Source organism: Odocoileus virginianus, chromosome 12 (assembly GCF_023699985.2).
Source record: "Odocoileus virginianus isolate 20LAN1187 ecotype Illinois chromosome 12, Ovbor_1.2, whole genome shotgun sequence".
Taxonomy (NCBI): domain Eukaryota; kingdom Metazoa; phylum Chordata; class Mammalia; order Artiodactyla; family Cervidae; genus Odocoileus; species Odocoileus virginianus.
Window position 1 is genome coordinate 30,068,573 of NC_069685.1, and position 288,358 is coordinate 30,356,930.

The window sequence follows — 288,358 nt, forward strand, 5'->3', positions numbered from 1 at the left end:
ATTCTTTGCAGCCAAAGATGTAGAAGCTCTGTAAAGTCAGCAAAAACAAGACCAGGACCTGACTGTGGCTCAGATCATGAACTCCTTATTGCCAAATTCAGACTTAAATTAAACAAAGTAGGTAAAACCACTAGACCATTCAGGTATGACCTAAATCAAATCTCTTATGACTATACAGTGGAAGTGAGAAATAGATTTAAGGGACTAGATCTGATAGACAGAGAGCCTGACGAACTATGGATGGAGGTTCGTGACAATGTACAGGAGACAGGGATCAAGACCATCCCCATGGAAAAGAAATGCAAAAAGGCAAAATGGTTGTCTGAGGAGGCCTTACAAATAGCTGTGAAAAGAAGAGAAGTGAAAAGCAAAGGAGAAAAGGAAAGGTATTCCCATTTGAATGCAGAGTTCCAAAAAATATCCAGGAGAGATAAGAAAGCCTTCCTCAGTGATCAATGCAAAGAAATAGAAGAAAACAACAGAATGGGAAAGACTAGAGATCTCTTCAAGAAAATTAGAGATACTGAGGGAACATTTCATGCAAAGAGGAGTTTGATAAAGGACAGAAATGGTATGGACCTAAGAAGCAGAAGCAGAAGATATTAAGAAGAGGTGGCAAGAATACACAGAAAAACTGTACATAAAAGATCATCACAACCCAGATAATCAATGGTGTGATCACTCACCTAGAGCCAGACATCCTGGAATTGAAGTGAAGTGGGCCTTAGAAAGCATCACTACAAACAAAGCTAGTAGAGGTGATAGAATTCCCGTTGAGCTATATCAAATCCTGAAAGAGGATGCTGTGAAACTGCTGCACTCAGTATGCCAGCAAATTTGGAAAACTCAGCAGTGGCCACAGGACTGGAAAATGTTAGTTTTAATTCCAATCCCAAAGAAAGGCAATCCCAAAGAATGCTCAAACTACAGTACAATTGCACTCATCTCACACGCTACTAAAGTAATGCTCAAAATTCTCCAAGCCAGGCTTCAGCAATATGTGAACTGTGAACTTTCAGATGTTCAAGCTGGTTTTAGAAAAGACAGACGAACCAGAGATAAAATTGCCAACATCTGCTGGATCATTGAAAAAGCAAGAGTTCCAGACAAACATCTATTTCTGCTTTATGGGAATACCAGACCACCTGACCTGCCTCTTGAGAAACCTGTATGCAGGTCAGGCAACAACAGTTAGAACTGGACATGGAATAACAGACTGGTTCCAAATAGGGAAAGGAGTACGTCAAGGCTGTATATTGTCACCTTGCTTATTTAACTTATATGCAGAGTACATGAGAAATGCTGGGCTGGATGAAGCACAAGCTGGAATCAAGATGGGTAGGAGAAATAGCAATAACCTCAGATATGCCGATGACACCACACTTATGGCAGAAAGTGAAGAGGAACTAAAAAGCCTCTTGATGAAAGTGAAAGAGAGTGAGAAAAAGTTGGCTTAAAGCTCAACATTCAGAAAACTAAGATCATGGTAACTGGTCCCATCACTGCATGGGAAATAGATGGGGAAACAGTGGAAACAGTGTCACACTTTATTTTTTGGGCTCCAAAATCACTGTGGATGGTGACTGCAGCCATGAAATTAAAAGACGCTTACTCCTTTGAAGGAAAGCGATGGCCAACCTAGATAGCATATTAAAAAGCAGAGACATTACTTTGCCAACAAAGGTCCATGAGGTCAAGGCTATGGTTTTTCCAGTGGTCATGTATGGATGTGAGAGTTGGACTGTGAAGAAAACTGAGCACCAAAGAATTGATGCTTTTGAACTGTGGTGTTGGAGAAGACTCTTGAGAGTCCCTTGGACTGCAAGAAGATCCAACCAGTCCATCCTGAAGGAGATCAGTCCTGGGTATTCATTGGACAGACTGATGCTGAGGCTGAAACTCCAATACTTTGGCCACCTGATGCGAAGAGTTGACTCATTGGAAAAGACCCTGATGCTGGGAGAGATTGGGGTAGGAGGAGAATGGGATGACAGAGGATGAGATGGCTGGATGACATCACCGACTCGAAGGACATGAGTTTGAGTAAACTCTGGGAGTTGGTGATGGATAGGGAGGCCTGGCGTGCTGCGATTCATGGGATCACAAAAAGTTGGACACGACTGAGTGACTGAACGGAACTGAACTGAACTGTCTCATATACATCAGAAATAGTCATTTCTTGTGTTAAGATTTCAATACTAATTGCATTTCATTATAGCTTTGTGCTCAAAATGCCAGGCTTGTTTTGGTTATTATCCTGAAGTATTATTCCTTATTATTCTTAGCGACACCTCTTCTTTTTTTTTTTTCTGTTTTCTGAGCCCATTAAAGTGTTGATAAGTGCCCTAATATAGTATTTCTTCTTATTTGAAAAGAAATTTCCAGACTGAGTCAGATCCTGAAAGGAAGAATTGCTGCTTCTTCCATAATACTCTTAAATTTTTTTGTCCTGATGAAGATAATTAAGTAAATGGACAATGATTTGAATGACAGCTTGAAATGCAAGAAGAATCATAAATGCAGTGAACTCAAGGCTGGAATTATATATCATGTGCTAGACCAACTGATACAAAAGAGGAACATTTCTATGATGTTCTTTAAATGTTTTTAAGAAATGTGGTTTGAATCAGGGTGGTGCATTTATATGTAGATCATTTCCATCATCCTTGGCTTCTAACAGAAAGGTTAATATACAAACAGTTGTTGCTTTGGAAATATCTCAACTTTCACATCCTTTCACATCTTGCTAGAACTGTGTAGAACTGTGGAATGGTTCCCAGAACCTCAAGCAAAACAAAAACAGAACAAAACAAAAAGCAAAGAAGAACCGATTTAATTATGAAGACAGTTGTTAGATATTATTTCAGAGTTCAAGAGCAGTTTGAGCATCTAGAATGCTTTTTTTTCTGTAAACAATCAAGTTATGTAAGACTTTAAAGTATGAAATGAACACAGGATATTTATTTGACTCCTAAAAAAATTGTCAAGTTTTATTCAACTTAAAATCCAAGTGTTCTTTATTATACACTGAGAAATAATATAGTTTGAAACAGTTATTCCCCACAGTATAGTCTTGAATCAGCAGGCCTTGATTACTCACTCAGTAGGATGTCTTTGAATTGGTTAAATCAAATAACTGTCATGTTGGACAATTCATGAAGGATTAATGAAGTGAATGGAAACTGGAAAAAAGCCAAAATAGGCTTTTGAAAAGGAAAATGGTGACCATGGAAATTATATATCATTCAGTTTAGGTGTAAACATCCATCTGTCCCTATTATGTTATAATAGTTTATTATTCAAATACATACTGTAAAGGAAGATTCTCAACTGATAAGCAATTATTTTAGATTCTAAAAAACACCAAAAAAAAATAATAAGATAAACATTTTAGTTTTGTACAAACCATCTGTGTTTGATTAAACTGAAAAACTAGAGTGAAGAAACTTATGAGAGTAAGCTTCTGTTAAATTTTTCTATTTATAATAAAGAAATCATCAATATCTGAAACAAAAGTGCATTTTACATTTATTTCCTTGATACTGGCAATAAACACTAAAAAAATAAAATTTTACAATATTTTGAACATTATAAAATATTTACACACATAAGAGATGCTTATTTATATTAAATATTTATGGCTATTAAAAAAAGGAGAATACTTTCTTTATGACAAGGAAACCATTTCTGGATTAAATTAGTGAACTCAATAATTCAATTTAGTTTCTCAAAATCAAACTAATGGGTTGGATTCAAGTGAATATAAAACATAAATTTTGAAGTTATTTTATTTATTTATTACTTTTAAAATTTACACTGAATTAATGAAATTTTTGGAAAGACCTACAGGATTTTTGCTGTTGTCAGTCTTTTTATTATATGCCCTTATTAAGAAAATGTTGACCTTTGCAATTCCTTCTGGTTAAAGGTGACTCAAAATTTCTGTAAAGAGGAAAAAGTTAAAGATGCTTAATGTTTTAAACTCAGTGATGCTGAAATTTAGAAAAATAAGTAAATATTGAATTTTTGTTAATTTTTCTTTTACAGTATTTTTCAAATTTTTCACTTTCAAACATTTTCATTATCCCTAGCTCAATACCATTTTACTAAATACTTGGACAGTTGCTATAAATTCTTAAAAGTTTCTTTGTTCATTCAGTGTACCTTTTTTCTAATACAGATACATTTTTTAATACATTGTCCTATGAGAAAAAACCTGTAAAAAATTACAATAACTATTATCTAGCAGATCAAACCATAGCTCTTAGTCACAATGAAAACTAATCCAATTAGTTTATGTTACAAAATTTATTTTGAAATTTTTTTCTCAACAAATTCTCCATTCTTAGACTTTTATTTGATCCCTATATATGTGTTCCACAGTTTTAAGACTCTTGATACCTGTGGCCACATTTTTCCTGAAGTATTGTAGACATTATGGAGATGATTATGAGTAAGGACCAAAAGGATGGGAAAGATCCAGTCATATGACTTTCTTTGGATAGAATATTTTAAGCAGAGAAAAAGAAATCCCAAAGATGATGGTAGTGTATGCCTAGAATATTCAAGAGACAGTAAGAGTAGTGAAAGTGAGAAAAGGGGAGACCTAGTATAGGAGATGAGCAGTGAGGTGGGAAGCTGATGTAGGGGTTTGACTAATAAAATCTTCTGACGTGTCTAAACAGGCTCTGTCTCTCTCTCTGCCTGTTCTACTGAGAAAATATTTAAGGGGGAAGGAATAAAGAAGGGAGAACCATCAAAATGTCATTTTAATGATATAGGCAAGAACATAACAGGAGCATAGACCCAAAATGTGGCAGGAGAGTTGGGTAGAAGAGAATGATATACAGGTGGACTGGCGAGATTAATCAATGAGTATGAGCTGTTAGAGAAAGAGAAGAACAAGGATGATTTAAGGATGTTTGAAGAAAACAGCTGAAAGAATGGAGTCCTCGTGAACTGAGGCAGAAAAGATTAATAAAGGAGTAATGAGGAGGACAGGCCAGTGGGAGACATATGAGGAGTTCAGTTCGAGGCGAAGCTTAAAGCAGAAAAGTCTGCTGGAATTCAGTCACTTGCCATGTCCTCCTACAGAAATAACTAGTTCAGGCCAACCTCACCTCTCTGCGGACTACTGCAGTAACTCCTGACTAATGTTTTCCTTCTGTACTTGCCTCCTAAAGTCAATTCTGTCAGCCCTTGGTGGCAACTAATGTGAAAATTATAGAGTGAGTCAAATCATGTCACGCCTACTGCTCAAAACCTTCCTATGCTCTCTTTTATTTGGCCTGTAACATCCTCTCTGGTCTCTTCTCTACCGTTCTCTCCCTCTGTACTGGGCTGTGGTCACTCTGAATTCAACTTGCTTAGGCCACTCTTCAACCACATATCCAACAGGGCCTTTGGGTCTGCTATTTCCATTGCCTGGAATGTTCTTCACCAATCCTCAAGACTCAATTCATTAATTTTTTATTATGTCTCTACTCACATTAAACCTTTATTAGAGACACCTTTCCTGATCATTTTTTCCTAAAATACCAAGTTCCTCACTCCCTAATTACCCTAATTTCTTTACTCTCACTTATTTTAAAGCATTTAATAACATACTTAAAAAAATATTTAACATACCCTTTGGTAGTGCTTATTTTGGCACCAGTCTCAGTTCTAAGATCTTTACAAATATTCATTCATTTAGTTTTCATAACATCTCAGTGAGGTATATACTATGATTCTCTACCCTTTACAGAAGAGATAAAATAAATGAGAGAATTTGAGTGATTTTCCCAAGAAACCACATCTAGAAAATGATGGAGCTAGTACTGTCTACCATGTTCATTTGCTTATTGATCATATATCCACCATACTGTTTATCATGTTTATTTACTTATTTTTTATCTTCCTTATTCTACTAAAATGTAAGCTCTTTGAGAGGAAGAATTTTTTCTTCACTGCTATATCACCAGAGCCTAGAAGAGAGTTCCATACATAGAAATATTTAAACAGATATAATTTATCACAGGAGAATATAATAATATGAATAATTATCACACTATTTAGAAACATGAAAATTTTTCAGAGACATCTGTTACTTTCACTGAGGTCCCAGTGCCTCCAGGACTTCGCAGCCAAAGATGGAGACACTCTGTGTTTTAGGAACCACTGAATTATACAAATACAAACTGTTTTTATTGTTTGCAACAGTATAGAATCTTTGACAGCTCAGATTTAGCTTCAGTCTAACCCCAGCTCTGATATCTACTGGCTTCGTGAACTTTGTAACTTGAAGTTACCTTATACTTATTTTTGTAGTTTATAATTGAAGATAATACTTATAACTTACCTTATGAGCTATTGAGAAGAACAGTGGGTTTATGCTCCTAAAGAACTTAAACAGTGCTTGACAAATAATAATCACTCAGTAATTGTTACCAATGAGATTATTTTTGTTGCTTAGTTTTGTTATTGAAAGAAAATCTATGGTCCCATTTGTTCAGCAGAGGCTTACCTTAAAAAAAAAAGTAATGGAGATCCCCCTCCAATTTGCATCCTAATTAGACACTCTGAACTATTTCTCATTTCCCACACCACACTGGCCGTTTTTCACTACATAACGTAAATAAAATGAAAATGCACAAATAAATATTTTCTTTTCCATATATTTAGTTATATCTCTGTCCAAAAATGGGCTTCCCTGGTGGCTCAGATGGTAAAGAATCCACCAGCAATGCAGGAGACCTGGGTTCAATCCCTGGGTTGCAATATCCCCTGGAGGGGGGCATGGCAACCCACTTCAGGATTCTTGTCTGGAGAATCCCATGGACAGAGGAGCCTGGTGGGCTACAGCCCATGGGGTCGCGAAGAGTCAGACACGACTGAGCGACCAAGCACAGCACATATCCAAAAACATTTCCAGAGGCTGAATTTTAGTTTTGCTTGTTCTAATAAAAAGCTCTTATTATTTGTAAGAAAAGACCAAATATTGAGTATTGATATAAAACACCTTAGCTTTCTTTATAGTTATATAACTTATACATACCCATATGTGTGTGTGTCTACATGTATGTCAAATATGTCAGAAGGGCCAGTGGCATAATCTTACTTTATTTATCCAATTTGTTAGCTTGTTTCAAATATCTTTTATAGCTCTTCTTATTTTCTTAGTGCTATAAATTCATACAGTTCTAATTTTTATTGACTTTTTATGTTGTAAAAAATTTCATTTCCTCCCCCTCCAAAAAAAAAGTCCCTTCAACCCATTTCTGATATAGAATAGTACAGAACATATGAACTCATGGATAGGCCCATTTTTGGCATAAAATCAAAACACAGAAATATAAATATGTATATGTATATTTATATGCAGGACATAATTGGAATTTGGAGCCATGTAAAGTGAGATCTGTTTTGTATTGGTGATGCAAATAAAGGGGATAATAAGAATAAAAAGCAAAAGACACAATGATAAATATCAGTGATGAATGGGAGAGAACACTACAAATCATTCACATGAAAATAATAACATTATTTTAATTATATTATTGTATCATTGATATATACATTAGGCATAATGTATAATAATAATATGGATAATCTTATGCAAGTTAATTTGCAAATTTAGATGAAATTAAACAGAAACAAAACTAACAATATTGACAAAGTAAAAAATGAAAATCTGAATGCTTTCATTAAAATGAAAGTAATTGTAAACATTAAATTTCACAAAGGAAACCCTGTGCTTAGATGATTTCACCCATGTTTACTACTAAAATCTTAAAAAATAAATAATGCCATTTTTCCAGAAACTCTTCCAGAAAATAGAAGAACCCTTGCCACATTGTTTTTATGAAGTCAAGCTTTGATGTCAAAACATGAAAAATATAAAAAAACGTTCACACAGCAATCTCTTCATCAGTTGGATGCAAACATTTTAAACAATAATACTGTTTTACTATTTGGAGTTTAGTTCATGATTATAAGCTTAAAATTCATCATGTGAACATAACAGAAGAGAGAATTATGTAATCAACAAAAGATACAGAAAAGCATTTGATAAATTCAAGAATAGCTTATGATAACGAAAAAGATTACAAAAATTATATATAGGAACTTCCTTATTATGATAAAGAATATAAAAACATTTTACAAGTATCATACTCGATAAGTTGATCTAAAATGATACATAGCAAAGCACCAGGAAAACATTTTTTTAATTGGAAGTACTCCAGTCAATTTTATGAATTTATAGTAATTAAGACATTGTACTATAGAATAGACAAATAATATGGCAATATATAGAAGGAAGCTCAGGCATAGATTAAACAGATATAAGGATAGGACATAAAATAATCTTGGCACTACACAGCAGTAGGGAAAAGATGAAGTTTTCAATAAATGATGATGGCACAGCTGGAAATTCATGTGAAAGAAACCTGACCACTACTTCACACCAAACACAAAAATCAATTTGAGGTAAATTACAGATCAATGTGATTTAAAAAATGATACAGTTTCTAAAATATACTACACAACAATCTCTTCACACTATTAGAGTAAGGAAAGATATCTCAAACAGGACCCAAAAAGCTGTCACCATAAAGAAACAGAACTATAAACTGAAATCAAAATTTTAAATTTCTGTTCGTTAAAAGAGAGTGCAAAGAGAATAAAAAGGCAAGTCAAGGAGAGGAAGGAGTCATGTGTTACATGGATGGGCAAAGGACCTCTGTGCATAATATAGAAGGAACTCCTAGAAAAAACAAAAAGAAAAACAAGTGCAAAGAAAGTGAGAAAAATACTTGAATAGTCACTGGGTTTATGAGGTTAGGGTCATGAGGAAAATTCTGGGTTCTGGCCATTTTTTATTTCTTTTCTTTTTTTTTTTTTTACTTTATAAATATTTTTTTTTTCATTTATTTTTATTAGTTGGAGGCTAATTACTTTACAATACTGTAGTGGTTTTTACCATACATTGACATGAATCAGCCATGGATTTACATGTGTTCCCCATCCCGATCCCCCCTCCCACCTCCCTCTCCACCCGATCCCTCTGGGTCTTTTGATTTCTTGACCTGAGTGATGGTCCCACAGATGTTGGCTTTGTGATATCATTCATTAAGCTATATAATTGTCTTGATCATTCTTCTGTATTATTCCATTTCATGTATTCATTGGAAATGTTTTAAAAGCAAGATTATTTAGGTTCCAGTGTGAAAATAAGCATTGAAGAGTGTCTTCAAAATGAAAAGGATACTAGCCACAGAGGACAAATTTCATGAATGCCCAAGAGAGGGAATGAGAACATAACAAAGATAGTGGAAGTAGACACTGTGAAGAAGGAAATCATTATCGAGGTAGTTAGGAGGGAGTTGTAAATAAGTCTTGATGACTAATTGAAAAGGGGAAGATGAGACAGAGGAAAAGATTTATTTAGAGTGATGGGTAGGTCTTCAGTATATGCAAGGACAATGATTATTAATTGCTGGAAATAGTAGTAGATTATATTTATGTCCTGATATGAATATATAGAGAGAACTAGAGATGCAGATAGAAATTCAGTAGTCTTACATTTTATTTGCAAACTGTTGAAACTGAATTTAAAGCTGAAGTCATGAGAATAGAATTCCTAAACCCAAAATACCCATATAGACTGGCCTGGAGTAAGCTAAAGAAATGGCTTCATTATTGTACAATGACATTCCCATTCAGCTTGCAATGTGGATCTTATCAATAATCAAGTTTCTTTACAGTATAAATAAAAAGAGAACACAAAATGAGTAAAGATAATTCTTTTTGGAAGCAATGGTGTTTAATTAGCTCTTTATAAGTGGTGTAATAATTGGCAGCATTCAAATTGCTGACAGCTTCACTTTCTCACTCCTTTCTTTCCCTCCCTTCTTTTTCCCCCTAACTTCTTTTAAAGGAAGATCAAAGCCTTTATAGCTGAGTGAATGCTAATGGTGCATACATTTATTTGAAAAGCTTTAAGCCCTTGAAAATCTGCAAATAATGTTTTTTTTTTTATTCTCACATGTCTGCCTGTAAGTGTATTTGATACTATTAGAGGAATTATCTCCACTTTTTTTTACTTCCTGTTCTTTTAAAAAGAAAGCAAGCCTACTTTAACATTTTGGAAATGCTGATGAAAATGAGAGTTACATAACCTTTTTTGACCCTCCATAAAATAGATACTGTGAACCACAGACTTGCCATAGAGTTAATGAGTCTCTTCCTTATGCATATGGACTTCCCTCCACATTGTACCGGGATAAGGAGGGGCCTGAGCCTACCACACAAGCTTGGGAAAATGATTAAATCCTCTTCTTGGTGTATATATAACTCTGACAGGTGGGAGGTGTTGCCGCTGCAGTTTGTAAAAAAAGAATGGGATATTTTCAATTGAACAAAAACATTTTACGGATTCTTACAAGAACAAAATGCCTTTCCACTCTTTTAAAAATAATAAGAATTACCCATGGCAACTTTGGAAAACCGGCCCAGAGTTCTTTCAGAAAATTGAAGCTGATAAATACTACTGCTGATGGAATGGTTTCAGAGGAATTAATTTTCTGAAGTATTGGCTAAAATGTTTAATGATTGATTTTGGGGTTTCAGTCTCTGGATATACATTATAAGGGGATATTTCGTGTTGCTGAGTATTATGCTTAGCCAGATTTCAAGGAACACTGTCTGCACCTGGATACTTTGCCTGAGACACAGGAAGTCTTAAGTTACTAGTAGTTCTTGTTATTTTTGTTAAAGAAGGAGAAAGAGGAGGAGAGAGGGAGGAAGCAGATTTAAAATACCTACAGTACAGTACTCAGTGATTTAGGGAAGCTGTATTAATTTTCCTGGTTACACCTCACGTTTTCTGCTAACATCACTGAGTGCAGAATAGCTGCGTTATATTAAATGACACTCCGCTAGTGGCTCAGATGGTAAAGAATCTGCCTGCGATGCAGGAGACCCAGGTTCAATCCCTGTGTCAGGAAGATCCCCTAGAGACGGAAATGGTTACCTACTCCATTATTCTTGCTTGGAGAATTCAATGGACAAAGGAACCTGGCAGGCTATAGTCCATGCGGTAGCAAAGAGCTGGACTAAGACTTTACCAATTAGTTAGTGAGCAACTAACACTTTACCAATTAGGAAGCATACAAATTGAGCTAGTTTAGCTAAAGTGAACACTTCAGTAGTTCAAGAACTGGGGGAAAAAATGCCTTAAAATATCTGGCCCTTGTCCTATCTAAGAAGATCTACCTTCTAGAATATCAGTTTGTACAAAAGTATTCAAAAGGAAAGAATTTCAACCAAGGCCTTCAAACATTAAACACTAACTTGTTCTAAAATCTATAAAGAAATCCAAGAACATGTGGTAGACGTGCTAAGAAAGGGAGTGAATGCCTTTATGGTACTTGGCTCCTAAAGCAAAGGAGGATAAAGCGGAAAGGACAGGAGGGCTGAGAATTAGGAGGATTTCTTTCGAGTAAAATTATTGTGTGTCTCAGACACTCACTCCACCCTGCAAACACACCCAAAGCTAGTAGTCCAGTTCAGTTGCTCAGTTGTCTGACTCTTTGCAACCCCATCGACTGCAGTAGAGTCCAGGAGATAAAGCTTGTAGAGACCAGGAGATTTTCCTCTGAAAAGAGTATATAATTTTGACAAATTTATAGCACTAAACATATTAACATGAAAAAAGTATATTATGAAGTGAGACTGGTTGAAGGATTAAAGTCAACAAAACGTATTTATTGTCTGAGAATATCCAGAAAAATTTCTTTCTTTCTTTTTTTTATGTTATCAACAATCTAAAATTTATTAGCCTTAAATGCAACTCGATTTTATGAGAAAACTAAGACAATTTGAATAAAAAATATATTTCTTAGAAATTATACCATTGATACATTAGAGACAGATTCAATGAAACTGATTAAATAAGTATGTTTTTGTTTTCTTTGTTGTTTAGATGAGGTGTTTGGCACAGGGTGCTACTGGTGGTTGGGTGATGCCGGGTCTTATATTCGAGTGGTTTCCTATGTGTGAGTTCTCACTATTTGATACTCCCTAGGGTTAGTTCTCTGGTAGTCTAGGGTCTGGGAGTCAGTTTTCCCACTCCAAAGGCTCAGGACTTGATCTCTGGTCAGGAATGAAGATTTCACAAGTGGTTTGTTATGGCATTAAGTGAGATTAAAACAAATACCCAAAAATGAGAAACCAAAGATGAACCCCAGACAAATGGCAGGTACAAAATCAGGCAAATAATAGTTAAAATAATAGGATATACACATATACATATACACACATAAGCAAAATCAAAACAGTCCAACAAAATTAAAGTACAGTAGATTGACCTGAGTGAACAAAAGAAATAAAAAATTATATTTACCAGTTAAGAACAAAACTAACTAAAACACAAACTGGAAAACAAAACTAAAGCAAGGTGCCAAGTGGATAATAAAGCAATGAAAACAAAACTAACAGATATGTTAAGAGGAAAGGAAAGAAAGAATAGATATGCAAAGTTAAATAGAGGTAGCTGAATATTTATATACATTAAAGATTAACTGCAAGGGGAAAAGAACAGTAGGAAAAGCAAACAAAGGAATAAATGTAAAAAAATAATAGTTTTTAAATAATTAAAAATTAAAATTAGAAAAAGAGAAAAGAAAAAAAAAGGAAGAAGAAAGAAAAAAGAAAACTCCACAGAACTACAAAAGCTCAGTGTAGAGACAGAGGTTTATAACAACAATAAAAAATGTGACTGAGGGAAAAAAGTTCAAAAGCTTAATTAGATTTCATAGTGCCAATAAAATTGACAACTACATAAATATAAACAAAGAATATTTATCATGCTTATGTTAGTTTAATTTTTAGATTATGACTTTGAAGGGTCTTTTATTGTTTTGGTATACATAGATATGCTTTTTAGAAAGAATCTTACTGTAAGAAGTGGTTTCTGAGAGGGAAGTGGGAAGGGGGACTGGGAAGTTCAGAAAAAATTCTTAATTGTGTTTAAAAAGGTGGGCAAGTATCACCCCCATGCAGAATAGCTAGGTAGAGGGGCCATTATAGAAGAAAGTATAATTTCTGGTTACACCCAATAAGACCAACTTATTCAATGTACTGACTTTGCTATATTTCTAATACCAGAATTTGCTTTATAGTCAAACCTGCAGAATCCTCCGTACATTCAAGTCAAATCTCCTTCATGACCATTTTCTGGCAAAAAGGAATCTAATTCAGAAATTTAAATAGGAGTGTCTCATTCTAACTTCTTGTTGAGAAGAATAGAAGAATTCTATTCTTGTTTGTTATTTAATATATGAATATCTCTATGGGTCTCTATGGTAACAAAGAAGTGTTTTGGTGGTGATTGGAGTGGCTCAGATGATTGAAAAGGTGATAAGCATTATTATTTTTAAAAAATTCCAGGCCCCCTGCCAGTATTTCAGAAACCTGTCTCTCTCCAAGCTTATGATTTTACTCAACTGCAAAAATTTTAAAAGGAAGAGTTCCCTTAGTGGAGAACACTACTTTGTAATGAGGACAATTCTAAAACATTTTGTAATACGTTGGCAAAGAATTAATGTCAAGGTGTTTGCTCATTTGCTGAGCTAAGATTGTGAACTGATTAATTAAAAACATAACTAAGTATTAAAAATGTTCAAAACTCTGAGCTTAGCTTTTTACATGGATCATCTCATTTAACCCTCACAGCAACCAACCTTTTTTTTTTTTTGGATTGAGGAAACCAGGGTGTGAGAAGTTAGGTAATTTCCTCAAGAGCATGCAGAATTAAAATTCTTTAGTCTGACTCTAGACCCCATATCCTCAGTTATTTTGCTGTCTTATCACCCTTCCTCTCCTGTTTCAAACATGGCTTGTTTGGAACATCCCAGAAGTCTAACAAAATAAATGTGTACTTATTCTGTGAGATGTTGAAGGTATGATGTGTGTTTTGTTGTCATTGTGTTTCTATACATCCTGCAATCTTCTGTGTTATCTAACCTAATCTTTTCTGTCAGAACCTTGTAGGACCACTTTTCTACTTTATGAATTTACCCAGAGCAAAATTAGCTATCCCCAACAGCTGTCTCTTAAACATGAAATTTATTACTCATATATCAAAGGATAATTATTACAGCCATATCCCTCATGATGGGATCAAGTCTTGGCTTATGCTGTCTCTAAAGACTGAGAGTTTCCTTGAGTGCCTTTTCTTTTTTATTTATTTTTAATTGGAGGTTAATTGCTTTACAATATTGGGTTGGTTTCTGCCATATATCAACATGAATCAGCCATAGATATATGCATGCCCTATCCCTCCTGAAGCTCCCTCCCACCTTCCACCCCTTCCCACCCCTCTAGGTGGTCACAGAGCACTGGATTTGAGTGCCTTTCTTTTCTTGCTTTGACTGCACAGTTCTTGCTCTGCCTACTCTGGCTTCTGGGTCCAGTGGAATATGGTTGCTGAATGGGTGTCCAATGTCAGACCGGATCTACTATTTTCTTTGAGGCTGCTCCTTCCTCTCTTGAGGCTACCTGTAGATTGGTGAAGGGCATGGTCTCCCAGCTAACCCAGTCATCTAATATCCAACATGAATCTTCCATCTCTTCCAGCACTGCCACTATCCTGGGCAGCACCTTTGTATTTATTAGGAAAAGGTCATTCTTCCTACATCAGGTAGGACTCCCTGAAGAAGGGAGTACAGGCTAGGTTTCATCACCAGGTATGTGTCCTTGTGCAGAAAACCTCTTGTACAACATGCAGCAGCTATAGCTGCAGACAAAAGCAGCTACACCTAGTGAAGACCTCATGTCTCAGAGACTTTCATTCCTGGTTAGCAATTCAATGGGAATGCCTGATACTTGGAAGAGTCCCAGGTGGAAAGAAAATAGAAAACCAGGCTGGTTGATGGGAATATTTGAGGAATAAAATAAAATTTGCTTCCTTCTATTTATCCTTCCTGCCCATTTCTCACAAGGGCATTCCACTTTTAGATCTTTTATTCTTCCTTTAGGGGTTTCCCTGCTAGCTCAGTGGTAAAGAATCGGCCTGGCAATGCAGGAGACCCAGCTTTGATCCCGGGGTTGGGAAGATCCCCTGGAGAAGGAAATGGCAACCCACGCCCATTTTCTTGCTTGGGAAATCCCACGGACAGAGGAACTGGGTGGGTTCCGATCCATAAGAACTCAAAGAGTTGGACACAACTTTGGCAGCTAAACAACAAAACAGCTTTCTTCCGCTGGTCTAATGGTTCTTCACTTTGGCTGGATATTAGAATCACCTGAATAACTTGGACAACAATTGATCCTCAGACTTAACTTCAGACCAGTTAGAGGAGACACTGTAAGGGTAGGACCTAGACATGTATATTTTCTAAGTGCTTCAGGCAATTCCAAGGAGCTAAGTTGAGAATCACTGCAGATATAAATCATTGAGCTTGAGGTGGTGTAAGGATAAAAACCATGCACTCTGCTCCCTTGCTTCAGATCACACCTCCTTGTAATGAGTTTGTGTGACTTTATTTATAACATAAAGGCTGCATTTTATTACTTCAAATTTCTTAACTACAGAATTCAATTCAACCTATTATTTGCATTTCATATCAAAATGGCTAAATCTATGTTGTTACTAATCAATCAAAATGCATTATAAACATTACAATTTTCTCTCTAGAAAATTCTATTAGAGTGGCAGCAAGTAAACATTACCCAAGTGTAAAAGAGCAGCTTCTTACAACATGAATGTTCCTGAAAAAAATAGCCCTTTTTCAACACCTTAAAGTATAATAATTACCAAAAAAAGAAAAAAGAAAGTTTAGCAACAAGTCAATAATCCCCTTTGAGAAACAGCTGTTTAACTAATTTATAAAATATCCATCTGTGGAAGATGTAATGGTCAATGCCATCACTGGATTCTGAACTATCATAGCATATCAGAAAACCACAGTTAACAGAACAAATACTTTTGACTGAAGAGAGGTAGGCTCTCCAAACACAAATTAATCTCTTTAATGGATTTTCCTTACCTTCATGAAAAATACATTATGGGCTCTTAAGTCACACTCAACACATTGTTAGGGTTTTATATGATGTGGGGTTGGCACAGAGATGATTTTTCTTTCACACTGTGGGTAAAAAAAACAATGAGCTGGGTGGTTGGAGCCAGACTGTTTAATCACTAGGTAAAGACTGGTGACCAAGAGAAGCTGTATAATTCTCACCACCCCTCTTTTACGTGAGCTCCTTAAACTTTGTTGAGAAGTAAAAATAAATTATATTAATAGGTTTAATATTTGTGAAATTTTAAAGGTGTCAAAAAATGAGCCCTAGTTGGCCTCTTAACTAGCTGTTCTGATTTTCTTAAAAGTTGATGAAAGAAGAGTTGTCCTAACACACTCAAATTGCTCACGTTCATGCCTAGATTTCCTTTTGTGATTATGTTGTCGTTCAGTCTCTCAGCCACGTCTGACTCTTTGCAACCCCACAGACTGCAATACACCAGGCTTCCCTGTCCTTCACTATCTCGTAGAGTTTGCTCAAACTCATGTTCATGAGTCAGTGATGCCATCCAACCATGTCATCCTCTGCAATCTGCTTCTCCTCCTGCTCTCAATCTTTTCCAGCATCAGGGTCTTTTCCAATGAGTCGGCTCTTCCCATCAGGTGCCCACAGTATCGGAGCTTCAGCTTCAGCATCAGAATTTCCAATGAATATTCAGGGTTGATTTCTTTTAGGATTGACTGGTTTGATCTCCTTGCTGTCCGAGGGACTCTCAAAAGTCTTCTATAGCACCAGAGTTTGGGCACATCATTTCTTCAGTGATCAGTCTTCTTTATGTTATTTCTAAATATCATTTAGATTTGCAGGTATTTACTTACGGACATAGATGTACTAAATGGATGCACATTCATTCAGGAATGAATGCTCACATTAACCAGGTCACATGCAGTAGATAATGAAGTATATCCTGCTTCAGATACATCAAGATGCACAGAGGAATTTTGTTGTCACGTTCCTTTGTTGCCAAAATTGTTACAGGTGTGCAGAGATGCTGCTTTAAAGTAACAGCAGCCACATCAAGTTTGTAACAAAAGATCTGCCTAGCAGGGCTATTTCTAAGGATCTGGATGTGATGATCATTGAGAACAGTATCAAGGATTCATAGGATGTCTGAATTTCAGGCAAAGTACCTTCCAAAGATATCCCAGGAAGAAATTACATGACCTAGATATTTGGGATTGTCAACCTGTGGCATGACTATATTTCATCACAAAATCAAGTGAAGTATTAGGAGGGCATTTCAAAATTTTATAAGCATTCAAGTAAGTAATGAGAGTGAATAATATTCAAATTAAAGAGGTAATTTTAATGATGGTAGAGAACTACTGCTGTGACTATCTTAGAGTAATTGCTCTGAGTTACATAATCTTGGAGCTTTTTTTTTTTTCAATTAACTGCGTGCAGCAATCCATGCATTTTCTGTGAGTTTATCACTAAACTCTAAGCTCACGTAAAATCTAATGTGTAGTATGCCCTTAATTTCCCAAATTTCACAGTTAATAACTTTTCTAGTATAGAGGCTAAAAGTCAATGCCCCTTTTTAGAGTGAACTAAGTTTGTAAAATATTTTACCTCACAAACACCAGTCTAATTGCTACTTATTTCATTTTCCAAAGGGATATATGAAAATAGAGAAAACAAGTAAGCCTTTATGTTTATTCTTGCTTCACTCCCATACATTGTCCGCAGAACAGGTGACATACATTAGGCGACATAAATTTCTTGATTAAAAAGAAAAACTTCAAGGACTCCTCATGTTGTTAATAATAAATCCAAACTTTATATAGGAGTCCAGTTTAGAAGAACTGATCCCTGCCTCAGTCACCAACCTCTAACAGCACCACTGTTCACTCCTCAATCTCAGGTCATTGGTCACTGAACAGTGGTCCCCAGAGATGTCTACATTCTATCCCGGGAAACTGGGAGTACATTACCTTAGAAAGAAAGAAAGTGAAGTCGCTCAGTTGCGTCCGACTCTTTGTGACCCCATGGACTGTAGCCTGCCAGGTTCCTCCATCCATGGGATTTTCCAGGCAAGAATACTGGAGTGGGGTGCCATTTCCTTCTCCAGGGGCTCTTCCACAAATTTTACAAACATGGTCAAGATAAGGACCCAGAGATAGGAGGATGTGTGTGTGTGTTAAGTCACTTCAGTCGCGTCTGACTCTTTACAACCCCATGGACTGTAGCCCACTAGGCTCTCTGTCCATGGAATTCTCCAGGCAAGAGTACTGGAGTGGGTTGCCATGCCCTCCTTCCCAACTCAGGGATCGAACCCGAGTCTCTTGCATCTCCAGCATTGGCAGGCAGGTTCTTTACATTTGTGCCACCTGGGAAGCCCAAGATAGGAGGTTGTTTTACATTATCCAGTTGGTCCAATGTAATCACATATATCCTTATAGGAAGGAAGCAGGAGAATCAAGTCAGAGGGAAAAGATGTAAAGTTGGACACAGGGGTCAGAGAGGAGAGAAAATGCCATGATGCTGGATATACAGATGGCAGAAAGGGCTACAAACCAAGGATTCTGAGGCTTCTAGAGACTGGAAAAAGCAAGGAAATGGAGTCTCCCTCAAAACTTCTAACAGTAACACAGGCCGGCTCTCATCTTGGTTTCAGCCAAGGGAATCTGATTATGGATTTCTGTCATCCATTAAGTGTATGATAATAAACTTATGTTATCTTAGACCCCTACTTTTGTGTTTATTTGTTGCAGCAGCAATAGGAAACAAATGCCGGCACAGGGCCTATTTATTATAGCAGCAATAGGAAACAAATGCAGTGTCCTCTTTCATTTTTTCACATACCCAAAACTCTTCCTTGACTCAGAGGTTTGCAGTATCTCTAGATTCTAAGATGTGCAGACGAGAATCTCTCTTTCTTCTTTATCTTTGTCTCCTTCATATACAAGGTGCTGAATAAAAGTGTGTTAAATAAATGAAAGGTTGAAAGAGAATGAAGGCGGGACTTCCCTGATGGTCCAGTGGTTAAGAATTCACCTTGTAATGCAAGGGACCTGGGTCCAGCCCGTGGTCAGGGAACTAAGATCCCATATGTTGCAAAGCAGCTAAGTCCATGCAGCATACCTGGAGAATCCATGTGTCACAGAGATCCCACAAGATGCAGTGAAAATCCCACACGCTGCATCTAAGACTCAAAACGACCAAATAAATATTTTTAAAAAAGAATGTCAGAAGGTAAACATATACACTTGGAAACTGATTCAGGAGTGTGATTTTTTTTATTCCACACAGGCTCCTAGGAAAGTAGCAGGAAACTACTAAGAACCCAGTACATGTAATTCCCTGGAAACATTCTCAGTTTTGATTCCCTTCACTCCATCCATACAGAATGCCCATTGTTGAAAGTATGTAGAAAGGGAATGATGAAAGCAATGGGATATGAATCACTCATCTTTCTTCGAAAGTGACAACTAAATTCCTGATGGCTACAAACACAAGCTACCCACCCCTCCTCCAAACCCTGATAACCCTAACTGCTGAATTCTCAGAGGATTTGGTAGGTCATTATTCTATACAATATCCCTTGATGAAGGAAAATATTACAAGGAGGAATTACTTCATGTTTTCGGAAATGTTGCAAATTAATCCTCATTGTTTTAAGACCAACTGACCAACTTGTGCTAAGGATCTTCTCTTACACCTCCTCCTCCTGTTGTGGTGGTCGTTGTTCTTCAGTCTCTATGTCCAACTCTTTGTGACCTCGTGGACTGTGGTCGGCCAGGCTCCATGGGGTTCTCTTGGAAAGAATACTGGAGTAGGTTGCTGTCTCCTTCTCCAGGGGATCTTCCTGGACCAGGGATGGAACCTGAGTCTCCTGCATTGGCAGGTGGTCTTTACCATTGGGTCACCAGGGAACACCACACCTCCTCCTACAATCTTATTTTATCTGATAAAATAACTTCCCGGTGTTCAGTTAGTTTCATCAGACAACATATTGTCCTTCTCTATTATTTTTTACATGAAACTCTTTTTAGAGACATTGCTGGCATATACTATTTATGAAAAGGTGAGTTTGAGCTTTTCTTATTTAACAAATTATAATTTAACATATCTATATATGAGTACCTATATGAAAATGTATGTACTATTCTTTTTTATGCAATACATTAGGAAGGATATTAGATTTGGATCTTGACTATAACATATTAAATATCTTGACATATAATATTAATTTGCTGTTACTTTTTAAACGATGGTTTTAAAGAGTCATTTGGCTATTTTAAAAATGGGGACTATACTTTTTGTGCAAAGAAACAACTTTTCATAGTTAGCTATGTTTCAAGCTATGCATGAATATAGTGTGAAGCCACACTATTTTACATGATGAGTAACACTTATGCCAGGTTTAAAAGTGTTGGACTTTCTTCTTTCACAATAGGTATGAAAACTATTTCTTCTTTTGAAAGCAATGCTTTTTATTAAAATTTCATAAAAAATACTATTCGGTTTTGTCTAGTTCTAAAATCTTTTACCCTCGTTGAAGTCATACTATTTCTTATTAATGAGCTAAAAGTTAAGAATTATGTTCTTCAGGATTATTTATGAAAACTGTCATAAAATCTGAGAACCTCTTTTTGCTTGATCTAGTCTTACCAAGATAATATTTTCCCAGAAATTCTCCACCTAAAGCAAGGATATTATAATCTTTTTAAAAGTCTAGTAAGAGTTCATGGGGATTTATGATGACTTCTTGACTATGGAAACTGACTATGAAACAAACAAACAAAAAACCCTTAAATCCAGACTTTTCTACCTAAGGAGGATAAAAACAGTGAATAAGTGTTTTCTCTGAGTATCTTAATGAGAGTCACAGGAACACAAAGAACTATTTTACTATTAAGATAAAATACTCATCTCCAAAAAATTGTAATGGAAAATCTGTTGAGCATTCAAGACTAGCCATTGTTATCCTCTGGGACACAGAACATTTAATGGATTTTCAGTTCTGTTCTAAATTTTTTTTTTCTGTACTCCATTAGTGTTTTGCAAAATATCAGGTTTTCTTCAGTTTTCTTTTCTTTTTCCTTGGAAACCTTTGGCCTTTGTAAATTGTTTGGAGGAAGAAAAGATTTCATTTCTCTACAGGAAGTCCAGCTGAGTGTAAGGTACTAGGATCCAAAACCTTCAAAGATCATAACAAATGTACAAGTATACATTTAAAATTTGTCTAGTTTGCTACCAAACTATAAAACTTCAGCGGACTCAAATTATATTTTTGCCTTGGAAATAAAATAGTCAGGAGGTTAATTTATCACTAAGTGAGGGGGAAAAAAGATTAGCTGGCAACGGGATTAAATTTTGCCTTTTGTTCCAAGTACTGTCTTGGAACAGTACTAGAGACTAGTTAATCGAAATATTTTGAAGTCATTGGAGAAACTTTGTTCTGGGCCTTTTAGTTTTGATGCCTTAATGTCCCTGACTTTTAAGTAACAACATTGATTAGTGAATTGAAATTCTGTTTGATTAAAATGGCAAAATCTGTTGTTAGATTTTCTGGGTCATTGCTGATTTTTCTGCCCCTTCACTAAGAGCCATTGGGGAAATTTCTATCTCAGCCAAAGAAAATTATGTAATTTGGATTCTGTTATTAATTAGAAGACTGAGAGATAGAGTTAAGAGAAAACAAAAATATCTAAAGGGGGCTGTATGTTTCTTGGTTGTCTGAATTAGCTGTTAAGACAATCAAGTTTGTTTGACTCTAGACTGAGTTTACCTACCTAATTTTGAAGTTGTTTCAAGCATTATTAGTGCATATACAGCAGAGAAGGCTAATTATCCTCTGCTGAATATTTTAATGTGTTGCCCTGCAATGAAGTTTTTAATGATAGAGAATAAATTAAACTTATATTACAGAGGGAAAGAGAATCTACAAACTGGTGCTTCTTAATTGTCACCAAAGGAAAAGAAACAGTAACACATTGATTCAGTGGGTGTATTAATAATTCAATCAACAGATGGCTAAGTGTACCTCTGAAAAATGCAAACAAATTAATTCTCACTTGCTCTCATCTACTGGGAGGTAAAAGTAGAATTATGACTTTCTATCTTAATACATTTACATTACCTATATGCCAAGATATTTCAGTGAAATAATCTAAGTGATAAAAAAGTATAAAGGGTTATTCTGCAATTTCTATATCACATAATATCCTCATTGCAATTAGTTCTAATAATATCTTACATTATTAAACTTGAAGTTCAGAACTATTCATATCTTTGTTTCATGAGCTTACCTGTCTCCATTTGCTTTCAATATGCTACACCACAACAACAAATAAATCAGCCCCACATCTCAGTGGCTGCAACAAAGACAGGTTTTTTCCTCTTTCTCATTAACACTCACTGCAGCTCTGCTCCACGCGCTCACCTTTCTACTACCAGGGGAAGGCTCGGCTTCTGTCTTGAATAAGCTCTTCTCATGGCAGAAAAAATCAAAGATGGCGGATCTAGGAGATGCTTCTAAAGCATTTGCTCAGAAGTGTCACTGTTTCCATTCACGTTTAATTGGCAAAAGTAATTCCCACGGCCAAACGTGATGTCACTAAGATGAGAAACGTTCCGTGCCGAAATCGTCCTTGTAAGAAGATGCAACCACAATTTTGAGATCACACAATCAGTCTCATGATTATTTCTTTCCAAAATAAATTTATATAACTTTTCACCTGTCCTGAAACTAAGTTCTTAAGGCTGACAGTAAAACTTTGAGTAGACATGACAGAAATGAGAAAATATTACAGCTGATTACAAAATATGCTGCCAGGGATTTACATGTCTCCTGGTCTGGCTTCCATGTAAAAGAACCTGATGTTATCATACAAGTATCTTCCATAAAAGGACAGATATTTTTATTAGACTCTTCTGGTTGTAGTTCTTTTTTTAGTCTAAGATTTATATGGCTATATCAAAAGATTTTAATGAGAGTCAGTTCACTTCCTATACTGAAATTTAATCAGTAACATGGATTAATGCATGGATAAAAACACAAATAAATTTATGTATCTTGTACCAGTGGGGTAAAAAGTTTTGGAAATAGGGTCAATGAAATGGCTCTCCTGTTAATGTAAATAAGCAAACTGTGATAAAAATGTTTATATTAAACCCATATTTTAATCTTAGCACTAGGCTTCTTTAGAATCATTGGCAATATTTTAAGAACAGCTCACAGTTTACTAAATACCAAAGCACTATCAGAGCAGAAAAATACTGCTCCAACTATGAAGTCATCCATAGAGTATACCAATTCATCACCCAAAGCAATCAAGACTAGCTTCAAGCCAAAGAAGTGGGATTGCAATAGGCTGTTGCTAAAGTCAGAACATGACCCCAGGAGCTCACTCTCAATGCCTGAAAGCAATGTTTTCTGTCTTTATATTCACAGGAAGAAGAACAACATTTATTAGTGTTTTAATGAATATCCCATTGTTACAATAAAGTTACTTTGAAACTCCAGAAAATCTTGTATCCTTTCTCCACCTACTTTGTCTCTTGTCCAAGGACAGACAGTATACTCTAATCATCTATATTCTTTAGTCAAAAAGAAAAAAAAAAATACAGTAACTACATCTCAAAATATCTTCTTCCCCTTTTACTTAGGGACCACATATTATATCATGAAATGAAGAATACAATAAGAATTATGTTGTATATTTTCTATAGTAGACTCTGTCCTTACAAGTAATTCAAAATAGGAAAGTGTAATGTATTGCTTTGAAGTGAATTCTAATTAGATGTTTTAAACCATTCTCTTTTCTATTGAAAAATGATTTATCTAGTCTTTAGAAAGATTTAAAAGAAAGTATCCACACATCCAAGAATCAAGTGTTGAAAACAAGATATTTGTGAAAAGTGAACGTGCTAGTCACTCAGTCGTGTCCGACTCTTTGTGAGTCCGTGGACTGTAGCCTGCCAGGCTCCTCTGTCCATGGGATTCTCCAGGCAAGAATACTAGAGTGGGTTGCCATTTCCTTCTCCAGGGGACCTTCTGGACCCAGGGATTGAATCCAGGTCTCCGGCATTGCAGGCAGATTCTTTGCTCTCTGAGCCACCGGAGAAGCCCCATCCGCGAGGCAGTCCTAAATATATTTTCATTTTGCTTTACAGTGTACATTTGTCATTTCATATATTCTGTTTGCAGGGGTGGCATTTCCCTGGTGGCTCAGATGGTAAAAAATCTGCCTGCCTGCAATGTGGGAGACTCGGCTTCAATCCCTAGTTCAGGAAGACCCTCTGGAGAAGGGAATAGCAACCCACTTCAGTATGTTTGCCTGGAGAATTCCATGGACAGAAGGGCCTGTGGGCTAAAGTTCATGGACTTGGAAAGAGTTGGACACGACTGAGTGACTAACATATTCATTCACATATTCCCTCAAAGTTTTTCAATCACTGGGAGGGTTAAAGACACTATAATTCAGAAACCTTGAGTAACTGATAGAGTGACAACGGGATTTTTAAAGGAAGATATAACATGAGAGCAGACATCAAGCTGAGGGGTTGCCTGCACTCCCAAGAGGTTGCGTTGGGTGAAAAAGGAGTCCAGTAGGCAGTGTCAAGGGAGCAGACCCCTAATCCTCTAGCTTCCCAAATCCCCTTGTACTGTCACCTACACCCAAGAGAGACGCTTCAGCAAGAGAAGCTGTGGCATTTTTGTGCATATGTTTATATTGCTGTGTTTCAATTATCATTTGACCCAAACATTTTCCTGCTTGCTTCTACATTGGTGGGCTTCTCAGGTATAGTTGTAATTATTGTGAAACATCAATTGACTAAATTTTTCCCAGGAGAAAATAAGAACAAAATTAATTACCAAGAGAGTACAGAGGTAATCAAATAATGAAGAGAGAGAAAAGAGAATTCCAGTGCAACATTGCTGCTGCTGCTAAGTCGCTTCAGTCGTGTCCGACTCTGTGTGACCCCATAGACGGCAGCCCACCAGGCTTCCCCATCCCTGGGATTCTCCAGGCAAGAACACTGGAGTGGGTTGCCATTTCCTTCTTCAATGCATGAAAGTGAAAAGTGAAAGTGAAGTCGCTCAGTCATGTCTGACTCTTAGCAACCCCATGGACTGCAGCCTACCAGGCTCCTCCGTCCATGGGATTTTCCAGGCAAGAGTACTGGACTGGGGTGCCATTGCCTTCTCCGGTGCAACATTGAAATAGCATTAAAAAATCCATGGAAAGTATATGCTGCTTTGTATTTACAAACCCCAGTTTCTACTGAAGTTAGTATTCAAAGACATTTCCAACTTGCAGACATTGGGCACAAGGAAACTCAGGATTTTATAGCAATACAGTTCCCTAAGTAACTGTTCTCTGTAATAAATTAAAGCTTTATATTTTTCTTTCTAGGCCACAGTTATTTCCACTGTAATCTTTTTGACCCCTAAGGGAAATAAGACTACACAAGGTAGATCACAGAACTCAGAGAAACAGAAAAAAAAATTAATTTATGTACAATAGCAGTCAGCTAATTCTAATTTAGTATTTAATTTCAGTAATTATGGATAATGTAGCTTTTGAATAGTAGTTACTAAGGTGGGCTTCATACTATAATTTAGCCTTACTTAAGTAAGAACAAAACTCAAAATAAGAACTTTTAAACAATGTGTGAAAAATGGTTAATCCTTAGTAATTTTTCTTTTTGTGATTTACTTGAAAATGCTCCTTTGTTCAACACATTTTTATTATTTAGAACTTATTTGTAAAATCTGAAATGTTGTAAGAGGCAAACCATTAGGGAAAATGTAAGTTAACTTTCCTAAGGCCTTGTTATTTATCTAATTATTGTAGATAATGTCAAAGAAGTTTTACAGTCCTGAGAGTGCCACTACCTTATTTAGTGCATTCTTATAGCAAAATTTTAGAAAAAGTCAGCATTCTTAGATTTTAAAGTTTAAATTAAAAAGTAAATTTTTGAGTGATGGCTGTGTCCACATAAAATATCTTAAGGAAAAGGTGAAACACTTATACTTTTATGAATAATTGATTCTTTTATTGTTTTTTATATCTAGAAAAGGGCCTAAGAAACCATTTGGGGCTTTAAATTTGTTGGTTTTGTTGTTGTCGTCGTTGAGTCTCAGTCATGCCTGACTCTTTGCAACCCCATAGAGGTTTTGTAGACTTTATATTATTTTTTTCTCAGTTGTATTTAAATATAATTGACATATACTGCTAAGTCACTTCAGTTGTGTCTGACTCTGTGCGACCCCATACACGGCAGCCCACCAGGCTCCCCCGTCCCTGGGATTCTCCAGGCAAGAACACTGGAGTGGGTTGCCATTTCCTTCTCCAATGCATGAAAGTGAAGTCGCTCAGTCATGTCTGACTCTATGTGACCCCATGGACTGCAGCCTACCAGGCTCCTCCATCCATGGGATTTTCCAGGCAAGAGTACTGGAGTGGGGTGCCATTGCCTTCTCCAATTGACATATAGCATTGTTTTAATTTAAGGTGTACAAAATAATGCTTTCTAAAAATATATATAAGTAAAATTGTATATAGAGTGACATGATTACCACAAAAATGTTTAGTTAATACTTACCATCTTACATAATAACACATTTTTTATTGTGATAAGAACTTCTATGGTTTACTCTCTTAGCAGCTTTCAAATATGTGGGCAGTATTGTCAACTATAGTCACTATGCTGCACATTTTGTTTCCATAATTTATCTGTCTTAAAACTGGAAATTTGTACCTTTTGACTGCATTCACTCATCTCCCTCACCCCCATACCCCTTGTCTCTGGCCACCACCAATCTGCTCTTTGTTTCCATGAGTTCACTTTTTTTAGATTCCACATATGTGAGATCATATAGTATTTGTCTTTCTCTGTCTGACTTATTTCATTTGAAGCTTTTTAAAGTATTCTATTATTTCACAATAAAAATTGAGGAGCAATAATATTATATACACATGGCTCCCCTTCACAAGAGCAATGATTCTTCCAGGGACCATGTGATGATTTTTAACTTTAGTACTTGAGAAAGATAGTAATTTGGCTGCTCTAGAAATCATTATGTTAACTGAACAAGCTTGTTATTTATGCCTGGAGTTTGACTTTTCAGGCTGCACACTGTAAGGGCAAACAATTTCGTCTCAGTATAAGAGAAACCTTAGATTTAGCAATGTAAAACAAAGCATCCACAGTAGCTTCCTAAAAAAAATACATTTTTGATAAGGTGTGCCTCAGCTGATAAAGAATCCACCTGCAATACATGCAGGAGACCTTGGGTCAGGACTATCTCCTAGAGAAGGCAATGGCTACCCACTACAGTATTCTTGCCTGGAGAATTTCATGGACAGAGAAGCTGATCTTCTCCAGCACTACAATAGGAAAGCATCGATTCTTCAGTGCTCAGTCTTCTTTATGATCCGGCTCTCACATCCATACATAACTACTAGAAAAACCATCAGTTCAGTCGCTAGGTCATGTCCAACTCTTTGCAACCCCACGGACAGGGGCACAGCAGGCCTCCCTGCCCATCACCAGTGCCTGGAGCTTGCTCAAACTCATGTCCATTTAGTCGATGATGCCATCAACCATCTCATCCCCTGTCATTCTCTTCTCCTCCTGCCTTCAATCTTCCCCAGCATCAGGATCTTTTCCAGTGAGTCAGTTCTTCTCATTCGGTGGCCAAAGTATTGGAGTTTCAACTTCAGCATCAGGCCTGCCAATGAATATTCAGGACTGATTTCTTTTAGGATTGACTAGATAGATCTCCTTGCAGTCCAAGGGACTTTCAAGAGGTTTCTCCAACACCACAGTTCAAAAGCATCAATCCTTAGGCAGTCAGCTTTCTTTATAGTCCAAATCTCACATCCATACATGACTACTGGAAAAACCACAGCTTTGACTAGACAGCCTTTGTCGGCAAACTAATGTCTCTGCTTTAATATGCTGTCTAGGTTGGTCATTGCTTTTCTTCCAAGGAGCAAGTGTCTTTTAATTTCATGGCTGCAGTCACCATCTGCAGTGATTTTGGAGGGCAAGAATATAAAGTCTCTCACTGTTTCCATTGTTTCTCCATCTGTTTGCCATGAAGTGATGGGACCAGATCCCATGATCTTTGTTTTCTGAATGTTGAGTTCTAAGCCAACTTTTTCACTCTCCTCTTTCACTTTCGTCAAGAAAGTTTTTAGTTTCTCTTCACTTTTTGCCATAAGGGTCATGTCATCTGCATATCTGATGTTATTGATATTTCCTCCAGCAATCTTGATTCCAGCTTTTGCCTCATTCAGCCCAGCATTTCACATGACATACTCTGCATATAAGTTAAATAAGTAGGGTGACAATATACAGCCTTGACATACTCCTTTCCCAATTTGGAACCAGTCTGTTTTTCTATGTCTGGTTCTAACTGTTGCTTCTTGACCTGCATACAGATTTCTCAGGAAGCAGTTAAAGTAGTCTGGTATTTGCATCTCTTGAAGAATTTTATATGGTTTGTTGTGATTACACAGTCAAAGGCTTTGGCATAATCAATAAAGAAGTAGGTGGTTTTCTGGAATGCTCTTGCTTATTCTATGATCCAGCAGATGTTTGTAATTTGGTATCTTGTTCCTCTGCCATTTCTAAATCCAGTTTGAACATGTAGAAGTTCATGGTTCACATACAGTTGAAGCCTGGATTGGAGAATTTTGAACATTACTTTGCTAGCATGTGAGATGAGGGCAATTGTACAGTAGTTTGAATGTTCTTGGGCATTGCCCTTCTTTGGGATTGAAATGAAAACTGACCTTTTCCAGTCCTGTAGCCACTGCTGAGTTTTCCAAATTTGCTGGCATACTGAGTGCAGCATTTTCACAGCATCATCTTTTAGGATTTGAAATAGCTCAACCAACTGGAATTCCATCACCTCCACTAGCTTTATTTGTAGTGATGCTTCCTGAATTCCATTTGACTTCGCGCTCCAGTATGTCTGGCTCTATGAGAATGATCACACCATCATGGTTATCTAGGTAATGAAGATCTTTTTTGTAAAGTTTTTCTGTGTATTCTTGTCACTTCTTCTTAATATCTTCTGCTTCCATTAAGTCCATATCATTTCTGTCCTTTATTGTGCCCATCTTTGCATGAAATGTTCCCTTGGTATCTCTGATTTTCTTGAAGAGATCTCTAGTCTTTCCCATTCTGTTGTTTTCCTCTATTTCTTTGCATTGATCGCTGAGGAAGGCTTTCGTATCTCTCCTTGCTTTTCTTTGGAACTCTTCTTTCAAATGGGTATATCTTTCCTTTTCTCCTTTGCCTTTTGCTTCTCTTCTTTTCACAGCTATTTGTAAGGCCTCCTCAGACAGCCATTTTGCCTTTGTGCATTTGTTTTTCTTGGGGATGGTCTTGATCCCTGCCTTCTGTACTGTGTCACCTCTGTCATAGTTCTTCAGGCACTCTATCAGATCTAATCCCTTGAATCTGTTTGTTACTTCCACTATATAATCATAAGGGATTTGATTTAGGTCATACCTGAATGGTCTAGTGGTTTTCCCTACTTTCTTCAATTTAAGTCTGAATTTGGCAATAAGGAGTTCATGATCTGAGCCACAGTCAGCTCCTGGTCTTGTTTTTGCTGACTGTATAGAGCTTCTCCATCTTTGACTGCAAAGAACATAATCAATCTGATTTCAGTATTGACCATCTGGTGATTCCATAAGTAAAGTCTTCTCGTGTGTTGTTGGAAGAGGGTGTTTGCTATGACCAGTGCGTCCTCTTGGCAAAACTCTATTAGACTTGACCTGCTTCATTTTGTACTCCAAGGCCAAATTTGCCTGTTACTCTAGGTATCTCTTGACTTCCTACTTTTGCATTCCAGTCCCCTATGATGAAAAGGACATCTCTTTGGGGTGTTAGTTCTAGAAAGTCTTGTAGGTCTTCATAGAACCATTCAACTTTAGCTTCTTCAGCATTACTGGCTGGGGCATAGGCTTGGATTACTGTGATATTGAATGGTTTGCCTTGGAAAGAAACAGAGATCATTCTGTCACTTTTGAGATTTCAAAAACCATAGCTTTCACTATATGGACCTTTGTTGGGAAAGTAGGTTTCTCATAGCTTTCCTTCCAAGGATCAAGCATCTTTTAATTTCAAGGCTGCAGTCACTGTGCCCAGTGATTTTTGTAACCCAAGAAAAGAAAATCTGTCATTGCTTCCACTTTTCCTCATTCTATTTGCCATAAAGGAATGGGACAAGATGCTATGATCTTAGTTTTTTGAATGTTGATTTTTAAGCCAGCTATTCCACTCTCTTCTTTCACCCTCAATAAGAGGGCCTTTAGTTGCTATTCACTTTCTGCCATTAGGTTGTTGTCATCTGCATATTTGAGGTTGTTGATATATCTCTTGGCAATCTTGATTTCAGCTTGTGATTCATCTAGCCTGACATTTCATATGATGTGCTCTGCATTAAAGTTAAATAAGCAGGGTAATGATAAACACCCTTGTTGTACTCCTTTCCCAGTTGAACCAGTCCATTGTTCCATGTTCGGTTCTAACTGTTGCTTCTTGACTCACATAAGATTTCTCAGGAGACAGGTAAGATGGTCTGATATTCCTATTTCTTTGAGCATTTTTCACAATTTGTTGCAATCCACACAGTCAAAGGCTTTCACATAGTAAATGAAGCAGAAATAGATGTTTTTCTGTAATTCTTTTGCTTTCTCTATGATCCAACAAATGTTGGCAATTTGACCTCTGGTTCCTCTGTCTTTTCTAAACCCAGCTTGTACATGTGTTATTCCTCAGTTCACATACTGTTGTAGCCTAGCTTGGAGGAATTTGAGCATAAATTTGCTATCGTGGGAAATGAGGGCAATTGTACAGTAGTTTGAACCTTCTTTGGCAATGCCTTTCTTTGGGATTGGAATGAAAACTGACCTTTTCTGGTCCTGTGGCTTCTGCTGAGATTTCCAAATTTGCTGACATATTGAGTGCAGCACTTCAACAGCATCTTTTAGGATTTGAATAGCTTGGCTGAAATTTCATCACCTCCACTAGCTTTGTTTATAGTAATGCTTCCTAAGGCCCACTTGATTTCATAGTCTGGCTATAGATGAGTAACCAAATCATCATGGCTATCTGGGTCACTAAGATATTTTTTGAACAGTTCTTCTGTGTATCCTTGTTGCTTCTTTATCTCTTCAGCATCTGTTAGGTCCTTTTAGTTTCTGTCCTTTATTTTGCCCATCCTTCCATGAAATATTCCCTTGATATCTCCAATTATCTTTTCTTTTCCATTCTGTTGTTTTCCTCTATTTCTTTGTAATGTTAATTAAAGAAGGTCTTCTATCTCTCCTTGCTATTCTCTGGAACTCTGCATTCCATTGAGTGTATCTTTCTCTTTTGCCTTTTTTCTGTGAATTTAAATTGCAATTCTACTCTTCAACAGTTATATGACTTTGAATAAAGCCCTAATCCTCAATACCCTTGTATGTCAATCAGAGAATGAAATCACTGCTTCATATGGTAGCTGTGAGAAATAAATAAATCAACTAAATAGAATAATATGCATAAAGTGCTTAGCATGTTGTGATGACTTCTATATATTGCTCTGTATTTTTAACTTCTTAATGTCATATTTTGTTTATAGATTCTTTAATAAAGGTTCCTAATTTCCAATAATTCATTATTGCCAGATTCATACTCCAACACTGTTATTTTAATATGATAATTGCTGGCTCAGTGTTTCTTAAATAATTGAAGTTTAATGTCAAACATATCATGCCACTGTTTTATTCTGTCTATATTTTATAATATACTGGTGAAGATACTCAAATGGGGCTAATATGTCTGTCTGGAAATAAGTGTTAACTTTGTCAGTTATTAACTGTGACCAGAGCAAGTCTCTAAATCTTTGTTTTCTTCTCCGTTAATTGTGTTAATTATTATTGTCTGATCAACCCTACAGGTGTGATATAATGTTCACGTTCAATAACTCATTTGAAATCGCCTTTAAAATCTGAAAAGACATATGTGAGTGTTTGGTAACAGTGGAAAAAGAAGGAACTTTGAAATCTAGTTCAAATCCAATTCAAATTCTAGCCCTGACCCTTATTAACTTTGTGGGGATTAGAAGTCACCTACCCTCTTTGATCATCAGTATTTATAAATATTACTGGGAATGATATTGTCTACTTTCAAAGGAATATCTTATTGCCAAATTGTAGGGTTTTTAAAATTTTTGAGACAAGTATGCCTTATCACATTTCCCCTCAGACTTAGACATTGATTTGTACCATTCGTATGTGCTCCCCTACGATCAGCACAAGACAACATACAGCAAATGCAAAACAAAAATAATAAGCAAAAGAAAAACCCCTGATAGGCTAAGAGATGATTATTCTCCAAACTGCGAGCCAGACCCTATCCTGATTCTAATAGGTTCCTGATTCCCAAGGAAGGAAATTCACTGGAGTCTTAAATAAAAATGAAAGGGGGATTCTTTTGTAGTCCATGATGTTTTAATTATGTAGCACAACTATAAAGAGTGAAATTTGTTTACCATGACATGATTTCATTGCATTCAAATGGTGTAGAGAATGGTTGTCAGTAAGGCCTAGACAGCTGTCATAGAACAGATGAAATGGGTTGGCTTCCAGCAGCGAGGGCAAGCATCAAACACTGGCTTAGCCATAGGCTTCAGAGAAATAAAAAGAGTTGACAAGTCAGCCTGGTTTGAAGCAGGAAGGCATTAGTTTACCATTTGAAACCGAAGAATCCCTCATGATGCTGAACGCAAAAGGCAGGGTTGCGGAGGATGATGATGGTGACAGTAATATGACAAGCTTGAAGACCTGTGGCTCACAACTGCGTATCAAAGAGACATCTGAAGGTAAATTGTGTGTGAAAGTTGTTTATTGTTTAAACTATCACATCCGTGCACCTATCGCAATTACTGAGAAGAGATTTATTCCAACTAGTGACAGCTCTAAACTACAAAAGCAAATTAAGAATTAACTGTAATTTAGAGAAACATTTTAATTTCATGGATCTTAAAGATTTTGTAATAGGAATCAAGTGCTGGATAATCAGTCTTGATGTAGATGGATGATGCTGTGGCTTACACAAATGAAGGATCAGTGAATATTCAGTGAGTGGTATGGAGGAAAGACACTCACAGTAAGAGTTCTTAATGCTCATTCTTCAAAAAAGATAGACATAAATAACTCAGATTCATGTGCTGCCTGTATGGCACTTTTTTTTGTAAACCTAATGCCAGAAGTCTCTATTATCAAAATCTTATGTGTAGCTTCTAAGACTCAGATGAAGGGAATAGACTCATGGACATGGGAGCAGAAGGGGAGTGGGGGGACGAACTGGAAGAGTAGGATTGACGTATATACACTAGCTGCTATATAGCACAGGGATGGTCAGCTCGATGCTCTATGATGACCTAGAGGAGTGGGATAGGGGTTGGGGGAAGGCAGGTCCAAGAGGGAGGGGAGATATATGTATACACATAGCCGACTCGGCTGTTTAGCAGAAACTAATACAACATTGTAAAACAATTTTTCATTCATGTCAGTTGCTCAGTCGCATCCAACTCTTTGCGATCCCATGGACTGTAGACCATCAGGCTCCTCTGTCCATGGGATTTTCCATGCAAGAGTATTGGAGTGGGGTGCCATTTCCTTCTCCAGGGGATCTTCCTGACCCAGGGATTGAACCTGGGTGTCTTGCAGTGCAGGCAGATTCTTTATTACTGAGTCACCAGGGAAGCCCTAAAACAATTATATTCCAATTTAAAAAATGTGACTTTGAGCAACTAAAAATATAATTGAGAGTAACCAGACTGTTTTATCAAGATTGTTTAAGAGAGTTTAGAATAAGAAGCAAATCATCAGCCCAGGCTCTGTGTGATTTGAAGGCTGCTTCTCCTTATCCCTGGATGGAGCCTCCCCTCACCCCTGGAATAACTTTGTTCATTGCCCATGCTCTGTGTGAGATGATCTGCCTTCGCCTGGTAAGCATCTGTTCTGAACCTTAGCTTCAGTAGTTTCTGCGCAGGGGCCTTCCAGTTGTACCCCTGTTTGTAGCTTTTTTAATAACATCACAGCATTTTAGAATTAAGAGAATGTTTGGTATATTTACTGTTTTTATTTTTATTTATTTTAATCATTGTTTTTAAATCCTTGTTTGAGAAGATGAGACTATTTCCTCAAGTCTCAACAGTGTCAAATTGGCAAAACTACTCAAGAAGCTTCGATTTAAAAAAAAAGTCACAATTGACTTTATTAAATAAGGTGTGTGTGAACACGTGTCTGTATCAGTGTGCATTCATAAGATATTTTATCTCAACTGTTAGATTTACTGCTATCTTTCACTTTCTTTACTAACCAATCTTATCTGTATGCTGATATTTTAAAACCAATTTTAATATTAGGGGAAATACTAAAGAAGTCATCTTAGCTTAATGAAACCCAAAATTAATATTCTTGTGCTTATCTCTGAAAATGCTCCAAAATTCCCCATTATCCTCAAAGTTAAAGGACTTTACTAAAACACATCAGGCATCTGAGGTGGTGCTAGTCAAAAAGAACCTGCCTGCCAAGGCAAGAGACGTAAGATACACTGGTTGGATCCCTAGGTCGAGAAGATCCCCTGGGGGAGGGCATGGCAACGCAGTCCAGTATTCTTTCCTGGAGAATTCCATGACAGAGGAGCCTGGAAGGTTATGGTCCTTAGGATTGCAAAGAGTCAGACACGACTGAAGTGACTCAGCATGCATGCAGAGCACATTATGGAAGCCAATATTTCAAACACTTCAAAAAATTTTTCAATGTTTGATACTGTAGACAATTTTAATTTTTTACATTAGGTTGCCCCATTCATTATTCTGCATGTTGTCTTTCTTACAGAGTACTACTGTTAAACTATTACAATATATGTTTTCTTTTGTTATCGGTCTTTGTTCTGTGCTAAGTCACTTCAGTTGTATCCGGCCCTATGTGACCCTGTGGACCAGAGCCTGCCAGGCTCCTCTGTCCTTGGGATTCTCCAGGCAAGAATACTGGACTGGCTTGCCTTATTCTCCTCCAGGGGATCTTCCACACCCAGGGATCTTATGCCTCCTGCATTGGCAAGTGGGTTCTTTATCACTAGCACCATCTGGGAAGCCTTATTGGCCTTTACTAGTACTTATTAAATAAAGTGTAACTGATGTTGAGAGGATTATAAAGTAAAATGAAGTTTTCTGACTAATGTTGTAAAAATGCAGCAGCAGGTTATCTAAAATGCATTCAGAGTGTAATGCAGTGTATAATGATATATTTTTTGTTTTATGATACTGATGCTGATGATACTATTTATCTCTGACATTAGATTCTATTTTTCAAGTTATTGCATGATGATGCCTGACCCTATAAAAATATTCTTGCCAGTTATTTCATGCAATACCTTTTAGAAGTTATGCAATTTGCTAAAATGAGTCTTAAAATGTAACATGAAATTATATTGAATACTCCAGAGGAAATTTATAGATAAAACAAAGACACGTGGAGGTATTTTATTCAGTTTCTTAAGAATAATTAGAAAAGTATATGGTTGTAAAATCAAAAATGTCAGGGAAAAAAAAACCCATAAACCATTTGGTTATTCTTTTTTTCTTCACAGTTTTGAATGTTTCCTTTCCACAGAATGCAGCCAAAAATGGATCGTATGACAATTTGAATAGGGTCCAGAGAAATTAAAATGAAAAATTAAAAGCATTGGAATTGGAAGGCAAATGGAAGTTTGAGATAGCTAGAGAAATTATCAGAGGTAATTATTCAGTCATTTTACCCAAATTATACTTCAGCCTTATTTACCATAAACTCAGCAAAACATGGTGAATCTAGATAACCTACTTTTTGTTGAGGATGGATGACACCAAATTCTGTGAAAAAGTATAATCCTGAAACCAAATGAACCAGTTTCAAAATAAGTGGTAAAGGATAAGACAAAACTGATAATGGTTAGTTCAGAGCAAAAGCTTTCAAAGGCCAAGAATTTTAACTAAGTTTTACATAATTAGACAATGAAGGAACTGCTGAAAAATGTCAGCAGATTTCCTTAGTTCAAGAACTTGTGTTCTTAAAAACTCAGTAAACCTATTATTTTGTTACTTTTGAAAATGCAGATCACCAGAGTTTCGAAGGTTATTTTAAAAATAATTTTATGATTTTTTTTTTAATATGGACCATTTGTAAGCTCTTTATTGAATATGTTACAATATTGTTTCTGTTTTATGTTCTGTTTATTTCGTTGCTTTTTTCTTTTTTTTGGCTGGGAGGCTGTGTGGGATCTTAGTTCCCTGATTAGGGATCTAACCTGTGTACCCTGTATTGGAAAGCAAAAGTCTTAACCACTGGACCGACAGGGAAGTCCCTAGAAGGTTATTGATAGTATCAATTGTCCAAAAAAATGTATGTAAAACACACCTGAGTACAAATGGAAAGGTCTTTGTAAATATTGAAATAATTCCTTGAAAACAGAACTATGCAAATTTTAAAGTATTTGGGGAAAGGAGAGTAGAGTCATGAAAAATCACAAGCCTCTTGAAGGCAAAAGTCATTGTTATTCACCAGTTTCTTCCTAGTGCTTGGCATACAATACTAAACAAATTTTTGAAAGTATGCATTACTAAGACCCACTTACTGACTAATTTATAGGGAGTAGTTATACTTTAATTTGATATCCCGCAAATATCTATTTAGAAAGGCCCATTAAATGCAGAGTGGCCAAGAACTGTGCTTTAATTTGGATAAAAAGCTGCCTATAAATTATGGATAATTGACTTTGCCACTTCAAAATTTCTTGAACATTTTTTGGACTCATTCTGTTCTTGATCTGAAGCTGCATAAATTAAGACAGCTTTAAATGTGAACGTACTTTTTCTGTCTTATAATACTGACAGTCCAAACCACTCTCTTGTAGGAATCACTATTCTATAATTGCTATCTATAAAACTTAAAAGAAAAAAAAAAAGACCCTGGTTTTGATTCACTCTCCAGATCCATGTATCAGTGTGTGCAGCACGTGCAATCATAAGCCTTTTGCATCAGTTGGAAGAAATATGTTAAAGACATGAATGGTTTCCTGTTAGTAGAGATCACCAAATCAAGCTTCATGATGACAGTTCTCCCAAAGCCAAAGAGGGCAGGCATTTATTCATTCTCCGTTTATCCAAAGCCATGTTCCATAGAGAGTCCATCTTATCATCTGACTTTCTGATGAGCATTACCCCAGTACATGACATCGTCAGACTCATAGCTCTAAAAGAATTAACACATTTTTGAAGTAGACTATGCTGCACTTATTGTCTCATACTGTTTCCTAAAGGGATATTTCCCTAGGTGTCTTACTTTTCCACATTGAAATCAAGCACTAATAGCTCTGCTCTCTGTAGCATTCTGATCTAAGACTGCAAATAGAATAAGGAAAGGATGACCTCAGTGAGCAGACTGCTGTGGCAAAACAGAGCCTTATTTTGATCAACATCTGTACCACACACAATATGGTTTCAATTTGAAACAGGGAACTCATTGACGTTGCCAAAGAACTTTGTACATTGGTGGTTATTTTATTTGGGCTAGAATGGTACACAGATTAAGATCCCAACTTTCTGCCAGAAGATCATGATGACTGCACTTTGTACTTTGCAAACTGATTTGGGACTCTGGCAACATGATTCATAAACTAATAAAATTGTGCGTATTCAAATGGATCACATGGAAGTTGTGTCCCTTTGTACAGTGTGTTTTTAAATATTCTGAGGGTCTTTTAATTTTCATTATATGTCTCCAGATATGGAGATTCTCTCACAAGTATTTCTACCTTGAATATATCACATGACTTATGAGGATTTGACGAATCTGTCCATCCATTCAGCATATTCTTTTAAGAGATACAAAGAGTCCTTAAGTTACCTGTATGATGCCAGTTACACATTTGTCACATTGTCTATGTGAATTCTAACATAATTATGAGTATAACATATGTACGTTGTACATATGTCATAGGTACATAAAAAACTTCCAAGAGTCTTTCCGCTAAATGCCGAGAGTACATCTTTATATCTTAATCCTGGTTCACTACACTCAACTTGGGTCCTTTTTAAAATTCTAACAGACTTTGAAATAAGTTTATTAATAATGTGAAAATGGAGGTTAACTACACTCATTATGATCGAAGACTCATTATAAGATATTTGGACAAGCTTTAGTTGCCTAAAATTTAGGCATAGATTTATGGTCCTGTCTTACAGATATCTCATTTGCCATTATTTCCCACCGATATAAATCTATCTTCTCCCTCTTGAAATATTTCCCTCATAAATTACTCCCTGTGTAAAAATAGAAGTCAATTTTTAAAATTAAAATTTATACAGCCTTCTAGCCAATAAATATTACATACTTCAGATATATCAATGCCTCAGCCAGAAAGAAATAGGTTACTTTACTATTGTATATCTTAATATGCTTCCTATTAATATGCCTACCAGTTTGGATTGGTCATGGAGGATCAGATGAATCAATCAGTGTTAGCACAGACATTTATCTCAATTAAAAACATCTCTCCTTTTGTCTTTTGCATCTTAGACATCAATGAAGAGTGAGCACATCCCCACATTCTCAGGGTTTGCTTCAAATTTAGAGATGCACTTATTTGGCAAGAGAAGATACACAAATGAAGGTTTGCTTCAACAACCATTCTGTCTCTGGGCCTGTTCTGAATTATCATTCTTACTCTTTACCCTCACATCCATTAGACTCTAAGGTTTCTGTGGTGCAGCCTTTGTTGATGTGTTGACAATGGTCTGGCCTCAGTGACTCTGTGGCTGTTCCTTGAACATGGATTGATCTCCTACTGGGGATTCCCCATACCACTGCCTCTGCCTGCAACAGCATCACCCACACGTGTCCATAGCTTGCTTTTCTGCTTCATTGAGCACTCTGCTCAAATGCAACCTCCCCAGAAAGGCCCTCCCTGACCAACCCATTTAAAAGAGCGTGCCGGAATCCCTTGGTGGTCCAGTGGTTAAGACTCCATGCTTTAACTGCTGAGGGCCCGGTGTTCAATCCCTGGTCAGGGAACTAAGATTCTACAAGCCTCACAGCAGGGCCAAGTAAAATGAAATAGCATGCACACTCCCTTGTCAACATCTAGCCCTTGTGCTGCTTTAGTTGGCATGCAAGCATTTGTCTCCTCTAGACATCACACTACATAACTATCGCTAATTTGTCATTTATTGATGGGTTTCTAGCTCCATCTAATAAAACATTATGTTCCATCATTATGCTCTTTGTCTGGTTTCTTTCTTGTTTCACACCATGATCTAGAGGACTGCCTGACATGTGGAGAAAACTTAATATTGTTTGTGATTAAATGAATTCACCCAGGACATTGAACTTCTTTATATCTCTATTTCTTTGTTGACTGAGAATGCTGTAGTTCATGGTCTTTGGTCTAAAGTATTTTTGTTTGCAGTGATTATCATAGATGCATAGGTCATGTTAGAATTGAATCACTGATATTCATCTGTATGTATGAAAATTGTAAGCACCAAAATTTATTAGAGCCTAGTGCCTTTCACCTTATTAATAATAAATGAAAATACTGAATTAATGTATAATACTGATCTATAACTCTTGGACTGATAAACTATTAAAACTGCCGGATGGCTCAGTAGTGGTAACCATATAAATTACTAATGATGTGACATTACACCCAAAATATCTTTAAGGAATACATACTAGATTAATCATAGACTTTAATATTTTATTTCACACTGAAAGCTCTAATAAATGTATGCCAAAAGACATTTCATTTCTAGGCTTATTTTTCCTAAGGGGAATGTAAATTTAGTCATCTTGGAATGTTAGTCCTTTTTAAATTGAATCTATGACATAAAATAATGGAAAAAGGAAAAGTGCATTGCTGAATTATTGATTCAAAATTTAGGAACCATTTTCACATTTTACACATTAATTTTATCATAATGTTGAATTCAAGTAAATAAAAAAGCATTTGCATGAACATAGTGATTTCTTAGATGGGTTTTCTGGAAGTAATAAAGTCACAGGGTGATATAGTTTGCTTTTTCTTATAAATAAAATATTTATAAAGACCATAGCTTTCAATAGTTTAAGTCAGTTAATCTCATCACCCTTCACGTGGGTAAAGATTTTAAGAGCACCATGGGAGACAGAAGTTGTGTTCCAGTCCCTTCTGGTGCTGTTTTCCTCAAATGTCTTGAATGTATCTGAACAAGTGTTCACTGAAATCAGCTAACTTAGGGAATTTCGGAAACGGCCTTGACAGTAATAGCAATGTCCTCCTTAAGAGCCGAGTGACTAGAGTCGTGCATAGTGTCACCAATCTAAGCCTACAGATCTTGTGGCTGAGTAACCCCAAGCTGCCTTTCCTGGCAACAAGCTCACTAAGGTATTTTCTGTTTGCACCTGAAAGAAAGCAATGTTTTCTCTACAACAGACATGCAGGAAGAGCCCCAGAGAGTGACTGTATTTCAGGCAATCCAATATCCCCTTGCAGAGCTGGATTAACATTCTGAAGGTGTGGATTTACTGTGAAGCATGTCACCACTAACGATTAATTTGTGAGGACTGTTACCTTGACAGGGCTTTCCAGATGGCACTAAAGAATCTACCTGCCAAAGCAGGCGACAATAAGAGATGCGAGTTCAATCCCTGGCTCAAAAAGATCCCCTGGAGGAGGGCATGGCAACCCACTCTAGTATTCTTGCCTGGAGAATCCCATGGAGAAAGGAGTCTGGTGGGCTACTGTCCATGGGGTCGCAAAGAGTCAGACATGACTGAAGCAACTTAGCATGCATGCATGTTACCCTGTCAATTTGTCTTCAATCCCATTTCACTAGAATAATATGCCACTTCATTATTTCAGTACTCATTTGAGTGAAAATTTCATTCCATACATTTCTGATTTGTTTTATAATACAGTGTAAGTATTGTTCTTGCTTCAATGGAAAACATTTAAAGAAGGATGAAAGACTAGAAATTTTCTGATAAAAATCCTGTTTTACGCAGAAACTGGGATTGATTAATCAAGGGAATAGTAATTCTCTATCTCACAAAGAATTCTTAGAGAATTAGAATACAGAATCTTGGCAAAAGATTCCTCACCCTTAAATCTCAGCTATAATCATGTTTATCATTTTACTTTTTGCTCTGTTCTCAATTATAGAGTTTATATCCTTGAGGACATTGAGATGCTTCAGAGCTTCTTGGGGAAAAAAATGTATCCTGTTTTGAGTTATGCAAAGCAATCAACATGTTCCCATATTTCGTGCATAAATTCATAATACTAAAATTCATAGGCAAATACTAAAACATGTTGGCTCATCCCAGGTGACAAAAAATTGCCCCAAATTAGATTAACATCTTACACTCAGTCCCTAAATCATGTTACATGAATATTATAATTTAGGTTATACCCACGTTTTATTTTCTACTTGAAGCAAAAATAATCATCTCAACATTATTAAAAAACAAAATAATTCTGGTACATATCTCAATCTGTTGTTGTTATTAAAATATTTATTTACTAAAGGTTTTTCCATATTTTATATACTAAAAACTTTTCCAGATTGTTAAAATTTCTATTCAGTAAGAGACAGCCAGTGGGAGAGGATAATATTCTCAGTAAATATTAGGTATGGGACAGGTATTTAATTATAAAAAGTTCTGAGGTTGTGACATAATTTGCAGAAGTCCTGTTATTTCAGATACAGCTATTTATACACCCGTGGGTTTGTTCTGGGCTAGTCTCTTCACCTGGATTGTTTCACTCTTGGGTGACTATGTGAAAATAGGGGTTTGTCTTGGCTAAGATAGCATGTAAAATTTGTTTAGAATTTATGGAGCAGAGTGATCAATAAATTAAAGACAGGTATGCATAAGCAGAGTTTTCACTGTCATTCTTCCTAACCACCACTGGGTATAGAAAATTTGGAGTTGAATCCTTGGAGAAGATGAGACCCAGACATTTTTCCATAATTAGCTTTTATTCATTGCCTCTCCTATTATTATAAGCCTGGTTGAAAGCTGGCCTTTGGTGAACATGCTCTGCTGGGAACTTCCAAGCATTCATTGCCAGAATGCTTAAACCAGGGTCATAACAAAGTCAGTCCCCTAAGACCCAACTTAGTCTAGACTCATTATGCTCTAGGGAAGTCCAAGAACTCTGACAGGTAGGAATGCACTAAAGCAACCTTAAAATATCTGTTCTGGCAATCATCCATATTCATGTTTTTTAAAAGAAAATGATGTTGCCCATATATCATTCAACTTGCCATACCCTATTGACAAGTGAAGACTTTTCTCAATTGGGCATGGAAAGAGTCTGGGAAAATGAACAATTAAAATTACTCTATGAATGCAAAGTATTTTAAATAAATATTTTAATTCTATTGTTGGCATTTAAAAGTAGAAAGCATACAGTATGTTACAAATATCAAACTGTGAAAAATATGAACGTTACATAAGTAACAAATGTAAAAAAAGTATTTTCTTACCTTCCCTGAAAGTAAGAAAAATATTCAGCATAGGAAAATATCAGTATCAAAAACACAGCTTCGGTGTAAAAAAAGGAAAGTTTTTACATGGTATTAAAAAAAAAAGGATCTACAAAATGACAGAAAGTAAGACATGTTGAAATTTGACTTTATATAAATTATAAAAACTGGGTACTTGGGATAAATGTTAAATGGTTGAAAACTAAGTCCAATCATAGGCTTTCTTTAGGTCAATTCTTTAAAATTTTAAAAGCATAGAATATTTTTTAATAAATAACTTTAAAAAATGTCTCTGAGAAGTGCTGCTAGGACCTCATTCCTTACAGAAGAGCGGCAGTGTCCTGGTGACAGCATGCAATCATTTTGTTCCAAGTGGAAGCCTGATGAAAGTCAGAAGACCAAAACTGTTTACAAAAACGTTTCAGAATTTTTAACAAAACTTTGTAAAAAATAAAGTCCTAAAGTGCTGAACAAAATGACTTAATTTTAGTACCCACTGTCATGAAAAACATTCAATTATTCAGACATTTCAGAGCAACATTGAACACGGAATCTATAATTCTGAAAAGTGTTAATACTTAGTCTTTCATTTCAGGAGAGGGGGGCTCTTTCTACACTTTACAAAGATAGGTTAAACCTCAAGGATCTTGCAATGCAAAACATAACAATAATAATACAATGGAAACAATACACATACCCCACGGTGAAAGCACAAGTTCATTTCAGCAACCGTATTCATTTCAAAAGTCACAAATCAAACACTGGTAAATAACGAAAAAAACAAAAACAAAAAACTTTCCAAATGCTGCATGCCACATAACCAGTTACAAAATACGATGCATGCAGGAAAAGAAATTTAACCAAGCATATTTAAATTAAAAGAGTTGTTTTGAGTCTGTTTCAGCAGCATTGTGGTTATTATTTTTAACTTTCCCTCCAACAACCAGTCCCTACTGGCCTCTTGCAAACGTGACCCACTCTTAGTGGGTAACCTTACCATGGTCTGTTTCTTGTTTTTTTTAATATATATTTTTTTGTAACGCCAGTGCACAGAGTTCACACATACTGTTCTGCCTCCCCATCTTTGGGGGCTGCCTTAGTTGTGCCACCTTTGCCTTCTTCATTAGCTGCTGCTTTTTCTGGAAGAGATGCCAAATCTTTGAAAACATCTACATAATGGCCGAAACCAGGGCCCCAGTTCAAAAGGCTGTCCCAGTTGAAATTCCCTGCTTGCTGCCCAAGCTTCAAGGGCAGTGTGTTGTCAGCGCCCCCCGGTGCTGCGGCTGCCTGCGCGCCCACGGGTCCTCCCTCAGCCCTGCGGCCGTGGTACCTTCTAGGCTTCAGTCTGGCTCCATAATTATCTTCATCATCTGCATCCGACTCATTGACTTGAGATAATTTGGGCATCCTGGAAGTATATACCATGGGCTTTTCCCTGTCATACTCCATTTCTGAGCAAGTGAAAGACTCGTGCGAGTCACTATCAGAAGAAGATTCTGGAGCCGGGATGCCATCCGCTGGATTCCGCGTTCTGGACAGGGGCCTTCTGCAGTCCTCTTCTGAAGAAGACCTCCCGTGATCTGCACTGCAGATGCTTGGGTTTCTGGGCCGAGGCGTGTTGAGCCTCTCCACCTCTTCAATGGAGAGCCCTACTGGAGGAGAAGATTCCAGGGGGACCTGCCCAGTGGGCTGCTTCAGGCGACTCCCCGGTCTAGAGCCATGCGACGCCACGGCCTGAGGACTCTTGCCTCTCCTTCCCAGCCTCGTGGCGTAGTTGAGGATGCCGGGCTGGCACGCGTCACCATGCATCTCCAAAGTGTTTCCCTCCCTCATAGGGAGATGCAGTTCCCTCGCTGGGCTGTTCCTGTAGAAAGTGGAGGACTTGGAGAAAGGGGCTGGACTGTGTCGAGACAGAGGGTTGGGAGTCGGGCAAGCCGAGTGACTGAGGGAACTGGATCTCAGACCTTGACTGTAGGAAGGCTGGTACGTCAAGCTGCTGGCTCCCAAGGGCATGGGGGACTGCCTGGCGAAGCCCAGGGGGCTGTGCCTCTGGATGGAAAACTTGGGGGTGTGGCTACGGAACTGCTTGTAGTGTTGGATGATGTCGGCGTCCGAAGGGGCGATGCTGCTGGCATTGTCGATGTCGTAATGCTCTATTTCCTGCTCGGGTGAAGCCAGAGGGGCACTGGGAATAGTTTCTGAGTTGTGGGGAAGATCAGTCTCATCGTAGATGAGGTAGGGGTTTTCCCTCTCAATGATGTCTGGCTTCGGGTTCCCTTCGGGCTGTTTTCTCACGGTCATGTCCTCCCCATAGGGAGGGATGTTGTCCGGGTCATCGAAAGCAACATTCTCACTCCCCTTTTTCTTCTTCTCCTTCGGCTTCTTCTCCTCTTTGGGGCTGTTGGCCTTCTTGCCCCTGCACTGATTACACAGGATCAGACCCAAGACGAGGAGGGCCAGGACTGTAGCGCAGCTGCCCACGATGGCGGGCACGGCCCACAGGGGCAGGGAGACCTCCTCAGGGCCCGAGCTCGGGACACAGATGTGGCCTCCGGGGCTCCCAGCCTTGCACACCCTCCCCAGAGGACAGGAGACGCCGAGACAAGCCACCGCCATCTCGCATGTCCTCCCTGTGTGTGACTCCGGGCAGCCGCAGCTGAAGCCGGAGTGCAGGCCTGGCTCACAGCTGCCGCCGTTCTGGCACGGGTGGGACGCGCAGTCCCCGGGGGGCACGCACTTGTACGCGAACCACTGGTTGACGCAAAGCAGGTCTCCCCAGCACGGGTTGCTGGCACAGATGTTCGGGCCGCGGCAGCCAATCTTCACAGAGGGATCCGTCTTAGAAATGGAGGCCAGGCTGTGTTTCCCACTGAAAGGAAGGCTCTCTCCACCGTACAGCATAGAAGCGATGCAACCATCAAACCCTGCAAGGGCGAGAAGGAGCTGTAATGTGTTGTAGGGAAACCAGACGCTGAAAAGGCTCCATTCATCTGGCAAAGGGAAGCTTTGCCATCACATCATGAGAGTTGAGAAACCACAACCTCACAGCCATCCTCCAAGTGTAAGGCAATAAATCTGTGCCTGTTATAATGTAAGTTAGCAAGATGTGTAAGACTGCCATGACCAAAAAGGTGGAGTAGATTGATGGGATCCTGCTCTTTCTGAAGATTTACGAAGGGCTCGAATAGGCTGAGTTTTCATTTTATCTCTCCTTTCATTCAGTCATCTATTGATTTTATTTTTATAGTTTATATACAAAGAATTACATAAAAATAAATTTTAATTTAAAAATACTTTAAAAAAACCAAAATAGGCCAATAACTTCAATCATTAGCTCTTGCGGTTTTAAGGGAGGTGATATTGCTCCCAAGGAGCTGAGCATAAGTTCTTGAGGAACAAAAGAAAAATCTTAGCCATTACCAGGGCTTGTGGGCTTCCAAAGGGTGGATATAGAATATACCTGTAGCATTAACATTTCATACAGTGGTGATGGTAGGGATCAGAAAACGAGGTCTAAAACAGCTCTTCAGGGGATGGTGATTTTTTAAAAAAAATGTTTGAGAAAGACTTTATTAGACAAATATTTGTGTGCTATATATATCTTGCCACTAACAAAAGGGTGTGACTTACATTGGCTTATTTTCTTACAACATTCAAATGAATTAGCGTCCATATTCTAAAACAAGTTAAATATGTAAGAACTAATTATGATGTAGGCTTTAACTTTTATGCTTTGACTACGTTACTCTGTCATGCATTTTTTCAATTTTCCTTTTATTTGATGCATCATTCCACCCTGGTGTCACTTCCATCCCATTTCCATAAGCTCCTGGGACATCTGCTTTTGTTCCTACACTCCTGGTTTTCTTTCTATGAATTAGTCCTCTTTAAAGTCTCATTTTCTTCTAAACAACCACTGACTCAGAGTTACTCAAGGTAAGGCCTTAGGCTTTCTTTTCAGTCCACACACTCATATTTGGTTATTACATCCATGCCCAGTGCTTCAGTTACCTGCTTGACACTAGTAACTCCTAAAGATGTATCTCCAACTGGTCTACTCTGGATTTCTAGCCCATCTACCCAAAGGCCTTTCTCAAAGGTGCTCCAAACTCAGAGAACCCCAAACCAAAATCTTGATGTTCCCCATAGATGTGCTTATTTTTGCACCATTCTGCAGTTTTCTCTTGTAGTGGCACTACTCTTCTTCTAGTTGGAAGGTCAGAAACCTCTCTGAATTTTATAAAAATCATTAACATTTTATTTGACTTTCATTCCTGATCTTATTCCTTATCCCCTTCTTTTAAATCTCCTGCCACCACATAGTCAATCCTCACAAAATACATTGGCTAGATCACTTCAGTATCTTCCAGCTAATTTATGCAAGTCCCCTCTTGTCCTGCTCCCATGCACTTTGCAGAGTGTAGCCCAAAAGATCTTTAATATCACTGAATATCTAATTTTGATACTCCTATGATTAATTTTCAGGTATTTTTCAGTAATTTTGGTACTCCTGTGATTAACTTCTCACTGTTCCAAGAATGAGATCAAGATTGCCACATGGTCTATAAGACCTGTCATTCTCCAACTTCATCTTTGATTTGTGATATCAGTCCTCAGTGTTGTGGGTTCTATGATCCTGACAATCTATTTTCCCCCCTTTCATTCTCATCAGTATAGATTAACTTTTCATTCCCTCCCATCCTCATTTTCATGTCAGTTTCCAAAGAAGTCTCCCTTTCTCCATTTTTGGCAATCTCTTAGAATTCTATATTCTTCCTTACATCATTTATCATAGGTTAAAATAATATATTTCCTTGTGTAATGATTTCATTGATGTTTGTCTCCCTTATAGGACCATGCATTCTATGGAAAGAGTCCACCATTGTAGTTCATGCCAAGTACCTACAGGGCTCTGTAAATATCTGTTGTGTGAATGCACAAATGGATGAGTAAATGAATGAATGTACAAATAAATGTTTAGTGCAGAAGGAAAGGATCAAAACAGCCTGGACTGAATTATGAACCTGGTAGAAAATGGCTAAAGAAAGTGATGGCCAATAATTTATTACTAACCTTCTAAAGATATTTATGATGGTCTTGAAAAGTAAAAGTGACTGTGTCAGTCGCTCAGTCATATCCAACTCTGCAACCCCATGGACTGTAGCCCGCCAGGTTCCTCTGTCCATGGAATTCTCCAGGCGAGAATGCTAGAGTGGGTTTTCATTCCCTTCTCCAGCAAGTATTCCTAAAGGATGTTATCAGACATCTAGCTACTTTTATAGGAACAATTTTACCTTTCTTTCTTTCTTTTTTTTTTTTTAAACTTTACCTTTCTTTTGTGCCTCCACTCAGCACAAGCATTTACCTGTTTGAGCATCTCGATGAGCTTGATTGGGAGGAATTCCTCCAAGAGATATAGTGAGCACGTCCAGGCCACCAAAATCCTGAGTAGGGTGAATGATGTCTCTGTTATGAATTCTGTCAACAGACAACACTGTGGCTGTTCCATTTTTCCCAATTAGGAAAGTATGCCAGTGGCCATCAGCAACATAGACTTCAGGAATATTTCTCTCCACTTTGCCCGCAATTCCAGCATCCGATGTAAAATGTACTTTGCCATTCTTAATCTGTAAAACATATTAAAAATAATGTAGAATTAAACTATGGTATGCTTGAACAAAAGCAGGAGTATAAAGAAACTAAGACACTGATCAACTTAAAGCAGAGAGAATACTTGAGGAGTCTGCTTGTGTGAGAGTATATTTACTTATATTGCCTTTACAATTTTAAGTAACATATACCTTCACATTTAATAGGTTCACATTTAATAGGTTTCAAGGTATTATTATATTTATAACTAGTTTTTCAAGATGTGTATATTCATTTTCCAGAACACAAGCGAAATAGTAATAGGGTGAATACTCCCCTTAGGATAGATAAATCACACCTTTTTATGATTACTTATATTTTAATGGCAATTGCAAGGTAAAAAACTTGTTTAGTAAATGGCCCACAGCTATCAAAAAATATTAAAACTATATCCAAAAAGAGAAATCAGTGCTTAATTAAAAATGAAGCTTAGTTGGAAAAGTAAAAACATAAATACATTGTTTTACCTGTCATCTAATACACAGTGGAATTTTATTTTTTTTTTAAAAATCATGCTTATTATTTATATCATTTATTGAGATGACAAGTGTGATGAATAAAGGGTGAGTTCTTAATAATGAGGTGTCTGGGCAAGTCTTATTTTGGCTGTCTTTTAATATTTATCTAAGGGATATTTGGTTTCTTTTGCTTTGCCCACTAGAACATTGGGTAACAGGAAGCTCTTACTCCAGTTTCCAGCTCGCAGGTTTCCAGTTTTCTAAGTAGACACTTAGAAAATGAAATAATTTATAAGCAGGATGAAAAGAGCATAATCCCGACACTACTGCCAGAGGATAAAGTGGCACTGAGCATCAAATGACGGGAATGAAAGGATGGATCCGTTTATTTTGTCACTCAGATCAACTGCTATTTCTACATGCAACAAACACATCTGGTAGAACTAAAAATTAATTCATTTTTACTTTGTGGAAAATATGCCTAACACATTTACATACGTTATTCATAATGTAATATTCTATTAAAGCTGTTTATTCAGATAATAATATATTCCAGTACTGAACCCAGGACAAAAAAAAAAAAGAAAATTGTGGTTAAATGACAGTAATGCCATCAAATGGACAAAATCTCATGAAACACACAGGAATTATAGTAATTCATCTTAGGTTCTAGCCAGGGTCCTTTTTGGAAAGAAGCTTTCCGAAAAGACTTCTCCAAAGCTTCATGTTTCTCTCCTAATTGATCACACCCTGTCATACTTTCATTTGACCAATTTCTGATGAAAAAGTCCATGGAACACACTATGTGTGGAGTAGGATGAAAAAGAGTCTATGTTTCCATTACAACAGTCTTCATAGTCTACCTCTCCCCAGTAATACTCTACCTAACTCTTCTATCCACCCTAGCCGTCAAAATATCATGTACATTTTTTGCTTGGTTTTATTTATTCATCGATTGACTTGCTCATCTATTTATTTATTTTTGACTCTAAAGGGCTTGGAATCATCCCAAGTCGGTATGGCATACCTGGCCTTACTTCAAAACAAAAACAAACCAACTATATACCAAAACCAGAATGATTTGGAGTAGATACAAAGTCCATCGCCTTGCATTATTACATTTCCAAATAAGGAGATAAACCAAGTGAGGGGAAAGAAGAGAGCTATGTGAAACACTTTAAATACAGTGTAAAGCCCATGATACATAAGGATGCTTTTCTTTTGTTTTTCTCTCTGAATTTTTCTCTCCTTAGTTTCTTTCTTTCTTTTTTATTTTTTTAATCTGAATAAAGAAAGAAAGAGAGATAGAAAGCAACTGTCAGAAACTGAGCCAAAAAAGAAAGAAGAAAACCAGGACCCGTGGTCACTGATAAACTAATTGATAAGTAACAGTACATTCTAACTAGTTTCCTCGCCCGGATAAGCAGATCGTATTCCTGTCATCCAAGTAACTTGCCTGCTTACAACAGTTACTGTCTTCCTGTCTGTTCAGTTCTCTTTAATCACTGTTTTTTTTTTTTTTTTTTTTAAATCTATTTACTCTACCTGCCAAACCCCTTAATCTCTGAAAAGCTACCTTTCAAAATTTTCATACAAAGGAAATGTGAATGGCCTGCATTAGTCATTATTTTGATTCAATTTCCCTTCAGGAAGAAAAGAAATCTCCAAGTGCTAGCTACCAATGTAACAAAATCTGGAGAGGCTGCATGCTGCTGTTCTGTTGGAAATGCAAGATTTTTATGGTGGCAAAAACGGATCCTGACATTCAGCTTCTTCCTTGAGGAAGGAAAATATTCTGTCTCTGATTTCTCCAAGCACATTGTTTTTGTATCTCTTGGCTTAAAGAGATAACATACAGAAATATTTCATATGTCATTTAAATGGCACGAGGACTTGGAAGAAGTTGAACAGATAATGCACAGACCTCAATGTCAAAGCCTCTCCATGCATATAAAAATGTTTCTTGTAAGAATATGCCGGTCTCCTGCTTTCTTTACTTCAATACACTTTTCAATGAAAACTATAAGCACCAAATAATGTTACACAATGACTTAGGTGTTTTGTTTTGCAGTTACTCTATTACGTCTGGAACTGGGCTCTTTGTTTCACTAATGGAGGTAAAATTATAACTTCAAGTTATTCTCCAACTGGATTTGGGCAGGGTTTCTGTGTCTCAGCAGCACTGACATTCAGACTGGATGGTTCTTTCTTACAGGGTATTGTGCTGTGTGCTGAAGGATATTTAGCAGCATATTTGACTTCCAACCATTAGATGCCTGTAGTTGTGCCCCTCTCCCCTGCACCCAACAACCATGACAATAAAAAATGTTTCCAGGCTTTGCCAAATCAAAATCACCCCCAGTTGGGAATGGCTAGACCAGGGAGATTATGAGACTCTTAGAAACATTTCTTTTTGTACTAAATATTTAAAGGTATATACAGACTTCCCTGGTGGCAGTAAAAAAAATGTGCCTGACAATGCAGGACACACAGGTTCGATCCCTAGCTCGGGAAGATCCCCCGGAGAAGGAAGTGACAACCCACTCCAGCATTCTTACCTGGAAAATCCCATGGACAGAGGAGCCTGGTGGGCTACAGTCCATGGGGTTGCAAAATAGTCAGATATGACTTAGCAACTAAATAAGAGGCCGCGTACCAACCAGAGTTCTCTTGGATGGAGAGAAATCTTGAGAATAAAGAGGTTGAAGTTTAGAGGTGAATGTTTGTTTTTATTTTTAGCATTGTATGTGAATTAAACCTACTAATTTTCTAAGTATATTGCTTCTTTCTTTTATAAACTAAGCTTTTAGTAATTTTCAAAATATTGATATATAAGTGGAAATAATTCAGGAAATATGGATTTGTTTTCTTAAGAATTTATTAATATAAATCCTAATAATTCTGCTGGTAATATAAAAATTATGAGCAGAATTATAATATACTGAATATATATATATAACTCATTTATAGCTGAGGAAAAAGAAATATGTGTAAAAAGCCCAATGATAAATCAACATGAAATATAATGTTGCAGAAATATTTATTTAGAAATTATTTGGAGAAGCTAACTGAAATTTTACTTACAATAAATTCCAAAGATATTTAATTTCACAGGCATTACATGGATAGTGAATCAAATATAAATATGTTCCAGAATAAAGGCAAAAAATTTCAAAAAAAAGTTTTATTCTTGTCCTGCCAATTAATACATACATATAAGTGTTTGGAATAATTCTTGGAAAAAAAGTATTTTTTCCATTTCAAAGACATATCTTTGGGTTTTACTTTGTTTTAAAGTAGGGTTAAAAACAATATGAATTTTTTTGTCTGGCAAAGTAGATTGCAACAAATTCTTTCTTTGCTGGCCTACTCAGCAGTGGTCTCTATTCTAAACAAAAGTGTTTAGAAACCAAACCATTCAGATCTTTGTTACTCTGGCCAATGCCTGAGGAATAGTTAAGATAGATGATATTGGAATAGTGCCCAGCATTAGTCGGAACTCTAATGGGTTGTAAAGAAAAGGATAGAAATTATGGGAGAAGTGATTTAAACCATGACACAGCAGGCGGTCTAATCAAATGAAGTCACCATTAGCTTTTATCTTACCTTCACAGTAGTGTAATTGCTGCTTTCTTGGATATGGATTAAAATGCCATTCTCGCTTCTTGTCCTGAATTTTACTTCCAGACTGTTCACACCAAAAGGCTCCAACATGGAACCTCGGATGCTCTGCCTCAACAAATATTCCCGCTTCTCATTCTGACTCATGTGGTAGTCCAAGCGCCCTTTGCCTTCTAATGATAAGGCTGTGTCCGGGGTAATAGCTGAAAGACAACAAAGAAAGATAAACATGAATGCATCCAACAGGCATTTCTTAGAGTTTCTTTGGTGACAAAAATTTATAAAAAAGAACAATGAAATTATTGAGGATTTGGAATCAGTGTCCCCTAATCCTCCTCTGAAAAAATTATTGCCACTTGAGAATTATTGTGTGAGTTGATTTCAAATGCTTAAATCTGTGTTGGAACCATGAAATGCAAAACATTTTGTGACACTTATTAATTTGGAAAATATTCATTAAAATATTTGATACATGCTATATACATTATGAATACCTGGAGAGATAGCTACATTTTAAAAATATACAGTTGAAAAATTTAATTATAAGTTTCACTGTGTTTTTAAAATAAATAATCTTTAAAGTCTCTAACATGGAAAATTTGAACAAAGAAGGATACAAACATTCATATTTGCAACTAACTTTATTAGTACTAATAATTGCATAAATTTAATTTGCGACCATGTATGATTATCATATATATTATATTTATAATCTAATAAATGTTCACACTTCTGAAGTATGTAAGTGTGTTATAGCTAACAGATCTAAAGAAAGAACATGAAGAAAATGAGCTCAAAACGATTTCAACAGTGAACGGTACATTTTAAGAAGGTAAACTATGTAGTATGAATTATACCTCAATTTTTTAAAAAGGACCACAGGCTTTTCTCACGTGAGTGGCATTTTATTTTCCAAATATAATTAGATTACTACTTACTAAATACTCATTACTTTAAAAAAAATCATGTGAAAATGCACTTTTTCTGTGTTTTGATTTTATCCTAAATAAACACAATCATACCTCTGCTAAGATCTTTTTGATTATAGTATATACTTAATCGTGGGCTTCCCTGGTGGTTCAGAGGGTAAAGTGTCTGCCTGCAATGCGGGAGACCTGGGTTTGATCCCTGGGTTGGGAAGATCCCCTGGAGAAGGAAATGGCTACCTACCACTCCAGTATTCTTGCCTGGAGAACCCAATGGACAGAGGAGCCTGGCAGGCTACAGTCTATGGGGTCGCAAAGAGTCGGACACGACTGAGCGATTTCACTTCGCTTCACTTATACTTAATCATAAATTTCTATTCATTCTCATAGCAGAATCAAATGACTACTTGAAAAGTGGTCAGGTAGGTGCAATGATTTAGGTAGTAACCACTTATCTGACAACAAAGCAATTCCATTAAAAAGATTCCATTAGAGTTAGTCATATACAGCCTGAAATTAGAGAATGCCATTCTCTAATGAACTCTTGAATGTCATTAATATCTTATTAATAATATTAGGATTTAGAAACAAATAACTAATAAAAGAATTTTAAAAGTAATATTTGAAACCAATTTCATTAATTGCAATTTAAAATTTAATTATCACCTTTAACTATAATAGATTTTATTGTCATGACATGTTTTGAACTCAGTGTTCAGCAATTCAGTACTTTTACTTTTCAACCAAACACAACATGTTCACCAGAGAAATATCCCGTAAAGGTAGATAATATTAAACCAAAACCTGAATATAGCTCTGGTCTTGTACATTTCCAAGCATTCCTTTAGGTAAAACAAAAATAACTAAATGGTACATTTATAAAATGAAAACTAAGGACATATTTAGTAAATATTTCTTAAAGGATTTCACTCCTCCTTGGGTTGAGAACATGAATTAAAACCTGTCACTGTATTTTACCAATTATTCCCCATTTAATATTTTCAATAGTATCAAAACATAATTCTTTTAATTCAGTTACATATTTAGGTACATATATTTATACTTTTCAAGGTTATTAGAATTTCCAGTGGAAGATGAAATTGCTTGCATACATTTTTCACAGTATTTCCCGGTCAGTCCTTCCCTGCAATGACACTGCTGCCATGACCAGTAATCTGTACATGTGCCACCGTGTTGACAGGGACTGTGAGTACAAGCGCCTTCTAGTCTGGGGCATCTAAAATAAAATCAGAATAAAGACACATAGAGCACAAAGCCAGCAGGGGGAGAAATTTGATAAAGTTAGATATAAACTTTTATTAACCTGTTTAGTCTTCATGAACTCAATGCTTTGAAACTTAGGTTGCAACTATATTTGGAGCATCTAATCAAACTAAAAGTTGCCTTGTAACATACACCCTGCCTCATTCATAAAAGACAAGATTAAGCAAAACATCTTAAACAGTAAAGAAAGAGGTGACAATTTCTTCTTTAATTCTTAATTGAGCAAAACTTCCTGGCCAAATAAACACTTCGGTTCATGTGCTCTCAGGGCTACATGTTTCTTTGAGTGCCCAGCTCCTCCATTAAATGATTCATGCATGCAACTAATCTTTATTGAATGGCTACTGCATGTCAAACATGGTTCTGAGCATGGAGATAAAATGATGGAAAAAATCCATGTGTTCATGGAATACTTTCTATTTTTTTTCCCTGTAGGGGAGGCAGATAAAGAACTTTAGATAAATGTGTAGTATGTTTAGAAAGAAGGAAGTTCTGTGGGAAAATGAAGGCAGAGAAGAAGGACTGGGAGTATTTTGGGGATGTTCCTAGATCTCTAGGTTAGAGGTTAGACGGTGAAGGAAGGATTTGTCTTCACGAAGTCCTAAATAAAGTGAGAGAGCAAAGTATATCTGGTCAAAGATCATTCCAGGCAGAGGAAAGAGCCAAGTGAGAGAATCCTGAAGTGAAACTGTCCTTGGCATGTTTGAGGAACACCAAATGGCTAAATATAGTCAGAGCAGCAATGTGAACAAGGAGAAGAGGTAGATAATGGTAAGGAGGATAAGATATGAAAAGAACTGTGTCAGAAATGGCTGGGACATGACCTGAGGACTACTCTGTTTGCTGTCCATGCTGGACCTTTGCTGAACACTCCATTAAAACTGCTGAATAGTTGCTGAGTTGAAAAAAGGAAAGAATAATGCTGAGAACCAGACTTTCTCTTCATTAAAGAAAATACACTTTCCCCTAGTAACAAATGCAGTGTGCTCCAGAATTAAATCATACATGTAGAAAAATTTTATCCTCCAGTCCAAAGTTTTGATAAGCAACTTGTGTAAGGCTGCATTAATTTCCCTCTTTCTCCTACTAAACAAAAAAATAAACAAACAAAATACTTGTTCATCTTCTTTCCAGTGGGACATTACTTTGGGTTCCTCTGGAATCTGTGACCCCTAAATTGCAATCTGAAGATCCCAGATAAACTGCCTTTACACCTCTTTACATTCCAGGTCCTTTTGGTTGATGAAGGAGAGGTCAGTCTTATAAGTCAGGGTAAGAATTGATTTCTGTTTTAATTTTCTTTAATTATTTTTTGTTTGTTTTATATTGGAGTAGAGTTGATTGACAATGTTGTGTTAGTTTCAGGTATATAGCAAACTGATTCAGTGATATACATATTTCTCTTCTTTTTCAAATTCTTTTCCCATTTAGATTATCATAGAGTGTTGAGCAGAATTCCCCATGCTGTCCAGTAGGTCCTTGTCGGTTATCTATTTTAAATATAGCAGATTGATATGACTTCTGTTTTTTAAGCATCATTCTGTTTCCTAGTGGATTGACATACCACATTTTGTCAGAAAGAGAGGAGTCAAAGGTGGTCTAGAAATTGTGGTTGACCAAGTGCGTGGACTGAGTTATTATTATCTGAGATGAGACAAAATACAAGGAGTGGGTTTGGGAGGAGTCAGGAAGGAAGGTCAGAAGTTCAGTTTTAAAATTAAGTTTGAAAGACTTGTTAGAAATACACCCTGAATACTGTGTATGCTGTCGGATATAAGGGTAAAGTTCAGAGGAGAGGTCAGGTTTAAGATACACATTTTCAGAGTTATCAGCTTTAGAGACAGTACTTAAAACCAAGAACTATATAAAATGACTTAAAAAATTTTTTTAATGACTTCAAGAGTGAATACAGATACAAAACAGAAGAAGTTAAGATGAGAAAAATGAGAGTAGAAAACCAACTGTGTACCATGTGCTGGTGGACAAACTAATAGAATCGTTCTCAGTGTTGCTGAAGTTCAATAAGAGGAGACTTGACCATTGATTTTAGCAACACAGTGGTTATGGGTCACTTTGACAAAGATAGAAAAATGGAAAATGGGATAACAAAGTTTTTTAAAACTATGAAGTGGAAGAAATAATAGCCTAAATTGAAATAAGAAAAACACTGTTTAGAAAGCTGGATTGCTATTTTAAGAAAGTTTGGGGAGATGAAGTCTATGGTGTAAAAGGGGGGTTGGTCTTTTCAGAATTAGGAGCAATTCATTCAGCAATAGGTTACAGGGTGGACTACAGGCTGCATGGGCAGCTGTGGAGAAATGAACTTTGGGAAATTTTGCCTTTATCCACCTCAATTTTCTAAGCAAGTTAGGAAGCAAATTCATTAGCTGGGAAAACAATGCAAGAGATAATGTCTGAGGTTTGTGTAAAGAAGAAGCATGATATAACTACTGAAGAAGGGGAAAGTAACTAAATTAGGGGAATATAACATATTGCCAGGCATTAATTATGGCTACACTAGAGTCTAGTAATCAGGAATTTAAAGAGAATAAGAACTCCTCAAGAGCAGGGATCTGCCTTGTCCCTTTACTTGAGTCTAGAGCCAGACCAAGGGAATAGTATATTTAAATGTAAAACTATTTAATCTCTAATTGATTTTGTACACATTATTACTAACCCTTATATATTACTATGTCCCAGATTCCTTTTTACGTGATTTACTTACTTAACTCATACTTTTCACAACTATGTAAAGTAAAGTATATACATGCATACATGCACACATCCATATATTTTCCCACAATCTCACAGCTATAAGGAAATACTTAAAATTCAAAACAGCATAAAACACTTGGTATTTTTGGAGCTTGAGCACAATAATTTCATCTTTTGATGCTCAATTATCATACACTTTTGGTATTTAGAGTTTTGTTTACAATAGTGAGAAATGAGGTTGCCATACTGATCTAGGATTCCGTGTGCTGCCAAAGCTTGGCTGGGTTCCAGAGGCCTTCCATTGACTGCAAACTCCATTATACACCCAACAAAATCATGGCTTTCTACATGTCCTCTCCTCTGAAGGATTGATTCTAGTGATCTAATACCACCAACTGTGACTCGATTAGGCTGAACATCCAGAGTCCTACATAAGAAAGGAAAGATATGTGATTGGCAGAACATTGTAACTCAATTAGACTTCAATCAAAAATAAGAAAGGAAAGATACGTATATTAGTATCAATACAGTAGATTCCTGTAGAATATTTAGTTTAAGAAAAAATGACTGTAACTTTTCCTGGCATGTATTAAAACATAGTACATATCAATGGAAAACGTTACTTAGGGATGCATGTTTTCTAAACTATACCTACAGGATTGTTAGATTTTTCAGAATACAGAAAATTGCAAAACTAGTGGAAATAATATTTTCAGTTAGTCAAATGAGATGTATATAACAATGTTAAGTTTTTGAAATGGCGCATACTATCATAAAGAAAATAAAATGCAGTAGAAGTGACAACTCTAATATTAATGTCAGATTACATTTTTCCTTCACTATGGAGATAATAAGGAATCAAGTCAGTCAGTTAAAACAAATGGATCATGTATAACTATTTCTTTTTCTCTCTCTGTAACTATTTCTATAAAAATCCCTTATGCTTTAGGTGAGGTAAGATTGTATTTCACCTTCAGGCACTATTGAAAAATATCTGTCAATCATTGTCACATACAACTTTCAAAAATACATTTAAAAGAGGATGGGATCCTTATCCTAACCTTCTTGCAGTACCCCGGTCACATGCAACTATTTCATGGAGCTTCTGAAAGAGGATAGGCTATGTTAAGCTTTCCTCTCTCTAGCTTTATCCTCATCTGTACCACTTCATTTTTATACTGTTTTTACACATTTTATAGACTAATTATTAACTTCTTGTTGTTTAGTATGAAAATTCCTTTAGAGAGGACAAAATATCTTCAACTTTTATATAATACTTAGCATAATAAAATTATTTTAAAGTATAATTTCACTTTGAATTTTAATTAATAATAAAGATCAAACTAATAATTGTACTTACCAGTCATCTGAAACTGCCACATTACTAACAGTGCAGTATCCTGCCTCTTGGTTCTCAGAACAAGAGTCCACAGTTAATGAAGCTGCCTATAAAGCAAGAGAAGAAATGTTCAGTATGAACTCTATCGTCCCTGTTGTTCTTTTCAGCTAACACTACCCAGGACCTGTTTCTGCATGGACATGATCTTTAAATTGAAACAAAATTTTGATATATTGGGTGACCAGAAAGTTCATTTGGATTTTTCCATAACATCTTGTGGAAAAATCCAAATGAACTTTCTGAGTAACCCAATAGTATATTATAACACAGCCTGTTTCTACGTAGACATGATTTTTAAATTGAATTAAAATTTTGATGCATTGAGTTGGCCAGAAAGTTCATTTGTTTTTTCCATAACAACTTACGGAAAAATTCAAGCCATCTTTCTGAGCCGCCCAATAGTATAATACAATTATGATTCAACTGAGGCATTGGCAGTATGAACTGTGGCCTGCCAGGCTCCTCTGTCTATGGAATTCTCCATAGAGGATTCTCCATAGAGAAAGAATACTGGAGTGGGTAGGCATTCCCTTCTCCAGGGGATCTTCCCAACCCAGGGATCGAACCCAGGTCTCCAGTATTACAAGCAGATTCTTTACCATTTGAGCCACCAGGAAAGCCCACAATTATAATACATGATCCAATTAGGGGTATACATTTCCTTTATATACCTAAAGCTAAAACTGTGAAACTATTACATGTAAGAAGTAGGAAAGTGCTTTAAAAAATCTTCTCCAGCACCCTTGTTTTATAGATGAAATTAAAAAAATGTCATTATCTCTTAGGACATCATACGTTTGGTGTGAGACAGCTTCTTGGGATTACAATCTTAAGAAAAATGCTTATCCTACTATCTACCTGTTCCTAAAAACAAACAAAAAAAACAGATGTCTAATTTTAAAAAGTTTATTTCCAATAATATTTCAGTCATATTCACAAAAAGATTTTGGAAGTATAATATAAATACTACTACTGCAACCTATGAAGACTGTAATACTTATAATAAAGTTTGAGATGATTTAAACAAGTCATATAGATGCTCTTTTCATTTTTAAGAATCAATCTATACAAATGGCATATTACAGCATATTTATCTATAGTGTGAATGCATTATTATATATTATTATACAGTAGTAACTCACCAATATCATTTAAATCACAACTTAATCATTTTTGTATCTTAAGAGATGCACATTCCCCTGAGAAAAAAACCTTCTGTTTAGTATGACATAGTAATACTCAATTTGATCAAGAAACAAAGTCATCAAGTCATGGTCATCAGGCTCAAGAACATGATGGGATTCAGGGCTCTCCATATTGGGCAGTGGCCAGGGGGACGACAGTGAGAAGCTTGTTGCACATCCGTGTTACTCTGCGTTCTGCACGGCTGTTGTGATGCCCCTTGTTTGTTTTCCAAACATCAGTGAAATTCTGCAAAACTTTGCATATTTTCACTGGTGAAATTTTAAAATTGATATTCAGAGTGTGGTATTTCACAGCACGGCTAGTAAATCACAAGAGGCCTAATCCCAAATCCAGAAACACAGAAGGACTGATGGTTTCTATTAACACAGAAAACCAAAGACTCTACCTAAATTTACTGGAATACCATAGGACAAGACTAATCCAACTTTCTCTACTTTTAGAGAAGAAAAATAAATACTATGAAAGCATTTATAAAAAGGATTGTCATTGAGGTAAATTTTAATTAAAGCAAAGCAAAAGGAGGAAACGTAAAACAGGGTGGTTCAGCAAGTTAACTAACATTACTTTTGACCTAAATGTAGAAGAACAGATTTCCTGGCTTTCATTATGTATGGAAATGATTTGTTTCTTGAATATCACATTTTTATCAATATTGCATATGATTTTGTGAGACTGACGTTAAAAATATATATTTAGGTGGGATTTGTAAAAGTAGATCTTAAATACTTTATATTTCAGAAATAATAAATAAGGCTGATTTATACTTACTGTGCATCAAATATCACTGGCTAAACTATTTAAAATTTTTCCTATAAGTTAATTACTGTAACTGATTATAAACTTCATACAGTAAACTCTCATAAGCTGTGTAAATTTCTTTCTTGTCACCTTCTCAAAGAAGTTATTAATACTATCAATTTTAGGAAACATTTACATTCTCAATTTTATGTCAAGACTTTCATGCCTTTTTTAGTTAACTATTTTAATTGTTAATTTTTCCAGTGATCTATGAAACTGAGTGACATTCAATCTCAGAAGAGGTATTAGGTTTTTATAATACAATATATGCTTATGTTGACTATTAATTTAAGCACAATTCCTTTCAATTTATTTCTAAAACAAAGTGGTAACACATCTCTCTCTATGTATACTACGTAAAGTACCCATCCATTCTAGAGATTCCTAAACTTATCATAAGCTAGAGAGTCACAAGGACTTTTATGAATGCTTTAATTAGGAAAACTTGCATACGGCATCATATTTTCAGTAATGTTAATACTTAACATATTTTTCTTATTTTCTAAAAGCTTGGTGATACAACTCAAAGGAAAAATACTTGAGGGAAAGTTTTATTTGAATAAAAGCTCATTCAATTTCATCTTCAGAGTTAAATGCACCTTCTCTTTTACTGTTGAATTTTTCTACCAGTGCTGCTGTAAATTGAGATGTTTTTATCCTGTCTTTGCAATGATTCAGATCTGAGAAGTTAATGATTTTGCCAGTTTCCAAAAAAATCCTTTTGAACCATAGAAAGCGACAGATTCAAAATCCAGTAGGGCCTTGCTTTGGATGTATTCCGAAATAGGAATTTTTTCCTCTGACTGAAGAAATTATGACAAGGGGTTTCCCCCAACTAAAACCTGATGACTGTGGTGATCCATTACAAATAAACTGAAATAGCTTTTCCTTTCATTCAGTTGGGTATATCTCATGGTGCCTCTTTCTTCGTCCTCCCTCTTGCTCTCAAGCCCTTCTTTGATAAAATCAAAAGAATATTCACAAAGTTTAAGGGGTCCTTGGAGGTCATCAGGTAAAATCCTCTATTCTACACAAGAGCCCATGGACAGCATCTTAGCAATATGGATACCTTATCTGTGCTTGGAGGGTTGTGATCTACTAAACCCCATTACCTTCAACACTCAGTGCTAGAAAATCATTATGGCTAATATAAGCACCAGTCTATGCATATCACCAGTCTCCATGTTTGTTCTAATTCTGTCAGATTCAATATGACTGAGTACATCAATAATCAGGGACACTGCCATTTTCTAAATCCCTGTTATCCCAGAGATTTTTCTCTAAGCGAATATGTACAATTGAACTTAATTTGCACCACAATTCATGCTTTAACATTTCAAGTTTCCAGCCTGGTTAACTGAATATACAACAATAAAGCAAATTTTAATGCGGAGTGAATATCTTACCATTCCTGCTCTCCGGGCAATCACAGTGTGAAAATGTCCATCTGACACCTTCTTCATGGTGGTGAGTTTATAGGTACCACTGCCTAAATTATAAGAGAATCTTAATCTTTCTTCAGCAATTTCAAGGGCCAGAAACTCAGCCCGATCCCCTGTTTGGTTGTCATAGTTGTAAAGCAATAAAGCATGACTTTTAATAGTTGCAAATTTGACATAAATATAGTTGTTATTGGGATCCAAGCTGGGGAATTCCATGTATGATAACTCCTCAAATCCATAACTATTCAATTCGCAGTGTTTTCCAAAGACACCTGTAGATGGGAAAATTAACATATTGACACATCACATTCAAGTAAAGTTTTATTATATGACTTTGATTAAAATGTTTTAAAGTTACAATAATGAGTCATACTTTTAACAAATTTTTATTATTCTCCAAAGAATACTGTCTAAATTTAATTGAAATAGAAGTAAAAAAGATCTCAAAAGCATATAAGAAGTGATAAACTGGTAAAATTGTTTTTCTTTGGCCAATTAGAAAACACATCCTAATTAATCTAATTATGCCTTATTTTTTAAAAATAGAATTAGTGGAATGGAGTACATCTGAAGAGGTTTCTTTCCTGGAAAACTTTCAAAGTGATTTTGTCAATCTTTTTAAAGTTCAATATGCTGTCATTTTCAACCCAGTTACTTCCTTCATAATATACAATTCTTGAAAACAATTTTAATTCAACTAAGGATTATAAATTTGTTTTTGACTAAAAACAAAATTAGTTCCTGCACTTGTGGTATTTTTGAGTCACAAAATTAAGAAAAGGAATCATTGCTTTCAGGGATGAAAATAACTGTCTAAGTTTTTACTTCTATCTCTCTCTCTTTTTTTTTTTTATACCCTCTTTGGGTATGATTTACAGCAGCTACTTTGAAATAGCTTTCTGTTTTTCTGAAATTCAGCATTCCCACTTGTTTGTGCTGGTTCTTTTTCAAACTTGAAAAATGAGTTTTATTGATGTTACAATGCTATGCCAAAATTCTTTTCCCACAAATATTAGTAGACTGTAGCAAATGATCGGAAAATTAACCCATGCCAATATATCATAATTCTTATTAACTTGCAAAGGTTTCATTCCTTCATTTTGGCTGTACATCTCATGTAAATGCATTAAATTTAGATTCAGGGAATTGTTCTGCTAGAAGAAATCAATGTCATCATTTTACAGAATATTTAAAACGTCCAAGGTCATGGAACCATGAGAAACAGAGCCAAAATTTAAGGCCAGATCTACTGATCATCTGGTTGTTTTGACTATGCTACATTTTATTTTAATGTTCTTTAAATTAAAATGGCCTAGAATTTCCTTGTGTCGTTTATCTTTTTTCTGTAAAGGCTGAGATAATATTTATTATAAATGAGTAGGAAATCTATATAATTTATTTTTAATCATTAACACAAAAAATTATCAGAATTATATGTATTATACATATCATATATACTATATATACTGCAAGGAGATCCAACCAGTCAATCCTAAAGGAAATCAGTTCTGAATATTCATTGGAAGGACTGATGCTGAAGCTGAAACTCCAATACTTTGGCCATGTGATGTGAAGAACTGAGTCACTGGAAAAGACCCTGATGCTGGGTAAGATTGAAGGAGGGAGGAGAAGGGGACAACTGAGAATGAGATGGTCGAATGCCATCACTGACTCAATGGACATGAGTTTGAGCAAGTTACGGGAGTTGGTGATGGACAGGGAAGCCTGGCATGCTGTAGTCCATGGGGTCACAAAGAGTCAGACACAACTGAGTGACTGAACTGAAATGAGCTGATATTATATATGGCACATGTTTATTTGTGTATGTCATAAATATATCTATCATATAAGTTTTATATAGAATAAAATTTCAAGTTTATATTAAATATATATTTAATTATGTATGATTATTTAAACATGCAGAAAGACTAATCAAAGTTAAATACAAAGGAAAAATAAGGCATACAAAATGAAGTAGATTGTTAGAAATGTTCAGTGTGTTCCCTTAGGTCTCTTATGATTAAGTTCTAATAAATCTATGAAAATATACTTAAAATTTGAATGCATATATATATAGAAAGTATATAGCTACTGGGAAGATGTTCTACATTTTATTTAAATTGATACTGCACTTTCAAACATGATAGTATTTTTTTATAGAATATATTATCTTTTTAAGGATTTTTGTTATCATTTCTAGAAAAATGTAAATTTTTGTCTTTGAAATCATCTTAATGAGCATTCAAAACTGATTTTCTAAATGGGACACCATGAAACAAACCTACATAAAGATCAAAAGAAATTATTCAAATTACTTTAATAAGAAATATCAAGTGTATACAAAGTTATACACATATTTAAACATAACTATATAGGCTCTCTTATAAAGTCTTAAGTACTTATGTTTTCCTTCTAAAACATAAGCTTAAAAAAAATTAAGTCTAAACAACAGCTCTTTCACCTATGAGAAGGTAAACAGTGCAAAAGTTTTTCCAACTTCAAAATTATAGTTAAGATGTTCTTTTATAGGATTCATATGTAACTACTTCCAACTATTTATTTGAAGTGTTCCATTTGCCATTTTTATTTGTATGTTTCGCCTACATTCAATTTATACTACTTTTTTCTTTTAATTCTATTTCTTTTTTCTCAAATCTGTATTGTTTCAAGGTTTTTTGTTTTGCTTTGCTTTCTCTTGTAAGGCTTCAGTTTCCAGCTGACAATATGCAAGTTTAAATAATGTTTCTTTTGCCTTTTCCACTGGAAGGAATAGGGGCATAAATGCACACTGCTAGTACATGTGATCTGTCTCTATTTTAGTTTATGTTATTATGCTAGTCCCTTGATCCTGAGGATTTCTGGTATGGTGAGGAGAAGGTTTACTGGGACCCCAAAACCCTCCTCGGAGAAGGCAGTGGCACCCCACTCCAGTACTCTTGCCTGGAAAATCCCATGGACGGAGGAGCCTGGTGGGCTGCAGTCCATGGGGTCGCTGAGTTGGACACGACTGAGCGACTTCACTTTCACTTTTCACTTTCATGCATTGGAGGAGGAAACGGCAACCCACTCCAGTGTTCTTGCCTGGAGAATCCCAGGGACGGGGGAGCCTGGTGGGCTGTTGTCTATGGGGTCGCACAGAGTCGGACACGACTGAAGCGACTTAGCAGCAGCAGCAGCAGCAAAACCCTCCTCCCAAAAGGCAATCACTGTTGTATCAGCTGTTTTGCATCAACAATTTGTTCTTTTTTATTATCAACTGTATTATATCCTCATATGTACACATGAAATGCAAAGGAATTTTTTTAAATGTAAAAACCTTTATTCAGTCACTTAAAATAATTTTTCCACTCCAATCCTTTATCTTTCCTTCCAAAACACAAGTTAAACCATGAAATTTGATTGTGGTTATCTGCAGAAATTTAAAAATTAAATTTACTTAAAATGGATAACCAAAGGACCTACTATATAGCACAGGGAACTCTGCTCAATATTATGTAACAACCTAATAGAAAAGGAAAAGAAGTTAAAAGAGAATAGATACGTGTATATGCAGAACTGAATCACTTTGCTGCTCACCTGAAACTAAGACAACATTGTTGATCAAATAGATTCCAACATAAAATAAAAGTGTTTTTTTTTTAAAGAGATCATTGAAAGAAAGAAGTTTTAGGAAATCTAGCATTGTGGTTATTTTGAACATGATCTGCCTTTTACTGCTTCAAGTGCATTATTGGTGAGAATCTCAAGGATATTTTTTTAAAAAAAGAGGTGACTATCATCCTGGACTGAAAATAAAATTGTGTTATAGTCACTATACCATTTTGGGGTAGTTTTTTTTTTTTTTTTTTTAATTTTCTTTGTTTGATGGTAGACAAAGCCCTCAATTTCCAGGCCTCAGAAGTATTGCTAAAATACAAGGCTCACAATTAGATATTTTCATATTCTGTTTCCCTTTATCATTCTTTTGATATTGTGTTCTAGAAAAGCAAAGCTCGATAGTCATGGAATTACTTGTAAATGAATTATTGTTACATTTACTGATTACTGTAGCTCAGCTGGTAAGTAGTCTGTCTGCAAGGTAGGACACCCTGGTTCATTTCCTGGGTCGGGAAGATCCCTGACTTCTCCAGGACAGGCTACCCACTCCAGCATTCATGCGGTTCCCTGGTAGCTCAGATGGGGAGACCTGGGTTCAATCCCTCGGTTGGGAAGATATCCTGGAGAAGGCAATGGAAACCCACTCCAGTATTCTTGCCTGCAGAATTCCATGTACGGAGGAGCCTGGTGGGCTATGGTTCTTGGGGTCGCAAAGAGTCAGACACAACTGAATGACTAAGCACAGCACAGAAACCTCAGATTCTTTTTAAGTTCTCTACTATACATTAAAATTCATTTTTCATGTCGATGTAGTGCTGTAATAAATATATTAAATGAAAAAATAGAAAAAATCCTTTCCTCTCTTACTTATAGAAAAAAGACAGGATCTCTAACTACCGCAGGACCTCTGGAGATGAATACTATATTGTGGAGTAAAGCAGCCTTTAAATAAATGGAATAATCACCAGCCTAAGAAACAAACCAAGTTAAAAGCTTCCTGCAAAGCTGTTCTCATAGTTTTTGGCTGTCCCAGGGCTGGGTAACATTTGGGTGAGACCTGGAAGGAATCTTTTAATTCATTCCACCATGATGAATAAATATGTATGTATACAAAAAAAAATTCTCTTTAGCAATTTTATTCCTTAACAGAATACAGTATTCTGAATTTTGATTAGTTACATGATATTATCTACAAAGCCTATATAAAAACTGCATGTCAAGTTACCAAATTCTTCTAACAGAAAAGACTGAATTAATGCTGAAAACAAATTAAAAAAAAAACAAAAGCAAAACAAAACAAAATGTTTCAACTATTCTTAAAGATTTTAGTAGAGAGTGATGTTAAATTGCACTTAAAGGATTTTTCATTTGATAGGCTCTAGGCTAAAAAGCAGACATTCATGAGGTTTTGTGAGGAAATGTCCTGAAGAGACAACCTCAGATTTAATTATCTTGGACAGATTATTTTTCTAGTAAGGATCAAAACAGTATATTCAATGGCATTTCCATAATTAACTTAGAAAATATTAAACCTTTGAGATTTTCCTTTAGTAAAACCTCCTGTGTAAAACTATTAATATCTTCTTAGTCACTCCATGACACAATGAAACAAAACTGCTAAACTCTGCCAAAATAGATGGATATTTTGTATCAACCACTAAATTATACTCACCAAATGGACAATGACAATAGTAGGACTCCACACCGCTTTGACAGGAACCACCGTTAAAGCAGGGGTTGCATTCACAGTAATTGACTGAAGATTCACACATTTTCCCTGAAAAGTATCAAATTCATTTTAAAAAATTTACATAAATACATTAACACCATTAGTGCAAAACCATATGTAATAATGTATCCTGAGAGATCCTGTTGTTGGAGAAAAGAAATACAAGAACAGTTTTCTTGACATGAGGACTTTGAAATATGGTATTAGAGTTCAGTCTTATTTAGTTGCTCTGTTTTAAACATGTGCATTGTAATATTTAGGAAGTAATTTACATAATTATCTTGGAAAGAACTACTGTTTTCAGGGAAATCACAAATGGTGAAGATATTTAAATGTTTTCACTGAATTTATTTTCTCTTGTCGATGCCACTTCATTTTTTATATAGTATAACTAAAAAGCTGAAACTTTTACATTATAATTTTCACCATAGAGACTTCCTTAACACAGATTTTTTCAAAGGTAGGAATGAATCTCATTTAGCTTATTTGCCAAATTACAATTCTTTCATTCTCAGGAAATATTCCTTAACTTTGACATACATGCTGTAAAGCAGAATCAGAAGTAATAAAAACCCATCAAACACATTTTCAAATGCTTAGGAAGATTTATTCTTAACTATAGATTATGTATGTATGCTTTGTCTTTTTTTCTAAAATAATAACACCTAATCAGCAAATATTTCAGTGTATAAAGACTTTTCATGCATCATCTTGTTCATTGAATCAGTTAATATTGACTGAACGTCTATTATAGGCCGGGCATTCTAGAAGATGAAGGTGCTACAGTCAAAAAGTAGACAAATGTCTTTCCATGGTATCTCCATTTTAGTGGGGAAAATTGATCTATACAACAGGAAACATTTATATTTCACAGATGGAGGAGAAGAGGTCTTTGGAGGGTAATCTCTTGCCTAAAAAATTGTAAAACTGTGATATAGACCATGTAGGTCTGTTCCCAAATCTAGGTTTCAGACAGCTACAATTGAATAATCAATCACTTAACAGGCAAAATTTAGGCTACAAGGCTAGTGTCCATCTGTGCTTTGTTATTCTTGTGATGTTGTGTGGGTTTTTTATGCAAATATAAATTTGTTATAATACTACTCTTCTGTAACTGTAAATTATTATAATATTATATTTGTTAGAATAGTTTTTAGTTTTCCAATCTGAAGAAATAAAATCAGGTGTTTCTTAATTTCCCAAGAAATTAAAACATTTCTTAGAGTTCTTAATTTCCATTCATTGATAGGAGGGAGAGTTTGTTTCTGTAAAGCTATTTCCTACTTCCCAGCATGACAGCACTAATGCCTTTATTAAATGTCTCATGAAAGCACATAGTTTTATCTACACAGCTAGACAATGTTGTGCATAGATAATCCATTTCATTATAATAAATGCTTGGGACACAGTTTTTATTTAATTTAGTTCTGATATTGTGTCTTGATTATGTAGCCACACTCGGTCTGGTTTGTTTGAAGTTTTAAGTGAGTCAGGTTTTATGACACTGCTGCTGCCGCTAAGTCATTCAGTCGTGTCTGACTCTATGCGACCCCCCTAGACAGCAGCCCACCAGGCTCCCCCATCCCTAGGATTCTCCAGGCAAGAACACTGGAGTGGGCTGCCATTTCCTTCTCCAGTTACTAACTGAACACAATTCTCTGTGCCATAGGGTCATAAACACAACATTTTCCCTTTATAAATAAAGTTGGGAACCTCATCTTGCAAGACAAAGCAGTACAATTTCAGAATACCTTCCTATTTGAAAGGGACATAATGAAAAATAAACAAGTTGCCAATTTAGAAGCACAGAAATGAAGTTTTAATTATGTTTGTAGTGGGTCATACTGGAAAAACAGGGAGGACAGGTTTATTCTAAGCTCATACAAACTATCGCACCAGAGAGACGCTCTGTCATGGAAGAACTCTTTTCTCTAGTGTTTTCTAGGTGGATTTGTCACAGATTGTTTTAGAGAAGTATATTTTCCCCCCTCAAACAGTATCTGTATCACTCAATAGAAAATAAAGTAAGATCTATTGACTATACTATTCATTATTTATTTAGTATTAGGAAAGTCACCTCCCACTCCATCCATTTTTTTTCTCACATGTGCTATGACACTCATTAAGATTTTTTTTTTCTTCGTTTCCTTCCATTTTTTTGGAAAATTTATTTTAGAGCTGTGTTAAAATTAGCAAGTAATAAAGCTATAGATTAATATTCTTTATAGGTATGGTTAGTATAACATTCATATTGTGAACAGATATATGTAGGTTACAAAATCACAAACTTTACTTCTTAAAGACTGGAAATGGGGAACAAAGGCTAATCAATTTAGGGTGGATGGCCATGTTCACTTACTGAAATATTTTGACATATGTGCTCTCCAAGAAAAATGTATAAGTATTAAAACCCAAATCATTGATCTTATAAACCTCAACTGTATACTTGTTTGAATCCTGTTGGAAAAGACCACCTTAAATTTTGGGTTTAAAAAAAACAACAAAAGAAATTTTAAAAAATTATATACATTAGTTATCTTATTTACCCCTTACAAAATAAGATTTTAACAAACATCTGAGTTTAATTCAAACCGTAAACTATTTCTGTTAGTCCAAAGTGAGATGTGGAAAGAAACCTCATAAGAAAGACTTACTCATGTATTAAAACATACAGTGACTACCTAAATAGAAGCAGATACAAACTGAGAAAATAGTTTGAGAATGAATTTCTTTTAAAAGCTAAAATAAATTATCAGTAGAATTTTATTTTTTAAGTAAACAACATAAATACACACGGCTGGAGAAAAAAAAAATCAACCTTTTATTTGACAGTTTACTTTAAGCCAGAGTTTTATTTTCTTATTTGTTAAAAAATTTAAGAAATGACTTTTCTACAAGTTGTGCAAATGAAATTATTGTTGAGTTTGGGTAAAATAGCCTTATTTGTTGGTATTAGTGCATGGTGTTAGAGTATGTATTTACCAAAATAATGGTAAATTATTTACCATTCAAATCTAGTTTGAGTACTCTATTTAATGAGTAGTATGTTTATTTTACAATTATTTAGTTTCAAAGAGCTTGCCATACTAGATTTACTGTTTTTTGTGTGTTTTTTTTGCCATACTAGATTTAAAGAGATAGTCTGAAACTCAATGTTGCAATTTAAGTTATTATTAAAAAACCATTTTCTTTTATGTGATGGAAAGAGGTCCTAATTTTACTTCGAATCAACATAAAGCCTTTAACTGCATTATTCCAGGGCCTGGAAAGTTTATGCTCTATTACCCAATTCGAAGTCAGCAACAAATTCTGTATTGTTCTGTGCACATTTACCTACTTAAGTGTTAGTGTTGATGGCATAATGAGTATCAGAGAATGCTGCAGTTTGAATTGCTCTACCATGCTTCTTATACAAACAATCTGATGTGCTGTGCACTGTGAAACAAAATCTTGCATCATTAACTTAGTGTTGCAAGTCAATTAACAATATTTGTCATTGCCTCGAGGCTTGAAATACCCTGATAGGGCTTGCACAAAGAGGCATTTATGTCTCTTGAACTCTAGGAGTCTTTTTCTATTAAGATATGTTAACTGTCAGAGCAGCTGTTTAGAGGAATAAACTGATCTCATTGCTTTGATATTCATCAATTAATGGTGTTGATATACATTATTTATTATAGATAGCTTTGGGAGATGTAAGCTCCTAGCACATGGAGAAGAGGAATTGATAAAGATGAAAATGAATGCATAATAGGAGGCAAAGGTATATTCAAACTTCCCAAGATTACAGTTTAAACTTACAGGAGAAATTTAGCATGTGTTTTCATGTTCTGGGGCAGAAGGTGTGATGAAATGTTGAACATAAATCTAATATGATGTGATCATCTATGATCTTTTCCACAAGGATATGTATTCAAGTTTCACTCATTCCAATAGCACATTTGAATGTTACATTAGAGAAAGTTAAGGGCTTCCCAAGTGGCTCAAGAACCTGGTAAAGAACCTGCCTGCCAATGCAGGATCTCCTGCAGGAGACACAGGTTCAATCCCTGGGTTGGGAAGATCCCCTGGAGAAGGAAGTGGCAACCCACTCCAGTATTCTTGCCTGGGATATCCCATGGACAGAGGAGCCTGGTGGGCTACAATTCACGGGGTCACAAAAGAGTCAGGCACAACTGAGTCACTAACACTTAGAGAAAGTTGACTTAAATTTATTCTAACTTGTTAAATTTAGCCACCCAATGGAGTTATGTTTTCTGATATCCCATAGTTTGTGTAGGCTTCAATTTAATAGCTTAGATCATATATGTTAGATGTTGTTTAGACACTAAATCATGTCCGACTCTCTTGTGACCCCATCAACTATAGCCTGCTAGACTCCCCCTGTCCATGAGATTTCCCAGGCAAGAACACTGGAGTGGGTTGCCATTTCCTCCTCCAGGGGATTTTACTGACCCAGGAATCAAACCAGGAGACTCAGGTCTCCTGCATTGGCAGGTAGGTGTTTTACCACTGAGCCACCAGGGAAGACCATATGTTATTAAGAGATCCCACAAATAATATTTTTCCATCTCTTGTATTTATACATAGAGAAGAAGGAAGACCATGTGGAACGAACAAAGTCCATTTTTATATAAACTATTTTATTAACAAGTATAATTCCATAGTATATACATGCTATTTATTCTGAATGTTTATGCTTATAATATTTTTTATTATTTTAGCAAAAAGTAGTTGTTTGTATGAGATGTAAATGTTTCCTATTATTATGAAAGGCACTATGAAAAGAGCTCATCTAAATATCTTGATAAATTAGCATTATGGTTTTTCATGTGGAAACAAAACAAAAACATGCTTAAATAAGTGTTGCTAGTATTAAAAGCAAAAAGGAAAAAATAACTGTCTTCCTTTGCATTTTAAACATATACAAATATGATCTAAATGCAACTACAAATGATTATATAATGATACATATAATATCCATGATGTTTACAAATACACACTTACTTTCCATAGATATTAGAAGCTTCTAGACTAATAGAACCTGTTATTAATGTTTTAATAGAGTCAATGTATCAATTGAGGTAAATTGTGTAATTTCACTCTTGGAAATAAAATCAAAATAAGAACTGAGCTCTTTACCAGTCTTCTATGAAAAACTCTTCTGTATTTCATAGAAATTTTCATTTCATATCTATCCAGTAAAGTTTGTTTATATTCTTTGGTTTCCAGGTCACATGATCATTGACAACTGTTAATATATGACTGCTGTGATTTCTGAAAGAATGACTCTTAGTTACAACTCCCATTTTCATGAAAGCAAATGTTTGCCAAGTTTCTTGGTAAAATTACTATGCGCGACCTGTAAATAACTTTACAGGCCTGGAAAAAAATTCTTTTTTATACTGTCAAGTGACATAAAAGTGATGAATGGACAAATCTCATCCTCCCCTGAAATATCAGGACTTACTAGAGAGCATAGAAAAACCTCCCCCTCTGGGAATACACTCCTGGAATGACTCCAAATACCACACCTAAAATGCATCCAGATGTGTGAAAGTGAAGAGGAAAGGGTAAAGGGGCTCTGAACTAATTCTGTTAAGAGAGACCCAGATTTGGAAATAAGTTCCATACCCATGCTGCCTTCTCTAATGTCATTCATTACTATGAAGGATTTAAATGCAGGGTGTGCTGCACAGAAAACCTGGGAGCAGGAAGACAAATGCTATGTAGCTATTGGCTGTAATTGTACTTTCTAATTAGTGTTCTAGTAAACATAAGAAACTTTCATTTGTACAGGAAATGAAATAATAGATTTGTAGTTGTCAGACTGATGTTTTCCTCCAGGATTCCCTGAACTTCTGAGGCATAAATAATATGAAAGATATTTTCTTTTGATTTACTGGGGCATATTGACAGTTGATTTAATTTCTTATACTATTATGCTTTTGAAAATCTAGATCTTAATTTTTCACATGTTCTATACTGTATTATAATGTATTCATCTTGTCTAACATACTCTACGTATAGCTAATCAAAGCCCCATTGAGTGATATAAAATTAAATTATAGGAGAATGCTCTTAATGAAATGAAGTGATTGTAATGGAAGATGAAATCTCACTATTTCTTTTTTCAGTTTCTTTTTGGTTCTTTTTCTAATAATGAAGAAAAACTGATCTGAGAAACAAGTTATACAAGCAAATTTGTTTTCTCTAAAGTCCTCTAAATTCATTAAATAAAATTATTCTTATTCCATGTGTATGATGTGATCCTATCATCACAAACTTGAAAATAAAAAATAAATATATCAGGAATATTATGGCAATAGGAATAATAACTATATCTCTTCATATCTTTTTGTTGTAATCATTCCACAATTTTCATTTTTATACTTGCATCTTTACAGGATGTTCTCCACAAAAATTCCCTGTTGAGCTAACAATTAACCACTCCCTGTGAGGGATTCTTAGGGTAAGTCTCTCAGCTTCCCTCAATTCATATACACTTTCTTTTCTAATCTTTAGCACAATTTTTAACTTCACATGAAATATTCAGTAGTGTGTGTGTGTGTGTGTGTGTGTGTGTGTGTGTGAGTGTGTGTATGGGTGTTTGAGACAGAGATGGGGCAGTGGCTGAGAATTATTTTAAGCAGGAAGTTTGTAAACTATCACAGCTCCAATTTGCAATACCACAGACTTTAAGAAACACTGAAAAAACAGCAGTGAAAGTCCACAAAAATAGAGTAGGAAAATACAGGTGCTTTGAAATAATTCTGATGTTCCAGAAAATATCTGAATACATAAAGACTTTGAAGACAGCTTCACGATAGTACTTAATGTTAACAGAAGTATAATTTAACCAGAATGAATATTTAAAAATTCATTCTGTGAGGTACACATGTGCTTTAGTATGAATTTTGTCTTACAGCTTATTAGCTTTGATTGGTTCTTTAAGACATTTTAGCATTAGCATTACATTTCTAAGTCAGGTTACCTGGTAAAGACTAGCTGGAAGAAAAGGCACTCAAAATGATACTTGAGGGATTATCTTTCCAAAGAACATTAAATATATATTATAAATATGTATTAATACATTTAAACAATGCATTTCTAATTTAGTGTGTGGATTAACAATTTGTCACCATGATTTTTGATATACTGTTTGTATATGAAAAGAGTACAAAGAAATGCAAAACAAAACAAAACAGAGAAATAAAACTATCAGGCTTTACTTAACTGCCTGTTTTACTGGATGGCCTATATATATAGAATTTGTAAACAAAGAATTATATTAATTAAAAAATACAAGATTTATATGAAGTATTCAACTGCATGCTTGTTTACATCACTCCTGATCAATTGGATTATCCACAGTTATGCAAATGGAAACTGAAGTGAGCTCTGAGGAGGGATAGTATGTAACATTAATACACTACTTCAAATGACTTCCTTACGAAAAGAGGCTGTGATGGTTATGATCCAGCTTTGGCAGCTCTGGCCCTAGAGTCACCAGAACATAGGCTCAGCTTCCTACAAGGTAAAATAGGAGCAATAAGAGGATCTTTCTATGTCAGACATTCTCTGTTGACACTCAGATCCACTTGTATCTTTCCATACTGTTAGGGCTGGAAGTTAGAAAACTATCATCTTTCCAGACCCTTCCAGCAGGACTCAGGTTCAGCCTGTGCCAGTGGATGAGAGTTGAATGAAAATCTGAAGGGTAAAAACAAAGCAGTCAGTGTTCTGGGAATCACTCATGACAGCCCTGCAAAGGTGACCAGGAGTGCTTTCTGGAAATACTTGCAATGTCTTTATGGCTGAGGTTATTGGTGAATTTCCCTGACTTCCATACTTAGCCAGTTTGAAGCTTCTAATACATATCTCAGAGGCTTGCTGTGCAGTTTAATAGATTAACGGACAAAAAATTCTAAGCAGGCTCATATCACAGGCTCACCATAATATTCTCTAGCAAGTGCAGATCAAAGTATGATGAGGTGTGACAGGCATTTAAAGAGCAGAGGATCTGCAGTAAAGCTTATCATCAAAACTCAGCTCACTTTCTGGTGCCGTGCTGGAGGCAAGTCATTTAAGAGCATTCTCTCTAAGATCTAATTTGTTGTCTTTCAGTCAGAAGGATAAGAATATTCATTTAATAGATTTGTAAGAAGAACTAAATAATTAAATGAATAATAATGTCTGTGATGCAAGGAACTTTAAGCAGTATTGTAAGTAGCCATTTGATAAATGCTATTAATATTTCATAATGAAGGATGGGTATGCTTAAAAGTTTCAACAACTACATTTAGAAAAGGATGCAGTGTATGTTTAAATATAATGAAACAAATAAAGAAATACACTAGAGAGAAGTAAAGCGAAAGGGCTAGTTCTACACCCCATGCCTTAAGCAACATTTCTGCTGAGGTCAGCATACGTGCCTCACTCACACTCATGCCATTTTCCATTGACCCCATGTACTACCTAATGCAGTCACCCTTTCTTCATTCTAGGACTAGGCGTAAACTCACTCTAGGTGTGGAATAGTGTATTGTACTAAAATGGAACAAATAAATCATCTTTATTGTTGAATTCACAACAGAGGAAGTAATTTGGAGAGGCTGGGGGTGGGAGAGGTGGACGATGGAGTGAGGAAGGTTTTCTGGAAATTCTGAACTCATAACATGTGTGTAACCCTGTTATTCATGATCCTGAGTACACTCTGGTAAGTCTTATGCCTACCTTATGCAGCTGAGGCTTGTCTTTATAGAAATTCTATAGCATACCTCTATCAACCATTATATTAACACTACTACTAAACTACTAACTAGCATTGCTATTTATTGAAAGTTGGAATCTGTGCTAGGAGTTTTACAAATATTATTTGTATTTATTACAACAACCCTAAAAGATAAGTAACTATGACTATTCTCATTTTATATATGGGGGAGTTGAAAGTGAGCAAGATTAGGGGACTTCCCAAAAGCTATAGCTAAATCAAGTTCTGTCAAATCCCCTGATTCTTTCCATACATATGTTTGCTGCCCCTTTTCTTCATTTATATTTTAAGGACATTATTTTGTCAAAAGGTAAAGCTTATATGATCTGCTTTGGCTTATTCAAACTTGCTGTGAATAATCATCATGTAATTCAGTTTTCCAAATATAAAACCATGAAGTATACACACGATAAGCTTCACTTTAAAATATGATATACAAAAGGAATTATCTTAAAAGCTTCTTTTAAAATAGTATTCTGCAATATACTACAAAATTTTAAAAAGTATATCCTGGTTTTACCTATTTCACTGTACTTTACCCTGAGTTAACAAACACTACAGGGCAACCAATGTAAGATATATGTACTAAAAATGTGTAGTGTACAAACTGTAGAAAAGAAATTGTCTCTTCTCAAACTTATCTACAGCATAAATGTATATACATTTGAAGGTACACTAACCACAGATCAGTTAATAAATAGATGATGGATAGATAGATAAGTAGGGATAGAAACAAAGATCTATTTATAAACATACATCATGTCCTATTAGAATGACAAAGAGTAATCAAATAATTTCTCTGTATATTTAATTCTGCTCCCAACATATCAAGGTATACTGTGACTCAGTTTTGCTCTCACTAACCTGAGAAATCAGCCAATGATACTTTCTATCTGACTACTAGAAATAACAAGACATTGAGATCTCAATCTAAATCACAACTGTTGCTTCATCTCTTCACAGTGTGGGTCAAATTTCAATAGTCATAGTGATAATTATAGTGAAAATCATAAAACAGATGATAAAAAATTTACAACAATGACAGGTCTTTAGAACACAGAATAGTCCAGATCGTATACTTTAAATACACAATGTCCTTTAACTTTAGAACACTTTTTTGAAGATAAGATGCTCTTTTTGCTCTTATACAAGAGACTCAGTAGCTGGACTAAGAATTTAAACTCCGGAATGAACTGTGTATGCTCACATCCTGACTCTACAACAAATCAACTGAGTCACCTTAGTCAACCAACTCAATTTTTCTCTATGTCAGTTTCCTTTTCTTAAAGCCTATAAAATCATTATCCCTACCACTTGTCAGGTTTCTCCTGAGAAGTGAAAATAATACAGATAAAGTTCCTAGAACAGAGTCTGGCCAATAGCAATCGCTTAAAGCATTTGCTATGATTCTGCCTACTCTCTACAGAAAAGCATTTGAAGATGACAAAGTTCATAGCTTTCTATTATACTTGATATGACTAGAGTCTCGGTGGGCAAAAGAAGAACTTAACACCATCATACCTGTGTATCCAGTTTTGCAAACACAGTTGAAGCCTCCAGGAAAGTTCTGGCAAATGGCACCGTTCTTGCAGGGGCTAGGCAGGCACTCGTTGATGTCTCGCTCACAGGCCCGGCCGGTGAAGCCAGCCGGGCAGCTGCAGGAGAACCCTCCCACTAAATTGTGACAGGTCCCAGCATTGTGGCAAGGGGACGGGAGGCATTCATCGATGTCAATTTCACACCAGCTGCCCGCGTAGCCTGGCAGACACTTGCATAGGAAAGGCTGCAGTGGTTCGTTGGCCACGATGATGACTGGAAGGCTCTCGTGGCTCTTCAACGCAGTGCTCACGGCCAGCCTCCTGACACAGCTCCCTCCGTTCTGACATGGGCCAGGAGCACAGGAGTCGTGATCCACAGACTCCACCTTCACTCCGCTCTGCCTCAGGAGGATCTCCTTGATGCTTTCAAAGAAGGTAGCTACACCACTGGGATTCACGTACTGATTATGGGTTCGCTTCACAGCTGCCAAAAGAAATGTTCTGTTGTGCCCTTCGTAAGCCCCATACAGTTGCACCGCGGTCCCGAGGCCCGTCAGCTGTGCGCTGGCAATGCGCAAGAAATGAAGGTAGTGGTTGGTCAGGAAGTCCTTCACGGTCGGTACACCAAGACGCAGCAGGATGCTGTTATCCACTGTTGCGTTGGAAAATCCAGCGAAGAAAACTCGAATGTTGCTGGTGACCGTGCTGTGGACGCCATCGTTACTAAGGACGGTCAGATCAAACGTGCCGTCTGTGGACCTCGGCTGGGAACTCAGATCGCAGGTGCCCCTCGGAATACTGAAGAGGCTGGTCACTCCCGAGGTCAAGGAGCAGTGGAAGGTGTCTAACACATCGGGATCCTGTGGCTTCACGGAGCCTAAAGCCCCACCAGGGAACAAGTTACCATAATAATTAACAAATATCTCCACCGTCCGAGACTGTGATGGGTTGTCATTTTGGTCTATGACTGTGATATGCACGGTCCCCGTGGAAGACATCTGAGGCACGCCAGAATCCCTGGTGACCACGGACAGATAGAAGTCGGAGATCTGCTCTCTGTCAATCTCTCGGGTGGTGCTCAGAACTCCCGCAGTGTTCAGACTAAAATAATTGGTGGCAGGACCTGTGCTCATCAGATAGTAGGTAAAGGGGCCTTGATTGGGAGGGAGATCTGGATCTGTGGACTGAAGGGTCATCACCAGAGTTCCTGGGCGTTTGTTTTCCATCACTTCCCCCTCCCTGGTGGTCAACATAGGCCCGTTATCGTTTATATCCTCCAGGGTGACTAATAAAGAGGCACTTCCGGTAGCAGAAGGGGTCCCGGAATCCACAGCCAAAACCGTGAGATTGTAGATGGGTAGGGTTTCTCGATCTAACTCTGCAGTAACGGTGATCTGTCCTGTCTGTGGATTAATGGAAAAGGCACCATTTTCATTCCCTGATCCTATGAAGTAAGAAAACCTACTCCAGCTGGGAACAGAGTCTGAGTCGAAGGCACTGACAAAGGTCACGTGAGTCCCCGTGGGCACCCCTTCACTGATCTGAACGCTGTAGATGTTTAGACTAAAAACGGGGGGGTCATTGGCATCAAGCACAGTGACATTCACAGTGACCTCATCTATGTCTGCACCCCGAATGCTGCCAAAATTCTTGGCCAGTACCTTCAAAGATACCCTTTCTTCTTTTTCTCTATCAAGAAGTCCAGACACATATATCTGTCCTGTCTTCTTGTTGATCTGGAAACCCTTCTTTCTACTGTTACCAAAAATCAAATAATGAACCTCCCCATCACTGCCCAAGTCACGGTCACTGGCAAATACTTCTCCAACAATAGTACCTTTAGGAGCTGCTTCTGAGATTTCAAAATAGTAAAGTTTGGAAACAAAACGAGGCACGTATTCATTTGTCCCTTTTAATTGGATATTAACAGTGGCAAAACTGCACCTCTCCTCATCGGGGACATTGAACGCTTTCACAGTAAGGTGGTAGCTCTGCTTGGTTTCAAAATCCAAGAAGCCTTGAGTGGTGACGACTCCAGTGTTGGGGTCAATGACAAAGAGGTCACTATCAGATGACTGTATAGTGTAGGCAATCACAGCATTGGAGCCAGAGTCAGCATCCGTTGCATTTAGGTGGATAACTGTTGTCCCACTGGGGGCATTTTCCAAAACAGTGGGGAAATATTCATCAGGGAGAAATACTGGAGAATTGTCATTCACATCAATCACATTTACAGTCACACTGCAGTAACCAGTCCTTGAGACCCATCCTCCATCTGTGGCACTAACAGTCATCTCATGCTTCTGGCAGAGCTCATAATCAAGGGCTTTGGCGAGTGTTAATACACCTGTGGAGGAATTGATTGCAAAGATGCCTTCTTCATTTCCTGAGGAAATACTGTACCTAATCAAGCCATTCATAGCTGTGTCTCTATCTCTTGCAGAAACAGTTCTAACAATGGCTCCGACACTATGGCTTTCAGGGATGGTTGCACTCATGTGATTTTGAGAGAATTCAGGTGTGTGGTAGTTTTCCTCCGTTACAATTATTTGAACAGTTGTTTGGGATGAAAGTGGAGGGTTCCCCTTATCTTTTGCAGTGACAGTGATCAAAAAGTTTTGATTCAGGTCAGATGTCAGGGGAGCTGCTACTGAAATCCACCCTGTATTATTGTCTAACTTAAATTTTCCCAAATGATTCTCGTTCAAAATGAAATACTCCACTTCAGAATTCAAGCCAAAATCTTTATCATCTACTGCAGTAACTTTGATTAACTTTGTTCCAACTTTAACATGTTTGGTGACTGGAGTAAAATATTTAGTTTTAAGAAATTGTGGTGCATTGTCATTACTGTCCACTGTGTTTATGGTAACTGTTGTCTCACTAAGTAACGCAGGATTACCTCGATCTGAAGATGTCACGATAAAACTATGTCTGTTGATGTTCACGTTGCTGAAGCCACTGACATTTTGATATTTTAAGACCTGTTTATTGAAAATCTCTCCTGTGGAGGCATTAATCCTGAAGTACTCTGACTGAGATTTTATAAAATAAAACACTTGTCCGTTTGATCCCTCATCAGGGTCTGTCGCAGATACCTGAGTTACTCTGGAGCCAATTTCAGTAAGTTCAGGGCAATCTAAATAATAAGAGGGTCTGCTAAATCTTGGAGCATTGTCATTGACATCTGTCACAAATATTGTGACATCTGTACTTACAGTCCATCCAGAGTCATGTGCAGAAACTCGGATTCTGTAACGGTCTGTATCTTCTCTATTTAAAGGTCTACTAATTACTATATCCCCAGTGCTGGGATTAATGGTAAATGGAAGACTCGTGTCCATTATAGAATATCTACTAATTGCATTTACACCAATGTCTTCATCAGAAGTTGTGACACGTGTAACTGTGTACCCTAGTGGGGAATTTTCAGGAATATGGGCACTGAATATTTGTGAAAACCTCGGGGCATTATCATTTTCATCTAAAATGTTAATGATGACTTTTACTGAGGTACTCTGAGAAGGGGAGCCTCTGTCTGAGGACTTTACAATAAGCACATACTGAGAGATTTTTTCCCTGTCTAAAGGTCGAATGCTTCTAATTTCGCCAGTGGCATGATTGATACTGAAACTATGTTCTTTGTTGCCATTAATGATTTCATAATCTAACTGTCCATTGGGCCCACTGTCCTTGTCCACTGCAGAAACAGTGAGTATTTTTCGAGGAGAAAGGTTTTCTAATATTTCAGATACAAATGGATCTTCCTTAAAGACAGGAGGATTATCATTGACATCTAACACTGTTATGTCAAGCTTCTCATAGGAGGAGAAAGGAGGAAAACCTCCATCTCTGGCTTCTATCCATACAACATATTTTTGTATCTTTTCAAAATCTAGAGGCTGACTTATGGAAACCTGTCCTGTTAACTGATCAATCTGGAGTGTGTTGCCAAGATTGCCACTTGCAATATAATAGGACAAAGGTTCTCCTCTCAAGGAGGATCCTGTTACAGTGGTGACAAGAGTGCCTACTGGTTGGTTTTCAGGAAACATGAAAGTCTGCTCTTTGGCTTTGACTTTAGGGAAATCTGCTTTGTTCACAAATCGAACAGTCACTGTTGTAGAATCTGTTTTTGGGACTGAGCCACCATCTTTTACGTGGACAGAAAATGTCACTTCTGAAGTGCCATTTAGTGGTCCGGCTGCCATAATAGCTCCTCTCAGGGTGTCAATGTGAAATTTCTCAGAGTTTCTACCCGAAAGAGAATAATGGAGTTCAGAATTCGGTCCAATATCAGCATCCGTGACAGTAACTGCAAAGACGAAGGAACCTATAAAAGAGGGAGTGTGCAGTTACCAATCACATGGAAGTCCAATAAAACATCTGATAGTAAGTTAAAACAGTATATTAAAACTATATATAAAACACTACATTGCTACCTGATACAAGTTTATTTTCTCACGATTACTAGGGGAGAACAGTATATCTTATATTGTCTCAAAATTTCCCCAGTCAAATCTACTTAACAGTAGTCTTGAGGGACTGACCTGCCATTATCTACCTAAAAGCCAGATGATCTATGGAATTTAATATTTTTCAGTGCACCTTTGAGAGAAGCACCGGGAAGAGCAATGGCTAATCATCCCAACTTATAGTTCTTAGGAGAAGAGTCTGTACATAACTTCCAACAAACATAATAATACATGAGTTCTGCTAAGAACTATCTTTCTGCCCAACAGAAAAAACACATAATTGCTCTATTATGTCTTAAAATATTTTGAATTACATTTTATGTAATCATATAAACAAAAATAATATGCTTAAAAAATAAACTCCTCATGCCCACTGTTCTATGGGAGAAGTTTTTTTATCTGTGAGCTATTCTCATATGGAGATAAAGTGTACATATGAATGTGTGTGTATAGACATGTGTGTGTACTACAATTATAAAGTATACATACACACATATATATGAACAATTACAGTGCAGTAAGAAATAAGAATTGAAGAATGGACTCAATTTGTATTCCAAAAGTTAGTGCTTGGGATGAAGGCCAAAAAGGAACAGACTATACAGTAGATAGTGCTGAAAATCTGCCATGAGGACATGTTTTTGATAGACTTATTTAGAAACCTGTCCCAAACCCGCACTCCTGCCCCTGCAGAAGAGTGTGTGACATCAGTGAAAAGTAGCCTAATTTTAAGAAGGCCAGTGATTCTGCTAAATTACAATACGTTTAATGAGGGGGGAAAATGCCCAAGTCTTACTCATTTTGTATAGGAGATGTTCTATTGCATCATTACACACGGGGTATAACTAGACTCATGCCTGCCAGCATCATTTCAGCTGAAGGCCCACTCCAGGGATTCATGACTTTGATACTGGCTTTTTCTTTTGATAAAAAGTTGGCACAAAAAATTTATGGATTTTATAACTTTCAACCGGTAGCAACTAGACCCTCTCAAGTGAATAGAAGATAAAAATTCACTAGAGGCGAAATTGTGGATCTGTTTTGTTTGTTTTTTTTCCCTCTCATTAAAAATATCTTAAAGGAGAGAAAATTAAATTAATTATAACTTCATTTATTTATTTCCCAGTTTCAAAATTTATTTCAAAAATTACCAAAGACAGATGATTTTTGCAGTTCCTAAGAGAGTAGGACATTCTTTGCAAAGAAGCAAATAAATCCAAACTAAACTTAAAAGACGGTTTGAAAGATAAATACATATTGTCAATGTGAACATGGTTCATTATTGGCTCCATACACATATTAATAGAAAAAACTTCACCCATTAAAACTAAGTTAAAAATATTTATAGTAGTAATTAATTAGAAGGATTCTTTCCTTTTTTTTGTGGAATCTTTATTTTTTATTTATTTATTTTCATTTATTTTTATTAGTTGGAGGCTAATTACTTCACAACATTGCAGTGGGTTTTGTCATACATTGACATGAATCAGCCATGGAGTTACATGTATTCCCCATCCCGATTCCCCCTCCCACCTCCCTCTCCACCTGATCCCTCTGGGTCTTCCCAGTGCACCAGGCCTGAGCACTTGTCTCATGCATCCCACCTGGGCTGGTGATCTGTTGCACTATAGATAATATACATGCTGTTCTCTCAAAACATCCCACCCTTGCCTTCTCCCACAGAGTCCAAAAGTCTGTTCTGTACATCTGTGTCTCTTTTTCTGTTTTGCATATAGGGTTATCATTACCATCTTTCTAAATTCCATATATATGTGTTAGAAGGATTCTTTCAATAAACCTTTTGAAAATTTGTCTATGAAGCATTGGATAAAATATTAATTTTGTATTAATGAATATAGTTGAGAGCCTAGTACCTCCAAGATAATGTTTCAGGTATAATGCAAGGACATGGCATGAAATATAGATAATGTCCACCGGGATGGGGAATACATGTAAATCCATGGCTAATTCATTTCAATGTATGACAAAAACCACAGCAATGATGTAAAGTAATTAGCCTCCAACTAATAAAAATAAATGGAAAAAAAAATAGATAATGTCCTTCCTATCAGGGCACACAGAAATCACATCTTAGGACAGAAATCTACTTGACTACAAAGTGAAATCTATTTTCATATTTACCAATATTCAAGTAAAATTAAGAAACAGCACTAGGAAAGCTGTGGCAATTATGAAATCTTAAATACAATTGGTCTGAGAAGAAAAAAATAGTTTGCAAGAGTCAATGTTCCTTCAATTGCTTTAGGCAAGAGTTGAATTTTAGAGGATTTGCAAACTTTAGCTACGTCAGAAATATACCTGTAGAAAAAACAGAAATGTACTTATAGGAAGTGCCCAATGCACAGTTTTTATTTATCTGTGAGACATCAGAGGCAGTTTGGTTACCTGGCGGAGTAGGAGATGGGATGTGTGTGACATACGGGTGATGCTGAAATCTTGGTGGGTTGTCATTGACATCAGTCACTGTGACGAGCACACTGGTGGAACTGGAAAGAGGTTCCGGGGACCCAGCATCGCTGGCAACAACCACTAAAGTATAATTCTCTTTTGTTTCCCTGTCTAGCAATGCGCTGGTGATGATTTGTCCTGTGGATGGGTTGATGGTGAACTGAGAATTTCCACCAATGATCCTATAACTAAAGCAGAGAACAGACATGGGCATATTTCTTCCAGTTTTAATGCTGCAACATCTATTTACTAGAATTTTAACGAGCGAGGCAGAAAAGTCAGGGAAAACATTACAAGTAAGATCACAGAACAATGAAAGACTATGCTAGTTCACATTTTATGTGAGCATCACATTAACAGCCTTTATGGCAAGATGTCCTATGACCTCAAGCAGGTCTTCACAAGGTTTGTGAGCTTCCTAAATCATGCAAGTCCCCAGAATATACCCAGAAGACTATCATGTTTTAAATAAACCAGCCTGAAAGCATAAATCAGGCTCTTGTTCTAATATTGTGGTCAGTGGCCAGGATCACAGATGAACATCTGTTAAATACATCTAAAAAGTATTTATCTGCTGTGTGCCATAATATACCTGAAAAGATCAGTAGAAGGTCTTGTTCTCTAAAGACCAAACACTGTATGTGACAGATATCGACTATCCAGAACAGCTCAAGAACTGATTATTTATACAGAGACATTCCTAGTTACTAATTCTCTCATTTGCTATTCCTCATATGGCCACACTGCTTTGCTTTCCTGTTGTAAGGAGTGGTATGACATCTTCATGGATATTTTGATGCTAACCAGATTGGTTAGTGGGCAGGAGTTTCCACTGAGAATAGCTTCTCTCTTCTTTCTAAAGAAAAGGCTATCTGTATATATTTCTGAGAGTTCAGCTAGGAAAGAAGTAGCTAAGCTTGAAGGTTCAGAAGCTGGCTGTGGTCCAGAATGTTTTCTGTTGGAGGGTAGCGAGGAAATGAGGAAATGGATATCTTTCAAGTCTTCTCCTTCATGCCAACAAACAAATGCCCTTGTTGGAACTAACGGGTGTTTCTACCGTTTGCTCTGTGTCCATAAAAACATAGCAACAGCAAGTGTCTAATAGAAACAGCAGGAAAAACTTTACATCGCAGCCAGCGCACATTCTTCCTATTAAGTTCATTGTTTAAAACAAACGTTTTGGCACCTTCATCCTTTTTTAGAGACATCAGGAACTGTTAAGGAGCTACGTGCTTTTTTGTTCGTTTTGTTTTAACAAAAGAGGTTCTATAAAATGAGAGCTAAATAGAGCATAGACAGGGAGTTTGGTTGAGAACTGATTTCAAAATTAATAAAGTACTTTGCATCACTCAGATTCGAACATCCTATGGCAACTTCACGTGCAAGATCAGGAGTAAGAACAACAAAGACTATTTCCTGGACCAGAAGTGACTCCTCATAAAAGTATTATTACAGATTATTAATACCCTTACACCGTAGACAACACCTATTCCAGATGTTAAAAATATCATAGATTTGGAAGTTAGAAATTCAGGAGTCATGAAATAATCACATTGTCTTACCTTTTAAAGAAAGTCTGTAGAAACCTGGGTTATGAGAATTATGTGATTTTATTTTGAGATAACTTAATAGGGAGAGAAAAAGTGCTTCATAGTGCTACAGGCTTTTTTTTATGACAGCAAAGGTCAGGGTTCAATCACATATTTGTTCCCTTAAGCATGCACATATAAAAATAAGAAGGATGCAAAAAGCATGCAAATTTGATTTGGATGTCTTGTATATGAGAAGGTCATGGTATATTAGATTGAGCAATGTGTTGAAAGGCAAATGATGAGAGTTCTGGCCCATGCTGAACTCAATAATCCATGAAAGAACTTTGAACTGTAAAGTCTTTATTTTATGCTATTGCACACAAGACTGTCTGTTTAAAAGTAGCTAATATATTTACTATTTTTAAAAATTAAAGACTAAATTGCCATGTTAACTTGTGGTTAACTTTTTCCAGACTTTCTTTGTTTCTGAAATGTATGAAAAGTGTATCCTAAATACTAGATATCCTTTACTATCTCACAGTATCTCTAATACCAGTTTTAATCAAGTTTATACTTGTAAGTTAAAACAAAAAGAGAGAGACAGAGATAAAAGAAGCATAGGTGACAATAGAAAATGAACAGATTGCCAAGATCATATGCCTGGGTTTTCCCCACTTCATTCTTTTTTTTTTTTTTTTTTTTTTTTTTAGTTTTGGTTCACTTCTCATCTTTGATGAATCTCTGTACTGTTTCTCTGATCCAAATTAGTTTCTTTTATGGTTATGAACTTTATTAGATCAAGTCTTGTGCTACCTTCTTAAATCTAAACACCTATGCTTCTCTAATAGCTCAGATGGTAAAGAATCTGCCTGCAACGCAAGAGGTCCACGTTTGATCCCTGAGTCAGGAAGATCCCCTGGAGAAGGGAATGGCTACCCACTCCAGTATTCTTGCCTGGAGAATCCCCACGAACAGAGGAGCTGGCAGGCTACTGAATGACTAACATTTTCATTCTTTCTTTCATGCTGTTCTTTACAGTTTTGTAGCATTTTACTGAGTTCTGAGGGAGTACTCAGCAGACGACAAGGATTTCATTTATTTCCTCATTTAAGCCTCAGAACCATCCTAATAGTGTGGATTTGTACTAGATTTTTAATTAAGGGGAATTTGAGTCTAAGGGAGGCTAATATAGTTGCACAAAGGTGCATAAAGTCTATAAATGGCAGATGAAGACTTTCAACTTCTGTCTTTATGACCTCAATGTGCACTTTTCCCATTATCCTATAGTGGAAGGAAGCTGAAACACAGCCTTGGGGGGGGGGGGGGGTTTAGGGGAGACAAGAAATGCTGTAGCTCATGTTAAGCCCAAAACAACTCTGGTGAAGGTGTGTTGATGTAGGATTGGTTTATAATGATTTAGTTCTTTATCGTATAGCGCTAGTGTTAAAGAACCTGCCTGCCAATGCAGGAAACATAAGAGACACAGTTTTGATCCCTGGGTCAGGAAGATCCCCTGGAGAAGGAAATGGGAACCCACTCCAGTATTCTTGCCCGGGAAATCCCGCGGACAGAGGAACCTGGTGGGCTACGGTAGATGAGGTCTCAAAGAGTTGGACAGGGCTGAAGAGAATGAGCACACACACAGAGTTCAATATAAATCAACAAAGATCTTTATTTATTTTCTGACTCAAGAAGTTTACTGTTTCAAATTACTGGTATAAACAGATCGTTATTATCTAAAATCTCAATCAATTGTTGCATTTGTAAAGCTGAATTATCCCCATTTGATTTTGTGAATCTTTTTTTAACCTCTTCCTGAGATTTACTATGATCATAATGAACTGTGTTGTGGGCTGCTAGAATATGACGATCTAGTAATAGTTTAGAAACTGAACTCTGGAACATAGTTCCTTTGGACATGAATTTTGATCTCACTCAAGTACTTAAATTTATAAAATTTCTTAACCTTTCCAAGTCTTCTCTATCTATAAAGTATTATGCATGTATGTATTCCTTCCATTTGGTAGTTTTTGAGTGTCAAATGTAATTTCTTTTGAAAAGCACCTGGCATTGTAATTAGTATGTGATACGAATTCAAAATTTAGGTTTATGTTCATAACAATATACACACATAGCTATAAAAAACTATCATTTTTAATCTATTATAATCCATCTTTATATTTGGATGTGTGCATGCATGCTAAGTCAATTTAGTCATGTCCAACTCTTTGCGACCCTGTGGACTGTAGCCCACCTGGCTCTCTGTCCATGGGGATTCTCCAGGCAAGAATACTGGAGTGGGTTGCCATTCCCTCCTCCAGGAGATCTTCCTGATCCAGGAATCAAACACACGTTTCTTACGTCTCCTGCATTGGTAGGTGGATTCTTTAGCACCCGCACCACCTGGGAAGCCCTTATATTTGGGTAAGATGAACTAACAGCTAGAAACATGGATTAAGTAGGTAAAAAAAATTCTGAACTCAAGCTTATATCCTAGATAGAAGAAAGATACATGAAAAAGTAAATGCAAAACCAGGCCATATATTTAAGTGCTAAGTGCTCTGAAACTGCTCAGAAGCATTGTTTCAGGGAATCAGAAGACAAAGAGATCACTTTTGACTTGAAAAGCCTTTCCTGGAGAAGAATAAATTTAGGTTAAGATTTAAAGGGGTTACTCATTTAAAAGGGTTACTCATCTTACAATAGGGCTGAATCTGCCTGCCAGCCCAGGAGATGCAAGAGACTCCCTGGGTCAGGGAAGATCCCCTGGAGTAGGAAATAGGAACCCATGGAAATCCCATGGACAGAGGAGCCTGGTGGGCTACAGTCCATGGGGTCACAAAGCGTTGGTGGTGACTGATCACACACACATCTTACAATAGTAATGAAAAGGGAGAATGAAGGTATTCTAGGCTAGGAGTCAACAAATTGCTATAAAGGATCAGTGAATATTTTGAATTAGTAAATATTTTGGTAAATATTAGTAATATTAGTAAATATTTTCAGCTGTTTACATCAGCATTCAGCTTGCCCTTGTAATGCAAAATCAGTCATAGACAATACACACATGAATAGGCGTGGCTATGTTCCAGTAACACTTTGTTCACAAAAGTAGGCTCTGGCCAGAATTTGGCCTGCAGGTTGTGTTTGAAGAACCCTGCTCTAGGATAGAGAAGGACTTGAACAAAGCCGGAATGCTTGGGAAAGCACAAATCCCTTCCCCAGAAGCAAAAAGTGATCCAGTGAGTCTGAAAGTTTGGCTATCCATTGAAGATTTGTGTAGAATAAGTTTGGAGAGATGCTGGGGCCGTTTATGGAGTGGCTGGAATATGCATGCCCTAAGCAAACTGAAAGTTAAAAGCTTTTGAGGATGGGGGAGTTTCACTGTTAAAGCTGAAATACATATTACTACCATTGTTCTTTCATTCACTCACTGACTGCTTCATCCAAATTGCTTCCTACAAAGTTGAGAGGAATTATCATAAAATGTAAACTAGTCATGTTACTGGCCACCTTAAAACATTTCAGTTGTTTCTCCAACTAGATGCAAAAAAAAAAAAATGTGAATCTTCTTATATGGTATACAAGACTCATCCCTAACCCACACCACCCATACTGAATAGCTTTATTTTTCTGATGCTATGTTTTTGCATAGCTTTACCTTTGTACCTGTTTCTTTGCCTAGAATGCCTTTCATCCTTTATTTTTTCATAAACTATTCCTCTGTCTTTCCAAAAATCATCAGTTACTCAAAGCTTCTATTTATTTCCTCAGGTTTCACTGACTATGCTCTTGTTTCCACACATTTTGTGTTTAAACTACGCTTGTTACAAGGTACTATAATTGTAATACAGAAAAATTACCTTCTATATTAAAGATTTCTCTTTATGAGAACTGAAGTGCTTAACTCCTCATAACTTAGCAAAGTACCTGGGATGTCATAAGGGCTTCAAAACTATACAGGATGCATGCATGCATCCTAAGGCGCTTCAGTTGGGTCCGACTTTTTGTGACCCTGTGGACCATGACCCACCAGACTCCCGGATCTATGGGATTCTCTAGGCAAGAATACTGGAGTGGGTTGCCATTTCCTCCTCCAGGGGATCTTCCTGACTCAGGGATCAAACCTGAGTCTCATAAATCTCCTGCATTGGCAGGCAGTTCTTCAACACTAGCGCCATATAGGAAGCCCTTATACAGAAGAGTATGGTATATAGATTGGAAGGATTATAACTCAGAGTTGGAAAAGTAAGTTAATTTTTATTATGTTAATCTGGGCATGATATAATTATGGACTGAATTAGGATCTTGGCAGGAGGAATACACAGAAAAGGAATACAGAGGTGGAAAAGATGACTGTAAGCCATCGGGACAGGAAGACAAAGAAAGTGAGACAGTATCAGTAAAAGAAAGCAGAATGCCAAGATGAGAAATAGAAAAGTTAGGAGCTTCTGATAATGTTGTGCTTATGATTCCAGCAGAATCTCTAGGTAGAAGTGCCTCCAGGAGAGTTACAAAAATGGGTGGGAATCTCTGGAATGGAGTCAGTTGATAAAACAGGTTTGGAGGTTTTCTGCATAGTTTCCTAGATGTTTTCTGCATAGGTGCAGCCATGGAAATGGGTAAATCTCTGTTTTCTCTCTCTCTCTGTCTTTCATACACACATGAAAAGAAAGAAAAGTGCTGAGCAAAAGTGCTGTGGGGAATGTTCAGATTACTGTGAAGAGAGAAAGAGGAAACACAGAAGGCAAATTAGAAAGTGTGGTTAGAGATACAGAGTGAGAAATAAGAAATAACACTGACACAGACACTGAGGAGAAAACAAAATGTCAGTAAGAAAGGATGACCCGTGATGCAAACAGTGAAGAGAAATAAGGATTCAGAGATAAATATTCAAACAGTCTTTTCTGGTAAAGCAATGGAGGAGAAAGTTTCATTGAGAGATTTTTTAAGAATAACTGGCTGGAGAAAGCTTTGAGGTAGTAACCTACCCTCTCAAAAATGAGGTGTAAAAGAATGTGAGTAAAGAATATCCTAAATTTCTAAAGAATATTAGAATTACTCATTTAATGCATTTCTTTAGGTGCCAGTCACTATTATGTTGGAGATGTTTTTTCAAGAAAGAATATATTAGGAATAAAATAGTTATTAGAATGCTATAAAGAAAAGCACTAACAGAAATTTAGTAATTTTAGTACCACAATTATGTGTAAGAGACATTTGCACATAACTGATTTCACATATGGGCTTCCCCAGGTGACACTAGCAGTTAAGAACCTGCCTGCCAACACAAAAGACATAAGAGACTTAGGTTTGATCCCTGGGTCAGGAAGAACCCCTGGAGAAAGAAACAGGAAAATACTTGGCACCTAGTAGGTGGTCAGTATATATCAATATTTAATTCTCACAAATTGGAAGGCAGCAATTCTTAACTCCACTTTTACTGATGGATATACCGAGCCTTGGGTGTGTGCACACTGTCACTCAGTTGTGTCCAACTCTTTGTGACCCCGTAGACCAGAGCCCATCAGGCTCCTCTGTCCATAGAGTTCTCCAGGCAAGAATACTGGAGTGGTTTGCCATGCCCTCCAGGGGATCTTCCCAGCTCAGGGATCAAACCCACTTCTCTTATGTCTCCTGCATTTGTAGGCAGGTTCTTTATCACTAGCACCACCTGGGAAGCTCCATACGGAGCCATAAAGATACTAAAATGACTTTCATAAGTCATGTAAGTAATAGGAACCAGAACTCAATACCAGATATTCTGAGCATTTCTGTAGGGATAAAGATGTGATCCAGGAATGAGGGAGTATCTGAAGATCCAGAGAGAAATGTAGTAACTGTTGAACTAAAGATCTGAAGGAAATCTAATGGGATGCAATCAAGAGCACAGAAAAAGGGATTTACCTTTGGATGTTCACTCTGCTGATTTAGTTTTGTGACTTTCTCCAATGTAATGACATAAAATAATTACAAGTGAGGTTTGAATGGACATTTGGTCAGTTGGGGGAAAAAAGGAATTCATTTCTATAAAAGCTAAATTCTGGGATGGGTGTCTGGGAAGCAAAGATAAAAATTAGATAAAGACTGGGAATTAACACAGGCTGGTTTTCTACAAGGGAAAATATTCAATGTTATGTAAAGTGTAAAACTCTAAGTACACCATCCATTAAAAGGTATAACATGATCAAACTGGTGGAAAGAAGAATATAAACAAATATTTGTTGGATAGCTGTTGTGTAAAAGATCACATTAGACTATACAGGAAAATTAACACCACACATAAAAGGTTGTGCTTTTAGAGAACCCATCAGTAGTTGGTAAAATGGCTTAAATACATAATATTTAAGTAGCTAGTATGGAAATCAATACACAAAATCTCTATTAACCAGAGGAGAAGATGGATTTTCTCCAGGATTCCATGAGTAGCAAGAAGTGATTAACATCCAAAATATATATTACATTAAAAACAAAGCAAGCCAGAGTATATAAGGTTGAGGTTGGCATAATGATTTAATAGAATGGGAAAATACTTTTCATTTAAGTTGTAATAAGATGGGAATACTAGACCACCTGACCTGCCTCCTGAGAAATCTGTATGCAGGTCAAGAAGCAACAGTTAGAACTGGACATGGAACATCAGACTGGTTCCAAATCGGGAGAGGAGTACATCAAGGCTGTATATTGTAACCCTGCTTATTTAACTTATATGCAGAGTACATCATGAGAAATGCTGGGCTGGAAGAAGCACAAGCTGGAATCAAGATTGCTTGGAGAAATATCAATAACCTCAGATACGCAGATGATACCACCCTTATGGCAGAAAGCAAAGAAGAACTAAAGCGCCTCTTGATAAAAGTGAAAGAGGAGAGCGAAAAAGTTGGCTTAAAACTCATTCAGAAAACTAAGACCATGGCATTTGGTCCCATCACTTCATGGCAAATAGATGGGGAAACAGTGGAAAAAGTGACAGACTTTATTTTGGGGGGCCCCAAAATCACTGCAAATGGTGACTGCAGCCATGAAATTAAAAGACACTTGCTCCTTGGAAGAAAACTTATGGCCAACCTAGACAGCTTATTAAAAAGCAGAGACATTATTTTGACAACAAAGGTCCATTTATTTAAAGCTATGGTTTTTCCATTAGTCATGTATGGATGTGAGAGTTGGACTATAAAGAGAGCTGAGCACCTAAGAACTGATGGTTTTGAACTGTGGTGTTGGAGAAGACTCTTGAGAGTCCTTTGGACTTCACAGAGATCAAACCAGTCAATCCTAAAGGAAATCAGTCCTGAATATTCATTGGAAGGACTGATTTTGAAGCTGAAAGTCCAATACTTTGGCCACCTGATGTGAAGAACTGACTCATTTGAAAAGACCCTGATGCTGAGAAAGATTGAAGGTGGGAGGAGAAGGGGACGACAGACAATGAGATGGTTGGATGGCATCACTGACTCAATGTATATGAGTTTGAGTAAACTCTGGGAGTTGGTGATGGACAGGGAGGCCTGGCATGCTGCAGGCCATGGGGTCGCAAAGGTTTGGACATGACTGAGCGACTGAACTGAGCTGAACTGTCCTAATTTTAAAGTGGATATGATAATTTTTGCAAGAGAAAAAATAGCATCAATTTGTATTATATATGATTATATGAGACAATAGTTATTTGAAGAGTTTTCACACATAGGTTTTAGCCCAGGGAGTCTGGGCTGGGCATGGCAGCTATGACAAAGTATTCCAGAAGTTATGCATTGCCACTTCAATTGCCACTTTAAGAACATTAGTAGCTTTCACCTGAGGTCCTTGGAGACCCAGAGGTTTTTCTGCCTATAAAGAAGTCCAACTACCCTGCTGAAGAACCACATTAAAAAGCCCTGAGACCACAAGAGCAGAGAAGGGGCTCAATGGAGCCTGATGTCCCAGCCATCCCTGCCAAGGCACCATGCATGTGAGTGAAGCCATCTTGGGTCCTCCAGACAGTCACCAGGCAAATACCTCTAAGTGACACTAGTCAACCACATGAAGCATGAAAATCTCCTCCCCCGACCTGTGTCCTAATTCCTAAATTACCAAAGAATGAAATGCAGTAAGAATATAAATAAAATTAATAAGATAAAATTTTAGAACAATAAGATCATTATTGTTTTAATCCTCATTTAGGCATAGTTGGTTATTTAGCAATAGTTCCTGGTGACTTAGACAATAAAGAATCTGCCTGCAATGTAGGAGACTTGGGTTCGATCCCCGGGTCAGGAAGATCCCCTGGAGAAAAGAATGGCTACTCACTCCAGTATTCCTGCTCGGAGAATTCCATGGACAGAGGAGCCTGGTGGGCTACAGTCCATGGGGTCACAAAGAGTCAAAGATCGAGCAACTAAAACTTTCACTTACTTTTAGTCACAATAGGGTTAGGTGTTAATGCTGTGGCTTTTCCAATGAAATGAAGCATTATATGCATTTCATCCAAAGACTAATGTTTAATGAGAAAAGTAATCAAAATGTATAAAGGAAAAGGCACTGACCTGATAACTGCATTGGTTGAAGCATCAATATCTGAGGCATTTACCAATATAACATCTGTCCCAGTTGGTGCATCTTCAGGAATTGTTGTGAAATACATTTTACTGGCAAAAGTGGGGACATTGTCGTTGATGTCATCCACTATGACATTGATTGTTCCAGTTCCGGTCAGGGCAGGGGATCCTAGAGGGAAAAGAAAACCAAGTCTTACTATTCATAAATCACAAAAATAATAGCAAGCTTAACAATGGGTTGTAGACAGAACTACTAAAGAGAATGTAGAAAACACCCCAAGGTGATATTTGTGCACACATAGACAGGTGATTGAGTAATTTTTAGTTTTGTTACAAGAAAAATATTTTTATTTACTAACTCTTTTCTAGTGATACTGCACAAAAAGAATATGTCAACCTCCTAGTCTATTCTAAAGGTATCACTCAGCAATGTAGAACACAACAATAGCATTTAAATGCCACAAAAGCGGCACTACTGGTTTCTCTGAAATTATAGTCAAATAACTCAAGCCAGATTTGGAGCATCCCTCTGGATCTGGAACAGCTGGCCAGCTGACAAAGCAGAATTAAAAACTGTATTCCTAGATGTGACTATCAATGCTTTCATAAAAAAAAAAAAACAAAAACTGAGTTTTGAGGTCTTTAAATCCCCCTTTCTGTATGAACTTATATTTCTTTGCAGTAAATTTTAAAAAGAAAGCACTCTGACTTTTCACTTGCTGGAAATAGCATGTCAGTGAGATGACTTGAAATCATTTCTGTTGCATTTATTTAATGTTTAAGGTAAATATGAAGCAATTCATTTTTATTTCCTGTTCCAGTGCCATTATTGGCATATAGTGAAAATGCAGCATTTAACAAAACTCTGGAGTACACTGTCTTTACTACACAGGGTTAGAAGATTCTTATGTAGTGAAGGTCAGATGTCATATTTAGTTGATTCTGTGGGTTATCTCAAAGGTAAGTGGCAAATCATCTGCTTTCAGTTGTTTTTCAGAATCATTTTTCAAACTTTAATATGCCAAAATAGGAATAATGAAGGTCTGCTTACCTATATTTATCTAAAATAAAATAAGGCCCTGAATACTCTTAACTTTAAGATACAACTTTTTTCCCATAAAATTATTTCCCATTAAATGAAGCTTAAATTCTACTTACTTTTGATAGTCCATATTTTGTAAATAAAGCCATTCTTTCATTGCCTCATTTATTTCTCTGTAAAATGTTTATGAATATCTCTCTAGTATCATGGAATAGTGTTGAGAGTCACAACCTTCCAATATTATTTTTTGCAATAATATTCTTATGATTTGCTAATATGTGCTTATTGCTATTCAGACTTTTTCCTGTGTTCTTAGATTGTCATTACTCATGGCATAGTACCAACCAATTTTATGTTCCAATGTATGGGTTCCAAAAATCAATAGACTAGAAAATTATGGAATGCAGTGGTTTCTGTACTCTATGTAAGGAAGCTCAAATTCTATGTTAGAAGAAAATTTTGTATGACCACTTGAACTGGGCACTGTGAGAAGGCATGACATCTCCTGGAAATCTATTCAATTAAATTTAGGCTGCAAGCTGATCTCTGTTGCCTTCTCTGTGAGACAATTTATGTCAAAAATTCCATTTATATTAACATATTTTAAAATTAATTTCCACAGATATCTTACCTTTTAGGTGTTAGATTTTTATATTAAAGAAAAGAAAACTAGTTCTCACTCTTTACCTTTTCTGCATAATGAACTACACATATTAAAATATTGTACTTGCCTTTTCACTAGTCACTTAAACAATGGTAGGATAACATCATACATAATTCACATTCAGAACAGATTTAGAAGTATTATAAACACTGAAGAAGCACATCAAAATAATACTTTTAAAATCTCACTCAACATAAACATTTACTGAATCTTTAGGCATTCATGTACTGGTTTAAGAAGTTTACCCAAACTGTCTCCTGTTCATAAGTTAGTATGGCTGTTACCTCCATGTTATATATAAATGACATGAAAGAAAGGGATAGAAAAGTTGAGCAACTTTTTTAGGGCCATTGACCTGGTGAGGAATGGAACTAGGTTTTAACTTGAATGGGGAGCTCTTGACCACTGACATAAAAGCCAGAAGGTGTTGGCAGCAGGACACATGCTACTCAGTGAGATGCTCTGGGACTCTGGACAAGCCAGTCTCAGGGAACAACACGAGGCACAAGCTAGAGAAAAAGGCCCATCTGTGGGGGGCCTTAGCTATTGTCCAGGTTAAGCTTGTGTAGCATATGGGGACATCTGTCTGGCCATAAATTTTTAATTTTTCACAGCACATGTTAAAGCCTAAATCAATATTTTCTGAGTTATTATGGATGACCAGTGTTTGGCCTAAAGCTCTGAAATGTGTATTTAATTATACACAATTTAATGAAGTGGCAGTTAATTGTGTGAATGATGTTAGTATCTCTCCCATTGTCTGCTTGGAAAAAACAATAACTAGAGCTTATCTGTGCATTTGTGTGGACAAAAGGGGATGTCATGGGAAGGAGGGGTGATATCTAATGACTCATGAGAGGGGATAACTAAATCAAGGTCCCAGATATCATGACAGACTCTTTTATCTCTATTACTGACACTGTATTCCACTCACTAAATCTGTGTCCTTACACACAAAATGGGAATAATGAGAACAAACCTACCCCAATAGGGGTGTGGAGGGGAATGTAACATGTTTAGGATAGTGCGTGGTACATAGTTAGAACGTATTCTATATTACTCTTCGTTGTTGTACTTGTTTTAGAAATTAGGGGGAAGAAAAAGAAAATTGACATTTAAAAGGTCAGTTTTTAATCTTACAGATTACTGTGTCATAATTCTCAGGATTTTTGTCCCCTGACAAAACTTTCAAGTCAGTCCTATGACAACATTATTCATGAAAAGATTTTGAATCATTTTTTTCTTTTAATGATTTTTTTGTAGTTATAAATATATGAGACTCAGCTTTCAAAACTTGCACAGCTTTGTATAACATGTGTTGAATTGAAAATTTAAAAATGCAAAATTTACAAATTTCAAGTGAGAGAACACCTGAATATGTCTAATATGCTCTCTAATCAACAATGCTTAAACTTGTTAAGAAATAACTCAGTAACTGCCAAATGGTTTTATCTTTGGTATTCTAAAGTGTCTGATGACACACATATGAAAAACCTCATAAAATGATGACTAACTCCTTTGGTCAGGAACACGTGATTTCTTTCCTTGTCTATAAACTACATAAATGTTGTTGCTGATATGTTTTCTGAATTAGTAAGCAAAAAGCAAAAAAAAAAAAAAACACAAAACACAAAACATTGTTTACCTAGGAAAATATTCAACAAATTCAATCTCATGGTTTCCATACCAGAGAACAATTAATTTTTCCACAAGTTCTTGAAAGCGCAACAGCATATGATCCTGGCCTGAGAAGTGGCCCCATGGTAATCCCATAGCCACATGGGGTATTTCTCAAGCAAAGAACCATCACGAGTCGCCTTTCCTCCACTTGTTAGCAGCCACAGCCCACTTTAACAGCACTTGGGGTTCGTCTCTTCCTCTTTTCTTCAAGAATTGATAGAGTGACCAGATTTCTACAATGGCCTCACTTTCTCATTGCCCCAGGGGATGGGCATGCAGGTCTTATGTACTTTTAAAGTTTTACAAAGAAATTGTACAAAGACATAATGCCACATTTCTAAGTCTCTTACTGGGATTTAACTAACTCTGAACTCTTCCTCCAAGTTTTCTCTTTTATTCTCAGGATAGGGCCTTCCACCACTCAGCTCACTCTAGCCTCAGACTGGTCCTCCACAAGGCCCTGCCTCTCAGCTCTAGGCAGGAAGATGAAACAAGGGACAGAAAGCAGGAATGCCCCCTGATTTTGAGCAAATAAGCCTCATATCCCAGGTGGCTTCGTGATAAAGAAGCTACCTGCCAATGTAGGAGAGGCAAGTTTGATCCCTGGGTCAGGAAGATCCTCTGCAGGAGGAAATGGCAACCCACTCCAGTATTCTTGCCTGGAAAATCCCAAGGACAGAGGAGCTTGATGGGCTACAGTCCAAAGGGTTACAAAGAGTCGGACTTGTCTGAGCACAACACAACAAAGACTTATATCTACAACAGACTTCTCAGATGAAGGAAGCAAGTTACCTAGTCCTTGGTGCACACGGATTTCAGATTCATGAAGCAGGTATTACTATTTAAGTTTTTTTAATAAAGAACTTTCAACTCAAAGAATTTAAACAACTTATTTACATTTGGCCATAGTGGACAGAGCCTTCCCTGGTGGCTCAGTGGTAAGGAATCTGCCTGCTAATGCAGGAGACTTGGGAGACGTGGGTTCGATCCCTGGGTTGGGAAGATCCTCTGAAGTAGGAAATGGCAACCCATTCCAGTATTCTTGCCCGAAAACCACATGGACAGAGAAGTATAGTCCATTGGGTCACCAAGAGTCAGAGACGACTTAGCGACTGAACAACAATGGTGGACAGAAGGAAAGTCAACCCCGAACTCTTGAAAAAATATATTTTCTCTGTTCATTAGGCTCAGATAAAAGTATGCCACTCTTACTGCAGATGTTTTACTCATTATTATTATTACTGATGTACTTCTACCATATTCTCTATTAAGTTATAAAATAATTGAGAGCAGAAATTATTGTTTAATTCATCATTATCTAAACCCATAATGCATAGGTTGTCTTCAATGTTTATTAAGTTCTCCTTTGACTCTATATATGGAAATCTGATCTAGCTGACTATATGGCTGAAAGTTCAAAAAGCTGATCACTTCTGGGAATAAATATAGGTTTCAGCCTAAGGCTGGAGTCAGAGAACAAAACTTCTGACAAAGGTCACCATTTTGGAGATAGTCTACTACTTATAACAGAGGGTCCCAATTAATCCTGAATCCCATGAGAGGAATCAGAATACTAGGGGTCAATATTTTGCTTGGATAGATCTGATAATGATGAATTATATAGGTTGTGGCGTAATAGGGCAAGATTACTCAGTTTCATCTGGAATTGATTTATGAGAACCAGATGCAATCAGAAAGAAGTAGAATGTAAAGACATAGACTCCTGATAGAAGACAGTGAGCCAATGAATGGAGCTGAAGATACAAGTGAAATGAAAGGACAAAATCTCAAAAATTTTTAAGTATAGAGGCAAGCAGCATACAGGAGACATGTGAAATGCAATTGGAAGTCAGATGATAAAAGGAAGCTCAAATTAATTTTGTAAAAATATTTTGCATTTTATATATCATACATCTCTGTATGTATATCAGTTCAGTTCAGTTCAGTTCAGTTGCTCAGTTGTGTCCAACTCTTTGTGACCCCATGAATTGCAGCACACCAGGCCTCCCTGTCCATCACCAACTCCTGGAGTTTACTCAAACACATGTCCATCGAGTCGGTGATGCCATCCAGCCATCTCATCCTCTATTGTCCCCTTCTCCTCCTGCCCGCAATCCCTCCCAGCATCAGGGTCTTTTCCAATGAGTCAACTCTTCCCATGAGGTGGCCAAAGTACTGGAGTTTCAGCTTCAGCATCAGTCCTTCCAATGAACACCTAGGACTGATCTCCTTTAGGATGGACTGGTTGGATCTCCTTGCAGTCCAAGGGACTCTCAAGAGTCTTTTCCAACACCATAGTTCAAAATATATATGAGAGTAAAAGTGAAAGTGTTAGTCGCTCAGTCATGTCTGACTCTTTGCGACCCTATCGACTATAGCCTGCCAGGCTCCTCCATCTGTGGAATTCTCCAGGCAAGAATAATGGAGTGGGTGGCCATTCCCTTCTCCAGGGAACCTTCCTGACCCAGGGATCAATCCTGGGTCTCCTGCACTGCAGGGGGAATCTTTACCATCTGAGCCACCAGGGAAGCCTGTATATATATTTTATAAAGTATATATATGCATACATATATACTATGGTGGTTCAGTTGCCAAATCTTGTCTGACTCTTGTGACCCCATGGACTGTAGCCTGCCAGGCTCCTCTGTTCATGGGATTCTCCAAGCAAGAATACTGGAGTGGGTTGCCATTTCCTTCTCCAACATATATACAATAAATTTGGTTAAATAGATAGGAAACTGCTTAAATTTTTAGAGCAACAGCAAAAAAATACATATGATTCTGAAAAGCATTTTTTTAAATGTGTAAAAACACATCTCACACACACACACACACACACACACACACACACACAGATTATTCACAGTTTAATCTTCTGATAGTCCATTACACTTGCGTAGTTCCAAACTTTGTCTTGAGTCATATTTTATACTCTTAAACTTGGGAAGTGATTAAACTGGTATTGCCTTTGAACATTGGTGGCTTAAAAAGATCAAACATATTAGAATAAAGTTCAAGGAAACCTAAAATAAGATTTTAAAAAGAAAAATGTTTCAGGCAACTGCTCTATCAGAAAATTCATCTTCAAAGTGTAATGAATGAATCTAAAGATCTAATTAAAGTTCTAACTGCAGGCATTTTACATATTTAATGTTAGTCCCCATAAATTAAACGTACTTTCCTGAAACATGAGAAACTATTCAGCTGCATTAGAATTTTTGCTTAACTGAAATCTGTTGCTTTGCCGCAAAGCTGATTTCATTCTTAACATCAAACATTTGGTGGAACAGTCCTCTGACTGGGTGTGTTTGTTGTAATAAAGTATTACCTTCTATTTTATAGTTTGAGTAAGCATGTTTCTCACAGTAAGTAAGCCATCCTCTGAAAAGGTATTGAAACCAACCATTCAGTATTGACTTTATATTATGTGATTTGACTTAAATTTGAATCCAGAAAATATGTGAAGCAAGTAAATATGTAGTAGGATTTAAATATGACCAATAGCATTTATCTTAAAATTTTCATTTTTATAATATATTACCACTAATTAGTTCTACAAATAATGTTTGTATAAATTAGGTAGGTACATACTTAGGTAGCATTTTATTTTTAATCATTTCTCAGGAATATTTATCAAAAACACTGTTTCCTTTTTATAAATTCTTATACTAAAGAATCTGCCTGTAATGCAAGAGACCCAAGTTCTATCCCTGAGTCAGGAAGATACCCTGGAAAATGGAATTGCTACCCACTTCAATATTCTTGGGCTTCCCTGGTGGCTCAGAAGTTAAAGTGTCTGCCTGCAATGCGGGAGACCCGGGTTTGATCCCTGGGTCGGGAAGATCCCCTGCAGAAGGAAATGGCAACCCACTCCAGTATTCCTGCCTGGAGAATCCCATGGACGGAGAAGCCTGGCAGGCTACAGTCCATAGAGTCACAAAGAGTTGGACACCACTGAGCAACTATCGTACTAAATAGAGGTGACAAAACTAAAGAAAGAACTTAGCAATGTTGTGTAAATAAGACTGAAAAATTGCTCATAGTGTGAATGTAGTTAATGTCACTGAAATGCACACTTAAAAATCATTAAAGTGGTAAATTTTATGTTATATGGATACATAATTTTTAAGAGATTACAAAATAAAATATGATATAAACTAAGTATTTTATCCCCCACATAGAGTATGTGATAAAGACTTAATTTTGGAGAACATTAAAAAAAAGAACCCTACCAGCACGTGTTGAAACTCTAAAATACCAGAAGCAATCACGAAATTCAAACTATAGCCTGCGTCCTGCTTACTTAGTGAAACTATCAAATTATATATCTTTGGAATAATTATCTAAATAGGCTACAAATTAAGATTAAGTTTTAATGTGATAAAATCAGAAGATTTTTGAAAAGGAAAAATTCCTCATACTAAGCTTATATCATTTTCTATTATATTTAATATTTATCCTTTATGTAATATAAACATTCTTTTTAATATTTCAAAGTTTGTTTCCATTTCAAAGTTCGGTTTCCTTCATCTACTCAGATTTATATCTGAAATTAAGTAAATGAGAAAGACTGAAATTACTTCATCAAATTTTAATTCTATGCAACATGATAGCAATTCTAGCTATTATTTATTGGAATTTTGGAAGCTTGATCATCTTTCGTTTTGTATTTTTATCTTATGACTATACAAATTAAACACTATGTAGGAAAAGTTGTTTCTACTATAGTGTAGCTGAGTTAAAGAATATTATGTAAATAAATGATTTATGATAACACTTAGTCACTAATGGGTTTTGTACTAAACTTATTGGAAATAAGAGGAAGTAAAACAATAACCAGTTATGAACCTTGGGAACAAAATTCTCATCTAAGACAAATATTCCAATGGAAATAACCAAACTTCCTTTGACTCAAATATATAATTAAGTTAAATGCAAGTGATTTCTGTTAACTGAAGATTACCCTAGCACTGTTTGATTTATGGTATCATTGATGTCTTACGGAAAGTTTTCAAGCATTTTTCATTACTAAGAATGTTCATCATAACAGACAAGGCAAGTTCTTCAACATCTTCCCACAAATAATACTGACAGAATGCAGTCTTTCTGGAACATTTAAAAAGCAACTCTCCTCAGATGTAAAATGTCATATTCCACATTTCTGACCTCTCTTGATTATAGAGACATTTGCAATGCAGTGACCCTTTCAGCTGAACAATGTGACAAATAGTTTTCATTCAAAATGTCATCATAGCCTCACCAAGAAACTAAGCATAGTGATTAGATTTTAGGATTAACTTTTGCAAAAGCATCATGTTTCCCCTTCATTAAAAAGTAATTTCCAATCCCTGCATAAAAATGAAGTTTATCCCCTCTTTCAATTAGATGATAAATGCCCTTAATTAGGGATGCTAATAACTGAAAATTTTCCCTCAGACCTATTAATTATGCTGACATATAGTTCACTACTAGACTTTTTGGCCAAATCTATAGCCAGAATATCTCTTTAGCCTGTTAGCATATTAGACCGAGAACAGATAAATAAAGGTAATATATTTAATTTGTGCACAATTTAGTCTCCCACACCCCAATTAAATGCAAATAACACAGCCCAATTATATCATACATATTGTATATTCTAAGTATAGTATTAAACATTTGCTTTGCACTCCGTAAAACTACATAAAGCTCTTGGATATGCATTTCTTGATCTGAAAACAGTAATCCTTTGATTTTGAATTCGTGAATATTCTTATTTTACTCGCTGTTTCAATGGCAGAGAATGAATGTTATTTCTCTTTTTTTGCTGCAAAAACCATTTCTCTTTTTAATATAAAATGATATTTAATCCAAAGAGAAGAAACTCATAAACATGGTTTACGTGAAACGTTAGATGAGCTAATCTGTGGGCAAGATGAGTCATAGTTAAAAAATGGTCTCCTTGATCAGGTTTAGTGACTTCAGATTCTGTTTCTACTTATTAACAGCTGCAGGTCTGAGTCAAGTTGTTTACTTCTCTAATACTTAGCTTTGTTTTTGTTTTTCTTTTAATTCATAGTATCGGAATCCAATTTACAAGGCTGTTGTGAGACTAAATCAGATCCTATAGTAAGAAATCTGGTGCAAACAAGCACTCAGCAAGGACAGAATGAACATTGTCTAAAGTTTGTCCACATAAGTTGTATCTCTACTCAAACTTGTTTCCGGAGAACTAAACTTTTATATCTACCTGCCATCTCCACTGGAGATTTCATAATATCTAAAATATAGTATATCAAAAAAATAATGTAAGGGAAATTCAACCTAAAAAATCTTTCCTTTTCCTATCCCCAAATTTCTCAGGCCAATACTCTAGGACACACGCTTGATTTGTCTCTTTTACTAATTTCCTACACCTCCAATTCCATCATCAAGTCCTAGTGGCTTAACCTTCAAAACGGATAAAATATTTAGCTCTTTCACACCTCCTCCATACTGTAGCCTAATTTCAAACATTCTCAAGCACTGCTGTCATGGCCTTTTAGTCACCATCTCTATTTCCACTGAGGTTTTTACCACTGACACAAAACCAGATCTCTTTTCCACAAAAACAGGCCACTCCAAAATTCCTTGTTGCTCCCTTGTCCAAAGCTTTAACAAGACTTTGCTTTTCTCTTTGAATAAAAGTAAAACTTCTTTCCCTGGCCTAAAACATTGAGATGATCCAGCCTCTGCCTAATTCATTTATCAAGACTTTTCCTTTCTTTTACTCTAGTAGAGCCGTCCAGGCCTTCCAGTTATCCTTTGAATAAAGGCAACCTGATCCCTGTCTAGGAACAGTTTCATCTGCAAATTTACCCAGATTTTCACATTTCACTGTCCTGACTCTACTATTGAAAATAATACCTCCAATTCCTTCCTCTCTAGCCACTTAACCTGCTTTATTTAATTACATAGCACCTCATATAACTCCCGACCTATATATTACATTTTGTCTATCTTTCTGACTAGAATGTAACTTTTGTGAGGACAGAGACTGTCATTTTTTCACCACTATATCTCTAGTTTCTAGAAGAATCCCTGGTAGAGACTGCTCCACAGATGCTTCCTGACAAAACATTGTCCAGATGCTTGTTACACATTGACAGCCCATAGAAGCATATGAGTCTCATTGACTCAATAATACTTCACTTATAAGATCTATTAAATTACCATTATAGTTTGGTTTTAATAAATGCAGATGCAAAATGACAATTGGTTGGAATAATTGGCGGTATTATCATCTACCTGTAAAGCCTAGTGAATTTTTTATATCTTCTCCTACTTAGCAATTTAATTTGAACAATGCCTAAATTGAAGCTTGTTCTCAAACAATCAGTTTTGAAATTACTGATTCCAGTTGATTTGACCCCACTTAAAATATTTTGAAACATTTATTTATGTATTTGGAAAAAGAAAAATAACAGACTGCTTTATTCATTAGAGTACAATGGATCACATATAAGAAGAAAAGCTTTCTTAAAACTGTGTTTTTGGAAATTTACGTTTTGCAAAGGGTAATCAGATTCTGATCTTTTTTCAGATATACCATAAGTGAACAAGGGCTCAGTTGGAAGGCAGAAATCCTGGATATTGTTCTTGACTCTGATATTCTCTGGGTCTGTAAACTCTGGCAAACTGCCTAATTATTCCAGGCCTCAATTTTCTTATCTCAAAAATAAAGGAAATGGACTGGCTCATTTCCAAGAAGACTTCTGGCTATAAAATTGGCATTTTAAGTCAGATTTTTCTCACTTAGAATTTTTCATATACAGCTTTCTTTTAAAATCCTTCCATATTACACACTAGGTTATAACTTCAATAACCCCTTATAGTCACATCTTGTTTTACTGCTTTCTTGTGTACTAATTCACTTCCTTTAAGAGTAGTAGTAGATTTTGATAGGTCACAGACTATGAATTTACTGGTGAGGGTAGAAGATCACCCAAGGTTAAAAAATTCTAAGAGACTTGGAAAATTCCATGGATATATATCTATTGGAAATGCTTATCTAAACACCAAAATCCTCATAACAAAATAAGTAAAATTGTCCACATTACGTTTATGTGAAGAATCATAGGCCTTTATTATTAAGCTATGTGAAGTCAAATACCACATGTGGGATATATATAAAAATATATATAATAAACTATATATGTATATATTATTATTATTATCTTTTGGTAGCTAAAAAGGTATCTGGTGTTTTGGGAGATATGGGAGGCTCATACATTTTGCTGTGGGAAGTCCAGATATAGAAGTATTGCCAAATACCGAAACTTTTCCAAAGCACAGTGTCTGTTTATGCAGATTCTGAGGCAGTGAGCCAAACCAAGAAAAGGTAGGCAGCACATCACAAAGTAGAAATAAGACCTACCTAGAAACATCTAAATAACAGAATTGAATAAAAGCCAGAAGGTTCAGGGGAGAGTCATGAGAATATAGCTCAAGCAGTATTTTGAAGCATTTGAAACTGAATTAAAGCCATAAAATGCTTCAGTGGGTCTTTACATATGATTGCAATTTATCACATCACACTAAACACCACAGAACCTTAAATGCTTATGCTGCTTTTCAAAGCAGGGGTCAATTTGAATGACCACAACCAGTGTAGCAAAAACTTCTGGAATTTCAGCCATCAGTTAAAAAAGATTGGCACTTTTCCTTTCTTGGTAGGTCCTTTGAAAAATCTGCAAGTGATAAATACATAATAATAAACTGTATTTAAGTATGGTAAATAAATATGAAATAATAGTTGCAAATTAAAATAACAGGATGGTGATTAGTTGATAAATAATTATGATCATTTTTCACTCATTAAATGATTCATTCATTCAACAAATGTTTATTCAGCAACTGCTATATTACACATTCTGTTCTGAGTGTTTCTGGGAATTCAGTTTTGAACAAGACTTAGGAGCTTCCCTGGTAGCTCAGCTGGTAAAGAATCTGCCTACAATGTGGGAGACCTGGGTTTGATCCCTAGGTTGGGAAGATCCCCTGGAGAGGGAAAGGCTACCCACTCCAGTATTCTGGCCTGGAGAATTCCATGGACTGTATAGTCCATGGCAAAGAGTCAGACACGACTAAGCAACTTTCACTCTCACTTACATGATACTGGAAGTATGACAGCTATTGATGAGGTAATCAAACTGTAGACTGCCAGGTCCCTCTTTCCATCGGATTTCCCAGACAAGAATACTGGAGTGGGTTGCCATTTCCTTCTCCAGGGGATCTTCTCAACCCATGGATGGAATCCACATTTCCTGCACTGGCAGGCAGATTCTTTATTGCTGAGCCACCAGGAAAGCATTATATTCTATATAAACATATAACTTTAAATAGCAATGAATGTTTAAGAACAAATTCACAACACAGTAATGTGATAGAAACATTGGAGAGATGGGGAGTGGGACCTATAGACTGACAGTCAGATAAATCCTCTCTGAGAAGTTGACATTTTACTTAGATGCAATGACAAAATGACCACGATACAGATATCACCTGCCCCCCCCCATTAAAAAATGAAAAAAACAAAATAGCCAGCTACAAAGTAGAACATTCCAGACAGTGAGAACTACAGGTACAAATGCAAAGGACCAAGGATGAGAAAAAGGTTGACATTTTTAAAGGGGCCAGATTAACTGGCAATAGCAATTTGCTGTCACTGTTTAGCAACTACTCTCCAGAAGTAAGTCACCGGATCCATAAGCTTGCTGATTTCTGTAGTGTGAATACTATGCCAGCTGATTTCAACCAAACCAATGTGGAGATACTGAACAGAGTTGAGAGGTGACAATGACCAACGGCGAACATAATAAAGGCAGCAGCAGATGATGACCGAGAGGTCAGATAGTGGACAGAGGCAAGGTCATTTAATGCCATATGGTCAATGGTGAGAAATTTAGTTTTTATTCTTGGAAATCATTGAATGGTTTTAATTAAGCGACAGGGCATAATCATTTAATTTATGGCTTTAAGGTTCATGAGCTGCTTGTTGGAGAGCATACTGTGGGGGAGAAAGGCAATTAGAAAGCTATCATATTTGCCCTGGCTTGGACTAAAGTGGGGGGCTTCCCAGGTGGCGCTAGTGCTAAAGAACCCACTTACCAATGCAGGAGACATAAGAGATGCAGGTTCAATCCCTGTATTGGGAAGATCCCGTGGAGGAGAGCATGGCAACATGCTCCGGTGTTCTTGCCTGGAGAATCCCATGGACCAAGGAGCCTGGTGGGCTACGGTCCATAGGGTCACAAAGAATCAGACATGACTGAAGTGGCTTAGCAAGCACACATGCACACAGACTAAGGCGGTGGTAGTGGAGATAAAGAAAACTGGATCAATTCAGGACATTTTGTGAGTCACAGTCTAGTTGTCAATGGACTTGTTGAACAAAGTTTGCCTTGAGCAATTGTGAAACTGGGGACAGAGAACAACTTATGGAGATTAGGATAGATAAAAGTCAGAAATTTTATTTGACCTTACTAAGCTTAAGATGTCCAACAAATATGCTGACTAATATTAATAGCTAAAATAAGTCATTTCCACATTTATTCCTGCTAATACATTTTTCATGTAGGAATTAGTGTTTCCATCAAATAGGTAACAATACAAAGGTAACCGCCCTCCAATGTAGGAGATGTGGATTCCATCCCTAAGTCAGGAAGATCACCTGGAGAAGGAAATGGCAACCCACTCCAGTATTCTTGCCTGGAAAATCCCATGGACAGAGGAGTCTGTTGGGCTATAGTTCAAAGGTCACAAAGAGTCAGACACACTGACTGACTGAGCACACACACAAAGGTAACTTGTTCAATGTCACGTACCTAAAAATTGTCAGAGATGGATTTTGAACCTCTTTTTAACCATAGAGCTATGTGTTTACCTTTATAATATATTTCCATTTTGTAAATTAATTCTTAGGATAATTTTTTGTAAGTATACAGCTCTGGGTTCCCTGATAATTCCCTGCTACTTATGGTACTTAAAACATATTACTTAATTTGTTGCACTTATGAGAAAATGGTAAGGAAAACTTTTGGAAGCAAGAATCCTTGGGAACAGAATGTCAAAATGTGAAGGACAGTTACTGCTTTAGGGCCAGCTCCCCTCTTAGGATGAACCACATAGTGCTGGGTCCTCTTCATGGCTACAGCTGGGTGAAGCCTTAGCATCCTGGGGGTGTCTGCTTGGTATGTATTTCTAGAAGAAATAACAATGAATAATTTGGACTGAAGGCAGAACACCCACACTTTTTATTACATCAGTTGAACAAAATATTATCTTTAATTGAGTTGTCACCTCACTTCTTTAAATTAATCTTTAGTAAGTAAATCCTATGGGAGAGAAAAAAAAAAAGTGAGGTAGAATTGTTACCGTCTGTCCTGGTTTTGTTATTTAACAGTGCAGCACTTGGCCCCACACACATAGGATAGTGTGGTCGTATTCATTTTAAGCAGTAGACAGGAGTCCCCTTAGAGAGCTTCCAGATGTGCTACTCTACGGCCATGCAGTCAGTAAATAAAAATACGATGAAAGTGGAATGCTAATATCTTCTCCACAAATATTCAAAGATTTAGAGGTCTGCTGATAAAAATAAGCTGCTGCTTCAATTGCTGCCATATTGCCAAAGTTGACCCATCTTTGGGTTGCCATCAGGTAAGAATTTCAAAAGAGCAAAGGAAAAATGATTTGTGAGCTAAGGAATAAAACTGTCAAATTTTTTTCTTGTTTAGAACACTTTGATATTTTCCTGGTTCCCAGAACACTGCCAATTTGAGAATAACCTGGCATCTGGGACCTAAAAGCTGCCATATTTTTCTGAATTTTCTCATGTCATCTACTAATTTGACTTTTAAATCATGGCAGTGAATAAGTATTTTAAATCCTGTGTCAGAGACTTCATTCCTGGAATATAAAACTGCAAATTCTGAAGCCTGATATCTGAAGCTCTCACACTGTTCTACACAAGTGGATACTGATGACACTGGAAGTATAGAAAGGAATTGGATATAAAATTACCGTCGCACATGAGTTTTAATAATTTTAAAAACATCTAGTCCAACATACCTCATAATTTCTGATTGCTTTATATGTGATTCATATTAAATGATCTCCATACACCTACTTCAATGCTTCTACTCCTGTGTCCTCATAAACCACCAGTCTGTCTCAAGACAACCCCACAAAAAAGCACTCATAAAAACCTGTACTTTGGGGAGATTTTCAAGTAATTATCTAATTTCCAAGACTGCCAAAATACTCTGACCAGGGACCAATGTCCCTGAATCTCATTCATGCCTCCCACCATGATTCTTAACATTATGTTTAAGGCCCTGAATGACAGATATCCACATAATTTCATTTTACTGATAATCTGAACTGTCACTTTCTAATAACTCATAGCTCTCCTATCTCAATATTGGACAGAATATAAACACACTTGGTCTTCACATTTTGCATTTAATGGCAACAGTACTTCATAGAAATTAGAGCTGCACTTGCATTATTTGTCCTTATAGTAACAATTTTAGATCTCAAATTTCCCCTAGGATCGTGGCTGATGGCATCATGAATGCACACAGTCCAGCTCCCTGAAACCAGAACTTGGTTCTTGCAAAGTCTGCACATTTAGACCAATGCTCTAATGAATCTTCTCCTTGTGAAAATTCCTCTCAACAGGCTGACTCACCCAAGCGTACTAGAAGAGAACACTTTTAACTCTATTATTTCCAGTTTTCTTTCCCTCCCTTCCTTCCTTCTTTGGTCCCTCCCTACTTCCCTCTTTCTTCCTCCCCCTTTTCACTTCCTTCCTTCTTACCTTTCTTTTTCTTTCCTTTTTTTTCCCTAATGAAATGTCATTTTTATGCTGTCACATGGATGAAGAAGCATCATTACAAGTGGTGGTTAAGTCTGCTGACTGCCCACAAAGTCCTCCCTTAACCATAATTTGGCTGACCTACAGTTTTTAATGGTTAAGCACTGACCATGCAATATATTCTTTGAAAGTCTGAAAAAACTGATACCACAATAAAAATTCTTAATGTAGTAACACATAAAATGAAAAAATATGAGTTGCAATTTTTTAAAAAATGTTTTTTAAACAACTGATACATTTTTAAATAAGACTAAGTAGTAAGGAACAGGGTAGCCATTTATAAGAATTTTTGAATGTTTAAAGTTCATAGATCACAATTCATTAAAATCATTATATACACAATGTGTTAGGTGTATTTAACACATATCTTTATCAGTTAAACATTGTAATAAACTACTTTGTAATTAGTATTATCCCTATTTTACTGAGAAAATACTGAGATTGAAAGAGATAGAAAAAAAAAAGAAAGAGAGGATAGATTTTGTCTGAATCACAAAATAAAATTTGAGAGAACCAGAATTTAAATCACTGTCAGTTCAAATTTAAAGCTTTTAATCAGTATATTATGTAGACAATTATTAGGTTTACTTTGCAAATAAAATTATTTTGGAAATTAATATACACTTTTCAAATTTTACTTTACCTCAACACTAAAACCTTCACATACACTAAACTTGGAAGTCAGATACACTAGGGTCTGAATCTTACACTGCTAGTTCTTGGCTGTGTGTGTGTGTGTGTGTGTGTGTGAGAGTGTGTGAGTGTGAGTGATCAGTTGTGTCTGACTCTTTGCGACCCTATAGACTGTAGCTCTCCAGGCTCTTCTGTCCATGTGACTTTCCAGGCAAGAATACTGGAGTAGTTTAGCCATTTTCTACTCCAGGGGATCTTCCCAACCCAGGGACTGAACCCACGTCTCAAGTCTCCTCCATTGGCAGGTGAATTCTTTACCACTGCGCCACCTCCTGAGCAAGTGACTTAATTACTCTGAGGAGTTTACTATAAGTAGAGTGGAAACAAAAACACCATAGTCTCTGAGATAATAAAGTAATGTGTAGAAATGGGTTAATATCTGTGAAATCTGGCAAACTGCATGACTCAGATTGCCAAACGTCAAAAAACAACCATTCCCTTCCCCTGCACAATATCCCCCTCTTGGCTTCCACAGGCACACAAAAAGGTTTTTAAATTCTCAGAATGATCTGATTGAAAACAGGCACTCTTATCTAGATGTCTACATTCTTTCTCTGACATGGCTTTTGACTTAGAATGTTCCAAATCACAAATCCCCTGATGGAGAACTTCTATGAGTGGTGCCCTGTCCATCCAGGGTCACCCTACACTGCATCTCTGATTCTCACAATCACAATCTGCTCCTCGCCCTGGGATGACCTTTGTGTGACGCACCATCTTGTGCAGCAAGTTTTATAGTGACGGATGCCTTAGCAGCCAGATTTCTGGGTCTGCTTTCTCCTCCCCCAGATGATCTCCACAAAGACTCTGTTTCCGGGAGTGCCTAGAATTGCCTGCACATATCCAGCAACTGCAGAGGAGAGCTGAGTCTGCGGGGTTTTCATAATAAAATCTCGCCTCTAAATATCTGACCCTCTACTAGTTTGCACTCCTCTTTATCCTTCTCTTCTCCAGATGACTCTTGAAATACCGGATTGACCTGAGCCACGTGGCAGCGACTGCATTTGTCACCTGAGAATGTTTATCTCCTGACCGAGAAGTACTGCCTACACATATAAGGAAACATGTTTCAGATCAACTTGGTTTAAGTTTTATATAGTTACCACACTACATTCTGCTCATCATGGCCTGGGATTTTATAGTTTGCATGAAATGTAACACAGTCATTCACATAGATTTAAAAAAAAAAATACCAAGAATCATGCTTTCTTTCACAAAGCAATAGTCTAAGATGATTACATTCCCAAAAGTAAATGGCAAATAATACAGACAGAGCCATCTTGATAAATAAGCAATGGCACTATCATTCACATACTTAACATAAATTTATAATTAATCTTCAAATCTCCTTTTTTATGAAGCGGTGACATGAAATTGTATACTCTGAAATTGGTCACAAATAACAAAAATATCACTCAATTATATTCATCAAAAACATTTCAACCACAGTAAACACAACTCATTTGAAAATTCAGAATAATTCTCATATAGCAGTAGCCACACATCTATATAAATATCCATATACCAAAAATGTCAGTCCTTTGAGGTTCCAACAAATCTGCCTGGTCTTAAAACAATTTCAACAAATTAATAAGGAGATGTCAACATTACTAACTTCCTCAATAATTAAAATAGCAAGTTTTAACAATTTTTATAAATGAATGTTACATAAGGACAATGCTTCATAATTCCCTGAGACTTTTGAAGATCAATGATTCATTCATTCATTCGTTTATTCAACACATATTTAAGCACGTCTACTTTCTTCAAGGCACGGAGGTGCTTTAACAAATTTTAGTTGTTTCAGCTTTGAATTAGAAGTGTAAAACAAAATAGTGGTTAACAGTAATGTTACTTTTTGAATAGACTGTATTTTATACTACTTGCTCTATGATTTTATGCAATTACTGTTTCCAAACAGTGAGAGCTAATGTATACTGCTTTCCTTCTCCCTGTGGTAGTTTTTTTTTTTAACATTTTTTTTATTTATTTTTTCATTTATTTTTATTAGATGGAGGCTAATAACTTTACAATATTGTAGTGGTTTTTTACACTGCTACTCAGTGAGAAGCCAGGCTCTCACTGATACCCTTTTTGGAGTTCTGTGGGGCTTCATCAGACGCTTATTATATCTACTTATGATTTTGCAGAACCTACAGGACTCATGAAGTAGAACTCTGGACCTACTCTCTTATCTCCATGACCAGTTAGAACCATCTGAATGTTTTCAAAGCTAAGGTACTTGAAATGTCCACAGTCAAGGGGTATAGAGTCACCCCCAGAGATACTGGGTCAGCCTACCAGGCAAGGATATATTGTGTCTTATAGGAATAGAGCTTTGTTTGTAATGTGCTTAAACCCTTCCCATTTACATATAAATGTCATAAAGTGATATATGTTCTATAAAATGATGTGGATACAACTGAAGTTCCAAGCATTAGTAAATTTCAAAAGAAATTTAGTTTAGCGGTAGATAAACGTACTTCCATTTATATGTATTATGAAGAAAATTTTCACTGTCGAACAAGGTTATTATTATAGATTTACCTGAATCTGTAGCTGTGATCAGCAAGACAAAATGTTCCTTTGATTCACGGTCCAAACTCTGTGTTACTCGAAGTTCTCCATTAGCTGAGAGAGTGAAAGCATTGTCGTCATTACCACCAAATAGAACATAAGAGAGTTTGCTGTTGGAACCTTGATCATCATCTCTTGCCACCACCTACAGGAGAAAATGAATGTGAGTAATACTCACAAAATGTATATCATGAAATAAAGTATTAAAAATAAGCATTATTATTAAAAATAAGTGTATTATTGAAAATAATAGGGTAGAGCTATACAGACCAATATTAAAAGGTTTCAGAGACATGTCTGTAAGTTTCAGGTAAAATAAGAAAATGGCACAGAGTACAATATATAATTTGTATAAAACCGGGTATAAAATCAACACATTGCATTTGTGGAAGACTCCACAAAAAATCTTTTAATAGCAGATTCATCCAGGTAGTTGGATTTGTAGAGAGGGAATGAAGAGCAATGTTTGTAAAAGTTTTCAAACTTTAACATCATTTTATTTTCTTAGAATAACTGTTACAGTGAAACAAAATTCAAAAATGCACAAGTGCATAAATGTGTGCAGCAGAAGTAAACACAAAAGGATATAATTGAAAGACAATATTTCATCTACAAGGAAATCAACAGGTCCTTAGGTGTAATTTCCACAAACCTGTCCTTTTCAAGATCTGCTGTATCAGCAAGTAAGCGTTTTTGGACAAGAATGATGAAGAGAGTGGGGTAGCATGACCACTGTAACTAAATGGATTGTCTTACAATGAGCACAATATTTGTTTGATTTAAATATTCTTACCTGAAGAACTGTTCTGGGTAATGTTCCCAGATTCTCAGGGACATTTACAGAATATGGAGATAGCTCAAATATGGGGACAAAATCATTAACATCCAGTAGAACGATGCGGACGGTAGAGGTGTCAGTTCTGGGGGTGCTGCCCCGATCTGTTGCCTGAACAGTTAAAGAGTAAGAAGGGGTCTTCTCGCGATCCAAAGGCTTAGCCACGGTGATTGCCCCTGTGACTGAGTCAATCCGAAATTCCTGATTGGCATTGCCATCAACAATGCCATAGCGGACCTGTCCATTTGTACCTTCATCTCCATCTGCCGCGAATACTTGTACTATATCCGTTCCAGTAAGTGTATTTTCATTAATCTCCACTTTATACATGGCCTGTTCAAAAACAGGGTTATTATCGTTGATGTCAAGTACCATAACTACCACCTCTGTAGATGAAGACAGAGATGGGTGACCTTTGTCCGTAGCCACCACCGTGAGCGTATAATTGGAAACCTCCTCTCTGTCTAGCTCTCCAGTGAGCCTTACTTCTCCATCGATGGTCCCGATAGTGAACTTATTTCCCGAAGGGTTCAGTAGGGTGTATTCAATGTAGCAGTTTGGGCCGCTGTCTGGGTCAGTTGCTTGTGCTTTGAAAACAATGGTATCAATAGGTGTATTTTCTGGAATGTAGGTCAATTTAGGGGAAAGAAAGGTTGGGGGGTTATCATTGACATCCAGCAAAATAATGGAGATTTGAGCAGTGCTTGTGAATCTGGAGGCTGGGAGCTGTGGCAGGTCATGCACTTGAACAACCAGATTGTAGAAGGACTGACTCTCCCGGTCCAAAGGTTTTAGAACTTTCAATACCCCATTCTTGTCAACTGTAAACTGCCCAAGGCTATCACCAGAAGCAATGCTGTAAGCCAACTGGGAGTTGATGCCTGAAATGGAAGGGGAAAAAAATTAAATTTTCTGAACTAAATGCTGATTGCAAACTTAACTGCACCAAAAAATTCATGATATGAACATGTGTATTTGATACACATGGCCTCCAAACACACCTTATGAATGATTAAGCCACAGTTAATTTTCTTTCCAAGGAATACATAACCCATAACTCTTTTCTTGGTATCATTTGATTTAAAAAGATGTTTACAATCTGGTGAACAAATGATCTATATACTGCTGGCTATTTACCAAGGCGTTGAAATGGTAAATTACGAAAGTAAAGAGGAAAAAAATATACTAGAGAGCGGATATTTTTCTATACATTTCTTTATTGCTGTCACATAATTCCTGAGAGTTCAACATTAACAGTGTCACACTCTACTACTAGCCAAACATTTATCACATTAGTAATTTATTGAGGCCAACACCAATTTTCAGAGAATCATCATAAAATTTTCTGATATATGGCATTAGTCATGGATGCTTTAAGTCTACTTTTACATTTCTTGGCAGAACCAATAAATACTTTTTAATTCCTATTAAGTGTCTGGCTAATACCTCTGAGAAAATAATTCTCTTTCAAATTTTATTATGTTTATTTACTGTGGTTTAAAAGTATTTCTGAAGGAAATGTTAGCAGTAAATGTATGCACAAAAGACTCCAAATATAAAGATGCACACTATTATTGGGCTATTTTTAGATAATGTTTTATCAGTTTTTCCCAGGAACATATGTCACATTTTAATTTAAAAAGGTATATATAAATCATTTCAGAAAATGATTGTAGACATTCTTCTAACAGAGATGATGTGGAGAATTGCTCAGCCTATTCATTAGTTTAGTAAATAATTTAAAGCTAAATTACAGATAAGCAGTGCAAACACAAAGAAAAATTATATTTCCTGCCCCAGAATAGCATTTTCTTCATTGGTCCATAATGTCATGTGTATTTATATGTTTTTTCATAAACATGCTGGGCAATTATAGGATCACCTAAGAATTTCTAAGAAACATATCTTATACCTAGATAATCCATTCTTAATAAAGATACTCTACTCTGGGATCTTATGCTGTGGAAAATCCACTGAGTTACATAAACTACTTACAAATGGCTCCTTTATTTATGAACTTTAACTATTCAGGTGTCAAAAATGATGTCCACTCTTAGCCAAAAGTCTTCGAGAACAAGCTGATCACCCTTTTCTTGAAAAATACTCTTTCTTAGAATTCTGTAGATACTTCAGTTAGCTTCTGCCTTTCCTTGAAACCCCTTAAGTCCTTGTAAAGGCAAGTTTTAGTTGAGTAATACAGTTTTCTTTTCTACCAGTTAGTGCCTGCTTATTTGGTTTTTTGTTGTTTGTTTGTTTTAATGCTAGAATTATTATTTTCCCATGCTTTGATAGTCTCTTATCTAAGATTCTTTGTCTATATGTTGATGCAGAGGAAACTATTTATGGAGATAGCTTTCAGGCACTGGCTTATTCACAAAAATTTCTAGGATAAACAAGGATTGAGTAGATCTTTGAAAAGGTAGAGGTTTTCTCCTCATTAAGAGTTGTGGCTTTTAATCTTGGCAGTTTATTTAAGACCATTCACAAGAGAACAAAGCAGAGGTTATAAAGTTCAAAATACTTAGGACACTGAGGATCAGGAAAAATATGAATAAATAAAGCTAATGGAGGTCACAGGTCAATTCACCAGCAGGAGATAAAGAGAATTTTAAGATCTGGATAGAACAAGGTCAACAGCCTTCTTCAACTCTCTGACTTAAAATTCCACAGGTTTGGGGGAAGAAAAGTTCTATCAACTGATGCAGAAAAAAGAAAAAGATTTCATCTACTGGTACCAAATATGGATATATTACTGAGAAAGTAATTTGATTGAGAAAGTAATTTGATTTTAAATACATATATATACACACATATATTATAATGATATATATTTAATATATTTTATTTTATTTATATATTTAATATATTTTAAAATAGAATTACTCTCTTAGGAATTTCTTTTGCATTTCCTATGGCTAACTCTGTCAGTAAATATTTAATTCCTAATCTTTGAGGTACAAATTCAGACACAATTATTATTGAGAAAAAGTTATGAAGACACCTGGATAAAAATAATACCAATAAGCAGAGATATATTTCTATGTAAGCATATAGACCTTTCATGCCCAAGATCAAAAGAAATTTAAAATACTGACAAAACTACACATGGCTACAAAGTGATGGCTTAACACTTCTACATAAATCAACTGGAAGGCAAGCAATTAAATCTAGGATTGGAACACCCCTGGTCCACTGTGTATGCTACTTCCTGGAGCAAACAATTAACTTGCAGAGGCAAAAAAAGAACATGATACCAAGATTTTATAGCCTTGTCGTAAATGGCAGGACAGCCTCCTTTTTAGGGAGAAAGTTTGCTGGCTAGGTGGGTTTTGGAAGTAATAAATATTAACTAGAATTATGAAAAAGATAAAAATGATTTATATTTAAATGCATAATGATGAATATATCAGATGATAACATTAAAAATGAACTGGTAATGATAAGTCATTATCTTTGAGGACATAAACATAGAAATACAACTGGTTTTGCACAAAATATTGCAGCACAATCTAAGAAATAGCTCTCATCTCAGGAACTGAAACTGTATTGCTGCAATTACAGGTCAGGGAAACCATCTCTATGGACTTTACTGTCAAGAAAAGGATTTTTCACTCCTGTCATCTCTAAGTGACTTTGGGCATGTGCTCTACATCTAGAAAATACATGTAGACATACTGAAACTCAAAATTCTCCCTGAACCTTTATACTATCCTAAAAAATAGAGTTCAGGCCATTCTTCTCTCTCTACTCCTTGCATCAAATATCCCAATCATGAATCAGTAAGCATATTATTTTAACATTCTATAATTTATTCATATGTGCCAGAACTTGAATTTAGTGGGCTTTTACAGCCCCCTGATCTTTAAGCCACGAAGAGTCCATATTTCTAACCATTTATGTTCAGTGTTCTGAAAGTGGTTTAGTTACATGATTCTTTCTGGCAGTTTTATTGTGTGTGTGGTTGTGTTAGTTTTTTTTTTTTTTGGTTGATTTTTATTTCAGTCTTGAGAATAATTTAGTTCCAGGAAATACAGCACATAACTGTAGGTATGTGGCTTTGTTACAAAATGTGCATATTTATTCACAGTCCATAAATGCCTAATTATTTCTATGATGAACTAGTATTTGTCAATTTATCATAGAATTGCAACACATGGAACTCTTGCAAACAACATTCACTTTTATGAAGCAGTTCCAATAAGGTCATCAGGTCACTGGAATATGAAACTCATTTACAGGTCAATTGATCTGCATTGTGTACCAAGCATATATCAGTAAATTTATTCAACAATAATTATTATTACTTTATTCTCAAAGTACTCTATGACTCCCCAATACTTTTAAGAGTATAGGAATTTATTTCTAGGATAACATAGTAATTATCAAAGTTAGACTATTTCCATGAAACTTCAATTTATAAGGTGTGTGCTCAGTTGCTCAGTCCTATCTGACTCTTTGCAACTCCATGGACTGTAGCTTGCCAGGCTCCTCTTTCCATCCACGGAATTTTCCATGCAATACTGGAGTGGGTTCCCATTTCCATTTCCAAGGGATCTTCCCAACCCAGGGATCTAACCCACGTCTCTTGTGTCTCCTGCATTGGCAGACAGGTTCTGTACCCCTAGCACCCACCATACTTTGCCTCAATATAATACTTTCTTAGCTGTATGAATGAAAGCCTTGAGATGAATACATGTGCTACTTGTGAACACAGTAAAATATTTGCTTTATTCTTATTAAATGGTTATGCAATCTAAAATTTTAGGTTAAACTCAGAGAATTTAGATGTAAGTAACAGAAACTGTTAAATTTATTTTTGTATAAACTGTCTTCATTTAAAATGACAATATTATCTCATCTGAAAGCTCTTGGTCAGAGATTAAAACTAAATTGTTAATAGAAAAGTCTAAATAATATTGTGAAACATGTTGGGAGCTATTTAGTATAACTGCCAATTTAGTTGGCAGTTTTAAATAAAGGTTACCCTTGTACAGTCTTATCATGATCCTTGAAATTCAGAGAGAATAGAAACTGTGTCCTATATTTTAGGTCAAGGTGCAGGAAATTACACTGATAAAAGTATTCAAAACTAAAACAATGGAAAAATGTAGCTTGAAACTTTTATCTAACACAATTAAAGGGAAAAAATCCATAAAAAGTAACTTGAAGTCAATGGTTAATACATTTCTGTGAATATGCTTGCATGGAATATTCCAGCAGGTTTCCCAAAGGAAGTTTCTTATTTGCTATTTTCTCAGTTCTCTACAGTTGAGTTTTGAGGATAAATGGAATTTACTCTAGACCTGCATGCAATCCTATGATACAATAGGCTCTCTCTAATGTTTAAAGTCACAAAGAAACTTGGCAGATAATTCTTCACTGCAGAAAAGTTAGGACAAATTAAAAAATGCTCATATCCAGAGATCAGGTAAATTAATTAAATTTATAATAATAGACAAGCCAACATTCAAAATAAAGATTAACCTCAATTGTGCATAAAGTCTAATGGGAGACAGTTACATGTACAGAACTAGGCTGATGTACATGAAATAGACTGTGCAACATTCTTAGGCCAGAACTGGCTACATACTAGGGACAAGTGGTCCATCATATTTGCTGGTCCCACATCCAAGGATTCAACCAACAGACGGAAAATATTTTGAGGGAAAAAATTCCAAAAAGTTCCAAATTTCAAGCAAAACTTAAATCTTCTGTGCTCTGGAAACTATTTATATAGCATTTATATTGTAGTAGGTATTGTAAGTAATCTAGAGATGATTTAAAGTAAATGCGTGAATGTGCATGGGTTGTATGCAAATATCACACTATTTTATATAAAGGACTTGAGCATCTTGGATTTTGGTATTAATGAGGCTTCCCTAAGTGGCTCAGAGGATACAGAATCTCCCTGCAATGCAGAAGACCGGGGTTTGATCCCTGGGTCAGGAAAATCCCCTGGAGAAGGGAACGGCTACCAACTCCAGTATTCTTGCCTGGAGAATCTCATGGACAGAAGAGCCTGGCAGCTACAGTCCATAGGGTCACAAAGAGTCAGACATTACTGAGCGACTAATGCTTTCTCTTCGCTAACTTTCCAGAGGTCCTGGAACCAATCCCCTGCTGATACAAGGGATGACTGTATTTGACAACTGTCAGTTGTTATTTTTAATATTATTAGCAACTTGTGGTACTAACATTACAGGCACTTCTATTTTAGGAATATTTATGTATTCATTATTAACTATGCTTAAATAAGAGAGGAAAACTTCAAAATGCACTTAATGAATTCTAAAGAAAGCATTTCCTACTTAATGAAGTGAAAGGTACATAAAAATACTGTGCTCTTTGCCTCTCATATCTTTGTAAGTGGCAATTCTAGACACTCCTGCAAGGAAACTAAGTATAGAGCAGAATGGGATGAATGGTACTCTGAGATTACATAAATCATTTAAGTCAGCAAGAACCAGGAAATTCTAAATTAAGGTTGATATGCCTATGCCCAAGGCATATCCTTGGGCTAGAGACCAGTTTCCTCTTAAAATACTGTCCCTTGTTTTCTTAACTAAATGAACATTTAGCTGCATCCAATGGAAGGAAAAACAAGGTATTAACTTTCCTAACAAAGATTGACAATCTGTACAATGTTATCTCTAAAGGCTATATTATCTGGTATGTGTATTTACAAAATAAGTCTTAAAGAAAGACCAAGGGAGTCATACTTTAAATTTTTTCAAATAAATAAAAATCAAACAAATATCAAACACTGTAAAGTCTAGATTTAATTTAAAATCTCAACTAGAATATATAGTATAAAAATTAAAGAGATCTGAGACCATCCTTTGAGTTAAAGCATGAAAGCTTGCTGAGATACTCTGAGCCATTTTCAGTCAGAAATATAAAACTAATCATGCATACTGAAGTATTTTTTGAGACTTAGTTTTCCTTTAGCATCCACATTTTATCCTTTTTATGTTAAAAGAATATATGTAAGCAAATAGTTATCTAAAGAAAACCTACCAAAAAGCTGCTTTATGACTTCTAAACTGCAGTGGTGTCACACATTTAGAGAGAATAAAGGAAGATAAACTTATACAGCTTATAAGATGCACACAGTGTATGCTGTGTGTTATAAATAAGAACTTAACTAATAAAATCCTTAGTCTTTTAATCCTCTATAGTTAAATTATAAATCTATTCCTCAACTTTGGATCTATATTTACAAAATGCAATTTTGTGACAGCTGCACACAGTAAATAAATATGATATAAATCGAATGGTTAATGTTTAATAAACTTTAAGTAGGTAAAATAAAGTACATACCATCATCTGCATCGGTAACATTAAACACAAGAACAGTAGATCCTAGAGGTAGATTCTCCATTAAAGATGTGCTGTATGAATTCAAGCTGAAAATGGGTGGGTTATCATTTACATCTAGTATGTTGAAGTAAACCCTGATGGTAGTAAATTGTCCCCCTCCGTCTTCAGCCCGAACAGTGAGGATATAATATTGCTGTGCTTCATAATCCAACATTCGAGTCAAATTAAAGACTCCAGTAACTGGATTCAGGAAAAATATGCCATCTTCATCATCTTCATTCACAATATATGTAATTTCTCCATTCACACCAGAGTCATCATCTGTAGCTAAAATAGCTGCTACCAAAGAACCTAAAATAAATTGAGAATCCAAAATTAATGGAACAGGGTATTGCTAAGATACTATATATGATACCAAAACATTTATTTGTATAGTAAAATATTTTAACTAGAAAATCACTATGAAAATATAATGAAAACAACACTGTAGATTTCTACACTAACATGGATGCCAACATCCCCAAATATCCAGTAGATCTTGTGTGTATGTGTGTGTGCACGCTCAGTCACTCAGTCATGTCTGCCTCCTTGCAACCTCATGGACTGTAGTCCACCAGGCTCCTCTATCCATGGAATTTTCCTGGCAAAAATACTGGAGTGGGTTTACATTTCCTAGTCCAGGAGATCTTCCCAACCCAGGGACTGAACCTGTCTCTGGAGTCTCCTGCATTGACAGGTGTACCCTTTATCACTGTGCCACCTTGGAAGCCAGTAGATCTTATGTTGCAATGTAAATGTTCTGGGAAATGAACACAACTTCTGACATTATTTTTCTATCTACCAATTCAAGAACATATTGATGAATTCAGTGAACATATATTGGGGCCCACTGCTAGTGTCAGGAACTGGCAATTCCAAGCAATAATACAGAATTATGCTAAGAGGATACCACTTAACAGCTGGTATGACCATTGCTAGAAATGACGTGAGAAAGAAATGTGATGGGAAGTTCATGAAGGGCATGAACAACTCATCTTGGTGAACTAACTGCAGTGAGATTTTAGTCCTCTATAAATGATTCATTCCTTTGTCAAATGAGTTTCTAAAACATGCCTTATCTTGCAAACTCATTCAAATATAATTCAAAATACAACTTCAGTTTTAGATAAAAATTTCTAATAGTGGAAATGAAGCCAACCCACACCAGAAACAGGGGTATTGAGTACTCACATGCAACAGTCACAACATGATATATTGAAAGAAGCAAGGTGAGAATTCAGGATTCCTATTCTACTAACATTTATTCAGCATCTGCTAATCCTCAAGCCCCATGTTAACAAACTCATACATGTTTTATCCTACTTCTAACAAGAATTATTGTTTCCATATACAGAAGAAGGAATTGAAGCTAAGAAAAATTAATTAATTGCCCTGATTCACACAGCTACTAAGTATTATAATGGGTATTCACAGGTTTTCCTGTGCTTTTTTTGCTTTCTATGTTCAGGAACATAATCACATCAGACATCCTTACAGTGGAAAAACAGTATCAAAACTGTGGTTGCCAGGAAACTTAACAATGCATGTCACAGATACTTTCAGAAACAAACATCTGTAATTAAGAAATCAGATGATTAGCTTATCTCATTTGCTCTCAAAAGTCTAGAAATTTGTTTGGGAACTGCAGCAAAGATGGTCAATTAAAATAGTTAAAAAATCCAATGCTTATACCCAGTAGCACATACTAGTCACAATTTAAGAGCAGCCAAAACCTAGTCTGTGTAACTGTAGTCAAAGGTGACCCGTGCAAAATATACCTAGGAGTGTGCCACCTACCTGGGGTTGTGTCTTCTGGGATGTCAAAAGAGTACACAGGCCTGGAGAACTTGGGTGTGTGGTCATTCACATCACTGACAGTAATATTTATTCTCATATCTGACGACTGAAGACCATCATCCGCACGAACCAGCAAGGAATATTTGGAACGACGTTCTCTGTCCAGTCTCTTGGTAGCTATCAGATCTCCAGATTCAGGGTCAATTCGGAAACTGTCATCGGCTCCACTGATGATCGTATATGTGACAAGAGCATTTGCACCCTAGGGAAAAGAGAGCAGAATCAGAACTGCTAGAAGTGGAACAGTAAAAGTGCCGCTCCTTGTGCTGAATGTATACTTGACATCAAGTGAGGCTCTGGGGTTTAATTTCATGTGATACTCTAATATTTCAAATAGTACCAATCCAGTGTGGTTAACTAAGTAGTCTTTCACTATTCATTTCATTAAATAACACAGTGAATCTCAACCTTCAAAATGTGTGTGTACGTGTGCGCTCTATGCATGCTCAGTCGTGTCCGACTCTGCAACCCCATGGACCGCAGCCCGCCAGGGTCCTCTGTGATTTTTCAGGCAAGAATACTGGAGTGGGTAGCCGTTTCCTCCTCCAGGGAATCTTCCCGACTCAGGGATCAAACCAGCGTCTCCTGTGTCTCCTGTATTGGCAGGTGGATTCTTTAAGACTTGAGTCACCTGGGAAGTCCATATATGTGTGTGCATGTGAGGGAATGGTAACCCACTCCAGTATTCTAGCTTGGAGAATCCCATGGACAGAGGAGGCTGGCTGGCTATGGTCTATAGAGTCACTAAATGTTGGACATGATTGAGCAACTAATCACAGCGCACATGTGCGTGCGCGCACACACACACAAACACACACATAAATTCTTAAAATATATCATAGAAAGGGGTCAAACTGTCACTGTGGAAAACACAAATGATGATAATACTACTAACTACATATCCATAGGTTTGCCAGGCCCAGGGACAGCACTGTGGATGCATTATCTTGCTTTTAGTTCACGCTCTGTGAGATACTATTTCTCAAAAGAAGATGCGAAGTATGGAGATGGTCCTTAATGTACCCAGAGTCATACTGGGGGTGAGTGGATTTCAAACCCTAGTCTGTCTGACTCTGAGCTCATGTTCCTCTGGTTCAGCCTGAGGAGATAATTAAGCAAGCTCTAAATGGAAGCTTGGACTTCCCTGAGGCTCAAAAGAATCCGCCTGCAATGCAGGAGAACTGGGTTCAACCCCGGGTTGGAAAGATCCCCTGGGGGAGGGCATGACAACCCACTCCAGCATTCTTGCTTTGAGAATTCCCACAGCAGAGGAGCCTCATCGGCTCCAGCCCATGGGGTTGCAGAGAGTCGGACATAACTGAACGCCTAAGCACAGCACAGCACAATATGCACAGTATGCACAATGGAAGCTTACAATATGCACTATAAGAACCAAAGAGAGGGATTACTTTGACCAGTTTGCTAATGTGAAGAGATTTGCATGCTTAATGAATTAACTAATTTATGTCTTTTATATACTTTTGGTTGCACTGGGTCTTCGTTGTTTATGCAGCCTTTCTCCAGCTGCAGCAGATGAGGGCTACGCTTTGTTGCAGTGCGCGGGCATCTCGTGGTGGCTTCTCCTGTTGTGGAGCACAGCTTCCAGGCCCACGGGCTTCAGGAGTTGCGGAACATGGGCTCGGTAGTTGTGCTTTGCGGGTTCTAGGGTTTGGACTCAGTAGCCTGTGGTGCACGGGCTTACTTGCTCCATGGCATGTGGAATCCTCCTGGACCAGGGATTGAACCCATGTTCCCTGCATAGGCAGGTAGATTCTTATCCACTGGACCACCTGGGAAGTCCAGTGTGCAGAGATTCAACGTAGAACAAAAGAAGAAAAATTGAGCTAAAATATTAGATTATGGGTATAGATTGGAGAGGGGCTTAGCTGGTAAGGAACCCACCTGCAATGCAGGAGACCCTGGTTTGATCCCGCATCGGGGAGTTCCCCTGGAGAAGGGCGTGGGAACCCACTTCAGTATTTTTGGGTTTCCCTGGTGGCTCAGATAGTAAAGAATCTGCCTGTGAAGAATCTGCCTGCAACGTGCCTGCACTTGGGCTGGAAAGATCCCCTGGAGGAAGGCATGGCAATCCACTCCAATATTCTTGCCTGGAGAATCCCCATGGACAGAGGAGCCTGGTGGGCTACAGTCCATGGGGTCTCAAAGAGCTGGACACGACTGAGCAACTAAACACAGCACAGCACACACATAGGAGAATCTCAGTTACAACGCACATCGAACCGTATGACCAAAAAACCACTGACCTCGTTTTAATTGGAAACAATCTTTTAAGGCTCTTGATGGTATAGGATGGACTAGAAAGAAGAGAGGCCAGAGAAGGGGTGAGAGAGTAGATTCTGGCCCCAGGAGACTGGGACTTCATTTCCTCAAGGGGAAACTCTTATATAATCTGCATTATTTTCTGGTTCCAAGTCCCTGTTCTGTAAAATGAAAGCAGGGATGCATTCTTGTGTTCACTCAGATCTTTGAACTGTAGCACTCTAGATCTGAAGTATAAACTAGGAATTTGGCTGAAGGAATGGAAAAGAAAAATAGAACATTTATTAAGTGTTTATTAAGTGCTAAGCACTGCTCTGAGAGCATCACTTCATGGGCACTAATTGATTTGATACCTAAAGGCAATCCAGTTGGGTAAGCACTATTATTATCCCCATTTTGAAGATAAAGAAACTGAGACAAGGAAATCTGAACCCTGGTTATCTTGCCCTAGAAGTGAGACTCTCAATCACTGTGTAACAAACATAATACAAACAAAACAAATTAGTAAGGTCTGATGGGTTATTGGATACAGAAGTAAGCTAATGATAGCTCTCAGTTGTTCAACATTCTCTTTTATTCTTGTTTCTTTCTTTTATCAACTCTATGTAATAGGCATAAAAGTGAAAGATATAGAAAAAAATTGATTTCAAATTACTTTGGCTGGGAATTAGGAGAATGTTCTTGCTGAATACATCTCAGGATAAGATCTGCTTGGACACAGGAGACATTATGCATTGAAATTTTACAATTTTATGTATGGTATGTTAAGAGAATGAAGGATAGCTTCATGGAAATGGTTATGTGGCAATGGTTATAACCATAGGAATGGATGTGTGGTCAGAGATTTGAAAAGGGGTTTGATAAAACCATCTGAAGGTCAATATGTGTGACTCACAGTTGAAGCCACAAGATTTGTTGAGGTTTAAATGAGAATAGATAGAGGTACATCAGCATAAAGACTGAATATCATATTGAAAGAGTGGGAAGTAAGGGGAGAGACTGAGGGAAGAATAGGAGGAGGAACCTTGGAGACCCAGAGGACAGCTGGCCACAGAGGTTAATCTACTCTTCAGAAAGAGTAGATTTTAGCAGAGTCAAAAAGAAAGAAACTAAGACAAATTAAAATTAAAATCACCATCTAGATTTGATAATGAGGGATGATGGTAACTTTATAGTATTCAAAAAAACTCTTATAAGCTTATTTGTATATTATTGAAATGATGAACAGTTTGATTTAGATATGCTTAATCACATGTATATTACAGTTGGAATTCTGAGTTGCACATTATACACTGTACTGGTTGAGATTGCATGCTCTGGGGCCATAGTTTTGCTTTTGAATCTCTGCTCCACTACCTAATAATCATGTATCATTGGGTTACTCCTTAACCTCTATGAGTCTGTGTTTCCTTATGTAGACAATCTGGCTGGTAATAATACCTGATACATGGGACTGTAGTGTAGCAGTACTTAATCTGTATTTAATCTGAGGATTAAAGGAGTCACACATGTAAAGGACCTAGAACAATGCATGAAAGGCTTTAAGTGTATGACAGTGCTAATTGTTGTTTTCATTCCTATTTTAATTATTTTTTTAATAAAAGGAATATAACAAGTTAGATGTATTTGATGACAGAGATATTTGCAAATGAATAATTTAAATAAAAATTTGATTAGAGTTGCTATACATCCCAGGAAAAATATTTCTGATTTTCTATTATATATAGTATTACGTTCTGACCCTGAGGTATATGTAGTATTGGAATTGTCAACTTCAAAAATTCCTTTTTGATTTAAATATACTCATATAAAACAAGTATATATATATACATATATATATATGTATATATTTACCATATTAGCTCTAGAAATGTATTTATTAAAGTATCCAGGCTTAGAACTCTCAAGAAGCTATTAGGAAGAACATAAATTTAGGACATTTAGACTCTAAAGCTGACATGCTGGGAAACTACAGAATCTGAAGTTTCCATACATCTTTTCCATCATAGATTAAATATGCTTCATTCTTAAGATCAAATATATAAGGGCATGACTGCTAACAGTCGAAGGCAAAAACACTCTTTCAAAATTTATGTTTAGAGGTATTTGCTATATTTGCACTGCTTTCCCTAAACCAATCTTAAGATTTAGTAATGTGAAATCCTCAAAGCACATTTTAATTTAGTAATGACAGCTGGATTTAACATACTATGCACATTTATCTTGTATATTCAGGTGTACACAGACTATCTAATGTATTTATTGTAATTTTATGGTTTAACAAAAACATTCAATAAGAATTTTAGACTTTGAATCTAACCACATTCTGTACTTTTTGTTCTGTTTCACAAGGAATTCCACTATTCTGGTGAAACAGTCCAGAGAAAAATAGCTACATTCAATTCTGAACTATTAAAATGGAATTTGGAAATTAGGGGAAAGCCAAGATGCAAAACCATATTTCAAGCTATTATATAAACAGTTCAAAATTTAGAAATGTCCCATCTACAAAATGACTATAGTAATTAATACTCCTGAATTTATGATAATTCTGAACAGAAAAGCAAGGCATCAGACTGTTAATAAACCATCATTTTTCACTTTCAAAATCAGCTGATGTGGTGCATTAGTAGTTCCAGTGAATGTCTGAAAATGCATGGCCAAGAGTAATGATTTAATGAGGCCTTTTGAAAAGTCTATTTATTTATTTAGTACCCCAAATATGCAGTATCAGCAATGCTACAAGAAACAAATATCATATTTCAGCTGTAGCACAGTGGAAATAATGCTGTTTAAAAACATTCTACTCTCCTGAGGAACCACAGAGACAAAAGTACGTGGAAGGAATTCTAAAAGTAAATAGCTATAAATTGTAAATGCATTTTATAATCTTAAGTAGTAGTTTCAAAAGCAAGTATGGTACCATGGAATAAAGCTTGAGTGTCCTGGCCCATTACAAGTATAATAATTTGTTTATCAAAGGAAACAAGAGACAATCATGTGTTTCTGAGAGATGTCTATCTTGATCCAACGTATCTTTCAAATGATATTTAAATTATGCTCAATATGTACATATTGCTTTCAGATTCCTTTACCGGGCATTATTCTTCAGTGACCTACTACAGGTTTTCTAACATACTAATATTTTATGTTTGATTTAGTAATTAAGGAAAAGTATATAAACTACATAATATGTGGACATAATTTGCTGATGACCTATATAAACTTAGTGTTTTAAAGAATTCTATTAATGTTTCAAAATCAACCTACAAGATAGTTACATGACAATTTAATGCTGGCCACAAAGTAAAAGAAACTCCTTGCATTTCAATATTGATTCCTACTCAAAACTAGATGAAGAAAGACGACAGAACCATGATTTGTTAAGAGAGAAATCATTTCAAACACATACATACATATTTTCAAATTTAACCTAGAGGTAAGGAACTGAGAACAGAATAGAAGATAAAAGGTTCATCTAAAAACATTAATAATAATTTATTGTAAACCACTCAAAAAAGGAAACAGCCAATAATGCTGAATGTCCTAGGAAGCTTAGGTAGCCATTCCGATTGGCATACAGCCAAAGAAATGTTGGTTTCTCATGTCAGGAGGGGACATAGTCTGTAGTCATTAAAAGATCACTAAAAAATTTAAGAAGAAACATATTCAAGAAGGAAATGGATCTCATAAGCTTAGTCTTTTAAAAATAATAGTGCCAAAGCACTTCTACAAAAATGTCCTTCTTTCCTTTAAAGTTCCAGGTGAAACTACTTCCTTCCTTCCAGCCCATATGGTCTTTTTCCCCATCCGCCTCCACTCTCCCCACCCCCACAGACAGGTCCCATTATAAAATGCTTGGTGGTCATTTCTACCACTCCTCCCGTGAATTGCAAACAATCTTCCTTCCTTTGCCCTAGACTGTTTTACTCCTTTGTGCCTCTTTAACTTCCCACTGTCTCACCTTAAATGCACTTCTTGCATATACTAGATATCACCACCTTACATTGAATACTTAAAAAAAAAAACACAAACCTAGAATGTCTAAGTGATAACATTGGCATAGTTACAGTTTTTTTAACTTGAAAAGGGAAACTCAATAGAAATAAAACAAAGTACACTAAAATCGTGTTGATGTAAATACCTAGACATAAAGACCTTCCCAGCCTTCTTCAAATTTCATACTAAATACAAACACATCTCAAAAATAAACTTGAAGACAATGCAAGTGTATGCAGGTGCACATGCACACACACACACATGCACAGAAAAGTCATGGAGAGAAAAATAAACATACAGGCAGCACTGCATTTGTATTAACCCTTCTTTGTCATATTTTAAAAAGAAAAAAGTAGAGAGGAAAGTAAAATTATAACATAATTTGCATAATATTATTATAAGGGTTGAATGTTGGCAATTCTTTCAAATAAACACTGAAAAATAATTATAAATATATAATATTTAATTATACAATTATTATACATTTTATATATTATAATTATATATATAATATTATATATTATATTGCTATATACTATATAGTAATTTGTTACTATAATTACTATATAAGTTATGTATAAATATAATATATAAGATATATAATATATAATAATACACAATACATATAATATATAAATAATAAATATATTATATATAATAATATATATTATATATAATATGCATTATATATAATATTTATTATAATATATAATATAATTTATATTAAATATAAATATATATTAATAATTGATGTTAATATGTTAATAATATATTTATATATAATTTATTTATGTATATTATACATTTATATATTATAAATAATATTTATAATATTTAATATATTATATATCACATATAATATATTATATTATACATACTACTACTACTAATAATAAAGCTGAACTCCAAATAATAATTCTTAAGAGAGTAGTGCATTTCACTAAAATATGTATATTATAATTAACATGATTATTAATTCCTGCCTTGAATAAATCACTTGAAATAAATGAGCTTTACTTGTTCTGTTCCTACAGAGAGCATCATAAACTTTCATTATCTTTTATTTAGCAAAAAGCTAAAAACCAAAAAAAAGCTCATGCAATTACTATAAGCTCATGCAAATGATACATCAAATAGTTATAATTGTAGCAACTCTCTACTTGATGTATCATTTGCGTGAACTTATAGTAATTGTATGAGCTTCTTTTTTTTGTTTTTTAGCTTTTTGCTAATAAAAGATAATAAAAGTTTATGAATTAAGCTATCCAAATATATATGACCAATGATGAGATTTAAGAAAATCTCAGTAGTATTTACTAAATTATAGCTGATGATATTTCATATCTATCAATAATAATACAAATATTTCTGCATACAGCTCTTGTAATGGTAGATAAAGTTTGGAATAAACTTTTCTCTACATAAAATTGACTAGAAAGTACTAAAAATAAAACACCAAATCTTTTTCAATAGAAAACTACAATTACTTAAATGTACTTGCTTTATTTTGTTTCCTTTTCCTTAGTTACATTTTGGCAAAATGTATAAATGACTAATGGATGAAGCACAAGCTGGAATCAAGATGCTGGGAGAAATATCAATAACCTCAGATATGCAGATGACACCACCCTCATGGTAGACAGTGAAGAAGAACTAAAGAGCTTCTTAATGAAACTGAAAAAGGGGAGTGAAAAATTTGGCTTAAAACTCAACATTCAGAAAATTAAGATCATGGCATCCAGTCCCATCATTTCATGTCAAATAGATGGGAAAACAGTGGAAACAGTGTCAGACTATTTTTTGGGCTCCAAAATCACTGCAGATGATGACTGCAACCATGAAATTAAAAGATGCTTACTCCTTGGAAGGAAAGTTATGACCAACCTAGACAGCATATTAAAAAGTAGAGACATTACTTTGTCAACAAAGGTCCATTTAGAAAAGGCTGTGGTTTTTCCAGTAGTCATGCATGGATGAGAGTTGGACCATAAAGAAAGCTGAGCACCAAAGAATTGATGCTTTTGAACTGTGGTGTTGGAGAAGACTCTTGAGAGTACCTTGGACTGCAACAAGATCCAACCAATCCATCCTAAAGGAAATTAGCTCTGAATATTCATTGGAAGGACTGATGCTGAAGCTGAAACTCCAGTACTTTGGCCACCTGTGATGAGAAGAGCTGACTCATTTGAAAAGACCTGGATGCTGGGAAAGATTGAAGGCACCAGGAGAAGGGGACAACAGAGGATGAGATGGTTGGATGGCATCACTGACTCAATGGACATGAGTTTGAGTAGGCTCCAGGAGTTGGTGGTAGACAGGGAGGCCTGGCGTGCTGCAGTATATGGAGTTTCAAAGAGTCGGACACAACTGAGTTATTGAACTAAACTGACTGATAAATGACTAAGTTGTTACATTCTGTACTGGCCATTAAAATTAGTCAATTATTGAATTATTTACCTTTCTTAAGTTAAATAAGCCAAAAATCAAGTTTTTATATCCTTCTGCAGCTTAAATGAGGGTAAAGAAATTAAATTATCTGTTTGGGGCTTAGCAAAAAGGGAAATGGGCTACTAGTGTATGGAACATTATTCCTCTTTCCAAAATTCTAGAAATTAACTAAAACTTTTACCTAGCAAGGAGACAAAAACAAGTGATGCTATTTTTTTAATGGGAAAACTATAAATTACAAATTATATAAGTTGTCATGCTGTTTGAAGCATGACAATTGCTTTAGTTAAACTTAAAACATAAACATGGAAGACAGAAATCTAAATTGTGCCCCCCAAAATCAATTTACTGCTACGAAACGAATTTCTGTTTATTAATGGGATTCAAAATTCATTGGTTTCCTAGATAATTTCCTTAAAATAATAAGGCTATTACTAAATTATACACTTTATGTTTGCATATATGTATATATGTGGGGCTTCCCAGGTGGCGTTAGTGGTAAAGAACCCACCTGCCAACGCAGGAGACATAAGAGATGTGGATTCAATCCCTGGGTAGAGACGATCCCCTGGAAGGGGGCATGGCAACCCACTCCAGTATTCTTGCCTAGAGAATCCCCATGGACAGAGGAGCCTGCAGGCTACAGTCCATAGCGTCGCACAGAGTTAGACATGACTGAAGAGATTTAGCATGCACACATGCATATATGCAAGTTAAATGAAAAGTGTCAAAGTTGTCTTATATATTTTTTATTTTCTTTTTTAAAATTTATTTTCAATAATTTGCTTTTTGCAAATACAAATAAAAGTAAATTTTTAGCTACATATGCTATAAGATAGCAAATGGGAGTGGTGGGGCATTAAAAATAAGATATTTCTGTAAATATTTTTTATCCTTTGAGAAATTAAAATAATTTGGCTAATGAATCTAAGTTGCACCAGCAATTAACTGAGTTGTGAATTGTTGATCAAAAGAAAATTGCCTCTAGACAGTCTCTATGTTAGCATTCCTATGTCACATTTCAAGAATTAATGTTCTTTGAAAATGAGCACTCAGTGCTTAGCCTTAGTTATTAGTTAATAAATGTTGTCAACATATAGTAGAAATTTGATAGATCACTGGAATATTATGTTTCAAAAAGTCAGACAAGGTCTGAGCTACCTCATCAGCATCCATGGCTGTCAGCTGCATAATCTTAGAACCATCTCCTATATTCTCCTCCACTGTGAGATCCAGCATGTCTGTTGGGAACACTGGTGGATTGTCATTGATATCTTGAAGTGTTATTTCTACCTACAAGAAAGAGAAAGAAACAATATATGAATGCTGTGTATGTCTGCAAGATACCAGTTAAATTGTATACCAAGAATCCACTTAAATAAGCCTTCCAAAAAGAATCAAAACCTTTATATAAAGTTGTGAATTATTTATAGGAAAAGAAAAGCCAAGTAAGATAGGTCCACGGATCAACTGTCATCTAAAACCCCAGATTTGTGCACCAGTTAAGAATTGTTCAGATTAGCACTGTCTGTCTTTCAGCCATTAAGTGCTGCCTGACACACAGATGACATGGTATAAAATTTCTTCCTGAAACGCTTATATATTGGCAACTAATGTCCAGGGAAAAAAAGAAGTTCACATTTTGTTTTAAGAAACATTCAGCATTTTTCCCTTTAAAGCCAACTCTCAATCTTTGGGGGAAGAAAACTATACATATATTTTCTTTCTATCTTCACTCCCATCAATACTTCTTGGTGTGACTAAAGCTAAAAATCATCCCGTTCATACGTGGTATTCAGATAGGTTGCAAATAATAACTATCCTTGAAAGATCCTCATCAGAAGTCAGAATTATTTGTTTCCCTAGCTAAGAAAGGGCTTCCCTAATAGCTCAGTTGGTAAAGAATCCTCCTGCAATGCAAGAGACGCCAGTTTGATTCCTGGGTCATGAAGATCTGCTGGAGATGGGATAGGCTACCCACTCCGGTATTTTTGGGCTTCCCTTGTGACTCAGCTGGTAAAGAATCTGCCTGCAACATGGGAGACCTGGGTTTGACCCCTGGGTTGGGAAGATACCCTGGAGAAGGGAAAGGCTACCCACTCTAGTATTCTTGCCTGGAGAATTCAATGAACTGTATAGTTCATGGGGTTGCAGAGTCGGGCACGACTGAGTGACTTCCAAAAAAAAAAAAAAACCTAAGAAAAATTGTTTAGAAAGAACAATCTGTGAATATTAAATAATAACTTCAAACCATGTGTTTTCTCTTTTGAGTTAGGTGCTAAAAGTTGAATATCTGATAAGAAAAAGGTAGACAACTGCTAATAAAACTGAAAATGTCCCCAGTTGGATCACAAAATTAAGTCATCGAGGAAAGTCCATCCACCCATTTAGCTCAGATGTAACCACAACATTTTTCTTCTAGGATGAAATGTCATCTTTTATAGTTATACTGTAAAAACTCCATCAGATCAAGAGTGATGAGAGTGAATATTAGGAGACAGCAAAATAATTCTAGTTTTTTCTTTTCTAGGAAGAGGAAAGGGTAGAAGGAGAGGTAGTAAATAGGATTGTCAGTATTCTCTGGCAAAGAATGAGTGGGAAATACAGGAGAGCTAGACAAATAAATGGATGGGCAATTGATAAAAAGAAAAATCCAGAAAACAATATACAGAATTTAGTACTAAGTCATTATTGTAGTTCCACCACTCAACAGGACAGTTTTGATCGTAGCTAATGACTGACCTGAACTGAACTGAATGTCTCAAATTGGTCTAGGAAATGGTTAGGGCAGCCTTAGTAGTTAGAAATCTGCTATTTTGCTTTTGGTTAACACCATTCTCTACACCACTGCCTTTATTTATTTTTTTTTCACTTTTTTCCATTTATTTTTATTAGTTGGAGGCTAATTACTTTACATCATTACAGTAGTTTTTGTCATACATTGAAATGAATTAGCCATGGATTTACATGTATTCCCCATACTGGTCCCCCCTCCCACCTCCTTCTCCACCCGATCCCTCTGGGTCTTCCCAGTGCACCAGGCCCGAGCACTTTTCTCATGCACCCAACCTGGGTTGGTGATCTGTTTCACCCTATATAATATACATGTTTCAATGCTGTTCTCTTGAAACATCCCACCCTCGCCTTCTCCCAGAGTCCACAAGTCAGTTCTATACATCTGAGTCTCTTTAAATAGAGATTGAGATTGTTAAAACTGCAGCTTGTAAGGAGCATTCCCGACTTCCTAGCAAAGTTGTAAATAACATGAGTTTTTTAATTAGAACAACCAGAGTTCAGATTCTTTCTCTGCACTCATTAACTGGAGAAATTTGAGCACTTAATTTCTCTGAGACTTACTCTCCTTATCTTAAAATTGGGATAATAATGTATCTTAGAGCATTTTATGAAGACTAAACTCTGATGATGCTAGCAAAATGCTTATCACAGGGGAAACTTTCAATGAAAAGTAGATCTTGGTTTTTAAATTGTCAGAACAGAACTGGGCATTCCTTAGAGCCAGGGAGAGACTGTATTTGTGATAGAATATGACTCCTGAGAGTCCCTTGGACTGCAAGGAGATCAAATCAGTCAAGCCTAGAGGAAATCAATCCTGAATATTATTGGAGGGACTGACTGATACTGAGGCTGAAGCTCCAAATCTTTGACGACCTGATGCGAAAAACTGATTCAGAAAAGACCCTGATGCTGGGAAAGGTTGAAGGCAGGAAGAGAAGGGGACGGCAGAAGATGAGATGGTTACATGACATCAGTGACTCAATGGACATGTGTTTCAGCCAGCTCCGGGAGATGGTGAAGGACAGTGAGGGCCTGGCGTGCTGCAGTCCATGGGATCACAAAGAGTCAGACACAACTGAGAGACTGAACAACAACTTATTTCTAGTGCATGGTACAGGGCCTGATATATCTTTGATGTCATGTTTAATTGGTGCCATTCTGGATTCTCTTTACCCTCAATTTAGTGTTCTTCTCTACACACACACACACACACACACACACACACACACACACATTCACATATAATTACATACACACACACTCATACATGCATCTGTTGTTATTCAGTCGCTCAATAGTGACCAATCTTTCCTGGCATCAGGGTCTCTTTCCTAGAATCAGTTCTTCCCATCAGGTGGTCAAACTATTGGAGCTTCAGTTTCAGCCCTTGTCCTTCCAATGAATATTCAGGATTGGTTTCCTTTAGGATTGACTGGTTTGATCTCCTTGTAGTCCAAGGGACTCTCAAGTGTCTTCTCTAATAGCACAGTTCAAAAGCATCAATTCTTCAGCTCTCAGTTTTCTTTATGGTCCAACTGTCATATCCATACATGACTACTGGAAAAATCATACCTTTAACTATATGAACATTTGTTGGCAAAGTTATGTGTCTGCTTTTTAATATGTTGTCTAGGTTTGTCATAGCTTTTCTTCCAAGGAGCAAGTGTCTTTTAATTTCATGGCTGCAGTCACCATCTGCAGTGATTTTGGAGCCCCCCAAAATAAAGTCTGTCACTGTTACTATTGTTTTCCCATCTATTTGCCATGAAGTGATGGGACTGGATGCCATGATCTTAGTTTTCTGAATGTAGAGTTTAAAAAAAAAAAAGAATGTTGAGTTTTAAGCCAGCTTATTCACTCTCCTCTTGCACCTTCACCAAAAGGCTCTTTAGTTACTCTTCCCTTTCTGCCATAAGGGTGGTGTCATCTGCATATCTGAGGTTATTGATATTTCTCCTGCCAATCTTGATTCCAGCTTGTGCTTCATCCAGCCTGGCATTTTACAGGATGTACTATGCATATAAGTTAAATAAGCAAGGTGACAATATACACTTTTGATGTACTCCTTTTCCAATTTGGAACTTGTCCTTGTTCCATGTCCTGTTTTAACCATTGCTTCTTGACCTGTACACAGGTTTCTCAGAAGGCAAATAAGGTAGCCTGGTACTCCTATCTCTTTAAGAATTTTCCACAGTTTGTTGTGATCCATACAGTCAAAGGCTTTATCATGGTCAGTGAAGCAGAAATAGATACTCCTGCTTTTCCTATGATTCAATGGATGTTGGCAATTTGGTCTCTGGTTCCTTTGCCTTTTCTAAATCCAGTTTGTTAGGTATAGTAGATTCTAGCGTAGAAACATGTTACGTATAGTAGATTCTTCATTATGGATGATGAGTGAATGAATTGAACAAGACCCTTCTATATTTTAATAGTTATAACTAACACGAACATGCCAAACCCTGTTTTAAGTTATATGTATGTGCACATTCATATACATCAGTTCAGTTCAGTTCAGTTCAGTCGCTCAGTCGTATCCGACTGTTTGTGACCCCATGAATCACAGCACGCCAGGCCTCCCTGTCCATCACCAACTCATACACACACATAAATGCATAAAAAATCCTGAAAAGATCCCTATGAGGCAAGTACTATTATCTTCCCATTAGAGAAATGAGTTAACCCATGTACATAGATTAAGTAATTACCCAATAACAGAGAGTTAGTAAGTCAGTAGTAAGTTTCCTTTACTACAATGCAAACCTGTCTATCTCTCTCTCTATATATAAGCACACCCCTCTCTCTCTTTAGGCATGTGTGTTCAATAAACATAATGAATCATATTTGAACAGTATGTCACAGCTTTATAAATATATTTTTATAAATGTGCATATTATTCCTGTCTGGAATTTGGATCACTTACATATGAACTAACTAGCCATATAATCTTGGGTCAGTCTATAAATCTTTGTCAGAATTAAAAATAAATCAGCTAGGTGATCCTTAGATTTAGCTCCAGAAATCTGTAACCATGTATGCTCTATGAGATTTTGGCCAACTCCATCATTTCAGGTACAAAAGATTGTTTCTGTCTTTATTAGCAAGAATAAATTTAGTTAAATATTAATAGACTCAAAACTAAACATTTAATCTACCAGTTATAGACACAGATCTAGAACATTTCATCATTGGATTTTGATATACATAACAGTTATATTTTTGATTAAAGGTACCAGAGGTCATCCATTTAATAGGTTAGGCTATGCTTTTTCCAAAATCAGTATCAGCTTGCTAATCAAAAAGCTGTAACTTTGTATTCTTCTTCAAAGAAAAATCTAGATATTTTCTCTAACTTTCCAGTCTCTATGCTCCACTTCACAATCCTTCAAGTATTCCTCAAAAACTTTTAGCATCACTTCTCTAGATTCCCTCATTAGCCTGGAGTATGAATAACCAAGAGGAGGAGATCTGAACTCATTGGTGTAGCAGGTTTCATCTGGCAATCCCTTCACTTCTGAACCAGTGTGTAAGTTCTTTGGTTTCTACTACCAAGAGTTCCAAGATCGTGAACACTGTTTGCCTATGAAGTGGTCACTGATTCCCATATTTATTCCTTTAATCTTTTAGACTCTATCACATAAAAGGTATATGTTAGTCACTATAAATATAGTAAATATATAAGAAAATAAGACAGGCCACCATCTCTTGTGGGGAAGAAATGAAGTCTGACCATGGAAATATATACAAATAGAAACATCTATTTGGAAATATATGGTTGACATATTGATTCCAAGCAGTTAGTCCTCTATGCTATGAATAATTCTTCCAGCAGTCCTGTATCTTGCCCATAGCAGTTACTATTTTTTCCTGATGAGTCCAGATTCTAACATGCACTTGGCTCACTGTCTTGGATCTCCCATCGACCTAAGAGTTTTATTCCATTACTACCATCACTTTGGTCTAAGATTTGGTATGGTTTTTTGAAATACTGTCATATAAAACACAAGAATCAAACATTAACAATTTAGAGAAGATATCTAGAAAGAAAATATAGTTTATTAAATATAATAGTAAGTTATCTAGAGATATTAATTAAGACACTATAATTTTAAAGAGTCCTTTCTGTACAAATCAGATAACTTTAAATAATACAGATAATGGCTATTAGTGGTTTATTTATAAATTATCTGATTTTTAAAATTGTCTAAAATATAATTCCTAAACTAAAGAATCCCTAAAGAAAGTATGTTCATAAATCCATTCCATTATTTTAAAATACATACCCAAAACTACTGCATAGCTTTTAGTACTAGCATTGCCCCTCTAATGTTTTACATTTGTTTTTTACATTTGTTTGGACATGAAATAAGCAAAAATAAATGTATTATTAAATATTGTTTTGCAAAAAATAATCACATTTTGAACTCAGAAGCTTCCCTTCACAAGTGGCTGTATTTTAAATGAAAGCAAAACAAATAAAGACTGTCAATAGGTTACATAATTTAAGTCCAGGGGACATCTTCAAGGTATCAATTCTATAAGTTTGTGAAAAATGACCCTCAAAGATGAAAGAAACATTACACTATGACGATAAGGTACTTGCATATTTTATGCCTGCCTATCAGATGTTGACCTTTGTGCTGAGATAGTCGGCCTTAGCGGACATATATGGTTTCACCTACCATTACAAGGGCAGTTGGTAGCTTCATGGTTGACTTGTTTATAACAAAATATCAGCTACACCTAATGACAGGTATTGTCTATGACCGTCACTGCATTACCATTCAGATACCTTCAGAATAATGACTTTCTTGGCTAAGACACCTCATCCTTAGTCAGTGAAACCCTAGTAAATAATGATGTTTCAAGAAAAATACATGACCAAGATTAAGGGAGCTAACAATCAATTAATTAAAAAGTGTCTGTCTGTCTTACCTTTACTTTGTAAAGGTAAAGGTTAATTTAAAAGTATGGCTTTAAATAATGTCACTGAACTTTTATGCTGAATAGACAAATAGATCTTTAAAAAATAAAATGTTTACTGTGTAAATTGTTGCTATGAAATGGGTACAATGCTTTACTCCTTAAAAATGTTTCCCTATTATATGCAATTTATCATTTCATTCTGTACTGCATCAGGAATGATGTTATATTTTGAGAATTTACATTTAATTTTTTAATTAAAAAAATATCAGAATTCAACTACATGACAAATGAGCAAATTGCTAATTAGCAATAGCAATTATCAAATCATTACATATGCCTAAATATAAAACATGGTATTTCACTAATATAAGTTTATATTATGAAAGTAATACTCTATATTCAAGGCTAAGGAATCAACTAAAATATTAAGGTCCATTATGAGCTCATTCCTCAGTTAGTAAACTGACAATTGTATTGTGGTCACTATCTCAACCACAATTAAAAACATATTAAATTCAAACTCTCTCTGCAAGCTAAATGAATTGGTTCTTAATGTATCAGGATGAAAAATGCCCCCAAACATATTTTTAATTCACAATCTTCTTGCAACCTACATAAAGTGTTCTTAACGAACAAGGATGAAAAGCAATCATTTTTTTTTTCCTTTTAAAAGATTGTAGAATTTATAATACAACAAAAGATTATGTTAGGTAGTCTAAGTAGGAAAAACGGAGTCCAAAATGTCAGTTAGAAAAAGCCCAGGAAAAGAGACAAAGGAAGAAAATCCAAGGACTGGAATAGGAACCTTGGGTGGGAAAAAACACACCCAAACATGCCCCCTTCCTGATAGGTGGCAGATACAAGCCCTATTTTGCATAGGGCAGAACCAATTAGGCTCCAGTGGGGGAAGCCAAAAGTATAAAAAGGGAACCCAAGCAGGGTTGAAGCCACTCCTACAGGGTCCGCTAGCTCTCATGTCTTGGGTGTGTACTTTCTGCTGTCTGCCTAATAAAATTCTGCCTGTGTGAGCTGTAACACTGGTCTGTTGTTTCAAATCTTTGCTGTGATGAGACTGGAATAAACTTAGAAAATAGAAATAGAAATATATGCATTTGCAAGAAGTAATATCAAAATTCTTAGAATCCCAGATATCATCAGGTTCATCTCCCAGTCAAAAGCAAGGCATTGAACTGTCAGGTCATTTATCTAAGAAAAAACAACAGTCAGACTCAACTCTAGCTACTGATTTTTGCAGAGATCTGTGGACAGGTCTGGAGAGGGAGTAGCATAATATGCCTTAGACCACTCCCTCTAATCTTTGTCAAAGACAATGAGTGTTCAAAAAAAATATGCATTTGATGTGTACAGAAAATTAATTTTTTTTAAATTAATGTTTGATTATCTACCCTACAAATACTATTTTTCCACATCCTTGCTCATTTTAAGTTCCTTTATATTTATATTAATGGAAAATAATCTGTGAAGGTTTGCCTTAGTGATGTCACTGCAAGACTATTAAACAATCAGCAATAGGCAGTGGGTATACACTGCAAGTAAAGAAACTATAGCTAAATTATCTCATTGTTGTTTTTCAGTCACTTAGTTGTGTCTGACTCTTTGTGACCCCACGGACTGCAGCACTTCACTCTCTCCTGAAGTTTGCTCAAACTAATGTGCATTGAGTTGATGATGCCATCCATACCATCTCATCCTCTGACACCCCCTTCTCATCCTGCACTCAGACTTTCTCCATAGATAGCAAAAAAAGCTATTGCTTTGAAAATGTCTACAAAGAAGCTATTTCTTCCATGTCCTGGCCATTGTACATAGTGCTGTGATGAACATGGGGATTCTTGTATCTTTTTGAAATTTGGTTTTCTCAGGGTAAATGCCCAGTAGTGGGATTGCTGGTCTGTCCAGCAATAGAACTATCATATGATAATTCTATTTTTCTTTTATAAAGAACCTGCATACTATTCTCCACAGAGGTTTTATCAAATTGCATTCCTATGAGCAGTGCAAGAGGGTTCCCTTTTCTCCACTCCCTCTCCAACATATACTGCGTGTAGATTTTTCGATGATGGCCATTCTGACCAGTGTGAGGTGATATATAACAGCTGATTCATTTTGTTATAGAGCAGAAACCAACACAAAATTGTAAAGCAATCATACTCCAATAAAACAGTAAATTAAAAAAGAAATTATTTTTCTCAAAAGATACAATAAGAATCATTTTCAAAAATGACAAAGGTTTAAATGGTTTGTGAGACAGACATAAAATACATATATTATAAAACAGTAAAAGAAGACGTATCACAGCAAATAGTACTTGATCAGTTGCTTTTTGTTAGTGCCAAATATAATTATTTACTTTATTGCCTTTTTATTTTCATGAAACTGACACTCCAAATTTCTCAAATACTACTATTACCATATGAATTGTGACAAAGCATTGCACCAAAACTAATGCTTAGACTTCACATGTATTACCTCCAAAGATACTATGATAATGCCACCAGGTTGTATTTAAACAATCGTTTAATTAACAAGTCTGCCAATAATTATTTATTTCACCAGAAGTATTTTTGCTCTGATTTCTTTAATACATTTACAAATCATAGAAGTTGGTCATTTGCAAAACTTCTCAGGCTAACAGATCATTTATACTGTTCAAATTTGTGACTTTTAGAATTTTGAGGGCAAAAATTGTCTTCTTTATTTTTGCATTCTCACAACTTATCCACCTCTCGCATATAACTTTTTCTCCAGAAATATTTGTTTTCAAAGCAAACCCAGGTTATTTGACATTTTATTAGAGTCACATGTTCAGCAAATTTTAAAAAATTAAGTATGTTACTGGTGTGGGCTTCCCTCGTGTCTCAGACAGTAAAGAATCTGCTGACAATGCAGGAGACCTGGGTTTGATCCCTGGGTTGGGAAGATCCTCTGGAGAAAGGAATGGCTACCCACTCCAGTATTCTTGCCTGGAGAATTCCATGGACAGGGGGAGCCTGGTGGGGTATGGTCCATGGGGTCACAGAATCAGACAGGACTAAGCAACTAACACACACACACAAACACTGGTATATGAAAAATGTATTCATCAACATTGACATATATTACAATAATATTTAGAATCAATCCAATCCCATTGATTTCCTAGTTCCTGTGTCCCCATCATGTTATTATCTATAATTTACGACATAAAATCATATTTGATGATAATTCAATAACTTTATACTCAGATGATTTAAAACAACTTCAGAAAAATCATCTCTTGTATCAACATATACAATAACAATTCAGGAAGTCTCTCACCTGGAAGACTGAAATATAGGATCCTATGAAATGCCCATCACTGTTTCAGAAACAACTACACTAAACACCACAAAGTCATGAATAAACCTACAAAAATAATTGCAGTCATTCAAATGTGCATTACCCTTAATAGGTCATTACAGTGTCACTCCAATAACACTTTGCTAAATGATGCCTTAGTTTATACTGTGTTGGTGCTACTGCAATTGAGTGAGGACAAAGTCTAATCTTACACTCAAAACAATTTTTATTTCATCAGAGTGAAACAAAATGCTGAAATCTAGCATTTAATTTTTCTGTTCGGAGGTTCAAGTGAGGCGTTGAAGTCGAAAGCAAATTAACCAATTTGAAATCCACACCAAGATCAGTACAACCATCACCGCTGAGCTGTCGCTTCCTTTGACTCTGAAAAGGAAAACTCCACCTTTCCTGTTGGAGAGGAGGCTGTGTGTGAACATGAGTCTGCCTGCACTGCAGCGCAAGACTCTGCTCTGGGGGACGTCTGGGTTGTGTGTGCAAGGAAACATTCTATGACTTGACTTTAAACTTGGGAATCAAAAGCAACGTTCATTAAAAAAGACATCAGGATAGAAATATGAAAGCCATGGCTCAAGTATATAATCAAACTTAAATTTTAAATGCTGGCAATAACTTCCCATTCGCTCACTTCAAATAAAGCCAAATACCATGTGATTCACTCAAGTCAGTGGGACTGACATACTTTGCATGTTATATTGGCTTCCAATGACAAGGCTTTATTTAGTAAATTTATGTTAAATCCTGTATATACACTGAGATGAGATAGAAGGGCTTCCTTGGTAACTCGTATGGTAAAGTATCTGCCTGCAACGCAGGAGATCAGGGTTCAATCTCTGAGTCAGGAAGATTCCCTGGAGAAGACAATGGCAAGCCACTCCAGTAATCTTGCCCCAGAGTTCCATGGACAGAGGAGCTTGGCAGCCTACAGCCTATGGGATTGCAAATAGAGCTGGAGACGACTGAGCAACTAACAGAGCAAAAGGTCTAGTTACATCTCAGCAGAAAGCTTGGCATTCTACATTAGCTTTTTGGGAGGAGAACTAATCACATAATTTCATTTGGAAGGGCATATATCTCCCTTCTCTTTAAAATTTCAAATATGAGGTTAAGTTCAGTCTTTAAGAACAAGAAAATTCAATACCTACTTACACTATCATTTATGAGTTTAATCTCCAAGCACTTCGACCTCTTAACAACAAGAATAGAGCTGTATTGCTATGAAAGGATGGTGCCAGGGTTTGCATATTTCCTTTAATTTTGTTCTTCATTTCTTTCCCTATTTTGGGTGACCACTGGGAATTCTGCTGCCATGAGTCTCGGCGAAATGTGTCACTATATCCAGAACACTTCATCATGTTGCAGAGCCAAAATCTATTATGGTTTGCAAGTGACTCATATTTTAGTTATGAGAGAGCCCTAGCAAAGAACAGTTTACATCTAAAAGTCCTAAATGTCAGGAATGTAATGTTTGGACTGCATAGGTATGCAAGGTCCAGTCATAGTCTGCAAACAATGCCTGGAGGTATTTATTTATTTATGATGTATAACCAAACTTTTTCACAAGAGTCTGTGGTAGCTATAATAATAGTGTGCTGTCTCATCTTGGTGGTATTTCTGTACTTTTGCAACTGAAATCTTGAAGAAAATGGGGAAAATAAAACTATGGAAAAATGACCTATGATTCTATATTATGAAAGACCAGCAGGGGCTAGATGTAACTGAGTAGAAAAAAGTCGTTAGAGCCGCTACTACACATAAATATGAACCAGAAATTCTTGAGAATACAGGTCTGTTGCAGGACCCAACTTTACTGAAGTTTCGGGGATCATCAGAAAGTACATCTTTGTATTTAGGTATAGGTTTTCTTCAGCATGACAAGAAAGAATAAAAACATGTATCTCACAGAAGCTGAGCAATAAAATGTTATATACTAAATGTTATTTGGTCTTCCCAGGTGGAACTAGTGGTAAAGAACCCGCCTGTCAATGCAGGAGACCTGAGACACAAGTTCGATCCCTGGGTCAGGAAGATCCCCTGGAGGAGGGCATCCAACCCACTCCAATATTATTGCCTGGAGAAACACATGGATAGAGGGGCCTAGAGGGCTACAGTCCACAGCGTTGCAAAAAGCTGGACATGACTGAAGCAACTTGGCACGCAAATATTATTTTACTATATCTTTAAATAAAAAACAGCTTAGTAAAAGAAACATTGATAATATTTGAGGACGCAACATTTAATTTGGGAATTAATTAGAATACCCCTTTTTAAAATTTTAGGCTAGCAAATACTTTGCATTTCTAACTTTATACCTGAAATTTAAATTTTGTGTATATTTAGATATCTGCATTTATTTCACATGAATTTGTACTTTTTTCATTCCAAGTATTCTGGAATAAGAGGAAAGAAGGAAGCATATATATTTTAAATTTTTTAAACATCATCTTTCAAAAGCAAAGTAAAAATTACTTTAATGAGTTTTAAAGCAGAACATATTTTACATATAAGCTACATGTATGTAACTGTGACCAATTATACTTCTCAAACAAAAGCAATTACATTAATCTCTCACCACTAAAACTCATCTAGCAGTCAGCAGCATATGTTCCTGGGATTTCAGTGCATTTCTTACCAGAAAAGAAATATGTATGAGTCACAGGCGGGCTTGGACAGTAGCCAGAAATGACAAGAATGGCTTGAAGTGCGGACAAGACATAGTTAACTCCATTCCTGAAATAAAATGCTTTCCATAACTCACCAAATGTGTGGTGACATAATAAAAAGCTAGATTTGTTGTGCTTTCAATATTGTTCAAATTAGAACCAAATAAGGATTTCTTTTAAGGCAAAGGCAATCATGTGTAACCACTTCAACTTTTCCTGAAATCAATACTGCATAATTTCTGCATTTTAACAGATTCTTAAGGACGCCTAAAAGTAAATGCAGGATAAAGGATCAAGTTAAAATATCTGTGGTTGCATATGAAACTTATGGAAATTTTTATACCATTCTTCAAAACAAACACCCTGAAAAGCATCCCGGAGTATACTTTTCAACAGTTGTTCATCTGAACATGGTAAACATACATCAAAAAGAAAAGCTAGTATAAGAAAAACAAATAAAAATATTCCACCAAATTTTTCCTCACTTTTTTTTGACATAATAGATCCTGTATTTTTTTTAATAGAAAGGGCTTCTTCTATTAAGACTGCTGCAAAATGGAAACATAGTTTGATTTATATAAAGATACTAGCTGCAGTAGTTTGAATTATTGATCCCAATTCTTCACCTCTTCCAGTAAGTGACTCCACAGTCCGTCCCAACTTTAGGGGGAGTTTCTCTCTTCCACCTCTTGACTTTGGGCTCATCCATAATTAGTTCAGTTAGTGGGATGTTTACAAATATGGCCCAGGTAAAGACTTGAAAGGTATTTACCTTCTTGTACCTCTGCCATAGTTACTAGAATACCATATCCATGCAAGTTTACTAGTACCAGAAAGGGGACAACAGACGGCGAATAGAGGAGACACTGACATTGAGAGATGAATAGACTGAAGCAGGCTTTCCAGCTGAGCTCAAGCCGAGATCAGCCTAACTGCCTACTCAGAGATGTGTAGCTCAGTGCCCGACTCTGTGAACCCATGGATTGCAGCCCTCTAGGTTCCTCTGTTCATTGGATTTTACAGGCAAGAATACTGGGATGGGTTGCCATTTCCTTCTCAAGGGGATCTTCCTGACCCAAGGATCAAACCCACGTCTCCTGCATTGGCAAGCGAGTTCTTGACCTCTGAGCCACCAAGGAAGCCCCTACCTAGAGATGCATGAGAATACGCGTGTATTGCTAGTCCTCTGTCCTTCCTTGGTGGCGCTAGTGGTAAAGAACCTGCCTGCCAATGCAGGAGACATAAGAGATGAGGGTTCAATCCCTGGGTTCGGAAGACCCCCTGGATCTTCCACTCCAGTATTCTTTCTTGGAGAATCCCATGGACAGAGGAGCCTGGTGGGCTACAGTCCAAGGGGTGCAGAGAGTCAGACGTGACTTAGCATGCATGCAGGCAGTAGTCCTTTGAGGTTGTATTGCTCTTTGTTATGCAACATCACTGTGACAATAGCTAACAGATACATACACTAAAAAATGGATTCATTTAGTGAAAATGTTACTTAATTTTTGTTTTAAATAATGGATTACTGTTCTATTTAAAATGAGGAGCAAAAAGAAGAAAAAAGTTAATATATACTGATAACTGTGGTATACCTTGTACTATGAGGTCATTTTATTTTTCTTTTTAAAGTAACAACTTTATTGAGATACAATTCACATATCATAAAATTCCCTCATTTTTAAGTGTATAATTCAATGACTTCTTCCCCCTAGGACTATAAAACATTTTTTTCCAATTATACATATACACATGCGTCTACTCTTTTACAAATTCTTTTCCCATCAGACACATAGACTAAGAGAATGAACTTATGGTTACTGGGGGGAAGGGTGGAGGGGAAGGAATAGAGAGTTTGGGATTGACATGCACATGCTGGCATATTTAAAATGAGTAACCAACAAGGACCCACTGTACAGCACAGAGAATTCTGCTCAGTATTATAAGGTAATTTTTAATGTTATGAACTTATGAACAAATCTTCCTACCCTGTATAACTTCTCACTCTTACTTAACACCCACGCCCTTTTAGGACAAAGCAGAACAAGACATGATCCCCAAGCTCTCCTGTCCCTCCCACAATCCAAAAATTAAAGGAACAGGGTGGGAATACTTGACTCAAAAACAAATCATGGCTGGGTTGAGTCAATGAAATTGTCTTTCTCAAAAGGGTAGAAATTTATGGAAAAAAAAAAATGGGAAACTCTGTAAGAAAACAATGGCACAGCTACAATGAGACAATGTAGTTCCTATGAATGCTTGGTCCCACCTTTAGTGGTTTTCTAGTGCCCACCTGAGGCCTGGCTAGGCTTTTCTTATGGAACTGTGGCAATGCCAAAATGATCCTTTAGCCCCATTTCACCTTTGTACATTATTTTTTACCCTTAAAGAAATTTCTGCTACTCTATGCAAAAGACATGTTTTGACTTATGGCTCTTCTATTCCATTTTAGTTTGTTTATGGTTTATATTGTTTATATTTCTTTATATATATATATATATTTAAACAACTATTTCACAATGTTAAAATTAAAGTACTATTTAGAGTTTTTTTTTACTTCAAAATGGTAACAATTTTTAAACATATGAAACAGCATCATAAAAATCAGGAATAAATATAACTTTTTCTAATCTAAAATGTAGAATACATCTGAAAATTTTGAAGTCACTGTCAAAGTAAAAATTTTTGCAGTGCACTGTGCTTTATTTTAGAAAGCCTGTTTTCATGAATTCAGAGTGGTTTTCTTCTAAACTTCAATGGAACATTTAGTTTCTGCCATAGTGTCTAGCATACAGTAAGCACTTAATATGTTTATTCACTGTTTTTAAAGTCAATATGTTTATTCTGGTAGCACATTTTGTTGCTACATATGTAAAAATGAAGAGAATGGTATTTTATATGCAAAATTAAGAGCAGAGAACACTAGTTGGGATGAACCATCAAATATTACAATTATCAATACATTGCATAGCAAAGATCCTGATAATGATTGCCTGATATTTACTGAGATAAAAGCTAATTAATAGGAAAGGATACTTTTAAATGTAAATGATCAATAAAGAAATACAAATCACATTTTCTTTAAAAAAATATTTCAGTTTGGGAGGGTTTTATTTCTCCTTGTGGAAACCAAAGTATCAAGCTTCTCAGTGTAGTAACAGTATCAAACATTTTAATGTGTCATTTTTTAAAAAGTATTTCACCTTAAAATCACTGAACTGCTACAGAAGTGTACTCTCTCAATAAAGAGAAAAAGTTGTGCAAAATACAACAAAAATCTGTATACTTCGTAAAATAAGAGATTAGACTCAAGAGTAATGAAAAAGATATGCCAATTATAAATACCTACTGACCACAAATAATCATCTCCATGAAGTAACATGGTTTAATTATTTTGTCCAAATATACTCTCATTCTTTGTGATTTTATGACTGTATACAATAAGTAGGAGGACATCAATAGAAGCTTTGATTTTATTTTGCAAATAAAGGGATATTCTCTTCATTAAAACCAAAAAAAAGAAAAAAGTTTCAGGTAATCTTCCATTACTAATTAGGTTTTTTTTCTGCATTTATATTTAGGAAACATTTTAAAAACCCATTTTAAAGCATTTTTATACTTATAGTAAATATTCAAAAATTAAACTATATAAGAGAATGGGACTTTATGTAAACCTGGCAGTGTAGAATTGCAAGCACTTTAAATCTGTCAGAATTAATAAGAAAAACAAAAGAAACAGCACAGTTCTCCTGTCTAGACTAATAGAATTCTCACAGTCTGCTTATGTTAATAAATTTTATAGGAAATCTATCCCTTTCCTCTAGTGATTGTATTTAGATATTAAAGCCTGAGAGTATTTTTTCAGTTAATCAGAGAATGGTTTTTAAGAGAATAAACTACAATTTTAATAGTCATTATTAACTGTTTTCCTATTACTAAAGTGTTATTAAGCATTGTCAAAACTGTTATTATTGACAATTTTTAATATTCTATGTGTATTATGAAAAACCATCATGCAAATTTTCATATAAAATTCCTTTTTTCACCATAAACATTTGTACATTAAACTGTATAGTCTTTCCTTTAAAAGTATTTCCTAAAACTTTTTAAAAACTTAAAATAGACTATTAATTGTGACAAAAATGACATTTTAAAGTTAATATTGTCATTTGCATTAATGTTATTAATGCATTAATAATATTTATAACAGCTAAGTAACCTCTTTCACTTTGTGTCTTTTTAGTAAATAACCATCTTCACCCATCTAGTTTCCCTAAGGATAAACTCCATAAAAGCATAGGAAATATAAGTTAGAAATTTCATTCCTTAAAATATAACAAATATGAATTAAACTCAAAATTCAGTGAGGAGAAAGATCAAATATATACAATTTACTTACTAGAGTGGGGTGCCAGTTCCTCCTCCAGGGGATCTTCCCAACTCAGAGTTCAAACCCGCATCTCCTGTGTCTCCCGCATTGAAGGCGGATTCTTCCCCCCTGAGCCACTAGGGAAGCCCTTCAAGCTCTCTTGTTGTTCAGTCATCAAGTCGTGTCCAACTCTTCACGACCTCATGAACTGCAGCACACCAGGCTTCCCTGTCCATCACCATCTCCTGGAGTTTGCCCAACATCATGTCCATTGCATCAGGGAAGCCATCCAACCATCTCATCCTCTGCTGTCCCCTTCTCCTGCCTTCAATTTTTCCCAGCATCAGGGTCTTTTCCAATGAATCGGCTGTTTACATCAGGTGGCCAAAGTATTGGAGCTTCAGCATCAGTCCCTACAATGAATATTCAAGGTTGATTTCCTTTAAGATTGACTGGTTTGACCTCCTTGCTGTCCAAGGGACTCTCAAGAGTCTTCTCCAGCAACACAGTTTGAGGCATCAATTCTTCACTGCTCTGCCTTCTTTATGATTCAGCTCTCACAACTGTACATGACTACTGGAAAGGCCATAGTCTTGACTATGCAGACCTTTGTCAGCAAAGTGATGTCTTTGCTTTTTAACACACTGTGTAGGTTTGTCAAAATGTTCATGCCAAGAAGCAATCATCTAATTTCATGGCTGCAGTCACCATTCTCAGTGATTTTAGAGCCCAGGAAGAGATCTGTCACTGCTTCCACCTTTTCTCTTCTATTTGCCATGAAGTGATGGGGCTAGATGCCATGATCTTAGTTTCTTTAATACTGAGCTTTAAGCCAACACTTTCACTCTCCTCCTTCACTCTCATCAAGAGACTCCTTATTTCCTCTTCCTTTCTGCCATTACAGTGGTATCATCCATATATCTGAAGTTGTTGATATTTCTCCTGGCAATCTTGATTCCAGCTTGTAACTCATCCAGCCCAGCATTTCCCATGATGTGTTCTGTGTATACGTTAAATAAACAGGGTGACAATAAACAGCCTTGCTATACTCCTTTCTCAATCCGGAACCAGTCACTTGTTCCATACAAGGTTATAACTGTTGCTTCTTGACCAGCATATAGATTTCTTAGGAGACAGGTAAGATGGTTTGGTATTCCCAACTATTTAAGAGTTTTCCACAGGTTTTTATAATCCACACAGGCAAAGGCTTTAGCATAACCAATGGAACAAATGTAGATGTTTTTTTCTGGAATGCCCTTGCTTTCTCTATGGTCCAGTGAATGTTGTCCATTTGGCCTCTGGTTCCTCTGCCTTTTCTAAACCCAGCTTGGACATCTGGAAGTTCTCAGTTCACATAATGCTGAACCTAGCATGCAGGATTTTGAGCATAACCTTACCGGTATGGGAGATGAGTGCAACTGTCTGGTGACTTGAACATTCTTTATTACTGCCCTTCTTGGGAACTGGGATGAGGATTGACCTTTTCCAGTTCTGTGGCCACTGCTGCTTTTCCAAATTTGCTGACATATTGAGCAGAACACTTTGATAGCATCATCTTTCAGGATTTTAAATAACTCTGCTGAAATTCCATCACCTCTACTAGCTTTATTGACAGCAGTGCTTCCTAAGTCCCACTTGACTTCACACTCCAGAATGTCTGCCTCTGGGTGAGTGACCACACCATCTTGGTTATCTGGGTCATTAAGACCTTTTTTGTACAGTTCTTTTGTGTACAGAAGAGATGTTTCCATCTCTTCTTGACCGCTTCTGCTTCTATTAGGTCTTTACTGTTTCGGTCCTTTATTGTGTCCATTATTGGATGAAATGTTCCTTAGATATTTCCAATTTTCTTAAAGAGATCTTTAGGCTTTCCCCTTCAGTTGTTGTCCTCTATCTTGTTGCCTTGTTCATTAAAGAAGGCCTCCTTGTCTCTCCTTGCTATTCTCTGGAACTCTGTGCTTAGTTGGGTGGACCTTTCCCTTTCTCCCTTGTTTTTCACTTCGATTCTCTCTTCAGCTATTTGTAAAGCTCAGAGTTTTACAATCTATTAATTCTCTTTTCAAAAGTTGTTTAACATGCTAATATATTCCATTCTCTTTGATAACATGTTTCTAACCATGTCAATAAAAAAAAAATTTGTTCTCATTTAAAAAAAAGTATATTCTTTGTCAAACTAAGGCAAGACAAGTTTTATGCTTCCAAATAACTGCAAACTCAAAGAAAATAGAATGGCCTTTAACCATTTTCCATACTTTGTTTAATCAAGGTTTTTCTGTTGATCCTTTTGTAGATACATTTCTTATTCACAAAGCACAGCATTTACTTTTTTGTACATCATGAACTTTCAATAAAGCCATTGAGACTGAAAATCGAGCAATTTTTATAAACATTTTATAACAGATGACAAAATTCCCAGTTTTTCCATTGCCAATGAAACCATCCTATAGAAAAACTCAATCTTAGTGTAGCCTACTTCCTATATTTAATTTTTTTCATAGTAGCAATTAAGAAAGAAATCTAAGTTATATTACAATGGTGAATATTGAGCATGAAAATTTTAATATTTTATTGCATAGCATTTTGAATGTTGTTTAATTTAGAGCATATACTCATATCTATTTAGAAAATTGCATTGCAACATTTGGTGAGCAAGAATAATGATAAATATTTATTTTGCCACAGGAAAAATAAATTTACAAACCCAAAGATTAGGAGATATATATAAAATTCTTGGAACCAAGAAATCTGTAACACAAATATTACCCCTTTAAAAGAAAATACAGTTAGTCATTGTGCATTTGGTGACCCAATTTGATAGTTTTATGATTCATCTGTCATAAGGAAAAAAACTTCTCACCCAGTACCCATTTTGAGGAATAATATTAAATTACAGCTTATTTTTATACTAAAAATGACTGATGTGTCATATATTGTTACCTGAGAAACAACTATACTATACAACTATATAACAAGTATACTTTTGTAGTTGTATTTAATTAATTTATCCAATAAATATTTACCTAGGGTCTACCATGTGCTGTTCAAGTGATAGATGTGTAGCAATGATAAAAACTATCTCTTCTGATCTCACAGACCCAATGACATTCTTAAAGTTATCCTTTATCTTTGGTTCTTACTGTTTCAAACAGTTCAGGTTTTTGAAAAACTATATTCCTAAATTCATTGGTCTTTATGTCCAATTCAATATATGTAACCAGTAATATATGTGTAAATGTGGAACAGAGTACATACATCTTTTATCTGGCAATAGCTATTCTCACATCGATGAAGTTTTTAAAATTGTGTTTGAGAGAGGAGTGCTTATATCTTAGGCTCTAGGTCTCAATGAACTTCACAGTCATTTCTGTACCTGCAATATGCTTTCAGGTTTTCCTTTTGAGCAAACTGTTTATTAAAAGAACCCACAACATATAATTTATACTCGATTGCCTACTAGAGAATAGTTGTGTGAATAAATGATCAAGGTTTTTTCTACTTTTAATAAATGGTTTTAAAACATCTAACTTATTTCTATTTGTTAAGGCAATATTAAAATGTCCCAGTTTTGCTTTGTTTTTTGAGGCTTTGCCAACATTTTAAGATTTGTTTATTCATAATTAGAATAGATTTTAATTCTTGGAAGTTCAGTGTTCTAGAAAAGCAAAGTTTACTATAAAAACATAAAATTTAAAAGTTTAATTTGATTAATAACTTGTCTTTTAAGAAGTGCACGATTACTTAGAACATACATAACAAAAGAATAAATAACCACTCAGTTATGTATAATATTTGTTAACAGTCATAAAATAGCATACTTAAGACTTCCTAGTGGTTTATACTTAAGCAAAGCTTAGCAAAACCACAAGTATCTTGTTTGGGGCCTAGTTTCAGAAATAATATTAATTGTAAGGCAAGAAAACATAAGGGTAGGGAAAGCAGCATAATCTAGAGTGGAGACAGTACACACTTAAATATGCCAGAACATAAACTTAGTAAAAACTTTGTAAATGTATTGCTTACACAAATGAGAAATCTATGAAAATTTGCAAATTAAATGTTTGCTCAACAAAATTAAAATAATAGCCATAACTGGTGTATGACAGATGTTGTTTTACTGAAAATAAGATCCCTAATAGTTAGCAAGGTTAGATTTAGCAAGGTACCTCTACATTTTGTTGTTGTTGTTTAGTGACTAAGTCATGTCCAACTCTTTATTGACCCCATGGACGGTAGCCCGTCAGGCTCCTCTGTCTGTGGGATTTTCCCAGCAAGAATACTGGAGTGGGTTGTCGCTTCCTCCTCTAGGGAATTTTCCCAACCTGGGATTGAACCCACATCTCCTGTGTCAGCAGGCAAATTTTACACCACTGAGCCACCTGGGAAGTGAACTTGGGTTTTAATCTTGATGCCATTATCCAGGCAGCTGTCACCTTTTTAAGCTTCAGCTTCTTCATATGAAAAAGCTTCCAAATGTAAAAAGAATGATGTTTTGCATAATATCAGACAAATAAAAGTCATTAGACAGTGATGATGACTATAAACATACTCATCCTACAGTGTCAGTGATTATAAATCTAAGTAATTTCTTATTAAAAGGAAAAGCTTACTAGTAATTATCACACAAAATATTTGCTGATAAAATCTTATAATCAGCTAAAAATAGTGACTAAATAGTCCTTTAAAAACTTTTGTGAATAGCACCAAAAGTCAGGAAAATCCTTGTGTCAAGTTACAAAGACATCTAGAGCTTCCCACTGTCTCAGTGGTAAAGAATTCGCCTCCAATGCAGGAGTCACAGGAGACATGAGTTCAATCCCTAGGTCGGGAAGATCCCCTGGATGAGGGCATGGCAACTCACTCCAGTATTCTTGCCTGGAGAATCCCATGGACAGAGGAGTCTGGCAGGCTACAGTCCATAGGGTCACAAAGAATCTGGTACAACTGAAGCAACTTAGCATGCATGCACAAAGACATCTACTGGATAATGAAAATTACTGAACCCACGGCAGAGATACAAGAGTTCATTTACTTTCAATGCAGTGAATAGATTTACAGTTTAGAATCATGACAGAATTTTCAGAATACACACTTTCAGACCCAATCCAAAGGGAGCCCACTCATTAGGGTACCCAAGCAGGCTGCCAAGGTCTGAGTAAATATAAAACATAATCATTCACTGAAATAAAGAGAAATACTCAGGCAAATGTTCATTAGAGCTAGGAGTATAATAAGATAGGGAATAAAAGCTTGATCTGGTTTTTTTGGTCTTTTCTATAGTAAAAACTGCCTCAACCGAATATAGACATGAGAAATAACTTAGCTGTTTTTGCCAAATGTGTTGTGCCATTAAAATTTCAGATAAAGGAGACTGCCTGTGAAAATGTTGTTACTATATTTTGAATTTAGAATCAACAAGGAACCTAAATAAGGATCAAACTTTCTCTTTGTTAGTTTTATGAGTTGCCACAGAAAAATTTCAACTTTTGCCAATAAATGTTATGATGTTGCCCTTTCTCAAGTGATAATCTATTTTTAAAAAATCCAAATAACTCTTGAGTGTTAATTCATTTTGCTCTGAAGATACTAAGATGTGTCTATGAATTTGTCCCACATAAAGTTGTTCCAAATATATGAGACAAATGTCATACTTGGCAACTTATCTGATGCTAACAAGCCTACATTGTTTCTCTAGGTGCTAAAAATCACAATAAATGTGTTATTTTAATCTTCTATTTGCATGCTTCTGGGAATCTATATCTGAATACTTAATTATCCCTTGTTTTTTAGAAGCCATTTCATCTGCGTTTAGCTAGGATTATCTGGATCCCTCTGCTATACCCTATATTCATGAAGTGGTTTATTTGGCAAGTACTGGTAGATTACCACTACTAAGCACCTTATTAGGAGAGACACTGTTTAACAAGCAAAGAAAGGAAATAAGGTTCAATCTCCACAGTTCTGTGAATATATGAAAAACCAGTGACTCTAAAAGGGTGACCTTTGTGATAAGTGAATTACATCTTGCCACCAGAGAATCCCTTACATCTTGCTACAGTTCTTAAAAAAATAGCTAAGGGGGCTTTGAAATCAATATATCTATAGAATAAGGAAGTGATGCTTATTTCATATAATTTATTTATACTGAAGCCAACCAAGATGGCTCTTTAAAAATAGCACCTTCCTTTCTGAGTTTTTCTAAAGAGTATTTTTAGTAATGGGTTATGGAAGACTGTCAAGCTTATCAAATTACACTGATGCTTCGTAACTTCAAAAACAGGGACTTGTGTGACTATAAGCTTATCAGTCTTTCATTACATTCAGCTTCACTTTAAAAGTAAGGACATAAGAGAAATGCGTGGAGAAGGTGGAAGACATGACTGCATTCACTGATGTACAAATGATAACACAGAAGGTGATTTAATAGAGTTTTAGAATTGGTAAAGACTTTAGAGATCATCTCCTTTGATTCCTTTGAATAAAGAATTCCAGGCCAAAGAATTAAAGTGGATCTCTACTTTCAGGGTTTTTATAGATCTGTGACTAGAACTGATATTTTTTTTTCTAACATTTCACACTTTTAACAAATATATCATTTATCCCAAATTATTTAAAGTTTAATAAAGGAAAAATAGCCATAGAATGCATAAAATTCCCATTATTTTCTAATACATTTATTATCTTCATGTGGTAAGATGCTTCAGTTGTGTCTGACTCTTTGTAACCCTATGGACTGTGCCCGCCAGGCTCCTCTGTCCCTTGGATTCTGCAGGCAAGAATACTGGAGTGGGCTGCCATCCCCTTTTCCATATCTTAATGTAGATGCTATTAATAGTTAAAAATAGATATTAGAGTTGTTCCTTGCCCTCCACTTATTTCTAAAGATAAATACTAATGCTATATTAGTGAGTTTAAATCCCAGATTGTCATTTTAATCTATATGATCTATATGAACCTACAAAGTTATTTAACCTGGATGTGCCCTTGTTTCTTCACCAGTAATTGTGAGAGAATAAAAGCACCACATTCAGTGGGTTGATGAAATGAGACAGTTTAGAGCACATAGAATAGTGTATGGTAGATATTTAGTGCTCATAAAATCACTGCAGACAGTGAGTGCAGCCATGAAATTAAAAGATTCTTGAACCCTGGAAGAAAAGTTATGACAAACCTAGACAGCATATTAAAAAGCAAAGACATCACTTTGCCAACAAAGGTCCATATCATCAAAACTACGGTTTTTCCAGTAGTAATGTAGAGTATGAGAATTGGACCATAAAGATGGCTGAGCACCAAAGAATTGTTTTTGAACTGTGGTGTTGGAGAAGACTTTTGAGAGTCCCTTGGGATACAACCAGTCCATCTTAAAGGAGATCAGTCCTGAGTGTTCATTGGAAGGACTGATGTTGAAGCTGAAGCTCCAATACTTTGGCCACCTGATGCGAAGAACTGACTCCTTGGAAAAGACCCTGATGCTGGGAAAGATTGAAGGCAAAGAAGAAGAGGGTGTCAGAGGATGTGATGGTTAGATAACATCACTGACTCAATGGACATGAATTTGTGCAAACTCTGGGAGATTGAGAAGGACAGGGAAGCCTGGCCTGCTGGAGTTCATAGGGTTGCAAAGAGTTAGACTTGACTTAGTGACTGAACAAGAACAAAAAGAGATGATGTCAGTACTAGTATTGAATAGTACACAGCTGAAGTGTCATTTGTAGGCAACAGAAGACATTCAGTACACACATAGAAATATAGATTCTAGTTACAGAAATAAAGCTTCAATTATTAGAAGGAAGATATTCTACATTCGCAATAACAAATGTCAGCCTTTTATACAGATCTGACCATTATTCAGAAACTCTTTTTATATAAAACATGCCTTTGTTAGAGCAATTAGGAAAAATCAAGATAAAAATGGAAACTATAGGCAAAATAACCTTCATGTTAACTTACTTCATGTCTGTGAAGCTACATCACTACAACTCTGACTTGAACAATTTATTAAATTATTATTACTTCATTAAAATAAACTTTAATAGATTTAAATCAAATAATACTCTAGCATTTACACAAATTTTAAAACACCCCATTTCACATTCGTAATTTTTTAGGAAGAAAGCAGTTCAATTATTCATGCCAGATTATTAATGGTGGTTATTTCTGTTTTGTTCTTTACCATATTTTCTAAATTTGATGCAATAAAGCGTTAACATTTTGTGAAAAGAGAAAAAAAATCAATAAAATTTAAAAAGTAAAGGTATTAGATTTAGAATTTAAAATAAAAATATTTTAATTACATAAAGAAATCCACAAAGGCACTGATTCCTATTATTAGATTTTAGATTAAAAGCATTGGTTTTCCACTTGCTACTGTATGTGATGTCTATCATGACAGCTTTTCTCAACTATGAATTCTATAAGCATGAATATGATAATATTGTCTTTCTCATTGGACAAGCACATTTTTAAGGGTACAAGCACACCAAAACTGATTTGAAATCAGTTCCCTAATATTATGTAAATTAATGTGGTTTGCAGCTAAAAAATGTCACATTCAATATTAACAGCACAGTTAGTCATGAATAAATGTGTTACATATATAAGAAGAGGACTGTTTGAAAGCTCCCCTTGTACCTTTTCTTGCCAACTCTGCCATTTCCTCATTGTGTGATCTAAGTATCTCAAACTCACCAAAGGCAGTTAACAATTCTTGGCACACTACCTCAGGTCATTCTAAAGATTAAGTAACATAATATCTATTAAAATATTTTTAAAAATTTATACTTATAAAGCATTATCATGCTATGCTACCAAGGATCAGGTTCTCTACTATGTTTGGATATGCTAACCAATGAGGAAAACGTGATTCTCATCCTGATGGAGCAAAATAGTTGAAATATTTACATTAATGATGCCACTTTCTCAGAGGGTAGCTCCCTGGTGACTTAGACAGTAAAGAATCTTCCTGGAATGCTGGAGACCCAGGTTCGATCCTTGGGTCGGGAAGATCCCCTGGAGAAGGAAATGGCAACCCACTCCAGTAGTCTTGCTGGGAAAAGCCCATGGCTGGAGGAGCCTGGCGGGCTACAGTCCATGGGGTTTCAAAGAGTCGGACACAATTGAGCAATCTCACTTTCAGTCCTCTAATTGACCTAATACAAAGGGTATTCTCCACATACCTTCATCATTCTCCAGTATATCACTATGTTTAGTATTTATTCATAAAATAGCTCATAGTTATCCAATTTATATGTTTGTGTAATTAACCTCCAACTCTCTCAGAATTGATCCCCCCTCCACCTGCAAAACAGACATTTTTCATCTTATTCATTTTTATGTTTCCAGCTCCTGGAACAAAATCTAGCAAAATACTAGGGACTCTTTCATTATTCACCGAATAAATGACATTGTAAGCCAACTATTTCTATATCATTATTTATGATACTCATAGCAGATAGCAGGAAATCAAGTTGATTTCTCAGTTGGATATACTCTGGTACATCCCATCCCACTCCCCAGGCTCTAGCCCTCAGTTACCTACCACCCTTCACAACAGCTATCCTAGGAGATTTCATGGTTCGCCACACTCTCCACTGTTGGTTTTTGGAAGGAAGTTTCTTGAAAGGCACATGCAGTTACTTTTTAAAGACTCATTAATACATATCAGTGAATCAATATCTATGCTATATATTTGGTATTGTAGAAAAAACAATAAAATATATTGTTACATATTTGATATTGCTGTGATCACTATAAAATCACTGAGAAACATATCAGTCAATGTTTCAACTGCTGATTAATAAAGAGATCTGTAATGATTTCTATAAAATTTTGACACTAGATAGACGATATCTACCCTCCCTTCCCCCACCCTCAGTCATGCCATCATCATTAAAACTTTGGTTCTACTGGGAAATAAGATTTACCTGACACAATTTTAATATTATTAACATCTTGAATATCATCTGCATATAAGGTTTAGAGCTTTTGTTTTCATTTATTCTTTTTTTTAAATTAATTTTATTGGTAGATAGTTGGTTTACAATGTTGAGTTAATTTCTACTGTACAGTTTACATGGAGAAGGCAATGGCACCCCACTCCAGTACTCTTGCCTGGAGAATCCCATGGACGGAGGAGCCTGGTAGGCTGCAGTCCATGGGGTCGAGAAGAGTCAGACACGACTGAGCAGCTTCACTTTCACTTTTCACTTTCATGCATTGGAGAAGGGAATGGCAACCCACTCCAGTGTTCTTGCCTGGAGAATCCCAGGGACGGGGGAGCCTGGTGGGCTGCCGTCTATGGGGTCTCACAGAGTCGGACACGACTGAAGCGACTTAGCAGCAGCAGCACAGTTTACTCTTTAGTTATAATGATCACTAATTTAAATGCAGTGATCTCTTATCAACAACTTATTTTCAAATGCCTGCCTAGTGTGCCGCCTACAGCTATGAAACAGAACTGTTTCTATTTTCCAATAGTGTATCTTGAATCTTTGCATATGCCAGGCATTGTGAAGAGAGTAAGAATAACCTATTACATGGGTTAGTGCTTTATAGTATAATAGGAAGTTTCTCACATATGTCACAATTTCACAGCAACTCTGGGAAATGGAACACTCCCTACTTTACAGGGTTTCTGTCAGAATATAGTTAAAAAACATGAAAGTTTAATAATTATTAGCTATAACAATAATACTATAAAAACAATTGTATCCCTACTTTACAGATTAGAAAACTAAGAGAGAAACGAACTAATTTATCTAGTTGTGACATAACTAAGTCTAGCTTTTCTGTTTCCAAATCTACTATGGATCTTATTGCCCCATAGCTGCCCTCTTTAAGGATCATATAATATTAAAACTCAATGCATAAAACAACAAAAGATAAAAGCAATCCAAGTACCTATCAACAGCTGAATGAATAAATAAAATGTAATATATACATACAATAGAATATCATTCAGCCTTAACAAAGGAAGGGCGTTCTAACATATGCTACAATATGGATGAAACTTGAAACCGTTACATTTAGTGAAATATGTCAACCTCAGAAAAAAATATATTGTATGATCTACTCATATAAGTTACCTCAAGCGGTCAGATTCATGGAGACAGAAAACTAAAAGGTGCTTGCCTGGAGTTATTAGGATTTGGGAGAAAGGGAGAATGCGGATTTAACAGAGTTTTAGTTTGGGAAGGGAAACAAGTTCTGGAGATGGGTGATGGTGACAGACCTGTACACTTAACCACAGTTAAAGATAAATTTTATGTCATGTATATTTTATCAGAATTAAAAAAAAAAACCCTCAATGGTATAGCCACATTTTCACCATTTATACTAAACAACAGAATAAATTAATTAATACAGATGATAATAATCTCCCAAATTGTTGCAGGAAAGTTAGGCATTTTTCTTGGCCATTTTTTATTGTAGACAGTTGTTCTTGATCCCTTAAAAACTATGTCGATAAGATTTAAAACATTACATTTAGATAAGAGCTCTGCTGATTTTATGTTATTTACCTGAAATCATATCTCACTTATGCCCTCCAACCACAGTTTATGTATATCAGATATCTGATGTATATTTATTTTAATAGAAAAGCAAAAGACTGATATCGATTTATCTAACATAAGGAGACACACATATCATACACGAAAAATAGAACTCAAGCTACATAATATGATTCTCTCTTGGCATATTTATTCTTAAATTGTTCTAAGATTGTGTAGTGCCAAATACAATATTTTTTTTCATCCCTTTGCCAAAGTGAAACTTGACCACTGAAGTCTGAAAGATGTACAACAAAAAGGCACAAATAGATGAGACTTTAAATTCACTCAAGGAACATTAGGGGCTATGCAAGCATGGAGAACATGATTACCTTAAAAAGTACAGTTTCCAGAAATTCTCATAAGAATTCCTCAGCAGGCACTTGGCTGGAATCCAAGTTTCTCTTTTTCTCCAAAAAAAAAAAAAAAAAAAGCTTTTGGATATTTTCCTATCTTGACATTTTAGAGAGATCTCAGGCATTGCCAAATGTCATGTGTGCATGATATTTTTTTAATCATACATTTAAAAGCATCTTAATTTGCATTCAGTTTTTAGTTTCAGGATCAGGAGTCTCAGATTCAATGGAAAGAGTTAACATTTTTCATCCAATACCACATATATATATCCTAACTAGAGAAATATCACAGACTTCCTGGCTTCCTTCCAAAGACTCTACCAGTCAGGCTCATTGGCTCAATTCCCATTCTACACTAAAATGTCTTTTTGGTTTGCTTTCCTTTGTCTTTTTCATATTCTAACTGCATAAACTGTTTACTACAAATGCTATGGCGCTTCCCTCCAAGCAATTCAGATAAAAAACACAGTTCCTTAACAATCACTCAGTCGTACTGGAAAAATTGACTTTCTCAATCTTACACGTTACTTGCACAAACCTACACTTAACTCTCTACAAATCAGGATTTGCACTTGAATCTGTTCAAGCTCTTCTGCCACAGTGAAAGGCCATTTCAAGATTCTCTATAGTCTTTGCCAAAATTTCTGTCTATAAATACTTAACACTTCATACTGACTCCAGAAAAATAATTTCCAAACTAGTGACAAATACTAAATTGACTATTTAGAAAGCCCAATAAAACCTAAAACAGAAGGGGGAAAAAAACTGGACTGGCAGATTTAGAGACTTCTACACCATCAGGTAGGAAATTGCCTTTTCCTCTTTTGTTCATAATATCTACCTACCTGAGACAGGGTGGAATTTCCACACACAGATACCCTTTCTCCTGTTTAAAAACTATGGTAGATTTGTTGGCAGAAGTCTCCAAACCCAATTTTGTATAGACTAGTTTGCAGCTGTTCCTTATGTGCTGTTTAAGAAAATGTGAATGCTGTAGATGTCTGAGTATAAATGGTAATGGTCACCAATGAATTTCCCTGCGGGAAAACTTTTATTTCAGCCATCTTTCACTGAATTCTATTCACTTTGAAAAACTAAACAATTTCTTCATTTTCTAGGCTATATGGTTTTAAAACTAGTTATAGAGCATGCTCCTTTCTGCCCCAACCTGGTACTTAAGCTGAGTAGACTTCTTAAAAATTTCAGCACTATTGAGGCATAACTGACTTATAAAATTATAAGCAATTTAAAGGATAAACTGTGGTGATTTGAGATATGCATGCATTGTGAAAGGATTCTGCCATCTAGGTAATTAACACATTCATCACCTCACATGTTTATCTTTTTGCTTTTGATAAGAACATTTGAGTTTTATTCTCTTAGCAAAATTCAATTATATGATACACTGTTATCAACTATAGTCTTGATATTTCATAATAGATCCTCCAACCTTATTCATCTTAAAGTTGAGAGTATGTAGCATTTTACCAACCTCTCCTTATCCTCACTATCTTAGGCCCTGGAAATCACTTTTCTACTTTCTGAGTTTTTCAACATTACGTGTATTTCAATAGATATTTAAATATCTATTAGATATCTATGTGTATTTAATATGAAGTCATGCATTTTTCATATAGCTCATTATTTCTTAGCAGATGAACCATCTGCAATCTTTTATTTTGCTGGGTAAGGGTACAGACTTTGGACCCAGAACATTTGGGTTTAAATCTATTTCTGACAGTTAGAAATTGTATGACCTTTGGATAGACATACCATGACCTCCTGCTCCTTAATTTCCTAATCTGTTCAATGTGTAGTATAAGTAAATGTCTTATAGAATCTGTACAAATATTAAATGCTTTAATACATGTGAAAAGTTTAGAAAAATGTCTGGCAAATACATATTCTTACCTCGATCAAAAATTGCTTCAAGTCAATCTTAATTGAAAGAATTGTTATTGCTAGATGAGGCTTGTGTAGAGCAGTGTATCAAAATGAAGAAACAGACAAAGGATTAATCCCAAAAATATACAAGCAACTCCTCCAGCTCAACTCCAGAAAAGTAAATGACCCAATCAAAAAATGAGCCAAAGAACTAAACAGACATTTCTCCAAAGAAGACATACAGATGGCTAACAAACACATGAAAAGATGCTCAACATCACTCGTTATCAGAGAAATGCAAATCAAAACCTCATTGAGGTACCACTACACGCCAGTCAGAATGGCTGCTATACAAAAGTCTATAAGCAATAAATGCTGGAGAGGGTGTGGAGAAAAGGGAACCCTCTTACACTGTTGGCGGGAATGCAAACTAGTACAGCCACTATGGAAAACAGTGTGGAGATTCCTTAAAAAACTGCAAATAGAACTGCCATATGACCCAGCAATCCCACTCCTGGGCATACACACCAAGGAAACCAAATCTGAAAGAGACACATGCACCCCAGTGTTCATCGCAGCACTGTTTATAATAGCCAGGACATGGAAGCAACCTAGATGCCCATGAGCAGACAAATGGATAAGAAAGCTGTGGTATATATATGCAATGGAATATTACTCAGCCATTGAAAAGAATACATTTGAATCAGTTCTAATGAGATGGATAAAACTGGAGCCCATTATACAGAGTGAATTAAGCCAGAAAGATAAAGACTAATACAGTATACTAACACATATATATGGAATTTAGAAAGATGGTAACAATAACCCTATATGCACAACAGAAAAAGAGACACAGATGTATAGAACAGACTTTTGGACTCTATGGGAGAAGGCAAGGGTGGCATGATCTGAGAGAACAGCATCGAAACATGTATATTATCAAGTGTGAAAGAGATCGCCAGTCCAGGTTGGATGCATGAGACAAGTGCTCGGGGCTGGTGCACTGGTGGGAGGGGGGATCGGGGTGGGGAACACATGTAAATCCATGGCTGATTCATGTCAATGTATGGCAAAAACCACTACAATATTGTAAAGTAATTAGCCTCCAACTAATAAAAATAAGTGGAAAAAAATTAATTAACTAAAAAAACAAAAAACCAAAAATAAATTGGCATCACTTGATGCATATTTGCAATGCTAAAAATGAAGGGGAACACGTTGTAGTATACATATATGCTGAGGCATTCCAAATGTCTCCCCTACTAGTTTTAATCAGATATTCATTTTCTATTCCTCCTTTCCATATTCTGCATTTCTTAACTCTATCCTTTACCCTCCTTCCTCACAGTTAATATTCTTGTTCAAATGATGGTCACAACTCTCCTAGCTTACTGCATAATTCTATTAATCTGACAGTCTTGCTGTCCTCAAAAACTGTAATAGCTCTGATGAGAAATATTAACCTAACTTGACTATTAGAAATAGAAATTGTGTTATAAACAAGAAGGAAAATGGAAGTGAAACTGGTAAGACTAGACAATTGATTCCATAGGAATCAAGGAAGCAAGAAAGAAAGAGGAAGATGAGTTACAGGATAAAGTAGAGGTTTTAAACTTGTAGTGATGATGTTTACTATCAGAAGGGAGCCCACTTCGTTTTGATAACACATCTGCTCTTATTGTTATTTTCATAAATACCAAAATCCAGATCTAAATTTTAACCTGGACTTCTCTGTCGTGTTAAAGAGACAAATTTCCACCTAACTGATATTTACATTGGGTGTCTCAGAGTAATTCACATTCACATTTATCACCTTTCATGTGTTGCCCCTCCTTCAGTGTTCCCTAACTCATCATCTCTTAGTAGTTCAAGGCAGAAACCTAGCCATCATCTTGACACTCCCAACATCCTTCCATCATCCTCAGTGTCCACATCCAATTCATCACCAAGAAACACATATCAAATCAACGCCAATGTCTCTAATCTCTCTGCCTCTTCCTACTCCATGGCGCTATGTTTTCTAGGCTGAACTACTAAGGCCACAATGCCTCTGACCTCTAACTCATCTCTTTGCATATATCTATGGTTCCATTCAGCTAGAAGACTTTTTATGAAACACGGGTATGATCAAATCAATAACTGGATAAAAATTCTTCAACAGCTTCTCCTTTTGGCATGAGAAATACAAAACATTTAACGTGACATCCAGAGTTTTTTTACACTCATACCCAGGCTAATTCCCCAGAGTTATCTCTCATTTCTTTTCTTTCAGCTCTGTCAATTCAATAACCTCACTTTTTTCTATTACTCAGCATTGTACTCTCTCAGGGCATTTACTCATGGTATTCCTTTTGCTTGGAACACTGCCTCCTAACCACTGAACTTGGCCTAATTAATTTCAAGTGATCCTTCAAGCCATAGTGTAAGTATCACTTCCATAGTGACTCTTTCAGTGATCCATACTCTAGTTTTAATTTCTTTCCAGTCTTTTCTTAAAGTGCCTGGTTTTTCCATTATACACTCATCATAATGTATTGAAATATCTTATCAAAAACTATTTTTCTCAATGAGCACACTGAACTTGAAGTAGATTGATGGCTAAATTTCCAGATAGAAATCCAGCAAAAAATGTGATGCTCTTGAAATAAAGAGATACAGTAAACAATAACCAGCATAAATGTGACAGTTAACACTGTGAGACTACTAAGGAGATGCTGTGGAGAGAGAGAGGAGGGGAAGTCCAAAGAAAGGGCTTTGAGAAAACTTCCATTTCACTTGTAGCAAGAGGGAGATACAGGAGAAAGAGAGGGTATGAAATGAAAACATTCAGAGAAGTAACCAAAGAAAAAGCATGCTTTAGTAGAGTAACAGGATGACCCAAAACTGAAGGAGCTCATCCCAGCACAGCACTCTAAAACAAGGAACACATTAGAATAAATTATAATTAAATATGAATATTGCAAAAGTATTTACATAGGTGCTGCTAGTTTATTCTTCAAGCTAAATTATTTATAGTATAAGTACTCAATTTCATTAATATATTATTTCAGTGCAGTTTAAAATGTAACTAATACATGTAAATTATACTTCAGTAAAAGTATGCATTATTCCTATCTACCTAAATGCCCCATATATATATATATATATATATACATAGTTGGTATTGTGCATCATTTCAATTACTGTGAAATTTAGTTTCATAATTTGTCTTATAACTAATGGGAAAATTTATTTTTGTTTAATTGAAGAATTTTTTCTAAGCACTCTAAGAGGTTCACAACTTTATATAACCCATCCAACTAATACTAAGCTAAAAAAAAAAAATATTAATGTCTTCTTTTTGACTTGGTCACAATAGCTGGATCCATTCAAATAGACTTTGAGTATCATATATTTGATAGAGGTTTTGCTGAATTTATTCTTTTTTGCTTGACCAAGTTCTCTTTTTTACTTGACAAAGAATACGTAGATTAACAGATAATCTTCTATCAAATAGTAATTTTGGATATTAATAAATTTGTATTGTATTCAACCATGTAATAAAGCTCAAATTGTAAACCTGTTCATCTCCATATGTGCTCATTAACTGAGATGTTCCTCTTACAGATTCTTCACTTTCTTATCAGAAGAATCATTTCTCTTCACCAAACTTCATACAATATTCTTTACTTTGATCATAATGATAACTCTACTTACTCTTTCAATTAATATCATCCAATATCTACCTGATGGCTGCCTCATTTCTTAGAATATTATATTAGAAAGAATCTGATGCTTGCCCTCAAAGAGTTTGACTCCTATCTTCTTGGAAGAAAATGTAGAGCCTGCATTTCTCTAGAGTTGAGAAAGGGGGAAACTGCATGTGTGTGTACACTCCACCAAACACACACATATACACGCTCTCAGTCAGTCATCTTGGTCATAGAGGGGATAATATTATGGAATAACAATGGAAAGAAATGTAAATGGTATCATCAGTGGGTCATGAATCCAGTGTGGAGCAAGAGCCAAGGACTTCCACTGAGACATTCTACTGGATGTCAGAACACAGCAAAGTTCACCTATGCTTGAGTTCTCAGCCACTTCCGTCATGTCCAACTCTTTGCAACCCCATGGACTGTAGCCCACCAGGCTCCTCTGTCCATGGGATTCTCCAGGCAAGAATACTGGAGTGGGTTGCCATGCCCTTCACCAGAGGATCTTCCCGAACCAGGGATCGAATCTGCGTCTCCTGTGTCTCCTGCATTGCAGGCAGATTCTTTAATCACTGAGCCACCTGGGAAGCCCCATGCTTGGTCAGGAGTAAAACAGAATGATGTAAGACTCAAAAGAAATGTTCTACCCTAGCAGTTGAAGTCTGGTTTCAACCCAACAGTCCTTTTCTCCATTTCTTGTGGGAGTCGCTGTTGCTTCATGGGTGACTGAAGTTCACACCAGTGAATCTGGGGCATGCAGATGAGGATAAATGAATGGAGCTCATGGCTGATGGAGAAGGATGGGCAATCAGCAACAATTACAGGGACGAAAATGATCTCTTGTCTGTATGGATGTTCTTGCTTCCTACAACATCTTCCCTACTGTATTTCCCTATTCTGTATCACAAAATGCAGGGCAGGCAGCACCGTGCTTATCAGATCCTATTCTGCCAATGAAGTAAATAACCCCTTCTCTGTGTGGGTTTTGTGGCTTACAATTTCCCAAAGTTTGAAATTATCACAACTTTAAAGTCAATGGTTTATTTGTCTGTGCTCCCTATTAAGGCAAAGTTAATCTCTCTTTTTATACTCTCTGACACTGTCCCTTGCTCAAGGCAGCAGGTTTTGAATGAATATTTGTTAGATCACCTCTCAGCACTACTGCCTACACACCATCCTAGGTTACAAAGAAAGACAATGACTGGATTTCCCAAACCTGTCTTGGGTATGCAGGTCCCTGCTCCATCACTAACTACTGACAATGCATCAATACTTTGTTTACTCTGGCAAATGCCATCTCCCTCATGGCCCCTTCCAGATTACAATTTGATGGATCTCATTCCCTTTATTCCCCCTGCACTTTGTTATATTTCATTCATCATACATGTCATACTGACCTGCTTCATATGTGTAACTGTTATATATGCTTAGCTAATAATTGACTGAAATCCCAAAGAACAGAGACACTACTTTTTATTATCTCTGAATTCCCTCCAACATCTATCACAATACCTCTGTGAGAGAGTTGAGATCTAATACATATTCATTACATCTAATTGATTTGAACTTGGCCCCATAGGGAAAAAACGCATATTCAGCCACATAGGAACTTGTAATTTGACACCGAAATTAATGAAAAATACTTGAAACAATACATATTGTTCTATTTATATCCATAAATATTTACCCCACATTTATGCAAAACCATATTTCATATGTTTATCATCTCTAGCAAGTTAAAGTTTTAATGAAATAAAGATGGCTATGCCCCACATATTATATATACCATTGATCCTTCCCCCTCCCCTAAAGGTATGTTGAGTTTTGCAGATATATTCAGGGGTATGACTAGTTCCTGAATTAATTATTTTAGAAATAATGACTGAACTCAGGGGTTATTCTGCAGGAACAATAAGAATAATAATAGCTAACATGTGAATCCTGTATTCGTTACATAATTTTACCCTCCTTACAAGCCTCAGAGGGAAATGTTGTGATCCATATCTTCAAGATGAAGAGATAGAAGCTTAATGAAGTTAGTTAATTCACTAAGGTCACAAAGTCAGTAAATCGTGAAAGTGGGATATGAAACCAGACATTATGACTCCAGATCTCTTAACTGCTTAGGAGAGACGGAAGGAGATGGTAATTCCTGGGGTGACAGAAGTGCTGGGGCTAGTAAAGCATAAAGGAGAAACATTGTGAAGGAATATGAGAGCTTTGTGAATGTCAGGGGGTGACTAGAAAAGAATAAAAAATAAACTGAATTTGAGTGAAGAAACTGAGGGAAAGATGGGGTGAAGCCAGGAGGGAGAAAAATATAGAACTTTGGGACACTCAAATATAGGCTATTGTGTTTCAAGTGAAAATTCATCTAGGAATATGTGGGTGAAATGATTCCAGTGGAGGGTCAATACAGAGTGTTTTTAGGAGTAAAGTTAAGCAGCATAAACTTTGGAATTATTTCTCCCCTGAGATCCAGGCTAGGGCCCATACATAAAAGAAAGATAAACAAATGAGAAAGGAAAACAATAAATCAACACACGAAACCAGGCAAAACATAAGGTCATTCATCCCTTGTATGCTACTATGACAGTCATGTCTCAATATTAACATATATCCAAGTATTATTTTCTTCTGACAATCACTCTCCACAATTTCAGTTTTTGCTTTGCAGCCTCTATTTCCTTTTGCATTACTATACTTATACCAACCAGAAGGCACAGTTTTTGATTTAAAAGGAAAATTAGAGAACAAGAGAATTATAAATAATGATCTCATAAATAATTATATTTCATGACTGATAAATTTTAGAGTACTCAGTAGTTGATTTACCAAGGAACAATATGACAAGCCACAGTGAAATAAACTATTTGCATTAAAAAATAAACAGTGTATTGTCTTAAAATATACCATTTAGCAAAGATGTATGAACACAGTATTCTTGCCTGGAAAATCCCATGGACAGAAGAGCCTGGTGGGCTACAGTCCATGGTGTCACAAAGAGTCAGACATCACTGAGTGACTGGGCATACACGCATGCATGGACACAGTATATTTGGGGGATATATGGCCTTCACTATGTCTAGGTGTTTTAACATAGATAACTCATTTATTACAAAAACAATAAAATTACTAAAATCAACAACATTTAACAATTAATTTACTGCAGAAAGAAGATTTTTCATTTGTCCTTAACAATCTTAGGTTAGTAACCTCCACATGTCTATGATGATTTTCCCATCAGGAAAATGGAGAGAATAGTGGTACCAACCTCACAGGACCACTAGGGGCATTAAATGTGCTATTATGTGTCAACACACGGGAGCAGAAACTACTGTATGTATAGACGTTTGTACTACTGCTTCTATTGTTTGTTGAACATTTAACTTCTAAGTTTGATCATAAAAGTAATATAGACCAATCAACAATGGTGACTGTTATTCATGCACAATTAACTACCTTCTAAATAAAACAATAGTAAAATAATCATTTCATATAATGAATATGTTTGTAAGATTTATAATACCTAGAAAGTGAGTTATAAACAGGACAACGCACATGGCCTCACTTCTACTTTGAGTTGCCTTCCTTCTTGTAACAGATACAATTTTTGGCTCCTAAATTCATCCATTTTTCTGTCCATACTCATGCTTCAGTTCAGTTCGGTCGCTCAGTCGTGTCCGACTCTTTGCGACCCCATGAACCAGCACGCCAGGCCGCCCTGTCCATCACCAACTCCTGGAGTTTACTCAAACTCATGTCCATCGAGTTGGTGATGCCATCCAGCCATCTCATCCTCTGTCGTCCCCTTCTCCTCCTGCCCCCGATCCCTCCCAGCATCAGGGTCTTTCCCAATGAGTCGACTCTTCACATGAGGTGGCCAAAGTACTGGAGTTTCAGCTTCAGCATAAGTCCTTCCAATGAACACCCAGGCTTAGTTGTGTCCACTTCTTTGCAATCCCACGGACTGTAGTCTGCCAGGCTCCTCTATCTATCCATGGGATTTCCCATAGCAATAATTTCAGGCAGGAATACTGGAGAGGGTTGCCATTCCTTTCTCCAGGGGATCTTCCCAACCCAGGGATCAAACCCTGGTCTCCTGCACTGCAGGCAGATTCTTTACTCACTGAGCCAACCAGGGAAGCCTAAACTCATGACCCACATCAAATCCTCACAAAAGACAGAAAATGAGGATGTAAATGTAACAGAAAATCATACATCTCACAACATAACAGGTGATTTCTCTATAATAACAAGTCTGAATTATTTCAAAATAGAAATGTAAAATTAAACATTATTATTTTAAAGAAAAAAAAGGGGGGGCTACCAATCAATCAAAGTCCCTTTTACTCTTTTCCTAACTATGCATGCATAATAATAGTGGGGCTTTTCCCCCCTTGCTGTCTTATTTAATTCTAGTTGGACTTATGTATTTAAAGATTAAATAACTACAAAAGAAACAAATACCAAAGGGCAAGAGGAAATAATCTTAGAGCTTTATGAAGCAGTTAGCTATTCCTTTCATAAGTGAAGGGGATGGGATATATGGCCCAGTTCATTAATCTGTAGGATTTGGCAAGCTATGTCAAGAGGTTGTCGAGGCTATACCCCACAATGAACAAGAGCATCTGTGGTAAATGACAGCCCCCTAGGAGGAGGGTCTGAGCCCTTTGTACAAATTCCCTTGATTCAAACATACCCACAGAGCACATGCCAACAGTGTTCGACAATTTATGCTTTAGCTGTTACACTTCACATAGGAGCTGCAGTGAGAAGATAAAATATTTTGTTTTTCTTCAGTGAAAGGAGTAAAATCCACCAGATTGAGCAGTAAAATAACATCTTCTATGTCTTTGTGTGAAAACCTAATGTTAGTAAATATTGCTGGAATGTTCAATATATCTTAGTTAAGTATCAGTGGGTATATTAGTAAAATAATTTCTATTGAAATTCCATTTGATCCCTTTGCTTTGTTATTATTACTTAAGGGTCCAAAATTGTCTTGGTTAAAATGTAAATCTATCCCAGATCTTGTAGCTCTATAGGAATTTATCAATTTAAGTGAGAAACTGACTATTTTTATTATAGAGCAAGAGATTGTATCTGCCTATACTCATAAAAACTGGAATCAAGAATATCTTATTCAGAAATTTTTATTTGCTTGAAGCAAAGTTAACCTTTTATTCTATGATCTCTTGTTACACCTGTGATGTTCTAATTTTTCTTTTTATTTACTAAGGCTAAACAACACCGAGTTTTACACTTAGCACATTGATGGATAATTATTATATTTATTTGAATATTGCCTTATATTGCCTTTCATAGAATACATCATATGGTATATTCACTTTCTATTTTATTCATTCATCATTAGTGCCATGTGCTTTGTATAACAGAAGGTAATGGGGGATGTTGGTGCTGTGGTGAGTGGTTACAATAAGAATACAAAATAGAAGAAATGCAAAAACATAGTCACACCCTCAGGGAATTTAATATTAGATTCCTGAATGTTCAACATGGAACTATTAAAGACTGAATGCAGTGCCCTACCATCTATCTTTGGTGAATGATTTTCATTTATATGTGTATTGGGCTAAATTTATAAAATATTCTCTAACTCAACTATAACTTACTATATTCTCTGGTCTTTTCAGTTGTATGGTCATATTTTAAAATAATTCTCATATAAGACCTTTCCAAATATACAATCACTTTTAAAATTAATTCTCATGTAAGAGTTTTACAAATACATAAACATGGCTCATGGTTTACAAAATGGCAAAAAATAGATCTACAATTTTAGAGCAGAATAATGTTACTACAATGATCTTCTACACATGTAGAAGACATCTTTTCATATCCCTTTAATGAGTTAAGTGAAAGAAACCCCTTCAGATTGTGCATGTAAATACCAATCTGTTACATATTAGTTCAAGTATCTGTTTAATATAAATATTGATTCAGACGTGCAATAAATTCATAAACAGCACTTCTCTACATTTACTTTGAAGACAAATTACCCAAGGAGGTAAAAATGTCAGGCTGTTTATCACAGATCCAATTTTAAGACATGTCAAGGAATAAAAATGTATGTCTCTCAGGCAACTTTGCTCCTCTCAAGCTGAGGAATGCAAGCCAGGGTGTACTATTATTGTTAGGACTACAAAGATAAGACCACCCTGAGTGGCTCGTGTGAACACTGTCACAGCTGCTGCTTTTCGCTTTGAAATCATTCAAAGTGATGCATGAGCAACGAGTCTGCTTTTATCGGCCTCCCACTCGGGGTCTGTTTAGCCCACTGAGGAAAATACTTGTGATACACTGCTGACAGAAAACAAAACACGATCCAAACAGCAGGGTGGCTACTCACAGGATATTATTATGCCAATCAAAGGATGCAGCTGTGATAGAGAACATCCTCTAAGGCAAATACAGTTGAGGGTAGGAAGAGCCTTTTTATGCTGCTCTATATCAGAGCTAGGCAAATTGTCAATGGCCCTGTAGCCAGATGATCTGTATTTAAAAAATCTTGGAAATCACTTTCATCATCATCACCATTATTATCATATATTTTTCTCTCTCCCATGAAGGAAAGCTCCACACATCCCAATGCACTTGAGTCCATTGATTAGTGAAGGGAAAAAAAAAAAAAATGAACCACTGTCTCTACATCATCAGATACAGTTGAGGCAAAGTTGTAAAATAGTTCACAAAAAATCTAAAAGGCAAAAAATCTAAAAATCGTTCTAAGCACACTACATACACTAAATCCTTTAATCTTTACAAAAGCTTAAATGTAACTGTCTTCCTCATTTCACAAATAAGAAAACTGAAGTTCACGAAAACTAAGAAACTTGGCCAAGATCATAGAGCTGGTAAAAAGCTGAGTTTCAAACCACATCTATAATCATTTTCCCATCATTCCATCACCACAACAGGATCAATTTTTTTCTTTTAATTTACCCAAACGCATTTGGAGTCAACTTTGAAATGTATCTTGCAATGAGATGGATCAAAGAAATTTTTACTTTGCTGTGTCTTGTTATATTAAAATATATGGAGGCTTTCAATTTACTATGAGTACCTTCCAATACTCTGTTATAGCTAGCCAACTCAAATAGATATTTGAGAAGCTATTTCACTTACTGTAAAGAATTATGTTTCAGGAACAGAAGAAATTAATAAATACATTTATAAATTATTTGCTTGGAAATCAATATTTCCTTAACTCTTATCATATGAAGGTCCTCTAAAACTAAATGGGATAAAAATATAAATTGTTAATGATATGCACAAATTCATTTGGAAAAAGTCAAGTATCAAAATTATTAACAAGTAGAGACTATGGAAAATTTCTTTTTATGCATATCTGAATAGAAAAACGTGTGGATCATGTCAGGAAAGGCTGCCATGATATAAATATACCTTGAAGCTAAACTACTATACTATGATTTTTCTCCCCAGTTATTGAATCCAAGAATTCAGGAAGTCTCAGAAACCATTCTAAGAACACTGCTTTGAACAGTTCCTTTAAGATATCATGTTTGATTTAGGGCCCTAAATTTAGGACCAACCTAAAAACTAAATTTATTTACCCTTTTACCCAATTGTTCCAATAAGTTATTTTCATGAAACCCTCATTGGCTTGTTCACTATTCTCCCATCTACCAAACTTTCTTTCCTTCTTTATCTCCTTTTTCCTGTTGAATTTGAGACTTGACTCTAATTTCCCAGACATAGCCATTGACCTTCCAGACCATGATTTCATTTCTCTCTCTGAACTGGCTTCTTAAGACAAAGAAGGGTGAACTCCATCACTATTTTTGTTAGCCTGAGACTCTCTTTTCTTATTTGGCATACACTATTATCGCACATTGGATGAAAAAAGGGAGTGGGAATTTGCTTAATATTCCATCAGAAAAGAAAGAATCACAACTAATTTATGGATAACCACAATAAAAAGAATTTACATATAAAATTTGAAAGTTAATTCCATCTACATTAAATCCCAAAGTATCTTGGTTATCTTTTTGCACTTGAATCAAAAAACTGTTGCTGTTGTTCATCTGCTAAGTCGTGTCTGACTCTATGCAACTCCATGGACCGTAGCCTTCCAGGCTCCTCTGTCCTCCCCTGTCTCCTGGATAGTGTATCAAAAACTTTATCCAGAAGCAGATAAAACACATGTTGAGGGTTACAAATAGAAATATTCATTAAATAAGAAATCTCTTCTAATTAAAATTTTCCATTAATTTTAACACCAGCCGATGACAGAAAATAAATTATTTGCTCATTTAATACCTATGAAAATATGGTGCAAAATATTTTAAATCCAGTTTGGTTATAGTGACTGAGACAGTTTTTCTAAAATATTGCTAAGATGCAAATAGTTGCTCACCTTTGTCTTTGAAACAAGGCCATCAGTTTTATAAATAGCATATTTTCAGTATTTACTTTTTCACCTTATAAATTACACCTTAGAAAGATTTGTTGAATAACAGCATAGATATCTATCTGCCTATGATAATTAAAATTGAATTCAGTCTGAAGAAGCATGGTTGATCTTGTAACATTTCTAAGACCTTTGGATCAATTTGAATATGGTCGCTTTGCAAATTCTCAGACACCAGTCCAACCAAAGTATGTATTACATAGTCTTCATCTGCAGCTTTTCAGTCATCAAATATTTTGCTCTAAAGAGTAAAATGTATCAAATATTCATTTATAATCAAAGATGTGTGTAACTCATTTTACTGCTTTATAACCCAATACCATCACTGAGACTTACTATTTAGTAATAATATGTAGAATTTGACTCATGGTCCTCCCAAATCTAAGTAACCATAGGCTGTATGAGAGCAATGTTTTGTTCTTAAGACACAAAATTTACTGTCTTTAAAGATAGTGCCAAGTCCTTAATTAACTCACAGATTAACGAAGGACAGTAAACATTCTATGAAAAGAATTACTTTAAAACATATTTCAATGAATGCTGGAGAGGGTGTGGAGAAAAGGGAACCCTTTGCACTGTTGGTGGGAATGTAAATTGATACAGCTACTACAGAAGACAATTTGGAGATTCCTTGAAACATATTTATCTCACTCCTGGACCAATTCCAATGGGACAAAAAACAATTTTAAACCAAAAAGAAAACAATGAATTTTTAAATTTACATCATATTCTCAAACAATATAAATGGACAAGTCAATAGCGGACAGATGTTGAGATGATGCCTAACAGGCAATGAATAGATCCTTTGTTTGTGATGATGTAATGTTTGGGTGAAACGTCTGTAGACTATCATCACTAAATGCTGACTGGTTTTCATTTTCAAATTATTGTAAAACTGCTTGAATAAAAAAGTCATTCTAACTGAATGCCAAACTTTTATAGAACTGAACATTTCTTGAAAAATGAGATTTGGTTTGGGTCATTTAAAACCTTTGTTAGTCGTTAAGGATGCACCTCTTGCATCCTTCTAAATTTCACATCCTTTTAAAATTTCAGAAGGATCTGAAACCTCTTCCAATTAGAGTGGAGTCATATTCTAACATTATCATACAGAAGAGGGCTAATGATGAATTAAAAACACATTCATCAAAGGACAATTATTTGCAAAACACTCTGCTGGGGACAGAGAAATACAGGAATAAATTATTTTCTAATGCCAACACATTGGATCTAATAGAACTTATTTTAGTCTTATGGCCTACATAGTTGGTCTTAGATTTTTTTCCCCTTTAGTGCCAGGGTTGCAGGATATTGAAAATGCATAAGAAAGCCCCAGTTTCATTTCACAAGAGGACAACTTATACATGTTGAACATGCAAAGGAGAAGACTGGTGGTACTCACAGAGGAAAACACCCCTATCAATAGTTACTCATATGGGGAGGTGTCTAAAAAACCACTCTCTGAAATCAAAGACCTCAAAATCCCACTTTAGGAATATTCTTTCTGTGACAAATGAAGTACTTGAAAATACTGACAGATAGGCGTAAAAAGAAACAATTGAAAAAGAATTCTTTATTTAAAAGGAATAGTCAAGCAGAGGAGATATATTTCCCAAACCTGTTGGCAACCTGCATGCTGGTACATCTTCAAACAAAACATATTTATAAAGAAAACACTTACCTATTCTGTTCAAACTTTTTTGGTCATGAAAAATGGGTTGTTATATTAAAAATAAATGTTAGATGGAAGAAAACATTTGAAACAGTTAAACTGGAGCTATTCTGGCTGAAATAATGAAGAGTGAAAAAAATACTGGTGACAAAACTCTACCTGGCCCTTGAGGCTTCTTCACCTCTAGTGTGGAAATCACTGCATTAGGTGATCAAAAATGCTTCCTGGGTATTCTAATTTCCCTTCATATAATCACTTAGAATTATACCATATTTAAGGGCAGCACATCAAGGTATCACAACTATTCTATATTACACAAATCCTGAAAAGTAAACAACTTTCTGCAAGAATATAAATTCCTTTAATAAAAAGTTTTGTTAAAGAAAGTAAGACTTACACTATAAGAAAGTTAAATCTTAATATATCTACTATTTGTTGACATTTTGATATAACATGTTTGAGCAGGTAGAATTGATCTTTCTGAAATGATTTGAATTGTCGTATCAAATCTAGTCCAAAATGAGAGATCCTTCAAGCCAAGTTTATTCTGAGGGTTGGGAAGACTCTAGAATTCTATAAGAAGTGGATGAATTTGAAAGAATTCTGAAGAACTCATCTTTCTCAGAATGAAGAACTGTGAATAGAAAAATTTAGTTACTGATCATGATCAAAAGGTAATTTGAAGAAACATTTCTGATGTTCACTGACCAAAGTTGAAAACTCTTAACAAAATTGTTCCTTTTCACTTCGTTATTTGTTAGCTTTCTATGCAGTTCAGGTCTATATATTAGCACAATCAACTTATTACCTGAAATAGTTAAAAACCTGTGGCATGAACAAGAGCTCTCATACTATAATAAAATTGAAGTTATTCTGATAAAAAGTGAACTGTGAAAATTCATCAAATTGCAGACTAGTTAATACAAATAACATGACTAGAAAAAAATAGTTTCTTAACAAAACAGAGGATAACAAAAGAAAATACATCACATTATTCATGGCTTCTCAAAAATGTAAAACTCTGTATTGCTCATTTATTTATGACCAATACTGCTGGAACTAAAAGTTGCCCAACTAAGTGTAAAAAAAAAAAAGGCACACTGACCAAAATCAACAAGAAATGAAAGTTAGTATTTTAAAAGTAATCACTGTTATCAGCAATAGTTCTTGTGTTTCATCTGTATATATGAATTCCAATTGATCATGCCAAGCTTACATTCATAAATATTTTAATCTTCAAATCAGAAAGTCATGATTCACTGGCTTTGAGTGTAAGTTCATTAAATAAAAATGATGTAAAACAGAATTTAAAAACAGAGCTTACTCCAATCTGGCCAATCAACGACATCACATGAGCATATGAAAATCCACTGAGCATTGGCTGTGGTTGACTGCCAAGTGATGCAGGGCCTGGAATAAGGAATCTTCCACTGAGAAACCTCAGTAACCATTCCCATGCCTCTAATCCCAAAACACTAATACTAAATCTAATATCAATAATCATTTAAGGAACTATTCAGTCCAAATTGTCAGAGAGGGAAACGTGATGAACCACACCGCTTTAAGGCTCAGACATTCTTCTCCAAGTTTAATGGACAGCCTAGTTGGGAAGAATGAATAGACACCTTGGAAATCTTTCTGCTTAGGTCTGTCCTTAGTAACATTAAATGGCTTACTGCAGTGTATGAGAGAGAACTTTCAAGGAAATCAGCAGGAGCTCTGTAAACTTGTTTTGTTTTCCTATGGATGACAGCCAGTACCCATTTCTCCCAACTTGTATGGATCCAAGCCTTCCTGGAGGCCAGCTCTGGGGACAAAGGTGCTTCTCCAAAGCTGCTATAGATAGGACATTTGGACTGAATGAAAAACACAGTAAACAAAAGCAAAAACTACCAACTCGAAACACTGGCTATACAACACATACTTCCTTCCTAGTCTTTCACTGCTTACAAAGACCAAACTGGATTCTTTCTGTTGTACACAAGAAAGTAAGTCATTGAACTGATTTTTTTTTTTTTTAAGCAACATTAGGAACAGAACTTTGGAAGACATCTAAATAAAATAGGATGAAGTTTTGATTTTTGAACTTGGAAAATAAAGATAAAATTACAGTGACTATAGGGCCAACTCAAAATCTACATTTTTCTCATTAAAAAAAAAAAATTACATGGCCCAAGTAGAGAAAAAGCTTCAATTATCTCATCTTGTTGAGGAGAAAGAAAGAAAACATTGACTGTGACCAAAGATAAACACAACCGAGTTACTTTGGCATTCAACTGGTTCTAAAGTGTGTGAATTGAATGAGTCAAATTTACAATTCCTTTGTGTTCTTTCAAAAAGCTGTACTATCCAAAAGAAATAATAATACAAATTATTCACTTATTCTGTGAAATGTGCATTTTTATGAAGTACCAAACAGCAGAAATTTACTGAATCTAAACTGAATTGATATTAATGGATTCATATGTGAAAACCTGAAAACAGTTGCAAAATAAATGTAATGTAATCAATAGTTGTAAATTCAATACACATGTCTGAAAATTCACATTGAATTTAAGGTCCTGTGTAAGCACTCTGAATTGAATAAAGGCAGATTTTAATCAGTTTTTACTGTCCTTCACCTTTGTGAAAATTACTGTTGTGAGTTTATTTCTGAAATGAGCTTTTGTGCACTTGAACTTATCTTTGAACTTGTGTGACATATGAATGTCAAACAAAATGATAATATTCTAAATGAATTCATCATTATATTCCAAATGTACTGCTAGTATATTTAGAAGTTTAAAAGTGGGCATATATATTAAATCAATCCATTGCATATATTACATATATAATTCTATTTGTGTTATTTTTCTGCTTAAGCTCCTGTGAACCTCTCTTGGTATGAAGTTAACCTAGAATACAAGGTCCTCAATGCACTAGATCCAATACTGCACCTCTCACTATGGAAGCACACAGGACCATTTGTGGAAGAGCATGAAAGCTATTCACAAACTAATTTAAACCTCTTTTAAACTTATACTTTTCAGCCCATTTCATTTCAGGATATTGTAATTCAATCTATAATGTATGTATTAATATATCATCTCAGGATATTATTTTAATTCAATCTATAACATATGTATTAATATAGTATATATAATATAATATTGTGTATTGTGTTATGTGTCCTAAATATATTTCTTTCAAGCTACAAATTCTAGCCATTATCTTTTTTTTTTTCATTTATTTTTATTAGTTGGAGGCTAATTACTTTACAATATTGTAGTGGGTTTTGTCATACATTGACATGAATCAGCCATGGATTTACATATATATATTCCCCATCCTGATCCCCCCTCCCACCTCCCTCTCTACCCGATCCCTCTGGGTCTTCCCAGTGCACCAGGCTTGAGCACTTGTCTCATGCACCCAACCTGGGCTGGTGATCTGTTTCACTATAGATAATAAATATACATGTTTCGATGCTATTCTCTCGAAACATCCCACCCTCGCCTTCTCCCTCAGAGTCCAAAAGTCTGCTCTGTACATCTGTGTCTCTTTTTCTGTTTTGCATATAGGGTTATCATTACCATCTTTCTAAATTCCATATATATGCATTAGTATACTGTAATGGTCTTTATCTTTCTGGCTTACTTCACTCTGTATGATGGGCTCCAGTTTCATCCATTTCATTAGAACTGATTCAAATGAATTATTTTTAATGGCTGAGTAATATTCCATGGTGTATATGTACTACAGCTTCCTTATCCATTCGTCTGCTGATGGGCATCTAGGTTGCTTCCATGTCCTGGCTATTATAAACAGTGCTGCGATGAACATTGGGGTGCACGTGTCTCTTTCAGATCTGGTTTCCTCGGTGTGTATGCCCAGAAGTGATATTGCTGGGTCATATTAGCCATTATCTTTAATATACTGGGCAATTCTGATCAAATGCCAATTTCAGCAATACTTCACATCATACTATAAATTTCAACAAAGTTTTATTTTCTTAATGTCTTTTATTTTCTTCTCTAGACTTATAAGCTTCAATCTTTATATTTTCATTACACTTCCCTAAACCCTTCTGGATAATTTGTGTCCCTTTTTCAGTATCATTGCATTTTTCTCAACTATAGCAACAAAAACTTAATATATATAATAATATTCCTAATACACAGATCCATTATTATTTATATGATGATATATTTAGTCTCTAATCTTCTTCCTAAATTTGGTTGGAACTTTGGGAATAATAGCTGCTATTTTTAGACTATTATCTATATACATAAACTCCTAGATTCTTCCATATTCTTCAACTTCATTAAATACAAATGTAGTTTTCTCTTGGATGTGATAATTTTAAAATAAATTGTCCCCAACTTTCAAATAAACTTAGGACACTCTTTTAGGGAAAAAAATGCCTTGCTTCAATCAGAAGTAAAACATAGCACTCTCAATGGCATTTGGCTGAGATTATCTATGTAGACAGCATCATATGATTCCAAGTTTGAATATTTACTTAGATCATCTATACATATTCTCCAGGATTATTAATTTATGTAACTACACAATAAAAATACAGCCCCTCCAGTCTTCAATCTACATTAAGAGTATAATTTTCACATTAATGAATTTTTTCCCCACTCTAATCCTGTGTTTTTTATGCACTTCCTCAATAAATTATTACTGATCGTACTCTAGCTGTCAGGCATTCACTCTGCAGGGCCTACAGTCACGAGAGGACAAAAAGAGGACAGTAAGGATCCCCTACATTTCTGGAGCATTCACCCCAGATATTGTAAATGTGCAAACCTTACTTCACTGGCTTTCCCTTTCTTCTACTACCTTTTGCTGTATCATTTTTAACTAGTACCATTAATCGTTAGGTCTTCCCATCTATATGTCTATATCTCTACATATAAAATAGCTCATATAGTTGATATATATAGAGAGAGAGAACATACTATTATGTGTGTATATGATATAAACTGTATATTATATAAAGTTGGTAATATATATCTATGGTTGATGTTCACTAATTAAAATTACAGAAACCAAAAATAAAGCACTTCTTATTAGTTATTTTCACAAGATATCAATTCAAAGAATACTTTAGTTTTTTCATTAGTTTTCAGAAAATTGCTTCATTCTAAATATTCATTTTCATCATTGCACAATATACTTTAACACTCATTAAAAATGCAACAAATCTCTATTCACCGTTAGCCACTATATTCTCCATTACTGTGTCATAATTTATTGATTTATTTTCACTTGCTAAACACAAACATTGATTGAGTCCCTAGTGAATATGTTGATAATTGTCGGTACTGGATTCCATCAACATAATGATATTTCTGTTGACTTTCTGAAAATTAGTTCATAGAAAATATCCATTGATCAAGCTGATGCAAAAGAAATAAAATGTCTTTTAAAATTCACTAAGGCAAAAGTAAATGCTGAGCCATATTTCCTATAAAATTGAATATATATTACAAATATTCACATTTATTAATGTCAAGATTTAGAAATCTAAAATAAAACTATGCAAGGCTATGAATTCCTTTGGTTTGGAAAAATGAACCATTAAGTATTGGTATTTTTATATAGTCCTTGACCAGCCCTAAGCCTACCTCTCAGGCTTATGGCTTTTATAGCATTTGGAATTAATTGCTCCCACCTATTTCCTTCAAAGAGTTTAAGTGCTTCTACTGTTGAGAGTCACTGAATTGTAACTTAAATATTTCTCTTAGCACAGGATAGACCTTATTTAGAGAAAAGGGTAACACTTTCATTAAGCTCTACAGAGGAAAATCAGTCAGCTTCAGGACACAAGGACTACTGTTCTATTCACAGCTTTGTTTTAAATCTTCCCTTGTTTTTCCTCAGCAAACCATGGCACAATGCTTGCATGTTCCCCTCCCAAACTGTGGCCGTCAATACCAGGTTGTTCGGCCCCTGAATATGCGAGCAGGCACGAATCAGTCTTCCCATGAAAATCAAGTCAATGACCTGCCTCCTTGGCTCCTTGTGAACCAAAAGACAACCATAATTTTTTATCCTTTCCATTCTCACGTGTTGTAAATGTTCACTCAAGTCCACAATCCAATACAAAATGCATTAATTCCTCCAAAGTGAGCTCACCGTGCATGATTTAATTATAGCCAATTGGACATACTTTCCCTTTACTTTTTCTAAAAAAATAAATAAATAATTCAAGGCTCGAGCTCTAAGTAATTCTTTATTCAATACTTTTGCATTATCCTTATCATCTAATCATGTGGGAAAAACAAAGGTTTTGTCCTATTGGTTTGTCAAAAAGGTAAGTTTAGTCATAAAAGTTTTATCCACAAACTTTTTATCCTCAAAGACTCAAGTTTAATCAAGTGACAACCTTTCTATTTCCCACCACTTACTGTATCCCAACTTGAACAACAGAAAAAGAAGGAAAATACTACAACCGCTTTTATTTTAACCTTCACATTTTGCAGTCAGTCAGTGTTGAAGTCAGATATACAAGATTACACACAGTTTTCCAAGATTTGCATTTAAAAGATTGTATACAAGCTTCAATACAGGTTGCTTTTCCGTGACCATAGAAACATCAGAAAAGTTGGAAAATTCAGTCCACTGAACTTCAAATGACTTTATTAAAGTGTCACTAATCAGAGTAAAAAGACAGAAAGTTTTAGTGTTTGGCCTAACAAAGTGAATAACTCTCAAAGTCTAATGACCTACGAAGAGTATTTCTTAAAATAAAAAAAAAGAGAGAGAGAAGAAGGTCTGGTTGAAAGCAAATTAAATAAGAAAAACCTTCACTGCCTTCTTGAAAAGATTGATTTCATACAGATAACGACAGCTCAGCTAAACTGTGACACTGCGTAGAGTGCTCTTTGGCTGGGCAGCTGGGAAAATTGGCCTGGTTAACTATTAAAGCACTGAATGTATAGGTTTACTTAAAATACAGCTATCAGTAGGATTTCACTTTAAAGATAATTCTGTAGCTCCATTTATAGCTTCATGTTTACCCTTTGAAACTCTAAAAGCATTCTAATTTAATTATAAGCCAAAAAGAAAGTCCAACATGCAAATGCAAATCTATTAACAATGCATGCTAGAGCAATATTCAGGAGTACTACCAAAGTCTACACCCTAGCTACAGACTTCAGAGAGAAAAACATTTTGTTTAAAGCTGTGCTTTCTCCTACTTTTAGGAAATGAAGGAAAATTGACACACAGGTGATATATAAATTTTCTTTTTGTAGCATCAAAGGTTATCTTCAATAATAGCTATATTTAAATGGCTATAATATTAATAACTACATCCACAAAGAGCAGAAAAAGTTAAAGGAAAATAACAGTGAAAAGAAAGTGAAAGTCTCTCAACTGTGTCTGACTCTTTGCAGCCCCATGAACTATACAGTCCATGGACTTCTCCAGGCCACAATACTGGAGTGGGTAGCTGTTCCCTTCTCCAGGGGTTCTAAAGGAAAACAATATGTATCATTATAATCACTTTTCCCTTTATCTTTCAATGGTTCCTAGGAGCTTCTCAGATATTTCTCTTTGGCCTTAAGCAGAAGGTTAACAGGGAAAAGCTGGAAGTACACTATGTCATGTCAAACAAAGAGCCCCCAAATCATAAATGAAGAAGGGGGAAACAGCAGCACTTTCACTGCCCCATATTTCTATTTACAGAGTTTTTTTTTTTTTTCTTTTTCCCCAGAAGACACTGAGGTGATTAAGCAGGTCAATGACCTGCTCCATTCACTGTTTCCTCCAGGAGGCTCCTGGATGTTCACCTAATTTACCAATTTCAGAACACTGTCCATCACTTATATTGTGTAAAAGAAAGTGTTAGCTACTATAAGGCTTTAAATAAAGCAATTCACATATGACCAAATTACAAATTGACAAAGGTAAAAGGGAAATAATAGCTACAACAGTACCAAGAAAACCAAACCCACACAATTTAATTCAGCTACTTCAATTTTCTCAGCATTTTTTAATCCCGGTTATGTGTCAGGCACCACTACAGACATGAAGATACAAGGATGGATGAGAAATGGACCAGGCACAAAGATGTCATAATCTGGGAAGGGAGGCAGTGGGGAATGCTAAGTAACTGTAATTCAGTGTGGTAAGCATTACATGCATAATGTGAAGAAAATGCTAAGGAATTGAGGAGCAGGGAATTGTTAATTCTACCTGGAAAGCAACTGAGGATTTTCTCATAGCGGGGGTTCTTGACCTAAACAGTAAATAATGAGAGGGAATCTTTCAAAGAGTAAAAGTAAGTAATGTCCATCAGCTAGAGCATGCAAAAAAGCAACAGCAGAATTAGGTACTTCCAGTGACTAAGCACACAGCAAATTGGGGACCGGTGTTTGCGGTGTGCTCTCAAAGTTTTGAGGATAAAAACTTTGGTTCCATGAACTATCCCCACTTTAGTAACTTCACAGGAAAATACTAGCCTCCCTACTCTTTCTATGCAAGTGCTGTTTGTTCAATTACAACAAAAATGAAATAATTTACCTAACAAATTTCTTTCTGAATTTTTCAAGGTAATTGGGAAAGTCATTCATCACAAGAGGGGTAAAATACATCAAAATAATAAATTTATAAATCAAATACCCTTTTACAAGTCCACATACAATATGTCTTGAATGTACTCTGGCAAAATTACAGAACTGTTCAAGGTTCATCAGAAACTTTCTACATTGTAGTAATTCAACTATCAGAAGTCCCACCAACTTAAAAACTATAGATTGTACAACTTAGCAAGAAAATCTCTCAGTTCTAATGCACGGCTCCTGCTCAATTTGCCTAACTCGTATCACAAACCAAACCTGTATCAATTCTTCCATTACAATGCCATAGGGACCTGTGGTCATCTCAGTTAACTGTTATTGGTCCTCATTTTACACAGGCCTAGGTTCAATTCACCCTTGGAAAATGCCTAGTGTTTCCTCCCTCGGTCTATGTAGGTCCAAGATCAAAATTATCTTCAAGAAGTCCTTTCAAATTAACTTGCTTAATAATATGGTTAACTAATTTATTTGGCCATTCTTACACAACTTTTGCTACATTTCTTTTTTGTAGATATGTAGCTTTGGCTTCTCAAATTTTCTGTCAGATCAAGGCCAACATTTATTTTTAATTTATTTTCTTGAGCAGTGAAATTTTTCACATGTTAGATAGTCAACACTCAAACACAGACTTTTAAAAATTGCTTCAAAAGTCTGAGATAAAATTAGGAAATGCTATTAAAACAATATCAAGACATACAATTAAAGTCTCATCAATCTTTTTTTCCTTTTTTCAAATTGGAATTATAAATGAGATGAAAATCCTTGACTGGTTTAGGGGTCAAGATAGAACAGTAAGTGGTTAATAACACACCCTGGAGATGAAGTGGGGGTTCTCTAGTCCTGGCAGTTGGGAAGTAATCAGGCCCATGAACTGAAGCTGCTTAATTCATCACTGTCTTTAAACTAGTAGAGATAGTGCAACATAACTGGGATAAAATACTGACTTGTTTCTGAAAACGTCTTCACTTACAAAGAAGCTCTCAGTATGCACAAAAGTAGACACAGAGAATTTAAAGCTTCCACAGGAAAACATGGGGGCCTGATTATAAAAATCAAACGTTTCTTTACAAAGAAGCCACCGGATAGGATTTAAAACTGCAAAATGATTGATCACTTAAAGCTTAAAGTACCCTTCTACTTAAGTTATATTGAAGTCTGGCAGAACTTTTGTTATTTAATAAATAAAACACTCATACAACTAACATTGGCCATATAGTTAATTACAACCTATTGTGCAGTTTCAAAATCATATAGCAGTGATTTACTTCAGAACACTCATTAAAAGAATTGCACACAGATGAAGCATTTCTCTGCTTAAACACCCTGATTTAATATAATAATACAGCTTTTTTATTTTTTATTCAGAATATATGTCAGTCCATAAAAGGAAATTGAAGCCAAGAAAAAACTAAGTGATAAAATTTATTCACTTTCAAGTGAGTTTTCAGGATTTTGTTAGCAGTCCTAAATTTCATTTTTCCTGTTTTTCTTGGCTTAATCCTTTTGTCCAACCCTATATATACATATATATGCAATTATATAAAACAATTCAATTTGTTTAACTATAGAGATTTGAATGTGTCCTAGACAAGAAATAACAAAAATCTATCTCGCTGGTGACTACCCTGCATAACATTTTGCATTAATATATTCCACAGAAGAAGTAGCTCAGTTCTAATTTTGACTGTAAATAATACATTTATAGCATCAGTTACATAATCTCAAAAAAATTTTAAATTTTCAAAAAGTGAAATACCAAGAGCTATTGTAATAAAACAATAGCAATTCCAATTTCATAATATAAAAGGTATTTTTAATCACTTGAACTATAAGATTTAGCGTTATTTATGCTTGATAAATATTTTATTCTCAAAAATTCCTATATATCAGTAAACTACTTCATATTGGTAAGACCAGATTTGTTTGATCCCTCACTTTTATCAACACTAATCACCATGCTGATATTTTAGAAATTTATAAATCAAAAGTTAGAATTTTATAGTATTCTTTAAAATATTTCATAAAAATAACCTACATGCAAGATAAGATAATCACATAGTTACTCATTTATTTATTCACTCAACATTTAATAACACCAAGTTCATTTTTTTCAGTTTGGGAAAATTTATACTTTGTATCATTTGATTTATTGTTGAAAAAAATATTTGCAATATTTCTGTCACCTTTGTGCACACAACCTCAAAGATGTCATTTTGCTTAACTGTATGTATTCTTTTTATAAAAAGAAGGAATGAAAGAACATTTAGGAAATCATTAATCTTTTGGATATAAGGGAAATCCACACATAGTCTCAATAAATCAATGTCTTTGGAAGACACAAAAGATTTCTGGTTTAATTCAAAATCCTTTATTTAAAACGCCAAATGTCTTTATGTTATGCAGAAGTGCTCCAGATGGCTAGGCACATGTTTCAATTACTCTAAATTGCATTTTTTCCACTTGTTCTCTTACTCTTTACATCTAGAATGTTACTGATTGTATCTTGAGTGGGCAGGTAAAAATACTAAAATTTGTAAATGTAAATGCTTTTTGGATAAAGGAAAAGAAAACACATGAATTAAAAGACATTGTGCAACATACTGTCAGAAGTTAAAAAGAATAATTGAGCAATTGAGGGATCCCAAAATCTTGTTAAAATTTTATTAATTATTAATCTATTTTCTCATAAGTGGAAATTACTATACCATGCATACACTTTTCAGAAGACCAGAACTAATATATACTTTGGACCTCTATACTAATAATAATTCCACAGTTACAGAACCATAATATGAAAACTAAGAGGTCTTTCTCAAATAAGTGAAGTACATAATGTATTGTTTGTTATTAAACGTAAATCTCTAATATTAGCATAAACTACTATATGCCTACTGCCTCAGGCCACCTCATGTATTATTCAAAGCACCCTTTATATGTTCCATTCAAAGCAAAAAGTCCTTATTTAAGGTTGTTCTAAATATACTCTTCTGAGGTTGACTCATAGAGCCATTCCCTTGTACTTGGAACATTATTTAGTACTTTCATATTGGTTTTTTTCCTGGATCTCTCCGGGAAATATTGCTTTTCATAAGACAATTTAATCTCTGAAAGTTTAGCTATACCAACAAAAATCTATCACTTTTATATTCTTTTTGAATGTACCACAAAGGTATAAAATAAATAAATAAATAGAAGCTATCTTGTGACAGGTAATTTTTGAGAAGGCAGCGAGGGGATTCTGAATGCTATTTAACTATTTATAATATATTTACATGAGCTTAATTAATCAATAAATAGAGTGGTATGCATTTTTACTTATTCAATTAATGTTTTAGTATTTCATTCGTTTCTGGAGACGTTTCTTATAGCTTGTCAGCTAAAGCCAAAGGAGTCTACTATTTTTGAGTACCTATCGAAGAGGAATAGCTAATTTTCCACTGGGACTCCCTGTGTTGATCTTACTGTTATTACTATCACTTCAGAGAAGTTTCCAAATTTGCAAAAGTATAATTAATCTCTTTAAAAAAAAACAAACTTAACCAATTAAAGAAGAAAGGCTTTTCACAAAGAGATCAGAGGCCATTGGTATCAGAATCACTTGAGGGGCTTGTTGAAATGACATGATCCAAGGATGTTCCTTGAATCTTCTAAAAAATAATTTTCATTTTAAATAGGCATCCACATGAGGAATCCTTCATGTGCATTATGTTCTGAGAACTAATCAAACTAAAATGTATCACTATATGAAAATGGAATATTTTTAAAAGTTTGAATTTTGTTTATTGAATATACAAAATAGAAACAATAAAAGCCCTTGGAAAAATAAGTTGAAGAAAATACTTTCATACACTCTTGTATTTTGCACAAGTCAGTGATATTTCAAAGAATGTCTATCCAGATTCATGTGATTAAAATTTTGCTTCTACATTCAATCTATCTTTTAATTTATGACTTAATCCCCAAAAGACTTAAAGTGATCTCAAATTCTACCTATGCAATAAACACATAAAATTATACAAACAATATACCACATATAGTGAAAATACTAATTTCTTATTTAAAAGTACTCATACTAATGTCTATCAGAAACTTTATTAGCATGTGCTACTGATAGGGATAGGTTTTACAGTGCCTGGGCTCCAGTTCGGATTTTATGCCTTGCTAATAGTATGACCCAAAAGGAGTAAATTGTTTTTAATATTTATTTTTATTTATTGAATTGGTTTGGCTGTACCAGTCTTAGCTGTGGGATCTTCAGTTGCGATGTGTGAACTCATAGTTGCATGGACCCCCTGCACTGGGATCACAGAGTCAATGAACCACCAATGAGGTCCCCAAAGAGTGTAAAGTCATCTTTCCCTAGGCTTGAGTTTTCTCACCTATAAACAGTGGTGTGTGAGTGTGTGCTCAGTCACTAAGTCATGATGGACCCTTTTGCAACCCCAAGGATTGTAGCCCGCCAGCCTCCTCAGTCTGTGGGATTTCCCAGGCAAGAATACTGGAGTGGGTTGCCATCTCCTTTTCTAGAGGATCTTTCCAAACCAGGGATCAAACCTGCATCTCCTGCATTGGCAGATGGGTTCTTTATCGCAGAGCCACCAAGAAAGCCTACCCAAAATAGCAGTTATATCATCTATTTCACAGTATTATTTTGAGATTTGAATTAAAAAGCACAGATCATCATCTTTTCTTAATAAATGGTTTGAATTATTTTAGGAGTAGTTTCCATTGTTGTTTAATGATGACTGCTTAATAACCATGCTGTTATTGTTTAAAAACATTATCAGAGACAGAAATAACGTTGAAGACAGATGAATAAAATATAAGCATGCAAAGAGACTTCTTTGAGCAAAAGGTTGCTCCTAAGGGCAGGCATAAGCCTAGAATGGGTGAGTGTTCTAGTGGGAAGGGAGGACAGGAGGCTCATTAGGACGAGGGGCAGCCTTAGACTATCTAAGAGCATCTTGGTACTACAGTATCTCTGGGGTAAGGCTCAAGATAGATACACTTTTTTTTTTCTTTAAAATTAAGTATTTATTATCTTTGCCTTTGATATGAAATTTTGTTAGTTTTTTAAATTTTTTTCATTTATTTTTATTAGTTGGAGGCTAATTACTTTACAATATTTTAGTGGGAAATTTTGTTAGTTTACTTGCAAGGGCAATACTGATTTCAGAAAAAAAGGATATACTTTAAATCAAACTCTGTTTAGTTACACAATGAGTTCTCATATGAAACATTTTAAAAATAGAAAAATATTAAAGATAGGTTTTGTCTTACAGCTTTCTTCTCAGAAATGATTCCACCAAGAAAATGATTCCACTTCTAATAACTTAAAATCTGCAGACGACCCCTCATGAAGTACAAAAACTGAATTCTTAAGTAAGATAAATAACCTCAATTGTGTGAAACCAGTCACTATGATCAATTGGTAAAACTTTATTTCATCACAGCAATCTTCTACATGTTCTGATAACAGTTTGTGTGATGTTTGTGTTCCTGTTGGACTGTTTGTCCTCGAAGGCATGGATCTGTAAAATGCAAATTCAAATCTCCAGTACTAAACACCATGTCTGGCATATTGAACAGTGGGATGAAAGTTAAGGATGGGAAGGCAATACAGAGGCAAATAAATTATTCACAATAAGACCAAGGTCCTTTCTTTTGTAGAAGTCCTTGATTACTGTAGAAAAAAAGATTTTAGCAAGGTGAATATATGGGGAAAAAAGTGAAAGTGTTAGACACTCAGTCATGTCCCACTCTTTGAAACCCCATGGACTGTAGCCCACTGGACTCCTCTGTCCATAGAATTCTCCAGGCAAGAATACTGGAGTGGGTTTCCATTCCCTTCTCCAGTGGATCTTTCTGACCCAGGGATCAAACCTTGGTCTCCTGAATTGCAGGCGGATTCTTTACGATCAGAGCCTGGAGGGAAGCCCCAAGTTGAACACAAACACCTGGGCAATGGACAGGAGAAAGAGCAACAACTCTTCTGTTTCTATTCCAGCTTCCATCTCAGAAGAAAACTAGAAATCCTGTTTGAATTTTCTTCTGAGAAATACTGCAGGATAGCTCCCAAATTTGCTCTCATTTAAAAGCAGAGGTGAAGCTGTAACCTTGCTATCATGCCTGGTTTGCGACGGCGACAAAGTTAGCATCTATGCAAATGAAAAAGGTGAGAGGGAGATGAACTATATACTTATTTGGGGTGAACATTCTGGGTACATTTATTTAATTTCTCAAAACTGCTTTGTGAAATAGACTTCACAAAGACGTAACAGACACACTAACATATTAGACAGCTTCCCTAAGATCATGAACTGTACCCTAGCATGTCTGTACCAAAAGTATTTGCTCTTCCCACTGTTTGCTATATTTGAATTCAATAGTCTTCTTGTTCACCTGGTTTGATAATGCAAACTTTATACATGAAATAGCACTAATCTTCAATATAATCTGAATATAAATATACCTCGTTATATATACATACATAGATGTTTAAATGTATTTATAAGTATAGGCTCCATATTGCTCCTTCTTCCATGACTAAATCCATATTAATTATCAGTTACTAAATTGACATTAAATATGCTATTTTTTCTTTCTTCTAACCCATTATTAAACGCAGAAATTGATTCATTCACTTTTGAGTGTTTAATTAGGATATCTGTTTAGGTATACCAATGAAAGAAATGTCCCTTTCAAAGTTAGTTTAACATCTAATTTAATTCAGTCAATCATAAAATCCTTGGACCACAAGGAGACGAACCGGTCAATTCTATAGGAAATCAACCCTGAATATTCATTGGAAGGACTGATGCCAAAGGTGAAGCTCCAATACATTGGCCACCTGATGTGAAGAGCCAACTCACTGGAAAAAATCCTGATGCTGGGAAGGACTGAAGGCAGGAGAAGGGGACAACAGAGGGCCAGATGATTGGATGGCATTACTGACTCAAGAGACACGAGTTTGAGCAAGCTCTGGGATACGGTGAAGAACAGGGAAGTCTGGCGTGCTGCAGTCCACGGGATCACAATGAGTTGGACATGACTGAGCAACTGAACAACAACAATTAATCATAAATTCAAATCTCAGCAAATAGAAATTTTCTGTGATTTCTCATCATGTCTTGCCTTTTAATGTGACTCATGGTTAATCTTTGAAGCAAGTAATATTCTTTGAAGGGAGATTATTAACTCTTCAAAAAATTATTTGATTATACTTTTTAGTTTTTAAAAATTGAAAATCCATTATATAAATATTTCAAACAAAAAGGTAAGATCTGTCTGGCTATGCTATAAGTCAAAATTCAGATGCCTTCTTTTATATTTATGGTGTTTTTTCTTTTTATCTCATTCTTTCTATTACCTTAGTTAATAATTTATAATAATTAAACAGCAGTAGAGTGTGGTAGAAAGAACAATAGCTTTGAAACCAAATGAATTCAAATCCAGCTTTACCACAGAACAATTTACTCAAATTGTTCTGGTCCTTGATACTTCATCTGTGAAATGGAGATACTGAGGTGCACTTCAAAGAATTTTTGAGAGATAATAGATTAGATAATATCTGTAAATAGATGAGACAATATCTGTAAAGCATATAGTACAGTGCCTGACACAAGTTGGAAATCAACAAAAACTGGTATCTTCCTATCACTTCAGTTCTGTTTAAATTCATTTGCCTTCATAATCATGGTACATTCAAAACTATTGCAATGTGAGTGCCTTGACCTCAGATCAGACACATAAAGAGAGCAGTGCCATGTTTTATTTCCTCCATTAGGATAGAAAGAAGATAACAAACTAACCCAGAAAAGCACAGAGGAAATGGAACAGTTTCTAAAACAATTTTTCTTAGAAATAAAACTTGTAAAATTGCAGTGCTTACTATGCATTGTGGGAATATTTAAAATTATGTCTCTTCTAGATGTTTCAATTATGGTATTAAATTGAAATAAAGGTACTTTACACCTTAAAGATGTTCTGATGTCTAATTTCTAACAGCCTGTCTTTCAATAAAGTTTTTATTTTTATTGCATTTCTCAGGTAGCCCGCCTGCGTTTTAAAATGACTCTAATATTTGATACTCAACAGAACACGGTCCATAAATTGGGTGAAGCTTATCTGGTTTCACATTACATTAAAATTAAAAGAAGAATTCCAAAATTTCTTTAAATTATAGGCAAATAAACAATGTAAAAACTACCTCCATTTCCTTGACTTAGGTAATAACCTTTCTTTGCTGAGGTATGTTTTTCAGCTTATTAGTCACCATCATTTAAAAAGTTATTTTTTGCCAGGTATATCATAATGGAGAAAATAAGCAGAGAGGTATTTTCTAATGTGCTTCCACAGTAATTTCCTTTAAACTAGGAAATATAATTTGTAAGTGGTGTTTTGTTCCCCATCCACCTGGCATCATTTGAAATGTCATCATAATTTCTGCAAGAACAGTAGCTATTTACATGCCTGGTAACTGTTTACACTTTTTTTTTCTTTTTAATCATTGTCTTCTGGACCACACAGGAGTAAATAAGTAAATAAGGAGTAAATAAGTGAATGTAGCAACAATAAATGTAAACCAAACAGACTTTTAGGAAAATATGCAGTGCTTTGTACAGTGGTTAAGCTAAGTAGTTAGGATTCTCTCCTTTTACCAGATGAAGGCGCTGTAGCTCAGAGAAGTTTAACTTCTGCTTCAAGGTCACAAAGATTGAAAAGGTACAGCCAGGATTTGAACAAAATTAGTCTGACTTTCAAATTTATGTTTATTTCAGTATTTAATCATGCAATGCACAATTATACTCAATATTAAGAACAACATAGAACTCCTTCAGAAATTGAAGTACATATTAAATCCTTTAATTAAGGGTTTAAAATAGTTATTTTTAGAAACATTTAAAGTCAGTAAATAAAATGTAGATTTTCACTTTGTCAAATGTTTACCCTGTATACTATAAGAAGTTATATCAACTAACATAATGCATTTCCTTAGGCTGCTTTTTGTTTCAAGTAGTATTTGAGGTAGAAGGTAGAGACAAGCTAAGAAGTAAATGTATAATGTGATTTATTTAATTTTAGACATGTATAACAAAGATCTTTCTTGTGGAGAACTGCCTTTGCTTAATGTTAGTACGTCTCAAAGCAACACCTTATATCTTCGGCTTTCCAACATCTAAAAATACCAATTTTTTTCCGTAACAAAACTTTTATTCTCTAAATGTATATTTTCTTGGTTGCTGAGCAGCAAAAATTCTTCATTTTAGTATAAACACAGTGACACATAGGCAGAAAAGTGCCTGGAAGAAAATACAGTAATACACACTTCTATCAGCTATGGCCATCTGTGCTCAGTTTGACCCAAAGTTTTGGCAAGCTTATATGGTCCCTCCCATCACAAAGCATCTTGTCCTATAAAGAAAATTTTTACTCCCACATCCTACATTTTCCAGCAAGTCAGGGGTCAAGTGTGTTCTAAATCTGCCAGGCCCTGGACTTGAAATCCTAAGGATTCATTACTTACTTGTAATTAACTACAACCTCAGTGGATAAATAACTTTGCCTGTTTTATTATGCAAGGTAATAAAATACTAAGCTGTAGATGCAACACAGACATTTAGCCATACAAATAAATTACTATTTTAATCTTTTCAGTGGAGAATTGAAGTTACATCTTAAAAAAAGAGACCAAGTCAACTTCTTGTAGCAATTAAAGGACTGGCATACAGCTACTAATGAGGAAAAACACTACAATCAAGCAATATAATTAATTCAAGCAAATTTTAGTAATTCAATTATGTTTCTAAGAAATGGTCACAACCTAAGACACAGGTTGCTAGATTTGGGCCAAGTCTTTTAAGCAATTGCCTTAAATGAACCTTTAAAGAACACAGTAAAGATTCCTCATGGATTGATTAAGCTAAAATCTTACTGAAACCCAAACGGTCAGGTTATCCCTGTGATGTGCTACAGAAATGCTAATGTGAAAGCCCCAGTAGGAATGCTCTTCATCTGATTATAAAATATTAATTCACTACATGAAATAAAGCCAAACAAGAGCACATTACCAATGGGGTCTCTCTTTCGATCCATAAATAGTTTGGTAGAATTGTACTTTTACCATTTGTCATAAGTACTTTCTAAAAGACATCAAAATAAGAGATATTGAAAATGTGTCACTGTATTAGTAAAAGTACCATTGAGAAAACCATCAGTTAAACATAGATCTCTTTTGAGCATCTGTGAGATAAATTCTTCTTAGGTCCTTAAGGTTTAGAAAATCTGTATTTGTTTGGTTAACTGCCTTTTGGGTGTATGTGCTTGTTTAATTGAGGACACCATGGCTTACCTACCTGATCTTATATCTCTGTTTAATCTGGTCTTTAGCAAACAAAATATAATTTAGTGGACTATCTAAGTCACACATTTTCTGTATGCTAATTTTAATATTCCAGGATTATATTTTTAGCTATACTTATTTCTTATTCCCAGAGACTCATTTAACTATTCCATCATCCTTTTCTTTGTATATATATTTTTGTAACCTGCTTCAAACCCACTGTAGCATGAAGTGGATGTGTCTATAAACATAAAGAGTAAATATTTTGACTAAAAGACAAAGTTACATACAACAGACCACTATGCCAAGCAGAAGGGAAGCATATCTACTATGGATATTTGCTTATTTTGAACAATTTCAGAAAGTAATAAAGCATTTTTCTTTTCAGGGAAATGTTTTAATTATGAATTAGAAAATTTACACCAAAGAAGTTACCAGAATGTATATGTATTACAGAAAACAAAGTAGTTTTGAAGAAAAGATAGTTTTACCTTTATTTGATGGGACCATTCAGTTTGACTTCAATGAAGAGAACTACATTAAGTAATGGAACAAAAAATTTCAAAATAGATTCTCAGGTAAACACACATGATTCCATGGTAGTCAATATTTGACAATTGAGAGATGAACATTTCTCATCTAAATAAAAGAGAAGGCTTTAAGATGAAACAGACACTGAATAATCTATTTTAATTTGATTGTTTCATAAGCAACTAAGCCTCTCAACAAAGTTTCTGGATTAGTAAATTAATTTCCTTAAGAGACTATAACTATTACTGAATTATGTCAACAATAATAAAATGATAAATGGATAAATAGCATCAACATAACTGCAGACTGAGCGGTGTGGTTTAGTGTCAAGCATGTGAACCAAAGTCAGCAAAACCTGAATGTTAGTTTAGGTTTGTGACCACATACAAGTCATGATATTCTCTGGGTCTCTTCCTATAAATGAAGCAAAAAACACCTTATCTGCTTCCTCACAGACTTGTTAGGGAAATCAAGGGGGAAAAAGGAAGAACAGTACTCTAATGCACTTCAGAAATAAAAAGCTTTTGTGCATATCTGTACTTTGGAAAGAAAGAGGAAGGAAACTAACAAATTTTAGTGAGCACCTGTTTTTCCCCCACTCATACAAGAAGCCTTGAAATAGGTAATCATACCCATTTTACAGATGAGGAAAATGAAATTCAGAGAGTAACCATGACAATGTTTGAATCAAGCTTCTTCCAAATCAAAAGCCTGCACTCTTTCACCTAAACTTCAGTCTGAATGAAATGCTAAATAATATTTTCTTTGCTGTATTTTATTAGTCAAGTTGACTGATATTATTGATGCTAAATATTGAGCAAGGGTGGTAAATTTGAAAAAAGAACGATAGCACTTAAACTTATCAATATCCAAAGTAGAATATTGCTATTCTGCTTTTTAGCAGAAAGAGCAACATGGTTTAAATAAGTAAAGATTTGCTCTCTAGAGCAAAATTTGATAAGTTCTAAGGAAATGAGAAGCCATGGGAATATAATGACATATATACATTGTTTATATATATATATATATATATATATATATATATATATATACACATATGTTTTTTTTCCTAAAATGTTCTACTTGACCAAAAATGTCTATAACATAAGCATTAGTGATCTTACTGTACTTTAGGCAATACAGGTTTCTGGAGATTGAGTTACAGGTTTTTAACCACTCACATCACGCAGCCACGGTCATTTAATCCAGGAAAATCAGTCCTGGATAATTAGCTAGCATCACTAATTTCAGAAGAAGCTCCACGGCTTGGCTTCAGACATGAAAAATGACTCCTTTCCTTCAGCACGCTTCACTGACTGAGCTCCTGGCCCTTAGGCAGCATATTTGCAGCATGTTCTACAGCAATACTTTAGTTTATCAAAGATTTACCGAGTGTCTGCCCTGAGCCAGACATATTGAAGGTGCTGGGAATACAGCAGTAATAAAGAGCAGAAAACCTTTCCCCTGGTGGAACATATATTTTTGGAGGAAGACACACCATAAACAAAATAAAGAAGGAACATATGTGTTCTGTTGGGCGATGATAGGGACTAAGAAGAAACAAGAAGAAGGAAAGAGAAAAAGGAAGGTGGAGGGAAGGAAAACTCTGCAAGGTGGCTTTGAGAAAAGAGGTAAGAAAAGCGCTCAGCAAGCAGTTGAGGCTGAGTGCAGCCAGCACATGGCATGAGACAGGAGTCCCCGAGGCCTGGCCAGAACCCACACTGAGACTGCTGAGCAAGCTCAGGGACGCAGATCCAGGAGAAGAGATGTCAAGAAATCACTGAGGAGAGGGTCTCAGAGAGCCTTAGGGCTCACTCTAAAGATCTGGCTTTACAACGAGTGAAGTGCAAAGCCTGGGGTTTTGAAGAAGTGAGTGAAAGGCTCTCACCTATATTTTAAAGGATCACTTCTGACAGACTAGATAAAAGAGGTCAAAGACAGAAGCAGGGGGGTCAACTGATCTGTTTATTCATTCATTCAACCAAAATTTACTTTGTGCTTACTATGTTCCAAGTAATGGTCTGTGCTCTTGAGCTACATCAGTGAACATAGCATACCTCCACATACCTCCCCTTGTGGAAGAAGACAGATAAAACAGAACCAAAATTATGGACCAGCAAATCATATCACACACATGCACTTATATATGCACTTATCTGTATAATGTATGTATGTTATTTAAAGCAATGAGATTGGTTGGACTCCTCACCTCAGGGGGACAGAGTTGGTTAGAAAGAGAAGAATTTCAAGAACTGATTCCAAAGCATTTCAGCACTGAGCATCTTGGAAGATGAGAAGAAGCTAGTGAAGAAGACTGATCAATTCTACGGGGGAGGAAGATGAAACACTATTGAAGGGAAATGGAGATCAAGCAGAATGGGAGAGGGTGGGGCTATAGGAATAAGTCAGAAAATAAGGGTTAATTCTCACTTAGAATGGGAGATACTGGCAAATATTTGAAGTGTGGGAGAAAACTATCCAACTGACTATCTGGAGGAAAGGGCATTCAATGAGCAGGAGGAGCGAGGAGAAACTGTTTTGAGGTAGGTGGTTGCCTAGCAAGTTCTGGGAGCCAGCAAGAGGCCAGTATGAATAAAGCAAATACTCAAGGAAGAAGAGTAGGAAAGAATGCTGGAGATCAGTAAGAAGGTGTCTTCAGCAATCCAAGGAAAGGATGATGGTGTCTTGGACCAAGGGAGTTAAAGTGTAAGTGATGAGAAAAGATCAGTTTCCAGAAATATTTTTTAAGAGAGAGCCAAGATTAACTGACAGATTACACACAGGTTGAGAAAAGTGAGAAGTCAAAGAATAACTCCAGATTTTGACCTGAGCAGTTAGAAGATTGGGGTTGCCATCAAAGGAGGAGGAGATGGTTAAGGGTTGAGTTAGTTTTTATTGGGGAAGATACAGGAGCTCAGATTTGGAAATGTTAACTCCAAACATCTATCGAGAAACTATTCAAACATGTAAGTGGTTTTTTATATGAATATGGAATTCAGGAGTGATATACAAGGTAAAGACAAAATTTTGGAGTCATCTATGTATATATTATTTAAAATCATGAGGTTGATTGAGATCTTCCAGGGAATAAGTATAGATTAAAAAGGACTAGTTTTTCAAGAACTGATTCCAGGGATATGCCAACATTTGAAATTGGAAGGCATGGAGAGAAGTTGTTGAAGAAGGCTGAAAAGGCACTGGTCCAAGAAACAGAATAAAAATCCCCAGAGTCTGATGACTTAGAAGTACATATACAATGGGCACTGGGAATTGCCCAATGATATAAAAATGTGGCTATTATAGAGACATTGGTAACAACAATTTCACTAGAGTTGCAGAAGCTAAGCCTGATGGGGGTGGATTTATGAGACAAAGAGAAGAAAGAAGACAGGTATAGGCAATGAAAATACATTTTCACTGAAAGCTGAAGGAAATAAAATGAAGAACTGACACTACAGGTCCATTTATTCAAGTGTAACCTAGATAAAGATTAAGAAGTACCTATATAATCCTACTGGGCTTCCTAGGTGGTACAGTGGTAAAGAATCAGCCTGTCAATTCAGGAGACATGGGTTTGATCCCTGGATGGGGAAGTTACCCTGGAGAAAGAAACGGCAACCCACTCTGGTATTCTTGCCTGGAAAATGCCATGAACAGAGGAGTCCAGTGGGCTATATTCCATAGGGTTGAAAAGAGTTGGAAATGAGTTAGTGACTAAACAACAACAACAAAGTTATCCTACTATTGGGTCTTTAAATTTCACTTTACCCTTTATTTTTTCAGTCACTAGTATGAAGGAACATAAAAATATGAAAACAACTTTTTACACAGTAAAACCTGAATGCCTATGAGAGTACAGAAAGTATCAACCATTGTTATAACACTCTGTGCTGGGATTAAACATACATACTCAAGTCACACTGCTGGGTTCAAATCCACTTCCACCATAAACAAACTCCATAAAGACTTTCATTAGCCTCAGTACCCTCATTTGTTAAATGGTGAGATGTCACGGATTATTGTGAAGGCAAGACATTGCCCAGTGCTCACCAGTGTCTGACATAATGTAAGCACTTTATATATGTTAGAATCTATATATGATAAAATGTTTGCAAAAAATGTCAAAATCTGAAACAAATATTCCATAACAATGCCATTGGCTCCCAACTACCTGCTGTCAGAGTTTATAAATGTTTCTCAACATTTTCTGAATACCTTAAAACTTGGTTTTAACTCCAAATTGTTTCCCAAATATTGATATATGTCTGGACTCTGTGTCCCTATAGTCAATTCCTGGGTACCACATATAAAAGAAAGAAAGTGAAAGCCACTCAGTTGTGTCCATGGACTATATACAGTTTATGGAATTCTCCAGGCCAGAATACTGGAGTGGGTAGTCTTTCCCTTCTCCAGGGGATCTTCCCAACCCAGGGATCGAACCCAGTTAACCCGCATTGCAGGTAGATTCTTTACCAGCTGAGCCACAAGGGAAGTCCACATATAAAGTATCTTCCAATTAGATTGCGTCATCTTCGTGACCTTATTGTCCTATTCTGTCTCAGGATTTTAATGCCAGGGAAAATCCATCCACCTTTGTACGATGGTTGCATACGACTTTGCACAGAGGTTGCACTCTTGTTACTACATGGCATTATGCTTATTTTAACATGTTACATGTTTTCATTTTATAAATAATATTTGCCTAATAGAATTTTTTTCATTCTCATTTCTCTGCATTATTCATACTCTCTCCTCACTTATTGTAGTATTAAAATCAGCCATATGTTGTCAAAGACTACTTAAAGCCTGAAAACAATAGAATATATTTACCATATTCCATATCTAGGACACTTTAAGAAACCCTTTAATTTATTTTGGCCATATCATTTGCCAGTTACCATTCCCCAATTTTCACTCCCAAGCTCCTAATTCTGAATATTACCTAATGTCATGGTTATTACAAAGAGCTGAACCTTAGATTTATTAATTCTTAGAAGAGAGGACACACTTCAGAGCCTGTGGAATCCTTTATAGTCACTAACTCAACAATCCCTCACAGCTAATGAGGTTCTTTGGCAGTTTTTCATTGTAATGATGACAAAGTGCAAGACGCAGACAATGCAATGAAAAATTGATTCCACAAAATATGAAGTACATAAATATCTTTTCAAAACTATTCTTAGGGTAGTTGCTTCAAAGTCTCATGAAACAAAAAAAGGATTAAAATAATTTGGGTTTTAATAAAGGCAAAAAAGAAATAAATAATAACTTTGTCAGAAGATAAATTATATCAATGGAAATCTGTAGCCAAAAGAGAGAGAAGAAATTGAGTATCCTGAAGCCATATATGAAATTATGCAGCATGAACTTAATCACTCATCAGTATTCCCTATCTGTGTACATGACTTGAAAATTTATAGAGCCCTTAAGTCACAGTGTTTTGTTTAACAAATTCAAAAACATACCAACAGGGAAAAAACAAAATCAGAAAATAATCATAGATTATTAAAAAATAAACACCATAGAAGTCAAAAGCTGAGAAAGTAAGAAAGTGCTTTCCTCCTTTTCATATAATCTTCACAAGCCAGCCACACAATTTCATCATTATTTCTTAGGAGAGTAAGATTTATCATCTGAAAATCCAAAAATGGATTCTCTACCTTCATAATGTACAGCAACTGCTTCCAATCTGCAGAATACTGTGGTTGAGGAAAGTCACCAAATATGACTTTGTCTCCAAGGCCCCTCTCATGTTCTCACCCTCTTCCCTGATCCAGAAACACCTCCACATGTCCTCAGACTGGTGTTCTTGTTCCTACCAGTAAGTGACCCATAGGAATGAATAGCATCTGCTGAAGGTCTTGATTGAGGCAGCAGAGTCATACTTCTCTTGGTTCAGATAATACATAATACCACTTTTCAAAGACTTTTTAACACCAAAAAAGGGTGTTAAAAACAAGGTTATCAAAAGCTTACATATACAGTTGTATCCATCAGATTAAACGTCCCTCTCCTGACTAAGGCCACAGACTGCCCTGGATTTATAGGAGAATAACTATGAACTCAAATAATGGACTACAAGTCTGGATGTGGTTTTCTTTCTATCTATCTGAATTTAAACAAATCACTTAACTTTCCTGAGACTGCTTCCACAACTACAAAGAGGGAGTGATATGACATGTTGTGAGGCTCAAATCATAAAATTGCTAAGGAAATACTTAGTACTTAGCTCAATCACTGAAATTTTATAATAATTATTACCATTATTATTAAATATTCAACTCTTTGCTTATATTTTGCCTGTGACGAATGACACACAAGATATACAGGCATTTAATGTAATGCTCACTCACCTTTATTTTAAACAGTCTGGAAGAAAAGTATTTCTAAGCTTGATATTCAGTATTAATTACAAATGTTTCCACCATTTCTCTTGGAAATCTTGATGGTTTCATTGTGAAAATAAATTGGTTTATTATCAGTTGCTAAAATTCATTTCTAATCTTTAAAAAACCATAATTTGTTCACTTAATATTCTAAGTACACTTTTAATAGAATATTTCTAGTTGTCTTAATATTTTTATTGAATTGCAAAAATGTCAGTACTTAGAACAATGGTTCTCCCACCACAGAAAATGGTGCCCCAGGCATACCAGAGATCCATTAAAGACACCTGGGAAATCAAACTGTATTCATAATAATACAAAGCAGTGTTTGCCTTTTCACTGTGTTGACATTTAAACTAGAGGTGCAAAACTGATGGCTGGTAAAACTGCTGGTACCTTAGCACAAAGCCAAGCAGTAGCTCCAAAGTGTTCCAGGTGTAATTGGATTATTCACTTACTAGTCACAGTGAAAATAAAATGCCAGTTTCACTTAAAAACTGAAGACTTTCCCTTGAAGAAACATTAAATAATCAATTTTATTAAATCTCAACCCTTAAATCCCAATGTGTTCTCAATATTTGGGATGATAAATAGTGAAACATGAACAAAGAGCCATTAGTCTGTACCTATGTACAGTAGTCTCAAAGAAAAGCATGTGTGTGATGGATTGAGTTGCAAGCTGAACTAGTTGCTTTATTTATGGAATACAATTTTTCCTTGAAAAAACAACTGATAGAGAAAGCATGCTTTTTTAAAAAAATGGCAGACATGTTTTGTTTGTTTGAAAATGAACAAAGGGTGTCTGATACTTCGGAAAACAACTAACAATATATGTTATTAATGATAAAATTTGAGCTTTCAAGTGAAAATTCAAATTTGGAAAACTCTGAATCATTACCATGAGGTTGTGAGTCCATATATGTAAAGGCTCTTTTGATAAGATCCTTATCAGTTATACAGATATTTTCCAAATGATCAGTGCCTGATGTTTCTAAGTCATACATAGGTAAAATTTCCATTCATAAAGCAAGATAGATCAATATTTTCATGCAACAAAGTATGAAAAATTCAATGGTAGGGTTTCAGATTCCTTATTGCAAGTTAAGTTTTAAGAAATAGCCACTTGTGAAATTCTGGTATAGTATCAAAAGAAAATCAACAGTTATCTGAAAAAGATATCAAAATATCTCTCTCTTATCCAGCTTTGTCTGAGGGAAGATAGATTATTTTCATATATTTTAACCAGAACAACATATTACAATAGGCAAAATGAGATTTGAGAATCCAGCTGTCTTCTCTTAATCCAGATATTAAAGAGATTTATGAAAGCATAAAGTAATGTGTCTTTTTTGTTATTTCTTAGGGTTGACAACATTAAGTTCTTTTAATAACAAATATATATTATATGGTTACCATAATTTTTAAAGAAATTAATAAATATTTTAAAATTTTCTCAATTTTAATGCTCATAACATGAATATCAATAGATAAGACACACCCAAGCAAAAGCTCTTTGGGGTCCTGAGGCCAACCAATTTGAGAACTGCAACCTGGAAGTATATATAATATTTCCTTCAATTTAAATGCTAAGTTCCATGTGAGACCACCCACCTAAATTCTTCTTTCCTCTTTGAGCTTTCTGACAATTCTCAGTTCATTTGTAGAACAGAGATAATTGGTATGTCTTCATGTCCCTAGTTCAATTAATGATAAGATCAAACTTACTATAGCTCCCTCCATTCCCCCTACTTATCTCTTTTGATTATTCCTGAGACACAAGAATACATGTACCAGCCTTAGCTCTTCTACCATCTCATACAGTAAACATGTACTGAGCACTTCCTATACATCAGGTAATATACCAGACTCTAGGCAATATTATTATTATCAAGGAGATCATAAAAACCAATGAGACAAAAACTCTGACCTTCAAAAGTCCAACCCAGTCCCTAAGTTGCAAGTTGCCATAAAACACATGTTAAAAAAGAAATGCCTATGGATGTGCTACATCTCTATTTTTTGTTGTTGAAGATAGAAAAGAGGTAGAAAATGTATATGAGCTATTCTAACATAATCAAGACTCTTCTGAGAATACAAAGACGCAAAATGAAAGGATAATAAACCTGTGTCTGCAACACAAAAGTCATCCTTCAAAGACACTCTTCTATATACCAAAGTTGTAGCTACGATAGGTGGGGGAGGTGACGGTGTACAACTGGACAATCTCCGGAAGGAGCAGTACTGAAGCCAAATCCCCAGGACCCGTCCCCCCACACACAAGTGTCAGAGCTTGAAAAAGAATGAAGATTAAATCATTTCTCTTTACCACTGACCCTCTGCTTGCTCATGGAATGTGATCAGCCATGACTCTAGCCAGAAACCTGAGTAAGCAACCCAGACCCCTATCAATGTACAGGAATAAATTGTTAAAAAATGCATTGGAGCAAAGTTTGCACTTGGAAACGAACAATTGAAAAATCACCTCTGACAATCCTAGGTAATTTATAGCTTCTTTTTGCAGAATCATGGTAAATTAATTGTTTGAGTAGAAGGAAAAAAGAACTTTATTGTATACAATTGAAAGATACAACCAATAATAATATGAAATTCTAGCTCCCAACTACTGCTTTCAATATTCTTTGGAGAAACACATTTGCTTTTAATTTTAGGAGTGGTTGGAGCTTGGGAACTCAAACTTGGTTTACAATTTCAGCACTTTAGTTCACAGAACATACCCTGACAAACAATTTTTTTCTCATAAAAAAATCATTATGGTGAATTCTCTCCAGATCTTTAAACAAGTTATAGCAAATATGAATAAGTTTTCATATTGGTGTTATTTGAGGTTAAAAAAATAACAGACATATTATCTCCTATTAGTAACAAAATGATTTATAATTATTACTTTTACTCTTCATGTCTAATGAAGAGACAGCACTATTTAATAAGTTTAAGCAAAGTCAATCTTTGCATATCTAATGGGTAAACAGTAAGACTAAATAAATCTTCTAATGATAACAATGGACATTTATTCTCATTGCCAAGCAAAGGTAATCATTTTAACCAAACAACAACCAATAACATAATCTGTTTTATAATTTAAAATTTTTTCCTAAAGCCTAGAATGACTTAATTGCCTGTCTTTAATAAGTATTTCCATTTTTAAACTAATTAAATCTCTTCATCTAAGAAATAATTCCAGAGAAGGAACATAGAGCCAGGAAGTGGGTTTAGCAGAGGAATAACCCCAAATCAAAATAAAATTACATGTAAATCATAGCTTGAGTTAAACCAAATAACTCAGTATGTAACGACCTATCTCAGATTGTTAAAAACCTAATTAGGTAAAAGAGGACATATGGGTAGAAGTTTCTTCAGGGCTGTGTGTACAAGATAAAATTGAATTTCACTTAGAATGATATCTCTAAGAATTATGTCTCTATTAAGAATTACATCTCTAATTATATATCTAATATCCTCTAGGCCATGAATACACTGCTTCATCAATATAAGAGCCATAGCTAGCCATTTTGAAAAAAAAAATCACATGGGATTCGAAAAGATAATAATAACAAATGAACATTTTAAATGAAGAAAATCCCTCAGAGCTATAAAAAAGAAAAGAAAGCAAGAAAACAAACACATGAGCCTCAAATTCGCTAGCATGTTGTGTCTGGGTTCCTGCCAAGTATCACAAACCACATTTGATATTTTGTGTTTTTGGCTGAGTGACATCAGAATATCTTTGAAGGGATATTCAAAGATATCTTTGAAGGGATATATTGAAGGGGAGAGAGAACTTAGGAACCAGCAAATGAGCCATCCAGGGTATAGCTGTATCATTTCTGTTTGATGATCAAAACAACGTTGGAAGCAGTTCAATTAAAAAAGCAAATCAATGATACACTGAGACAGTAATAGTCAAAAATATACCCCAGGAAAGGCCAAGCTTGAAATTCTCTGGCTTCTGCTATGAAACATTAGTGTCTAACCTATCAGCAGACAGAACAGCTTGTACCTAAACCATGGTATTGAACAATACGGTGCTGTCTCAAGAAACAGCTTCTAATCTCTGATCATTCACAGCACATTACATGCTTTAGTTCAAGAGAGAAGCGAAAGGATTATGTTAAGTCAGAAGAGAGTGCCTTCAATGTGAAGGCAGATGAAATCAGGAATCTCCCCAAACTTGGCTCAGCACATTAAAATTAGTCACTGTCTATAAAGAAACTGCCAAGACTGCTGAGGATGTGAAAGTTAATACTGTCCTGATGTAAACTGTCAGTCCACTGCCACTCCCCCCTAGAAAGCCATGCTATAATGCTGATTTCTACCAAAGTTCTTCATTGTGGAATAGAGATTTCTCAAGTCTGAAATTCCTCATCCTCTGGTAGACTTTCTTAACTGTGAGGTATTTAGTTTAATAAGGTAATTTAACTTGAATAAATGGATTTTTTCCTGAACTTCTAAGATGGCTAAAGAATTCTCCTCAGCTTTACACATAAGATAGTATGAGATGAAATACAAGGTAAAAAGTGTTCATACTTTGGTTCTGATCAGGTTGACAACTACACTGTATGCATTTCTTGTTAGTCTGTAAGATAGAACATTTTAATATGGTCCTGTCAGTAAAATGAACAATTCAACAATACAGGTAAATCATTATAGAAAGCAAATAGAAAGAGAATGATCTTTCCAAAAAAAAAAAAATCAACAAATAATTCATAAGGAATGACAAAATCATTACCTCTGCTCTCTGTGTTCTGGGGAAAGCAGTTGACTTTTCTATGGCATAAACATCCACCAGGTAAAGACATGCTCCTTGCTCCCGGTCCAGTATGGCTGCAGTCTGAATGATGCCACTCCGTCGTCCAATAGTAAAGAGCCGTCCAACAGTTTTTTCCTCACAACGGACTGAGACAATATAATACTCCACTGGGGCTTCAGATCCTCTAGGGCTAGCTGCTTCTATTGATATCACATTGGTGCCAATGGGTTCTCCCTCCTTCAAAATGGTTATATATTTGGGTTGTGTAAAAACAGGTCCATCAAGGCCCTGAAGAATGACGGTCAATTCAGTGGTTGATTTCCTCCTTTCAGGGCCAAGGTCTGTGGCTGAAACTATGAGATTATAGATCAGCTGAGAAGGCACCAGCGCTGAAGCCACTCTCAGGTCTCCACTATAGCGATCCACAATGAAGGTGTCTGTGTCACCATTGATGATCTCATACTCCACCTCTCCATTCGCCCCTTCATCTGGGTCAGCAGCCATGATTGTGGTCAGAACAGAACCAATCACAGCCGAAGGGTCTGCAGCCAGGGCATTTTGTGATATAAACATTGGGACATTGTCATTGAGGTCTGTGACCAAAATAGTCACGTTTTTCAAAGCATACCGTCTAGTTTCTATAGGCACAGCTTGATCACTGGCTTTAACAGTTAACTCAAAGAGATTAGCAAATTCCCGATCTATCTCAGCATTAGTATAGATAGTGCCTTTGACTTCATCTATGCCAAAGTGGTTGCCCCGTGGCATCTGCTGGATGATTGTATAGGAGAGTTGCCCATTAATGTCTGCATCGGGGTCATGTGCAGTCACAGAAATGACAGATGTTCCAATGGGGATGTTCTCAACAATAGACTTGAAAATATCCCCAGGAGGAAAGGTAGGAGGATTGTCATTGAAGTCTCTCACGTGTATAACCACCGACATTGTAGATGAACGAGGAGGCCTTCCTTGGTCTTTTGCTGTTATATTTAATTTGTACAAAGACTGTGTTTCAAAGTCCAATTTTTTGGCAAGAAAAATACTCCCAGTGTTTGGGCTAATGCTGAAAGTTCCATGGTTGTTAGTCCCAGTGATGCTGTAATGTAAGTCAGCATTGTCACCTGAATCTGAATCAGTTGCAGTAACAGAGGACACGAGTTCACCAATTCTCATGTTTTCCAAAACATCAACGAATAATGTTGACTTAGGGAAAGAAGGGGTATTGTCATTTTCATCTAAAATATCAATATTTAAGGTACAGGTTGAATTGAGGGAGACTGCTCCTGAATCCACTGCTTGAATTACAAGGGAATAGGCAGGTGTGGCTTCATAGTCTAATCTGCCAATCAGTGTCACCTGACCAGAGGTGCTGTCTATAGCAAACTGTCTTTCTTCATTTCCTTTTATTATAGAATAGTGAATAAGTCCATTATTACCTTCATCAACATCTGAGGCAGATACTCTTAAAACCTGTGTCAGGTTGGCTGCTGACTCTGATATTGTTGCTTGGTAAAAGTCTTTTAAAAATTTGGGAGCATTATCATTTATATCCTTCATGTAAACATGTACCGTGGCCTGATCTTTAAGAGGCTGAGGGAGCCCCTGATCTATTGCGATGACTGTAAAGCTAAACACCGCAGTCCCCCTCTGCCTCATAAGAGACTCCCTGTCAAACTGATGGGTATTTGTAATTTCCCCACTAATGGCATGCAACTCAAAATCTGGCTGCACCGTTTCAAAAGAATACCTTACTTCTCCATTTGGCCCAAAGTCTTTATCTATGGCACTTACTTTGCCCACAAATGACCCAGGTCTCTGTTCTTCTTCAAAATAAAATGTGTAATTGGTGCTGTTAAAAAGAGGTCTGTTATCATTTACATCTTCTAAAATAACAGTAACATTCACAGTAGCACTAAGGGGTTCCACCGCTCTGTCAGAAGCAACAACCAGTAAAACATATCTGTCTTGAAGTTCACGGTCCAGTTCACTTTTTATATACAATTGACCATCTGGGAATATGCCGAAAGCATCCCCGGTATTGCCTTCAGCAATGCTGTACGCAATTTCACCATTTGCTCCTGAATCCTTATCAAAAGCTTGCACTTTAAAGAATCGAGAATTCACAGGTTCTGACTCAGAAAGGGTGACCTCATAAGAAAGCTGGTCAAACACTGGTGGGTTGTCATTTACATCATGGACATACACTGTTAAGATGAAACTAGAGGAGAGCTGGGGAACACCCATATCAGATGCTAAGATCTCTATCTGGTAGGAACCAGCATGAACATCCAGGGGTCCTAGCAGACTAATATTACCATTCCTTTCATTGATAGTAAAGAGATTCTTGGGGTTTTGCTTCAGGCTATAGAGTACCATCCCATTGACACCTTCATCAGGGTCCACAGCTTTGGCTTGGAAAATGCTGTGACCTGCCTGCCAATTTTCAACCACATTCACACTCTCTACTGCCTGAAGGAAATGGGGAGAGTTGTCATTCAAATCCTTAACTGTTATATTAACCATAGAGTCTCCAGTCACTGTGCCCCCACTGGCTACTACTTTTAGCTGATAAAAGGATTGCTCTTCTCTGTCAATCACACTTGCTGTGGTAAGCTGCCCAGTAACCTGGTTGATAGCAAACATACCTTTCTGATCCCCGGTAGTAATGAGATAACTGATGTTGGAATTGAGATCCATGGTGGATGCAGACACACTACCCACATGATATCCCAGGGCCACATTCTCAAAGACCACGAAGCTGTAGGCAGCCTGGCTGAATACAGGCGGGTTGTCTTGAGTGTCCAACACAGTGATGGTTACTATCGCCTGGTTGGGAGACTGCAAATTGCCACCATCAGTAGCCACTATTTGCAGTTGGTAAGCAGTTTTTTCTTCTCTGTCTAGGGCCATTCTTGTAGAAATAACCCCACTCTGAGCATTGACCTGAAACCGAGACCTGTCCCCAGCTGATATACTATATTTGATGGTTCCATTGAGACCCAAGTCTGGGTCAGTGGCAGACACGGTGGTGATGTAGCTACCTCCAGGCTCATTCTCCTGAATATGAGCAAAGTATTGGACTGGGTAGAACACAGGGCTGTTGTCGTTAATATCCAGGAGGCTCACATTTATGCGAACCATTGATGACTGGGGAGGGGACCCCAGATCTGTGGCCAGCACCAACAGGGAGTAGAAAGCTTGTTCCTCCCTGTCCAAAGAGGAGATAGTACTCAACCTCCCAGACACAGGATCCAGGCGAAAGGACCTCTGGTCGGTCTCAGCTTCCTGCAGGGAGAATCGCACTGTCCCATTGTCACCCAGGTCCCCATCGGTGGCCCCAAGCACCAGTAGTTCAGTCCCAGTAGGCGCATTCTCAACCACAGACACATTATATCCTTCTGGCTGGCTAAACACTGGCTTCTCATCATTCACATCCAAGAGAGTCACAACAAGCTGGGCATAGGAAACCTTGGGGTGAACCCCCTGGTCCCGAGCACTGATATTCAGTACAATCTGGGAAGCAAGTTCACGGTCCAAGCCCCCGGCAAGCCCAGTGGTCACCAAACCGCTGTGTTCACTGATGTGGAACCAACCCAGGCCATTACCAGAGACGATGCTGTAACGCAGGTTAGCATTGAGACCAGAGTCGCCGTCAGTGGCGGACACGCCACTCACATAGCTTCCCGGGGGCGCCTCCTCGCTCAGGTTCACTCTGTACACTTGCTGGGCAAACACGGGAGGGTGGTCATTGATGTCATTGACGAAAATCACCAAACTCGCCACGGAAGAGCGCGCCTGGACCGCTGCGCCAGGGGGCGCCCCGTAGTTATCCGAGACAGAAACCGTCAGGTTGTAAGAAGGGATGCGCTCCCGGTCTAGGGCGCTGGCAACTTTGATGAGACTCAGGTTAGGCACTTTGCTCCTCTGCACCTCAAAGTGGCGCTGCTCGTTGCCCCCAAGGATCTGCACGGAGATGTTCCCGTTGGCCGCTGGGGAGTCTGCGTCCGTCACGGTGAGCAGAGCCACCACCGTGCCCACTTGAGCGTTCTCATCTACCGAGGCGTAGCGCGAGGTGGCGGGGAAGTAGCGGAATTTTACCACCGGGTCATTGTCGTTGACGTCCAGCAGCTGAATCAGCGCCTCGGCACGCCCCGTGAGGGAAGGCACGCCTCGGTCCATAGCCTGCACGGTAAGCGAGTACTGGCGCCGGGCCTCGAAGTCCAAGGGCTCCCGCACCGTGATGAGCCCCGTTTCGGGGTCCATTTGGAAGGGGGTCCCCTCGTCCTGAAGCCGATAGCGGATATCCGCGTTGGTGCCCTCGTCCGCGTCCGCCGCCGCCACCTGGAGGACGCTGGAGCCCACCGCGGCGTCCTCAGGCACCCCCGCCTGGTAGTGGGAACTGCCAAAAACCGGGGGGTTGTCATTAATGTCCTGCACACTCACGTTTACCTGCAGGTAGCCCCGCCGCTTGGGCTCACCCTTGTCCTCCACTTCCACCAACAGCTGGTACTGCGGTGTGACCTCGCGGTCCAGCCCGCCCTTGGACACCAGGTGCAGGAACGCGCCCTCGCCACTCGGGTTCAGGGTGATATCCAGGCGGAAGCGACCCGCCTCGTTGCCCTGGATGATGCGATAGGACCGGTGGTCAACGCCATTGGAGCCGATGTCCGAGTCGGTGGCGGTATCCAAGATGACTTGCCGCCCGCTGCTGCTGTCTTCCTTGAAAGTGACCACAATCGAGGGTTCTGGGAAGACCGGGGCGTTGTCATTGAGGTCCCGCACCAACACCCGCACTTCGGTGGGGTAGGTGGGTGAGCTGGAAAGAACCACCAGGTTGATCACGTCGCTGGGCAGGCTCTCGCGGTCGATGGTCGCAGTGGTGTACAGGGCCCCGGTGCTACCGTTTATAGCAAACAGGGCGTGGCTTTCGCTGAGCCTGTAGGTGAAGCCCGGGCGCGTCTGGATGGTACCCACCAGCGTGCCGGGAGGTTGCTCCTCCAGCACCTGGAACAGCTGGCGCTGCTCCGCCCCGCTGACCCGGGCGGGCCCCGGGAGCAGCGACAGCAGCCAAAAGACCCGAAGGAGCTGAAATAGCGTTAAAGTGGGCAGCGGGAGCCACGGGCGGCCAGGAGCCCTGTCTGCTGCCAAGTCCATGGTCTTGGCTCCCTGGAACGGAGTGATTAGGAGAAGGAAGAGGTGAGGCCAAAAAAAAAAAAAGACTGATAATGACAGGGATCAAGTCGCACCAGCAGACATGCAGCCGATGGCTCGGAGAGCTAGGTATTTCAAAGAACTTCCAGTCCAGAAGAAGCAATTCGCCCGAGTAAAAGCCTCCAGGTAGCCATTTGGACGCTTAGTGAGGGAAGAGATGCCTTGAGGAAAAGCGGCAGGGCATTCCTCGGGCACTTACTCCTGCTCGTGGACGAGTTCCCAGAGAAGTTTCTCCAATCTCCTATATTTCCCCCTCCACTGTAGTTTCGAATCCGGAGAGTCTGAGCGTTGTCGCCGGGGGTGGATAGGAGTTGGGAGAAGTTGCCTGTATTTAAGGTGTAGGAGGAATTACCGCAAACAATTATCTTCAGAAACTTTAAAACTTACCCAAGGCGAAGAAAGTGAGGAAGGAAGAACAAACTTCCGCAGTGGTGTGGAGCGAACAACCTCGCACTGGGGAGGGGGCGATGGGGAACCGGGGATTATCGAATTCCTTTCCCAAAAGCTGGAGACAAGGAGTTTCCTCGAGTTCCCCTCTCCTCAAGAACAAGGCTGCAAAGCCCTTCAGCAGGGCTGCAGAAGTGGCGCGGAGGCCCAGGCGGCGGCGTCTAAGCTCGGGCAGCCAGCAAACTGCATTCCAAACGCTCGCTGGGCGCTCTGGAGCGCTCAGCTCCGTCCCTTCTCCTCCGGGAGGAGCTGCCGCCGCCCCTGCTGCCGCTTCCAGCCCTTAGGCGGGCACAGGCAAAATCCAGCGCTCCTCAGCATTTTTTTTTTTTTTTTTTTTACCTCTGCCGGGACGCCTGCCGACCCATTATTTGTACATCCAAATCAAGCGCAGGTCCCCCTTTCTTCTCGGCCTCGCCGGCGTCGGGCAGGAGCAGCGCGCTGTCCCCGCGTCCCCTCCCCTCACCACGCCAGGGGGCTCCTTCTCCGGCGGTCCCAGTCAGAAGCCCCCTCTAGTGCGCCTCGCCCCCGACCTCTTGCCCTTTGGTTTTACTGTCCCGTGTCAGTTTCACTTTGTAATCCACAAGGCTTTTTGTTTGGGGCGGGGTAGGGTGGTGGTGATCGGAGCCCCTTTTCTCCCGCACTGTTGACGGTGGAGGCGGGGAAGTCGGCGCTGGACCGCGGCGGCGCCCCCAGCAGCTCCGGACGGCGGCTGTCAGCGCTCTCCCTCTCGCCTGCCCGGGCTGAAGGCTGCAGCACCGCTGAGGAGCTGGAGCTCCGCGAGCCCCTCTCAACCTCCGGCTGGTCTCCCTCACTCTCCCCGCCCCTTCCCCGCCGCACGCGCGCGCGCACACACACACACACACACACACACACACACTCACACACACACACACAGCGCGCCGCCGAAACACAAACAGAGGGGGAGGGAAGACCGCGAGCTGAGCAGGACTCAGAAACTTTGCTCGCCACTCATTGATCCCCGCACTTTAGTTCAGCCGGACTCCCCCGGGCTCCGGGTGCTGTCACCTACCGCCCCTCCCTCGCCCCAGCCCCATTGGACCCGAGCTGAAGCGGCCCCGCCTGGCACTCCTACCGCCCGCGCGCTCCGACTTTTTCGGCCTCCGACTGGCTTCTCGGGATGCTAATCACTCCAGCCTCCGGGAGGACGGTAGGCGGTCGGGTGTGGGAGCCCGGCGAGTAGGAGGCGCTGAGAAAGGGTGGGTGGGGGCTAGGCGGTGATTCCCTCCCCTCTTTTTCTTTCTTTCTTTCTTTTTTTTTTTTCTTTTTGGTCAAATCTTGGCCGGCATCTGAGCAATAACAGCAAAAAGCTGCTGCCGAATGGATGGGGGTGGGGTCAGGTTTGCAGATAAATAACTTTAGGGACCGGGTCTGGGGGAAGACCGTTAGGTTGTTATGCTAGTAATAACTCAAGGATATGGGGGTCGAGAGAAATAAAAGAAAGGCAGAGGGTGAGGGTCTGTTAGAGCGGGAGGAAGGATTAAGCAAAGCCTGTCTGGGAATGCAAAGCGCAGATTTGCTTTAACCGTTTCCTGCCCTTTCTCTTTCGAAGGGAAGGAAGGGAGCTGCCGTGCAGTAAAATCCAACGGCATCCAAACCGAACCTTCCCTAATCCTTCTCTGTCTACAGAGCCAGCCAACTGCAGTCCGGGTCTAACCCTAAACCTGTCTCCACTCGCCCCGCCCCTGCCTCCAGGTGATTAGGGGCACCGAGGCCTGGGCACCAACTGCACTTCGGATTTCCTATAGGAAAAGCCGGGGGAACTCCAGTTTTGTTTCCTTTCCCAAAGTTTGGAATTTCGATCTTTGTTGGGAGTATTGCCCTCTAGCCATTTTCTAGCCAAAGGAATCCTGACGAATGGTTTCTTTTTGTTTTGGTTTAGTTTTTGTCTGGGGGGAAAGGTAGATATGAGAAAAATTGAAGTGAATAGAATGAAATTTAAATTTTAGAATTACCCACGTGCCACTCGAGGCACTCAGATTAACTCCCCTGCTATTTACTGTAGCTGGTTTTTTTATGGTATCACGCAGCACTTCAAAGAAGGGGGAAAATGTGACTAGGAATCAGGTCAGTATTATTTCCCCTTTAAGGAAAACCGCTTAGAAAATAAGAATTTCAGCCAAGTAATGCAAATATAGGGCGTAAGTCATACATTTCATCCACAGTGACCCCCTCCAAATTTAAAATTTCTGAGCTGGGAGATGATTTAGCCATGAGTAAATACTGCCCTCTGCTGTTCTCTGTCAATCTTACATCTTTAGTCGTCTGGTTTCTTGTTTAAAATTAAAGGCAGAGACTAGAAGGGTCTGGTTACAAGGCTAATTCTTCTTGCCTAGGGATAGTAGCAGAGAAAAAAGATCTTTTGGGATCTCCTAGTGCCTTTCTTAGGTAAAAAAAAAAAAAAAAAAATTAAGCAATAAGACAGATAGCAAATCCAGATCCTCTGATCCAGACAGCCTATAACCTAGAATTGATATATGTAAATCTGAATGGTAAAAAACATTATCAACAATTCCTTTGTTTAGAACACTTACTTCCGCGGTTTTCTATACCATATATACCAATATACATAGTATATATGATGAGTGAATTGGAAAAAGACAAGAAAGTATTTCATGATTTTTGTATTTTTAGCCCATGAAAATTGTAAAAGCTTTGGAAGTTATTCTTTTAAAAGAGATATTTTAAAGCATTTTCTCAAAAACTCATGTCTCTGCCAGTAAATTGCAGCTTTTATTTTGATGTGATTTAACCCACAAAGATTTGTATATTTACATAGTGAAACCAGAAATTTTCACAAACCATAGCTATGATATGTGATTTTGAGAATATTAGGGTTTTCTTATTTGTTTGTTGTTGTTTACTAATGTGCAACAGTTCAGTCATTTGGGTAGGAAAGAGTAGAAAGAGAGCATTTAGTTCTTTCTCAGAGATCAGATATACTTTTTTCTGTTTTCTTGTTTGTTTGGAGAGCCTGTGGGATAATCTTCATATTTAGTCTCAAGAACATTAATATTAAATCTGCATCATTTATGAGTGAATTTAATTTGGTTGTAATCAGTTAACATTCATTTTGTGGAATAGGAGGAAATGTAATATATATTTTTAAATTTAAAAATTCAAGATATGACAAAGTTAAGTAATACAGAAGATGTATATATATTCAGGACATAAAATCATTTTTTGAACAATTCTGAAAGAATATGAAAAATTATTTGGACAGTGGCATGGTTGTATAAATAAATGGAAACCTTCCATGATAACTACATTAAAGTAACACCTTTGTTTATAGATAAAACCTACACATAAAATTGCAATCTGTTACACATAGGTGTATAATTTAATGTATAATACAAAGGATGGTTTTAATAAAAGACAATGAAACTTTCCTTATATTTAATTTTTCTTCTTTGGATTTCAGAAATTGTAGTGATGTAATGAGTAGTGAAAAGTAAGGATGCCCCCAACAAAATGAAAGGAAATAAAGACAAATTGTAACTGTATGGGTGAAAAAAGCAAAGTTTATTCTTGCTTTTCCACTGAAAGCTTATTTATTTTAAGAAAAGGATTACTTTGTGAAAGCTTTCAATAAACTTGAAGTTATATGCTTCTAATAGAGAAGATATTTGTGGGGAAAAATTTTATTTTTTATGTCCAGACATGAAAGGAGATAGACTTTTAAAGCATACATTAAAAAAAATTAAAGAGATTTTGTGACAATCTGTTATCCTAATGTGTACACGGTTACCATCATTATTTCACTAAATGTCTGAAATTACTTTTTTTTTTCATGTTTTAGACCCTAGGTGAAAAAGCTTAGATTAATCATACTATATAATTCATTGTTGCAGAAAAGCATTCTCCTTCTGCTTCTTCCTTTTCTGCCTTCTCCTTTCCTCTCTTCTCCTCTTCCCTACCTTCTTTCTTCCCTTCTCTCTTCTTTTCCTCTCTCTTCTCTCCCTATTTTCTCTTCCACTTTCTTTCCCTCTCCTTCTTCCTCCTCCTCTCCTTTCCTCTTTTCTCTTCCTTTCCAATTCCTGCCCCTCTCTTCCCTTATCTCCATTCCCCTCCTTTCTCCCCCTCTCCCATGCCTCCCCTCCCATCCTTCACTTTACACTTCACTGTATTTTGCTCACCTTACCTTATTCTACCTTACTCTTTTCTCTCCTTAGCATTCTTCCCTTCTGTTACAGGACTCCCAGAGGCAAGCATTCTAATAAGTGAAATGTGTACTTTTTGGTTTCATGTTTTTGCAAAATTTGTTATGTATTATTTAGTTGTGCTGTATTTTTAACTGAGATAAATCATTTGGGTTATATGGTGTATGTGTCTCATCCTGTTTTTTATCTTTTTCACCAAGTGCTATTTTTAAGGTTTATACATGCTGTTATAAGTATAAGGCTAGATTGTTTCTGACTTCTGCAGTTTTACAGTAACACATGTATCCATTTCTCTTAACCTGTCTACTTACATGATTATAGACATCCAGTTTGCCTTCAACTCCCTGACATCACAGATTAGTCTTCAATGAACATCCTTGTAATTTGTCCCCAAAAGGCAGTGAATATTTTGGGGATGTATAGAGAGGAATGGAAGAGGCCTTTATCACATATCTGAAATGAATAGCTGATTGCTTGCTAAACTAGAGAGAATTAAGTTCGTAGAATACAGTGTTTCCGAGCAAGATGTGAACTGATCCTAGAATTGGGAAGCATAGAGTTTGGAGATGGCAAACTTTTAGCAGTAGGAAGGGTTAGATATCTGAAGTTTGTAGACTGTAGTTTTTGCTGAGTGGCAGATTGTCTGTTGGTATCATTGACGCAAGTGGGGTAGGATTTTTGTCCTTATTTATTTTATTTTTCTTACTCTTCTATCTGACTCTTTTGCTTTCCAACTTCTTCTGCTAAATGTTTAACTCAGTATTTTAAAGTTTCTTATTTCCTGATAAATATATTGCTATAAATTTCCCTCAAAGTACTGTACTAGCTTTACTCCACAAAATATTATAATATGCTACATGCAATGATTTCATTTTTATTAACTTAAATTTTTGGTAAATGTATTTTATGGTTTCCTCTGTAGCACAAGATTGTTTATTAATATATAAATACATTTCTAAATATATATAGATTAATAAAGAGCCCTCTTGTTCAGCAATCCCGCTGCCTTTCACCACCTTCCCTGGTACCCAAAATCTATATCCCTTTGTTACTATTTATTTGTTGTGTTATATTCAAAGTGTCTGTGATAGGAAGGGAAAGTGCCTGCCATCTTCAAGGAATCCTACCATTTAAAGGACAAGGAATACTCATGTGAAGGAATATATGATAGCATTGAAAAGTGCTCAATGTTGATTTCTAAGTGATTTCTACCTACTTCTGCTTCCCACTCTTTGCGTCTCCTCCTTTTTAAAAGTTGACTGTAAACCATTTTTTTAATTGCAAATTTGCTGAACATATTCCAAATGAAACAGTAACTATGCATGTCTAAGAATTTAGTATGCGGGTGTCCCACAAGCATTTTTAGACAAATTCCAAAATAAAGTGTTAAGTATCAAAACACAAAACAAAGCAAAAATACCTGTGATAAAAAGAAGTCTACAGTTTCTTTCCTCTCTTATCTTAACCCACTCCAATCAGTTCAGTTCAGTCACTCAGTCGTGTCGGACTTTTTGCGACCTCATGAATCGCAGCACGCCAGGCCACCCTGTCCATCACCAACTCCCAGAGTTTACTCAAACTCATGTCCATCGAGTTGGTGATGTCATCCAGCCATCTCATCATCCTCTGTCGTCCCTGTCTCCTCCTGCCCCCAATCCCTCCCAGCATCAGGGTCTTTTCCAATGAGTCAACTCTTCACATGAGGTGGCCAAAGTATTGGAGTTTCAGCCTCAGCATCAGGCCTTCCAATGAACACCCAGGACTGCTCTCCTTTAGGATGGACGGGTTGGATCTCTTTGCAGTCCAGGGGACCCTCAAGAGTCTTCTCCAACACCACAGTTCAAAAGCATCAATTTTTTGGTGCTCAGCTTTCTTCACAGTCCAACTCTCACATCCATACATGACCACTGGAAAAACCATAGCCTTGACTAGACAGACCTTTGTTGGCAAAGTAATATCTCTGCTTTTTAATATGCTGTCTAGGTTGGTCATAACTTTCCTTCCAAGGAGTAAGCATCTTTTACTTTCATGGCTGCAGTCACCATCTGCAGTGATTTTGGAGCCCAAAACAATAAAGTCTGACACTGTTTCCACTGTTTGTTTCCCCATCTATTTGAAATGAAGTGATGGGACCAGAAGCCATGACCTTAGTTTTCTGAATGTTGAGCTTTAAGCCAACTTTTTCACTCTCCTCTTTCACTTTCATCAAGAGGCTTTTTAGTTCCTCTTCACTTTCTGCCATAAGGGTTGTGTCATCTGCATATCTGAGGTTATTGATATTTCTCCCGGCAATCTTGATTCCAGCTTGTGCTTCTTCCAGCCCAGTGTTTCTCATGATGTACTCTGCATATAAGTTAAATAAGCAGGGTGACAGTATACAGCCTTGACACACTCCTTCTTCTATTTGGAACCAGTCTGTTGTCCCATATCCAGTTCTAACTGTTGCTTCCTGACCTGCATATAGGTTTCTCAAGAGGCAGATCAGGTGGTCTGGTATTCCCATCTCTTTCAGAATTTTCCACAATTTATTGTGATCCACACAGTCAAAGGTTTTGACATAGTCAATAAAGCAGAAATAGATGTTTTTCTGGAACTCTTGCTTTTTCGATGATCCAGCGGATGTTGGCAATTTGATCTCTAGTTCCTCTGCCTTTTCTAAAACCAGCTTGAACATCTGGAAGTTCATGGTTCACATATTGCTGAAGCCTGTCTTGAAGAATTTGAGCATTACTTTACTAGCGTGTGAGATGAGTACAATTGTGCGGTAGTTTGAACATTCTTTGGGATTGCCTTTCTTTGGGATTGGAATGAAAACTGACCTTTTCCAGTCCTATGGCCACTGCTGAGTTTTCCAAATTTGCTGGCATATTGAGTGCAGCACTTTCACAGCATCATCTTTCAGGATTTGAAATAGCTCAACTGGAATTCCATCACATCCACTAGCTTTGTTCGTAGTGATGCTTTCTAAGACCCACTTGACTTCACATTCCAGGATGTGACTGATCACACCATTGTAATTTTCTGGGTTGTGAAGATCTTTTTAGTACAGTTCTTCTGTGTATTCTTGCCACCTCTTCTTAATATCTTCTGCTTCAGTTAGGTCCATACCATTCCTCTCCTTTATTGAGCCATTCTTTGTGTGAAATTTTCCCTTGGTATCTCTCTCTTATCCAAAGCAATCCAACAAAATTTTTCTTATCAAAATCTCAGTTGATCATGTCCTTCTCCTCAATTAACTTTACTCATTTCCCTTCCTCGATGCCATGCTGCCTCATCTTTTCAGTCTCAGATGTTTTACTGTGTAGCAAGCACCCTAGGGTTCATGGGACAAATAGTCACCATCATCATCTGTTCTCTAACCTCTGTCTCTTGGTGATCTTGTCCTATATCAAGACTTCAAATAAGTTTATTATACTCAGAAATAATGTGAACTCTGCAGTTCTTGGGTTCAATGTTCTGTCCACATCTATGAAATTGTTTGTTAACTATGCTATTCAGATCTTATATATCATTACTGACTTTCTGTTGGCTTCATGTATTGATTCTAAAAGTGGCATGGAGGCATGTTAAATCTGCGTTTGTGATTGCAAATTTAAATATTCTTGTAGTTATGTAGCTATTCTTGTTTTGCATGTTAAGGCATTTTGATATATATTTTATATTTTATTTATTCTCATGTTATACATTTTATGTTTGTAAATGCACATATATATATAATTTATATATTCATCATGAATTAAACCTTTTCTAATTAAGATTTGAGTTTCTTTATCCCAAATAATGTACTTTTCCTTAAAGTCTGCTTTGGTCTGATATAAGTGCAGGTAACCAGCATTCTTTGCTACTATCATGACAGATTTTTTTTTTTTCCCATCCTTTCACCTTTTATTCTCTGTACCCTAATGTTTTAAAAGTATTTTTGACACAGCATTAAATTTGAAAATGCATTCATTTTTTTAAAAAATTTATTCACACTTAATATTTATACTTAATTCCTGTTTAAATATGCTATCTAACTTTGTGTTTTGCTATTTTTCTCTAGTTTTTCTCTTGTTTATCTCTATGCTTCTTACCTGTTTTTAATTAGTTAGGTATTTCTTTGACTTTCTGCTACTTCTTGGGGTGATATAGGCTCTGTTTTGGCTATTTTCATTTTACTTCAAGAAATTACAAAAATACTCTTCTCAAAGTCTAAAATAATTCAATACCTTATGAAAAAAGGAGAGTTCTTCAACAATACATTTTAAATATACATCGGTTTACTGTTCAACTTACATCTTAATTTGGTATTGATTTTTAATTCTTTTATTTAAATTTTAATCTTGCATAACATTTTTATTTTTTTAAAAGCAATAATGTAACACAGTTTGTTGCATTTCAATCTTTCTTGCATTTTTTATGCAATATGTTTTTATGAATTTCATTTTGGAATGGGAAGCTTTTGGTAGAGACACTTTATAGTGCCCCTGTTCTTGAAATACTTTTTATTTAAAGATAAATTTATAAATTCAAAATTAATTAGAGTCATTTAGATATAAATTTTTTGTCACATGCCATACTAGTGCAAATATGAAAAAGGATATTTAAATAAATAAATTAGGACATTTCTAATACTACATATTGATATTTTAATTCACATGAATTTTTTCAGAATCATCATTATATTTATCAGCACAATTTAATTATACAGAAGTTGGACTCTCATTTTACTGTCATTCTAATTCCTATTTTTCTTGATTTTTCGTTCAAGGTAATTTGTGATTTTTTTCGTTGATTCCTCTTGAAATGCCTCTTTTTTATGTTTTGCAGTTTTGATTTCTATTTATATGTAGGTATAAAATATTTTTTAATCATAGTTGGAAATTGAAGTCTTCATGATGCAAATCATGTTTTCATTATTTCTGAAGTGTTCAGCCTTTATATTTGTATTTGCAGATCTTACTCTTGGTTTTGTTCTTGTTCTTCCTTCTGGAACTCTACTTAGAGACACATTAGAACTTCACATGATATCTTGTAAATCTCAATATCAACTTAATATCTTCTATTTTCTCTATGCTTAATTTTAAATTTTTTTTTCTGAATTGTTTTCTAGTTCACTAATTCTGTCTTTAGCTGTGTCTGCTATGTTATTTCAGTTGTGTCTGACTCTGTGTGACCCTATGGACTGTAACCCACCAGACTCTTCTGTCCATGGGGATTCTCCATGCAAGAATATTGGAGTGGGTTGTCATGCCGTTCTCAAGAGGATCTTCCTTGTGTCTAACCTACTTTTAAACTCATCTACTTATTATCAATTTAATTACATAATTCTTACACCTTAACATCTTGATGTGTTTTGAAGTTAGCTATTCCCTGCAGACCTGGAGAAGGAAATGGCAACCCACTTCAGTATTCTTGCCTGGAGAATCCCCATGGACAGAGGAGCCTGGCAGGCTACAGTCCATGGGGTTGCAAGAGTCAGACACGACTTAGCGACTAAACCACCACCATCCCCTTCAGATATTTTCAAGCTTGTTTTTCCTTCCTTTGAACATGGTAAGCATAGATTCTGATGTTATTTTAGATAGGTATCTGAAGATTCTGGTATCAGACATATTTAATCATGTTTATGCTTTTCATTTTTACTGTTAGTTTTAGCTCATAGTAAATTGTTTCCTTGTGTGATTAGTTAAGTTTGAAAATAAACTGATCATTTTAATTGGTAAATTATTTGTAGTATTCCTTGAAGCTTAGGATTGGTGTGCTCCCATAAAGAAGATCTGATTATACTTCCATTAGGTGCTTGTGGGTTACTATTAGTCTGCAACAACTACTGTTTTCTTTGAAGCTAAGATGCCAACAGCAGAAGAGCAACATTTGTGTGAATCACTAAGTAATGCTGCCAAGTAAACCATAAAAAAAAAAAAATACTTTCTCATCATGGGACTTCTATGTAAAGACAGCATACACTCATTTAGCTTGTTGTCATGTCATTCTTCTCTATGTATAAAAAGAATAGTGTAAGCAAAATCAGTTGAACAAGACATTCTCAGATCCTTTTCACATTGAAAATCCAGCTCAAAGGTGTATAGCATTTATTGAAAAAGTATTCCATTTTGCTTCTGATTTTTTCTAACATACTAAAACTGCATGTTTGATATTCATGTGTAGTCAATAGTAGTTAAGTCACAGTTGCTACCAGGCTTTTTTCAGATATGATATACATCCTAACTACTAAGTTTTAAAATAGGACCAAAAAAAGTAGAATCTTAGAACAATTAAATATAGTGAATTTACAATGTGAGGGTTTTTTTTTTCCTGTACCTCTCCAGTAATGTGGGGGCTTCCCTGATAGCTCAGTTGGTAAAGAATCTGCCTGCAATGCAGGAGGCCCTGGTTTGATTCCTGGGTCGGGAAGATCTGCTGAAGAGATAATCTACTGCCCACTCTAGTATTCTTGGGCTTCCCTTATAGCTCAGCTGGTAAAGAATCTGCATGCAATGTGGGAGACCTGGGTTCGACCCCTGGGTTAGGACGATCCCCTGGAGAAGGGAAAGGCTGCCCACTCCAGTATTCTGGCCTGGAGAATTCCATAAACTGTGTGGTCCGTGGGGTCACAAAGAGTTCGACACAACTGAACGACTTTCAGTAATGTGATTTTGAGTGCTGCCTTATGCCTTCAACTTCTCCAAACTTCAGTCTAATAATTGCTAAGGCAATTTTATTTTCAATTTTTTGGAGAAGGCAAGGTGACTAGGTATATCTGGTTATGAAGGTAACTAGTTATCTTAACATAGGACTTAGGAGCTCCAGCTTTAATAAGAAAAGTTCCCTATTAAATCCCACACCCCGTGAAAAGGCTGTGGGTTTTCATCCTGTGAAGTGAAGTGAAGTGAAGTGAGGTCACTCAGTCATGTCCGACGCTTTGCCACCCCATGGCCTGTAGCCCACCAAAAACCATATTAGTGAAGTTTGGCAAATATCCTTACGGCCAAAGCTACTTCAATGTTAGATTTACCTCTATGGGTTCTCATCTAGACTAGATATGGTAATTCCTGACTATCATATCATGTTAGTTTTTTGATCTTTTAAGAAACTATTTTAAAATTTAGTAACTTTAGTGGTTTTGAGTGGTAAATAATAGCCTAGCATATTACCAGAATAAGGAGTCTATTTTCCTTATTTCTTCAAATAGTTTCCTTTTTCCATTTGTTTTTCCTCCTTTGAGAAATTTAATTATTTGATACTTACCCATAAGTCAGGTCTCTTTAGCTCTTCTTGAAGTTTTCTAGAAAATTTCTCTATCTGATATTCCAACTTAACTAATTTGATATTCAGATATATTCAATATATCACTGTTTAATCTTTTGTACTCTTTACATTGGGCTTTCCTGGTGGCTTAGAAGGTAAAGAATCTGCCTTTACCTTAATTCCAGTGTGGGAAACCTGGATTTGATCCTTGGGATATGAAGATACCCTGGAGAAAGGAATGGCCATCCTTTCCAGTATTCTACTCCGTTTTTTTCATACTAACCAAATAGTCATACTTCATTCATTTTAAAGTGAATTTTAATTCTTGTTTTATATTGACAATATCTGTGTGTTAATTGTCTATCTGTGCTGCTCTTTTGTTGCAAAGCTGTGTCTGACTGCAACCCCATGGAATACTGAAGTGGTTGCCATTTCCTTCTCTAGAGGATCTTCCCAACCCAGGAGCAAATTCTTTACCACTGAGCCATCAAGGAAACCCTTGTCTGTGCTGAGGAGTGATCAAAGGCCAGACCTCAATCTGTGAGTTTAAAGTAGGGATTGGCAATTTTTTTCTATAAAAGAGAAAATTGTAAATACTTTAGGTTTGGAAAGCCAGACAGTCTCTGTCACACATTTAAACTTCCCCTATAATGTGACAGCAGTTATAGATAATACAGAAATTATTGGGGATGATTGTGTTCCAGTAAAAATTTATTTACAAAAACAGGAACTAGGCTCAATTTGGTCTTTAGACTGTCATTTGCTGACCACTATTTTAGTGCATAGGAGATAAGCTTGGTACTGAAATCTCTACCAGATGGCCATTGCTGATCATTCCCATTTGTAATCTTGTTTTTTTCACCTATATAGGTACATGTATATAAAGTCAGTATTTTGAATGTGATTCAAGATTTCTGTGTGTTTTACAAAAACTGCTTTTCTTACCTTCTGACCTTTTGTAATCTTAAAGTTAAAACTTTGAGGTATAGTATGTTTGGGAAGTGACAATCTCCCTAAATTGTAATCTGCAGTCTTAGAGATTTTTAGAGAGTAAGACAGGATATTCAATACCTAAGGGCAACTCTTCAGAGTCTACTTATTTCATGAGAACACTGATGTCTTGGCTGCTGCTACCAATTTCTGCAGGGAAGCAGGCAATAATAGCCTCAAGGCAACATAGGGTAGAGGCAAAAGCTATTTTTTTCCCTAAGCATTCATTCTTTCTAGTCTTTATAAAAATTTTCTGGCCCTTATTACTTGATACTTAGCTTTTCCTTTCATTTTCCATATCTCTTTTTTATAATATATATATACATATATATTTAATTATATAATATATATGTTTACCCATTTTTTTTTTCTGGCCAGTGTTCAATTTCCAAAGATTATGGAACCACAAGTGTATGTAAATAAATCTGAAACTACGTGATGGAAACCAAAATCATATTCTGTAACATCACACTTATGAGAGAAACCAAATGAAGGGTTAGCTTTAGAATCCTTCATAATATAGTACATGTGAGTATGTGAGCAAAGCCACTGGAATGGAAATTGCTTATACTAAATGTGAGACTAGGTTTCTGAATATTGTGGCATTTGCCACAAACTAGTAATTACGTACCATAATTTGGAGAAACTGCTCAGTCAAACAACTGTTTGTGACAATCTACTTTTTTGTTGGAATGTATAATATATCATGGATTGGTTATATTTTAATTTTTATTAGGTATACTGTTTATCTCAAACTAAAAATATATAAATATGGGTAATAGTTGATGGTTTCATTAACATTAAAATGAACCTGATGTTGAATTTCATGCTGGAATATAAAGAGAATTAAGGAAATAGATACCTCTAATATGTATAGATAAATGTCTTGGAGAAGTGTTAAATAAAATGGTGTGATATTCAGTCTAGGTTTACTAGAATTTGAACTACTAGAATTTGAACATATGAAAACATTTGCAAATATAGGACAATTTAAGCTGTAACTTCCATCTATAATATGGGTATGGAGAATTGTTGAAAAAAAGTGTTGATTCTAATAAATAATCTTGACCCACAGCTAACATGTTATCTTGTGGTGTACCTTTATTTGAGATGATGAAATACAGACTATTATAAGACACCTTTGTGTTATTGCCTAATGAGCATATTCCCTTGCCATTATAATAATTTTACATAAATATTTTTTATTGGATTAATAGTATTTGTAATATGAATAGGCCAAAAGTTATTAATTTTTCCTTCAATGTTGACCTTCAGGATTTTTTTGGGTTAATTTACTATTAAATTCATGCTTTGATAATTATTACTCACTTCTCCAAACAAAATTTATTGAAAACTGTATCAGATACTTTAAAAGCTACAGCGGTGAGACAATGGTGAATAAAACAGACATAGCTTCTGTCATCTTTAGTCAAATTGCAGAAGTTTTTAAAAGAATTTAAACTTTTAAGGACCCTTTTTACTTATTGCCAAGTTGCCTTCCAGAAATAATCTATCAATTTGTAATTGAAACCAAAGTATATCAGAGTTGTCCTCCCAGAAAAACAAAGAAATACATTTGAGTATAATATGTCTTAAATCCTGGTTTATTTACAGGGGATAAAAAGATGTCTTCTTCTATCATATATTTCTATTATATTGTTCATATATTAGCTATTTGTTTTTCATTTTTTTAAGAAATTATTATTTGTTGTCAATTTAATGAGTTTGGGTCTCAAATCTATTTTTCAGTTGTTGCTGCTATTGCTAAATCAATTTATTTTCCTGTATAAACACCTACTTTTGTTTTAACTTTGTAATTCTGTCCTTTATCCAGAGACTAAAATAATTATTGATGAAACTTTAATTCTAGTTTCCTCTTTCTGCTCTTCCTTCTATTAAATACTTCCTTATCCTAATTAAATCAAATGGCAAAATGCCACCAGAGCAGGGCCAATAAAACATTTTCTTTTCTCTGAAGGTAGCATGATGTCTGAAATTCAGATAGCATTCAACAAATGTCTGCCCAATTTCATCCCAGATAGGATGCCTAAAATTAAAAATACTTTTTTAATCTTAAAAAGCAGTAATAAGTGGTTCAGATGGTACAGTCTAAAACATTGTTTTCTAAAATGTGGTAAAGGGTGGTACTGACAGATAATTCCAGGAGGCTCAGAAGAGGATATTGAACAGCAAAAAAAGAAAATGAGACTTTAAAAAAAAAAAATCAAAACACTAAGGTGCATGCTGTGGCTTGACATTCACCTTCCATCAAACCTTCCAGTTCATCTCTAGTGTGCGATCTAGAGGTTTTTCTTCATACACCCCCTCAGCCATGGTTGTTCATACAACGGTCCTCTGTTTAAATGCAACCAGTTGGAGTTTGTTAGGTAAACATGGGCAGAGGCCATCTTCATGCTACTTCAGCTGGTTCTCCGCCAGCCAGCACAGCTGAGAATGAAGGTCCACACTGGTGTTCCAGTGTCCAGTCCATGTGTATAGAGAAGTAACAATTGTATCATTTGTAGTTACCACAATTTCTAACCGGCTGGATCTCAGTTATTTGTTGGTGTTGATGAAGTTAATTATTCTAGTGGTGGGCTCCTGTTTTCCACCTTGCTGATTGTGGCAGAATTCACAGTGCTTATGGAGGGGCATTTCTGTTTCTATCACCATGCCTGCTACAAATCTGAGAGCACCCAATTCCCTAAACGTTCTTCCTGAAACAGCTATATTGTCTAATAGTCCCTGCAACTCGATGTTGACTGACACAATCACAAATTATAAAAATGACTCCACGTCCATTTCTCTTTAAAATGAAGGAGAAGGAGAAATTCTTTAATTGGAATCAGAATATTACTTCCTATTTAACATCACATTATCTTTCTTTTCAATAGAGAGTGTTCAAGTGAATAGACACATAGGACAAGCATAATTCATGGAGATTTGATTAACATGAGACTGTTTGAACACAATATAGATTCTCCTTAATAAAGAAGATTAAGGTCTAAAATGTCAGAAGTAATGAGCACAATATAATTGGGAAAAAAAAAACCTTTAGAACTTGGCGTTTACTAGAAGACAAAGGAAAAATAACAGAGGATCTCAGTGGTACTTAAGCATTTGATATTTTATGGTACTCAAAGCCCTTATTAAAAGAAAGAGTGCATTATCTGTACTATTTAGCTGTAATATTCCAGATGTCTCTAGTCTTTATAAACATATCACAACATCTTAATTCTGTGTTTATTTGAATTGCTCCTTAGTCATGTCTCTTTTTCATTCCATTCTTAATCACTGAGTCTGTGATTAAAAATGGCAAACATGTGTTTTAAGAGAAACTAAGCTGTGATTTCAGTTGTGGGTAGTAATTTCAGAGTGGCAGAACACATTAACCCCTTCTTTTCCACCCTACACGTGAACGCATAACAAGACAAAGGAAACAGGAAATGCAAGTAAACCAGCAACGCATAGAAAAATCAGTTCAAATGCTTTGCATGGTTTTGCCCGGCAGAGGATGAAATGGTTGGAAGGCATCGCTGACTCAATGGACATGAGTTTGAGCAAATTCCGGGAGATAGTAAAGGGCAGGGAAGCTAGGCAGGTTACAGTCCATGGGATCGCAAAGAGTCAGACATGACTTAGCGACTGAATAACAACAGGAGGAGGAGAGGTTTCTGAAGGAACAAACAAAAGAAAACTGACAGTTCAATATTTATAAAACAGTGTTCAGCTAAAATAACACAAGCAATCACAAATAGGATACTATTGTGGTTAAGATTCTTGATTTTTGCTCTCAAAGGAAGATCAGTTTTAGAATCTGACAATCATTGGATTCTACTGACTCTGCTTTCTTCTTTCTACAGGGTCAAGTGTAAGTCATTTCACCATTCTATGATGGACTTCTTCATTTGTAAAGTAAGAGAAATCAGCTCATGAGTTAACTCTAAGTTGATTATCATTTGCCAGAATATGAGATATATGTCAGTTTAATTAGAAGAAGTTCTTGATAAAAGTGAAATACTGTTAATCATATCTATACTGGGAAAATATTGAAAATATAATTTCAATTTTCATGGAAAGGAAACAATTTTATTCATTTAAAAACAGCATTGAAACTGAAAGTGTGAAAGTGTTGCTCAGTTGTGGCCAACTCTTTGCAACCCCATGGACTGTAGACTACCAGTTCCTTCTGTCCAGGGAATTCTCCAGACAAGAATACTGGATTAGATTTATGGCATGTCACAAATTATGGTAAATTTCTAAAACCTTGGAGCAAAAAATAAAAATAATATAAGTAAATGTATTTGAATATTGATGGGTAAGGTCAAATATTATTGTACGGTTGTGTGAAAGACAATACTAATTGTGTATTTATTTTTAAATAAATTTAAGTTCAACGAGTCAATTCAGACAGAACAATCTGTTGAAAAACTTAATTAAAAAATAATAGCCCATATAAAGTTGAAGCAGAGCCTATTTAAGTAATACATAGACAAATATAGTAACACATAGACAAATATTTCAGAAAATGTAGAAGTTTTGTTGGCTCCAAATTAAAAAAAAAAAAACACATTTAAAGAAATTCTAATGTCATGTTACTATTTAAAGTGAAACCATATATGTCCCTGCAATCAAAATGCTACTCTATAGTCCTATCACTAAGTTTTTTTGGGAGTCCATATATTAAATTTGAACAATATTTTATAATTTTTTTTTTTTTTTTGCTTTTGATTCAGGAAACTGTTAGTAAGATATTTACATCAATCATGTTAAGGTCATAGTCCAAACTGATCTCCAGCAGGGCTGAGACATGTTATTTTTTTCTTTTTTGAAGAACTTTAAAAAAAAAAAAAAAAAAGCACTATGATTTGAAATAAGCATCTTTGCTTTGATAACTTGTGTTTCATCTTTGCCTGTTGAAGGGTACATTATGATGATTGCCTCATTGTAGACTCCTGCTTGCAAATGGTAAATCTGTCTCTGTTTTTCATCCCTTTTTGATGATTGCATTTAGCCAATAGTTACATAACTCAAGATGGTAAATTGATGCCATTAAGAAGATTGAATAAGATGATGTAACTGCCATACTGATTCACAGCCAGTTGTTTATGTCTTTAATAATTTTGGCAAAGCTTGCAGTAATTTTGCTTGTTTGCAGTGTTCTGTATTATTAATAGCACAATTTTGTGCTCAGTGAATTCTAATCCTTACAGCCCACCAGATATCTCTTAGAATGAAGTACTTTCTTTCCTATCTGTCCTGGAGGGAGATTGTGATTTTCGGATTGGTTGATTGATTAATTTAATGAATGATGGTGGAGAGCTGTATCTTCCATGTTGGAAGACAGAAGTAGAGATAATGCCTGTAAACTACTTGGTATAAGGAAGAGTTCAATAAATGTTAGCTATTTTTCCCTATTTATGTGACAGAATTCAATAGGAGGGCTCATTTAGAACACATGAATAAAATCAATCACAAAAGTTATGTTCAGTCTTTAAATTAGGAAGAACATAGTAAAACTCAGTGTGTTAGTTATCTGTTGCTGCTTAACAATGATACTACAAACTTGGTGACTTAGAACCACACACATTTATTTCTTCATGGTTTTTCTGGGTCAGGAGTCTGGGAGCAGTTTAGTTGAGTCCCCTGCTTCAGGATCTTTCAAAGTTACAATCAAAGTGTTGGCCAAGTAGTGATCTCATCTGAGGCTCAATGGTGAGGAATCAACTTCTTTACTCACAGCGTTGTTGTCAGAATTCAGTCCCTTTCAGTTTCCAGATTGAGGGCCTCAGTTCTCTTCTTTCTCTGAGCTGGAGGCCACCTTCAGCTTCTTGTCACATGCCCTCCTCCACATAGCAGCTCACAAGCATGGCAGCCTGTGTCTTCAAACCCAGCAAAAGGAAGAGTCTCTTAGCAAGATGAGTAACAATCTTTTGGAGTGTATACACATAATCTAGTATATCATATCACCTTTGGCATATTCTGTTGGTTAAAAGCAGCTCATGAGTCCCACCTCCACTGGAGGGGAGGGTATCAGACAAAGCAAGAATAGCAGAGGGCATGATGATGGGTAGATGGGTACTACCTTAAGAGTCTGCTGACTACACTCCCTAAGAACAAAAATTACAAAGTGGTGGCTGTGCTTTATTGTTTAAGTTCATTAATTTCCTTCTTGCTTGCTGCCCTTACATAATAAAAGATAATTTTTTTCTAGTTAAAGCACTTGAGAAAAAAAGCAATATTTTAATTTTTTAAGCACTATAGCATTGGAAGGAGATAGTATCTTAGGTTTGCCTGGAACTTTAGAGTTCACAATGTACTAATATTTATAAATATTATTATTTCAGACTAGAAAATGGAGAGTAGAACTGATATCAATTTCAAGATTACAACTCAGAGTTTAGATTCCATGTGAAGCCTTGATTATAGCATCCTGCTGTATATCTGTTGATGAGTTCAATATGCGCCTCTCTCAAGTCTGGCTATTTTTAAAAATAGCTTTCTTAGTTAAAAATAATTAATATTGAATTGATAATGCATAGGAGAGTGGGCAGTGGCCAGCTTGCACTGCAGCCAGATAAGCTGTTGGGGCAGGAGAATCAAGTGTAGAGAGCAGTATATTGTGGTCATCAAGATGAAAGGCGCCATAGGTCAACTGGGAAATGTAGGTACACCAAGCATGAATGAAACTGGTGACACAGATCATTTCATTTCTTTGTTTGAAATACATTGTATGAACCACTTTCTAGAGCATGTCTACAAGCATTGTGTGTGAAAGATCTGGTGATCAAGAGACTATTTCCATAGAGGACATACAAACCAGAACCCCACATACAGCTTGAAAATGCCTTCTAATCTCAAAACTGCTTTGCTCTTAACTAAGTCTGTAGGACTTCTCTGGTAGTTCAGATGGTAAAGAATCTGCCTGCAAGGCAGGAGACCCCTGTCCGATCCCTGTGTTGGGAAGATCCCCTGAAGGTGGAAATAGCAACCCACTCCAGTATTGTTGCCTGGAGAATCCCATGGACAGAGGAGCCTGGCAGGCTACAGTCCACGGGGTCACAAAGAGCTGGAGATGGCTGAATGACTAACATTTTCACTTTCAAGACTGTATCTCCTTCCCCAGAAGTAATCAGACACACCATTCTTCTTATAGGCCTTTATCTCTGGAATATTCTCTACTTGAAGTATTCTCTTCTTGGTTGTGACGCAGAAGTTACCTTATAACTCTTCATTAATGTGGTTCAGAGTAACATTCATATGGCAATAACTTTATCAAGATGACACATTTAAGTCTATAGGGTTATCACTGATAATTCTCAAGGTGATGACTGTCCATGATGAGATTTGATATTCCTGTCTTTTACTCACTAGTTGATCTCAACTCAGGTCAACCAGATATGCAGAGAGCATTTGAAAAATGCAGGTGGAACCATAAACATAGTTGTTACATATTTATGTATCCATGGAGAGTTGCAAAAGCAACCCTTCTAAAACCAAAGACTGCAATACTGTATAAAAAGATATTTAGCTTTATGAGAGAAAGATGCTTGGCAGTGTTAGTGCATGCACTTTGTGTTTGTTTGATAAATATAAGTTAGAAGATCCTATGTATTTAGTTTTTCTCCATGAAATCCTTCTGTATGTGATGAACTCATAGAAGAGATGCTATTTCATAAAAAGAAACTTGATGAACACCACAGCAAAAGTCTTCAGGTTATAGAATTCCAGTGTTTAAACTCCAATGTGCAAAGAGCTTATAAACCATCATTTCTGTGCCTGCAAGGAAAGGAAGAACAGTCTGAAAATCAGTGACTTTTCTTGGACTCATCAGAGACCTGAGATTATAAAGAAATTTGTTACCCTGAAATCTGGAGAGACAGGTAAATTCAGAGAGTCACAGATGAGATCTACTTACCTAGGGCAGAAGCTGCTGGAGTCATAAACTTAAATGATCATTTTGATGAATTGCTGGAGGCTGAGTGTGGACTAGCGTGAGACTGGAAAAAACCCCTGGGGGCTGTGGTCTTGGACTGACCCCAGTACATTCCCAGGTTTTATCTCCAGGAGCCCCACTGGGCTTTTATAGTGCACATGCAAATTCTCTGTCTTTGTGATTCTGGCAGGAAGAGAGGAAGAGTCATGATTGTGTAATATGCCCAGAGGATCCTCCATAACAAAAGCCACTTTTCAAGGGGAAAAGATTTTACCCAGAGCCTTATCCCAGGTAGTGGAAGGGGATTCTGCCTGTCCCAGGTCATTCTTGCCTCCCTGTCTAACCTAAAGTGTGGAGGGAAGCTAAGCAATGATTGTGGAAGCACCAGCTGAGGTCTGAGGTCTTAGCCCAGAGCTGCAGATGCGCTGGAAGACTGAGATTGAATCATAAGATGACAGTATGAATCTCCTGCCCCACAACATATCACCCCCACACTGGACTTCCAGTAAAATGACAGTGCGATACAGCTGACAGAGCTGTGAGATGCAGACGTTCCCTGAGGAGGGCATATGGAGGGAAGCCCAGGGTGGGGAAAGGAGACAAAAAATAGGACAATAGAGGAATATAAAGCCACTGGCCCCAACAGCTACTGCAGGCATTAATTAATAAGCAACTCCCATTCAGATTGGCATACACCCTCATGCTAATGACCTATTTACTTTAAAACCTATTCTCCAATACAGCATCACTGGCATTTAACAAAAATCTGCAAGGTATACCAAAAGTCAATAAAAAGATCTTAAGAGGCAAAGCAAGCATCAATGCCAGACTCAGACAAGACACAAATGTTGGAATTACTAAAAAGAGAGCTTAAAATCACCATGAATTATATGTGTTCCAGTTGAAAAAGGACAATAACCAAAGAGAGACAAATAATGTAAGCAGACAGACAAAAACTGTAAGAACGTGTTAAAAGGAAATGCTCAGTATCAAAAACAGTATAATAGAAATGGAGATGCTTTAAGTGTCTCATCAGTATGGACACAACTGAAGAAGGATTTGGTGAGTTTCACTGACCAATAGAAACTTCCCAAACTGAGATGCATAGAATAAAAAGAATTAAAAAAGTAGAAACTCCATGAACTTGGGACATTTCTAAAAGTAACATTTGTATATTAGGAATGCCAGAATGAGAAGAAAGAGAATATGAGAACAGAAGAAATATTTGAAGTAATAAAGGGCAAGAATATGAGAACAGAAAAAATATTTGAAGTAATAAAGGGCAAAATATTTCCAAAATTAATAGCAGACACCAAGCTACAGATCCAGGAAGCTCAGAGAATAACACAGGTTAAAGACAAAACAAACAAACAAACTAAAACAAAACAAAAACATCTCATAAAAACTACACCTAGACACAGCATATTTACACAACAGGAAAATAAAGACAAAGACAACAATCTGTAAAGAAACCAAGAGATGGAGAGGAAACACTTTACCTGCAGAGGAAGGAAAATAAGAATTAAAGTGGACTTCACATCAGAAATGATGCAAATATGGAGTAGAATGAAAGTACTAAAATGAAAAAAACAAAAAAACTAAAACTGAGAATTCTATATCCAGTGACATTACCCTTCAAAAGAGTGTCCTTCAAAAGGATGTTATGACTTTCTCTCTCTCTTTTTCTGGAGCACACACACACACACACACACATCACACAAACTCACACAGAAACTTAGAGAATTCATCCCCAGAAGTCATGCTAAAAAGGAAATATCAAAAGAAGTGCATTTAAGAGAATGGAACTGATGTAAGTCAGAAACTTAGGTCTACGTAAATAAGGAAGAGTTGGAGAAGGAAGAAATAAATAAATAATTTTATTTTTATGTTGATAAATATAAAATATAACTGTTAAGAGCAGTCACAATGTATTGGATGATTAGAACATATGGTTAAGTGAAATGAGTGACAGAAATATCATAAGAAAGCGAGAGAGAAATGCTCTTTATAAGAAACCTGTGTTATGCATGAAGTGGTACAGTTACTTGAAGTTGATTTATATTAATTTATTTATTTCAAACTCTAAAAAAACTATTTAAAAAAATTTAAATAGTATAATTGAATAATTGATATACTAAGAGAGGAGACAATGTTCAAATTATATAAAGTGCTCAATGAAATCCATAGAAAGCAGAAAAAGAAGGGGAAAGGGAAGCAAAGAATAAACATAAGAAAGATTAAAAAGACATGTTGTTGTTCAGTTGCCCAGTCATGTCTGATTCGTTGGGATCTCATGGACTGCAGCATGCCAGGCCTCCCTGTCCTTCACCATCTCCCACAGTTTGTCCAAGTCCATGTCCATTGAATCAGTGATGCCATCCAACTATAATCCTCTGCCACCCACTTCTCCTCCTGCCCTCAATCTTTCCCAGCATCAGAATATGGTAGCTATTAACCCAACTGTATCAATAATGATTTAAGTAATAACAGTCTAAATATCTATATTCAGAATATACAAAGATTTCATACGACTCAACATAAAACACAAATAATTCTATTAAAAAGTGGACAGAAGACCTGAATAGATATTTTAGATGGCCATTTTAGATGGCATTTAGATGGCCAACAAACGTGAAAAGATGCTAAACAACACTATTCATCAGGGAAATACAAATCAAAACCACAATGAGATATCACTTCATATCTGTCAGAATGGCTACAATCAAAAGGACAAATAAATGTTGGTAACTGTGTGGAAAAAAGGGAACCCATGTTCACTGTTGGGGAGATATATTAATTGGTACAGCCACTAGAGAAAACAGAATAGAAGCTCCTCAAAAAGTTAATACTTAAAGATGTACAGAACATTAGCATTATTTTTTTAATCGAAGTATAGTTGATTTACAATGTTGTGGTAGTTTCTAATGTACAACAGTGATTCAGTTGTATATATTTATGTATGTGTGTATATATATATTTTTTTAACATTCTTTTTCATTTTAGATTATTACAGAAATATTGAGTACAGTTCCCTGTGCTAAATGGTAGGACCAGGACCTTGTTGTTTATTTTATATACAGTATAGTAGTTTGTATTTGCTAATCCCAAACTTTTAGTTTATCCCTACCTGCCTTTTATCTTTGGTAACCATAAGTTTGTGAATATGTTTCTGTTTCATAAATAAGTTCATTTGCATTGAATTTTAGATTCCACATATAAGTGATATGTGCTATTTGTCTGTCTCAGTATGGCAATCTCTAAGTCTGTCCATGCAAATGATATTATTTCCATTTTTTTATGGTTGAGTATTATTGCATTGTGTGTATATAGCACATCTTCTTTATCTGTCCATCTGGCCATGGACATTTAGGTTGCTTCCATGTCGTGGCTATTGTAAATAGTGCTGCTATGAACATTGGGGTGCATTTATCTTTTCAAATTATAGTTTGCTTCAAGCACTTGCCCAGAAATGGGAATACCGTATCACATGGTAGCTCTGTTATTAGTTTTTTTTTGTGTATGTGTGTGTGTGTGTGTTATTAGTTTTTAAGAAATAACCTTAATGGTTTCCATAGTGGCTGCACCAATTTAAATTCCCACCAACAGCACAGGAGGATCCCATTTTCTCTACACCATCTTTAGCATTTATTATTTGTAGATTTTTTAATGATGGCTCTTCTGACTGGTGTAAGGTGATACCTCATTGTAGTTTTGATTTGCATTTCTCTGATAACTAGCAATGTTGATCACATCTCTTCATGTGCCTATTGACCATTTGTATGTGTTTTTTGGATAAACATCTATTTAGGTCTTCTGCCAATTTTTATTGCATTGTTTGTTGTTGTTGAGTTGTATGAGCTGTTGTATATTTTAGAAATTAATCCCTTGTCAGTCGCATCATTTGCAAATATTTTCTCCCAGTTCATAGGTTATCTTTAATTTTGCTTATGATTTCCTTGTCTATGCAAAAGCTTATAATTTTGATTAAGTCCCAAATGGGTTTATTTTTGCTTTTATTTTTATTGCCTTGGGAGACTGACCTAAGAAAACACTGGTATGATTTATGTCAGAGAATGTTTTACCTATGCTCTCTTCTAGAAGTTTTACAGTGTCCTGTCTTATATTTAAGTCCTTAGGCCATTTTGAGTTTATTTTTGTGTATGGTGTGAGGGAGGGCTCTAACCTCACTGATTTACATATAGTTGTCCAGGTTTCCCAATACTACTTATTGAAGAGATTGTCTTTTCTTCATTGTATATTCTTGCCCCTTTGGTCAAAGATTAATTGACCATAGGTTTGGGGGTTTATTTCTGGACTCTATTCTGTTGCATTGATCCATATATCTGTTTTTATGCTGATACCATGCTGTTTTCATTATTATAGCTTTGTAGGATTATCTGAAGTCTGAGTGGGTTATGCCTCCAGCTTCATTCTTTCTCCTCAAGATTGTTTTGACAACTGATGTCTCTAGTGCCAAATCAACTTAAATCCTGAGTATTGCAAATACTAACACCAACGACATTGTACCCTAACCTTTCAAGGGTACATTTTAGACTTAGAAAACTGGAGAAAGATCAAATCAGAACAGTAAGCCTCAGATTTGGTGATTTTTCATTGTGACTTATTATTTTATTTCTCTTGTGATTTGTTTGACAGAATTGAAAAATTGAAATACTTGGTACTAATTCTTAACAAGATGATAATTTTGCCCTTTCACTATTAATGTTACACTGTACTATTACTACTGTCTTGTCATCCTAGTACAAAGTGAAGCTTAGGTATTTTTTTTATTTGAAAAATGTAATTAATATTCCTAAAAATGCCAGAAACTTCAAAACTTGGGGGAAAAATTAGTGATAGGGCCCACATGGGGTCTCATTGATAAGATGGCTCTTTATGTCAACCTCACAAACAAAGAATAAAATCACAGTGATCTGTAAGACTGCCCAAATTGCCCAAACGGCATTCTGTTTTCTCACTGGCACCCATCTTCTCAAAGCTGTGAGACCACCAGATCCCAGACCTCTGGCTATGTGACCACAGGACTCAACTACAGGCTAAAAATTAACCATCCCTTCAGAGAATTTTTCATTGGTGGAGTATAAGAAGGACCCTGTCCGAAAGGGAGGATGCTGGTTCTCCTTAGGAGCCAGTCACTCTCTCTTTTCCTTCTAATAAATTTGCCTTTTCTTGCCTGACTACCTGGCTCTCTCTCTTTTTCCCTGCACTTGCCTTATGGTCTCTCTCAAGAACAGGAGCGGGGCATTTTGGGAGTATGAGAAAAGAATGGGAAAATGGGGTACCTTGAAGTGTGCAAGGTAGAGGCTCAGTTATTTGTGGTGTAGATATTAAACTGTCAACCCCCATACAGAGACCTGAGAGACCTTGGCTTTTCCAGAGTAGGCAGGCATGCAGAGTAAGTGGCCCTGTGTCCATCAGATAGGAGATTGGCTTACCACCACTGTAAGAGTTACCCTGGCCTCCTTAGAGGTGATGAGAGTCAGGGCCTGGGGTCCTGGGCACCGTCAGTCTTCAGCGGCGAGTCTGAGGAGGCTGGGCAGAGCTGGGTCAGAGGACTCCTGCTCAGGACCAGGAGGAGATGACCGGATGGATCCCTAGAGGGGGATTTGCGCAGTCAACCTTCCAATGTCCCGTTATGCCACAGCTGGGACATGGACCCGGAGGGGGCCTTGGTGTTAAGCATGAGCGGGCCCAGTGGCCTTCTTTGCCGTGTTTGAAGCAGGACCCAGGTGGCTTCCTTTCTTTGTTGGTTGATGGAAGCTTGGAGCCTTTTAGGGCAGTGGCTAAAAGGTAATATTTGGCCTGATCTCATTGGGCCTTCTCTAGCTTTGCCTGTTCTTCCCAGTTACTGAGAATCTTAAGGATAAATTTAAAAGGTCTCATTGAGGGGTTTGAGGGCCTTCTTCTGCCTTTTTAGTTTCTTTCGGATATCTGGGGACGACTGGGGGATAAAATGGGTGTTAAGGACAATGGTGCCCTCTGCTGAAGTGAGGTCTAATTTTGTATATATTTGTAGGGCTTCCTTTAACCTGGCTGGAAATTGTGCCAGGTTTTCATCTAGTCTTTGAGTTATTTCCCAGAGCTTATCGAAGTTGAAGGCGTTATGCCCTGCCTTTTGAAGGCCCAGAATGAGGCAAGCACCCATATGATTATGGGTTGCTCATCCAGGTCTCCCTGCCTGATAATCCCAGTTGGGATCATCTCCGGGGACAGCCATTGCCCCTACAGATTTAGTCCGTGTATCTCATCAGCATGTGCCTGAGAGGCTTGCCATACTCATTCCTTTTCTTCCTGGAGAAGAGTGGAGGAAAGTGTGGTGTAAGTATCATGCCAGGTTAAGTCTTAAGACTCAGTAAGATACTTGAATTCTTTTAGCTAATTGTCAGGGTCTGAGGAGAAGCAGCTAAGGTGCTTTTTAATCTGAGACAGATCAGTGAGGGAGAATGGGACATGAACCCGAACAACGCATTCTGCTCCAGCTACTTCCTATAAAGGAGGAGTGGGACAAGGGAAGAAATGGGGTCCTGCGGTGAAGTGTCCTGTTTTAAGGTTGTTCAGACGGGGTACGGGGAGGGGATCTAGGGAGGTCGGGGTAAAGCCTTGGGACCTTCAGGGTAGAGGGTGGCGCTGAGGTCTCAGAGCTTGCCTCAGGCACAGGCTGGGGAGGGGGTTGGGAGCTGCTGCACTTTAGAAGGATGGAGGGAGGAGGGGACATAAATTGGAGGTTGTGGGAATTGGATCTGGAGTGGCTGCAATGGGATTGGGAGTGATGGGGGTGGGCTGTGGTCCAAGGAATAAGAAAAAAAGTCTGAACAGGGATCAGGAGACATTGTATTAGGAGGATGTGGCCCAGAGTGGGTTAAGAGTATTTGAGAAGTAGAACTGGATTCACAGAGAGAGGGTCGAGAGCAGAGAGTGAAGACAGCCTGAACATAAGGGATTTCTAACCACTTGCTGTTGTGGCAGCAGACATTATGGAGGTCCTGTAGAGTATTAAAATCCAGAGTTCCATTTTCTGGCCATTGGGACCTATTATCAAGTCTGTATTGTGGCCAGACAGTGTTAGAATACTAAATAAGTCTTTTTGGTCTTATCTCCCCTTGGAAGCCCAAGACTTTTAGATTTCAGAGAAAGCATCCTAGAGGAGTAAATTTTGAGGGCTGGGAGAATGGCTTGCTTAAGAGTGTTAAAGGCTGAATGGATATTTGATTTTAGCTCTAGGGGTTCTGAAAGATCTACTCAGGTAGCTTGATATAGGGGTTGTGCCAAGAGGAATCCAGAGGCATAGATATCCAGCTAACCCCAAGAAGGACAGGATCTTTATTTTTGATGTAGGGAGAGGTAGGGTGGATATAAGGGGCTTTCTATGGTAATAATATATTTTTTCATTGGTGTTGAAAGGACTCCAAGATAGGTGACTCTAGGAAGAGAGAGCTGAACCTTGGTGGGAGATAACTTAATAGCTTCTATCAGCTAGAAAATCGAGGAGTTGTATAGTGTGTTGTTGAGAGTGTGTAAGCGAAGGACTACAAAGGAGCTCATCCACATATTGGAAGACAGTGCTTGGAGTAAGGTCAGGAGAGGTTAGGTCTGATGCTGGAGCGTGGCCAAAAAAACGAGGGCTATCACGAAAGCCTGGTGGAAGGACTGTCCTTGTCAGCTGTTGGGAGTGATGATTGTTTGGATCAATCCAGGTAAAGGCAAAGAGGTCTTGAGAGTCTGGGTGTAAAGGAATAGTAAAGAAGGCATCTTTGAGGTCTAGAACAGTGAAGTGGGTAGTGGAAGAGGGAATGAGAGAGAAAAGAGTATAGGGATTTGGAACTACTGGGTGTATGGGGATAACAACCACATTGATAAGTCACAGGTCCTGGACCAGGTGATAGGAGCCATTTGGCTTTTTGGCAGGTAGGACAGGGTGTTATAGGGAGAGTGAGTTGGGCGCAAGAGGCCCTGATGTAGGAGTTTAGTAACAGTAGGGTTTAACCCTGTTGATGTTTTTGAGAGATGGGGTATTGTGGTTGACTGGGGAATTTAGAGGGGTCTTTGAGACGGATATGAATTGGAGCATGGTGAGAGGCAACAGATGGGTTATCTGCATCCTCAACTATGGGGTTTATGGTCAAGGAGGCCAATGGGGTGGGGGAAGAAGAGGTGGGGTTGAGCTGGGTCAGATGACTCCTGCTCGGGGCCAGGAGGGGATGTCCGGATCCCTAGAGGGGGATTTAGACAGTCAACCTTCCAATATCCCAGTTGTGGCATAAAGGGACTTTGGAAGGCCGACATAATGAGCCATCTTATCAATGAGACCCCATGTGGGCCCTATCAATTAGGTCTTGATACATCTAGTTCCCTGATAGCTGAGTTGGTAAAGAATCCTCCTGCAATGCAGGAGATCCCATTGATTCCCAGGTTGGAAAGATCCGCTGAGAAGGGATAGGCTACCCACACCAGACTGCTTGGGCTTCCCTTGTGGCTAAGCCGGTTAAGAATCCTCCTGCAATGCGGGAGACCTGAGTTCGATCCCTGGGTTGGGAAGATCCCCTGGAGAAGGGAAAGGCTACTCACTCCAGTATTCTGGCCTGGAGAATTCCTTGAACTGTATAGTCCATGGGGTGGCAAAGAATCAGACACTACTGAGTGACTTTCATTTTCACACACTTTCACATCTAGTTTCAGTGTCAAACAGAAGTGGATGGAAATTCAGTATTGGCGCATGGTAGTCAGATGATACTCTAGATGCAGTTCTTTGACTTTGGAGACAAATCTAGAATCTGAAGATTCCTATCCTGGACTTGTGTCAGGACTCTGCGAGGTGAAAGAAATAATACTTGCCGACTACAAGAAAGTCTGATTGTTGTTGTTATTTTTAATCGCAACTCTTTGTGACCCCATGGACTAGCCTGCCAGGCTCCTCTGTCCATGGAGTTCTCCAGACAAGAATACTGGAGTAGGTTGCCATTTTCTTCTCCAGAAGATCTTCCCGACCCAGGGATAGAACCTATGTCTTCTGCATTGGAGGAGGATTCTTTAGTACTGAGTTACCAAAGTCTGGTAGTGAGAAATGAATAATTCATGTGGAATTCTTTGCATAGTAATACTGTTACCACAAATGGATACTCTATGTTGATTAGATTAACACACAAGGAAGCTCACACTGTATACTGCGTAAGCCTGTTTTTCCTTCCAGATCTAAATGCTTAAGGAAAATCACTTCTAACAATGTTGTTTTTCAAGGTAGCCACGTGGTGGCAGGCTTTAACCAAAAAGGAACAAATGTTTCTGAATTATTTGCAATATCATCTTTTGCTTTGGACAGTTGGTAAAAGACAAAAGTTCATAAAATTAAACCTAAGAAGGCACTATATTTTATTCATTTTTTAGTCTAAAAACCTCAAAATAGAATTTCATGTATCAGAGAGTTCTGTTGTGGTATTCAATAGGGGCCTATTTCTTTCCCCAAAGATTGTTCTGTGGAATGGAAGGAGAGGGGTCTTTCCTTTCACTGGATAGTTTTTCTCCTCTGAATTTCTTCTTTTGACCAGATAGAGACAGGTTCTGCTTAAGAAGAGAGATCAACTGTAGTATAAGAGTTTAAGGATGTGAATAGTTGGGTTAAAATCACAAAGACCAGTACGTTATTAATCTGTCTTTACCACTTACACTCGTCAGGGTCTTATTTTCACTAAACATTTTTTTTTTTTAATGCTTAACACAGATCTGACAATATCACAATATATTCTGTGCTGTGCTTCTGCTTAGTTGCTTAGTCATGTCTGACTCTTTGCAACCCCATCAACTACTTGCTAGGCTTCTCTGTCTATGGGGATTCTCCAGGCAAGAATACTGGAGTGGGTTGCCATGCCCTCCTCCAGGGGATCTAAATCCAGGGATTGAACCCAGGTCTCCCGCATTTCAGGAAGATTGTTTACTGTCTGAGGCACTGGTCTAAATTTTTTCCTTTTGCTACATTAAACTAATTTTCCCTAACCAACTGTCAGTACTTTCTTTCATATGCATGCAATAACCATCTCTTTCTCTCCCACTGAGCATCACCCCACCCCATATACACCAAATCCTTGTCTTATATGGTGATTATTACAATTATAAAATATATTATATGTATCTCAATATATTTGAGTATTATTACGACAGATTGACTTTCAAAGTGGAATTACAGCATGAGCTTCCACTACTTTTAATCTTATCTTTAATATATTGAAGACATGTATTATTTATGTTTTATATGTTAGTACGGTTTTAAAAGTACTAGAGAAGTAACTCAGGGTGAGTAAATAAACATAGGCAGCATGTGAAAGCACTGGCCTCTGAGGGACATGAGCAGAAAGCAACTTCATTCTTTTTCGTGTCTGCTCACTCCAGGACCCCATCCGAATTCTATTTCCTCAGGCATTTGGATAAAATCTCGGTGAGTCATCAATGCAGTCTAATATAAAATTTCAGACTCTCTACCAATTTAAGGCTTTTCTTCCTGTCCCACCCTGTTGTTGTTTGTTCAGCCGCTAAGTCGTTTCTGACTCTGAAAACAGCATGAATTGCAGCACGCCAGGCTTTCCTGTCCTTCACCTTCCCCTGGGTTTGCTCAAACTCATGTCCATTGAATCGATGATGCCATGCAGCCATCTCACCCTCTGTCTCCCCCTTCTCCTCCTCCCTCAATCTTTCCCAGCATCAGGTTCTTTTCCAGGGTTCAACTCTTTGCATCAGGCGGCCAAAGTATTGAACCCACTTCAAAGGTGCATGCCTGGTGGTGAGAGGGTTGTGGTAGCTAGTTTCTTTGTTTCTTTATTGCACTCTATTTAAGCTACTTCATCTCCAGGTTTAGAGTGGGGAGGAGCAGTAGTGAAGGACAGAAAGAGTCTTTTTCAGGGACAGAACTGTAATCAGGGGTGACAAATGTCACAGCTGCCCCCTTCTCAGGGCTCCTTAGAGAAAGCTGTGGGGTCCAGCTGAAATCCTCAGTGTGGGTTCTACTTTTTCTGGCTTCTCACTTACAGCTCCCTGCCCCATTATCTCAGTTAATGTGCATGCCCTCTCCACTGAGGTCATCTCCCTCCTGTCAGGAAAACTTTCTGCACACATCCTCTTCAAGCACGCTTGCTTTCATCCAGATGTCCATGTATGACTCATGGAGAACATGCCCCTGGCTCTTTGTTGGTGGAAGAATAGCTCACTCCCAGAGAAATCTCTCCTGAAACACTCTAGAAGCAACTTTCTAGATCTGTCTCTTTCCTACTCAAATTCCAGAGCACACACATGAAGCGCTCCCTCTGGTTTAGCCTATGGTGAAAGGCACACCATCCTTCTCTCCAGGGTGGACTGGGCAGGAGGCTGGGGAGAGCAAAACACAACGGTTTGTTGTTTTTTTTTTTTAAATGAACTTCACATTCACTCCTGGTCTTCTCTTCTCTTGGTGAGTTGTGGGTAATGGGCTGATGCTGTCAGAACTAAATTCACAATGTTCTGAGTAGGAGGTCTGTGATCTCTCTTTAAAAGATGAAGATTTCGAGGATTGATTTGATAGATCTCAGTACTTGGGAGTTTGGTGAAATCATAATACAATGGAAATTTCATATTTAAATTTTATGTTATACGTGTGTGTGTGTGTATGTGTGTGTGCTAAGTCACTTCAGTCATGTCTGACTCTTTGTGACCTCCATAGACTGTAGCCCAATAGGCTTCTCTGTCCATGGGATTTCCCAAGCAAGAACATTGGAGTGGGTTGTCATTCCCTTCTCCAAGGGGATCTTCCCAACCCAGAGATCAAACCTGCTTCTCATCTCTTATATCTCCTGCATTGGCAGGCAGGTTCTTTACCACTAGCACTACCTGGGAAGCTCCTCTGCTATCCATATTTAGATTTTATTAAACTGAAAATGCTATGCAGTAAAAGATTTTAGACCAATGACTTAGTAGTGAAAATATCCATTTTGTAGTTGGTCTAGGTTGGAATGCAGGGTGAGATTATTAGCTGTGTGACCTTGGGCAAGTTACTTAATTTTTCAGAACCTCATTTTTCTCATCTGTAAGGGGGAATTACCTTACATGTTTATATTGTATAGAATTAAATGAGATAATACCTGAAAGTTCTTAACATGTATCTAGCACATTAGGCACATTTAATAAAAGGTGGTTTGAAAATCATTTCCTTTTCATTGTTCTTTGGCAGCTATGCGCTCACTCCTCAAAAAAGTCTTATATGTCACTGTCAAATTCATGCTCTGAACATGCCACATTTGTCACATGCTCAGCTCACTTAGGAATTAGCGGTGCCTACCTGGCCTGAGTCAAGTGTAAATGTTTTAGCCTAACACTCAGTACTGGCCAGACTCTACCAAACACCTTGTCCAGTCATATCTGTATCCAAAACTCTCTACTACACTTGGTGTATTTATAAATGTTCCATGTGTACATTCTTTTCTTTCCTACTTTACTTGCACTGTTTCCCCTCTAAACACCTACTCTTTTGAATTATCCAAATTTCTCTCATCTGAAAGCCTGTACGTTTTCCCTGACCTTTCAAACCTGTTGTATTCTCAGGCTTATTTCCTAATGACTTCCCTTTTCTCTCTTAGCTGGCACACCATCCAAGCTTGAGTCACTCTTTCTTGCAGATATGAATGAAATACACCCCTAGGAGCTTGGGGTACTGGTTGCTGAGCAAGACAGACGGGTGGGGAGGTGGCTCCCCTGAGGTTGAACCTTAAGCAGTGAAAATAGAAGGTAAATTCCACCTCCTTTCTCTCTCCTGTGGACCTGTCTGAGGAGTAGTTGCATTTTTACAGTCCTTTTACCAACATTGCATGTGCTGTTGAACATGTCTGCCAGCAGATGCTTTGTCCCGGAGGTTGTCCTGAAGTTGTGGCCAGTATCGTAGTGCTTCTTATCACATTATAAAGCTTTTCATCTTTTCTGACTTTTTTCCCCACTGTCCTCAGTTGTCTGGGCTTACACCTCCCAAATAAAGGGTCAGCACTTCATCCAAGCCTCAGGATCTACTTTCTAAAGGACCCAAGTCAGGTTAGTTGTGAAGTCTGTTTCTCAATGCTTAAAATTATATAATATTTGCAGTTCTCATTTAGCACTTAATGATCATTTCCTGTTCGAAGATCCTGTGCATGCATGCTAAGTCACCTCAGTCGTGTCCGATTCTTTGCAGCCTTGGGGACCGTCACCCTCCAGGCGCCTCTGTCCGTGGGATTCTCCAGACAAGAATACTGAAGTGGGTTGTCATGCCCTCCTCCAGGGGATCTTCCCGACCCAGAAATTGAACCCTCATCTCTTACTTCTCCTCAATTGGCAGGTGGGCTCTTTTACCACTAGTGCCACCTGAGAAGCCCCTCTAAGATCATATATGTACTGTTATTTACCCCTTTTCTTAATGCCTACATCAAACAGTCAGACTATGTTTTCTTTCTGGGAAGGGTTCATGCTGGGTTTTTCCTTTGATACTTTTTCAGGTAGCATTATTCCCAAGAAAGAAGCTCACTATATATGTTTAGAAAAAATATGTGAATAATGGATTCCATTTGTAACCATTTGGTTATACTAGTTACACCAGTATTTTCTATTACAAATAGAAATTTCCTATAAAAATTTCACTGCCTTGAAAAGATTTATTTCTCTTTATTGATAGACTCACAATATTCACAGATTTTTAAGGTTCAAATATTCTTAAAGACAGGAAAAGATTTTTATTTAAACCATACTTCTTGATCTCTAATTCTTACTATGTTAGGGCCTCAAAAATAATCCAGCAAAAATGAAAAAGAACATTTAGCAAATAATGATAGTAAACCAGGAATTGAGGGAATAGGTTTTGTAGGTAATAAAGTAGTAATACAAGGCTCTTAGCAAGACAAATAAAGAAGACAAACACGCCAAGAAAGAAAACTGCTCAATTACAAGGCACTTTTAAAATTTCTCTGGCACTGTTTTTACATTGCTGTAGGCCGAATTTGTAAATTCTAGAAAGTTGCAAAAGACAAGAAAATTACTTTTGTAAAAACTTCGGGATATTTAAACCCAGTGAATACATTTTATTATGTTGCGTTGATGATATTTTAACATACTTTGCAGGCTAGTACCTAGAAATATCCATTCTCTTTAACTGGAATAACTGAGCATTAGCACTGGAGGGATTTTAGAAATAACCTGTTCTCATCCAATATATGAGAGACCTAAGGTAGAGAAAAGTAATAAAACATGCACCGAAACCTCTCAGCTAGTAAATGGAGGAACCAGTTTTAGAATTCACTTCCTGAAGTGTGGTAAGATGCCCTGTGAAGTAAGTCATCATTTCTCAGTTGCTTAATTAAAATTTAAAAAAAAGAATGTGAAGTATCCCATTATCACAGTATTAGATCATTGTAGAACTTGGGTTATCTTTCAAAATCATGTAATGCAACCTTGAAATTGGTGATGACAAATTTTAGAAATAAGACAGAAAATTTAAACAAATATCCTCCTTTGAGGCTGATTTAAAGAAATAAGCAGATCTTCAGATACTGATAAAGATTTGTTTTTAAATCTAATATTTTAAAATGTATTTTGTAAAGTAAAACCATCACAATATGGAATACACTCAAGCATTAGCTTATAATTTAATATCAAGCAATGGAACCAGTGTACATATGTATATAAGTTTTATAAAATCAATTCTTATTTAGTTGTCTGTGTTTGAATTATTAGGTTATGTACAACACAGATGGATTTGAAAAAAATTTAGGGAAAGTACAGGTGAAATTGTCTGACTTTATGTAAGATTACTATCAACATACTAAAACATAAAACAGAGGCTTAGAAAGAATTCTGGTTTCTTGGAATAGGAAATGAGGAAAATGAGAATAAAAGAACAAATAGGAACAATCTCATGGCAGAGTGTCTGTTTGAAACTAGAATGATAATGTTTTTGTTGATAGCGTCTCAAGTGTCTCTCTCTCTCTCTTTAATAAGCTTTATTTTATAGAGCAGTTTTAGGTTCACAGCAAAACTGAGAGGGAACTTCAAAAAGATCTCATATACCCTCTTCCTGCACAAACACCACCTCCCTTACTATCATCATACACTACAGTTATAAAGATGAACCTACAGTGGCAAATCATAATCACTCAAAGTCCATAGTTTACATGAGGGTTTAGTATTGTTGTTATGCATTCTCTTGATTTGGACTAATACATATTGATATATACCCATAATATTGTATCATACAGAATAGTTTCACCATCCTAAAAATCCTCTGTGGTGTCCCTATTCTTCCTTCCCTCCCCCTATCTCCTGGCAACCATGAATCTTATTACAGTCTCCATAGTTTTACCTTTTCCAGAAGGTCAAATGGTTGGAATCATACAGTGTATAGTCTTTTCAGATTGGCTTCTTTCACATAGTGATACGTTTTTCATGTTTCTTCATGGCTTGATTGACAACAAGGAAGCCAATGTGGCAGGAATGAAACAAACAAGAGGAAGAAGGAAGAGATGAAGTCAGAGAGCTAACAAACTGGAAGGGGGTGAGTCATGTGGGACATGGTAGCCCATAGTAGGACTTTGGATTTCATCTTCACTTTCTTCTGCACTGATATTTTTGGAAACAAAATAAATTAAGTATTTTACCAGTCAGGTTTATCCAGATAAACAGAACCAACCAATAGAATACACACACACACACACACACACACACACACACACACACACACAATACTGAATTGGCTTAGGCAGTTAAGGAAGCTGACAAGTCAAATCTGGTATCAGCCAGCTGGAGATCCAGGAGAACCATGTTTCAGCTTGAGTATGAAGGTAAGAATAACCAGTGTCCCACCTGGAAGAGAGTCAGCCAGGAGGAATTCTGCCTCACTCAGTCTTCATCCTATTCAGGTCTTAAACTCACTGGACATGGTCTACCCACATTAAGGAGGGCATTTCTACTTCATTCATTCGACGTTATTCAGCTCAAACATTATTTTCATTTAGAAATACTCTCAAGAGCACACCCAGAATAAAGTTTGACCAAATGCCTGGGCATCCTATGACCCAGTCAAGTTGAAACATGGCATTAAGTCTCAAAAGTGTTATTTCTTATGAGTACTTCTATATCTAAATTATTATTTAGAAGAAATCAATATGTGCTAATCTGGCATTTCATAAGTAACTTTTGGATCAGTCCTTTCAATCGTTCAATCATGTCCAACTCTGTGACCCCATGGACTGCAGCACACCAGGCCTTCCTGGAGTTTACTCAAACTCTTGTCTATTGAGTTGGTGATGCCATCCAACCATCTCATCCTCTGTCATCCCTTTCTCCTCCCTCCTTCAATTTTTCCCAGCATCAGGGTCTTTTCAAATGAGTCGGTTCTTCACATCAAGTGGCCAAAGTATTGGAGTTTCAGCTTTAGCATCTGTCCTTACAATGAATATTCAGGACTGATTTCCTTTAGGATGGACTGGTTGGATCTCCTTGAGAGTCCGTTGGACTCTCAAGAGTCTTCTCCAACACCACAGTTCAAAAGCATCAATTCTTTGGCGCTCAGCTTTCTTCACAGTCCGACTCTCACATCCATACATGATTATTGGAAAAACCATAGCTTTGACTAGACAGACCTTTGTTGGCTAAAGGCATGCTATTTTTCATGTATGTGATGCATAATTATATTTCAATTCTCTTGAAAAATTTACATGAATTCTAAAATTCATGGCTTTACCCATATCACTTAAAAAATCTAAGTAACTCTGTCTTTACTTTAAATAGTCTTTATGACAGCCAGAATTTCTTTTCTTTCCTACTTTCTCATTCACTCTACTTAAAAGAAGCCTCCAAATGTCCATTATGGAGAATTAAGTGACATTCTTCAGAACTTTATAAGCAACAGCCTAAAGAATCAGAGCTTTGAGAATGCTATTGAAATGACATGGTTTGGATATGCTCACTCCCTGAATCCTGTGAACCAAAGTATATAGTGTTACCTCAAAGGAACCCACATCTTAAAACTCCTTAGCATCATGCTGACTTTTCATATAGATGAAATTATATTTAATAATTATATCTTCTAGGTTGTGTTTTTAAAAACTCTCATCTAAAAATTATATTTGTATATTAAAAACATAATGAGCTTAATTAGAATAATCTTGCTTGTACTTGCTTGCTTTGTCTTGCTTGTATCTTTCTTTCCTTTGTAATGAACACATCTGAAATATTTTAGCCCTAGCATTTCTATTTATGCTGTAAAATTAATTTCATCATCTCCAAGGTTATTGAGTTATCCTTCAAGGAGCACTAGAGTCAGGGTACACTAGAACAATTATTCACATCTCATTGCAGCTCCACATTCAGTGGTGTCATGTTGAAATAACTTGAAATTGACCATAATAGAAGTTTTGACACCATGTAAATGAAAAAATGCAACATGTCAGAGTCCTTTGCCTACTCCTCCTCCAACCCCTCCCCAAACACCCTACAAGCTGATTGTTAAACATTGCTACTTATTGCTCTTATTTAGGGATATTTTTACTACATATACTAAGAAAAATTTATTATATCAAAAATTTTAAATCTCTTTTAAATGCAGCTTAAAAAGTAAACAATTTTTATAATTTTATGCAGTCAAAATGGAAATTTCTGTTTTTAAATCCTATGTTTTTTTAATCACCTCTAAGAAATTCATAAAGTAAAAAGTATGTAAATGAAATGTGAATAATAGTTGCTATTTAATAGTTAATAGTTGCATGTATAGTTAATATTTGCATGTTTGCCTCTTTTGCGACCCCTTGGACTATAGTCCACCAGGCTCCTCTGTCCATGGACTTTCCCAGGCAAGAATACTGGAATGGGTTGCCATTTCCTACCCCAGGAGATCTGCCCAGTCCTGTATTTATAGGCCTATACTCCCATACTTGAAACCCAGGGGACTAGATGTATTTTGAAATTCAGATTTCCTTTTTAATTTTGGAAAGATGCTGTAATAGTGTATGGTATTATAGAATTTCCTATTATTATTATTATTTTTTTTTGGCGGGGAGGCAGCCATAATCAACACATTCATATTTCTTCAGGGACCAGAATGCATAATCACATTAAATAGGATAAAGATCCTGAGTAACCTCATATCTAGTCTGGTTAGGTTTTATCTTCAAATAAGTTTATGTTAGCTTTGCAGAAGGGATTATGGATCTCCATAGTTCCTTGAACATTGAAAAGGTGGTTAATAAGCAATGTCTCCTAAAATGCACTGAGAAATGACGATCAAGACAAAGCAGAGAGGAAGTCAGGAAGTCAGTTCCAAAAGGCCAAGGAGTTCTCTGGAACTCCAGTGAGCTCAATAGCAACGTGATGCTCCAGGCAGGTAAAAGGTCTGCAGAGTAAGGTTTTTGCCCAACGTCTTTTGTGACTGTACAATACAAACCAGGCATAGAGCCATATTCAGCTTCTTAGTCAAATCCTAACATGTATGCATCGCAGGTGTGCATTCTGTACACTCTGGGAAGGGGGTGGTGTGAGAGAGCTTTATGGACGAACTGAAAGATTTACTGAGTCATCTGAAGAAAACCAGCGTGGGAAAATTCTCTTCTGCCAGTGTAGAGGAGGAGCAAGAAATGACTGGTTCCTGAATGGGCTGCCATGCTCCCACATGTAGAAACAGGCAGAGTAATGCCTGCTGCTCACACACTTTCAGGAATATTACGAAATAAGGAAAGCCTGTATCCTTGGATTGGTTTTGAACTCTTTGAAAAAACTCAGAGAACTGATTATGATTCATATGTACCAGTCATAAAAATAAAGCAGTATTTCTTTGCAAGCTCATGCTGCATACAATAAAACATATTCTCTTTGAAAAGTCAAATCTGTCCACTTACGTCCACGTAGTCATTAGGTACAACATAAGCAGGCAAACACGAATGGTGACATCTCCTAGCTCATAGAGCTCTGCATTGCCTTTGATTTCCAGTGGAATGGTTGTAAGTCATGAAAAGTGGAAGTTAGAATGCATGCTCGTATTCATACATTTTTATTTACATAGTCCATGTTATAATTTTAAATGTTTCATGTGAATTGTTCACTCTCAGTCAACCCAGTACTTAGTATTTTAAATTATTTTGCAATGTGTTTAAGCTACACGGTAACACAAAAATCGGTGTATAATTTATCAACATGAATAAAAATAAGGGCTTATCAGTTTAAAATCCATAAGATGAACCAGAGGTAGATTTAAAACCAGACAATTTTATTTTATCCCTGATTTGGTCACACTTGAATCTTATATCCTTTTTTCTAGCTGCTTAACTTCTTTGACATGATATTCTGCCCTTATCAAAGAATTATTGTAATTGTGTTTTAATGTTGGATTGCGGCTGAAAATATTTTCTAGAAATGTCAAGCGCTATTGTTTTTCATATATGCACTTTCCAAACATTTTGTGAGTTTACTAAATGCCAGGCAGTGCTGGCTCTTGGTGTATATAAGATGTAAAAATGGGCATTTCTAGAATGCAGATGATGAGAGAAAGATGACTATGAAATGCCCGTGGTGTGGTCTAATAGTGTAGATAGCATTTATATTCTATTGCACATCCTATAGTAACATGTATGTGAAACAGGGAGAATACTCTAGAGAAACGTGTGCTTATTAGCTCTGAATTATAGTAAGTAAATGGAGGAGGAATTGGCAACCCACTCTAGTATTCTTGCTGGGAAAATCCCACAGACAGAGGAGCCTGGTGGGCTAGTGCCTATGAGGTTGCAAAGAATCAGACACGACTGAACAGACTGAGCGTCGTAAGTGAAAATGCTCACATAGGAAGACCACTGAGGAACTGAATAGGGAACTTCAAAAGTTAAGGTGCATTTGGAAGAAGAGTAATCACCAGATGAAATGGAAATGAAGGAGGGAGAGCAGTAGGAGGGAAGAAGAGACATCAGGTTAATAAGGGTAATTATTAGTTGCATAGTTAACAGATAACAGCATAGAAAAGAAGATAATCCAGGGCATAAAAATAAATAACAAGTAAATGTTGGAAATGGTTAGAAGAACTCTCTCTATAACATAACTACTAAAACAGGTGAGATTTTATGCTTCCTATAGTCTGAAATGTCTCTTTTAAATTGTCTGTGGGGTATTAGGGTTGTTTATGAGATGTTGTGCATGGGATTTCTAGCAGGGTAGATTCACCATGGGAAATAACAGGGTAGATATTAACAAATATATGAAGTTGTTATATTCAAGATGTGTCAAAATATTTTGCCAATAAAGCTATGAAAATATAAACATGCTAACACATACTTGATGAAAGTACACATATGACAACCTTTCTGAAAGTGATTTAGGGCATGTAAGAATTGAAGAGGTGCATATTTTATGAGCCAGTAATTTTACTTCTAGAGATCTCATTTATAAAAACAAAAAGCCCAGCCTATAGTTGAATAGGTCAAAAGATATTTATTGCATTATTCTTCATACAAATGTACAAACCATTAACTAAAGCCTTGGGACAAAATATGTTTAAGAATTCTGATGGTTAGGGATTTTTATAGCAATAATATGAAGCATATTCTATATATTATTAATACCACTAGGGGGCTGGGGCAGTGCCTCATAATGAAACACATTTATATTTCTTCAGCAAAATGTATGAGTATTCAAATTAACTAGGTTAAATAAAGATTATAAATAGCTTCATATTGCTTCAGGTCAGGTTTCTCAACACATGAATTAGAAAGAAATTTAACTTTGTAATTGCAAATAAGTTATTGAGAACCTATAATTAAATTTCAGAAAGGAATTATCTGAACACCTATAGAAAATGTTCAGCTTCTATTTACAATACTATGTTGGATTTATAAGTGTTGATCTGGAAAAATGACTCTGATATATTGTGTAAAGGGAAAACATAATTTTTCAGATTAACATGAATAGTACATCCCATTTCTGTGGGGAAGAAGAACACCTACATCTCTACATTAGTATTTTGTTGTAAGCATGGAAAAAGAATAGAAGTATGTTTGCACAAAAGACAGCTATGCAATATAATTTTAAGTCATCATAATGTAATAAGAAGGTTTAAAAATAAAGTGGACTTATTGAGTGTATCATAAACTTTGACCTTACATGCTTGGTTTGTAGCCATAACGGCTTTTTATAGATAGTTTGTAGCCACGAGTGTAGCTAGTGTCTCATCATTCTCTGATAAGACAAGCAGTTCACAAAAGGTGTGATTATCATTTAGATGCAAAAATTTATTAACTCAATTAACATTGCAAAGAGAGCAATTAAAATGTAGGAGGGATATTCATCTATTTTTGCTGACAAAATAAGTTCCTTTAACTAAATATAGAAATGACATTTATATTGAGGAAATTGTAGCCTATAAATAATCAATTCTCCCTCCCTAAAATCATTAAAATCATGGTGTATGTTGTACTGTGTGGGAAAATTCTCATTTAGTGATGTGTGTATAAAAAAGTGAAAAAAATTAATGAAACAATGTTAAAAACTTATTAAGTTTAGGATACCAATTCTGTTAAGTGACTGATGAGTACTAAAAATTAATTATGCTAAATGCTTGACTGTATGTTAGAATTGAATTAGTTTTTTAGCATATCAGTCAGTTCAGTCTCTCAGTCGTGTCTGACTCTTCGAGACCCCGTGGACTGCAGCAAGCCAGGCTTCCCTGTCTATCACCAACTTCTGGAGCTTGCTCAAACTCATGTCCATCAGTCAGTGATTCCATCCAACAATCTCATCCTCTATCATCCCTTTCTCCTCTTGCCTTCAATCTTTGCCAGCATTGGGGTCTTTTCCAATAATTCAGTTCTTCCCATTAGTGATCAAAGTATTGGAGTTTCAGCTTCAGCATCAGTCCTTCCAATGAATTTTCAGGACTGATTTCCTTTAGGATGGAATGGTTGGATCTCCTTGCAGTCCAAGGGACTCTCAAGAGTCTTCTCCAACACCACAGTTCAAAAGCATAAATTCTTTGGCACTCAGCTTTCTTTATAGTCCAACTCTCACATCCATACATGACTACTGGAAAAACCATAGCTCTGACTAGATGGACCTTTGTTGGCAAAGTAATGTCTCTGCTTTTTAGTATGCTGTCTAGATTGGTCATAACTTTTCTTCCAAGGAACAAGGATCTTTTAACTTCATGGCTGCAGTCAACATCTGTAGTGATTTTGGAGCCTAAAAAATAAAGTCTGCCACTGTTTCCATTGTTTTCCCATCTATATGCCATGAAGTGATGGGACCGGATGCCGTGATCTTAGTTTTCTGAATGTTCAGTTTTAAGCCAACATTTTCACTCTCCTATTTCACTTTGATCAAGAGGCCCTTTAGTTCTTTGCTTTCTGCCATAAGGGTGGTGTCATCTGCTTATATGAGGTTACTGATATTTCTCCCCGCAATCTTAACTCCAGCTAGTACTCCATCCAGCCCAGCATTTCGCGTGATGTACTCTGCGTATGAGTTAAATAAGTTAAATAAGCAGGGTAACAATATACAGTTTTGATATTCTCTTTCTCCGATTTGGAACCAGTCTGTTAAGTTAAAATTATCTCAGTAGCTGTGAAGCTCATCTCTCTGATTACACCTTTGCCCTCATGTATGTTCTACTCAAGCAGACAGTAATCCTGTAAAAAAGAAGTAACGCCTTTCTTGTGCTCAAAACCTTCCAGTAGTTTCCTATCTCATTCTGTAAACATTGAAATCTTTGTAATGACCTGTAAGTCCCCACATGATCCAGTTCTCAGCTAATTTGTTGCCCTCATTTCCTTGGGATCCCACTGCTTAAGCCACACTAGCCTCTTTGCTTTTCAAGAAAATATGAGGCCCACTCTTGACTCAGAATGTTTACACTTTGTATTTCTTCTGACTGGAATATTTTTCCCCTAAATGTTCTCATGCTTGTTTTTTGCATCTTTCAAATCTTTATTCAGCTCTCACCTTCTTGGTGAAGACTTCCATGGTGTCCTATTTAAAAATTCAAGCTCTGCCTATAAAAGTTTTCATCTTCTATTCTTAATAATTTATCTCCATACCTCCAGTAACACATAACATGCTATATTTTACAATTTTATTTTATTTTCTGACTTTTTTCACTAGCATATATGCTCTATGAGACCAAGATTTTTGTCTAATTTGTTCAATATTGTAGTTCCAGTACATAGAAGAATAGATAGAACTTAGTATGCAATAATACACCGTATTTGTTGAATGAGAGAAATATAAAGACAGGGGTCAAAAATAACTTTAAAGTTCTGACTGAGCAATATGAAGGAGTGAGTTGAGACTTCTCTGGAAATCCAATGGTTAAGACTTCATACTTCCATTGCAGGGAGCATGAGTTCAATGCCTGGTGGGAGAACTAAGACCCCACGTGCTGCCTACTATGGCAAAAAAAAAAGGAGGGGGGGGAATAGGTTGTCTTTAAGTGAAATGAGATATACAGATATACACTGACAGAGAATTAGGTCTTAAAGGTGAGGAAATCTGCATCTCAGTGTTTGACATGTTACATTTGAGATGCCTACCCAAGTGAAGATGTTGAATAAACAATTGGATACCTGGGTCTAGAGTTTAAGGGACAGGTTTACTCAGAAGATAGAGAGTTGGGAGTCATTGACATATAGAAAGAAGATGAGATTGCCAAAAAATTGAGTGTAGGTAGAAGGGAAAAGAGGCCTAAGATTAAGGCATGATTCATTTCAACACTAACAGGCAAAGGAGATAAGTTATTCATTGAAGAAGAGGATAAACACAGCCAATGAGTTGAAAGGAAGTTCATGAGGGGAGTGATGTCTTAGAAACCAAGAAAAGAGAGTATTTCAAAAGAGAAAAGAGTAACTGACTACATCAAATACTGCTGACAGATCAAGTAAAGTAGGGACTGAGAATTGAATGAGGAGCTGGCCATGTGGAGGTCTCTCAGGGTTTCACAAAAGCAGTTACAGGAGGAAGGCAATGGGGAAAGCCTGGTTCAAGCATCCCAAGAAAAAGGGGAGGTGAGGGATTGAAAAAAGTGAACATGGAAAACTGAGTTCAAAGAATATCAGTAAAAGGAACAAAAGAATTGAAGTGGTTGTTGAAGAAGGAAGTGGATTTAAGGGATTTATTTTTGTCTTATTTAGTTTTCTTCTTTTAAAGAGAGAATTCATGGCATCAAATGGAGAGATACAAAAGAGAAGGAAAACTTCAAAAGGCAGGAGATAGCAGGAACTGCAAGAGAAATGCCCTTGAATGGTGGTGAGAGTTAATGGGGCAGAGTGCACATGAGGAAGGAGGAAGTTCTGTAAATTGGAACATCAGAAGTTCTTATTTAGCAACAAGACAGATGGTAAGTGTATGTGACTAGATGAAGGTAGGTGGAGAGGTTTGGTGGTTGGTGGTTCTCTTCGGAAGCTTCAGAGTGTTTCACTAAAACAAGAAGCAGTATCACTTGGTGAAATTAAAAAATGGAGAATAAATATGACGTGCTTGTTTGGAAGAGAAAGATAGTGAATGGGTTAGGAAAACTCAATTATCATATGATTAGGGGGCAGTCTGGGTTGGTGGTCACAAATCTGAGGTGGGACAGGTCAGCGTGTATGTTCTCTATTCCAAACATCATAGCTGTGCATGCCCAAAGTAAATAGAACATGCATTGGGGTATAAGGAAGATATGTGTGCATGTTCAGTTGCCTCAGTCCTGTCCAATTCTTTATGACACTATGAACTGTAACATGCCAGGCTCCTCTGTCCATGGGATTCTCCAGGCAAGACTACTGGAGTAGGTTGCCATGCCCTCCTCCAGGGGATCTTCCCCATCCAGGGATTGAACCTGCATCTCTTTCATCTCTTGCATTAGCAGGCAAATTCTTTTCCACTAGCGCCATCTGGGAAGCCCATAACTAAGACAGTGACCGTAATTCTTGATCATGAGACTTAAAATGGGTAAGGGGCACTTGAGAATATGAAAGGAGTAAGAAAGAATGAATGATGGCAGTTTCAGAGCCCCAGTGGGGTTTACAAAATACTGGAGTCAGGATACTGTGGAAAGTAAGCAGAAGATAAGGTTGAAGTTGAGGATGCTAGAGATCATGGCTATGGAGAACTTGGGCTTTGCTGGTGGCTCAGACAGTAAAGAATCTGCCTGCAGTGTGGGAGATGGGAGACCTGGGTTCGAGCCCTGAGTTAGAAAGATCCCCTGGAGGAGGGCATGGCAACCCACTCCAGGATTCTTGCCTGAAGTGTCCCTATGGACAGAGGAGTCTTGTTGGCTATAAACCATGGGGTCCCAAAGAATCCAACATGATTGAGTGACTAAGCACAACACAGCATGGAGAGCTTATAGCTATTAAAATTGACAAGGTCTAGGTTATGGATAGGAGAAGGCAATGGAATCCCACTCCAGTACTCTTGCCTGGAAAGTCCCATGGACAGAGGAGCCTGGTAGGCTGCAGTCCATGGGGTCGCAAAGAGTCAGACATGACTGAGCAACTTCACTTTCACTTTTCACTTTTATGCATGGGAGAAGGAAATGGCAACCCACTCCAGTGTTCTTGCCTGGAAAATCCCAGGGATGGGGTCGCACAGAGTCGGACATGACTGAAGTGACTTAGCAGTAGCAGTAGCAGGTTATGAATAAGAGAGTATGTGGCTGCGGTGTTTGTAGAGTGGAAAGAGGACAGAAACTGAGTGGTCAAGCACTGGGGTATTCCTTCCCTGAACTATGACTGCAGATATGTACCAGGAACAAAATAAAAAACTAAATCTTTAATGAAAAGGGAAAATAAGCCAAGAGTTGGTAGATGACTAAAACAATGAGGGCTAGTCTTGCTATATTAATCCTGTATCATAGAGTTTTTAGGTGATGGTTTCAGGGAAGAATAAGAGAGAAAGGTCTGGACACAACCATGAGAATTAAGAAGGATGCCTTCAACACACACCAATGAAGAGGATTTTAGTGGAAATATATACTCAGAGGAGAGCCTGGTTGCAGTTATATCAGATAAGGAAAAGAGCATTCAGAGAAAGGTTTGAGGGGATTTTTCAGGTAATTGACCTTGATTAATCTAGAAAGAATCAAGGGAGGGTTCAGAGTTTGATGCATGTGAGATCTTAGTTCCCCAACCCATGCTTCTTCTGGTAGAAGTGCAGAGTTTTAACCACTGAACCATCAGGGGAGTTCAGTTCTTGTCTGTTTTGCCTTAGTGACTTGAACATGTCCTGTCCTACCGTTGTTTAGTCGCTTCAGTCGTGTCCAACTCTTCTGCGACCCCATGGACTGCAGCCCGCCAGGCTCCTCTGTCCATGGGATTCTTCAGGCAAGAATACTGAAGTGGGTTGCCATGCCCTTCTCCAACTGTATTGCTCAAACATACGAAAAAAAAAAAATGATGGGCTTAATTTATTAGTAACATTATTCTGATCATTGTTTTTGTTTGAGGAAACATAGCAAATAATTGGAAACATGAAAGCCTTCTCTTTTAAGGTCAAATTTCTATTCAAAAGTCCTCTTTAGCCTTTTGGGACTACAACTCTCAGAAATGGAGTATTAAATTTTCTTTGAGACCAAAAATACCCTAGCTTAGCCAAAGCTTATGAGATCAGATTTCTGTTTGTGTCTATTGTGCATACTTTCAAACTCATTGAAACTGCAGTTGTCAGAAAAGGATAAATAATATTCATTTTACATGAATAAAATTCCCAGCTCAGTAGAAGACTTGGTCTGACCGGGATTAATGGGCTATGAAAGCTCAGCTGTCAATAGGGATCCTGCAACAGTAGAATTTACCTGGCTTCACCTGGCTTTGCTCACCATTCTTCAAGATTCAGTGTTCAGGGGCCCTGGGAATTCTTCCCTAACTTCTCCAAGTCATGGTTAGTGTCAGATTTACAGTATCCTTACTAAACCCTAACTGTAAAACACACTTAATCACTTGTTCTGGAAGTGTCTTTCCAAGAACCGCAGCATCAGCATTTCTCTGGAACTTGTTAGTAATGCAAGATTTTGTGCCGCATCACCTTTTGAATCAGAAATTCTGGGAGTTGGCGCTCAGTGGTCAGTGTTCAGATATTCCAGGTGATTGAAGTCCATTGTTCTGAACATATTCTGTTTGATCTTTTATTTACCTGTTTAGCGCCTAGCATAGTAGTGGTCCCAAGAATGTGTCCAGCACATATTTATTATATCAATTATCAACATGAAATTCAGGCTATACAGCTTCTCAAGTCTAGCTAGAGGGTAGATGCAACCAGTGTTCAGTTGCTCATTGTGTCTCACTCTGCGACCATGGACTGTAGCCTGTCAGGCTCCTCTGTCCATGGAATTCTCTGGCCTGGCGTGCTATAGTCCATGGGGTCGCAAAGAGTCGGACACGACTGGGCAACTGAACAACAAGATGCAATCAGTTTTATTTCACAGTTTAAAGAAAAACGAATGACAAAAAATAAAAGAATTTCTTTTTGTAAGGACAGTGAGTGGAAAATAAATTTTGAAAGAGATAAAAGGAAAATAAAAATACTGATAATACATGATTTATTGTTTAGTTATTATTTTGGTCTAGTTTTTGGATATATATAAATCAAATATTCATTCTCCTCCATAGATTTTTATCTCCTTTCCTTTAGAAACTCCTGCTGAAGGAGTGAATAATAGCTTCTTTCAACATTAGGTAGAGAATAATTCTTAGAATAGTTGAAAGTATATTTTAACTGTCACAAAGTGATTTATATCTATTAAGAGAAAATTATGCCAATACATGAGTATGTATCAATATGATACATGTGTGTACATCCATAGGTATGCAGCATGTACACATATGATGCTTGTATATATAATTGTATGATACATGTGTACATGTTTACATAAGACAAAATAATAATAAATTTATTTAACTTTAAATCTACATGAGCAATTATATAGTTAATAATTGGCCCTCTGTGACAGTTTTTTCTGAATATTAATAAATTAAGTTTAGTTGAATTTCCAAACCATAGTGCAGTACTAGCACTTACAAGCAAGAGCTAACTGCTATTTTATAATCAAATGTGTTTGACAAGTAAATTAGTAGTCTTGTGATTATGTACAATTTGTCTATGTATGAATGTATAGTCCCTTATAAACAGTAGATGTGAAGATGCCAGTTTCTGTTTGACTTAAAAAGTGTGCACATTAATTTATCAGTGTATAAAGGTTTATTTTTTGAATGAGGGGACTTTCTGTGAAGTATGGGCTATATTAATCTCTTACCAGTTAGACTCACCATTTAAGCAAATCATTTAAATTTATTTTCCTTTCAATAGTTTAGATTTCCATCTTGTTATTTTAGCTTTTGCATCACTAGAGGCCACTGTTGTCTTTTCGATATATTTCACAAGTAGGAAAGTCTTTAAATGCACTTATCTGAATAATCTCAAAAGCAATAGATTTTAGAATAGGAGAATTATGTGTACTATATTTTGTGAAGTCAGGCTATTTGAAATAAAAATGATTTTTAATATTAAAGCAAAATGTGAAATTTTTATTTAAAATGTTTCATTATATTTTTACCAAATATAGATGTTATTTCTCACATGCCATTGTTTTCCCCAAAATCAGTGTTCCTCAATAATTATAGAAGGGTTATAGGTCTATTTTCCATGAAATATCTTTGAAAATAATGGATTCTAAAGATCCACCAAAGGTAAAATAGTATGGTTAGAGGTATTGACTGTAAGAATATTATATCCAATACATCATTTAATACTCATTACAGTCTTATGAACTAGCTACCAGGTATTCTCAACATAAGTTGAGGAAACTAGGGTACTGAGAATGTAAATAAATGGCCCAAGATTGTATGCCATCAACATTATGTTAATGTTATAGGTTATCTCAAAAGGGCCACTAAAAAATTATATATGGAATATAATTGTACTTGTATGTAAGTGTGTATGAGGTTATATGCATAGAATTATATATATATACACACACTCACAAATTCTGATAGTGATATCATTGTCCAGGACTGTGCAAGATCTGAGATTTTACCCTACTTGCTCGAAAATTAACCTTTTACTGTTTAATATATGCTGACAGAAAACACAGAACTCCTGGGTCAGAGACAAAAGACTTCATTGCTCACAGCCAGAGCAAGAGTCAGGGTTTCCTATTTGTGTCAATTTCCCCATGCTTCCCAGCCTCACAGATTCCTGCATGTGCAGTGGATTGTAGCACATCAGAACACTCACCTTGGGGATTTATTGCTTCTACGGCAAGTGTGAACAAGCCGGCAAGTGTGAACAAGCCGGCAAGTGTGAACAAGCCTGCTCTCGGAGGGAGAGATTGTGCCTCATGGAGGTTTCTCACTGCAATCGCAACCTTGAGAAATATCTCAGGTAGAGAGTTTGTGAGCGTGTTAAATTTTTAGAATACTCAGCAATTTCATGCAGATACCACGGCAGATTGCCTCTCTAAACAGTCGTCGTTTGTTGTTGATAAAAAGAGATTTTTATTTTTTTATATGTTTTATTACATTTTGCACTTTTTTAATGGTTGTCTCCTCAGTATTCAGTGGAGGAATGGATAATAAATGCAGTGCTGTAAAACCAAGACAGTGATATATATATTTCCCTCAAATACATTTCTGTGCCTTTCTTGTAGTCTGTATTAATTTTGCTTTGCAGTCTCAGCATGTATTGTTTGTTTCCCCATTCTGTCTTTTTACATTCTCATTTATTTAATAAAAAATTTCTTCAGTACCTACTTGGTGTAGGTAAAATTTTTGTGTTAAAAGCACTTCATAGCCTCAAAGTAGAAATTGTATTTCATCTAGTTATGATGTAGTTTTTAAAGCATCTAATATATATATAATTTGTAACATTATATCAAGTACCATGTATCAAAGACAAATTGCATTTATAAACTTTCTCTTTATAAATATTAACAGCTATAATGCTGCTAAAATTGTTTCTATTTTTTTAGTGAAATATAGTTGATTTACAATATTATATTAATTTTAGGCATATAGCATAGTGAGTATTGTTATAGACTATATTCTATTAAAAGTTATTACAAAATAATGGCTATGATTCCCTGTGATATACAATATATACTTGTTCATCTGTTTTATACATGGTACTTTGTACCTTTAATCCCATACTCCTAACATGCACTTCTCCCATTCCTTCTCCTCTTTGGTAACCACTAATTTGTTTTCTATCTTCCTGAGTCTGTTTCTGTTTTGCATATATATTCATTTATATTATTTTTTTGATTATACATGTAACTTATATCATATAGTATTTGCCTTTCTCTGTCTGACTTATTTCACTAAGCATAATATTCTCTAGGTCTAGTCACCTTGCTGCAAATATGTATGTGTATAATACATATAGCAGATTATTTATCCATTCATCCCATGATGGGCACTTGGCATGGTATACAGTGCTGTTACGAATACTGGGGCATGTATATCTTTTTGAGTTAGTGTTTTCATTTTTTTCCAGATATAAATCCAGGAGGGGAATTGCTGGATCATGTAATAGTTCTATTTTTCCTTTTTTGAGAAACCTCCATACTATTTTCTATAGTGGCTGTACTGATAATTTATGTTCCCATCAACAATATACAAAGGTTCCCTTTTATTCACATCCTCTCTAACATTTGTTATTTGTAGACTTTTTGATGGTAACCATCTGATAACTCTGTTCTCTTAATTTGCATTTTAGTAAACATCTTTTCATGAAAATTGTTCCTTGTTTTATTTTATAAAATGGCTTTAATTGACATCTAGTAGTATTTTCTAAACAGTTTTTTGTTTAGAAAAAACAATAAAAGGAGTTTCTCAAGATAAAATAATTTGAAACCACTATAATAATAAGTTTGCCAAAGAAATAATGTTTTACATTATCATTATCTTATTAATACATTCTACTTTAGTGCACATAACATTGTCTTTTACTGAAAAGCATAGAATAAGAAAGCATAGAATTAGGAAGAAAATCATAGAATAAGAATGAATAAGAGTAGATTATTAAATGTCCTCAAAATCCAAATATCAGAGAATATAATTGAAAATAGAATACATTTGAAGTAGTAGTAACTTAATACTGGACTTGGTAACATGTATGTTCAGTCACTTTAGTTTTTGCGATCCTGTAGACGGTAGCCCATCAGGCTCCTCTGTCCATGGGATTCTCCAGGCAACAATACTGGAGGGGGTTGCCATGTCCTCCTCCAGGAATCTTCCTGGCCCCAGAATTGAACCTGCATCTCTTGAGTCTCCTGCATTGCAGGCGGATTCTTTGCTCCAGTAAAATAAGTGTGTTATTTAAATCCACACTACTTTTTCATTTTTTTTCCAGTAAAAATAAATGGCAGGATCTAATCCCAAATTTCAAATATTAGCTACATGACATTGAGTTGTTTAAGTCTTGCCTATTTTCACCCATTCTAGGAAAAAGTATTACTGAAGAGTTTTTCTAGAATTCTTAAAATGTAACTAACATATTGGTAAAGAGAATATACATTTTATCATGAAAACAGGTTCAGTATACATTTGTATAGTGAAAGATTTTTCACTTTTAATCAAAATTCCAATATTCTACTTCTTAAGTTATTAAATTTCAGTTGTGAATTTAATTTTTTGAGAAACTGTAGATCTTTGTAACTAGCAGAAAACTTGAGGATTTGCTATTCTACTTGAATTATGTCCATATAACTCAGAAAGGATGTGCCTGCTAATACACTTATGAGGTCACCACCCGCTGTTTGCATGAATATTGTCCAAATTTATTTTTCATATTCTACAAGTGTACTGATACCTGTTTGTTCAGATATTTTAAATTAATTTAGAGGAGCATCATGCAGTAGAAGGAAGTATATAGGTTTTAGAATAAGACAGGTTGCAACATAAGCTCTGCCATTTACTAACCAAAACTATTTAAAAACATTATTTATTTGGCTGTGTCAAGTCTTAGTTGTGGCAAGTGGGATCTTTCATTGTGGTGCCAAGACTCTCTGTTTGTGGTGCACGGGCTCAGTTGTTGTGGCTCACAAGCTTAGTTGTTCTGCAACATGTGGACTCTTAGTTCCCTGACTAGGAATTGAACCCAGGTCCCCTGCATTGCAAAGTGTATTCTTAACCACTGGACTACCAGGGAAGTCCCAGTATTTACATTTTCTGAGTCTCAATTTCTTTCTCATCCTTAAAATATCAGAGTAAAGATGTGGGGAAGATAAAATCATCTTCATCACATGAAGTGACAGAGGTTAGGGAGCTAGAAGCCTGCCTAGAAATCAGTCAGTGTTAGCTTCTTTTGTTTCTTTTGCCATTCCCTTTACATTAGGATTTATGGTGCTTTGTAGCCCAGGATAATTCTATAGCTTTCACATATACTATCTTGTACATAGAAAGAATATAGGCCCTTAAATAATATAATTAATAGCAGCACTCTAAATGATGAAAGGAAGAAATATGATCATATTAAGCTATTCAAAAATATTTGTGGAAAGCTCATTTCTTTTTGTATCAGTAAATATAATTCAAAAGTATTTCACCAGATATTTCTTCCTTTGAAGGAGTAGAAGGTCAACTACAAATTTGTCATCTGTTGGTAGGGATTTTTTTTTTTACCTGTTAGTTAATGATGATAAAGTTATAACTATTTTTTAATTCCATGGAAGTTTTCTATCAATTGTATAAGTTTATGTCTTTGGAAATCTAATGTGACATCAGATTAAATAATGCTAGAAACATACATTTCTTTGAAAACAATCGAATAATTGATTATTCCCTCTTCACTTTTAATCAAAAAATCCTGCCATAAAATTAGATAGGAAGTTGATGGAACATCTGAGAGGCTTTATTAGTGCTGTTTAAGTAGCTAATTACTAGAAGAAGGAAGAAGAATGTGCTTTAGACTGTAGACTTCCTGAGAATGCAAAGGAGTTTAGAGTTTATTCCATAAAATGGTTATTGTCCTGTCAATCATATTTTACGACTAGATTCTGTAAGGTCCCATAAACATCAGCAAATTTGCTCAACCAAAAATAGATCCCTAAGTATTCTTATCTTTATAGATAAAACATCCCAAAGTCATTGTGAGTTTTAGGAGAAATGAATTCTTCTGAGGTGCTCTGTTGACACAGTAACCTTGTTGGATATTTCTCCAGGATACTTAATATAATGATTATATATACAAACTGTTATGTTAATTATGGCATTTTATCTGTACCTCGATGGAAGGATCATAAAATTGGTAAGATAAATTATCGATCTTTGGATTTATGATATTGTGTATTTGGGAGAGAGTTATGAGCAAATTAATGCAGGAGTGATTGCATTGAATAAAGCCTGTTGAGCAAGCTGATGTGACATTTTGATAGCTAAACCTTCACTGGTCTTTGCATTCACACATGCAGATTGTGTTTTAAACAGTTGACTAAAATAACCAGTTACTGTTATTTGATTACTGAATGAATAATTAGATTAGCTGTCTACAAACTTTTTCTATAAGAATGAGGTAGTGAGTATTTTTAGCTTTATGAGTCAGAAGGTCTCTGTCCTAAATAGTCAACTCTGCTATTGTATCATGAAAACAGTCACAGAGACAATATATAAATTAAAGGGCATGGCTGTGTTTCAATAAAACTTATTTACCAAAAGCCAGTTAGCAGGTTGAACTTGGAAGGTGAGCTGAAGTTGGCCTATCCTTGAATTAGAGCAGTCACAGCATTTTAGCTTAGGTACTCCATCTAAACTTACATACCATGAAGACAGAGATTTCACCTGTTCTCACCCCCTGACATGCAGAGTTTGCATAGCACCTGGAAGATAGGAGTTAAAACATTTTGTTAACTTAAAAGGTAATTGTGTATACACTATAAAATAATTTCTAATAACTCTAAATTGTTGTTTCCTTCTCTGGTAGCTCAGTTGGTAAAGAATCCACCTGAAATGTAGGAGACCCGGTTTGATTCCTAGTTGGGAAGATCCACTGGATAGGCTACCCACTCCAGTATTCTTGGGCTTCCTGGGTGGCTCAATTGGTAAAGAAACCACCTGCAATGCCAGAGACTTGAGTTCAATCCCTGGGTTGGGAAGATCCCCTGGAGAAGGGAAAGGCTACCCACTCCAGTATTCTGGCCTGGAGAATTCCAAACATGACTGAGTGACTTTCATTTAGACTAAACTTGATTTGTATCACTAGCTGTACTTTAGAATATACAAATAAATTTTAATGAATTTTATAATTGTTCTCCAGATACATATCCTAACATTTGACAGAATTTCTAGGCTATTAGGGGTATATATCTTAGAGAATTCCGTCTTCCTTATCAACATTTTTAAAGAATAGTTCCAAGATAGAAAACCACAAAAATCCTTTTAAGTCATATGCTACCCACCAAAGGTCTTTATTCAGCAAGAACTCTCTCCCTTAGTACATAAATCATGGAGAATGTTCGTATACATCCAGTTCGTCTATTGTCTTAAAACACAATATACATAGTAAAGGTAGTCCAAAATGTCAACTTCAAAAATGTGGCTGTATATGTAGATGATCAGAGTCACAGAGAGATAATTTCAAAGGAAAGTGAGAACACAGGTGACAATTATACAGGAAAGAAATAGCAATATAGAAAAATAAAATCCAAGGATTATAAAGTTTGGAAATAAAGCACAATGAAATAAAAGATTTTTAAAAATATGAATAATTCTTTGATTCACACATACATTGAGAAGCCAAACAAATCAAATGAAGTAATGAGGTATACAAGAAAGGGATACATAACAAAGTACAGGAAATTTGTAGCCATCTGTTCCCAGAGGAGACAGGCATAGTATTTGACAACATATAAATAAAATAGCAGTTTTCTAATGAAGTTTTTTGATGAAATAATTAGAAATTCTAATGAGTATTGAAAGAAAGAAAAATATGAGAAATGAAAGAAAAATGCAAGAAAGAAGAGCAGCAGCATGAAGATAAATTCTAGAGAGATAAGAAAGCTATTAATTTAGTTAAAGCATAAAAAATTGTGTGTATATGTTTAGATTTTAAGTTTTTCTGAAGAATCTATTGATACCTAATATAAACTGACTCATTTGAAAATACCCTGATGCTGGGAAAGATTGAAGGCAGGAGGAGAAGAGGACGACAGAGGATGAGACGTTTGGATGGCATCACCAACTCAATGGACATGAGTTTGAGTAAACTCTGGGATTTGGTGATGGACAGGGAGGCCTGGCATGCTGCAGTTCATGGGGTCACAAAGAGTTGGACACAACTGAGCAACTGAACTGAACTGAACTGATGGTGCTATACACAGAACGTGAACTACTTCTGTTTGAGAAGTATGACAGGTTTATCAGTTAGGTTTCCTTGGGCTGCAAACATCAGAAATGGGTAATTTAGACACCATTTGTAAGTTTAATTTTCATAGAAGTCCAAGTTGTAAGTAGCCCAGGACTGGACAGCCATCTGGACTTCCCTGGCAGCTCAGATGGTAAAGGATCCACTGCAGTGCAGGAGACCTGGGTTCAATCCCTGGGTTGGGAAGATCTGGAGGAGGGCATGGCAACCCACTCCAGTATTCTTGCCTGAAGTATCCCCATGGACGAGGAGCCTGGTTGGCTACAGTCCATGGGGTTGCAAAGAGTTGGACACGACTGTGCAACCACAGCTGAGCAGAAGACAGCCATCCAAGTGGAGACACGACTCACTCTTACCTCCTTCGGTGTTCATGGGTGCAAGGTGGCTGCTTCATCTGCAAACATTGATTCCATACCCCAGATGGAAAGTAATTGCAAAGGTGATGGTTGCTGGCCATACCTGTCACTTTTCAATATGAAAAATAATTTGCTGTAAAGAAAATCCATTTAGCTGACTTCATCTTAAATCTTACTGCTCAGAATCATGTCATACAACTATCCTTGGGAGCAAGGAGACTTCAGGAATTAAGGATTTTAACAGGACACATTGCAAACCTGTGTACAATCATGTGTCTTGTTAATTAATAAAAGAAAGAATGGATATTTAATAGAAACCTAGCAGAGAAAAGGCAAAACAAGATAGAAATCTATATCATCCATACCTACATCTATATATCTATAATCAGTACGTATGAAAGAATACTGGAGTGGGTAGCCATTCCCTTCCTCATGGGATCTTCCTGACCCAGGGGTCAAATCTGGGTCTCCTGCATCGCACACAACTTCTTTAGCATCTGGGCCACCAGGAAAGCCGAAAGACTGGCAAAGGCACGGCCAAATCCTGTTCATCTTTGAATTCTCTAACTCATGATAATACGTATAAATAGAGATGTTTGCTTAATTAGTGATATCCAACGTCCTAGATTTGAAAAGACTTTAGAGGCCATCATTTCCTCTTCCTCATTTTACACATAAATCATGTAAGATTCATGTAAGGAAATTGACTTACCTATAGTACATAGCAACTTGTCCTAATTTCTTGTTCCTCCAACCTTGGACTCTCTTATTTTAATTATTTGAAATATCATTCTGACCTTAAAGCAAGGGGCAACGCATAGCAGAGTTTGAGAGTCTAGATTCTGTTTCTGAATATTTCTTATTCTGAATATTTTTATCATTCCTGTATTCGGTAGACAGATGGCTGAAGAAAAACCACACAGAGAGTCAGAAAATGTTTATTTTGCTGTAACAGAAATCTTGCATGACAGAGGTCGAAGTACACAGGTACAAACTCGCATTGAAATATAACTATTGTCATGCTTTCCTAGAATGGTGGTGCGGAGTCAAAACACAAGAAACACCTGTAAATAAAGTCCGTAAGCATGTGGAAATGGTAATGATAGTGCTTGGAAATCTGTGTGTAACAACAGGACAGAAAATGAAGTACATCTCTTCTCCTAAGGACAGAGGACATATATACTGAACAAAAATGAAATAATGTTTATGTAGAAATCTTTTCAGAAACACTTTGATTTAAATTAATGCTTATTTAAAATTTTAACAGTTTTGATGTTTTCAATTATATTGATTAGTTTAAGCAAGTTTATCTTAAGCAATAAATCTTTTGTACAACAAACACACCACACCTATGGTTGGACAGGGTGACTAACCACTAAGATGGACCTAATTCTTAAAGAGTTACTGACAAGAATTCCTATCATTTATGAAAGAGTGCAATAAATACTTTTTCTCCCTTTTTGTTGTTTCTCATTGTAACTTTCTACCTTTTTATGAGGATAGGATGATATTCCCATATAATTGTTCCTCTTTTAAAATGTTAACTAAATACTCAATAAGTGGTATTTAAAGAGATGCAATTAAAATAATAATAATAAAGATGCTTTCTGAATGATATTCTGGCTTTGTATTCAGGGCTCTCTACTTATATGGTTTCTTAACTCAGTCCAGATCAGTTTGTAGAAAAGGTTATATGTAGGTTTATATATAGGTTTCATGTTGCAATGCCATCTCAATTTTATTTATATTGTAAATAGGAATTGTGATTGAGTTTCTCAGCAAACAAACATGTATTAGTTTCAATCTTGTAATTCCTCTATCAGTTGTCTGCTTCAGTATAGTCATTATGAGGAGAAAAAAAAAATTGTAGCTACCACACTTAACTCCACTCTTAGGAATTCCTAGATATTATCAAGCATTATCAGCAGACAAGGAGTCTGGTGTGGTTTACCGAAACTTTATAGCCCACCTGGGTCATAGTTACTTTTGTAGCACTTAAACTTGAATCCTATCCAGGACTACAATGCATGATCTGGCAATAATCTGGAATCAGTCACGTTTGTTTTTTTCGTGGTGAGATTCTTTCTCAACCGAATTGATGCCTAGCAGCTGTGAATATCAAATTTTGCATGAGCTTCTGAAAACAGAAGAAATAATTGTAGCACATGCTTCTAAAACCATATAGACAGTCAGCAGGAGTTCCTGTCATGTAGTTACAGAGAATTTTTAAGTCACAGTGATAAGGTCTGTTTGCTAAATTATCAAGAGCTAACATTCCAGTCTTAAAAGAATAGAAGTCACACTCCTCCAGCTAATCCATTTGGTGGTAACTATGTGTGAAACAGTGAACTAGACAGGAGAAGTATCATGAATGAAGTTGTTAGTTTGTATCATTCCTTAAGATTGCACTTGTTAAATATTAGAACAATTGCTTAATCAAACCAATTAAGCAAAGATATTTATAAGCTACCTACCATAATGTTTTTTTAAAAAAAGTATTATGCCAAAGAGCAAAGAAAGTACCAACACAGCTCATGCGTGGACTTTTAGGAAGGATTTGACTGTTTTTGCCTTCTCTTCCCTGAAGTTCATCAGTGAGGCATTGAATATAGCACGCGGTGTGAGTGAGCACAATTCCTTAAGCTTGAATGCCCTGCTACTTCCCAAGGCCAGACCCTCAGTTTTGTAAGGGAGGACAATGGCGCATTATTTGTTCAAGACCCTGACATGTGACGCTTGGAGACGGAGCTGGTGGAGGGGAGCAGCTGCTGCTTGCTCAGCCATTCTGTCTGAAACCCCTTCCCTTCAGACCCCAGTGCAGCGCTGAGCGACTCCATTCACTCACAGAAAAACGGATCCCGGAGTTTTCGGTTAAAGTAGATGGAAAAGAAATGTTCCATAGCCTGCAAATACGCTGCCAAAGCAACACTAGGGACTATTTTTAGGACCTACTTAGCAGTCGATTTATGAGATTCTGTATTTTCATAAATAATATCTAATATTTTAAATAACTGAAGGCTTATTTTTTGGCGTTTGTATAGTACAGTTTCACAAAACGTGCTACACAATAAATTATTTTGGTTGGAAAAATTCCACATAGAAGTACAATAAAATGTCCATGGAAACATTGTTGAACACCCAAGGTTAGAGTCTATTTTCATTGTAACTCCTAAAATGTTTGCTTTTTACAAAATAAAAACTAGAGTCTTACTTTTAAAAGATTTGTCTGATTCCTAAAAACAATAAAAGTACTGTTTCTCCTTGAGTAACGTGCATTAGCATTTTTTCAGCATAGCACTGAGCTATGTTGATAAGTAGGCTGCTTAAGTGCAAGGAGATGCTGAATTGAATTTGAACAATGCAAGGAGGAAGAAAGGATGTGAATCTAAAGTAGGCCCTACCTGAAGAGTGTGTCCTTGTACAGAAGGAGAAATAGGATTTCTCATATTCATTCAACCAAAAACCAAAATACAAAAACACACTGCAACAAAACACAACAAAAGCCTTTAGGACTATGTCTTCCCTAGCCTTTTGCAATAATTTTCATGGTATCTCCAACTAAAATTTCATGCCAGCTTATATGGCAGGTGTTGAATGATGTTTCTTTTAAGACACTACAATAAAAGGGAGGAGATTTGCGGGCTATGCCCCTCTCCCTTCAATGATCCCCAACTATTAGCTGCTTGTCACCTTGAGTAGGTTGCTAAATCTTTTAGAACTTCACAAGTTCTTGCTGGTTGATCTTTGAGGGCTTTTTCAACTTTGGGGTCAATAATTTTATGCTCATTTTGTAGGTCATATTTTTGTAGTTTACATTCAGTGGTACACAAAAAGTCACTGCTTCTCTTTCAGTATCTTCAATATAGTGGTTCCCATGTGTACACACATTTGGTAGACTTAAAATTTGTTCACCACTTATTTTATATAAAAATGCTATATTAATCAATTATTTGAAAAATATAAGTAGTATTTTTGTAATGTTCCTTAGTCACCACTTTTAACTTTTATTCATGTAAATTTGGATTTTTATCAATGAGGTCCACAAAAAACAAGTTATTCTGGCATATGCATTAAGGTAGGATAAAGCTCTTAAACAGAATCCTTATGTTTTGGACCCAATTGCAAAAATATTAATAAATGATTAACTAGTTAACATGGTTACAGGGACTGCTAAGTGGGCGGTTTAGTTACAATTATACAGTACTATGTTCCATCACTTCCCTGGTCACCCTACTTTGGTATAACATATGATGATGTGACATTTTATGGTATACATATTTATCTGCTTGTGGCTTATGTGAGCTCCACAGGACAGGAGCTTTGTCTTATTCTCCTCTGCATGCTTACACTCTAAGCTCTAGAAGAACTAGAAAGATGTCTTTAGAAGGATGTAGTAGTTGCTCCATAAGTGACCTGGGAAGCATGGCCCGTAGTCCAAAGGCTACTTGGAGAACTCAAGCAAGTTATTAACTTCTCTATGGCTAGAGAGTACGAACTGGAGATAATAATACCCAGAGGTTTATACCAACTAATGCTGTATTGAATTCTCTGTGCCAGGCCCTGTTCTAATAACTGAGGCTCCAAAAGGAAAATGGAGATGAGGGCCCTACCTTAAAGGAGCTTCCAGTGAAGAAGAAAAGACAAATTAAGAAGAAAATCCTGTATTACTGAGATAGCACGTTCAGTTCAGTTCAGTCACTCAGTCATGGCGGACTCTTTGCGACCCCATGAACCGCAGCACGCCAGGCCTCCCTGTCCATCATAAACTCCTGGAGTTTACTCAAACTCATGTCATTGAGTAGGTGATACCATCCAACCATCTCATCTGTCGTCCCCTTCTCCTCCTGCCCTCAATCTTTCCCAGTACCAGTGTCTTTTCAAATGAGTCAGCTCTTTGCATCAGGTGGTCGAAGTATTGGAGTTTCAGCTTCAGCACCAGTCCTTCCAATGAACACCCAAGACTGATCTCCTTTAGGATGGACTGGTTGGATCTCCTTGCAGTCCAAGGGACTTTCAAGAGTCTTCTCCAACATCACAGTTCAAAAGCATCGATTCTTTGGTGCTCAGCTTTCTTTATAGTCCAACTCTCACATCTATAGATAACCACTGGAAAAAACCATAGCTTTGACTAGATGGACCTTTGTTGACAAAGTAATGTCTCTGCTTTTTAATATGCTGTCTAGGTTGGTCATAACTTTCCTTCTAAAGAGAAAGTGCCTTTTAATTTCATGGCTGCAATCACCATCTGCAGTGATTTTGGAGCCCAGAAAAATAAAGTCAGCCACTGTTTCCCCATCTATTTGCCATGAATTGATGGGACCAGATGCTATGATCTTAGTTTTCTGAATGTTGAGCTTTAAGCCAAATTTTTCACTCTCCTCTTTCACTTTCACTTAGAGACTCTTTAGTTCTTCTTCACTTTCTGCCATAAGGGTGGTGTCATCTGCATATCTGAGGTTATTGATATTTCACCTGGCAATCTTGATTCCAGCATGTGCTTCCTCCAGCCCAGCGTTTCTCATGATGTACTCTGCATATAAGTTAAATAAGCAGGGTGACAGTATACAGCCTTGACATACTCCTTTTCCTATTTGGAACCTATCTGTTGTTCCATGTCCAGTTCTAACTGTTGCTTCCTGACCTGCATATAGGTTTCTCAAGAGGCAGGTCAGGTGGTCTGGTATTCCCATCTCTTTCAGAATTTTCCACAATTTGATGTGATCCACACAGTCAAAGGCTTTGGCATAGTCAATAAATCAGAAATAGATGTTTTTCTGGAACTCTCTTGCTTTTTTGATGATCCAGTGGATGTTGGCAATTTGATCTCTGGCTCCTCTGCCTTTTCTAAAACCAGTTTGAACATCTGGAATTTCACAGTTCACGTATTGCTGAAGCCTGGCTTGGAGAATTTTGAGCATTACTTTACTAGAGTGTGAGATGAGTGCAGTTGTGCGGTAGTTTGAGCATTCTTTGGGATTGGAATGAAAACAGACCTTTTCCAGTCCTGTGGCCACTGCTGAGTTTTCCAAATTTGCTGGCATATTGAGTGCAGCACTTTCACAGCATCCTCTTTCAGGATTTAAAATAGCTTAACTGGAATTCCATTACCTCACTAGCTTTGTTCATAGTGATGCTTCCTAAGGCCCATTTGACTTCACATTCCAGGATGTCTGGCTCTAGGTGAGTGATCACACCATCGTGATTATCTGGGTCATGAAGATCTTTTTAGTACAGTTCTTCTGTGTATGCTTGCCACCTCTTCTTAATATTTTCTGCTTCTGTTAGGTCCCTTCCATTTCTGTCCTTTATTGACCCCATCTTTGCACGAAATGTTCCCATGGTATCTCTGATTTTCTTGAAGAGATCTCTAGTCTTCCCAATTCTGTTGTTTTCCTCTATTTCTTTACATTGATCACTGAGGAAGGCTTTCTTATATCTCCTTGCTATTCTTTGGAACTCTGCATTCGGATGGGTATATCTTTCCTTTTCTCCTTTGCTTTTTGCTTCTTTACTTTTCACAGCTATTTGTAAGGCAACCTCAGAGAGCCATTTTGCTTTTTTTGCATTTCTTTTTCTTGGGGGTTGTCTTGATTCCTGTCTCCTGTATAATGTCATGAACTTCCATCCTTAGTTCATCAGGCACTCTGTCTATCAGATCTAGTCCCTTAAATCTATTTCTCACTTCCACTATATAGTCATAAGGGATTTGATTTAGGTCATACCTGAATGGTCTAGTGGTTTTCCCCACTTTCTTCAATTTCAGTCTGAATTTGGCAATAAGGAGTTCATGATCTGAGCCACAGTCAGCTCCCAGTCTTGTTTTTGTTAACTCTATAAAGCTTCTCCATCTTTGGCTGCAAAGAATATAATCAGTATGATTTTGGTGTTGACCATCTGGTGATGTTCATGTAGAGTCTTCTCTTGTGTTGTTGGAAGAGGGTGTTTGCTATGACCTGTGTGTTCTCTTGGCAGAACTCTATTAGCCTTTTCCCTGCTTCATTCTGTACTCTAAGGCTAAATTTGCCTGTTACTCTGGGTGTTTGACTTATTACTTTTGTATTCCAGTCACCTATAATGAAAAGGACATCTTTTTTGGGTGTCAGTTCTAGAAGTTCTTGTAGGTCTTCATAGAACCATTCAACTTCAGCTTCTGTGTTACTGGTCGGGGAATAGATTTGGATTACCATGGTATTGAATGGTTTGCCTTGGAAACGAACAGAGATCATTCAGTAAAGGAGTGTCATTTAAAAAAAGATGGCAAATAGGTGGGGAAACAATGGAAACAATGATAGACTTTATTTTCTTGTGCTCCAAAATCACTGCAGTTGGTGGCTGCAGCCATGAAATTAAAAGACGCTTGCTCCTTGGAAGAAAAGCTATGACCAATCTAGACAGCATATCAAAAAGCAGAGACATTACTTTGCCAACAAAAGTCCATCTAGTCAAAGCTATGGATTTTCCAGTAGTCATGTATGGATGTGAGAGTTGGACTATAAAGAAAGCTGAGTAGTGAAGAACTGATGCTTTTGAAATGTGGTGTTGGAGAAGACTCTTGTAAGTCCCTTAGATAACAAGGAGACCCAAGCAGTGCATCCTCAAGGAAATTAGTCCTGAATATATTATTGGAAGGACTGATGCTAAAGCTGAAACTCCAATACTTTGGCCACTGATGCAAAGAACAGACTCAATTAGAAAAGGCCATAATGCTGGGAAAGATTTAAGTTGGAAGGAGGAGGATGATGAGATGATTGAGTGGCATCACCGACTCTATGGACATGAGTTTGAGTAAGCTCCAGGAGTTGGTGATAGACAGGGAGGCCTGGTGTGCTGCAGTCCATGGGGTTGCAAAGAGTCAGAGACGACTGAGGGACAGGACTGAACTGAAAATGCATAAACGTGCAAGTGCTCTGATCTTAGGTTTTCCCCTTGATTTTAAACACACATAAACATACACAGATGCAGACACCTTTATACATATTTATACATTTATATAAAGAGAGAAATATTATTGTGTATGTGAGTGGCTTAGTTTTTGTAACTGCTACATAGTGTTGCATTTTATGTGTATAGTTCAACTTTGATCCAAATGTCTCTGTTGATGTGCTTTCACGGTTTCGCTATTGTAAGTGATTGACAATATGCATATTTTTGTGGATATATTACTTTTGTGGTTATAGATTTTTCTTTGATATACTCAAATGAAATTGTGACATCATAACTTGGGTATACGTTAGCTTTAAGAGAAAAATACCAGACTTCTCAGTAGTACAGACACCATTTTTATATTGGAACCACAACGGAACAGTTTTAGTTGTACAACACTCTTGCCAAAACATGGCTTTGGCACTTCTGCCAAAGGTGTGTAATAGCATTTTAATGTATTTTCAATTTGCATTTCTTTATTTGTTTTCTACTATTACTCTAACAAATTACTAGTTTAAAAAACACATACATTTATTATTATGCAGTTTTGTCGGTTAGCATGCCGGTATGATCCAACTGGGCTTAAATGAAGACATCAGCTATATTCCTTTCATGGGTATCCAGGGGAAAGTCTGTTTCTGTCTCTCTGCCCTTTCTGGATTCTAAAGGTTTCCCAGATTTTTCACTTATAGCCCTTTCCTTCCTCTTCAAAGTCAGCAACTTTATAACTCCAACCAGTCTTCTGTAGTCACATCTCTTACTCACCTGTTCACCATAACCATCTGGAAGCTTTGGGTTTCCTTCTGGGTTCATGTACCTTCAGCCTTTGTGTTAACATGTTTTGCTTATATATTATAATATATACATTACTTAATTATATTTATATATTATGTTTTCTTCTCTATACTTTGTATATATTATATATATAAAATATATACTTTGCTCATAATAACAAAGTATAAACATACTTTGCTTAATATTTCTTCTGCTACAGATCTTGATGATGAATTGCCTGAGCTTTTGTTTACATACAAATTCATTTTTTTTACTTTAATTTTTGAGGAATATTTTTACTGGCTATAGCGTTTGAGGTTAGTAATTTATCTTTCTTTCTTTTGACATTTTAATACTAATATTCCACTTTTGTAGGCTTTCCCTGAAAATCAGTTATTGCTCATTATTACTCTTTGAGGTTATTGTTTCTTTTTGCTCTTTTCTTTTCTTTTTCTTTTTTCATTTTCAGTAGCCTTTAGCAATTTGACTGTCATATCCATACGGTTTGCTTTCTTTGTAATTATCCTGTTTGAGTTTTGCAGAACTTCTGGATTCATAAATTGACAAAATATCTTCTATCAATTTTGAAAACTTCTCCATATATATTTCTTCAAATATTTTTTCCATCCCATCTTCATGGTTTTTGTCTTCTGGAACTCCAATTATATATACATTAGACCATTCGACTGAATCCTACTTTATATTTCTTTTTTAAATTTTTTAAATTTTTATTAGTTGGTGGCTAATTACTTTACAATATTGTAGTGGGTTTTGTCATACATTGACATGAATCAGCCATGGAGTTACATGTTTTCCCCATCCTGATCCCCCCTCCCACCTCCCTCTCTACCCGATCCCTCTGGGTCTGCCCAGTATTTCTTAGGTTTAGTTCTTTCCAGCTTTTTCTATGTCTCACTTGAAATATATTCTTATACTCTGTCATATGTTTACTAGTTCAACTTTCTCTGTAATTTATTTTCTCTTTAAACCTCCATTGAGGTCTTAATTTTAGATTCTGGATTTTTCAGTTGTAAGATGCCCATTTGTGTCTGTTTTTTTCATGTGCATTCCAATTCTTTGTTGAAATTCTATTTTCGTCTACTTTGTGTATCTTTTTTCTATTTTAAAAATATGTTAGTTATAATTATTTTAAAGCATTTGACTTTTAAATCCATTTTCTGGATTATCCATGAAGCTGCTTCTGTTTTCTATTTTTCTTTTAATTAACAGTCACATTTTCCCAGCACCCCCCCTTTTCACACATTTTTGTTAAAATACAAGAACTATAGAACTTCAGATAGTACATAATTTATTTCCTAGACCAGTTCTTTTTCCATCAAATCCTCTCTCTCTGCCTTTCCTGTATTATGGAAATGATGGCCTACAGATGATAAAATGTTCATTGAGTTAAATGAATAATCTCAGAATTAGAAGGGTATAAAATCTGTATCTCTGTCAATGTTAGAGGCATATGACTGTTTAAAAACTTTTGAAGAGAATCAGGAAAATAACTTCGAAACTCAAATCAATGAGGATAGGAATAAAATTGAGATACTTGGGATAATAAAATAGTAGACACCTAGGAAGGAACTTATAAGAGCCGTTGTATATCTGGGAGCGGCATTAGTGAGTTACCTCAGTAAGCTACAAAAATGTAGTCCACAGCTGTGCAGAGAAGCGCAAACCTCAGCCTCCTGGATCTCATAGTTCTCATACTTCCCAGAACGTCGCTCAGTTGTGTCCGACTCTTTGTGACCCCATGGACTGTAGCCTGCCAGGCTCCTTTGTCCATGGAATTCTTCAGGCCAGAATACCGGAGTGCATGGTCATTTTTTTCTCCAGAGGCTCTTCCCAACCCGCGGATTGAACCCAGGTCTCCCACATTGCAAGTGGATTCTTTACCAGCTGAGCCTCCAGCGGAGCCACATAAGGGCTACAGGGATGTAATAATCATGTCAGATGTCTCTGTTGGGGCTTTTCTTTTTCACTAATCAATTTTTTTATTTACAACGTTATGTTTAATTTCTGCTGTGCAGCAAAGTGACTCAGTTATACACATGTGTATTCTTAAGGAATACTTGAAAAATTGTAACACTTCTTGTCTTGCAAGCTTGTTTGCTTTGTCAAGTCATTGATACATGTCTTGTTTTCTTAGTCATTTAATATGTCTTAGTTTTATTATCTGTAAAGTCAGAGAATTGAAAATATAAAAGTTTTAAATCTCTGGTTTAGAGACTATGTTATTTCTAATAATGTGTCAAAATAGATATTTGATACAATTCAGATTTAAATCTGAAATCACCCACAGCTTACTCCACTTGGTAACCCTTATCAGGATACTATCTTTGATAATTAGTTGGTGTCCAGAGGCTAGTGGTGTGGCGTTCTAAAGATAAAACCCATTTTTATGGCAGTGGATTATATTCTAGGTAAGTATGGCTTTTCATTACTCTGAGAATTTCAATATTCTAGAACATGCACCTAAAATCGAAAGCTGAATGCCAAGATGCTTTTAGTCTGAATATTTCAAATACTGTATTTCTAACTTTTGAGTTGATGCAACACCCACTAAATATGTTTTCTTACTTTTAAGCTATACTTTCCTGGCACAAATTACTTGACACACTGCTGTTTCATTTCTTATTAAATAACTCATGCTGTCACTCAGCCTTAAGACCATTAACTAACTGTATAAGTGTTTTTGTAATAGCTACTATTAGCATTCCATTAAAATGAGTTTATAAAGAAAGATCACCTATGTCTCCTTTCCCCTTGAATTTGACAAGTTGGCTCTTTGAAGCAAGTTTGACATTGATGCTTCTTGAGGCCTAGGTCAGCTGAGAGTAGCAAATCTCTATAATTTCATGTGACAATCACAAAATTTATTTACTTATACACATTACAAGTTTTCCTCCTCTATAATGGTGTGAATTTTGTGTTTGTGCCTTTGGCTCTCTGTTCTCCTACTCTCCTGTTGTCCTCTAAGAGAAGGTCTGTTCTTGCCAGCCTGTCTCCAACTTTTGATGACAAAAAGTAGAAAAGGTAAGCAATGTAAGATAAGCTCAAAGAAAGAACTGGAAAGACTATAGTGGTATTATTTGCTGGGATATTTTCATAGCCCTTCCTTTATTGCAGACAGTGAGAATAGAAAATCAAGAACAAGAGAAAGTAAAGTTTTGTTCATTCAAAACATAGAATAAAGTGAACCAAACAGAATAGCACCCATACCAAAAAATCAACAAAAATTTAGAGAATTTTAACTTCATTATACTGACAAAAGTCCATTTAGTCAAAGGTATGGTTTTTCCAGTACTCATGTATGGATGTGAGAGTTGGACTATAAAGATGTTGAGTGCCAAAGAATTGATGCTTTTGAACTGTGGTGCTGGAGAAGATTCTTGAGTCCCTTGGACTACAAGGAGATCAAACCAGTCAATCATAAAGGATATCAGTCCTGAACATTCATTGGAAAGACAGATGCTGAAGCTGAAGCTCCACTACTTTGGCCACCTGATGTGAAGAACTGGCCAATTGGAAAAGACCCTGATTCTGGGAAAGAGTGAAGTCAAGAGGAGAAGGGGACGACAGAGGGTGAGATGGTTGGATGGCATCACCAACTCGATGGACATGAGTTTGAGCACACTGAGGGAGTTGGTGATGGACAGGAAGCCTGGCATGCTGCAGTCCATGGGGTCACAAAGAATCAGACACAACTGAGCGACCACACTGAACTGAAAGTGAAAAAGAAAAAAAAAAAAAAAGAACCGAGATGGAGAGTATGAGAAAGTGAGAAGTTCATGTGAAGATCTGAAAGATGTGAGAAAGTTCCAGTGTGTGTGGAGTGGAAACAGAGAAAAATAGGATTTTAAGAAGTTTCATTTGGGGTTATAAATTGTTTATTTCTTTAGTATTCTTATATAATCTGCTTCAAGGTTTTTAATTAGTGTTGGCAACTTGATAATGTGCTTAACTGGGCCACTGCAAAGAGCCTGAACCACACGGGAGTCCATCTTGGGGCCTCTAAGAATTGAACCCGTCATCACTGTTTTGCCTGCTGTCATGGTCAGTAGGTGTGTTTCTCTTTCTGTCTTCATGTCTCTTATTTCCTGACAGAATTTGGCAGGATACACCACCCTCGCCTTCTGAAACACCATCCTCCTTCAGATCCTCTAACACCATTTTCTTCTAGCTTTTCTTCCAACTCTCTAGTTATTCTTCACGTTTGAGCTCATCCCCTCTCACCAAGCCAGCAAGCCTTCCTCGGGACTCAGAACGAGGTCTCTCTCCACTGTCCGTCCTCTCCTGTTTGAGCTCCCCTCATCCTGTGGGTTTAGAGACCATCTGTAGTTTGATGATCCCCAAAATTATATCTGTGGTCCAGACTCAGATGATTACACATTTGAAAATTTCCCTGGATGTCAGACTAGGGTCTCAAAATTAGACATCTAAAACCAGATTTTCTGCTTTTACTTTTAAAGTGTCAACTACTGTATTTTAGCAAATAGCATTACTGTTTATTCAGTTCCAAAATCTTGGGAATTGTTCTTTTTACTTTGATCCCCACATCCAATCTGTTAAGTCCTGTCAGTTCTCCCTCAAATCTATCTCACACTTGCACATTTCTTTACATCGTTCCCAGCAGGATGCTAGTCACCTCTTCATGTCTCTACATTCTTCCTCTATTACTTTTATTCAACTCATTCTTCAAAGAATGGAATATCTTTTAAAAACACAAATTGAATCGTATGATATCCTAGTAGAATTTGACAATGGCTTTTTATTTTCCTTCAGATGAAATCTGAATTTCTCATATTGGCATACAGGGCTCTGAATGATCCAACTCATTGTATTAATAGCTTGTCTACTCTGTTATCATTTTCCCTCTTTCCACACTCCATCTACATAAACATTGCTTACTTCTTAAAATGTACTAGCTATTTCTCTTGTTAGAGCCTTTGAAAATACAGTTTTTGCTCTCAAAAAATCTTTCAACTATCATTAGACAACTGTCAAATTACTGAACACAAGTGAAATATCACTTCCTAAAGGATCTTCTTTAATCACTCAGTAAAAAGAACATCCTTATATTACTCTTTCAGAAGAATCTGTGTCCTTTATCACAGTTGGGCATTTACAGCTGACTTTTTGGTTATTACTTGTCCTCTTCGGCTCCAAAAGGGAAGGAAATTTGTTTTAACTTCCAAGCGTACTGCTTGGCACAAAGAAATCATTCAATAAATACTAGATAAATAAATAAACCTATTAAAAATGAATTTATTTCCTTTGGTCTACACTGGTGGATATTTCTTGTGTCTTCGGCACACAGCTTTTTAAAATAGATTTTTTCATTAAGAGCACAGTCTTATTTTTAGAACTGATTAATTAATCCTGTAAATACTACAACCACTTATGTAGTGTTAAACCCCCTTCTAGCCATTGCATGGAGCTCTTTTATGTGTTCCATATCATTAACTGCAGTATTATTTCTGTCTCCATTTAATTAAAAATAAAGCTTGGAAGGTTAAGTTTATAACCTTCTTGAGTTGAATTAGGAAAGCAGAGTTTCATAATGCCATAAAGTTTCTCACCCCGGAGGCAAGCCAGTAGCCACACGATTATCCTGGGGTCATGCCGACCGAAGTCTTTTATTTTTCTTGATGGATTCTTGTGGTTTGGGACTGTGAAGCTCATCGCTTCCTTCTATGAAAATCTACCTCCAAGGATCAAGGAAACGTTGAAGCAGTCTCTAGTTTCCAAAATTTTCCACCCTTCATAACATGTGCATAAATGGAGGCTCACTTGCTTATCATTTAACTCTCTTTACTTACCTCTGATTTCCTGAAGGGGAAAAATTTTTTAAAGGCCGACTTTCTACCACCTACTCTGGTTATTAAAAGCTTAAGTTAATATTCTTACTTCACAATCATTAATGTGTCTAGTGAGCTGTTTGACATGTGTTATTCAACACATTTTTGTTATGTAAAAATATTACTCTCTCATTTAAGAAAATGGAACGGCCAACTTGGAGGGTTTAGTTTTATTGTTTGGCTCTCTGGCATTTTTCTCTATCTGATAACCAAAACACAGAAACTTAACCTGAAGTGCGTTTAGTTTATCCTGAGTAGGCAGTGGTTAGTCCAGAAGTCCTGGGAGAGAGAGAATCTTTGTTAATATTCCCTTCTTTTCCTGGGCTAAGTAGCATCTGATTGAATCTAGCAGCTGCCCACTACCACAGTAAGATAAAGTTCGTGATCAGTAATCATGAGGAAACCCTGTAAAAACAGGCAAAGTGTACATGGAGCCACACCAATATGTAAATTAAATTAAATTAAAAACATTATTTAAAAAACTTTTTTCAATTGAAACAAATGTGAAATCTACTAAACAGTTTTTATTTTATTATAATTTTTTTGATGTGGACCATTTTTGAAGTCTTTATTGAATTTGTTACAACATTATTTCTGTTTTGTGTTTTGGTGTTTTGGCTGCAAGGCATGTGGGATCTTATCTCCCTGACCAGGGAAGCCCACATCCCCTGCATTAGAAGGTGAAGTCTTAACCACTGGACTGCCAGGGAAGTCCCATCCACCAAACATTTTTTAAAAGAATTTCAACTAAATCCTTAAAATAAGAGTTGGAAGCTGCATTTAATCTTGATTTCAATGAGTTCGCTCTATCCTCTTTGCTGCAATTTATCATTGATAAAATAAGGAGAGGTAATATTCTTTTTTCAGTGAATCAGATGGGCTATTATGAAAATACTTACACTATTCTGAGTTTCTTAATGGTTTTTATGGATAAAATTTTAATTTCATTTATATCCCGTATAGTAGCTCATCTCCACAGACAGACCATACCTTTGGTTATTGATCCGTGAACTCTCCTCAACTGCCTTAAGTCTCGGCTGACTCTTTAACTTATTTTTAACGAGTACAGTACAACACAGGGAAAATGAAACAATGGTTTCTAATGTGAATACAGAAGGAATCTTGAATCTTCTCCCTAAGTCTCCTAGAAAGCTTGCTTTGGGAGAATTTAGTTGATGGTGTGTAATAATTCTTACCACCCTGAAACTGTCACGCCGTGAGGAAGCCCAAGATAGCCATCTAGCAGAGGCCACTCAGAGTTATGACTGGCCAGCCCTTAATCCTTCCTGCTATCCTAGTTCTGATCCAGACATTTGAGTGAAGAAGATAATTTGAATTTTTAATGCAGTGCAACCTTCAAATAACTCTAGCCTCACCCTCCCCCTGCATATAACTCATGCAAGACCTCTAGTGAGAACCATTCCGCTAAACCCAGTCAACCCTCCAAACTATGAAAGATAATAATGCATTGTTATGTAAGCTTCTACATTTGGGATGGTTTATTATACAAAAATAGATAACTCGAATCCCTTGATACTAAATGTGAACATGATAATAGTTTTTTAGAAACCCCTTGTTGCAAATGGACATAAGTATACAAATAGAGATTGGAAATGTATCTCATCCTGCCTCAAAACACATTTTGGTATTGAGGTACAGATGGAATATATACAAGTAGTCTGGGGAAGAACAAAGACATAAAATGAAATATTATTCATTAATAATCAAAGAAAAAAATTTTTTAAATGCTAAGATTCAGGAGTTAGAAATGCTATTGAATTTTTCACCTTTCTAGGCTGCCAGAGGAAGGTACATTTTCCCATGCCTTCCCTTTTCTATTTAAGAGTTTATGAGAGGCTATGTGATATACATTGGGAGATATACTTAAATGAATGAACTTGGATATCAAGAATGAGCAGATGCCCTTTAGCATTCACTCTTTCTAAGACCTCAGGTAACTATGGTAACACAATAGTAATTTACGCATTCCTCCTTGGAGGCATTGCATGCATAGTCTTAAAAGAAAAATTAATTTCTTTTCAGGAGAAATTTTCTTATACAAAAATAACTAGTGATAGGACATGATTCAAGGCTCATAATATACATTTTTCCTGCTGAATAATAAATTTGCATGAAAATTTCAGCATAAATAAAAAATTAACGATATGTGATAGGATACATTTTAAGAGAAATTTTTATTGAACTTGATTTTAAAAAATTAGGGCTTTCCTGGTGGCTCAGCAGTAAAAAATTTGCCTGCTAATGCAGGAGACACTGTAGGTTTGATCCCTGGTCCGGGAAGATCCCAAGCCTATGTGCCTAACTATTGAGCCTGTGCTTTAGAGCCCCAGAGCCTCAAGTACTGAAGCCCATGCACCTGAGAGTCTGTGCTCAGCCACAGGAGAAGCCACTTCAATGAGAAGCCCACTCACTGCAACTGATTATCGCAACTAGAGAAAATCCTGCACAGCAATGAAGACCTAGCACAGCCAAAAAAAAAAAAAAAAAATTAAACAGCGCTAGTCTATTTTGTACAAAACAATTTATTTGTGTCTCAAAGATATATAATTTCTGTTATTAATTGTTTCAACTCTATAAGATTATTTCAGAATCTCAGTGTCTATAGTATCAGATTAAGTTCTGCATTGGCAAGTGGGTTCTTTAACACTAGCACCACCTTGTAGCCCATAGCAGTTA

General features: G+C 36.4%; 1 protein-coding gene across 1 annotated transcript; it reads right to left on the reverse strand.

Annotated features, from left to right (window-relative positions):
• Positions 1–42,075: 42,075 nt before the first annotated feature.
• Positions 42,076–216,061, reverse strand: FAT4 (FAT atypical cadherin 4). The gene is made up of 17 exons (XM_020870222.2): positions 209,374–216,061; positions 134,240–134,371; positions 124,292–124,553; positions 122,456–122,806; positions 115,094–116,016; positions 114,271–114,445; positions 94,738–94,918; positions 84,621–84,871; positions 77,723–82,072; positions 67,372–67,476; positions 62,067–62,374; positions 58,618–58,703; positions 57,505–57,684; positions 54,371–54,495; positions 52,318–52,535; positions 47,970–48,231; positions 42,076–45,528 (listed from the first exon to the last, which is right to left on the reverse strand). The coding sequence occupies exons 1-17, from the start codon at positions 214,546–214,548 to the stop codon at positions 43,661–43,663; spliced, it is 14,952 nt and encodes a 4,983-aa protein (XP_020725881.2). The 5' UTR covers positions 214,549–216,061; the 3' UTR covers positions 42,076–43,660.
• Between the last annotated feature and the right edge of the window lie 72,297 nt (positions 216,062–288,358).

Excerpts from the sequence above, each read along its gene's own strand:
- FAT4 (XM_020870222.2), bottom strand. The coding sequence starts at position 214,548 with ATGGACTTGGCAGCAGACAGGGCTCCTGGCCGCCCGTGGCTCCCGCTG. Across the intron at positions 94,919-114,270 it reads GATCACAGCTACAGATTCAG|GATCCCCTGCCCTGACCGGA; the intron begins GTAAATCTATAA and ends TTTTCCCTCTAG. Across the intron at positions 67,477-77,722 it reads TTGCAAAACTGGATACACAG|GGAAAATGTGTGAATCTTCA; the intron begins GTATGATGGTGT and ends GATACTTTTCAG.